General features: G+C 45.9%; 1 protein-coding gene across 1 annotated transcript; it reads right to left on the bottom strand.

Moving 5' to 3' along the window:
* Nucleotides 1-5,992: 5,992 nt before the first annotated feature.
* Nucleotides 5,993-240,908, bottom strand: PAX4 (paired box 4). The gene is made up of 10 exons (XM_069227551.1): nucleotides 240,782-240,908; nucleotides 204,601-204,650; nucleotides 162,816-162,946; nucleotides 140,170-140,385; nucleotides 86,753-86,843; nucleotides 55,672-55,833; nucleotides 37,313-37,395; nucleotides 33,895-33,964; nucleotides 29,003-29,100; nucleotides 5,993-6,181 (listed from the first exon to the last, which is right to left on the bottom strand). Exons 2-10 carry the CDS (start codon nucleotides 204,611-204,613, stop codon nucleotides 5,993-5,995), a joined length of 1,053 nt encoding a protein of 350 aa, XP_069083652.1. The 5' UTR covers nucleotides 204,614-204,650; nucleotides 240,782-240,908.
* Nucleotides 240,909-288,358: the final 47,450 nt, after the last annotated feature.

The raw sequence follows: 288,358 nt of genomic DNA on the forward strand, positions 1-288,358 counted from the left end.
ACATAGAAGAAGCAAAATGCCATGGATGATTGTTTATTTGCGGGAAGGGACATCTTTCTGCACATAAACAATCATTCCAAAATGATGCTTTGGTACTTCTATGTGTGCTGCATTTTGAAGCACACATAGAAGTGCCCAATCGCCAATGTAGATTGTTTATGTGCAAGAAGGGACCCCTTCCTGCACATAAACAATCTATCCCCTCAACGCAGACACCCTTGCACTATGGTGCAAGGATGCCTGTGTTGGCGCAGGCAGAAACACAGGGGTGTGCTGTTTTCCTGTCAATATGGCGCATCCCTGCATTTCAAAAGTGGTGCTGCTATTTTTGGCGCAGCACAGGGCCTTAGAACCTTATTCAAATGGAACAGAGAGAGGGGGAGGGAGTTGGGGTGTGTGTGTGTGTGTGTGTGTGTATGTGTAGCTTTTTTGTTTCGACTAAATGTGAATAAAATTCACTACTAAAGAAAACACTTTAGTCCAAGTCTTTATTTTCCACAGTCATTCATACAAACTGGTATTTAAACAATACGAGACAGTGCAGTAAAAAAGTAAGCACAAAATAGATAAAAGACAACACAAATAAATACACGTGTTTGGTATTCTAGACACATTTAATGCAGTGTCCAGGGCCTTTGAGGAAAAGCGCTCCCGATATGCATTGGAGTGACTGGGGCTTGTATAAGTGCCCGTGTCAATGAACAGAGAAATTCATTTTCGAAATGAATTTAGCATTATGGCTCTTCACTTAAAGAAGAAAGTGAAATGAGATCGAAGTAAAAAGAAGGGTTCAGAGAAAGCAGTGATTTGAGACATTGGTGTCGGAGTTCCACTCTGAATGGCCGAGAGCCCCATGTAACTGTTAAATCTTAGGAAATTATTTTCCAGAATTTCACCGTTAACCAAGGCGAACAGACCTAATGAGAAATTGCGAACTTTTAGTGACATTTTTAAGAAAGAGTTTCATGCATTTCATATTTTAGCCACTAAATGATTCTAATGTTAGAAATATCCATAGCTTTGTAATGCTGAAACTGACGCAGTTGACAATCGTGTTTTATATAAAATGTCATCAAGAGGGCAGTACTGTACTGCTTGCTAATCATGGTCCTGGTAGCACATGAGCGATGGACATATGTGTATGCTGTAATTGAAATTCTTTCTGCTCTTGATCATATGAAGTTGTATGGGCAATATGAAGATATTTCATATGCAAGTCTGTTCGTACCTTATCTCTGGTTTTGTCGTGAGTGGTAAAGGAAGCAGTTGGTTTGGTCATTATTAAATGAGTAGATTTTATTTGAAATACTTCGTATCAGGGATAGTGACCTAAATGCCACAAAGAAACACTTGATTGGAGGATGGCATTTGCTGGCAATTTGAGCCCATTTTTATACTGCTGTAAAGAAGAAAAAACGAAAACAATCTTACATTTCCAATTGTACAACTGTGATTTCTGTAAGGTTTTTTTTCTGTGGTGTATTATTCTCATTTCTGAGAGTGGTGCCGTTTTGGCATGTCTATTTACTGTTTCTCAACTTTACCAGGATGAAAATATTAAACCGATGAATTAGGATGTGAGATTTCACCCCTGCCTTTCTTACCTCGTAATAGAAGCTGATGAGAAATGCGACGACATCAGAGAAGTGTAGTCAAGATGCAGGGCCCCTTGAAGATAGTCCTCTGCTCCTGGTGAAGTCCCTTTCCAGAGCATCTATGTGACGGTGCATATTATTGTACTAACAGGATTCACTCAGATGGACCAAACTATTGTCAACAGGGAGATTCCATGACACACCAAGATTTCTCGAGAGATGTTACAATAGGAAGAGCCAATCACTGCCAGGCTGGCCTGACACGTGACCGATTCTTATCTAACACTGTTAGTATGTCATGAGCACTGGCCTACTTGGGAATCTTGCAATATTCCAACACATTACTTAAACTTGGTGGATGCCTTTGGAATTTGGATGCCATAGAGCAGGGGTATCCAGTGTTGGCCCAGGATGGACTGATCTGTAACAGCTTTTCAGGATAAACTGAAGCGATGACCTTACATCAAATGGATCTACACACAAATCATTTAAAGTCAATTGTCCCTGATTATCCTCGAATATGTGATGGATCTGGCCTTGTAGGCCAGTGTTGGACAACCAGGCTGTAGCATGCCATCTTCAGTATAGGGACTCTGCAGCCACGGTTGGGGAGAAGCGATGGTCAAGAATAAGCACTTTTAAAAGCGGAATAACAACAGGTAAGACCATCTCATACAACCATCTCACCAGGACCATTAAAATCGAAAGTGACTGTGGAGAGTTTCATAAACAAATGCTGGCTCGTATCTGCTTTGGCCTAGATGAGGTCCCTGGCCATCAAAGCAGAGTTTATTCCAAATCATTGGCGAATGGACTGAATGATGCAGAGAAGGCACTAGGGGGAGGTGGTGAGACCGGGCTTCATGCAGGCTGAGCGGTAGAGCAAGGGACACCCCACCAGACACAGGTAAAGAAAACGTCTGCCCCACTTCAGCAGGAAAGGTAGAGTTGTTCCTGAATCCAAGGGTCGCTCTTGGAGAATCCAGTTCTGCACAAAAAAGGATACATGTTGATGAGAAGAGATGACAGACAACAATTCCTGTTCCTGTTACAGTATCACATTGAGACGCATCTGTAGCCCAGTTGTATGCAAGTTATAAAAAATAGAATCTATTAAGATTGTATTGGTATTTACATAGCATTTTCACACCTCTTGCGAGGCCTAAAGCAATTTTCTGGGTAGTCAAGCTGCTTGATATATATATATAGTGCTCTATCACCCTGGCAATGTTGTGAGGCACTCGGATATGTATCAGAATCCTGGGTCCCCTATAGAGTGTATGGTGTTTGTATATTGCTTTGTGGGATATGTTGGTGAGATGCATGATGTTTGATGACATGGTGGACGATCAGCGCAGACACTGCACAGGATCATGGTTGTTGCAGAGAGGGAGAGAATAGGAGCAGCCGCACAAATAGACACCATTGTTTGGGGTGGGCAGCAGCATACATAGAAAACACTGATGATGTGCATCAGTTTGGTTCATTATTGTATAAGAAGCCCATCAAGCAGCATCCAAGGAGCCAAAGCAGCTGGAGACGCGTAGAATCCCCAGTGACTAATTCTCTGGGCCTACTCAGAAGTGACAGGAGCAATAGAAAAGCAAGCCATTGGGGCACTGTTAGCTAGTACCATTACTACTATTCTATACCTCATGGGATGTACCCAGTGATCTACTGTGGCATAGTTAAACCATTGAAAACGATATGGGGTCTGCCCAGGAGTTATATAATAGTAATCTACGTGGGCACTGTTAAACCACCAAGGAGTATTATATTGGATCTACCAAAGAACTGTAGAATAGTGATCCATTGGGGCACGGTTAAACCACTGAGTACGATACAGGGTCTACCCAGGAGTTATAGAATAGTAATCTACTATAGTAACAGTAGTAATAGTAATAATAGTAATAGTAATGATAAACCACCAATGAGTAATTATATGGGTTCTATCAACGGGCTGTAGTGTAGTAATCCATTAGGGCAGTTTTAAAACACTAATGAATATTACAAGAGGTCTACCCAGGATTTACAAAATAGTAATTCATTGGTACAATGTCAAAACACCAAGGAGTATTACATGTAATCTACCTATGAGCTATAGTCTAGCAATCCATTAAGACATTGTTAAACCCCTAATGAGTAATAGTATACAGAATGCAAGGTCTACCCAAGAGTTACAGAATAATAATCCAATTTGACACTGTTAAACCACAGAGTATTACATGGGATCTACCCATGACCTATGTAGAACAGTACTCCATTGGTGCACTGTTAAGCTACCAAAGTATTGTATGTGGGTCTTTCCAGAAGTGGTAGGAAACCATCAGGCTAGCCCTCCCCCTCCACCTATTAGAGGCACTGCTAAACTACAAAGGATTATTATAATGGGTTTAACCAAGAGCAACAGAAGCTCAACCCTTTTGGGCAATGTTAAACCACCAGGAGTATTGCATGGGTTCTACCCACAAGTGCTACCCAATTAGGTCACTGATAAACTACAAAGGAATACTGTGTGGGATTTACCCTTGAGCTACAGAAGTACAGCCCATACAGGGCACTGCTGGACCACCAGAGGAGTATTGTATCACTAACTGAGATTATGTTCATCTCGTGTCTTTCTAATAATTTTTTTGGGTGTGTTTGTGAAAGTCTTAAAATATTTTCATCTTTCTTTTGAATGTTTCAGCATGGTGGTTTTTATGCAGACTTTTTTGTTCTATGTGTTTTTTTTCCATTCCCATTGGTTTTACCAGCCATAGAGTGTCACTTTTTGTTTAATTATTGGATTCAGAGTCATCCTGCTTTTCTTTCTGTCTGCCCCCTTCTAAATGAGTTTAGCTGAGGATGATCTCCAGAATGATCTGCATGAGTACAAATAATTCCAGCTCACAGTAGCCTCAGCAGCCGGGATTCTTCATTCTGCAGTACCTCACAGTGCTCTGCATAATTTGCCTCCTTAAATACCAGATTATAGGATCTCCCATACAGTGTCAGGTAGCTACTTCTTTCCCTGTTCTTTATGGTACTGGGGATTTGACTGGATCCACTTGTCAGACTCTGGGGACCCAAAGCTTTTAGCATTTATATTGATATACACACATAGCTTTTTATGGGTATAAAAGCATGCTTGCTCTTCACAAATATTGACCTTACAATTGTAATAGGATTTACTCAGATGAAGAATGTTGTGCGTAAAACTACACCCAATGACAGGAAGTAAGCATTCCAGAGCCCCAATGCCCTAAATCAGGGCTTCCAAACTATGTAGAACCACAACTCACTTTTTAGAATGACTAACTTTTGTGACCCACCTAGCTTTAATGCCCCTCAGGCGGGCGATTTTTTAATGTAAATAGAGCGTTGTGTGGCCGATCACTGTCAATTATAGGCAGCACATTTTCTATTGAAATGGGCCTAAATCTGCAAAGACATAAAACTATGCTGCCACAACAAATAATGAGTGGCAATAGAGTTTCAGAGAATGTTTATCATTTGTGCATCTCATGTAAAGAGTACATATTTGTTTTGAGCCTATTAAAGTCTCTGCTTCCAAAACAGTTCAGAATTACTAAAAAGCTTCAGTTTTGCTTTCCAGACTGCTGAATATGTACAGTTAAATTACATGTACTTACATTTTGTTGTGAGTTACAAAAATCACTTCCTACAGCTTTTGCGTTCACGCACACTGTGCCCAGCAAGATTGTCACATAATGCACTTTACTTTTCTTCTCTACTGCAGTGAAAGGAATTTTTAAACACCAATCCCCGTTTTCAAAATCCCATACGCAGTAAGTAAATTGTTAGAAGACATAGCCTGACCTTTGACCCCCGTCTTTGAAGCCAGCAAACGTAAAGTTGAATATAGAGTGTAAAAGCATCTTCATATATTGCTTGGACTTTCAGGACCCGCCTAAAATCGCCTCGTGACCCACAGTTTGGGCAAACGCTGCCCTAAATGATTCTGCGCCTCCACAAACAAGTTTGTTATTAAACTAATTGCTGTCTGACCCATTTCCACTCTGGAATATGTTGGCAAGTTGTTTTACACCTTCCCTCGAGTAGATCAGTGGCTCCCAACCTTTGGTCAGTAATGATAAAGTGGGGGTCCACAGAAGTGAAAAGGACTGAACCACTGGAGTAGATCATTGGAACCACAGTTTGTTAATTGCCTAGTCAGATACAAGTAAACCTGAGTCTTCCGTAGACGGACCGATCTCGCTCGGTCTGCTATTACTGCTGTGACGTCAGACTGGCCACAGCCACTCCAACTGGGCCTTACCAGGATGATACGCTGCGAACGCCTCACCCTGCATGTTCGTCAGGTGAAGCTTCTGAGAGTCAGGCTTTGCGATACTGGCATTGCAGCTCTGCACAGATTTACAGTGGAAAGACAGCTACACAGGCATCTTTTTACTGTATATGAAATAACCTTCATTTTCAAACGGGTTGCAAGTGCATTCCTTACCAGGGCATGGCAGAGATACTCCCGGGAAGAGGTCTGCTGCGGGACTGGCATACGGGCGGAAGCTGGCGGGAAGTCTTGGTTCCTTGGCGGGAAGGGTGCCGGAAGGCACGTGGCTAGGCTGTAAAACAAAAACCACAAGCGTAGAAGGGTTACATAAACAGCAAGTGAAGGGCGCTCTGCTCGTCTGTTGTTACATTTTCTTATTGTTGTGCCCAAATCCTGTTCTGCGGCTTCGCAAACCATCACAATTAACCTGGAAGCCCTGGTTGGCGATGACCTGCAGAATCAGAGTTAGGGGAGGCCGGGCAGCAAGGTCATAGATACAGGAAGCGCACATAATTCAGCAGAACGCTGTGATGAGCCGGCCTCCAGCTGATGTACCACGCACCAGCTTACATTTTCCCTTCTGACATTTATTTAACAAAATTCTTAAATGAAAGAAAAAGCAAACGTTTGCTGATCAGTAGTCTGTGGCATTCATTATAACGAAGTATCGACATTCCCGTTGGCACTGTGCTAATAGTTTAGCTGGGCAAGTGGCCACTGGGTTCTGATATATTCCGGGATCAGTAGAACTCACCCAGAAACTGATCCCAGGAGAATAAACCAGCAATCCCTCGCTTTCACCCCCCTACAGATGCCTGAAGGTACCCCAAACAGCATCTCAAAGCATCTATGCTCTGTTCCCCATCCATCAAAGTCCTGAAAGAAAGCGGCTTGCAAACAATTCATCTCAAAACCCAGTCCCTCGTTGAAGGAATACTTCTAGACCCACTGAAGGAGCCTGCATCACACCCTCTTCAAGAAAATATACTCGGACCAGCACTCACTAACAAAAGCCTCCCCATCCCATCCAAGGTTCTGGAGAAAAGAGCTTCTGCCCACTAACACAATCGCCTGCACACTCACTGCCTGGTCTACCTACCTCACGTTGGTTCCTCGTGCCTGTCAGGTAGGAGTAACAAGAAGTAGCATCTACAAGCCCCCAACTCCCCTACCATCCAACGTGTTATTTCATAGCATTAAACCACCCTTCATGCCCCAGCCTCCAAGATCACAAAGGAAGCATCTGGAAAATAAAATAAATGACTTTAGGAGCCCTCATTGTTTTCTGTAGTTTCCACATGGTGCCCTTCCTCCTGACCTTTAGCAGCAAATAGGAAGGGACAAATGATAGTGCTGTCATCTGCAATAAAATAGTGCTCTTAAATACTCACCTTCACAGTAGCCTGGAGATACTTTCCCAGAGCATGGCCAATTGATGATGTTAAACATAACCAACAGCCAAAACCATTCATTATGGATGGCAAGTCATTTCCTATAAACTTATAATACTGACATACAGCCCCTATTCCTCAGGCACAGTACAAACTTCTCTTCCGCCCAAATCAGGCCGCTCGCCACAGGCCAGTCGTTCTCCACAAGAATCAAAATTAAAAGAAGAATCCTTCTTTGCACAATAATTCTGAATATTCTGTTTAATAGTGCACTATGACACTATGAGGCAGATTTAAAAGCCCCAACGCCACCTTAGTGCTGCAATGGCATAATTTATTTTACGTTAAGACGGCACTAAAGTGGCATTTTCCCCACGCCATATTTACAAAGTGGCTGGCGCAATGCATGTATAAACCCTTGGGCCACATTCTGCCTGCACCAGGCATAATGTATGCAAGGGGGGTGTTCCCTCGTTAGGGGGGGCCAAAAAAATGGTGCAAGTAAATCTAAAAGATTTCCTTGTGCTATTTTTTTCGGCACTTTTAACGCCTGCTCAGAGCAGGCATTAAAAGGGGGCATGCCATTATTTATAATCGTCCCCTATGTACTCTGCAGGAGTAGCGCCAACATTTTGGCGCTACTCCTGAGGAATACATCAATAGCGTAAAGAACTGATGCTATTGCCCCCTACCCTGCGCCATGGTGCACCGTATTTTAAATACGCGCACACATGGTGGCAGTAGGGGGGCGCAAGGAAAGTGGTGCTGCAGTAGGTGCAGCGCCACTTTTCTTACATCTGCCCCTATGTACTATCAGTGAACAATGAATATTTTCTTAGGGCATTCAACCATTGTGTATACTTAGGGCATTTTAAAAACTCACAAATGTGCACACTTTGGCTCTGATTTATACCAAGTTGCGCAGCGCGGTGCTGCACCAAAATAGCAGCGCCGCACTCTGCCACTTTTGAAATGCAGGGATGCGCCGTATTGACAGGAATACGGCACACCCCTGCGTTTCCCCCTGCGTTAGTGCTGAATTAAGCTGCCTGCGCCAACGCAGGCATCCTTGCACCACAGTGCAAGGGTGTCTGCGTTGAGTGGATAGATTGTTTATGTGGAGGAAGGCGGACCTTCCTGCTCATAAACAATCATCCATGGCATTTTGCTTCTTCTATGTGTGCTGCAGAATACAGCACACACAGAAAAAGCAAAAAACGAGAAGGAGTAAAAGTATTCCTCCTTGTTTTGCCATGCTAACGCCAACCCTGGGGTGACAATTTTTGACGCTGCCACAGATTTATGATTACTCGTAAATCTTGGGCAGTGTCAAAAGCAATGGTTGTTATGGTGGAAAGCCCACTGCAACACCACTTGCCCTTCGAATCGTATGCAACGTGGGTGTGTGTATGTAGTGTGTGTATGTGTATGAGTGTGTTTTTCAAGAGCTTTTTTTTTCTTCTGACCAAATGTGAATAAAATGGACTAGCAACCAAAACACCACGATGCAAGTCTTTATTTTGCACAGTCATTCATACAAATTAGTACTGAAACAATACAAAACAGTAAACACAGGAGAAATAAAAACCAACATTAATGCATGAGTTTGGGTGCTCAACACACATTCAACGCAGTGCCTTAAGCCCTTCAGGAAAAGCGCTTCCGATGTGCATTCGAGTGACTGGGGTTTGTGTAAGTGTCCGTGTTAATGAACAGGGAAATTCATTTTGGGAATGCATTTTACATTATACCAAGACACTTAAAGAAGAAAGTGAAAAGATGTCGAAATTAAATGAAGAATTCCGGGACGGCAATGATTTGAGGCATCTACTCTGTGAATGGCTGAAAGCCCCATGTGACTTATGGCAGAGGAAATTATTATTCAGAATTAAGCAAGGCGGACACGCCTAATAAGTTCAATGGCATGTTTTAAAGGTAGAGTTCCTCGTAGTTCATATTTTAACCACTAGATGACACTAACGCATAGAAGACTTCTTGCCTTTGTAAAGCTGAAAGATTAATTTAAATTGGCGCAAGCATCTTTTTTTTTATAAAATGTCCACAAGAGGTCAGGACTGTACTGCTGAAAATGGTTTATGTGTTATTCTAGTGTCATAAGTAGTAGTTTCTTTACCGTTCATAACTCTGTCGCCTTTGCACATATACAATGGAGTGCAAAAAATGTTAATTCTTTTCATAAATTGTATATATATTTTCATCATAAAATTACAACCGCTAGTGATAATGCTTCTAAAAAAGAAAGAGAATTTGGAAGCCATCACAGAAAATAGCCTAAATGCTCCCTATTCTAGTAAATAATGAAAAAACCTAACGGATCAACAAGGTTAAAACCCTACTTTCTTTCTTCACCGAATGAGCCACTGAGCGTGTAAAACCAAAGGAACATTGTCACTAAACATTCTGGAGCTATTTATACCAAGTCCTCTGGAATATGTACACCATCGCTTTGCATGCTCCTTACACCCACTTGTAGATGTGTTGCATGAGGGACCTCGCAAATTTTGACACCCCGATATTTACCTCAAAAGTACACTCGCAATTTGATGAATCAGATATTATGTTAAACCTCAGTTTCATGAGGTAACGTGTCCCTGAGATAAGGAACCTCCCAACAAATCAAAAATATTAGAATAGTCAATTAAATAAAGACCCACTCAATAACTGAGTTCTGTAGCTAACAGTATCTAGTACAAACATTTAAAAAAAATGGTACAGAATAATTGCCGTAAAGGCTCTCAGCAAACAGGACACCACATAGTAATGCAAAATCAAAAATATTCTAAATCCGAAGCAGGCAGCAACATCAGGAGAGGAACAGGCAGCACCTTTAGCAGTATCTAGGGCCCGATTACAAGTTTTGCAGGCGGACCGCCAGTCCGCCGTGGAAGGCGTTGGAGGAATGTAACCAAACGGGCAGCATCCTGATTGCCACATTACACATTACTGCGGGGCCGGTGGTGTGTGGGCGGCACAGTCCAGGGGACGGCATGCTTCAGCTCTAGGACAGAACCTGAAGCCAATGTCGGCTACACTGCTGGGCCTCCAGCAAGTCGGGCGCACAGTTTGCTTGCACCTTGACGTGCATGGTAAACAGTGCGCACACCGACATTGCCAGCATCGGGAGGAACAGCATTGGCCCCGCCACAATCCAAATGGGCTTATTTGCCCTGGGGCCCTGGTTTGTGGCCCTTTATCTGCCTTTTCTGCCAACCTTTTCATGGTGGTGGCCTCACCTTAAAAAGGTCAGCGGAAGGCAGGTCATGATACACATGGCGGTGCCAATGCCGCCGCCGCCACCATTGACTGCTGTTGTCCCTACCGCTGCAGTAGCTCACATGTCGGCGGTGGCGACGGTCTTCTGGAGGTCCAACTGCACAGATTGTAATCGGGCAGTCGGGCCACCGAGGAGGCAGCGGTCAGACCGCCAAAGAAGGCACGGCGGTCCATAGACTACCAAACTCATAATCAGCCCCTAAGACTTCAGGAAACTCGTCTGTCTCACTCTCAAAATCAAGGGTTTTTATGTGTTAGTTTCACGAATGAAATTACTAAAACTACAGACTCATCTTGGTATGATCAAAGGTGTTACATCCACAGCAAATCAGAGCACAGTCTCATTAAGCACCATATTGCCTTAACGCGTAAGCACCATGCCATTACATGAATATTGATTCTGATCACTTTATGCAAATGCCACCTAGAGTTGGTGCAATAAACTAGATACATGAGCAACAGCAACCTAGTATGAATAAATAGGGTACACTGAGCTAGGGGAAGGACCTTGAAGTTAAGTAACCATTTTGTTCACGGAGAACAGTATGGACAATGATAATAGAAATAAACAAACATACTTTTGCTTGACTGCATGCTGCAGAAATGACAAACAATGACTTGTGCAGAGGAAGACAAGGATGAAATCCATTTTGAAAAAGATAGTTGCTAGGCCTAAGACCTTGTTAACAAGGTTCGGGAATATTGCACTTCTACAAATCATAGGGAATTAATTTAAAAAAAAAATACACAATATCAGTGTGTATATGTGTAGTCAGGTGTAAAACCACATTTTGCACATTATTAATAATGGACAAAAACATGATGCATAAAAATCTCTAAAATGTGTTTTAATGTCCCTAGTGGGGATGTGAATATTAAGAGTTCTTCCTCAGGACTAGGCACCTCAGCTCCTTTCATCTGTAATTTTTCATGCAGTTCTCTTTGTCTTCTTTCTAAGTTCCCTCATTCATAGCCACTTGCCATTTTTTTTTTGGGGGGGTGAGGGGGGGGGGGGAGGAGAGGGCGTTTGTGGTTGGTACCATTGATTTTTTCAGCTTGATTACTTAGCAGTATCCTAATACTTTGCTTGGTCTCCCTAGCTGGCATTAAGCCGTTTTGATCCTTTGATATCAAGAAGCGTTTTATTCTCACCAGCCGGGTAGCCATCACCTTCGCCAGCACGTTGGTCTCAATATAAATCAAGGAAATTGGACTACAAGAAGTAAAATCAATGGGAAGGACCACCACTGTGGCTCCACTTATATTTGTGGAGAGTGAACCAGTACAAAACATGGGCAGCATCGGCAGAGCTGTGGCGCAGGCAAATTTCTTTTTCTTACACTTTTCTTATTCTTTATTGTTTTTCAGATAAACATACAGAAAACAAGTGTGTTAGCAATGAGAGTATGATTATAGAACATAACATGAGATAAGAGCACCTTTGATACCTAATGCATCATTCTGAAAGAAAAAATGCCATCCGCACAGTTTCAGGCAATTGCTTGCATGGAACAATTGAGCCATTCCCCCCCAGACCTTGACATGTTTCCCCAGACATCCCCTCAGTGCAGTAGTCTATCCCTCTGGTCCATTTCAACATTGAAAGAGCTGATGTTGATCGCCAGTGTCGCGCTATATATCTGTTAGCTATGAGAAAGTCCATAGCCATCAGCAGTCTAGTATGGCGCTCCCTTCCCATTCATCCATAAGTCAGAAAAGAACAAGTTTAGGCTGCAGCGTTATATGCCTGTGCACCGTCTGTGATAATACATGACACATCTGACTCCAATATTGTTGTATAATTGGGATTCTTTAGCAACACAAAAGGATGATGAACGGAGTGCTGAAACTTTTCAACCACTCACCCCCAGTCACAGATCTGGGTTTAGTCCATCGTTCTTTTGCTCACCATGCCACCCGCTTTGGACCGAGCCATATGCAAAACAATCATGACCCTGTTCCCCATGGGAACAGTCCAGCCCGAACTGCCAGGCTAGGTCCTCCCTGGACTGGAAACAAGCACAGTGCAACCGGTTTCAGGGTATCACCCTTCATCAGCCAGGCTAGCTTGAATCCAGTGGGATAGTGAACAAGGGACCCACGTCTGGGCATAACCTTCCCACTTAGGGCAACTTTAGCAACACAAAAGGATGATGGACGGAGTGCTGAAACATTTCAACCACTCACCGATCTGGGTTTAATCCATCGTTCTTTTGCGCACTGTAGGAGGGTGGCCTGGCTCATAGTGGGTACCTGATGGTACTTACACCTTGTGCCAGGTCCAGTTATCCCTTATTAATAGATTAGTAGTGTTCTAGCAGCTTAGGCTGATAGAGGTAGCTATAGCAGAGCAGCTTAGGCTGAACTAGGAGACATGCAAAGTTCCTACCATACCACTTACATCATGTAGGTACTTTATCATAAGAAACACAATACTCAGGGTTACTAAAAATAAAGGTACTTTATTTTAGTGACAATGTGCCAAAATATCTCAGAGGATATACTCACTTAGCAGGTAAGTAAAATACACAAAATATACACACAAACCAAATTCAGGTAAGTAAAACAGTCAGGAAGTAGTGCAAACAATGTAGAATACAATAGGATGCAATAGGCCTAGGGGCAAGCCAAACCATATACTATGAAAGTGGAATGCGAACCACGAATGGACCCGTAGGGTAGTGTAGTGTATAGAGGGTCGCTGGGAGAGTAAGAAAACACTAAGGGTGTCCAAGATACCCAACTCCAAGACCCTGGAAAGTAGGAGTAAAGTACTATTATTTCCCCAGAAACACACTAAACTTGTGATAGAGGATTTTGCAAAGACCACAACAGACTGCAAAGCACTGAAGATGGATTCCTGGACCTGAGGACCTGCAAAGGAAGGGGACCAAGTCCAAGAGTCGTGAAAGTGTCCGGGGGGGGGGGGGGCAGGAGCCCACTAAACCCCAGATGACGGTGCAAAATGGCTGCCTCTGGACAGAAGAAGCTGAAGATTCTGCAACAACGAAAGGTGCTAGGAACTTCTCCTTTATACAGAAGATGTCCTACGGAGTGCTGGAGGATGCAGAGTTGTTTCTTTTGCAAAAGTCCGCAGACAAGCCTTGCTAGCTGCAAGAGTCGCAGTTAAAGAAAAAGAGTGCTGCCCGGGCCCAGGAAGGACCAGGATGTTGCCACTTGGGAGAGGAGACAGAGGGGGTCCTCAGCAGCGTAGAAAGCCCACACACAAGAAGGTAGCACCCGCAGAAGTCCTTGAACATGTGTTTAAGAAGACTGAGCATGGCGGTCGTCTTAACACTACAAAAGAGGGTCCCACGAAGCCGGAGGTCAACTCAGGGAGTTGAGCAATGCAGGACGGAGTGCTGGGGACCTGGGCTTGGCTGTGCACAAAGGATTCCTTGGAAAGGTGCACAGAAGCCCTAGCAGCTGCAGTTCACATGGTGCACAGGATTAGTGTCTGGAGAGGGGAGGCAAGGACTTACCTCCTCCAAATTTGGACAGTTGGACCAGTGGGCAGTCTGGGTCACTTGGGTCCGTCACCTGTGTTCCAGGGGCCATGCTCGTCAGGATGAGAGGGGTCCCAGAGTACCGGTGACGCTGAAGCTTGGTGCCTGCTGGAGCGGGGGAAGGTTCCATCGACCCACAGGAGATTTCTTCGTGGCTTCCAGTACAGGCTGAAGGCAGGCAGCCCCCAAAGCATGCACCACCAGGAAACAGTCAAGAAAGCCGGCAGGATTATGCTCTAAAATGTCGCTGGTAGTCTTATTGCTATTTTCTTGCAGTTTTGCAGGCGTCCTGGAGCAGTCAGTGGTCGATCCTTGGCAGAAGTCGAAGAGAGAGGTGCAGAGGAACTCTGGTGAATTCTCGTAAGTCATTATCTGAGGAAAAACCCACTGGAGAGACCCTAAATAGCCCTCTGAGGAGGATTGGCCACCTATTCAGGTAAGCACCTATCAGGAGGGGTCTCTGACATCACCTACTGGCACTGGCCACTCAGAGGCCTCCTGAGTGCCCTCACACCTCTGGATTCAAGATGGCAGAGGCCTGGGACACACTGGAGGAGCTCTGGGCACCACCCCTGGGGTGGTGATGGACAGGGGAGTGGTCACTCCCCTTTCCTTTGTCCAGGTTCGCGCCAGAGCAGGGACTGGGGGTTCCCTGAACCAGCGTAGACTGGCTTATGCAAGGAGGGCACCATCTGTGCCCTTCAAAGCATTTCCAGAGGCTGGGGGAGGCTACTCCTCCCCAGCCCTTAACACCTATTTCCAAAGGGAAAGGGTGCAGCACCCTCTCTTAAAGGAAATTCTTTGTTCTGCCTTCATGGGACTGGGCTGCCCAGACCCCAGGAGGGCAGAACCCTGTCTATGGGTTGGCAGCAGCGGTAGCTGCAGCGAAAACCCCTGAGAGCTGGTTTGGCAGTCCCCGGGGTCCATAGTGGAGCCCCGGGGATGCATGGGATTGGCACCCCAATACCAGATTTGGTATGGGGGGGACAATTCCATGATCTTAGACATGTTATATGGCCATATTCAGAGTAACCATTGTGAAGCTACATATAGGTCTTGACCTATATGTAGTGCACGCGTGTAATGGTGTCCCCGCACTCCCAAAGTCCGAGGAAATGGCCCTGACATATGTGGGGGCACCTTTGCTAGTGCAAGGGTGCCCTCACACTTAGTAACTTTTGACCTAACCTTAAGCAAATGAAGGCTAGACATGTAGCTGACTTATAAGTTACTTAAGTGCAGTGAAAATAGCTGTGAAATAACGTGCGCGTTATTTCACTCAGACTGCAGTGGCAGTCCTGTGTAAGATTTGTCTGAGCTCCTTATGGGTGGCAAAATAAATGCTGCAGCCTATAGGGATCTCCTGGAATCCCAATACCCTGGGTACATAGGTACCATATACTAGGGAATAATAAGGTGTTCCAGTGTGCCAATTAGAATTGGTAAACATGGTCACTAGCCTATAGTGACAATTTTAAAGGCAGAGAGAGCTTAAGCATTGAGGTTCTGGTTAGCAGAGCCTCAGTGACACAGTTAGTCACTACACAGGTACACACAGTCAGGCCACAAACTATGAACACTGGGGTCCTGGCTAGCAGGATCCCAGTGAGACAGGCAAAAACAAACTTACATACATGTAAAAATGGGGGTAACATGCCAGGAAAGATGGTACTTTCCTACACTCACCATGCCACCCCAGTTTTGAACCACCCATATGCAAATCAGTCTTGACCCTGATCCCCATGCGAACAGTTCAGCCCAAACTGCCAGGCAAGCTCCTCCCTGGACAGGAAACAAGCATCCGGGGAGCAGTTTCGGGGTATTACCCTTCATCAGCCAGGCTAGCTTGAATCCAGTGGCACAGAGAGCAAGGAACCCACGACTGGGCATACCCTTCCCACTTAGGGAAACTTTAGCAACACAAAAGGATGATGGATGGAGTGCTGAAATGTTTCAACCACTCACCCCCAGTCACAGATTTGGGATTAATCCATCGTTCTTTTGCTCCCCATGCCACCCCAGTTTGGACCCAGCTATATGCAAATCAGTCTTGACCCTGCTCCCCATGGGCACAGTCCAGCCTGAACTGCCAGGCTAGGTCCCCCCTGGACCAGAAACAAGCATCCTGGGACCGGTTTCAGGGTATCACCCTTCATCAGCCAGGCTAGCTTGAATCCAGTGGCACAGTGAGCAAAGGACCCACATCTGGGCATACCCTTCCCCAAATCATATAGAAGGAAGATGCCTGGTCCGTCCCACAATGTATACAGTGGTGGGTTAGCCCTGACTTCATCTTGCTCAGTCTAGTGGGGCTATAATACACCCTTGTATTGACCTCTGACCTGTTTTTGGTCTAGAGCTCGCTCCCCCACACACGCAGCACCACCTATCTATGCCTGTGTCCCTGACCCCCGCCCTTGCTGCTGAGCGTGTTCAAGGCCCTTCACCACCTCATCCCTGGTGTCTAGTGATAAGCGTTCCAGTTGTGCCTTGTCTTTCTGTATTTTGCTCTGTTTATTCTTATTGTGCCTAAATCCCCTTGCTGTGCCGTTTTTGCCCCTTGCGCTGTGTTTTTGGTTCCCCTGAGCCGTTCTGCTTCCTGCCGCTGCGTCCCTGTGGCCCCGCCCCCCCACACCCCAATTCGCTTTCCCCTCCCGCCTCCCAGCTGCTCCTCCCTTCCTCCCCTTCTTAATGGCGGTCGCTGTGCGTTGCAGGGAGTGACCTCTGGCCTGTTTTTGGTCTAGAGATTGCTCCCCCACACACGCAGCACCACCTAGCTGTGCCTGTGTCCCTGACCCCCGTGCACGCTGCTTCACGTGTTCGAGGTCCTTCACTACCTCATCCCTGGTGTCTAGTGGTAAGCGTTCCAATTGTGCCTTGTCTTTCTGTATTTTGCTCTGTTTATTCTTATTGTGCCTAAATTCCCTTGTTGTGCTGCTTTTACCCCTTACGCTGTGTTTTCGGCTCCCCCAAGCCGTTCTGCTTCCTGCTGCTGCGTCCCTGCGGCCCTGCCCCGTCGCGCCCCCATTCGCTTTCCCCTCCCACCTCCCAGCTGCTCCTCCCTCCCGCCACCCCTTCTTAAAGGCGGTCGCTGCGCGTCACTGGGAGTGACCTCTGACCTGTTTTTGGTCTAGAGCTCGCTTCCCCACACACACAGCACCACCTAGCTGTGCCCGTGTCCCTGACCCCGCCCACGCTGCTTTGCGTGTTCGAGGCCCTTCACCACCTCATCCCTGGTGTCTAGTGGTAAGCGTTCCAGTTGTGCCTTGTCTTTCTGTATTTTGCTCTGTTTATTCTTATTGTGCCTAAATTCCCTTGTTGTGCTGCTTTTGCCCCTTGCGCAGTGTTTTCAGTTCCCCGAGCTGTTCTGCTTCCGGCCGCTGCGTCCCTGCGACCCCGCCCCCCTCGCACCCCCCATTCGCTTTCCCCTCCCAGCTGCTCCTCCCTCCTTCCTCCCCTTCTTAATGGCGGTCGCTGCGCGTTGCAGGGAGAGACATCTGACCTGTTGTTGGTCTACAGCTCGCTCCCCCACACATGCAGCACCACCTAGCTGTGCCCGTGTCCCTGACCCCCGCCCACGCTGCTTCGCGTGTTCGAGGCCCTTCACCACCTCATCCCTGGTGTCTAGTGGTAAGCGTTCCAGTTGTGCTTTGTCTTTCTGTATTTTGCTCTGTTTATTCTTATTGTACATAAATTCCCTTGTTGAGCCGCTTTTGCCCCTTGCGCTGTGTTTTCGTCTCCCCCGAGTCATTCTGCTTCCCGCCGCTGCATCCCTGCGGGCCCGCCCCCTCACACCCCCATTCGCTTTCCCCTCCTGCCTCCAAGCTGCTCCTCCCTCCTCACCTTCTTAATGATGGTCGCTGCGTGTCGCAGGGACTGATTTGACCTGTTTTTGGTCTAGAGCTTGCTCCCCCACACACGCAGCACCACCTAGCTGCGCCCGTGTCCCTGACCCCCGCCCACGCTGCTTTGCGTGTTCGAGGCCCTTCACCACCTCATCCCTGGTGTCTAGTGGTAAGCGTTCCAGTTGTGCCTTGTCTTTCTGTATTTTGCTCTGTTTATTCTTATTGTACCTAAATTCCCTTGTTGTGCCGCTTTTGCCCCTTGCGCTGTGTTTTTGGCTCCCCCGAGCCGTTCTGCTTCCTGCCGCTGCGTCCCTGTGGCCCCGCCCCCCCCACACCCTCATTCGCTTTTCCCTTCCGCCTCCCAGCTGCTCCTCCCTTCCTCCTCCCCTTCTTAATGTCGGTCACGCCGCTGGCGCGCCGGAGGTGCGCCAGATGCAAGCCCGTCTGCGCCCATCTGTGCCTGGACTGCACCCAGCGCCAGTCCCCCTGGCCCACGGGGCCCCCGCACCACCAGATGCCACTACACTGCCAGTGACCTCCACGCCCTCAATGCAGGACTCTCCTTCAACTGCTTCCATTCCACCCGATGAACACCAAGGGGCCCTTCTCCTGCCAAGCCTGCTACTTCTCCTGCTTCCTAAAGCACCACGACAGAGCTGCCAACAACCACCTCAGCTGTGCAAAATTCAGAAAGAGCAACCAGGGCACTCCACGGTAAGTATCAGTTATTTAATCCTTAGTGTTACAAGAAACAAACAGATATGGTAAGGAAAGTACAAGTCCATGTAAACAGTTGAATATACGTGAGATCGGTGACAGAAACCTCCCTTACCTGGAGACGTAATACTTATTTTTTCTGATATGGCTGTGCTGAATTACTGCACACAGAAGTCCTAAGCTATCCGAATACATATATTTTTGAAGCCTTGAAGAAGTCCGCGAGGACGAAACACGTGTTGGCTGTCACCGATCTCACGTATATTCAACTGTTTACATGGACTTGTACTTTCCTTACCATATCTGTTTGTTTCTTGTAACACTAAGGATTAAATAACTGATACTTACCGTGGAGTGCCCTGGTTGCTCTTTCTGAATTTTGCATATTGTTATATACAGCACACTACATAGCCGGTCTGCTTACCGCCTATTTGGTTGTGCATTTCTTGAAACCCGTGGTGGTTGGGTTTCTGCACCAGGTTGGCACCTTTATACATATGTTTTCGGACTTCACTGTTGCCAAATGTGCAATGATCAGCATTGAACCACCTTGTTTGAGGAAGATTGACTAACCACCTCAGCTGTATTCTACTCAACACCCGCTCCGTCCACAAACACGCAATCGAACTCTGGGACCTACTGACCTCAACATCACCGGACATTGCCTTCCTCACCGAAACCTAGACAAACTCGGCCTCGGAATCCGACATAGCCATAGCCATCCCAGAAGGCTACAAAATCACCAGAAGAGACCGCACCAACAAACCAGGAGGAGGAATCGCCATAGTCCACAAAAACACCATCAAAGTCGCGACCAGCACCCACAGCACCCTCAACCTCGCAAAGCACCTCCACTTCAAAATCCACGTCAACACTACCCTCAAGCGAACACTGATCTACAGAACCTTGGCCCCTGACCTCAATTATGCGACCCCATCATCGACATCGTCAGTACCCAGAGCCTCGCCTCAACAGACTACATCCTCCTCGGCGACCTGAACTTCCACCTAGAAAAAAACGACATCAACACCACCAACCTGATAGACAACCTCACCAACCTCGGCCTCAAACAACTCGTCACCTCGCCCACTCACACCGCAGGCCACACACTCAACCCCATCTTCTCAGCCAGCAGCCACATCGCCGTCAGCGACACAACCCAACTCAGCTGGACAGACCACCACTGCATCCACTTCTCCTACTAGAAACCTGTCACTCACCATCATCGCACACAACCCCCCCGACGCTACTGGAGCAACTGCTCTCCACCCTCGCCCAGGCCCCACCCCCTGGCACCCTGGACCCCGACACAGACGCCACCAACCTGCATCGATGGATAGACGACTGCGCCAACATCTTCGCACCGCTCAAAAAACCCTCAGACACCCTCCAAAGCACCAAGGCCAGCTGGTTCACTCCTGACCTACAGGACTCCAAACAGGAATGTTGCAGAATGGAGAGAACCTGGTGCCTTAAACCTACCGAATCCAACCACATCGCACTCAAGACTGCCACCCGCAAACATCACCAGCTGATCCGCAACACCAAGAGAACCTACTTCAAAAGCCGCATAGACACCAACGCTCACAACAGCAAAGAGCTCTTCAGCATCAAAAAGCTGTCCAACTCCAGGACCTGCACCGACGAACCCCCACCATCACAGGAGTTTTGTAACTCCCTTGCCTCCCATTTCCGTCGAAAGATAGAAGACATCCACAACAGCTTCAACCCCCAGGCCCACCAGCAAACCACAGACGCCCACAAACCCAACGCCACAAGCAACACCAACCTCCTTTACGCCTGGACCCTCGTCAACAAAGAAGACACCGCCAACACCATTGCCCCCATCCACTCCGGCTCCCCATCAGACCCTTGCCCACACCATATCTTCAATAAATCCAGCAACATCATCGCTCCCCACCTCTGGAACATCATCAACAGCTCCTTCGAATCAGCCACCTTCCCGGAAAGCTGGAAAAATGCAGATGTCAACGCCCTGCTGAAAAAATCCAAGGGGGACCCAGACGACCCCAAGAATTACCGTCCGATCTCCCTCCTCCCCTTCCCAACAAAGGTCATCGAAAAAATCATGAACAGCCAACTCCCCCACTTCCTGGAAGACAACAAGGCGCTCAACACCTCCCAATCCAGATTCCGCAAGAACCACAGCACTGAGACCGCTCTCATCCCTGCCACGGATGACATCAGGACCATGCTCGACGAAGGAGAAACCGTGGCACTCATCCTCCTGGACCTCTCCGTAGCCTTAGACACTGTGGGCCTGATTCTAACTTTGGAGGACGGTGTTAAACCGTCCCAAAAGTGGCGGATATACCACCTACCGTATTACGAGTTCCATAGGATATAATGGACTCGTAATACGGTAGGTGGTAAATCCGCCACTTTTGGGACGGTTTAACACCGTCCTCCAAAGTTAGAATCAGGCCCTGTATGTCATCACACCCTCCGCACACGCCTCCACACAATGTCGGAATCCGTGACAAGGCTCTCGACTGGATCTCATCATTCCTCACCGGCAGAACCCAGAGAATCCGCCTTCCGCCGTTCCTGTCCGAAGCCTCCAAGATCATCTGTGGCGTCCCCCAAGGATCCTCCCTCAGCCCAACGCTTTTCAACGTTTACATAGTCCCACTCGCCAACATCGCACAAACCCATCACATCAACATAGTATCCTACGCAGACGACACCCAGCTGATCCTCTCCCTCACGAAAGACCCTACAACTGAAAAAAACAACCTCCACAATGGACTTCACGCCATCGCCGGCTGGATGGAAGCAAGCCGCCTCAAGTTAAACACAGACAAGACAGAGATCATCATCTTCCGGGACCAACCCCTCAGCATGGAACAACCCCACCTCCCTAGGAACCGCACCCTCACCCACCACCCACCACCCACGCATGCTACCTAGGATTCATCCTGGACTCTACTCTCAGCATGACTCAGCAAGTGAATCCCCGTCGAAACCAGGAAAACTGTCACCCACGCCCTGGTCAGCAGCCGACTGGACTACGGTAATGCACATTATGCAGGAACAACGGCCAAACTCCAAACCAAGCTGCAAAGAATCCAAAACGCATCCGCCTGCCTCATTCTCAACATTCCACGCCGGAACCACATCTCACCGCACCTCAAAGACCTACACTGGCTACCCGCATTGAAGAGGATCACCTTCAAACTCCTCACACACACACACAAAGCCCTCCACAACACAGGTCCAGCCTACCTCAACGACAGACTCACCTTCCACACTCCCACCAGACATCTCCGCTCCGCCAGCCCGCCCTCGCCTCCGTCACCCGCATCCGCTGCACCACTGCCGGAGGAAGATCCTTTTCTCACCACGCTGCCAAGATCTGGAACTCCCTACCGCTCCACCTACGCCAGACCCAGGACCTCCTGACATTCAGGAAACGCCTCAAGACATGGCTCTTCGTCAGTAGCTACCCCCGCGCCTTGAGACTCTGACGGGTGAGTAGCGTGCATTATAAATCTCTTGATTGATTGATTGTAGATATATAGGTTGAATTAGTGGCAAGTGCATGGAGATGGCCAATATTCTGGGATCCATCTTGGTTTCCGTCCAATCATTCTCATCAAGTTCACCTATATCCTGTTCCCACCATTCCTTCAGTTGTAACATAGGGCTGGGAGTGTTATTCACCAGTGTGCGACATAATTGTGAAATCCTCTTCCCCAGGTCTAGTTGTAGTATTGCGCATCCCCTTACCCCCAGTCTAGTAGTAGAAATGCACATCTCTAGGGGGTTTGCAAGCTGATAGGGATTGTAGGGTATTCTGATGAGCCTCTAGAATGTGACGCTGATGGACATAACGGTAGACTTGTGTTTTATGCATGTCGTATGTAGCCTTGAAATGCTGAAAGGTCTGCATAGAGCTTCCCTCCCATACATCACCAAGCATTGAGATCCTTATGATGTCCCATCCAGTAAAGCCCTCCAATAGTGTCATGTTTTAAGTTGAGACCTGGTCTCTGCTGTTGGCGCACCATGTCATGGTATCCATTTCAATACCTGATGCCAGCAAGTTAAGGATGATTTCATTGCCGGGGAAGAGCTCTGTTTTTGAAAGGACCATAAAGGAGATTTAGCCCCCCCTGCAGCCCCACCTACAATTCCATTAAACCCCAAACACAGAAAAGGATATCAAGGTTGTAGTAAATGTTCACTCTGTGGAAGGAGAAGATGACGGCTAGGAGTCTTGAGCATCTGTGACTTGTCCCTCAGCATTCTGCCCTAAATCTAATAAGCCTCAATTGTCCGCCCTCAGGCCTTGCTGATAGGGTTTCTTTGAGCCCCTCGATCATCTCCATCATCCACTCTCCTTGAGTCCTTGGGGAAGTTGTTGGTCTTTGTCCATTTCATCCAGGGTGCCATTTTTCAAACTAGTCCCAAAACACTTTTGGAGTATCGAAGAAGTGTGTTTTCTCAGCATGTATTACTTTTAGTTTTGCAGGAAGAATCACCATGTAGATCCGCAGTATCGCTTTCAGTCTTGCTTTACTTCCATGAAGGATCTCTGCAGCCATTCCTAGGTCCCTGGGTGGGCTGTATGAGACTCTTGATTTACTGTGTGACACCTGTGGGATAACCCCCACCACCACGGACACAATATGGTGAAAGAGAAGGTGGTAGCTGTTCCTGAACAGGGGAAGAGAGCCATGTTTAGTGAATGCCTCCTTCTTCATGTGGGCCTGGGACGGGGTTGGCACCAGAGTGCCCTCTGCTGTTTTAGGAGTCGATCTTACGGGCCACAATACTCTAGGATATCAAGGATTCTCATAAGGATCTTAGTGAGAAAACTGGCGGAGTGGGGGGTAGCATTGTTATACTTGCAAAATCTGTCAGCTCCCACAATGGAGGCTAAAAGCAGGATATCGACCCTGGAAGATAAAATGGGCCCTGCATCTAAAGACCTCAAAAGGATACAGGAACTGACTGAGCAACTTGAAAGTAGAGTGGAGGATGCCGATGGTCAGTCACACAGCAACAACCTCAGGCTTGTGGGGCTACCAAGAAGTGCAGAGGGCTAGAGGCCAGAGGCCTTTTTCACCAATTGATTCAGGTCCTAGGTTGCGGCAGTGGAATTGTCATTGTGTTTTATCTTTGAACGGGCCTAGTGATTCCTATTTGAAAGAGTGTGACCTAAAGGAAATAATGCCTATTATTGTTTTCATGCAACACAATAATCCATTAAAATGTCCACTGCGTTATTAAAATGATGCTCAATATGCTTGCTGGCCAGTGATGCCAATCAAATATGTAACAATACTAGGGTTTGGCGTAACTGGGGTAATATTCTGTGGCATAATTACTTGTAATTACTGCAAAATTACTCATAATTATGCATAATTACACGAGGAGCGTAATCCAGCTTTTAGCACTATTTTAAAATGGACCAAGGATGCATGTTGGGCAAAGCAAATAGCACTAAGTGCTACAGGACACAAGTAGCAGTAACCAGCAGCCACTTGCTCTTTCTCAGTTGGTTATTTCTGTGCTCCTAAGTTAGGATTTGTGCCCCCAAATTACTCTTAATTACTCAAACCAGTGCAAGAGCGTAATTTCATAATTTTGGTAATTTTGCCTTAACAATACAACAAAAAGTGCCAACATGTTACAGTTGATCACTGATGCTGTAATAAATCAGACCTGCTCATTGTGCCACAGGGCTGCTCACAGAGGATTTCTTCACTTACCTGGGCTGTTGCTGATAGTACTAAGACTGGGGCACTTTACCTATGATACTGGCTCAGACTTTAGGCTGCAGTTATTCATTAGGTTAGAAATAGTGCATGATGCAGGTTTTTATATTGGACCTCCATAGCTATTACCACTATACTTTTTACATTGCCACTGCATGCAAAGCAGCATTGTCTTTTCACACTACGCATTGCCACTGTATATTGCACTGCCAGGCGGCAAACAATCACTATTACGCACTATCATGCAGTACCCAGATTTGCGTGTGTAAAGCATGATTGCAATGTTGGAATTGTCATTGTCCTTACATGTAAAGCAGCATTGCCATGCCAGGAAACATATTATCCCTATAGGTAAAACACTCTTGCCAGGATGATACCAACTCAACTCACTGGAGTCTGCAGGTGAGGATGCAGCACAAAAGGGGTTACCTCTTTAAAACTGGTTTGAGGCTTCTTGGAGCAGCAGAGGGGGTAGGTATGTTTTACATGCGCAGTGTGGGCAATACCAGGCGTGTGGCAGCCGCACTGGCATGGCACAGCTAATCCTCAGGTTGTTAGCATACGAGATGAGCTATTGTAACATTTGAGGAACTGTACCTTGCAATGCTAGGTGTAAGTAATGATGCTGTCTTGACTTTGCTATGGATGCCCCTCGTTGATACCTGATGCATGAGAAGTCCTTGTCTTCTACACTTGTTATACCTTCTCTCCCCATTGCCATTCTCAACAGTGGCTACAACATTCTTTAGAGACGGTGACAATGTTGCAGTCGATTACTTTGGTTCCATGTATTGTTTGAACGGATGCACCACTGGCAATTGCTGGCAGATGTCTTTCATTTGTTTCTGATTCTTCAGAAGCCTTTGTTATATAGAATAGCCAAACCCACTCTTCACTGTGTGGTCTGGTTAAGGCCTGATTGGCTTCCCATGTTCATTATTCACTGTATGCAGGTGGTAGCCTCTTTCTCCATCGTGTGTCTATGCGCCCTTCAGCAGAGATGTTTTCAGGTGGGGGCAAAGTGGGCAATTACCCAGGGCCCCAATTACCAAGAGACCCACTGGTAAAGTGATTTTTTTCCCCACTTTCATCTATCGGAACCTGTCTCTATCAATCACTACCTCTGACTTTCACCAAACAGTGTCATTTTTAGGTTGAGCTGGGCAGCGCACAGCGCTATCTGCAAGACATGTTGTATTCAAAAGGAGCTTTTAACCACGCCACTCTTGCCATTTGTTCTTTGTTGTGCTCGTCTTAAATGGTTCCTTTTTGATGGTCTCTTTTTCAAAATAACCCTCCCTTTGTGTTCCTAGTTCCCTTCCAGGGGATTTCCAAAGAGAACATTTTTGTTGGCCATCACACTACATCACGCTTCCTCCTTTTACAGTGTGTGATGGCCCCTCCTCCCGTCAGGCACTTTGGCCCATATTTATACTTTTTGTTTAAAAGTATAAATATGGGCCATGGTTGTACCGTCTTCAAGTTATGACCCCTTGAGCTATTTATTGTACATCTTGAACGGTGCAGCTGTTCACAGTGATTTTCGTAGTTTCTAAAATCTGTATTCTTAAGAATTGACTGCTCTATGGTCTGTACACTGTTAATCTTTTGACATTAATCAACAAAAATAAATATGAGCTGCTCCTATTGAAGCACAGCGTCAGGCTACTGCTGATGTATTTTTTTTATGGCAGTTGAACTGAGAAGCATTTTGCATAAAACAGCTATGCAGGGTAGACCAAACCATTGGGTGTGCAATTATTTCTCTCCTAGATCTGTGTGTCTCGCATTAATGACATCATGGCGCAAGGGGTGCCTACCGACAGACTGAGGTCCCAAAAACAGTAGACCGACAGGAGAGACAAATCTCACTGTAGAAAAGCGGTTGCCATTTCTAACAAGTATCATTATTGTTAATTCTTATGCAAGGGCACCAAAAACATTGCTTTCGAAGAAACATGCATTAGGAAGAGAACAATATTGCACGTGATACTTCTACATATCTACATTTAAGACTCATCCAATTCTAGTTCAATTTTTTTAAAAATTCGTCTTCATATCTGTTTCATATACTGAGTTCTTACCAAAATGATTTATTTAACAAATGCAAAAATACATGTAAATTGCAACAGAGTAAGAAATTATTTGTGATTGTTTTGGTTCATTTAAACAATTTTCATTACACAGAGTGTGTCGTTGGAGCAGCTTATAAATTAAGATAAATTCAGGCATCCCATCATTTACAAGTACCTAGTACTCTCTTGCAGAACAGCTCGCACTTTGCAAAATATCAAGAGGGATGATTAAAGTCAATGCTCCCTCCATCCAACATGCCCATTTAACCTCCTGTCAAAGTGCACATTCTTGGACGAAACAAACGAAATAGAAAATCGGAAGAACCACCTCGTTTTTGAAGCACAACACATCTGTCAGACTTGGGATGGTGAGATTTGCATTACCCTCCTCTGGGGCATTTTTAATACATGTACAGACACTTTTAACCCCTTTACCTCACTTTTGCGGTGCTTCATTTGTAAATAATCATGTGCAGGTGCCTAAATCTTTCCTTTACAATGTGCATCTGTTGCAGTTGAAAGTGGATACTGAGGCACCATTATTCTAAAGCCATCTCAGGCATTTTTAATATATGTACGGCCACTTTTAACCCCTTTAGCGCAGTGCTTAGTTTGTAAATAATCCCATACCGGGGCCTAAAGCTTTTCTTTACAATGCACGGCTGTTGCAGTTCAATGTGAATACTGAGGCACCATTATTCTAAAGCCATCTTGGGAATTTTTACTATATGTACAGCCCACTTTTAACCCCATTAGCTCACTCTTGCAGTGCTTAATTTGTAAATAATCGTGTACAGGTGCTTAAAGCTTTTTTTTCAATGAACACCTGATGCAGTTCAATGTGAATACTGAGGCAGTGTTATTCTTAAGCCATCTCGGGCATTTTAAATAAATGTACAGCCACTTCTGACCTCTTTGGGGCAGTGCTTAGTTTGTAAATAATCACGTGCCAGTGCCTAAAGCTTTACTTTACAATGCACAGCTGTTGCAGTTCAATGTGAATACTAAGGCACCATTATTGTAAAGTCATCTCTGGCATTTTTATTACATGCACAGCCACTTTTAACCCCTTTAGTTCGCAGTGCTTAATTTGTAAATAATCACATTCCAGTGCCTAAAGCTTTCATTTGCAATGGGCAGCTGTTGCAGTTCAATGTGAATGCTAAGGCACCATCATGCTAAATCCATCTCAGGCATTTTTAATATATGTACAGCCACTTTTAACCCATTTAGCTCACTCTGTGCTTAATCTGTAAATAATCACATGAGGGTGCCTAACGTTTTCCTTTCCAACGCACGTCTGTTACAGTCCAGTGTAAATACTGAGGCACCATTATTCTAAAGCCATCTCGGGCATTTTTAATATATGTACAGCTACTTTTAACCCCTTTAGCTCACTCTGTGCTTAATTTGTAAATATTCACATGAGGGTGCCTAAAGCTTTCCTTTCCAACGCGCAGCTGTTGCAGTCCAATGTGAATACTGAGGCACCATTATTCTAAAACCATCTCTGGCTTTTTTTAATATATGTACAGCCACTTTTAAGCCCTTTAGCTCACTCTTGCAGTGCTTAATTTGTAAATAATAATGTGCCAGTGCCTGACGCTTTCCTTTGGAATGCCCCGCTGTTGCAGTTCAATGTGAATACTGAGGCACCATTATTCTTAAGTCATCTCTGGCATTTTTAATACATGTACAGCCACTTTTAACCCCTTTAGCTCGCAGTGCTTAATTTGAAATTACAGTCTAAAGCCAAAAGTTTATTTCGGAAAACGGTTTTTATTGGATTTATATGATAATTGTATGTCTTTATTAATCTCTCCTTATTGCAATTATGACCATAATTCAGGCCGCTTTAACATCCTTACTACACTATGGCTGTTTGAACACTTCTTGTTTATTTCTCTTGTTACTCCTCCATGGCTGCCTTGTGTCTTTGTTTCGGGAACTGTGTTAGCAGGCCAGCAACTCTGATGGTGGGGTAGTGAAAGTAGTATTCTATTGGAATAAGCATGGCAGATTCAAAATAGGATGCCAAATGGCAATATTTTCATTTGTTGCTGCAGATAGAGGACGAAGGTAAATGGCAGTGTTTTAGTTATATGCAAGGCCACTGGAATTATATGTCAGGAAAAGACCAAATTATAAGGCAGGGTGGATCAATTTATTTGGCAAGAAGAGTCCAGTTATGAATTTCCAATGCCAATAGCTCTAACTCAAGCAAATGTGAGACCTATTGCTTTGAACATGCTTGTTAGGAATTTGGGGTCTCAAGAACGGCTTTCAGATGTTTTTGTCTGAAAGTTAAAGTATAATTCAATCGTTTAATTGTGTAGCATAATTCAGTATTCCCTGGGATCATGTAGGCTGGTATTAAAATTCTAAATTGTTCCGAACAGGGTCCCCAAATCCCTTAGATGACATTGCACTTCAGCACATCCTGAGGAGGTGCCTCTTTAGTACCCCTGCTCAGTAGTCACTTAGAAAGCTTCCAATCTTTTCATCAGTTCACTCCTGGCACTGACATGATAAATAACCTACCTTCAAGGAGCTGGATTCTGTCAGAGAGGCGGGATGAACTGCAGGGAAGCTGTGGGCAGCTGGAACATAGGGGGCAAGGAACCAGTCTCCCTTGCAACCTGGAGCAGGATTAGCAGGATGTAGTAGGAGGAGAAATAAAAGAGGGAAGAGTGGAAAACATGTAAACAAACATATGTGTGAAAGAATAAAATTAGCCAGAAGATAAGGACAATCATTCTTTGCATTTGTGACAATAAAAAAGAGATAAACTTCTGTTTAGAAGTTCACAGGTATCTCTACAGGCAGAATGGAAATTGTGAGGTCTGCAGAATGGCTAGTGCTTTTGAAAGTACTGCAAGGCTGGTTTGGAGTCAGTCACATATCTGGAATTCAAACTAAGTTTTAATACAGATTTTTTTTAAACATGCAATCTTACAACATTGTCTCATAATGCTTCTTTCTGTGATGTCATCGGGGTGCATGTTACATGCTGTGCGCCAGTCAGGGCAGCACAGTTATGCCTCGTTCACGTTACACGAGCAGTCATGAATTTCCAAAGGTGCAATGGGTCTTTACAAATTTTGAATCATTGGCTTATCTCGCAACTTTACATGAATGAATGGATATGATTGATTATAACCCCCAGATCCCTCTGGTCCTCATCCCTTTCATCACTAATTGGAGATAACCATCTCCACGACAGAAAAAAGAACATGAGGAATGCTGAGCTATCCCCTCCCCACCGCCTCCCTTTGGTAGTACATTAGCTGTACTTACCCAGCATTCCACCTGTTCTTTTTTCTGTCTCTCGACGGAGTGTGGACGTGAGGATGTCGTCTCTGCTGGGCTTGAGTGACTGTTGTTCCTGGTGCGCTGCCTCCAGTCTGCTGAGCTTACTGGGGCAGCGCCGCTGTTAGACTCTCGGGGGCCCTTTTCTTCCCATTGTGTTTTCTCTGCTTTTGGCACATTTTCTCCTTGCCCTTGTGGGCTCTTCAGTTGTCCCGTCCCCGGGCGGGGCTTCCTTCCTCCACCCCCGTGGGTTGCGAGGGTTGGCCCGTGGCAGGCACGCCGCTCCCCCACCTCACGTCTGATGCGGAATGCTTGGGCCTTTGTATTTTTGTTCTGTATAGATCCGGCGCTTTTGCGGCTCTTGATGTGTCTCTTTGGGTCTCTTGCAGGGGGTTGGCTTCTGGCCCAGCCTTTGTCCCCTTGCGGTTGCCTCTTCCTTGGCCTGGATGGGCTTCTTCAGGGTTTTTCCTGTCCCACCCGCTGGTCTTGTCGGTTGGGCCTTCTCTTGGATGCCGTTAGTGCCACTGCTCATGCTTTCGGGCTGGTTTTGTCCTACTCTGGTGGGCTCCCTAGGGTGGTGCAGCCTTGGTGGTACGCTCTGTCTCCTGGGTGTTGATGTTTTCCTTGGTCCTTCGGGAGCTGGTCTCTCTCCAGTTCTTTCCTCTCTTTGTGGGGGCGGGGGCTGGAGTTGCTGTTGTTTTCTGCCTCCAGGGTCTGCTTCGCCTCTTGTGCTGGTTGTCCATGGGGGTTCCTGGAAGGTGGGGGCCCTGTTGGTCCCCTGGTGTCAGTGGTGCTTCTTGCCTCCAGTGGCATTTTGGCCCTGTTTCTGCTTTGCCTTCAGGTCGGGCTCCGGTTGGGGCTTGCTTGTTCCTGGTTCCCTTCTATTGTTGGGGTTTCGCGTTCCATAGATGGTTGCCTGTGGTGTGGCCTGGGATGCTTCCCTTTCCTTCCCTCTCTGGTTCTGAGGCAGCTATCTTTCTGGTCTTTACCTGGCATGAGCTGCACTGTGGGGAGCTTCCCTGGTTTCTGGCGATGCCTGTGCGCTGTTTGGGTCTGCGGGCTGTCGGTTTCAGCTCCTGTGTGTCTCTGGCAGTGGCTGCTGTGCCACCTTTCTCCTTTTTGGTGTTCCCTTGGTTGGCCCTTTGATTGGTTGGGCTTCACAAGGTCCTGCATGACTGTTGAGCTGAGGTGCCCTTCTTGACTTTTTCAACCTGGGCATGGTTTTGGTATTTCTGCTGTTCCTTGTTCCTGTGGTTTCTTTTTAGATTCCTTTGGGGGCCTGGCACTGTTTCCTTACCTTGGATTCTCATGTTCTGGGGGTCTCAGGTTGGCCTCTTCTTTCCGGGCTGTGCCTGAGTCTTTTGTGGTTGTGGTTGGCCCTTGCCCCTGAGGGGTTTCCTTCATGGGTGTTCCTTTTTGGGATGGTCTTTTGGGTTGTCTGTTTCCTAACTTTTGTTGTTTCTTCTTCTGGGATTTGTGTTGTCTGTTCCCTTCCTTGGGCCTTGCTGCATGGCTGGCGGGGCTTCCTCTGCTCCTGTTGTCTGGTGCTGTTTGCTTCCTTTCTGGTTTGCGCTCTGCCTTGGATTTGACTGGGTCTTCGCTGTTGGATCTGTTTGTGTTTTTGTCTCTCCCTCTTTCCTTGTTTGGGGTGCTGGGTTGTTTTTTGGTATTAGTGATGAATAGGACGAGGACTAGAGGGACCTGGGGGTAATGTTCTATAACTTACCGGTAATCTTTATTACTCCTGGTCCTGTTGTCTTCGTCCCATTCATCACGTCTCTTCCGCTCTCCCGCCCTCCTGTGCCTCTAGCCTTCTGTTGGGGCTTGGTAGTGCAGGCAGAATGCTGGGTAAGTATAGCTTATGTACAACCAAAGGGAGGGGGCAGGGAGGGGATATCCCATCATTCCTCTTGTTCTTTTTTCTGTCGTGGAGATGGTTATATTCAATTAGTGATGAATGGGACGAGGACAACAGGACCAGGAGTAATGAAGATTACCAAGAAGTAATATAACATTCTGTTGTAAACGTATTGAAAGTGTAAAACTGATGAGACGTTTGAGGTGGGGGGTTTTGGCCAGCAGCACGCTACTCCGGGAATCCCAGATTCAGTGTTTAGCTAATTGTTTTAATTTGGTAGCGCTTTCATGAGTTGTTGAAGTTAATAGTTTTTAGTTATATTCACTTGCGATGAACCACCATGTGCATTAGTGGAAGTGTTTGCCGGTTTAGATCGGTTAAGTAGGAGAAGCAGACTAAACACTGGCTTATGGCTGTGGGAACCCCCACCAAGCGCAACACTGCACTGCCTAATGACACACAGTTCAGTAGGCTGCTCTGCAAGGACAACTGGGGGTACCATGCGACGAAGTAAGGACTCGGAGGGCACAGTGTTAACAAACCGACCTAACGGATAAGCACGGGACAGATGCGAAAAGACACAGAAAGCAAATGTCACTCAACTCAAGATTCAAGCTCCTGCAGTTCAACTACTTGCATCAATCCTGACTTTCCCTCAAGTGCATCGGTTGCATGTTACTGGGCACACCGCCCTCAGTGTTGCATGCTCAAGGCGTCCTTCTATCTTATGGTGTGTGAGTGCCGAGCATACAAAGAGCCTGGACTGATGTACTAACCCAGGTGCGGACTTAGTGGGAAGGGAACTGACTCCCAAACCTGGATCTTGTCTACTGGAATGGATGACTAGAAATAAAAAGAACAAACTTGAGTATCACCTAAATGATTAAGCACTGGCGCTCTACAAATGCTGTATCACAATGGCATGGAAGCCCCAGAATCTCCCCAAACTTCACTCTGGCTCATTCTTCTACAGAAATGGGCCATAAGGAAGAGACAGCAATACACTCAGCATGCTGGCGATCCAGGCTAATACAGGGTCTCGCCATTTGGAATGCTTCCATCAGTAAATCGGAGGTTCGTCTGGATGACAGACTGCCCAGAGACCGCTGGATATGCCACAGGCCCCATATACAGGCAGCTTACTTGATATCTTGAGGGACTGTGTGACAGGAGGGGTTGAGAAGTGGGAAGTTAGAACTCGGTTGCAGTCTTGAAGGATTGACTCAACAATACAAGCACAGTAGGGGGATCAAACGATAATTTTACCTCCAGGGGCAGCAAGCACGAAGGCAAACATAACAGGGGTGATGACCCGCTAGGGACCTGTGAGCACTTTGACACAATGGGGTAATGGGGTCAATGGCTATTATAATTCTACAATTAATTGTTTGCTCTTGTAATCCCTCCCGCCCACAACAGACCACTGGAAAAGAAGTGTGACTGTCAGATTCCTCATTCCTACCTAACTGTGTCTACCCTATGCTGCGACCTGTGGAGGTGGGCTACAAGAGTTGTAATGCAAATCGCACAAGGTTGCAGACATGGGATGGAAGTCTGTTGGAGACACCTTACTATGAAATACAATGTAAATGCAAATAAAGAGCAATTACAAAAAAGTAGGAGAAGCAGAATGGATGATCACCTAGTGTTGTGGGAGAAGGAAAAGAGTAGTTTGAGGTGAGCAGAGGATTAGGATACAGTACACAATGCTATGTGAAAGGAGAAGAATGTAATACCAGTAGAAATGCTTTTGGTTGGGTAATAGGTAGTTGAGGGCAGAGCAAGAGGAAGAGTACATAGTGGCAGGAGAGAGATTTAATACGAGGTGGAAAGTGTTCATTTTTCCTGTAAGGACAAGGGTCCCTAGTAATTATATGCCGGAAGGAATTATGTTGTATCACAGGTGGATAGTTTGGCTGTTGAGGGCACCAAGTTTAAATAAAGGCTATCATTGGTAGATAAGGATTATGATAATACTGTGCATAGACATGTCAGAAGGAGTCAGAGTGTTGCAAAGCAAGATTATGATCTCATGTGGAAATAGGCAAACTATGGGCTCGGGGACAGGGGCACCACAGATTGACCCACGCAGGAGGCTAGAGACACCCTGCATTTTGAAGACTACTGCCCAATGCTTCTTTAGGCTACCCAAGGCTGATCACCAGAGGACAAGGGCTCCTCAGTTTGACCTGGGCCTCTATATTTGCGTGTCAGCATTGGGCTGAAAAGGGATCCCTAAGGTGTGCAGAGGTCATTAAGCACCTACCTCTATGGTGGACCTCCATCTTGAGTTTTTTTTCACGTCTCAACTTGGCTCTTCTGTTAGAAAACCAGACCTGGGAAAGTGTGAAAGAATCCAATGTTATCAGATGACCATGAAAGTTGTGATAGAGATACCCCAAATGACAACTTCTACTGACCAAATGAAAGTAAAGGGTTAGTATGTAATCCCAAGAAACTAGTAATATTCATGTGTAATTTATTTTCATGTTTTCCATCTTCCCTACAATCACTACTGCTCACTAAACTATGGGTTCATAACTGTGAAGATAAATGGATAAGTTTGACATAACTGAACTAAAAAATAGGGTTATTACAAACATTGGCAAGATTGATAAATGCAATACATAAATTAATTATCTACTTTGAATGCAATGAAATATTTTTTTTAGTGGACTGAAAAGAATAAAGTGCAAAAGAGTCATGCAAAATACGTTTTATTCACTACAATAGAGATAGTGTAGTCTAACTAAATAAAATTATTTGGCACAATATAAACGTGAATATAAGGCTTGCATATCATCCAGTATTAAATATCTGATCTTTTCTTTAAGTATGTAATGCCCTCTTAGCCCTTCCTCTGTTCCCCTACATGAGCAGGACCCCGGGTGGGGAGAACATGTGGTGCTAACTGACTACCACTGAAGGCTTTATTTAGAGGTGGGAGGAGTTTGGGCACCCCGTACTATTCATAAAGGTAAATTCACACATGTAGTTTACACATATGTAAATTTACTCTTCCACTTAGTGCAGCCGTATAAGTCTCCGCCCCATGAGGGGGTGGCGACATGGAAGACAGAATTTACTACTGTAAAATTACTACTGCTAACTTTTTACTGGTAGGGGGAGATTTTCTCCCCCTTCTTTACTCCAAGGCTGGGGTCGAGTACATTGACAAACGTTTTAGGACCTATTTGGCTGTAGTAACTTCAGAAGTTTAGTTTATGAATAGCAAGGGGCTTAGTCTTTTGTCGGTGAATGTGTGTATTTCTATGTCCGTCCCTAAACCCTTCCTTATCCCTTTCTAATCCCCACCCTTTTAGGAGTAAGTTATTCCAATTGTCCAGCACGCCCCTTGATCCCATCCCACATTTACTACCAAAATGTTCACCTATGTGGGGAGAGATATCCACACAGAAAATTAGGTTGATGTCTCCACAAGTGGTTAGTGAACAGCATATTGTAGTATGCGAGCAGTACTACTGTAGTACTACTTCTACTTTATGTACTACAAAATGCAGTTTGTGAATCGGTCTCCATGAGTGCATTTATTTTGATGGTACTCTAACTACAATGGGCAGGACATAACCAATTTGTGGCAGAGGTCTCACTCTGTCAAACTCTAAATAAGGCCCTTAAGATGTAGTAAATGTGAAAACCTTGGCTGTGGTCCTGCTTATTAAGCATCCAAATCTGCTAACAGGAACTATTATCTCTCATTTCCGGCTGCAGCTCATGCCACAGCATGCAAGAGACAGGTGAACTGGAGGTGGAGGAAGAGGAAATGGAGAACAAGGAAGAGGAGAAGTCTAAAAACAGACGTGTGACAATGGAGATTTACCTAAAAGGGTTACTTGGAAACTGGCATAGCCCTATCAGATTACATATTTGTGAGAGCCAATTGAGATTTAAATAATATGGCTGTAAGGCGATAAAGGTGTAACAGTGGGTGCTTTACATACATGCTCAATCTGAAGTTCAAATTAGCGTGGTAATATGTGTCATATATGCTTTAAATACTACAGAGAATAAGGATGCTGGCACATAAGCGTGTACATCACATATGTGGGCATCATGGCAGTATCTGCAACCTAAAGTGTAATATACAGTTTTGGATCTCATTCTGTAAGATCAGTAACCTGAGGATAATAACTAATCAGATCCTGGCATATTTAAACAACCCTCATGGGTGGCTAACACATTGATCATCTTATTATAAGCAGCACCTTGTAATATTTTAACACAACACTATATTACAATTGTAGGCTTCATGGGACAGTTGTGTAGCTCTCCTGTATATGTAGATATGCATTGACATATGATGGCACCAGTATGGCATGTAAAAGAATCAACTGTAATGGTATGTTATTGTCTGTATCTTAAATGTTAGCTGGCAATTAACGGGAAAAGTGATGGGCCTTATGTCCTGGCATACTTTAGCAGCCAGGTGCTGCTTCTAGTGGGATACGGATACATTTGCCTCCAATGGACCCAGTGTTTTGCATCAGCCACCCAATGTTCTCAGGGTACATGCATAATTTCTTGTTATAGATGAAAAAGATATCCTGGATACAATAATAGGCGCTGAAATAGTTGGAACAGTTCAAAGCCTTCTTTCAGACCTTTGTGAAAAAACTGTGCCTGTTTAGCAAATATAGGGGGTCATTCTGACCCTGGCGGTCTTGCCACGAATGACGGAAGCACCGCCAACAGGCTGGCGGTGCTTCCAAGCCCATTCTGACCACGGCGGTAAAGCCGCGGTCAGAAAACCGGGGCCGGCGGTTTCCCGCCGTTTTTGCCCCGGCTGGGCGAATCCGCCAGGGCAGCGCTGCAAGCAGCGCTGCCCTGGGGATTCTGACCCCCTTACCGCCAGCCTGTTTCTGGCGGTTTTCACCGCCAGGAAGAGGCTGGCGGTAAGGGGTGTCCTGGGGCCCCTTGGGGCCCCTGCACTGCCCATGCCACTGGCATGGGCAGTGCAGGGGCCCCCTAACAGGGCCCCATGAAGCTTTTCACTGTCTGCCTAACAGACAGTGAAAAGCGCAACGGGTGCAACTGCACCCGTCGCACCGCCGCAACACCGCCGGCTCCATTCAGAGCCGGCTCCTGTGTTGCGACCCTCATTCCCGCTGGGCCAGCGGGCGCTAACTTGGTTAGCGCCCGCCGGCCCAGCGGGAATGTTGGAATGAGGGCAGCGCTATTTTGGCCGCGTGGCGGCCAAATGTCGGTTTCCGCCAGAGTCAGAATCACCCCCATAGTCATAAAACAACCGTAAAATTCACTTTCCGCCTCTAATGTTGCAACCCCTTTTTTTTAGAGGTGTAGGGAATTCCCATAAACTGTCATGGACTAGATCAGTCCCGCTTATTTTGCCTACTCGGTACGATATGTGACTGACTGGCTATCAGTGCAGCCTGAGTCCATTCTTTCCTATTTTCTTGTGACTCCGGTACCCTAACATTTGGAAAGTTTCTGTTCTTCATATGGCAGCGACAGAGATTCTCCTGTTAGTGCTATGCCAAAAAAGCCCTATGACATAGCATCCATAATATGTTTCAACCAAAGAATTACTGAGAAATGTGCACTTGTCTGGTTAGTAGTTGTGACGTGATCATGGGCAGACTTTTGTACTATGAGACATAACTACTACAGCACTTTAACAAAACTCTAAATATACAAATACTCACTCGGATCGTTGCCTCAGGAAGATCTGTGGCAGTAGCAAGCTTCTCTCGATTGAGCATATCAGGGTATTGCACCCGGGAAAACTCTGAAAGCAAGTTTGAGAATATTTGGGTTACTTAGGAAAAAGAGGTTGAAAAAGGGCAACCATCAACAAATGAAAAACAACATGTAATGTGTACTTTTCTCAGTGCGCAAAGAATCCCAAGAGGAAATCTATGTTGGGGAAACTACAAATCTACTGCAAACTAAACTACATTTGAAGTTCAAATGACACATCACGTCTAACCAATAAACTGTGAACCTAGTTATACAGCATTCCCTGCGTTGGAACCTCTAGCAGTAGACCCTCGTGTTTCTTGGAAAATTTACATTTGATTCTGCAAGTACAGGGAATGGTTTTGTATATAATACTCAGACCCACAGCATTAAGATGGTATAGCAGATTAGGGAAGGATTAAATAATTGAAGGAACAGACCAACCTGTCATGATCACCGGATTACTGATCACATTCTCGATCTATGAAACACGTCGAAGAAATTCTGTTTGTATGTGCCTTAGGCGAGAAAGCCTTTGATAAAAATAAAACCCTTCCAAAATATGGCGGAAATTGTTTGCCCCACATATGGGGCAGTTCGGCTCAAATGTTAAAATCACCCACGTTCATGGTTAAAGACGAAATGAAGAGGCCGAATGATGTTTAATTCTATTTTATTTAGTGAAGAACATCAGGAAAGCAACCCTAACACCTGAAAAGCACCGAAGGGAGGGTCCAACTGACATTGAAACGCCCTCTACAGAAACCCTGAACTGAAAGATTCCAACACTGATTCCCCAAACATGTTACCCTGCATAATATAACATTCACGGAAAAAAAACAAAGGTTAAAGTGACGTTGTAGTTAGGGGTTGAAATTAGTTAAAAACGAACGTTTAAAAACAAAAATAACACTGAAGTTCGCCAGTTACAGTTCAGAGAATGATGTCATTCGAAATGGGAACAGTGATGTTAATCATCAATGATGTCATTTAACATATCATGACTGATGTAATATGTGAGGTCGTAAGCAATGCTTGGCAGAGGCACAATTTATAGTTAGTTCAGTGAACTGTAACAGGTGAATTTCAATGTTTTTGTTCTTCAAACATGACTGCTTAAGTCAATTCAACACCTAGAAATAACATCAATTTAACCTTTGCTTTTGTCTGCAAAATTATGGGGGTTTTTAAATAAAAGAGACGATCATATTATCATACCTAACTATAAGATCTCTTTAACTTTTGGGCTTCTCATTGAAACTCTGTAACACCTACAGTAACCTTTCCTTCCATAAGCTTTCTCTGATTCATCTCCACTACCTTACCACAAGAAAACCACATGGAAGTTAACATCATTTCTGTCTCGCTGCCCTTTACAGAGACAAATGACAACACCCTTGGTACTAAATCCGGAATGGCACAATATGTCCATAATGTCTCCGGCAAAGCAGGTTTTGTTCAAACATCGCTCATCATTGCAAGCTGTAAGTACTCTGTCACTATTCTGTTCATGCATCCAACAAGTCTGTTTGCTCTTGAATGATGTATAAGGAATTTGGCAACTCTTCCTGAACAGCTAACAGTAGAAGACATGAAAGGGGCTCTCCACTCCTATTTGCAATTCAGAAAGAATGGATCAATGGTTTGTGACTGCAGTTGTCGATACAAACTAGTGATCAGTGACCAACACCCGAGTTGGGATCATAACTAGATCACAAAGGGAGATCCCTTCCCATGGGTAGCTTCCCTTTTGGGAATGTTGTAGGTGATCAGCTCTCCTTCGATGTTTTCTTAAATCAGCAACCTTTTTTAAACTGCGCCTGTTCCTTTAATTGACATGGGCAGCTTTTAGAAAAACGTTTCCTGTTTGGGAAAGCAAATACAGGGATGGAGGTCTGCTGTCCTTGGCAAGCCTCCATCCCTGCATTTACATCCATTCACAGGGGCTGCAGCTTGGGACCTAGCTAAATATTATTCATTGGGATCCGAGTGTTTTTTTTTTTACTATACTTTTTTTCCAATACAGCTTTTATATCGTGGCAAAAAATATGCTACAGTAACCCTTCCTAGGTTAGTCAATAAGTTAGATTTTGCAAACACAGCATTCAGCATATCAATGTGACACTTATACGTGACATTGGGTTCTCCACCAGGGTGTCCATTAATAAAGGTTACTAGATCATGCAAACAGTTGTAAGTCCCTTAGTCTCAAAGGTTCAAAATGTTAATACATTTATTTTTGACATACTATTCAATAGCGACAACCATACTGTTGAGAGTTTTTTGTCGGTGTGGTATAGATCATGTAGGTCATGGGTTAGTTTCTCAAGGGCCTCTATTTGCCAAGGTTTTCTGAACCACTGGGCGAGGTTTGGTGGTGTCTCTTTTTCCAGAGAAGAGCTTTCAAGTTTCTGGATGCCACTGACATATGCCATAGTACTCTTTTTTCGTGATTGTTGGTGAGATCAAAGTTTTCACTATGCAAGCCTACTACAGTTAACCCTGGGTCTGAAGGAATTTTGTAGGCCAGTACTTATTTTATGTGGCCTAGTACTTTTTTCAAGAAGCTGAGGATAACTAGACAGCCCCTCCAAATGTGCATTGTGATCCCCTTTTCACTCATGCATCAAAAAACCTCAGACAAAGCCTGTAGTATTTGGTGTTTAATCTCTTGTGTTACTTACCATTGGTATAATACTTTAGAAGCAGACTGTGCAGAATACTCTTGTATATTCTGTGTACATTCAACTATGTTTCCTCCATGCCTTTTCCACCATCGCCTTACTCAGAGCATCAGAACACCTTTCTTGAGATTTCCAAGCGGAGCTAACCAGAACATCTTTTTATTATTCTATAAATGCCTTTGATCAATACTCTTACATATTTCTCCTATGAAGTCAACTCACCCAAAACTATACGTGGGGTGCGAAAGCCAGCGTCAGAGCCGAAAGTACTGAAATGTCTCATTCTCTGGAGTGTTGAACTCTTCTTTCTGGCCAAAGGGATTCATTTCTCCCTGCTTAAACATATCTGATATTACGCAACATTCTCCCTCCTTCCGGCTTTTGAATGCATCCCCTAAAGTGCTCGAGTGAATTCAAATATTTCATGAGTTGGAGTTTTAGGTGATGAAGTCATTATTCTCCCTTTCCTTGTGGTTTTGTTCCAGATATCCAATATTGCTTTGGCTGGCATGGAAACATAAGCATTTTAAGGTCCTAGAATTTCACAAACCAGGGAAGGTCCCAGAGCTGTCTGCCCACCATGTCCATAACTAAGAGCAAACATTTTGTTTCCTTTCAGTGATGCTCCACTCTCCAATAACTCTAAAATAGGTGGCTCGGTAATAAGCTGTAATGCCTGGACATCCCTGCCTTCCTCTATCTTGCATGACGTTTTTTGTTTTGGCTCTCAGTCTACTCTTCCTACCTGTCCAGATAAAGGAAATTAAGACAATTTGCAGTGCTCTAAGTTCTTTCCCAAGGATGAGGACCAGAAGGGACTAAAACATATAAAGAAGGCAAGGTAGGTTATACATTTTGAGAGCATGCATCCAGCCCAGCCATGATATAAAGAGAGAGTTGCATTTGTTTAGATTATGTATGATTTTCTTCTGCAGATCTGGCCAGTTCGCCCCTCTGTACGTCTCTACTTTGTTTGTGATGGTCAAACCCAAGTACCTGTTTGCTAGCCCATCTGAGGGTACAGGTTGTGGCTATTTGTCCCTTTTCCTCTTTTTACATGGTTAAGTATAGCATTTCAGACTTGTCTTGATTCATTTTAAATCCAGATACTTTATCAAACTTGCTTAATATGGTAACTACTACTGGTAAAGTCTGTTTGAGGTTTGAAAGGCTCCAGGTGTATTAACACATATATAAGGAATCAGAAGTACTGCAACAAAAGGACCTTAAAAATGGTCATATAAAGATAGATGCCTAAAGGACCAATAGCACATCAATCACATAAGTGCAAAATTGTGTTTTCTTTTCTGGCAAACAGAGATTGTGAAGGCTCTCAGAATGTAGCAAAGAGTTGTATCCAAAAAGGTCTTGATAAGGGTTTCAATAAGAGGAAAAGCTTTGTAATTTTGTTTTGTTGCTTTAATGGCTATTGTCTCCTAAGAGAGAATATGCCGCAAAGCAAAAAACAATTGGCTGCAAAGCAGAAGTGACGAGCAACCATTCAGGACCAAAGAGGCAAAATCAAAGGGTAAAGCCCACAAGATGCAATGTCTTTCCATCACTCAAATCCATTAGGAAGAGTTATGAACGTGGAAGATGGGAGAACTGATAAAAGGTCAGTTGCCTCTTAAGCTTCAAGGTTAACTCATTTCAGTCAGTCAAACAAAACTTTATTCAGCCAAGGCCATAAAAGCACAGCAAATATCATGCAGTACCATTTTAACATAAAAAAACAGCTATCAATAAAAATAAAAAAATCAATATACAATAAAATTATACAAATTTCCACAGGTAACAAATTTAAAATACTCATCTAAAACACCATAATACAAGCCAATATCACATAAAATGGGTAGCTAAAATTCATATCTTTTCTAAATATTAAAGGCTGATTTAATGTAATTTAAAATGGCATAACAAACGCTAGGGGTTCCTAAACAATGCAAGTATATTGACCCCTCGTTGTGACACCTCAGTCTCGTGTTAGGCAAAACAGGGACCAGGAAAAAACGTCTGGGTTCAGAGTACAGAGTGCAAGACAGCATAAAGTGACTAGTGCATTGTGTGGCAATATTGTCACACACACAGGGCAGGAGAACCTGGTGCCATGACTCTGACATGGGAAAAACAAACATATGGTGCAGCATACTCAGTCTCAAGAGAGTTAGCCAGTGGTGATGAGTAGGGTTGACAATCCAACCAAGGTACGGCTTGGTACCACATGTTGTAGAAACTGCTGCATATTTGACAACTGATTCCTTTACCAGGGCCGTTTTAATGCAATTGTCCCTACGGTACGCCAAATAGTGCTCTTTGATGCATGCCTTATACTTGGGCCCAATAATGCAGGGGTTTTAAAACAACTTGAAAAACCTAGTTTTTGAAATTAATCTTTCAAATATGAAAACCACAATATGCAGTTTGACATATCTAATGCCAGGCACTCAGTAATACATATTCTAGTTAACCTGGCTTCCAGTGTACTCCAGATTTTAACCGAAAGCAATAAGGGGGCCAAGCCATGCAGATCTTCCAAGAATGTTAACCTTAGTTCTTTATAGCACATTAGGGTGGCGGTTCATCCTGGTACTGATAGTGGCCTGCGGGTAAAACACCTTTAAGCTCTTTGAAGGATGTGAACATTATTATAACCCCACAGGCCAGTGCCATATTTTCCCACCGCTAGACACGTACTCATATACATTTTTTGGGCAAATCTAAAGATAGCCTCAATGTTCCTGTTCAGGGACTGGAGTCTGGGTGTTAGAAGTGAAGACCAACTAAGGGTTTCAGTGAAAAGAATCCCTAAGTAATTAAAACTATTCACCTTTACTCCCCCATGTTGAAGCACTTGGACTTTGTACCTGATCGCCCACATGTCATAATATATAATTTAGTATAATTAACTTTAAGATCTAAGAGGCCAATTATGAGTTTGGCGGTTGTAACGTGGCCGTCAAGCCAGTGGCCTCACCACCGTCATATTACGATGTTTCCACCAGGCTGACCAGCAGAAAATTCATATTACTACATTCCTGCCAGTCAGTCTGGCGGAACGAATGCAGCGACATTGGCCTCGGCTCGAGGCCAATGCTGTCACACACAGCACCCCCAGAATGACCACTGTCTGCCATGGCACCCAGTGCGCATTCTGAGAACCCTGACTGGGGGGGGGAGCTGCACTGCCCACAATATGGTCATGGGCTGTGCAGGAGCCTTCCTGTGCCCCTCAACTCTGCCTTTCTACCAGCCTTATCATGGCGAGGACCCTGCCAAGAAAAGGCTGGCGGAAAGGAAAGTCACGATCAGCACAGCGATGCCGAACCCGGCATTGCCCTGGTTGACCACGACTTTCACCGCCGGATCCCTGATCCTGGCAGAGGCAGCGGTCTCCTGGCAGTCCAAGTGCCAGGATTCTAATCTGGTGGTTGGACGGACAGGATTTCAGTGGTCAGACCAGCAAACTCATAATGAGGCCCTAAATCATTCATATATGCTACAAACAGGTCCAGAAGAATCTGGAAGCCATTTGCTGTGCAGGGAATTAGCACTGCATCATCTGCATACAATAGGATGGGGATCAGCTTGTCCCCCACACAGGGGACATCCTTCCCGCTTTCCCGCAAGTTGTTATTAATACCATTTATATACAGCAGGAAGAGAAAGTGTGGCAAAATACACCCCTGCTTAACTCTCTGTGTGGAACAAATTTGGGGTGAACATTCTCCTGAAGGGCTATACCGAACCCTAACTGTAAGGTCTTGATGTAGCTGCCTAATAAGTGTTAAAAGTTCAGTCTCTTCCCCCATCTTTGCCATTTGATCCCATAACTTGGAGAAGTTGACCAAACCTAAAGCACCTGACAAATCAATGAAAACCAAGTGCACAGTACTCTTTTGCCCACAATTAGATAGTGATTTAGGCATTGTTCAATAGTCCCTAAACAGGGCTTAAACCCAAATTGGACATCTCTCAAAATATTATTAGCCAAGGCTCACTCTTTAAGGCCGGACAATACCAAACATGTTGGCACGGGAATCAGTGAGGGAAATGGGCCGGTAATAGCTTGGCTTGAACCAGTCCCCTTTCATAAATATCAGGACTATGGTGGCAGACCTCGAGGAATCTGAAATAGATCACAGGACAACTGAATAAAAAATGTTAATAAGAAGAGAAGCCCACATGTGGATGTTAACTTTGAAGATGTCAGCTGGTTCTTGAAGTAAAGGATTGACCAGGAAATCATCTTGCAGGTAGAAACCACAAAGTTTATTGGCAGGAATAAAGCATGATCCTCCTCCCAAGCCAGCTGACACCAACTGACTCGGTCGGAACGATTGCTACCCCACATTCCACAGTTACCAAACACAATATTAGAATACTACACATCCCCCTCCCTTCCAATTTTCCCCAAGACACCCACACGCACATGCAAAGAGAAAAGAGAATAACAAGATACTAATATAGTGACATAAAACAATAATACTAAAACCTAAAACAAAGGAGAATGAAGTGCTGTTAAAAACTGGAAAGCAAAAGTAAACCAAGGTACAGTTCAAACAAACTGAATAAAATCTTGTAAATAACCAGGCGGTCTGCGAGTCCTTGGGTTGCGACCACCATCTGTAGAGCCATCAATGGAAACTGGTTTTGCTGAACCAGAATCTGCTCCCACTTGAACACGCTCAGTACCACTCGTAACCGGACTATGCAACAATTGCTCTACACCCCCAGAAGCATTCTCATCCGACTTGGCATTGAACTCTTTATCACTCATGAACATAAAACTGTTGTAGTCCCTACTAAAAGGAGGATTGTTCTTAACCACCACATCACCTCCTTTCCCCCTTTGGTAGAGCGCAACCTTCCTTTTATTCCATTTGTCCCTATTTTCCAACTCAACATGATTAGCTCCCACCTTTCTGACTTTGAAAGGACCCCAGAATTTATAAAGACCACCAACAACTCTGCCATGTCTGATCTTTACCCATTCACCTTCATCTACATCATTTCTTCTTGCTTATTTGTTTAAATACTCTGTATTTCACTCAGCACCATCCAACAACCACGCTGGCAGTAATTTCAAACCAGGCTTCCTTCCCCTCATTCTTTCAAACGGGGTTGTATCTGTAGACCTATTTAATGTAGTACGGTGGGCCCAAACCATCTCATTCACAATTTCTTTTACATCTTTTCCACTCTGCACCCCCATTAAAATTGTGCCTTTCACCTATCAGTTTATTCTCTCTACCATTCCATTGGCTTGAGGATTATAAAGAGCAGTACGCCTATGAATGATCCTAGTGTTCTCTAAAAACTTCTTCATTTCATGAGAAGTAAGTTGAGTTCCATTATCTTTTATTAAGACTGTGGGAAGACCTTCTTCCAGAAAAACTTCCCTCAGCACTTCAATAGTGCTCTTGGTGGTAATGTCACGTACAAATCTTATGACCACCCATCTAGAGCACACATCAACCATGATCACAGCATTTTTGTATGCATTTCCTACACTCTGCATGGGACCAATAAAATCCAAACACACACTCCACCACAGTACCCAGGATCTTCAATATGGCCCTGAATTCCATGCGCACCAGTTTTCAACCTTTTTTCGCTCTCTTTACACGTTGTACAATCTTCAACCCACTTTGAGATCACATCATCCATGCTTGGCCACCAAAAATCTTCCCTGACTCTCTCCTTAGTCATGGTTTGACCCAAATGACCCTCATGAGCCAACCCAAAAATCCTCTTCCTTAGACCTTCCGGTGGAATAAACTTGTCATTTCTCATAAGCAAGTGCGAATCTAGAACAGATAACTCATCCACCAATTTTAAATAAGGTCCCAGGAAGGAACAACAGTGCTGTCCCTCCTTTTACCTTCTACAATCATACGTATGACACCCTTGAGTACTGAGTCTCTCTCCATACACATCCTCCACTCCTCTGACGAAAAAGTGCCTTCGCCCCACTCCTCAATATCACTCAACCAAGCTACTGCTCCTTCTTGTTCTTGAAGTATATCCTCACCCTTGACCAAACCCAATGGGTCTAAAGGGAGTCTAGAGAGGCAATCTGCTCGGGCATTCTCCCAACCAGGAAGATAACTCATACTGAAGCGATATTCTTGGAGTCTAGCAGCTAATCTCGCAAGCCTACCAGAACCTTTACCCGCACCACCAGGACTCAACACTTTGAGTAGTGGTTCGTGATCGGACCGTAAAGTGAAATCTATGCCCCAAAGAAAGGTCCTAAAGTACTCAACTGACCACACAGCAGCCAAAGCCTCCTGTTCAATAACAGAATAATTTTGTTCACACTGCGTCAACGACTGCGACGCAAAAGCCATAGTAGCCTCTTTCCCTTTACTTACTTGAGAAAGTATAGCCCCCAAACCACACGCACTCACATCCACAGTCAGAATTGTCCTTAGGTGAGTATCAAAAGGAGACAAAATACCTGCTCCACAAATATCACCCGTAACAGTATCAAACGCAATCTGTTGCTCATTTCCCCACTTGAAGTTGGACCCCTTTCAGTTTTCTGAGCAAAATTCTCAACAAGCTTGTTGTAATACTCTATCAAACCCATAAAGGAACGCAACTGATCTTTGTTACTCGGAATGGGTGCTGACCGAATAGCATTTAACAAGTCTTTTTTGGGTCTGTACCCATCTCCAGATACTGTAAGACCTAAGTAATCAATTTCCTCCACCAAAAATTGGTACTTGTCTCTCCTCAATGTCAAACCATTCTCCTTCAATTTGTTTAGAACAGCTTTAAGGACAGAATTATGTTTACTTACTGTTTGACCAAAAATCAAAATGTCAGCTTGAAAATACAACATGTTATGTAATCCCGAGAAGAGGCTCGACATGACTCTCTGAAACACACTTGCTGCAGAGGACAGTCCAAATGGCATTCTGGTGAACTGAAACATACCTTCCATGGTCACAAAGGCAGTGAGGGCACGAGACTCATCATGTAATCTAATTTGATGGTACACACTCTGTAAGGAAATGCCTCCTGGGCATGATTACCCCCTGACTTTTTGCCTTTGATGATGCCAAGTTATGATTTGAAAGTGTGCTGAGGCCTGCTAACCAGGCCCCAGCACCAGTGTTCTTTCCCTAAAACTGTACCTTTGTTTTCACAATTGGCACACCCTGGCATCCAGGTAAGTCCCTTGTAACTGGTACCCCTAGTACCAAGGGCCCTGATGCCAGGGAAGGTCTCTAAGGGCTGCAGCATGTCTTATGCCATCCTGGGGACCCCTCACTCAGCACAGACATACTGCTTGCAAGCTTGTGTGTGCTGGTGGGGAGAAAAAGACTAAGTCGACATGGCACTCCCCTCGGGGTGCCATGCCAACCTCACACTGCCTATGGCATAGATAAGTCACCCCCTAGCAGGCCTTACAGCCCTAAGGCAGGGTGCACTATACCATAGCTGAGGGCATAGGTGCATGAGCACTATGCCCCTACAGTGTCTAAGCAAAACCTTAGACATTGTAAGTGCAGGGTAGCCATAAGAGTATATGGTCAGGGAGTCTGTCATACACGAACTCCACAGCACCATAGTGGCTACACTGAAAACTGGGAAGTTTGGTATCAAACTTCTCAGCACAATAAATACATACTGATGCCAGTGTACACTTTATTGTGAAATACACCCCAGAGGGCATCTTAGAGATGCCCCCTGAAAACATACCCGGCTTCCAGTGTGGGCTGACTAGTTTTGCCAACCTGCCACACACCAGACATGTTGCTGGCCACATGGGGAGAGTGCCTTTGTCACTCTGTGGCTAGTAACAAAGCCTGTACTGGGTGGAGGTGCTTCTCACCGCCCCCTACACGAACTGTAACACCTGGCGGTGAGCCTCAAAGGCTCACCCCCTTTGTTACAGCGCCACAGGGCATTCCAGCTAGTGGAGATGCCCGCCCCCTCCGGCCCCACTTTTGGCAGCAAGGCCGGAGGAGATAATGAGAAAAACAAGGAGGAGTCACTGGCCAGTCAGGACAACCCCTAAGGTGTCCTGAGCTGAGGTGACTCTGACTTTTAGAAATCCTCCATCTTGCAGATGGAGGATTCTCCCAATAGGATTAGGGATGTGCCCCCCTCCCCTGAGGGAGGAGGCACCAAGAGGGTGTAGCCACCCTCGGGGCTAGTAGCCATTGGCTACTAACCCCCCAGACCTAAACACCCCCCTAAATTGAGTATTTAGGGGCCCCCAGAACCTAGAAAACCAGATTCCTGCAACCTAAGACGAAGAAGGACTGCTGACCTGAAAGCCCTGCAGAGAAGACGGGGACACCAACTGCTTTGGCGCCAGCCCTACCGAGAAAAACTGCAACAGCGACGCGTCCCCCAGGGTCCAGCGACCTCTGAAACCTCAGAGTACTACCCTGCATCTAGAAGGACCAAGAACTCCCGAGGACAGTGGCCCTGCTCCAAAGAAACCAAAACTTGCAACAAAGAAACAACTTTAAAAGGACTCCACGTTTCCCGCCGGAAGCGTGAGACTTTCCACTCTGCACCCGATGCCCCCGGCTCGACCTGCGGAGAAACAACACTACAGGGAGGACTCCCCAGCAACTGCGACCCTGTGAGTAGACAGAGTTGACCCCCCTGAGCCCCCACAGCGATGCCTGCAGAGGAAATCCAGAGGTTCCCCCTGACCGCGACTGCCTGCTTCAAAGAACCCAATGCCTGGTAAAGACACTGCACCCGCAGCCCCCAGGACCTGAAGGATCGGACCTCCAGTGCAGAAGCGACCCCCAGGTGGCCCTCTCCCTTGCCCAGGTGGTGGCTACCCCGAGGAGCCCCCCCTTGCCTGCGTGCTTCGCTGAAGAGACCCCGGGTCTCCCATTGAAACCTATTGCGAACCCGACGCCTGCTTGCACTCTGCACCCGGCCGCTGAGGGTGTACTTTCTGTGCTGATTTGTGTCCCCCCCAGTGCCCTACAAAACCCCCCTGGGTCTGCCCTCCGAAGTCGCGGGTACTTACCTGCGGGCAGACTGGAACTGGGGCACCCCCTTCTCCATTGAAGTCTATGCGTTTTGGGCACCACTTTGACCTCTGCACCTGACAGGCCCTGAGCTGCTGGTGTGGTAACTTTGGGGTTGCCCTGAACCCCCAATGGTGGGCTACTTTGGACCCAACTTTGAACCCTGTAGGTGGTTTACTTACCTGCAAAACTAACAAATACTTAACTCCCCCAGGAGCTGTTGAAATTTGCACTGTGTCTAGTTTTAAAATAGCTTATTGCCATTTTTGCCAAAACTGTACATGCTATTGTGATGATTCAAAGTTCCTAAGATACCTGAGTAAAATACCTTTCATTTAAAGTATTGTTTGTAAATCTTGAACCTGTGGTTCTTAACATAAACTAAGAAAATATATTTTTCTATATAAAAACCTATTGGCCTGGAATTGTCTTTGAGTGTGTGTTCCTCATTTATTGCCTGTGTGTGTACAACAAATGCTTAACACTACCCTCTGATAAGCCTACTGCTCGACCACACTACCACAAAATAGAGCATTGGAATTATCTCTTTTTGCCACTATCTTACCTCTAAGGGGAACCCTTGGACTCTGTGCACACTATTTCTTACTTTGAAAAAGTATATACAGAGCCAACTTCCTACACACTGCTCATATCCAATTTTGAAAAAAACTTCCCCCCTTTGAGGAGAGCCAAGAGTTAATTTATGTTTGGAAGAGGAAAGGAGTCTGTGACTACAAATGTATTTAAACTCCGCAAGTCCACACAGAAGGCAAGCTTGCCATCCCTTTTTTTTGTAATGACAACTGGTGAAACCCCAGGTGAGGCCTCCACAGGTTCAATTATGCCCTGATCTATCATAGTTTGCAACAATTCCTTCACTTCTTCTCTCACCACCAACGGTACTCTCCTCACTTTGTGTTTCATTGCTACAGCACCCTCTTCCAAAACAATTTTGTGGACGTACCCTCTCAACTCCCCCAACTTCTCATCAAACACATCCTTAGCATCGTCAATAATTTTCTCTTAAGGTTCATCTTCTACTATCAAGACCTTATTGTCGGAATGGGGGTCAATGATGATGTGCAAATCATACTGATACTCCCACCCTAAAATCGGTGGACCAGACTCTGCCACATAAACTTTCCCTTCCACACAACGATTGTCATACTTAATACTAGAAGTAAAATAACCTACAACATCGCTCTCCACCCCTTGATACCCTCTAGGATTTATATCTTTAGGTAACAAAGAAATAGACATCACCAGGTTGTCCATCGTCATTGCAAATTTCAGGTAGATATTTGAAAATATGATGAACTTATCTGCCAACTGTGCCTAATAACAGTGCTTTCTTTCTGTGCGCAGAGTAATTTTGCCCATCCAATGCCACCATGTAGTTTTCAAATAGGTCTATCCACTCTTCCCATTGTATAGAGAGTTGACCTCTATTATCCAAAAATGGTGCAGGTATATTTATAGCAGAAGCCAAGACAATGTTGAGTTAGAGTGTCTCTGGTTGCTAAGGACCTTTCCTTTTCCTTAGCTAAAGAGAAAATAGTGTTCTTTCCTCTAATAAGAAAATAGGGTGGGGCTTGTAGCTTCCTCTGTTCACACTGTGATTTGAAGCTGGCCGTCACCACAACGCCGAGAACAAGACGAGGCAGTCAAACTGTAAGTTCATATCACCCAACATAACAATTTACCAGATGAGAAAGCACACATTCTTCCTTGACGACCTTTCACTTATGAATCTTATGCGACGGGGAAATTGACGCTTCGACGACTGTCCTGACGCAGTGCACAGCGCGCCATAAGCCACCGTCTACTCACACACTTGGGTTCGTCTGGACCGCGTTTACTCCGACAAAGCTGGCGTTCGTCACCAAAATGAAGTAAAGGATTGACCAGGAAATCCTCTTGCAGGTAGAAACCACAAAGTTTATTGTCAGGAATAAAGCGCAATCCTCCTCCCAAGCCAGCTGACACCAACTGACTCGGTCGGAACGATCGCTACCCCACATTCCACAGTTACCAACATAACATTAGAATACTACAGTTCACCACCCTCGACCCGGGGCCTTACCTGGAGTTCATTTATTTATTGCTGCAATTACCTTGTGAACTTCAATTGGATTTTGAAGTTTGCAGGGCTCAGTGGCCAAGGGACAACTAGGACCATCTGTTGTGTGCATTTATTCATGGGTGAACAGTTTTGTAAAATGAGACACCCAGGAGTCTACAGGAATGAGATTATCAATACTAGTTAAGTCTGTTTCCCTGAAGAAAGGACTGTTTACCAAGTCCCAGAATTTGGAGCTATCCCTAAGCCTTCCTGCCATTTCCAGATCTTCCCATGCTTTTGCTCTAATTTCCGCTTTTCTTACTTCTAGGATCTTTTTATATTTCTTCCTGGCATTCTTGACATTACAGGCGACTCTTGGATTTTTTTTCAGTGCCCCCATCAACTTCCTATGAGAAGCGGAGCAAGCTGATTCAAACCATCGACATAGTGATGTCACTGGGGCAGTTGCCAGAAATGTAAGATCATTTGAAATAGACCTACAAACGTGCAAACTCCGATTGCATATCTTCAGTACTGGAACTGGGTGTCAAGCACACCATGACAGAAGTCCAAGAGTCTCCAACTATGGCTTGTTCGAAGGCCAAGGGCCACTCTTTAATGCTTTGAAGGCCACTGGGTCAACCCAGTTCAACTTTTGTTGCACTTCCTTATTCTTAGAAAAAGTCATATTATCTGAACTTTTAGGTTAGGGATTTTAGTAAGGGAATACAGGGTAATCCTAAGCGGGGTATGGTCATTTATGCAGCTGCTGGATACCACAATATCATTTAAAAAAACAAGATAATTCAGAAGATAAAAGTATATGATCTAATGTACTCCTAGGATAGCCTCCTGTAAAAGTTGGAACACAGGCTCTTTTAGAGCCACAAATATCAGCTGCGAAAACCAAGTTATATTTCAACAATAATTCATTCAAGACCTCGCTGTAGACTGTATGGGTAAATAGGTGTCATTTTCACAATAACCGTTGCTAAAACCACAAACTCGAGTATCAGAACACATACAAGTAAAATCACTGATCCATATAAAACAGACAACATGATCATTATTTTGAAAGACAACCACTAAATAATCATCCAGTTCGTTGATTAAGTTTCTTGTCGACTGGTTGAAAATATTATAATAAAAGTTAATTAAGAGGATAACACAGTCATCAGAAAATGATAAAAGGGTGACCAAAATGGGGAGAAGGCCAGCATTTTGTTATTTTAAGGGCAGTTGCTTTCACAGAAAAGAGACTAGCAAGGCCTTCTCTCACTCTACCTGCCTTAGAAGGTATTGCAAGATGATAAAATGCATGATACCCATTAATATTTAAATCGTGCGTCATCCAGGTCTCTTGACAACATATAATGTCATGAACTTTTATAAAACCAACCCACTCCCGGTTTGACAATTTCTCTCGAGCTCCAGCAATGTTACAGGAGACAGTACTTATAGCACTCATGGCAGGGCTTGTTTTGCACTTATCTAACAGGACTGCATCCAAAGGAGAAAGGACGGAGTTACAGGGATCAAGTTTGAGCCTACAGTACCGAAAAGTGTGTAGGTCTTCAATGACGGCTTCCTGGGCGTGCCAGGGTTTACAGATGAGGACTCTGCTTTTTTATTGACAGGGATCAAAGAAAAGTGGTGTCAGTCAGTATCTTCTAAAGAAGCCAGTGGTTCAAACGAGTTACGGGACATAAAGTCATATCTGTATATAGGTGAAATAGAATAATAATTAGTCGCACCACTATGTACTCTAGACAGAACTGAGGTCTATAAAAATAGCCCATTGGTAACACCTGAATGGAGGCGGGTGAGTTAACTGATTCTCAAAGAAATCTAAGAATGATTTCACCATCCCAGGGGACTTAAAATTCACTATTACACAGTCTCCCTTTGATTCTTTACTACCAGGACCAATCCACGGTGTTCTTTTAACCATCAGGATGCCAGAAGATAAATCCACAGCCCAAGATAGTTTTATTTTTCAGGGTCACACAATCTTCATGGTCTGGGGAAGAAACAGTTGGACCGTTTTTTAAAACCAGACTATATGGGGTGCAGCCAAGAGGAAGTTGAGGGAAGTTATTATCTTTCTCCATGGATATAGGATATAGGTTATATTTCCCAGCTATCTAATTTTAGCCAGATTTAGTTAGCGGGCTGGTTTGCTACTTGCTATCCTTTTTGTTATTCTTACTGTCCTTTGCACCCATGGGACAATATTTTGCAGAATACTTTTGGGGGTTCAATGGGGGTAAGGAGGGCTTAGCCAATGGCATTATGCTGTGAACATTTACTGCAGGTGAAAGCAACCCTGGCCTCCCCCTGAGACCTGCAGGATCCAAAGGTATGCTGAGGATGATGGCAAAGTATAAGGGATGTCAAGATTATTAAAGTTAGCCTCAATAGCCCCTAAAGAGGCATGTTTCAGTTCAAATTTGCTTGATATGAAATCTGTTTTAAAGGCCTTAAAGTCGTGGACTAGAACATCAAGGCCCCGGGCAAGGACATCTATATCAGTCTGCTCCTTTAGAGGTGCTGGGGTTGGAGTGGTGATGCGAGCCTCTTAAATTTAGAGCTTTCTGTAGGTCTCTTTCTTTACCCAGCCTGGCCATCCAACCCCTTACTAACCATGTGCGAGTTAGTTACTTCCCCCAGGGCACTGTAAAAATAGGAGAGCAAAGTAAAACTGCCAGAGGTGTTTGCTCAATTGGGGTGACGGGATCATAATTATCGTCATTATTTGGGTTCTCCCTTATAGATGAAATAAGGCTAGTCTGGCAAACTGGGGGCAATGAAAGAAACAGACAGTGTTCTGCCAGCTCAATCTCTTTAGTGATAATCCCCACTGCGTGTTGTAGAAATCTGTCAAATGTAGACCCTGGTGTTTCCAAAGCAACCACTGGTTTCCCCTTGTCTTACAGTGACACCCAACCCTCCAGCAAACGGGAGATATGATGGCAAGCAGGTTTAACCAAGTTGACAGGAGTAATAAAAGACAAACAAAACACTTTTCCTCCATGTTAAAAGTGTTCATACGGGAAGCGGATAGTACAAAGTTTAAGGAGCCCCTAGCAAAAAGTTATTTTGATCAGACAGGTGAGTCCCTAATGCAGAGCCAAGGGGGGGGAGGTTGCTGATGGGCGCAGGATGGGCCTGCCCTTGGCCCTGCCCCATGCCGCGAGAGAGTGCTTTATGGCGCCAACAAGCAAGGTGGTGGTTACCCCCTCCTCCACAGAGCAGTTCAGCCTGGGACTAGATGTCCCTTCCCAGCAGAGCAAGGCCAGCACCAGGTCCTCATATCAACTCATTTCAAAGGGATGGAAATTCTATGTGATAATGGTCACCTCAATTTAATAGCGAAATGGAGAGTTTCATGTAGTGATGCAACAAAGACCCACATCTTTTCACCCCACAGATAGTGGAGTCAACATGGGTCAATTATATCCCAACCTTCAATGCATCCTATAGAAACAGTCAAAAGGAGCTAATGGTGGTTAATAAGAGTTCCAGAGAGTAGAATCCAAAAGACCAACTACAATAACCCCATTAGCTCTAAAGGGTCGGAATCTTCAAAACTATACCATGATCCCCACTATTACACACCAAAAGATCGTCCAAGTGTAAGAAAAACAGCAAATAGCCTCTTACCAGCAATATAGCAAGGAAGAAAACATGGACAATAAGAGCCTAATGACTGTAATGTCTAATATACAAATTAAGAGATAGGCCTTGAAGAGCGAGTACCACCCCCCCCCACACACACACATATATCCACACTTCAAAACCAGAGATAGGAGTTACAAAACATTGGGCCTGTACCAACAAAACACATCTGTTTGCGATGGAAAAATAAATAGTTTCCCATCCCATGAAACCAAATAAAACCACGGTGCAGAAAGTTAACATCTTTCAGATAGTCCAGGTATTCTGCTAGTCAAATATTTTGACATAGGCTGTGCATCAAATCCAATAATTCTGGTATCAAACTGCTCTCAGGACAATAGAGCCACTTTGAAGAGAGATGATATCTTTGAAATATTTGATCATTTTACCATTTTCTAATTTTCTTCCCTTCAATCTTTGAATTGGTTGGTTTTATATTCCGACATGCTAAGGCAAAATGGCTGCCTCCTGATAGGGAAAGTGGCACTGAGGAAAATGATGAAGCATGATTTGTTTCAGTACTAAACGCCATTAGTGATATTAAGCTGCCCTTCAGATGCATCTAACTGCTAACAATACACAATCAAATTATTTTCATGCATCAATTAATCAAAAGTCAAACTGCTATCTTATTAAGGTTTTGACGACATTAGCAGAACTATTTGCCCGTAGCTGGCGGGCCTGGGGCAGGGGTTGTTGATAGTAGACTGGGGCCTTAGTAAACGAGATTGCGTTTGCTCACATGAAAGCCCTCTGTTGCATAGACTACAAACTAAATGCAAAGACTTTGTTTTATTACATCTTTTCAGTCTTTTGCAACAAATTGATAAGAAGTTCGCTCGCACACCTCTCGCCCCTCCCTTTAGAATTATTAAGGAACATTTACCAGGCACCTTTTTCTAGAATTTCGCACTGCTCTTGAGAGAAGACTGTTCTGTTCCGTTGTGGGCTGCTCAACTGTGTGGCCTTGGGTGACAGATCTGAGCTCTTCTGTACACAGTCCAGAGAGGAATCCTCTTCCGGGGTCTTGCATATCGCTGCTGCTTCTGGAGATGCTGTAAAACATTCAAAGCAGAATATACACTGCATTTAATGTAATTCCTTACATTGAGTATAATTTAGGAGCTAGTTTGGCAGTTTATTTGGAACTTTATTCTTAATTTATTTGTGTGTCTTTACGGTGTGTATCTTGACATATATTAAGAACAACTATTAATAGTTTTTTAACTAAAACAGTGCCTTACAAGCATCATGTCTCCAATCGCCTCTCTTCATCTTATATTTGCATATCAAGGTCCGTACCACAAACTGTTTGAAGGAGGCGCCTTTTATGGAAAAGTTCATTAAAGGTGCACATACCTGCAATTGTACCACTAGAGAAAGAGACCTACTGAAAGTGGTTCTTATGTTTAACAGATACAAAGTTTTAAAGCCCAAGTTAAGGCTACTGGAAGCCAGTGCGCGTATGTATGTACGTATGACGTATTTATGCATGTGGTATTTGTACAGTGCAATCCTAGCCAAAAGGCAGCAGAGTACTGTGCAGAGTTAAAGGCAAAGACACAGTCAGTCTGTGAAAGGAGAGGTAGCTTGTTTCTAGCAGCGAAAGGGTAATCTTTCTGCATTTTGATGTAGTGCTGTTTAAAGAGGTGCAGTACCGATGGATAAGGGGCTGTTTTTCCACATTCGGAGAATATAGGTAGAGCAAGCCTTTCGTCTTTTTTTCTGCACTTATTTGTCCTCAGACTGATGGTGTTCTGGCTGAAGGCATGAAGATAGTCTCTGGAGAAAGTGAGCTTGTCAGCCAGATAGAAAGGTGTGCCAGTCATGACGTAGCCACTTTTGAAGATGGTGTGGGCTGGCAAGGGGAGCCAGTAGAGTTCAGGATGGAAGCGATGTCGTCATATTTTATTAGGTCTTTAACCAGAAGCTCTGCAGCATGTATGATTCCCCTAAGGGGAGACCACCATGGAGTCTGGGAATTTCAATGACATAATATAGACGTAAAAAATACAACAGTACACATATCGTGGCATGTTATATATCATGGTCCTAAATATCAAGCTTACATACTTACAATATAGTCTACAAAAATATCACCAACAAAATATTATTGTAAAAAGTGAGATTTAAACATAAAGTATTTATATTTAAAAGTATTTAAAATTGTCATAACTTTACAAAATAATTAACATATATCAATATATATATATAGGTAGAAAATGTGAAATTTAAAGTAATAAAAAGTAATACTTCTTTGAAAAGTATATAATACATTAAAATTAGTTTAAAAAAGGAAATAAATCTATCATAAATAATATTTAATTGAATGTATATATAATTGAATATATAATAGAGTAATTTTTCTAAAACAAATTATAGCAAATGCTAATAACTAAAAACATATCAATTCAATACATTTACAGTATAAACAGAAATTAAAATAAAGTTATACAATATAATTATTAAAATACACATTACATTTTAATAACACACTACCAAAACTCGTTACTCAAAAAAGGTTACTAAATATAAGAAAAGTACTAAATTACAAAATAAATATACCGTAAAATAAAATCACAAAAATTAGATTAAAAATAGCAAAGCAAAAAGATTTAATAAATCATAACTAAAAGTAATAAATAAAAATATAAAAAATAGATTTACCTTCAACAAAAATTTTAAAATATTTTAAATTCTAAATCCAAAGTCAATCAATCATATTTATAGAGTGCAACTACTCACCCATAAGGGTCTCAAGGCGCTGAAGGGGTTGGTCCTCTGTGCTTCAGTCGAAGAGCCAGATATTAAGGTCCTTCCTGAATTGAAGCAACAATGGTGACTGCCTGAGGTGAAGAGGCAAGGTGTTCCTGCTCTTTGCCATGAGGTAGGCAGATCTTCCTCCGGCCGAGGACTTCCATATGCGGGGTACAGTGTCTACAGTGGCTAGTGTGTGTTGAGTGGAACAGAGAGGTCTGGTGGGGGAGAAGAAGGCGATGTGGTGGTTGAGGTAGGTGAGTCCTATATCGTGAAGCGCTTTGTATGCGTGCATGGGGAGTTTGAAGTAGATCCTCTTCTCAACAGGGAGCCATTGGAGGTCCCTTAGGTGTCTAGTGATGTGTTTGTGGCGGGGGACGTGGAGGCTTATTGGATGTGTTGTAGTTTCTTCTGGGTGGTGCCGGAGTCGAGGGCATTGCCATAGTCGACTCTGCTAGTGACCAATGCATGGGATACAGTTTTGCGGCAGTCGTTTGGGATCCATTTGAAGATCTTCTGGAGAATTTGCAGTGGGTGAAAACAGGAGGATGTGAAAGAGTTGACTTGACGGGTCATGGTGAACGATGAATCCAGGATGAAGCCCAGGTTGCTTGCACAGTTTGTTGGACTGGGGGGGGGGGTGCAGGGGGAAGCAGGCCTCCAGGAGTCATCCCAGGCTGATGTGGAGGGTCCCAAGGTAGGTGAGACTCTCGGTCTTGTCCGATTTGAGCTTGAAGCAGCTGTCCTTCATCCAGGTGGCGACGGCTTCCATCCCGTTGTGGAAATTTGTCTTGGCATTTGTGGCGTTTTTGGTCAGTGAGATGATGAGTTCGGTGTCGTCAGCATAAGAGACGATGTTCAGTCCGTGGTTCCTGATGGTGGATAGGAGCGGGGCCATGTAGATGTTGAAGAGTGTAGGGCTCAGGGAGGAGCCCTATGGAATTCAGCAGTTGATCTCTGGAGTTTCCGACCGGTAAGGTGGGAGTCTGACTCTCTGTGTTCTGCCAGTCACCAGTCAGGAAGCAGCGTATCCATTGTAGGGCTTTTCCCGGATGCCAGCTGCGAGGAGTCTGGAGCAGAGGATGTGATATGAGATAGTGTTGAAGGCAATCAATAGGTACAGTAGGATAAGGGCCGCTGTTTGGCAGCAGTTCAGGAGCGAGCGTATGTCATCTGTGGCGGCGAGGAAGGCAGACTCAGTGATGTGGTTGCTAAGGAAACCTGATTGGGAGATGTCCAGGATGTTGTTGTCCTTGATGTGTTTTGTGGAGGTGTGCCAAGATGGCCTTTTCAGTGAACTTGGCTGGGAAAGGCAGAAGAGAGATGTGGCGGTAATTCTTGCGGTCCAGGGGGAAGCTGTGGGTTTCTTCAGGAGTGGGCAGATCTTGGTGTGCTTCCAATTCTCGGGTAAGGTAGCTGTCTCAACGGAACAGTTGAGAGTGTGGCAGGGCTTTGTTGAAAATGTGGTTGTAGGAAGCTGGCCTGGTGTGTGATGAGCACCTATGGTGTTATCACTTTATACCAGGTCCAGGTATCCCCTATTAGTGAAGTGTAGGCAGAGTCTAGAAAGCTAGGGCTCACTAGAGGTAGCTTTGGATGAGCAGCTAAGACTTATCTAGGAGACATGCAAAGCTTATGCAATACCACTATGGTCACACAGCACTTACATACATGAAAGCACCACACAGTGTTACAAAAATAAAGGTACTTTATTATAGTATCACTAATACTAGAATACTGAATATCCTCCAACTGGAGGTAAGTAAACACACTATTATATACACATTAGCAATCAGTAAATAGTATAGAAAGCAGTAAACATTGGTAAAAAAACAATAGCAAATACTGTAGTGAGGGCTACACCATTTACTAAAAAAGTGGAATGTGAAAGGCAGTCCCCCACCCAAGGAAATGTAATCAGTAGAAGGGAGCTGGAGGAACTAGGAACTCCAATAAGTGAGTACCAGAGTGCCCCCCAGCGACCAGGAGAGCAGAGGTAAGTACCTGGTTTCCCCCAAACCAGAAGGAGGCCTTTGGAGAAGGATTGTGCAAGACCCAACCAAGACTGGAAGAACCCAAAGGTGGATCCTGACAGAAAAGGATCTGCAAAGGAAGGGGACCAAGTCCAGTTTGGAATGGAGTGTTCGATTGTGGCAGGAGCCACTACCCACCCTTCTGTGGATGCAGGACCAGGTCAACTGTGGACAAAGAAGGTCAACAGTGCAGCACAGGAGATGAAGAGGAGTCCCAAAAGTAAAGCAAGTGATGTCCTATGTTGGCAGTCGAGATGCAGTTGGTTAGTTGTGCTGGAAAAACACAAACAAGCCTTTGCAAATGCAAGAGACAGAGAAAAAGGTTTGCAAGGCTGAAGAGGACCAGCAAGGTCCAGAGGACTTGACCCAAGGAGGGGATTCCGGGGTGACCCTCAGCAGGTGGGAGAGTCACAATAGGATGATGCAGCCCCAAAAAGCGCTCCACTAGCAGCAGGCACAGGAGTCGCAGGGAGGCCCACTCAGCACACCTGAAGAGGAATCGCACGTCGCTGGAGCATCAGGCAGGAGACTGTGCTTTGCAGGAAGAGGTGCTGAAGGCTGGGGCTACACGGAGCCTGAAGATCCTTTGGAGGAGGAACAAACAAGCCTTGGTAGCTGCAAGTGTTGCGGTGAACAGGGGTACTGTTCTGCAAAGAGAGGCAAGGGCTTACTTGGATAGCTGGTAGAGAGGACCAAGGGGGCCACTCCAGACCACCATCTGTGATGCAGGTTTCATGCAGCTCCGGAGGAGAGAAGATCCACACAGCCGGTCGTCGTTGCAGTTGGTGCCTGCGGATGCAGGGGAATGACTCCTTCACTTCAAGGGAGATTCCTTCTTCCTTCTTGTGCAGGCTGAAAACTTGTCATCCTCAGATGATGCACAGCCAGGGAAATGTTGCAGTTGCTGGAAGGAGCTGGAGAAAAAATGTTGCAGAGCGGAGTTGTCACTGTAATTACAGATTTTTGGTTCCTGGAGGGTCCAGTTGCAGTCCCAGTGGCCAGAAGATGAAGTAAATGATGCAGCGGAGATCTGCTGGAATCTTGCATGTCAAATCTGAGGACCCACCCAAGAAAGAGACCCTAAATAGCCCAGGAAGGAGAATTGGTCATCTAGCAGGGTTACTACCTATCAGGAGGGGGGGTGATGTCACTTACCTCACCTGGCCACTCAGATGCTCCCAGGATCCTCTGCCCACCTTGGATTCAAGATGGCAGAATCAAGTGGCCACCTGGAGGAGCTGTGGGCACCACCCCTAGGGTGGTGATGGACAGGAGAGTGGTTCCTTTGCTTTCCATTGTCCAATTTCACGCCAGAGCAGGGACCAGGGGTCCCTGGACTGGTGCAAACCTGTTTGTGCAAGGAGGACACCAAATGTGGCCTTCAAAGCATACTGGTGGCTTGGGGAGGCTACCCAGGGAGAGGGTGTTACCTCCCTTTCCCACAGGAAATCCTTTGTTCTTCCTTCCCCTGTCTGAGCTGGTTAAACAGCAGGAGGGCAGAAACCTGTCTGAGGGGTGGCAGCAGCGTGGCCTGCCCGGAAAACCCCAGAAGACTGGAAGGAGCAATGCTGGTGGTCTTCCAAGGAGCCCCCAGAGTGCATGGCATCACACAACCAATACTGGCAACAGTATTGGGGTATGATTCAGACATGTTTGATACAAAACATGTCCAGGTTTGGAGTTACCATTATGCAGCTGGACCTGTGTTGAGTACACAAGTAAAATGGCTTCCCTGCACTTATAAAGTCCAGTGTAATGGAGCTGGAGTTTGTAGGGGCACCTCTGCTCATGCAGGGGTGTCCTCACACACATGTACCTGCACCCTGCCCTCTGGGTTAGGAGGGCCTACCATAAGGGTGACTTGCAGTGGCCTGGTGCAGTGACCTGTAGCGAAAGGGTGCATGCCCCTTTTTCATGCAGGCTCCAATGGCAGGCCTGCAGACACATTTTGCATTGGCTCCCATGGGTGGCACAATACATGCTGCAGCCCACGGGGGACCCCTGGTGTCCTAATGCCTTGGGTACCTAAGTACCATATACTAGGGACTTAAATGGGGCCACCAGTATGGCAATTGTGGGGTGTGCAATGACTTAAGCAACAAAATTTAGATGAAGCGAGCACAATCACTGGGGTCCTTGTTAGCAGGATCCCAGTGAAAACAGTCAAAACACTGACAGCAGGCAAAAAAGTGGGGGTAACCATGCCAAAAAGAGAATACATAACTCCTGCCCTCTCAAATGAAAGACAATAAGACTAACCTTCCCCAGTTGAGGCTTCATTGACTAAGTAGAAATATATGGAGAGCCCATCTGCATTGGAGTGATTAATCCAAGGTCTATGTTCCACTGTATAGTCCATTCCCTGTAGGTATTTGGAACACCTCAAAAGTTTTGGGATTTTCACCTTTCATCTGTTTTAACCATAGGAGGGACGTGTGGTCTGTTTGAACAAGGAAGTGAATTCCCAACTAGTATGGCCTCAGCTTCTTCAAAGCCCAGAACACAGCAAAGGCCTCCTTCTCTATGACTGGCCAACCCTGGGGGCGGGGAGGCTTCTGCTTATGACCGCTACAGGTTGATCCTGGCACTCTTCATTCAGTTGAGACAGTCCTGACCATAACCCTACCTGAGAGGCATCTTTCTGGACAATAAATTGCTTGGAGTGATCAGGGCTTCATAGTATAGGAGCAGAGCTCATGGCCTGTTTGTGGTCATCAAACGCTTTTTGGCAACTAGCTGTCTATAAAACTTTCTTGGGCATCCTTTTGGATATGAGGTCACTTAAGGGGCCTAAAAATAGCTCCATTGTTCTTAGCGAACCTCCTATCCTACCCTGTCGGGACTGGAAAGGCTCTGACTTGGGTCTGAGTGGAATGGGCAGCCCAATCCAAAATGGTCTGGATTTTGCCATGTGGTGGTTGAATATGGCCTCCACCTACCAGGTGGCCCAGGTAAACCACTTTTCCCTGCCCTATCTAGCACTTTGAGGCCTTGATAGTGAGGCCTGCCTTTTGCAGGGCCTCCAATACACTTTCAAGGTGGAACAGGTGATCCTCCCAGATGGAGATTAAGACAGCTATATGATCAAGATAAGCTGCACTGAAGCTTTCTAAGCCTTGGAGAACATTATTCACCAACCTTTGGAATGTTGCAGTGGCATTCTTCAGTCCAAAGGGCATCACTGTAAAGTGATAGTGCCCACTAGGAGTAAAGAATGCAGTTTTTGGTTTGGCATCCTCTGACAACTTGATCTGCCCGTAGCCAGCAGTCAGGTCAAAGGTGCTTAGATACTTGGCAGAAGCCAGTGCATCTATTAGCTCATCTGCCCTAGGGATAGGAAGAGCATCTGTTTTAGTTACAGTATTGAGGCCTCTGTAATATACACAAAACCTCCTCTCTCTTTTTACCATTATAAGAGTGGGCTTCGGGACACGCACTATAGGACTAGCCCAAGAGCTGTCTGAAGGCTCAATGACTCCCAGGTCTAGCATTATTTGCACCTCAGCTTTGATGCACTCCCTAACATGATCAGGCTGCGTGTAAATTTTACCTTTGATAGGCATGATGTCACCTGTGTCAATGGTGTGTTCATACCATGGGGTTTGACCAGGGGTCAGAGAGAACAGTTCAGATAACTGTCCTAGGAGATTTCTTCAGTCATATTTCTGTGAGGCAGTCAGCAAGCACAACTCTATCTACTGAGCCATCCACAGTATTGTGGGAGAAGAGGTCAGGGAGAGGGTCACTCTCTTCTTCCTGTCCCTCATCAGTTGCCATGAGCAATGTCATGTAAGATGTATCATAGTAGGGCTCCAGGTGGTTCACATAATGCACCCTGTGGGGGCTTATAATAGTGGCTAGGTCTACCAGATAGGTGACCTCATCCTTTCTTTCCAAAATAGTGTGTGTGGTCCACTCCATTTGTCTTGGAGTACCCTGGGAGCCACAGGCTCCATGGCCCAGACTTTCTGTCCTGGCTGGTAGACAGTCAGCACATCCTTCTGGTCATGCCATTGGTTTTGCAATTATTGGCTGCCCTGAAGATTTCTGGAAGCCCTCTTCATGTATTCAGCCATCCTAGATCTGAGGCCTAATACATAGTCCACAATGTCTTGTTTTGGAGGTTTGAGTGGTTGCTCCCAGCCTTGTTTTACAAGAGCAAAGGTGGCCCAAACAGGGTGCCCAGACACAAGTGAAGAGAGACTGTAGCCCACTCCCTTTTGAGGAACCTCCCTAAAGGCAAAGAGGAGGCAAGGTAACAGGACATCCCTCCCCCTTCTCAGATTCTCTGAACGTTCCATTATCATGCCTTTGAGGGTTTTCTTAAACCTCTCAACTAATCCATTGGTTTGAGGATGGTAAGGAGGGGTTCATTTATAAGTGACCACACACCTTCCACATGGCTTAAAGGTAAGCAGAAAAGAAGTTTGCAACTCTGTCTAATATCACCTCTTTATGAAAGCCCACCCTTGAGAAAATTCACAGGAGGGCTTTGGCCACTGTAGGAGCTGTAGTGGTCCTAAAAGGAATGGCCTCTGGGTACCTGGTAGCATGGCCTACCACCACCAGTATAAATCTATTGCCAGAGGCTGTTGGAGGGTGCAGGGAGGGCACAATATCCACCCCAACCCTCTTAAAGGGTACCCAGCCACTGGTAGTGGAATTAGAGGGGCCCTTGGAGTGCCACCTATCTTCTCACTGGCTTGGCAAGTGACACAGGAGTGACAAAACTCTTTAGTGTCTACAGACATGGGGGCCAGTGAAAGTGAGGGACAGGCCTGTCCCAAGTCCTGCTTTGCCCCAAGTGGCCTGCATGAGGAATGTCATGTGCAAGAGTTAACAGGAACTCCCCAAACATCTGAGGGACAACCAGTTTCCTGGTGGCACCAGGTTCAGGGGCCCTTGCCTCTGTTATCCCAGTACACCTTATGGGTGCCACTGATATCCCCTGCTTCCTGTGCTACAGCTTGCTGCCTTAAGCTCTCCAGTGTGGGACAGGTTTTCTGTTCCATGCTGAGTTCCTCAGTGGTGCCCCCCCCCTGCACCCAAGAGTTTAGCTGTGTCAGCTTTGAGCTCTTCTGGTGTGGGTTCTACCCAAGGAATAGATTCTTCTCCCTCAGGAGTTGAATCTTCAATGGAGGCTGGAGGGGGTATCTTTTTACCCTTTCTGCTCCTCTGTTTAGGAGCCTCCTTGACCACTGTTCCAGGCTCCAGGGTTCCCTGTTTCCTTTGTTTCTTGGCCTGTGCTCTGGTAAGGTCAAAGATATGCCCAGGGATGCCCAGCATTGCTGCATGGGCCTCCAATTGCACTTCAGCCCAAGCTGAAGTCTCCAAGTGATTACCTAGCAGACATTCTATAGGTAGATCAAAGGACACCACAGCCTTTTATGGGCCAGTAACCCCCCCCCCCCACCCAATGCCCCCCCAGCTAATGTCAATAACTGCCATTGGGTGGCACAAAGTGTTAGTGTGAGCATCAGTCAATTGGTACATGTGACCAAGTAGGTGTTGCTCAGGAGACACCCGTTTCTCAATCACCATCGTGACACTGGCACCTGTGTCCCTGTAGGCCCCAGCCTCAACACCATTTATTAAGGGATGCTGCCTATACTTACCCATGTTAAGGGGAAAGGCAGCTAGGGTGGCAAAGTCGATGCCCCCATTAGAAACCAACCAGCCTCAGTAGTCTCCCTGACTTGCCCAGATCCCACTACAGTCCCCACAGTGAGCCCAGCTACACTTTGGACTGACTACTGTTACTATTGTTATTACTAATATTGTTATTGCTGGGGCACTAGAAGTAGAAGTATTAGCAGTGGTGGGGGGCTTGGTGCCTTTCTTGGGGCAGGAGCTGTTCCCTTCCCTATAGCCTCTGTTCTTACAAATGTAGCACCAATGTTTCTTAAAGTTTGAGGAAGAGGAAGAGGTTTTATTCCCACCCCCAGAAGAGTTTTGCGGGCCTGATGAAGACTCTTAAGCTTTATCTTTGTCCCAACCCTTATCCTGATGCTTACCTGCTTCCTTCTTTTTGTGGTCTCCCCTGTGTGAGGTTTTTTACTCACTCTGGTGTGGACCCACTTGTCTGCCTTCTTTCCCAATTCTTGGGAAGAGGTCAGATCAGAGTCCACCAGGTATTGATGCAGCTGATCAGATATACAGTTATTTAACATGTGCTCTCTTAGAATCAAATTGTTTAAGCTCTAGTAGTCACTCATTCTGCATCTATGCAACCAGCCTTCCAGAGCTTTAACTGAGCAGTCCACAGAATCTACCCAATCTTGGGAGGACTCCTTGTTGGTTTCCCTGAACTTAATTCTGTATTGTTCAGTGGTCAGGCCAAAACCATCTAACAGTGCATGTTTGAGTGCTATATAATTGTATGCATCTTCCTCTCTGACAGTGAGGAGCTTGCCTCTGCCTTTGTCAGAGAAGGAGACCCTTAAGAATGCTGCTCACTGTCTTTGGGGGATCTCCTGTACTTTACAGGCCCTCTCCAAAGCAGTGAACCATTTGTAAATATCATCTCCCACCTTGTAAGGTGGGATTATCTTGCTAAGGTTCCTAGAATCATAGGAGCCATCCCTGACACTGGTGTTCCTGAAGCTAAGATTACTGCCACCATGGGGAACTAACCCCAAACCCTGTCTCTCCCTTTCCACTGCTAAGGCATCCCTAACTAGGGCTAGCTGTTGCTGCTGCAGCCTCAGCTTGGCCTCCTCCAACCTCAGTTTCCTAAGCTCCTTATCTAAGGAATCGTACCCTGAGGTGGAGCAGTGGGTCTCCTCAGATACAGAGGAGGAAAGGATATTGCCAGAGGAAAATCTATCCCTTCTCCTGGGGACTCTCTGAACCAACCCTGTAAGAGTTAAGGTGGGCCTACTGATATGACCCCCCCCCCACTGCCTGCAGTGCTCCTAACAGGGCTGTGGTGTTACCCAGGGCCTTCCTGACCCTCCCCAGTGTAGCCTAAATCTACACTGTCTAGGACTAGGGGGTCAGTTTCTACTTCTTCCTCCTTCTGGCTGCCTGCATTGTCCTGGTTAGCCTGTCGCATTGGCTCTCATTATTCTAATGAGACTACTGGAGTTTGAGCAGCAGAGTCGCCTGCCGTGTGGGAGACTGAGTCTAACCTACTACGGGTGACACCTGTCGCTCCAATCCGGGTTTTGCTCCGGACAACTAGCAGTGCCTCATCCCTACCAAAGGATAGTGATGATTGGGCAGCCGAGCGCATGACACACTAGGCTTCTCAGGGAAGTTGTGGTCACTCAGGTCGCATCCAGTTCTCTCATTTACATTTGAGTCTCATATATAAATGACAAACAGAGGCAGTATATGTTTCAATAATGAGTTTAATAAAACAACTGCATCTTAGATAGCAAAGCATGAGCTGCAATAACCAGGACGATACAACATGACAGTATTAGAATTGTAACGAGAAGAGTGAAGCATAAAAACAACGCTATCATATTGTCACTATAATCAAGGGACTATTTCCTATCTAGGTTGTAATTTGAGCACAGCATGTTAAGCTCTAATTCTGCCTTTCAGGTTCACCTGGGAAGGCATCAACTCCCATACCTGAGCAAAAGCCTGGGGTCTGCGTTAGCATCTGTAGCGAAGCATTCAGAAATCATCATACAGTTGTGGTTCCCTGGCTGGAATCTTCCTCTAACGTGTAAGGGACAAGGAAGTGTCTATATAATAACGCAGCTGATGTTCTGAGAAAATGTCCCTACGTAAGGATGTGTATTTTCTACGAATGCTGGAGACTAAACTTCTACTACGTTCACCGGCAATGTACCGAACTGCAGCATTGAATGAAGCACAGAGTGATCAAGAATGTCTTGTTTGAGAAGTAACCTCAGAAGCAGATTTCTCCCTGTCTTTAGTTTTCTGGAGGCACACATTTCCCTCAACTCTTGGAAAGTGAGACTCTCATAGTGGGAGTCTGGGGCCTGAGAGGTGTGCTCTACTGAAGGTATTCTTGCTAGAGTGGTGTGGGTGCCCCTAACTACTCTAACAAATAGACTCCCTAAAAAAGTTTGGAGCAAGGGCTATGCTAGACCCGTAACTTATCCAAACGTAGGAGACTAGAAATCCTGACAAAGTGTAGTGTGTACCTAGTAGCTAGTAATGGTCTTTCCTGTGGAAAGTGACTGGTGACAAAGTGGTAAGGCAATTGCAAGTGTCTTATCCCAACGTTGTACCACCAATGTAGGAAGCTGGCCTTGTGTGTGGTGAGCACCTCTGGTGTTACCACCTTATACCAGGTCCAGGTATCCCATATTAGTGAAGCCAGGTATCTCTAGATGTAGCTGCGGATGAGCAGCCAAGACCTATCTAGGAGACATGCAAAGCTTATGCAATACCACCAAGGTCACACAGCACTTACACAAATGAAAGAACCGCAAAGTGTTACAAAAATAACGGTACTTTATTATAGTAACACAAATATTAGAATACTGAATAAGCAATCCTCCAACTGGAGGTAAGGAAACACACTACTATATAAACATTAGCAATCAGTAAATAGCATAGAAAGAAATAAGCATTGGTAAAAGCAATAACAAATAGTGAGGGACCTAGGGGAGGGCCAAACCACATACTAAAAAAGTGGAATATGAAAGGTAGTCACGGAGGTGGAATCAGTAGAAGGGAGCTGGATGAACTAGGAACCCCAAGAGGTGAGTATCAGAGTGCCCCCCAGCGACCAGGAGATCAGAGGTAAGTACCTCGTTTTCCCCAAAACAAACAGGAGGACTTTGGAAAAGGATTGTGCAGGACCCAACCAAGACTGGAAGAACCCAAAGGTGGATCCTGACTGAAGAGGACCTGCAAAGAAAGGGGACCAAGTCCATTTCGAGATGGAGTGTCCAGTTGTGGCAGGAGCCACCACTCACCCTTCAGTGGATGCAGGACCAGGACTACAGCAGACGAAGAAAGTCAGCAGTGCAGCACAGGAGCTGAAGAGGAGTCCCAGAAGTGATGTCCCACATCAGTGGTTGAGATGAAGTTGGTTATTGGTGCTGGAAAACCACCAACAAGCCTTAGCAAATGCAAGAGTCAGAGAAAAAGGTTTGCAAGGCTGAAGAGGACCAGCAAGGTCCAGGGGACTTGACCCAACGAGGGGAGCCTGGGGTGACCCTCAGCAGCTAGGAGAGTCACAAGAAAAGGTGGCAGCACCCACAGGCAACCCACTGGCAGCAGGCACAGGATTCGCAGTGAGGCCCACTCAGCACACCTGAAGAGGAGTCCCACGTCACTGGAGCAGCAGGTAGGAGACTGCTTTACAGAAAGAGGTGCTGGAGGCCGGGGCTATGAGGAGCCTGAAGATCCCTTGGAAGAGGAACATACAAGCCTTGGTAGCGGCAAGAGTCACGGTGCACAGGGTACTGTCCTGCAAGGAGAGGCAAGGGCTTACTGTCTCCCAAGTTGGATAGCTGGTAGAGAGGATCAAGGGGATCACTCCAGACCACCATCTGTGATGCAGGATCCATGCAGCTCCGGAGGAGAGAAGATCCAAGCAGCCGGTTGTTGTTGCAGTTGGTGCCTGCGGATCAGGAGAGTGACTCCTTCACTCGAAGGGAGATTACTTCTTACTTCTTGTGCAGGCTGAAGACTCATTGCCCTCCGAGGATGCACATCCAGGGAAATGTTGCAGTTGCTGGAAGGAGCCAGAGAAACAATGTTACAGAGTGGAATCATCACTGTAGTTGCAGACTGTCAGTTTCTGGAGAATCCAGGTGCAGTCCCAGTGGCCAGAAGATTAAGTGACGATGTAGAGGACTCCTGCTGGAATCTTGTCCATTGAATCTGAGGACACACCCAAGAGGGAGACCCTTAATAACCCAGGAAGGGGGATTAGTCACCTAGGAGGGTGATCAGCTATCAGGAGGGAGCTGTGACATCACCTAGCTGACCTGGCCACTCAGATGCTCCCAGAGGCCTCTGCCCACCTTGGATTCAAGATGGAAGAATCGAGTGGCCACGTGGAGGAGCTCTGGGCACCCCGTGGTCCCCTTTCCATTGTCCAGTTTTGTGTCCTTGGACTGGTGCAAACCCGTTTGTGCAAGGAGGGCACCAAACATGCCCTTTTAAAGCATACTAGTGGCTTGGGGAGGCTACCTCTTCCAAGCCATGTAACACCTATTTCCAAGGGAGAGGGTGCTACCTCCCTCTCCCACAGGAAATCCTTTGTTCTGCCTTCCTCTGCCTGAGCTGGTCAAGCAGCAGGAGAGCAGCAACATGTCTAAGGGGTGGAAGCAGCATGGGCTGCCCGGAAAACCCCAGAAGGCTGTTAGGAGCAATGCTGGGGGTCCTCTAAGGAGCCCCCAGAGTGTATGAAATCATACAATCAATACTGGCAATAGTATTGGGGGTATGATTCCGACATATTTGATACAAACATGCCTAGGTTTGAAGTTACCATTATGTAGCTGAACCTGTGTCCAGTACACAGATAAAATGGCTTCCCCGCACTTACGATGTCCAGTGTAATGGAGCTGGAGTTCGTAGGGGCACCTCTGCTCATGCAGGGATGCACTCACACAAAGGTACCTGTACCCTGCCCTGTGGGCTAGGAGGGCCTACCATCGGGTGACTTACACTGACCTGGTGCAGTGACTTATAATGAAAGGGTGCATGCCCCTTTTTCATGCAGGCTGCAATGGTAGGCCTGCAGACACATTTTGCATGGGCTCCCATGGGTGGCACAATAAATGCTGCAACCCATGGGGGACTCCTGGTGCCCCAATCCCCTGGGTACCTAAGTACCATATACAAGGGACTTATATGGGGGCACCAGTATACCAATTGTCGGGTGTGGAAAGTCCTAACTAACCAAATCTAGGGGGAAAGAGCACAGTCTCTGGGGTCCAGGTTGGCAGGATCCCAGTGAAAAATCAAAACACACTGACAGCAGGCAAAAAAGTGGGGGCAACCATGCCAAAAAGAGGGTACTTTCCTACAGTGGTGATGATAGGGGTCAGTAGGGACTCTGGAGTGAATGCCACTCATGACAGAGTGGGTCTCATCTGTGGTGAGGGAGGTCCAGCAGTGCAGGATCTGTAAAGGTTCAGAGGGTCCGAGCTGGAGGGTTGTTTGTGGGCTCAGAGGGTCTTGAGGTCTGAAGCTATCATAGATGTCTTTGATTTTCAGGTGGAAGAAGGTGGCTAGTCTGTCACAGAGGTCCTGAGATGGAGGGGTTTTTGTCACTTCAATTGGGATCCGGCAAACTCCTTGATCACGGCAAAGAGCTCTTTGGTGTTCTGTGCGGTGGTGCTGATATGGTCCTGCAGGGAGGCTTTCCTGGTGGAGCTGATGAGGTGGTAGTGGGTTTTGATGGTGGATTTGAAGGCGGTTAGGCCTTTGGGGGACTTGCTGTTTCTTCATCTTTTTTCAGCTATCTGCTGGTGTGCCTGGAGTCCTTGAATGCAGGGAAGAACCAGCTGGCCTTCTTGAGGTTGTGTTTTGCTGAGGCCTTTTGGAGTGCTGCTAGGGTGTTGGCGCATTCAGAGATCTATTGGTGAAGGTTCCGTGCTGGGATATTTGCTTTTGTGGTTAGGGGAGGAGGAAACTTGCTGAGGGTATTGGTGAGCTGTTCCTCTGTAATCTGGTTCCATTTCCTGCTCAGGGTGCGTAGAGTGCGGGGTGGATGGTTAGTATGGTGATGGAGAAATGAATGCAGTGGTGGTTGGTCCAGTGTAGCGTGGAGGTGTGTACGGTGATGTTGTTGCTGGCAGAAATGATGGAGTTGAGTGTGTGTCCAGCGATGTGTGTTAGTGGGGTGATAAAGTTGTTTGAGGCCTATTGTGGCGAGGTTTTTGAGCAAGGAAGGGGTATTGATGTCGTTGAAGTTGTTGATGTGGTAGTTGAGGTCGCCAAAGTGAAGGTAGTTCCTGGAGGTGAGAGCGTGGGGAGATATGAGGTCGACGATGGAGTCACTGAAGGCTGGACGGGGGCTGGGAAGCCCATTTATGAAAGTGCAGCAGAAGGTGGACTTGGGGGCGACGAGGATCTGGAAATGGAGGTGCTCCATGAGGGGGAGTGTTCTTCTGTGTTGGCCAAGGAGCCGCCGGGTCGAGAGGGCCAGTCTTTGCCGAGCAGTTTGTAGAAGCTGGGGATGGCGATGGCAATGGCGATGCCCGGTGTTGATGCTGGGTTCATTCATGTTTTGGTGAGAAAGGCAATATCCGGGTGGGTGGTGTCTAGCAGGACACAGAGTTCTACAGCGTGCTTGTGGAGGGAGCACATGTTGAGGAGGATGCATTTGAGGTGGTCTGGGTGAGTGTTCAACGGCCCACTGGCGGGAGGGTCTGGCTTTTGGCATAGGGTGAGGGTGCAGGTGGCAATGGAGGCAGGAGAACGGTACATGTGTGTCTCTGGGTGATGCAAGATGACACGCGGTGGAGCGTCCTGTGTTCAGCGTGTGGAGGGTCTCCACGTTGTAGTGGTGGATGGTCAGAGGACCAGCCTTTGGCATGCCTTTGGCATGCCTTTGGCGCGCCTGTGGCACATCTCCACTGCTGCTGCCATTAAGAAGGGGAGGGAGGTGGTAGAGTCTGATCAGCTGGGATGCAGGATGGCGGGAAAGCACTTTGCAGGGAGGGGGCGGTGCCGCAGGTGCAGCAGTGGCAAGGAAATGGAGCGTGGGGAGAGGCAAAGGTGCCGAAAAGAATGAGACAGGAGAGAGAATTAACAAAAAAAATAAAGAAAAATAAGAAAAATAAAGATGACAAAGCACAGAAAAATATGCAAGAACAAAGATGACAAGCCCAGATACTCACACACAGATGGTCACTAGGCCACCAGGGATGAGGCGCAGGTAGGAGCCTGCAGGTGGTGGTGGGCCTCAAACTGAGTCAGGAAGGCACTCAGTTTGATTGCAGCAGAGGCAAAAGTAATAAACATAAATATTTTGAAATTAATATCAAACAGGCAAATAAACTCTATTAAAATAAAAATTAAACCAAAAATTAAAATGTAAAGAAAATGTTAAATTTTGGGGAATACAATTTACCACTCCCATTTCAATCTACAAAACAAAAGGAAAAGTGTACCACTTCAGAAGCATAAAATTTACTATTCCCAAATCCAACGTAAGGTGCAGAAGGGAAAGTGTTGGACTTTGGAGGGGGTCAGATTTACTATTCCCATTCCAATTTAATCAAGAGTAGGGAAAGGATTTGTCATTGTGGGTGGGCAGATTTAATATTCTAATTCACATTTAAGCTACACTGATGAAAGTATTGGACTTAGAGGGGTGAGATTTGCCACTCCAACATGAGCATCAGTATGGAAAGCGTTGGACTATGGAGGGACAATGTTTACTATTCCCATTCCAGGAACAGTAGGAAAATGATTGGACTTTGGAGAAGCCAAATGTACCACTACAAGGTAAGCAACAACAAGGAATGCATTAGACTTTGGAGAGGCCCAATTTACTTTTTCAATTCCAATATAAGCAGCAATACAGACAGCACCGTACTTTGGAGGGGCCAGATGTATTATTCTCAGTACAACTTAAACAAGGCTCGTGAAAGTATTAGACCTTGGAGGTGTCAGATTACTGTTCTCACTCCAACCTAAACAACAGGAGGAATAGAGGTGTCTGATTTACTATTTCCACTCCAAGCTAAGCAACAGTATGGAAAGTTTGGATTAAATATGCTCACTCCAATCAAAGCAATGTTAGGAAAAATGTTAAGCTTTGAAGGGGTCAGATTTACTACTCCCAATCGAACTCAAGCAACAGTAGGACAAGTACTGGGCTTTTGTGGGGAGGGGTGACATTTAATATTCCCACTCCAATGTAAGCAAAAATAGGGTTAGCTTGGATTTGGGAATTCAAATTTGGAAAGTGTTGAACCTCAGATGGACAGAGTTAATATTTCTACTACAAACAGTAACAAAAGTAAAATATCTCTAAAAAATAACATTACAAATTAATATAAAATATAAAATATATTTATAAGTTACATTCATAAATACAATTTCTCTAAGTATGCCCATGGTACCAAATGAATAAAAAAAAATAAAGAAATAGGAAATCTTTTACAAAACAAAATAAGGAAGAAATATTTTTTTTTAAATTAACTAATTAATGAATTAATTATCTATATAACTAAAAATCTTATAAACCAATTGAACACATTACATTACTTTAAAACATTAAGGGGCATATTTAAGAGCCCCTAGCGCCTCCGTGAGCCACATTAGCATAATTTTTTCTGACGCTAATGTGGCCCAACGAGGCCTAAATGCCCGAGCCATTTTTACAAAGCTTCCATTGCACCACTTTGTAACGATATGTGCTACATTATGTCTACACCAGGCATAATGTATGCAAAGGGGGTGTTCAACAGATTTCCTTGTGCCATTTTTATTGGCACTTTTAATGCCTGCTTAGAGCAGGCGTTAAGAGGGGGCACGCCATTGTTCACAATGGGCCCCTCCGTAATCTGCAGGAGTAGCGCCAACATTTTGGCGCTACTCTTGCAAAGTACATCAATAGCGTCATGAAAAATGATGCTATTGACCCCTACCCTGCGCCATGGAGTGCTGTATTTTAAATATGGAGCACACATGGTGGCAGTAGGAGGCGATAAAGGGAGCAAGAAAAGTGGGGCTGCACTGTGTGCAACGCCACTTTTCATAAATATGCCTGTAAGTACATTTAATTAAATTATGTAATATTTACATAATTTATGTAATTAATCATCTAATTAACTAATAAATTATAACAAATTGTAAAAAAGTATGCAAATATATATTAAAATATCTTTCCAATCTACTTTCTTTCAAAGCCAACAAAGCCAACAACTCAGCCATAAGCTAAAAATAAAATAAAATAAAAAACTAAACTTTAAAAATATTACCAACATTATAACTACTAAAAAATTACAGATAACTATAGTTAACATATTAGTCACTTAAACCACACAAAATCATAAAACATTACAAAATAATACAAAATCAATATTATATACAATTATAATAAAAAATATTAAATAACTTATTCTTACCTGCTTTGTTCCGTAACACACTGTTCTTGTCACCACAATATATTTATGATAATGTTTGTGTCAGGGGATATTTTTGACACAATATTAACCCCTTCGCTGCCAGGCCTTTTCCCCCTCAGGTGCCAATCCTTTTTTTTGGCTATTTGAGGCAGTTCACGCTTAGGCCCTCATAACTTTTTGTTCACATAAGCTACCCACACCAAATGTGCGTCCTTTTTTCCCAACATCCTAGGGATTCTAGAGGTACCCAGACTTCGTGGGTTCCCCAGAAGGAGGCCAAGAAATTAGCCAAAATACAGTGAACATTTCGTTTTTTTAAAAAAAATGGGAAAAAGGGGCTGCAGAAGAAGGCTTGTGTTTTTTTTCCCTGAAAATGGCATCAACAAAGGGTTTGCGGTGCTAAAATCACCAGCTTCCTAGCTTTCAGGAACAGGCAGACTTGAATCAGAAAACCCAATTTTTCAACACAATTTGGGCATTTTACTGGGACATACCCCATTTTTACGATTTTTTGTGCTTTCAGCCTCCTTCCAGTCAGTGACAGAAATGGGCATGAAACCAATGCTGGATCCCAGAAACCGCAACATTTCTGAAAAGTAGACAAAATTCTGAATTCAGCAAGGGGTAATTTGTGTAGATCCTACAAGGGTTTCCTACAGAAAATAACAACTGAAAAAACAAAATATTGAAATTGAGGTGAAAAAATCTGCAATTTTTCTCTACGTTTTACTCTGTAACTTTTTCCTGCAATGTCAGATTTTTAAAACCAATATACCGTTACGTCTGCTGGACTCTTCTGGTTGCGGGGATATATAGGGCTTGTAGGTTCATCAAGAACCCTAGGTACCCAGAGCCAATAAATGACCTGCACCCTGCAGTGCGTTTTCATTCTATACTGGGTATACAGCAATTCATTTGCTGAAATATAAAGAGTGAAAAATAGCTATCAAGAAAACCTTTGTATTTCCAAAAAGGGCACAAGATAAGGTGTTGAGGAGCAGTGGTTATTTGCACATCTCTGAATTCCGGGGTGACCATACTAGCATGTGAATTACAGGGCATTTCTCAAATAGATGTCTTTTTTACACACTCTCTTATATTTGGAAGGAAAAAATGTAGAGAAAGACAAGGGGCAATAACACTTGTTTTGCTAATCTATGTTCCCCCAAGTCTCCCGATAAAAATGATACCTCACTTGTGTGGGTAGGCCTAGCGCCCGCAACAGGAAACGCCCCAAAACACAACGTGGACACATCACATTTTTTTAAAGAATACAGAGGTGTTTTTTGCTAAGTGCCTACCTGTAGATTTTGGCCTCTAGCTCAGCTGGCACCTAGGGAAACCTACCAAACCTATGCATTTTCGAAAACTAGAGACCTAGGGGAATCCAAGATGGGGTGACTTGTGGGGCTCTGACCAGGTTCTGTTACCCAGAATCCTTTGCAAACCTCAAAATTTGACTAAAAAAACACGTTTTCCTCACATTTTGGTGACAGAAAGTTCTGGAATCAGAGAGGAGCCACAAATTTCCTTCCACCCAACGTTCCCCCAAGTCTCCCGATAAAAATGATACCTCAGTTGTGTGGGTAGGCCTAGCGCCCGCGACAGGAAATGCCCCAAAACGCAACGTGGACACATCACATTTTTTGAAAGAAAACAGAGGTGTTTTTTGCAAAGTGCCTACCTGTAGATTTTGGCCTCTAGCTCAGCTGGCACCTAGGGAAACCTACCAAACCTGTGCATGTTTGAAAACTAGAGACCTAGGGGAATCCAAGATGGGGTGACTTGTGGGGCTCTGACCAGGTTCTGTTACCCAGAATCCTTTGCAAACCTCAAAATTTGGCTAAAAAAACACATTTTCCTCACATTTCAGTGACAGAAAGTTCTGGAATCTGAGAGGAGCCACAAATTTCCTTCCACCCAGCGTTCCCCCAAGTCTCCCGATGAAAATCGGCCAATCTGCCCCCAAGGGGGGCAGAAATGGTCTAAATACAATTTGCCCCCCAGGGGAGCGACCCTTGCCTAATGGGTCACTCCCCATCTCTAAGTACCAAACAAAACAAAAAAAAAAACAAAAAAAAAAATTTGCCCTGGCGCCTAGAGGTTTCTGCCCCCCCTGGGGGCAGATCCGCCTAATAACAATAGGCCGATCTGCCCCCGGGGGCGCAGAATTGGCCTAAATAAATTTGCCCCCCCAACCCCTGCCCGGGAGCAACCCTTGCCTACGGAGTCGCTCCCCCTGCGTGACATTGGCACCAAAAGAAAATCCCCGATGCCTAGTGGTTTCTGCCCCCTTGGAGGCAGATTGACCTAAAATCGGCCAATCTGCCCCCAAGGGGGGCCGAAATGGTCTAAATACAATTTGCCCCCCAGGGGAGCGACCCTTGCCTAATGGGTCGCTCCCCATCTCTAAAAAAACAAACAAACAAAAAAAAAAAACACACAAAAAAAAAATTTCCCTGGCGTCTAGAGGTTTCTGCCCCCCCGGGGGCAGATCGGCTTAATAACAATAGGCCGATTTGCCCCCAGGGGGGGCAGAAATGGCCTAAAATAAATTCCCCCCCCACCCCACCCCACCCCACCGGGCGAGCGACCCTTGCCTACAAGGTCGCTCCCCTTGCGTGACGGCGCAGCAAAAGATCCCTGGTGCCTAGTGGTTTCTGCCCCCCTTGGGGGCAGATTGACCTAAAATCGGCCAATCTGCCCCCAAAGCGGGCAGAAATGGCCTAAATACAATTTGCCCCTCCAGGGGAGCGAACCTTGCCTAAGGGGTCGCTCCCCATCTCTAAAAAAACAAACAAACAAAAAAAAAAAAGAAAAAAAAGTTTGCCCTGGCGCCTAGAGGTTTATGCCCCCCCGGGGGCAGATCGGCCTAATAACAATAGGCCGATCTGCCCCCAGGGGGGGCAGAAATGGCCTAAAATAAATTCCCCCTCCCCCCCCCCCCCGGGGAGCGTCCCTTGCCTACAAGGTCGCTCCCCTTGCGTGACAGCGCAAAAAAAAGATCCCTGGTGCCTAGTGGTTTCTGCCCCCGTTGGGGGCAGATAGACCTATAATCGGCCGATCTGCCCCCAAAGCGGGCAGAAATGGCCTAAATACAATTTGCCCCTCCAGGGGAGCGAACCTTGCCTAAGGGGTCGCTCCCCATCTCTAAAAAAACAAACAAAAAAAAAAGAAAAAATGTTTGCCCTGGCGCCTAGAGGTTTATGCCCCCCCGGGGGCAGATCGGCCTAATAACAATAGGCCGATCTGCCCCCAGGGGGGGCAGAAATGGCCTAAAATAAATTCCCCCTCCCCCCCCCCCCCCCGGGGAGCGTCCCTTGCCTACAAGGTCGCTCCCCTTGCGTGACAGCACAAAAAAAAGATCCCTGGTGCCTAGTGGTTTCTGCCCCCGTTGGGGGCAGATAGACCTATAATCGGCCGATCTGCCCCCAAAGCGGGCAGAAATGGCCTAAATACAATTTGCCCCTCCAGGGGAGCGACCCTTGCCTAAGGGGACGCTCCCCATCTGTAAAACAACAACAACAACAAAAAATCCCCATGGGGGGCAGAAATGGCCTAAAATAAATTTGACCCCCAGGGGAACGAACCTTGCCTAAGTGGTCGCTTCCCTTACGTGAAAAAAAAAAAAAAAAAACTCCCTGGTGTCTAGTGGTTTCTATGCCCCTTGGGGGCAGATTGGCCTCATAAAAATAGGCCAATCTGCCCCCAAGGGGGGCAGAAATGGCCTAACTATAATTTGCCCCCTATGGGAGCAACCCTTGCCTAAGGGGTCGCTCCCCACACCTAAAACACAAAACAAAACACAGAAAAAAAACAAAAAAAACCTAAAGTATCCCTGGAGTCTAGAGGTTTCTGCCTCCCCGGGGGCAGATCGGCCTAATAATAGGTCGATCTGCCCCCAGTGGGGGCAGAAAAGGCCTTAAAAAAAATGACCCCCTGGGAGCGACCCTTGCCCAAGGGGTCGCTCCCTTATGTCACTTAAAAAAAAAAAAAAAAGTCTAGTGGGGTTTCAAAAAAAAAGTCTAGTGGGGTTTCAAAAGCCAGATTGCAAGCAATCCGGCTTTTGAAACCCTGGGAGACACTTAAAAGGGAAGGAAATACATTTCCTTCCCTTTGAAGCCTCTCCTTGCCTCCCCCACGTGATCGAAAGAGAAATGCTGAGCATTTCTCTTTCGATCGCGCTGGAAGCTGAGCTTCCAGCGCGATGGGGGAGGCTCTGTGATTGTCAGCGTGCGCTCGTGCGCTGACGTCACGGGGGGTGGGGGGTCGGGGGTTGAAAGGGAAGGGATTCCCCTTTCAGCCCTGGCCTGGGGGGGGGGGGGGCGGCCCTCGGGGGGAGCGCTAGCGCTTCCCCCGAGGGCCGGTAGCAGGACGTAATGGTTACATCCATGGCGCCACACGGGTGCTGCCATGGATGTAACCATTACGTCCATGGCGGGGAAGGGGTTAACAGCCAACACTATCTTAGGGAGCTTTCGAAGCAGGGTATTGCTACCAGATATACTGATATCACTGCTGAGGACATGTTACTGTTGTCATAGACCAAAAACAGTTCTGCCATTCGGTATGAGATAAGTTGCTGTAATAACTAAGCAAATACCAGGTACATGCCTTTAAGACACACTTGTATTGGTGACAAACAGCACCAAGACACAAAAGAATAAGGGACTCATTACGAGTTTGGTAAAACTCTCAGGGATCAGGGGGCCGTCAACCCAGCTGCCTCCCCCTGCTGTATTACGATGTTCACACCTGGCTGACCGGCGGGAACATTGTATTACGATATTTCCGTCGGTCAGCCTGGCGGCAACAGTGCTCAGATATTGGTCTCGGCTCCAGGCCAATACCATAGCACTACAGCACTCTCGGAATAAGCACTGTCTACAAAGCAGACAGTACACATTTAGAGGGTACTGGGTAGGGGGGCTGTGCATTGCCCATGCCACAGGCCTGGCCAGTGCAGGGGTCCCCCTGTGGCCCCAAGCACTGTGTTTTTACCAGGCTTTCCATGGCACGGTCCCTTCTATGGAAAGGCTGGTGGAAACAGGGGCCATGATCAGCACAGAGGCGCTGAGTTCAGTGCTGCCGTGGCAGACCATGAGTCCAACCGCCGTCAGCCCGTTGGGATCCATGTTCCAGGTGGTGATGGCGGTCCGACTACCAGGGTGGTAATGTGTCGGTCGGACCGCCATTCCCAGACTCGTAATAAGGCCCTATGGGCCTGATAATGACATTGGCGGCCCAACCGTTGGACCGCCAAAGTCACAGGGATGAGGTCACCGTCAAGCCGGCCGCCTCAATCCCTGTCATATTACGATGTTTCCACCATTGTATGTAGCAGCATTGGCCTCTGCTCCCTCAGCCGAGGGCAATGCCGTCACACAGCAGCATCCTCATAATGCGCACTGTCTGCATTGCAGACATTGAGCATTATGAGGGTGCGGGCAGGGGGGCCGCTGCACTGGCTTTCCACCAGCCTTTCCATTTCAGTCCATAATACCCAGGAATTGCTTTATATTTGTATTTTTCTTTTGTTGTTGTGCTACAAGGAGGGGCAGAAGTACCACCAACAATTTATTTAAATGTTGTAGGGTGTTGCAGGAAGCACCCATAGAAACATGTTAAAAAACGTTGCTGTAAGTCCCCTGGGTCATTGAATACATGACCCGAGGAGAGTTTTTCATAATTTTTTTAAGACTTTGAGCAGAAGGTGTATGCTGTTCAGCTGGACTGTGGGGTCCCCTTGTGGTCAGTCCTATGGCTGCATTATGTAGTCTGAAGAGTATTAAAGAAATTTTCAAGCATATGTTCATAATTGGTTTAATTAAGACTGCTTTCTTTAAAATATTTTTGAGGTTACCATTATTATCAGTGTTATTGAGCACTGTCATGTGTGTATTGATAATTAATGCATTAGATTATGGTTATGGTTATTGATTTTAGTGACAATTTACTGTGGAGATATTTTGACAAAACCAATAGGTCTGCTTTGTATATGTTGATGTGTGTTTTGTGACCACCCAATAAAGCCAATAGGCCTGACTTTAATATATTGATGTTCTGACCTTTTGACAAAGCAAATCGTCTTGCCTTGTATATTGATGAGGTCACCCTTTGACAAAACCAATGGATCGGCCTTTTATATACTGACGAGAAGTCTCCTTGACAAAGCCAGTAGACCCAACTTATTTAAAATGACACCCCTTCATATTGTGATGTGCGCTCTCATTGGCAGGCCATGCATGGGGGAGTTGGCCATCCCGAGTGAGGTTGGGTAGAAGGCCTGCCTGCCATAGGCTAGGGATGTTGAAGTTAGATATGGTAATAAGATCATACCTTGCATTTACATTGAGAAAACCAAAAAAAGACCCCGAAAAAAACAAAGAATAAATTGACATTATAGCTTTGTAGGGTAATAAGATCTTACGTTTTGTTAAAAGAAAAACTCTGAAATTCACTGAAAGATTAAAGATTACAGTGATGCTAAAATTAAGTCTGGTAATAATATCTTACTTCATGTTAAAAACAAAACCCTAGAAATTCACACAAAAAAACACCAAGGTAAAGTGATGTTATGCCTAGGTGAAAACATCAGTTAAAAAATACAATTCTATACCGAACAAAACTGAAATTCACCAGTTATTCTTTATTGAGCTAACTATAACTTATGCCCTTACCATGCACTGCTTATGACATCACATATTACATCACTAATGATATGTTCAATGACACAATTGATGACATCTTAAATGAAATCTAGGATGACATCACCAATCACAACATCTACCATACGGCTGTTCAAATTACTCTGCAAATCAGTGCAGCCTTTGAAATATGTAAATAAGTACTAAATGTCACAGTACCATATAAAGCATAAGTATCATAAACATATGTGGATGCATAAAATGATTAGACTTTAGCCTACTGCCACTAGACATGCAAGCCCTATTAGGTGGCCAGACCCCTACCACCCACATCCTTCGTAATGTGCTCAAATTTTCACAGAAGGTCCACTACCTCTAAAAACCCAAGCCCCATTAGGTGCCCAGAGACGCAACTACACACGGCCTTCACAATGTTCAAAACTCTTTAAGGATAGCCCTCTATCACCAGACACCCAAGCCCCATTAGGTGTCCAAACACCAACTACACACAGCCTCCACCTTGTGCACAAATCATCAGGGCAAGGACACTCCCTCCAGGCATCCAGACCCCATTAGATTGTTAAGTTCCTTCTACGCACAGCCAGCACTCTGTGCACACCTTTTCACAGACAGCCCACTACCTACAGACTCCCAAACCCTGTTAGATAGTGAAGCCCCTACTACGCACAGCCTTTGACCTGGGGACAACTTATTGAGACCATCAATGATGCCATTGAACATGTCATGAGTGATGTAATATGTGAGGTCATAGACACTGTATGGCAGGGACACAAGGTTCAGATAGCTCAGTAAACTATGGTGAATTTCAGTGTTGTTTTAGTTTAAAATTCTATTTTTTAGCCATATGTTTACCTAACTATAATTTAACTTTAACATTTGCTTTTTTCAGTGAATCTATCCATCTATATACATATTTATATTCTCTATATATTTTAAATTCTACTCTAACACAGGATTATAAGGGAAAAGTAACTTTAGTTTATTATAGTTATTATTTTAACTATATTAACATTAATTCATTACTGTATTCTTACATCCAAACCTTAAAAACCTCTTACTGCCCCAAAAACACTACCCATTCCTGTTCCATAACCCCTTACTGCCCCAAAAACACTGCCCATCCATCTCTGAATTCAAAACGTGCCATACTACTTCTTAGTACTTCCTATCACTGCATGACCCTAAAACTTCAAGCTACCTCAACTACCCATCTCTGATCTCTAAAACGTCTTACTACTCATAATGTTGCACATCCCTCAACCCTAAATACCCCCTGCTATTCCTAAACATTGTACATTCCAGAACTCTAAAAACTCATTTGAAGTTCCCATTCCTGAATCTTAAAAAACATGTATGACTCCCGCGCATTACCCATCATTGAACTCGAAAAACCTCTTACAGCCCCTAATCACTACCCATTCATTAACCTTAAAATCCATATACTAGCCCTAAACACTACCTACCAGTGAACCTTAAAATGTCATTAGTGGTCTTTCACTCTTCCGTACCATGAAATCTAAAAACTCCTTGCTACCCTTATCTGAACCCACCATGAACCCTAAAACTCTCATACTATCTCTAACCACTACCACCCCAGAACCATAACTGCTCCAAACTACCACTAAAGACTACTCACCCATGAATGCTAAGGCCCTCATTTTAACATTGGCGGTAAATGCTGCCTACCGCCGTGGCGATGGCCGCCAATAGACCATTGCCATGGCTACCATTCGCTCACCCAATTATGACCACAGCCGGTTTTCGCCACAAGAAGGGCGGAAATCCGGCTGTGGCCGTACTGGCAGATGGTGGTAAGGTGGCGCTGCTACCATTAGCAGCGCCACGCCAGTAGACCGCCGCCAGCCATATTATGACAAATAATACAGCCTGGCGGTGTTCTGCTGGCGGGCGCTGCTGGCGGTAGCAGCAACCCGTCCGGGGCTGGAAGACCCCCTGGATCCAGGTAAGTCGCATTTCCGACAGGGGAGGGGGGTGAGGGGTGTTGTGTGTGGGTGTGTGTGCATGTAGGTGTGAGTGTGTGTGTGAATGCAAGTGTGTGTTTAGTGTTGTTTGCGTGCATGTATGCATGTGTGTGAGTGCGTGTATGAATGGAAATGGGAATGCATGTCTGCATGTAAGTGTGGTTGAGTGTGCAGATGTGGACGTGAATTAATGAATTCATGTGTGTATGTATGTGTGTATGTCTGTGTGAATGAGTGTGCGTCTGCGTGTGTGTGTGTATGGGGGAGCGTAGATGATAGGGGGTAGGAAGTGTCTGGGAAGTGTTGGGGGGGAAGAGGGGGCCTCCTATCAGTGAAAGGGAAGGAATTACCCGTCATTGATAGGGCCTACCGCCATGGTTTTCATGGTGTTACGAACGCCACGGAAACCATGGCGGTAGGCAGGGTCATGATACCGCCGGCGGCACAATATCGGCCGCTGGGCTGGAGATGGTTATCTCCAGCCCGGCGGCTGCTACCGCCATGGTGGTCGGAGTGGTACATTGGCCAACCCGCCAATGTCATAATGTGGCTGTACTACCACCACATTATCTCCGACCACCGGGGTCATAATGACCCCTTAAATGTCTTAACTCCCTTAAATAAAAAAAAAACACATATTTACATTTTTAATGCAGTTTCCCAGCATTTTAATGTTTTTTTGAAATATAACAATTTATACCTAAAATAATTTAATAACACTTCTTCATAATATGTTGTTTGTTAAATAAATTACCTTAAATGTTATTAAAATATGTTTAAATTAAATATTTATATGTATCAGTTATAATGCATATGTTAATTATGAGCCCACAAAGTGAAACTTATTTATTCTAAAATAAGTTAAAAGTCAACTGTCCTCGAGACTATATATGTGTATAAGTCTATATGTCTCATATGTATATCTATTTATACATATATACACTCAAGTATATACATTCATACCTAATATCACCCAGTGGCAGTCACCACTGGGTAGTTATAGTTGCGATTGTGATTGGTAGGAAAAACATTTTTTTGTTTTTCTAATAACTTTGATGCGATTTGACAAAATTAAAAAAAAGCTTTCCAAAAAATGTCTCATCCACCTCAACTCCTTCCTGGAAAGTTTGAGGGTGGTTCATGAAGCGGTGGGCAAAGCAAAGGGAGGCCCCAAAACAAGTTTTCCCTATTTATTTTTCCACAGGAAAATTTAACAGTGGATACTACAAAAACTTCGGACCAGAATTCCAAGAAATTGGGCAGAAATCTAGATCTTGGCCCTGAAAGCGTGATTTTTATGATTTGTAGTAAATCCATTCAGTAGGATTAGACGAATTAAGGCTAAAAATATAGATATTCCACGCCATGGAGGATGCATGGAGCTGACAGACCTCAAGATGAGATCTGATTGGCTGCCACAACATCAACAACGATGTGGCAGCAGCCAACTTAGTGTTTAGGCCCTGATTACGAGTTTGGTGGACTGCAACACCAGTCCGCCAACCTCCAGTCAGGGTGGCCCACCGGCCCCATTATGACTTTCCCGCTGGGCTGACCGGCGGAAACCAAGGTTTCAGCCCAGCGGGAAAGTGGCGGCAGTATTGTCTCCGGCTCGTAATAGAACCGGCGGCAATGCTGCCGCCTCAGGGGGCACCAGCACCCTCGCAATGTGCACTATCTGCACAGTTGACAGTGCACATTATGAGGGTGCTGGGCAGGAGGATGCCCATGTCATGCGGGATGCCCATGTCTAGGCAATGCAGGGCCCCCCCTGTGGCCCCCTGCAGCTGTTGTGCCAGCCTTTTCATTGCAGGGAAGCTACCATGAAAAGGCTGGCGGAGAACCAGGTTGTAATCAGCAGAGCGGTGCTGAGGTCAGCGCTGCCCTGGCTGATAGCAACCTGCACCAGCTGTCAGCCCTTTGGCATCTCCGATCCCAGCAGAGATGGTGGTAGAACCTCGTAATGTGGCAATTGGAATGCCACAAACACGGCAGTCCAACAGCCACCGCAAGTGTGGCGGTCCAAGGGCCACCACACTCATAATCAGGCCCTTAGTCCTGAGTCCTGCTAAAATGGTAAAAAAACTAAAATAAGGTTGCACGGTAGGGATGCCTAATGGACCCTGCCCTCTAGGGCCAAAAACATGTTTTGTTTAATTTTGCAGCAAATTTGAAGTAGAGCTGCAAAATTTAAAAAGAAAAGTGCGACCTCCTGCGCATCACATGAAAACTCCACTAGGGTAAGAAAGAGCCTGGGGCAGAGCATTTGTCTCTAGGAGGTCTTAGGACCTCATTCTTAAGAGCTGAGCTTCAATTAAAGGGGAGAGGGTTGCATGGACCCACTTCCTGGCTCACACGGCCCTGGGTAGCCCATTCCCCAGGGCTGCTATTTAATTACAGGGGAGAGGATCTGAGGCCAAGCTTCAGTTAAAGAAGAGGCGGTGCAAGGCTTTCCTTCTCAGGCCTCAACAGGACCTTGGGGACCCTATGCCGTTGGACCTCTAGTTAATTACAGGAGACGAGTCTCATAGCCCCCTTTAATGAGTCTTGAAAGGCCCCGGGACCCTATAGCCTGAGGTTAGCTCCTCTCCTGTATCCCAAGGAGCCCATTCCTGGGACACTATTTCCTTGCCCATGATAGCCCAGGGGATGGGTGCCACTGGGGCCTGTAAAGACTCAGGAGGGGGGCACATACCATTTCCTCTTAAAAAAAAATATGGCCCGAGGGGATGGCGTCCCTGGGGCTGTAAAGGCTCAAGGAGAAGGGCCACTCTCCCACCTCCCCATAAAAACAATAGAGCTCCAGGCGATGGGGCCTTCAGGCCTGTAAAGGCTAGGGGGCATGCCTCCTCCCTGATAATTGAAAAATGATTTTTTTTTTAAAGAATTGCCACCTTCTGCTGGCACCCAGGATGGGTGCTGGCAGGGGAGCCAGCAAGGTTGCGAGGGCTCTGGGGCTTCCCTGGTGGCCCCCCAAAACATTAAGGACCTGGGAGTCCTTACCATGCACTGCTAACTGCCGCCCATATTACATCACTTTTGACATGTTCTATGACATCATTGAAAACAGGATGGAAAAACCCTAATTGAAATTATTGTTGACAGCACTGTGCATGACTGGGGTCTGAGTTATAGTTCCTTTAGGGCACAAGATACAAATACTTGAAATAACAACAACTGGTGAATTTCAATGGTTTTGTTAATTTACAATAGTTTGTTTCAACTGACATTTTCACCTAACTATAACGTCCCTTTAAACTTTTGTGTTTTTCATTGAATGTCTAAAGTTTTTTTTTTTTTAAATACTCAAACCACTTTACTAGTAATGCAGCTTAAAAAACGGATAAAATAGGGCTATAAAAATAGAAAGGAAATGTTTTCAGCTCCTTGTAAATAAACCCTTCTGTTGTTGCTACTGGTAGCTTGTGGAATTGACTACTGTGAAAGTGGGAGATTTTCTGACGAGTCTATGATATTCTATGGACCCTATATAGGAACTGAGCCATACCTGGTGAAGAAGAGGCTGCCATGCAGTTATATACATCTGAAAGAATTGGGTCCATATGCAAATTCCTCAGAATCCTGTTTATCGAGGAGACCTAGGGCATAAGGAATACAGGTTACAAGACTTAGGGGTTGTGTAAAAAAGAACAGTAGCAGAGATCATGAAGATTCTTTGAACAGTACATGGAAATGTAGTGGAGTAAAGTAAATGATGGCAGAGTGAAATGTAAGGAAGTAAGTGGCTTATCTGGACCTGACTAAAAGGCAGTTGTGGCTCGCTGCGCTCTGAAGGGGGGGGGGGTGGGTGCGGCATGCGTGGGGGAGGGGTGGGGGCATTTAATTAAAAAAATTATAATAAAAATAAAAACTTACCTGGTCCGCCGCCGCGCCGTTCCTCTTTCCTTCATCACTGCCGGAAGGCACAGGCTCCCAGTATGCCCTGCGGCCAATCCTGATGCTGCTCAGAGCAGGGTTAGGATTGGCTGAGAGCGCCCAGCCAGGCCGCTCCTAGGCAGACTGGGAGCCTGTGCCTGCTCGCTCCAGCCTGGCAACACAGTACCAGGCTGGAGAGAGCACAGTGCGCGTGTGTGTTCGGCCGGCCCAACATACATGCACACTGAGGGGACTGCACAGTGCACTGCCCTAATCCCCGTCATCCCCATTGGCCCTGCCCCTTTCACAACAAAAGGATAATAAACATTCCTTTTGTTGGGAAAGGTTTGCAGCTTCTGCTGCTGGCGGCGGGGGAGCCACCAATGCTAAAAGGTCTATTTGCATGTGCGCTGCTTTTCATCTCTCTTATTATCTGGCTCTACCATGCACAAGGGTAAAGCTCCTCCGTGCTGACAGTGAACAAGAAGCATCAAGAGCATTCCTAGTGTACCCACAGATGCAGTCTGGTCAAAACAGGAGACGGGGTCTCGCTCTCTCAGTTGCTTCAGTCTGAACTCTTTCAACCAATAAGCATAACAGATATACCAAATAATTAATCCCTTATTCCCTGCAGTTATCTTTGCTCCACTTTGGTTGTATCTAAAAAACTCTGAGGCATATTTATGGTCCCCTATCGCCATCTTACACCACATTAGCATCATTATTTTTTATGTTAATGTGGCCCAACGAGCCCAAAATCTCTGTGCCGTATTTACAGAGTGGCGCAATGCATGCATTGTGCCACTCTGTAACCCTTTGCGCTACATTATGCCTGCGCCAGGCATAATGTATGCAAAGGGGGCGTTCCCCCATTAGGGGCACCACAAAAATGGCACAAGGAAATCTAGGAGATTTCCTTGTGCCATTTTTAGGCACTTTTAATGCCTGCTCAGAGCAGGAGTTAAAAGGGGGCTTCCATTATCTAAAATGGGCCCCTAAGTAAATGGCAAAATATTGGCGTTACTCCTGCAGAGTCAATAGCATCATGAAAAATTACGCTATTGCCCCCTGCCCTGCGCCATGGTACGCCATATTAAAATACAGCGCACACATGGTGGTGGGAGGGTGGTGCTAAGGAACGCAGGGAAAGAGGCGCGGCACTCAGTGCCGCGCCACTTTCTATAAAGCTGCTCCTTTGTTTTATGTCTACAGTGACCCTCTGTTGATTAATAGAGCACTGTCATCTCTTGAAGTGAGTACAAAGCATTACGTTTTATTCAAACTTTACATAGGTAAACTGTATAATGCAGAGTTCAGAGAATTATGATCCTGTTTAGAGTTTGGCAGACATTGTATCCCATAGCAAATACAATGAATTACGCTGTACTTTAAACCCGAGATCTGCCGGACTCATTTAGACCTTAAGTTTTTCATCAACTGAGCCCTGTTGGCTACTTAGATGGGACTTCCTAGAATGACACAGAGGAGTAGGGGCTGTCAAGGAAAAACCTTACATCCCTTAGCCTATTTAGGACAGATGGTGTAACGTTTATTTTTTGGGAACTCACCACCAGGAAAAGCCTGGCGATGAGGGAAAGAAAAAAAAAAAATGAACCTAAAACCATGGGAGAAAGCTCCCAGGGAGTGGAAGTCATTCGGTTTTTTTGTTCCCCAGAAACAAACTCCCAATTTGGGATTTTGTTTCTGAAAAAAAAAAACTTGGAAAGCGCTTGGTAGCAGCTGGGAAATCCAAGGCAGCCGTCCACCAAGCATTTTTTACAGTGAAAGGAGCTGCCGTGACAGCAGTTCCTTATAGTGTACATAGATGACCGCTGGGCGGGGGGTCACCTGTTAATTTGAGGGACAGTAGTCTGTCAGGATGACGGAGGTAATGTCCTCCATCATCTTCATGGGCAGAGTATCATCCATCAAATCATAAAGACACTTAATCTTTATTAAATGCTTAAAAGGCACTATATTTGTACTCTGCTCTACACAGAATAATAAGCTCCGAGACGGAATAAAAGCGTGAGTCAGAACACTCAGCGGTCAAAATAGACATAAATGCCTCTTCTCAATGAATGGCGTGTATCAGTAGGAGATTGGCAGTTAATCAATCTATATTTTTTAGATAAATTATATTCAGAAAAACAACAGAATATGAAACCAAGGTCACAGTGATCCATTTTTAGGTATAGGAGCTTTTAAATAGGTCATATGTTTAGTTTTTTATCGACAACATAAAACATAGAAATAAACAAGCAATCTGCAACACTAAAACAAGCAGAAAATGGACATGAGCTGATGTAGTTTCTAGTGTATCAACACTCTCCCCTCTAGCGTGCGATAATATCGATTACTAAAATGCAATAAGAAAATACCTTATTTAAGCCAATGCAGAGGTGCGCAAGGAAGAATGAGATGAATCACAATTTAAAGGACGATACAGTGGGGAAATACTCTAAGGCAAAACAGTAGAATGGAGAAATGTGATTAGGGACGTACTCATAGAGTGGGCCTGGGCTAATCATCACGAAACCAGATATTCCACCCAGAACTAGATTTATACTATTTACATTAATGCAGACTGGATCCAAGTGTCGATAATGAAACTATTGGACAAAATCCGTGAAAGGCTGTAATGACAGAAAGTGGTCCTGAAAGGTTCTAAAAGCAAAAATATATTTTGAAGAGAAAAATAAATATGATTGGGAACCTCAAGAATGGAAAAGTTGCAAGGTAAAATGTTTCACAGGTTATATCCTTTTTACCACAAAGGGAACTACTAATTTGAAAAAACAAGATTTATTTAGTAGCATACGAAATTTCAAATAGAAGTGCTTTTAATGGAACTGCAGTGGCACACAGCATCCTGAGAAGGTGATTGGTTTCAAGCTTGCAAAGGGTGTTGTACACGTCGTATGCTAGAGTGAGCAACGCGGAGGCAGACAGATACATCAAACTGAATCTTGATACACACAGAATCAAAAAAGGCAGGCATAGATATTAATGCAAAATGTCAGACCATCAACCAGTGTCAGGCGGTAAATATTTAGGGCAGGTTTGAATTTCTTAGGGGAGGGACTGGCCCTGATGATAGCCGGAAGAGAGTTCAAGTGAGGTGGGATCTATCGGCAGAAGGATTAGACTCGTGATGTGCCACTGGGTTGCTTAGGTGGGACCAGAAGAATCCGGCTGACAACCCGTAGGTTACTAGTATGGTTATCACAGGTAAGGATGGGGGAAGACAGTCAAGTTTCCAAGCCACGAGCAGCTTTATATATGAGAGTGATTAACTCTGCGTTTTTTAGGGATCCAGCTAGCCCGATGCTCATAAGAAAGAGTGGAAATGTGCCTAGGAAGATTGTGAGGAGCTCACTTTGGCAAGTTTCTGACTGCACTGGGGCAGTGGGGTAGTTAGGTAGTTAGGCAGGTCCGAGAGCAGACTGTTACAATAATCCAGTTTGCTGCGAACAAGTGATCTGAGAATAAGAGAATTAGTCAACGCCTTCACTTTGTGGAATGGGAAGAATGGTGGGATATGTTCAGTGCTTGGTTCGAGGTGTAGGAGCAGGGAAAGAAAAGATGGATGATTCCAATGGCCTAGCAGGATTGCCAAGAGTGACAATATGCAAGGCAGAGAGCCCAATGTGAGGGGGAGTTGATAGGAAGTGGTAAACAGACAGGTGCAGATGAAGAAGGGCATTACAAGACCTCTGTTTTAGAAGAATTCAACTTGAATGATTGTAGAGCTCGGCTGTGGTGAATAGTTGTGAGACAATCCAATGTATGTGATTGGAGGAGGAGCAAGAAGATTAAAAAAGACATATGTGTGACATCAGTGTAGATGTGGTCTGAGAAACCAATGATGAGGGGTTGTCATCAAGAGGGGTGGTGTGCAGAGAAAACAAAAATGGACCCAGGGTGAGTCTTGATGGGCAAGATATCATAGCACAGAGGGAGAGCATAATTTAAAGCTACTAGTAACTGATAAAGATTGAGCACAAGCTTAGAGGTTAATGGCAGAGCTGGCGATTTCTAAAATGTTCTGAGAAGAAAGAAAGGTAGGGGTGATTGACAATGTCAAATGTGGCACTAAGGAGGAAAGTATTAGGATGGATATTATGATGGTCTGCCATGCTGAAGTTGGAAATGTAAGTGTACTCTTAGAAGAGTACACAGAAGACACATTGAAGGGGAGTGCACAGGTTATGAGTGAATTGGTCAAAAACAAGGCACTTCAGTGTTTTGGAGAAAAAAAGGAGACGATTTACTGAGTCATAGTTGGAAGGGGAGTAAGGGACTGCTTAGGGGTTTTAGGAAAGGTATTACTACCGCAGATAATGAAGACCATGTTCAAAGAATTAGAAAAGTTGCCAGATAAAAAAATAACAGCAGATTGGGAATATATCTGGGAGTTGTGAAATAGTAGTGATCTTTGCTTCCCCTTTTCAACATTGGTTCATTTATGGCAGCCTGAAAATATGAAAATGTGTTCTGGACATATGGTTAGCCATTTTTCAGACAAGCTCAACCCGACATGACTAGATGGCACAGAGGGAAATTATCATTTTTTTGTTTGAAACTGACCAAAATGGTTATTATCTCCAAGATTTTGTTTCTATGTTACACAATTTTCGTTGCTTTCCCAGAAAATTTCGGAATGGATCACAAATAAAAGTGAATAGGTTCCTCAGGTTAAGAAAAATCGAAGAAATGCAATGAGGAAATTGTCACAACCTAATAATAAGGACAGTGTACCTTCCCAGTATTTGTCGTTATTACTGGGTACCCTCTTGAGCATTATAACCCAATAACTAAATCCAGTGTCTATCATTAGCTCAGTTTTGGACTCGTTATTCTGTATTTTTTAAAAGCAGTTCTATAGCAAATCACTATTGTAATTCTCTGTTTATGTTTTTTAAACAAGTAGATCCACACATGTTTAGATCTGTTTTTTATCTCCAGTATCTTAAACATTTCCACATAGACTTGTGTAGTTTTATTTTTGAGAAACCACCTTGTTATCTAAAATGTTTTTACCATTCCTAGAACAGGAGAGTGAGCTTCTGGATTTATAATTGATCAGGGTTCTATATGATGGGATGAGGCTACTCCATTTCGGAAATCTGTGCCATAAGATATTATTTTGGAGTGGCCTTTCAATATCACCTACAGTCCATTGGCAGGGTACAAGATGTGTTCATTTGGGAAAAAGAGTATTAATGTTTTTCAGGAGTTGATTCCCTTTTTCCATAATAAGCCTGGCACTTGATTTTGTGCATCTTATAATCAACAAGTGCAATATTTCTTATTAGATAATTGAAACATTATCGACAAGTGAGCTGAGCTCAAGAAGACCACTCAATTTGGGTAGCTTGTTTTTAACAAACCATTTCAAGTACAACACATATAAATCTTATTATTTTTCTAATTCAAAGCCAACCATATTTTTTTTTGAATAGCCAAATATTCAAAAAATTACACCCCGTTTTAGAGGACATTTTGTTCTGATGTAAGGTGTCACACGTGTATTGGACACAAATATGTGAATTTATTTCAGCAGTATGACAGATTTGTCTCTTTTGAACTAAGTGCAGATTTTATTGGGGTGAGATGTGTAGTAACCCAGGCCACACAGGCAAGAACATATTTGTTTGTCGCAGTGTCCATCACCACAACATTAAAGAGAGAGGGAGATGTGAAAGGACATTACATTAAATAAGAAAAGATGAAAACTTAATTTTTCTATCTGTGAAGTAGATAAAATCTCTTTAAGAAAATATGTGAAGTAAATAAGAGCAGATTGGACTTCAGTACAGTGAATCACAGAAAAGCAGAATCTAGTTGGGTATAGTTAAGAATAGTGGGGTGTAAGATAATAAGGGGTGGAATATAACGGAGTAGTCTGCATGATAGCAAAGTGGAATATAGGAGAGTTATAAGAATGACAGCTGCAAGGAATTCCATCTCCTCAAGAGGTGCGTGTTTGTTTGCACTTTGGACCTTTGATTTTGTCATTTCTTTTAAGATTTGATGCCTAATTAGAGGCCCGAAAGACTATAAACTTTATCAAAAACTGTGTTTCTCGTCCCTCCCAGTGCAACACTAATTAAAATGAGACTAGTTTGACACTGTGTGTGGTCAGTCGGAAAACAGAGAGGTGTCAAAGATTTTAAAATGGTATAATTTAAGATGACAGCATTGAAAATGGCCAATCATGGGGGTTACTTGTACATCTGGGCAAGTGAAGCATTCAGGCAATGTTAGTCTCTGTCTCCAGGTTCTGCGGTGGTCCCCTGCCTCCTGTTTCCTTTTAGGATTGCATAATGTCTTTGTACTGCAGTAGGGTGGTCAAGAAACCAATGGATGTGTTCAATTCTCTGGTGAGTTACCAAGAGAGGCCTTCACGTTGTTGCACTGTAGGAACAAATTCTGTAGCTAATGCTGGAGCCACTGCTTACAAGTTAAAGTTCAGAAAAAGGAGAGAAGAAGAAAGAAGGAAGCATCCCTCCCATCTGTTTTGACTGCTAAAGAAAATTTCGGAACATTTTCCACGCAGGGCTGGAGTGGAAGCCAAAACAGCCCTGAAAATCTTTGTAATACCAGGCCCGCATTAGATTGTACGGTAACCATAGCAACTGAGCTACAGCCAGACCCTCTTTGTGGTGGCATGAAGAGGTTCGTCCCTAAAGAAAACAACGAGGAAAACGTGCCCAACTGTATCCATCACCGTACACCTTTTCTAAAACCTATTGTTACAAATTTGGGTTTACAAGCGTATTGAAGGAGTGTTCGCTGGACTTTTCTGCTGAATGAAAGTTGTTATTAAGCTTTTGTAGAGGAGTTGCTGTGCATTAGTCACACAAGAATCATTGCAGTAGAGAAAGTGAAATGATATGTTTCTAGAATGTTTAAAGTATTTTATGTTTTTTTCAACCAAAAATAAACATATTTGATTAATCCGAATAGTGAATACATGTAGACTTTCTGTAAATAGATTCTTACGGTTAAAATACAGATGGCAGAAATCTGGATTTTCTCTTGAAATTGGATACTACTGAAATGTCTCCTGTACATGACAACAGTACACCGTTGTTAATGTAGTTACATATGCCCCTGAATTAGGAGGGATAATATTGGGGAGTACCGTGAATACAAAAGAGAATATAAACTACCTGGCGGGTCTTAGAAGCATAGATTGAGTGGATGAGTAGCCATACCAGAATTAGGTCATTATAATGCTTTCCATGTCAGCATTTGCACATCAGCGAAAGGCAAGGTGAAAATGTGCTTCCTGTTCAAGCGTCGCACCAGCATCTTGTCCACCACTGCCATGAGCTGCAGACAACGAGGGGGTGACAATTACATCCCCACTGACTCACGGCCACTGTCCTGTGTGTTCTTTAAGGACAGAAGGGATACATGCCACAATCTGCTAGACAAACAATTATACGGGATTTGTGACCCTATCCCAAAAATGTTTCCATTGTAGAAATAAAATGTACTTTTTTGGAAGGTATGCATCATGGTAATATTTTGGTGGAAGTAAATCTAAAACAAAGACTTGCAAGTGCACGCACATGTCCTGAAAACAAAAGTTATTTGTGTGGGGAGCACAAGGCTAAATTACTAGGGGTCAATAATCCAAGGTTATATTTATTTATACATAGTATTGAAAGGAAATAAATGCCTTACACAAGAAAGTTTTTAAAAGTATTGTTTTAACTAATTATAAATGTAAGAAACTGAAATATTATTTGGGGTGGGTGGCTATTCACCTTAAGGAATAATCACAATCCTTGAAGTCACCAAATACGCTTGAGTTGAACCCTTGGTAGCTAAGGAACAGAGCAGATAAGCTTAACTTAGGGCAATGTGTAAACTATTTATGCAGTATCATAACAAAGTCAAAAAACAAAAAAAACATAATTCACAAAAATGAATTAGAAATAAAAGTAACATTTATTTAACAAAATGATCCCAAACCGATAAAATTCCAGTAAGAGGAACCAGGGATATGGGGGGCGTGGCTAAGAAGGCGGCCGCATTGGATGCTTTGCAACAAGCTCCACAGTCATCCTGTCTGCAATCCTCATTTTATCTTGCCCATCCAGCACTAATTCTCCTCAAAAGGCTGCCAGGGCTACTACTAAAGTGCACAGATGCAAGTGCAGCTCCCACACTGGAGAGATTGCTGCCGCGTTGCAGCAGCACACATGGCTTAGTGTGGGGCCTGGATCGGCGTAGTCTTGCCTCTGCATGGGTCGTGTGATCTATTGTCCAATGTCAGAGGAGAAGCACACTGGGACATCAGAGGCCCCTGCTCCTTGTAACCGCTGTGGAGGCGGCTTGTAGAGAGTGCTTGAGGATCATATTGTGGGCCTCCCGCCAATGCCAGCCTGACAAATGGATTAAAGTTGTGCCTGTCTCTCACTGGCTCACAGAGCTTGTGAGTACCTCCCAGCCTGTAGGTACATGCTGAGCTGCCCAGCCTTACCCCCAGCGCTTCATGTACCACCAACACTATGGCTACCCCACCAGGGTTCTCTGCCATCCAACATAAGGGACCATAAGAGAGCAGCCTACTTACTTGCTGCCTAAGACCAACTTGTTGGGACGCTCTGGTGCGACCTTGGCTATCTACTGGAGGGACCGTGTTTCGACTTGCCCTGCCTCCCTGCGCTGATACTAGGAGGCACGCGGCACCACAGGCTCATTGTTCTCTTACTTCTTTTCCACAGATAGCTGAATAAACTCTTGTCATACTGAAAGAGAACGTGCCCTGCTGTGGTTCCTGCAACCAGAAATTGGCACTCCTCTATCTATGGTGCATGGCTTTGCCTCTGGCTTCTGCCTGTGCTGCCTCTCAAGGGTCCCCCACTGGGGTCTACATACAACGCAAGCATCCTTCCTGACTTCAGTCATATCTTGCAATAGTGAGGCGAGGTGTCTGTCAGGATGGTGTTTTTCACGCAGGGGCCTCCTGCGCCACCACACGCAGAAGCTGGTCCCATCTCCCACATTGGCCCACTTGCTTGCCTGCCCATTAAGTTACCCAGTGGATTGGAGGCGCAAGGTTGATCCTCATCACAGGGCGTGCCGCTCTGGCTTAACCTACTGCTGGGAAGGTGTAGTATCTGGACATTACTGACCTCTGGTGTGGCCCCCTGGCTGTTCAACAGGCAGCTTCTGCCCTTCTACTCGATCGCGACAGAAGCCACGACACACACTATCATGATGCGGAATCCTAAGCCAGCCAAACCCTCACCGCAGGAACTGATTGCTCCACCGCCACCATCTGCTCCAGCAGACCGCACCACAGAAACTCTGAGCCATCTGGAAATCACCCTCCATACATACTCCACCTAGTTCGAGAAAGTGTTACAGGCTATTATGGACACTTAGGCCCTCATTATGACATTGCGGTAAGTCACGCTTACTGGCATGCCGACTGCCGCCAACATACCACGACCGCGGCAGTATAACGCTACCCATATTATGACCCACACATAGCAATCCATCACTGTACGGACACAAACACAAGTCTGCCAGCCCAAAGGTCAGTGATAAAATGATGGTAGCAAAACCCACACTGTTACGCCAACAGAACTACACCCACAGCATTATGACCCACAAATCACTGCGGAGGACATTCAACCATTGGCAGTACATACCGCTGCATTCAAAATACACACACACATACAAAACAACACCACATTGGACAATTCAAACTACACACACCTGACACTCATATACACACCACACCCACACACCCACACCAATATAAAACACACACCCACAACCCTTTACGACACAAAGAAATTGACAACTGAGAGACACACCAAGAGCACCCACAGAACCAGAGCCACAGAACACCATCACCCATACACCATCCACTTACCCCACAGCACACACCCCAAAACATCACCCCACACACCCTCACACACACCACACACATTACACCCATGGCACCACAAAGACACCTTAGGTTCTCAGAGGAGGGGCTAAGGGTCATGGTGGAGGAAATCATTCGGGTAGAGCCACAGGTATTCGGATCACAGGTGCAGCAGACATCCATTGCAAGGAAGATGGAGCCATGGGGGAGAATCGTGGACAGGGTCAATGCAGTGGGACAGCACCCAGAGCAAGGGATGACATCAGGAAGAGGTGGAACGACCTACAGGGGAGGGTGTGTTCCGTGGTTGCAAGACACCAGATAGCTGTACAGAGGACTGGCAGTGGACCCCCACCTCCTCCCCCACAACTAACAACATGGGAGGAGCAAGTCTTGGCACTACTGCATCCTGAGGGCCTGGCAAGAGTAGCAGGAGGACTGAACTCTGGTAAGTCAACTCTACTACTTTCACCCCCCTACCATCATGCCATCACATACCCCGACCCTTACCATCACCCCACCACTTCAAATACACCCCACCATCACAACCCACCCATCCCAGTATCCAGCACTGCATGCACCACCAATGTATGGACATTACTCACAGCCCTGAATGGACACCCATCACCATAGCATGCACACTAGAGAGACCCACCTAGCCCACAAAATAACCACTCACACAAGGCAAAGCTGGCAGCCATACAGGGCAACACACCCATGCACAAGATGTCACAATCAGAAACATTAACACTGGATTTACATCCCCACAGGTCCCACACCCAATATCACCAGAGAGAAGGTGCCAGCAACAACCAGTCCCCCCTGAAGAGGTCCACAGTGATGACAGCAGCTCTGCTCGCCTGGATCTGGATGACCAACCTGGCCCATCAGGGACCTCCTGACAGTCGGTTACCCAGGCACAGTCCCATACCACCACAGAGCTTCCCCCCTCAGGAAACACCAGCACAGCACCCACCCAGCGGGCCCATACCTCTGTCCCCAGAACATGTAAATCAGCAATGTGTCCACCACTACAGGGTCCCCAGGCAACTCCACAAACACAGGATGATCAGGGACCTGGGGTCAGTGGCAGTGGGCACATGGTTGAGGGGAAAGAGGCAGAGGACAACAGGGAAGCTGGGAGGGCTGCTGTGAGACATCGAAAGGACAGCCTCAAGGAACAGACTCTCCATGAGGCACTCACCAACATCCTGGGAGCATACCACCATTCTCAGGAGACGATAGGCCAGATACTGGCCAAGTTGCAGGAGACCCAGCGGCTGCAGGAGGGACAGTACCTGGGTATCAGGGAGGACCTGAGGGACATCCATACTACCTTGGTCACCATTGCAGGGGTGCTGGCAGACATGGCCAACACAATGAGGGAGGCAGCGGCACACCAACGGGCCCCTGACACTAGCCACACCGATGAACAGCGCTCCACCTCAGCTGACGCTAGGAACAGGCCACCAGCACCCCTCCCCTGCAGAAGGAGAACCACCCTGCAAACGGTCCCTGTGATCCAGGCAGAAGCCAGAGAACATTGCCAAGACCCCTGCCAGGAAATAAAGCTCTCCAGATTGTCACCCTGTCACCTTGAACTGCCATTGCTCCACTTCCTGTGCCCCCTTGGACAATGCACCTGTGATCCAAATAGACTGGACTTTATCCTGGACTCTCCTCCACCATCTCCCAAGCCCACTGCACATCCCCATTACATTTTCAGCAATTAAATAAACACCCTTTGAAAAAATACAAGTATGTAGTATGTCAAATGATTTAAGTATGGATTCCTTTAACAAACTGTAGACATTGCCAGTAGACTGTACAGTAATGTATACATAGGTATGACCTGCATTGTGCTGCAGTCAATACACCAGGAGCCAGAGTAGGGCACAATATCTGTAGGATAGACAGGTCAAAGGGTACAGTAAGTGACCATAGTAGTGGGAACAGCAGCTTGCCAGTGAAAATGTACAACACAAAACTACAATGGAAGGTGAAGTTACAGTGTCTTACCTGTGTGTCACTGGAAGTACTGTTGAATTATAGATGTTCTGTTGTCCACATCCTCATCCTCTGCCTCCTCTTCATCACTGTCCACAGGCTCCAACGCTGCCACACGCCCATCTCCAGCCTCATCCTCCTGCAGAAAAGGCACCTGGCATCTCAAGGCAAGGTTGTGCAACATGCAACATGCCACGATGATCTGTCACACCTTCTTGGGTGAGTAGCACAGGAAACCACCTGTTAGATGGAGGCACTGAAACCTGGTCTTCAGGAGGCCAAAGGTTCGCTCTATAATTCTTCTTGTTCGCCCATGTGCCTCATTGTAACGTTCCTCTGCCCTTGTCCCGGGATTCCTCACTGGGGTCAGTAGCCATGGGAGGTTGGGGTAACCAGAGTCACCTGCAAATATCAAGGGATACATGTTAGACAGACACTCACCCTTAGGGCCAACCCCACGCCCATATACCAACATACACTGGGTGGGGACCATGGGCTCACCCATTAGCCACATCCTGTGCCTCTGGAGTTGAGCAATCACATATGGGATGCTGTTATTCCTCAGGATACAGGCATCATGCACAGACCCAGGATACTTTGCATTTACATGGGAGATGTACTAGTCCGCCAGGCATGCTATCTGAACATTCATCGAGTTAAAGCTATTTCGATTTCTGAACACCTGTTCATTTCTCCTGGGGGGGACAAAGGCAATATGTGTACCATCAATAGCCCCAACAAAGTTGGGGATATGTCCCATTGCATAGAAGTCAGCTTTCACTGTGGCCAAATCCTCCACCTTGGGGAATACGAAGTAGATGCGCATGTGTTTCATTAGAGCAGGCAGCACTCTGGTCAGCACTATTGAGAACATTGACTGGGACATTCCTGCTGCCATGGCCGCTATCACTTGGAAGGAGCCACTTGCCAAGAAATGGAGCACAGATAAGACTTACACAAGAGGGGGGATCCCAGTGAGCTGATGTATAGCTGAGATCAGGTCTGGCTCCAATTGGGCACACAACTCTTGGATTGTGGCTCTATCAAGTCTGTAGGTGAGGATAATGTGACTGTCCTCCATTGTTGCCAAGTCCACCAGGGGCCTGCACACAGGGGGATGTCTCCATCTCCTAATCTTCCACAGCGGTTGTAATCTAGGGGGCGAAACGATGAGCATGTGGTCAATTTTCAACATTTCCTCAATGTACAATGCATTGCATGTTGTGACAGAAACAGTATGTTGATGTTTAGTCCCAAAATGTGCTTATGTTTGCTGTGACGCAGTTAGGTGCCATGGCCTGCCCCCCCTCCCTGAAATAGCGGCCGCCTGTCCTGTGTGGAGGGACAAGTGGAAAATTGGGTAATGCCGCTGACGTTGTGCGCCGTTGCGGGAGGCGGTCGAGGACCGCCGTGCAACTCCTCATTGGTTATCATTGGGCCCTATGGGTTACAGTAGCCAATGGTGATGTATGCCGGTGGTGACAGTACGCACTGCCGCGGACGTGACCGCCATTTTCTATCTGTTCACTCACTTGCTACCTTACCTTCAACAGGAGAGGACCCACACTGCAAGTGCTGCTGTGACCTGTGTCTGGAAGCGACCATGGCTTGAGTCACTGGGGAAAGGGACCCTGCCTTCACTGCTGCGGGGTTGGAGAAACTGGTGGATGGGGTCATACCGCAGTACCGGTTGCTGTATGGGCCTCCAGACCAACAGGTGAGTACACTATGGACAATGCATGGGGCATGAATGCATGGAGTGCTGTATGTGAAAGCCTTGTGTAGGGGGGGGGGTGGTTGAGGGGTCCTGGGCAGCGTGCTGCATGTATGGTGGGCAATGTATGTGCGTAAGGGGATGGGACGGATATGGTGGGCCATGGGTGTAACAGGTCGGACGGTATGACTGATCCCTTTTTCTATTTTCATTTTTCTGCAGGTCAGCGCTCATCAGAAAAAGGGTATATGGTGTGCCATCGCCAAGGACGTGTGGACCCTGGGGGTCTACGGCAGGCAGAGCACCCACTGTTGCAAACGGTGGGAGGACCTGAGACGCTGGGCAAGGAAGACAGCAGAGGCCCAGCTGGGGATGGCCTCCCAACGAGGAAGGGGTACCCGTCGAACCCTGACCCCCCTGATGTTCCACATACTGGCGTTGGCCTATCAGGAGCTGGATGGGCGCTTGAGGCCATCACAGCAGCAACAAGGGGTTGAGTACAGTTTCCAAATCTGCAAATTGTGCATGGTGGGGTGGTCTCTGGGTGGGAGATGTGCGCCTATGGGTGCCCCTAGGCCAGGCCAGACATTGCAGGGTAGGTTCTATGTTGGGCAGGGGCTGATGCACTACACCCCCAAACATGCTAGTGGGCATCTACTACTGGGCAGGGGTCTGTGGGTCTCAGGTATGCTGCTATTGGAGTTAGGTATTACTGTCCATGGCCTGGTGACTAGCATTGTGACTGGTAGTGCATCGCCTACTGCCTAGGCCTGTCCCGTGTGTTGTGTACGCCAACAGTGGTGCTGTTGCTGGCATTGACCAAGTGTATCCTCTGTCTCTCACCCCTCCCTTTTTGTTTTTCACCCTGTCCTTCAGTGCATAAGCATCATCTGGCGGAGGAGCAGAGGCACCGGCGACGGAGGGAGCTGCATCCCACATGGCCCTGGAGGCCAAATCCACCGACCGTGAGAGCACCAGTGGGACGGAGGGCGAGGGGAGCACCATGGAGGGGACAGTTTGGACAGTGATACCTCCTCTGATGGAAGCTCCCTGCTGGTGGCAGACACCTCTGTGCCCAACCCAACTACAGGTAGAGCCGCCACCCTCGAACGAGCAGCACACTCCCAGCAGCCCCTCAGCGAGTTTCCCGTGCCCGCTCACCCAGGAGGGTGGGCATCTCCTTCGCCCCAGGCACCTCAGGCCATGCCCCAGTTAGCCCTGCTGCCCTGAGTGAGGAGGCTATTGACCTCCTGCGATCCATCTCTGTTGGCCAGTCAACCATAGTGAATGCCATCCAGGGCCAGGCAGGGCATTTGCAACATACAAATGCATTCCTGGAGGGCATTCACTCTGGCGTGGCGGCCCAACAAAGATCATTCCAGGCTCTGGCCTCCTCCCTGGTGGCAGCCATTGTCCCGGTCTCTAGCCTCCCCCCTCCAACTTCCTCTACCCCGTCCCATTCCCCTGAACCCCAACCTATCCCAAGCACACAATCAGACCAGCATGCACCCAAGACAACACACAGGAGTGGCTCAGGGAAAAACACAAGCACCACACATCACACAGGCACTCACCAAACACCATCCAGAAGCAGACATACCAACATCCCCTGCCTCCACTGTTTACCCCTCCTCCTCGTTCTCCACCTCCCTCCCAGTAGCATCTCCACTCACACCTGCATGCACTACATCCTCATCCACTACCACCATCACGCCCATCAGTACACGCCCCTCACTGGCAGTCACCACCCCCACATCCATGCACACGTCCCCTGTGTCCCCCCCCACTGTCTGTGCCCCCTCCTCCCAAAGTACACAAACGCAAGAACTCAGACACCCAACAGCCATCCACCTCACAACAGCATCCAGCCCATGCACCTGCACCCAAACACAGCAGACACCTACTACAACCACTCTCTCTTCTTCCACCCCCAATCCTTCACCCTCTTCCTGCCCCAGTGTCTCTAAGAAGCTTTTCCTCTCCACCCTTGACCTCTTCCCTTCCACCTCCCCCCCCGTCCTTCACTTCGGGCCAGGGTGAGCAGAACCCAGGCCAGCACCTCAGCCACCCAGTCCACGGCCACTGTAGTTTCAGGAGCTACTTCAGGTGTGAGAGGCTCCAAGGAGACACCCATCAGCACTGGCAGTGTGCCTGCACCAGCTGCCAAGGGCAAGGAACAACCACCAGCTGCCAAGGGCAAGAAGGGACCACCAGCTGTCAAGGGCGAGAAGTGACCACCAGCTGCCAAGGGCAAGAAGTGACCACCAGCTGCCAAGGACAAGAAGGCACCACCAGCTGCCAAGGGCAAGAATGCACCACCAGCTGCCAAGGGCAAGAATGCACCACCAGCTGCCAAGGGCAAGAATGCACCACCAGCTGCCAAGGGCAAGGATGCACCACCAGCTGCCAAGGGCAAGGAGGCACCACCAGCTGCCAAGGGCAAGGAGGCACCACCAGCTGCCAAGGGCAAGGAGGCACCACCAGCTGCCAAGGGCAAGAGCAAAGGGCCTGCCCCTGCAGGCAGGAGGGACAGGAGGGACAGGAGGCCTGGTGCTGTGACACCACCACCAGCCATGGCGTTTCAGCCTTCCGAGGCTGCAGGGGAAGGGCTGGAGCCTCCCCCCACCACTGGCAGCACCGCCACCAGCACCACTGGCAGCAGCAGCCCCAGTGGGAAGCCGTCCAAGGCTGCAGGGGAAGGGCTGGAGCCTCCCCCACCACTGGCAGCACCCCCACCAGCACCGGCACTGCCACCACTGTCCAGCTGTCGCCGCCGGTGGATGGACTGTAGTCCTACCTCTATGGAGTATCATGCATCCTGCCCACTGCAAATCTCGTGGGTATGACACCCAGGACACTGTGACCTTGCACTCCCCATGTGCCGCATCACAGGGCAAAAGGCCCCCTCCAGAACCAGTGGAAGAAGGCATCCACTCACCCCATCCTTTCCAGGATGAAGCACACTGGGCAGAAGGCCCCCTCCAGAACCAGTGGAAGAAGGCATCCACTCACCTCATCCTTGCCAGGATGAAGCACACTGGGCACAAGTCCCCCTCCAGAACCAGTGGAAGAAGGCATCCACTCACCCCATCCTTGCCAGGATGAAGCACACTGGGCACAAGGCCCCCTCCAGAACCAGTGGAGAAGCCACCCACTAGAGAGACTGTGGCCTTGCACTCCCCAGGACCAAGCAGTGAGCAAACCACCTACTTGAGAGACTTTAGCCTTGCACTCCCCTGGACCAAGCAGTGGGCAAACCACCCACTTGAGAGACTGTGGCCTTGCACCCCCCAGGACCAAGCAGTGGGCAACCACCCACTTGGGAGAATGTGGCCTTGCACTCCCCAGGACCATGCAGTGGGCAAACCACCCACTTGAGAGACTGTGGCTTCGTACTCCCCAGGACATAGCAGAGGGCATGTAGCCCCCTCCAGGAGCAGTGCATTGTACCATCTTCCGGCTGAGGTGCCCCACCTTCCCCTTCCCCCTGAGGTGCCTGTGTACCTGATGCCCCAGCAGTGTTCTTTCCATATTGAGGCAGGAGTCAAGTGGGGCCTTGGCCTATGTGATATGGCCCTATGGCCCACGGACATTATGGACTGGGCAGTGTCCCTACATTTGTATTTCTGTTTTGATTTTTGAGGACGTATTTCTAGTATTTTATCTTATTACACTCACTTTCTTCAAATCATTTTGTCCTTACATTATTCCTGAGGGGTATGGGGTGAATATGTAATGTTACTGCATCTGTTTGTGTGTATGGTGTTGGGGGTGTTGCGTGTGTGTGTCACTCTCTTTTTCCTCCCCCCTCCCCTGTGTGCTAGGTGGCAGTACTCACCGTGCTCATCTTCACCTGTGTTGGTATTTCTGGTATAGGAGGAGGTAAACCAGCATGGGGAACACCTGCAGTTCGGGCTCCATGGCGTTGTGGTTCTTTCCTGAGTCTCCATAGGTGAGTCCTTTGCCTTCTGTGTACTGTTTTCGCCGTGCTTTTGATGTCGTTGGTACCGCCCCGGAAAAGGTGGTGGATAGGCCAGTTGTACTATTGTGGGTTGTGGATTGTCTTCCGCCTGGCTGTTGGCAGTTACCGCCGTGGCGCTTGTTGCTACCGCTGTGGCGGTCGGTGTGTTAAAGTGGCTGTCTGTGTTGGCGGTTTCCACCGTTGTCAAAATTCCATTCTTTTTACTGCCAGCTTGTTGGCGGTATTACTGCCGCTTTATCACCGACCGCCAGGGTTGTAATGAGGGACTAAGTCTTCATTAGAAACCTGAAGAATAAGTTACTTACCTTCAGCAACAATTTATCTGGTAGAGACATATTCTAGTTTCAGGTTCCTTACCTAAGAATTTCCCCCAGGCGTCAGACTGGATCTGGAGATTTTTCTTCGAGCAGTACCCTTGCGCACCATCAGGTGGCGTCAGTCAACTCTGCATTTGTCATAGGCGTCGTGGTCACAGTGGGCGCCGTGATGATGTTGCGGTTGTACTTAAGTGCCACTCCGGCGTGCTGACGTCAGTTTCTTTTCACAGCTTTCCACACCAGTAGCGTGGAGCCATGAAGAACACTAAAATTGGTGCACCAGAGTTAGGGCCCTCAAAGGGAATCCCTGTCCCTAGAAATCAGTTTGCAAGAGGGGAGGATGGGGGGGTCAGTAAGGAAACTGCAACTAGAATATGTCTCTACCAGATAAATCGTTACCAAAAGGTAAGTAACTGGTTCATCTGATAGAGACTCCTGGTTGCAGATTCCTTACCTTAGAACAGATACCCAAGCAATACCATCCCCGGTTGTGGGCTGCGAACCAAGATCATACTAAAAGGTTCTGTAGGACCAAACAACCAAAATACCCATCTCTGCGGACCTGTCTGTCCAGGGAGTAATTGTTTGTGAGCGTGTGCAGGGATTTCCACGTTGCTGCCTGACAGATATCCAGGACAGAAACTCTGCATGCCAACGCTGTGGTAGCAGCAGTTGCTCTGGTTGAATGAGCACGCAAGCCATCATGGGGTTGCTTCTTTGCCAGAGTGTACCTTATTTTGATGCAGAGAAATGCCCATCATGAGATGGTACGCTTCTGCACCGACTTCACCTTCTTCGCACCCATATATCCAACAAAGAGTTGATCATCCACCCAGAAATCTTCAGTACGATTGACGTAGAACACCAATGCCCTTTTTGGATCCAGACGGTGGAGTCTTTCCTCTCCATGAGAGGGATGTGGGGATGCGTAAAAAGTAGGCAAAGTGATGGATTAGCCAACATAAAAAGAAGTAATAAAGGAAGGAAGGAGGCCCATGTATGAAGCATCACTTTGGCAGGGTGGACAGACAAAAATGGTGGTTTGGACGAAAGAGCTTGAAGCTCATTCACTCTGCGAGCAGAGGTGATGGCAATTTTAAAAAACAGTCTTGAAAGTTAAGAGCCGCATGGGAGAATTGTGCATCGGCTCAAAAGGGGCACACATGAAGTAAGTCAGGACCAGGTTCAAGTCCCATTGGGGCATAATGAACGGGGTCAGAGGAAACAAATACACAGGTCCCTTAAGGAACCTTCCAACAATGGGAGATTAGAATAAGGTAGGTTGGTCTGGCAATCTAAGAAAGGCAGAGATGGCCGGTAAATAACCTTTAAGGGTGCCCAAAGCAGAGCACTGCTGGATCAAAGAAAGGATAGCCAAGAGAACCTCTGAGAGATGTGCAGAAAGGGGGTCATCAGACTTGTTGGTACACTATGTCACAAATGTGTGCCAACAAAAGCCGTATAACGTTTTGGTGGGGGGACGTCTGGCTGCCAAGATAACATCACAGACTTTGGGCAAAATGTTGAAAGCTGTCAACCTTTGCAGCTCAATCACCATGCAAGAAGGCAGAGACTGGACAGGTTTGGGTGGAGAACCGTTCCCTGCTGCTGCCACAGAAGATCCTCCCGAAGGGGCAGTCAGATTGGAAGATCCGTAACCATGCTCAGTAGCTTTGGATACCAGATTCTTCGTGCCTGGTCCACAGCCAAAATGATTACTTGGGCCCGGTACCTCTTGATCTTCTTCAGAACTCTGGACAGGAGTGGTATAGGCGTGAAAGCGTAAAGGAGGCCTGAGTTCCACTCGAGACGAGGGCCCCAATGTGGAACTATTTGTTGAATCATGGCTGATGGACATTGTGCCAGCTGGCAAAGTTCCTAAGTTCTTTTTCGGTAGAAAGAGCACATTAGATACCTGGCAGGCAACCCATTCTGGGGTCTCCACTGTGGCTCATCATTGCCCAGCCCCTTAATTTCCGTGATCGCGATCTGGTGCTCTAACAGTTCTGTGCGAAGGGTCCCTGGAGCTTGGAGAATGCCTCAAAAACTGTGTATCACAATTTTAACACAGATTTACAGTGACTCCATGGCTCCTATGTCAAAGTTAAGCAATGACTTCATGATCTGAACCTCAAATATGCCCTTATGTTCCCAGCCAAATTGTAGGTAGTGGACAGCGAGACTGCCCATGTCTTCACCACTCCAGAACAAGTCTGGACCTGGCTCCTCGCCAAGGGTTTGGCACAGGTCCCTCCAGAGGAACCCACAACTAGAAAGTGGATTAAGCCCCATCATCACCACCGCAAATGCAAGGCCAACAGAGCTCGACCAACTCGAGACCTAGTGGCAGACGAGAAGGCCCAGGCGGTGCTGGTTAGTGCTTCTTTAGTTATCGGTTTGTTCCCACCTACATATAGCCAGGGACTTTAAAGTCACTTGACCAGGAGGTTTTTTTTCTGGTTTCTTCATTGTTTGTGTTGCTTTGTATTTGAATTCAGAACACCTCTGCACATGGCTGCACACTCCTAGGACATACATGCATGGGGGATATACTGTGGCACGCTAGGACAGGCTGTGAGAGCCACATGATGATTGCCATAATTAGATGCTGGCTTGTGGCCTGCGATCACCTGCACCGACACACAACATGGACACCCCCATAAACAAACAACTACCGGTGTACAATGTGATCACGTGGAATGTGTGTGGTATGGCTACTCCTACTGAGAGCAATCGCATGCATGACTACATGAAACACTGACATACACACATCGCCCTGTTGGAGGAAACACACCTCACTACTGCAGAACTACGTAAGGTCTGTAAGAAATAGCAGGGTCTAGTATACGGCACACCATCCTCTGCATATGCCCGGGGGGTTCCTTATATGGATAGCCCCCAGGGTCTGTATGTGGTAGACAGTCATTTTGCTGATACTGGGAGTAGGTAAGTGATCACAGAGGGACACTTAGATGGGAAAACACTGACAATAATAGGCATATATAGCCCCAACTCAAACCAATCCAAATTTTTTGATACACTCACTCAGCACTCTTCAAGGATCCTCAAGCACCTGGCCTATGGGGAGGGGACTTCAATTGTGTACCTGATGTGGACTGGGACAGTTCCTTGCCTTCTCTGCACAATGCGATGTGTATTAGGCAGTCATAACACTTCAGGGCTTGGCTGACACATAGGCGGCTACATGGTGTGTGGTGCATGGGGCATCCAGTTGATCGCAAGTACTCGTTCTACTCCCCTTCCCATGATATTCACACATAACTGTATCTCATATGATGCACTGATGGGCTGGGACCACAGATTGTGAGGTCAGAATATTTGGCTGATACGCTGTCAGATCACTATCCACTCCAGGTAGTCCTCTAATGGAGCAGGCAGCGCCCGAACATTGCAACATGGTGCCCACAGCCTGAGGCAATGCAATATCCCTCATTTCAGGAAGACCTTTCAAAATGTATTGCAGAATACTTTGAACACAACACGGGATCCACTTCATCCACAACAATAGAATGGGATGCCCTTAAGGTGGTCGTGCATGGTCACTGAATAGCTGCCAAATAGGAAGTCCACCGCATCGTACACAATGAGTTATTGGTCTTAGAGCGGAACCTATGTTCTCTGCATAGGGAGGAGGCTACCCACACGGTGGGGACTGAGCAACTCCAGTGTTTACGCAAGCAATATAGGGAAGCAGAAATGAGACTCAGCCGTACAATTACAGATGCCAGCTAACCATGCTGCACGCTGAGGTCGATCGCTCAGGAAAGTCGTCGAGTTGGCTGGCCCTGGACGACCAGCCGGGTGCCCCCATAGAAGCCATATGTGCCGACAACGGTTTACTGGTCACCACGCAGACTGGCATCAATGATGAGGTTTGGGAGTACTACAGTGCACTGTACATGTCCGTGACTGATCTTGGACCCGCCCGCATTCATGAGTTCTAACAAGGGCTACCGTTGACCCAGCTGTCCCCACTTTAGAGGGTCAAACTGGATGAAACGATCCAGACAGAGGAGATCTGATTGGCTGTAGACCAGTTTGCTAGAAACTGCTGGGTTGCCCGTAGAATACTAAGCTACTTACTTGCCACTGATCTCCCAGCACTTGCTGGAAGTGTTCGCTGAGTTTCAATGTTTAGGTCACTTAACGTAGACAATGCACAAGGCACTGACCATGGTCTTCCCCCAGCCTGGATGAGACCCGCTGGACGTGCACTCGTACCATCCGTTATCTCTCCTAGGCAAAATACTTGCCAACAGACTGCTACCCCTAATTAGTTGCTTAATTCATCCTAACCAGTCGGGCTTCATACCTGCATGCAATGACTTCCTTAAAATCCGGCATCTGCTGAGACTAGTGTACCTCACATCACCGGGGGGGTCACGGCAGGGTGGCAGTATCAGTGGACATTGAAAAGGCCTTCAATACTCTGAGCTGGACCTTTCTTTTATCAACCCTAGAGTACATGGGTTTTGGACCTGAGTTCCTGGGCTGGATGCACACACTGTACACAGGACCAACTGCCAGGGTCAAGATGGACCAGACAGCTTCTCCATCCAGTGGGGTACTCACCAGGGATGTCCACTGTAACCATTACTTTTTTGTTGTATCCCAGGTCAGCCGACTGCGCTTACACACGTGGGTGTAGGGGATCCCAGAACTGGATGGTTATCATATTGTGTCACAATATGCGGATGATGCACTGGTCTTTCTACGCCAGGTCGGGACCTCACTTTCGGCATTGATGCACTTGCTGGATGATTTTGGCCTGATTGCCAGGCTCGGGTCAATGGGCCTAAATCCTGCCTGTTTCCTCTTACCCCGACATAGGAACTTCACAGAATCAACACCAGTGCATCGACTTTCAGTGGTGCCATGACACCTTTAAATATCTAGGTATCCATGTATATCACACCAACACGGCCCTTAGGAAAGGCAACGTAGACAGAGCCTTGCATTCGATCTGAGAATCCCTCCCCTTCTGGGGCTCTTTACCCCTCTCTCCTTTGGGTCGAGTGGTGATTGCTAAAAGACTGATCTTGCCTAGATTGCTGTACTTTTTCACAGTACTCCCGCTGGTACTCCCCAAAGTTTTCTCCTGGGAACTAAATGGTCTTCTCCTAGACTTGATATGGGGAACAGGTTGTCGCCAGGTAGCCTTGGCCGTTGCACAATGACCACTACTGGAGGGAGGACTGGGCACACCCAGCTTCAAACTATATGGCACAGTGGCACAGCTTCAGTGGCTCCAATGTGCTGGTTGAACGCAGCTCCCTGCCCCAAAGAGGTGGTGGTCCGGGACGTCCTGGGGAACAATGGTATCTACACCTGGCTTACAGATTGTGATTGTAGTTCACAGTGCGAGCTGAACCAAATGTCTACGGTGCGTGCATGCTGGCATTGCTATGTTCAAGGTAGGAGCTCCCATATCCCATACTCGCCATCCATATTGTTGGAGCACCTTCCAAGTATCCACCGGTTGGCTGAAAGACATGATCTGTCACCTTGGCAGGAGGCTGGGATCACTCATCTGGGCAATGTTTTTATCAGCAGGGCCCCCAGGTCCATCCAAGACATAAGGGTCAGACATTTCCTGACTTATCACACTATCCAACAGCCCGTGAGGACCACATGAGGGGCAGGAGAGGCTGAACCACCACTATCCCTGTTTTACATACCCTTCTCACATGCCGGAGCATGTGACACTACACAACATTGCTTACAGACACTATGGATGATGCAGAAGTAGAGAAGACTAGATGGAATATTGTGCTCCCACAACCACTCACAGCCAAATCGTGGATGTGGGTACTACAACACGTGAGGGAGGTAACCAGATTCAATTATATGCACCACACTTATCTGTCTCCCCACCGCATTAAAAGCATGTTTCCTGTCTCAGTACTGGAGTGCCCGCGATGTAAATTGGCAGATGCTGACTTCTCTCATATGGTGTGGGAAAGTTCTCTACTGCAAGTGATATGGCTTGAGATTACAACCACCACAGCGGAACTCGCAGGGCATGCATTTCTGCCCACCTCTGAATTCTAATTACTGGGCCTCCACCCCAGAGCCAAAGGGGACAAACACCTAGCATTTGTACTCTTTAAGCAACAAATAGTCATGACTTGGAAAGCGGCTTCTGTAGCGGACACATAGCAATCGTTTCGCACACTCCTACAATGGGCGCAGGTGAAGGCTAATACATTGCATATGCTACACACCAGGGGAATGAAGAGAGTGAGTGGGGGAAACTGGGACACCTACATCCTTATCATTGAAGCCAAAAACGACACCTGTACACCATGAAGGAACCGTTTTGCTGTTCACATGTATCTCCAATCTCAATGCTTTGTTCCATGTACGTTGCATACATCTAACCACCAAAGCACTTTAAGTTACCTGACAGTGACTATGCCAAGTGGGTGTGGTCTGGTGCATGGCTTCCCTGTCGTGCAGTTTCATCCATGTATGTCCCTTGTCCTCTTCCCTCCCTCCATAGTAATCCTTGTGTAGGAGAAGCTTTGCATGTCCCTTGAGATCCACCTAAGAAGCTTTTTTGATAGCTTTATTGCAACAGTGCTCACCGTTTGTGCCCACAGGCATAGCTCATGAACGTGACCACTCTCTTGTTCTCTGCCTTTGCTGTGATACCATATAACCTGCTCTTGGTGCTCCTTGTATTATGTATGCCTGGCAGAGGTCCTCTTTGTTGTTATTTGCAAAGAATAAAAATAAATAAAAAAAAAGAGGAACCAGGGATATGGATTTTTTTATTTTTAAGTAAAAATACCTCCAAAAAGGACATAGGCACTATTTGAGGCAGACTGGAACAGACCAACCAGGTATGGCCTGGTTGAAGGTTTTACCTTGGGACTTAATAATTTTTCTGATAGTCAAAGTCCTTCAGTGTGGCAAGGCAGCCGGGTGTACCCAAGGAAGTCTTCACTTAGTTGGCAGGAAAAGCTTAGAATGGCAGAAACTCACATTTTGCCACCAGGGAGCCCTCTCACCTGTTGAATACTTTTGCTGCTTTCCTCTGTCAAGATTTTTATCTTTGGACTTGGGGCCTGATTTAGAGTTTAGTAGATGCGTTACTCCAGCACAAATTTAACAAATAACCCGTCTGCCATATTGCAAATGCCTTTGAATTGAATGCACCTGTAATACGGGGGATGGCATATCCATCACATTTATGACAGGATAACCCATCCATCAAACTCTAAATCAGGCACTTAGGGGGTTATTCTAACTTTGGAGGAGTGTTAATCCGTCCCAAAAGTGACGGTAAAGTGACGGATATACCACCAGGCGTATTACGAGTTCCATAGTATATAATGGACTCGTAATACGGCTGGTGGTAAATCCGTCACTTTTCCGTCACTTTTGGGACGGATTAACACCTCCTCCAAAGTTAGAATAACCCCCTTAGTCTCTTTTTTAGTTCAGAATCCTCCAGCAGGGCAAGGCTGCTACTTTTTCTGTCAATGAGTTGCATAAGGCTGAATACTTTCTTTCCGGGTGTCCGCTGAATTGGAATTGCCGCTGCAGAGATGCTCCAAGCAGCAGAAACCTATTTTCTATGCCCAGTGAGGTTGTTGCCCATTTTTCAGATAGGCTGGTGGGTGGTGAGAGGGGGGGAGGGTTGTCCCATCCCTCCAGAGGTCTGGAATTTTTTTAAAAAAAGTATGTCCCTGGTTTTGCATGATGGTAGGAGAAGTTCAGCTAAACACATGCAGGGGTCCATCAGAAAGTGTTCTAAAGCGGGTGCCTAGGATTGCTACATTTATGCCTGGCACCAGCTAGTGGGTGAGGGCTACTCAAGGCTCCTACCCAATCAAAAAGTGAAGATTCTCAGGGCTTTTCCTGCCACTTTTGCAGCAGTTCTTGTTTCCCCTACTGCAAACAATCCCACAGTGACCCTCACTCTTAAAATCCAAGATGGAGAACCCCTTCTCTCCTTGCGCAGAGTCTGTGGGCCCATCCAAAGGTGTTGCCGGGGTAAGGAGCAGTCCCCTCATCTGTGGTCAGCCCCTCAAGAATTTGGTGCTACTTTTCATTAACGTTTCTTAAAAATTAGACTTTATTAAGTTGGTACTCTCTGTACCATATAATAAGGACTTATAGATGAATTAAATGTGCCAATCAAGAATAAGCAAAGGCACTTTACTACCGGGTGATAGGGGTAAAGTGCACAGAGTTCTAAAGCCAGCAAAAATAGGGCCAGGCAAAAGGAGGAAAATCTAAGGTAACCATCCAGAAACAGGAGAAGCGGTGAGTTTCCTACAATAAGGCCCTCATTACGACCCTGCCAGTCGGCGGTAATTTGGGGAAAGGTACTGCCAACAGGCTGGCAGTACCTTTTCCCAAATTATGACATTGGCGGTCTGGCTCAAGCCAAACTGCCAATGTACCACTCCGTCCTCCAGGGACTTCAGTCTCCAGCCAGGAGTCCGTCACAATCCCACCCTCTGGATTATGACCCCGCCTACTGCCATGGTTTTCGTGGCAAGCGTACCGCCACAAAAACCATGGAGGTAGGCACTATCAGTGCCAGGGAATTCTTTCCCTGGCACTGATAGGGGTCTCTCCCGCCACCCCTACCCAGAGTCCTCCTCCACCCTCCCTCCCTCTCCTGCCCCCGCACATTTTCACACCCACACGTGCACACACATACACACACGCAGACCCACATCCACCCACGCATGCACACATACATACCCACACACCGCAACACACACCAACATACTTTGCGACACACATGCATTCACAACACACAACATACATGTACACTCACAGTCAGGCATTCACACACTCATTCAATGCAACTCACACCCGCATGCACGCAGTCATAAACAGACACACCACACACACACAACCCCCCCACCCCACTCTCCTGTCGGAGCACCTGACTTACCTGCGTGCAGGGGGTCCTCCGGCTGGAGACGGGACGCAGCCCTGCTGTCAGCAGCAGCGTCCGCCAGCTAAACACCGCCAGGCCGTATCATTGCTCATGATACAGTAGGCGGTGTTTTGCTGGCATGGCGCTGCTGTTGACAGCAGCGCCGCCTTACCGCCATCCGCCGCCATGACTGTCGGTGGTATTCCGCCAGCCTTCTGGAGGAATTCCGTTGAGGGTCATAATACAGGCTGGTGGCTGGTAGCCACGGCGACGGTATGTTGGCGGCCGTCGCGGTAGTCGGCAGTAACCAACACTGTCTTAATTAGGGCCTAAATATATTAGAAGTATTACTTGTGAAGGGGGAGGGGCAGACATCACACTGATGGTGAAACTGTGAATAGGGAGATTAGTACATGTGAAAGCATTGGCATAGTATTGGGATACACACTACAGCAGGCAGCTTGGGGTGTGCACAGTTTCCCCTCAGGCTCTTGGGATAACTGTACTACCCTCCCATAGTGCCTCCAACCCCTCCAGCTCCCTCCCCTTGATTGTGGTACACACAGCTTCATTGTCCTCAGAAAAAGCATTTTTTTGGGTAGGGTGTGGCTAAGCAAGATGGCCATGTAGACGCGCCTTCCCGGAGCTCCTTAACTGGACGGCACAATTCTTCAAAATCCTGTTATCCCCCGAGACAAACGTGGCTAATTATTATGCAGCAACACAATGCGTTTTAGATGGAGCTAGTTGCGATGCGGAGGGCTCGAATCTCAGAGATTTAGCTGCAAAACAGTAGAAGATCGGGCCTGGCCTTTGTGGTGATAACAGCAGTGCAGGCCTGTACTCCTGGGGTCCCTGCACAAGAGGAATGCCGCTGCTGATACCAATCAGAGCTGCTCATGGCCAGAGCAGCAGTGTCGGAGGGAGCAGAAAGCAGCTGTGGAAGGAGTTCAGGGTGGGGTCCCTGATTATGGACGGCTCCAGACCATGGAGGGGACTCCCACCCACCAAGGGCGGTCCCAGCTGGCGTTGGAGACGCCCAACAGTAAAATCTCTGGAGCAGAGAAGCAGCCAGACCGGGAAAGGCCAGCTGGGAGGATCTTCACTCGATGAGGTAACTTCAGCAGTTGACTGCATAGGCGCATGGTAAAGACCCCCTTTTACCGTATTCATTCACAGCGGGTGTCTGGATCAGCCAGCGGTAAAAACTCAGAGACAAGGTGTAGAAAAGTACCCTGTTTTTGCCATGGTTACTCCCACGTTTTGCCTGATGTCAGTATGTTTTGACTGTGTTCCCCATCCCCAAATATGGAATACTGGTGCCCCCATAAAAGTCCCTAGTATATGGTACCCAGGGCACTGGGGCACCTGGGGTTCCCCATGGGCTGCAGCATGTATTATGCCACCCATGGGAGCCCATGTAAAATGTGTTAGCAAGCCTGCCATTGCAGCCTGCGTGAAAAGGTGCATGCACCCTTTCCCTTCAGGTCACTGCACCAGGCCACTGTAAGTCACCCCTATGGTAGGCCCTGCTAGCCCAGAGGAGAGGGTGCAGGTACCTTTGTGTGAGGGCACCCTTGCATGAGCAGAGGTGCCCCCACAAACTCCAGCTCCATTTTCCTGGACTTCATGAGTATGGGATGCAATTTTACACGTGTACGGTAACTACCTATGTCCAGCTACATAATGGTAACTCCGAACCTGGGCATGTTTGGTATCAAAGATGCCAGAATCATACCCCAATACTGTTGTCAGTATTGGTTGTATGATTCCATGCATTCTGGGGGCTCTGTAGAGGACCCCCAGCATTGCTCCTACCAGCTTTCTGGGGGTTTCCAGGCAACCCACGCTGCTACCACCCCTCAGATGGGTTTCTGCCCTCCTGCTGCTTGACCAGCTCAAGCCCAGGAAGGCAGAACAAAGGATTTCCTTTGGGAGAGGGGGATGATATCCTCTCCCTATGGAAATAGGTTTTACATGGCTTGGGAGGGGTAGCCTCCTCGCATAAACCAGTGTGCACCAGTTCAGGGACCTCCAGTCCCTGCTCTGATGTGAAACTGGACAATGGGAAGGGGAGTAACCACTCCCTTGTCCATTACCACCCCAGGAGTGGTGGCCAGACCTCCCCCAGGTGGCCACTTGATTCTGCCATGTTGAATCCAAGGTGGGCAGAGGCCTCTGAGGGCATCTAAGTGGCCAGGTCAGGTAGGTGACATCACAGCCCACCCCTGATAGGTGGTCACAATGCTAGGGGACAAATCCCCCTTCTAGGGCTATTTAGGGTATCACTCTTGGATGGGTCTTCAGATTCAACGTGCAAGACTCCAGCAGGACTCCTCTGCAATGTTTACTTCAACGTCTGGCCACTGGAATTGGACTCCAGGGGAACCTTCAATCTGCAGCTACAGCGGTGACTCTGCTCTGCAACATTGTTTCTCTGGTTTCTGCCAGCAACTGCAACATTTCCACAGCTGAGCATCCTGAGGGCTGCATGTCTTCAGCCTGCTCCAAGAAGCAAGAAGGAATCTCCCTTAGAGTGAAGGAGTCACTCCCTGCATCTGCAGGAAACAACTGCAACGACGACCGGCTGCGTGGATCTTCTCTCATCCAGAGGTGCGTGGATCCTGCATCACATGTGGTAGTCTAGGGTGGTCCGCTTGGTCTTCTCTGCCAGCTGTCCAACTTTGGAGATGGTAGGTCCTTGCCTCTCCACAAAGGACATTACCCTTGTGCAGAACGACACTTGCAGCTACCAAGGCTTGTTGGCATCTTTTCCAAGGGATCTTCAGGCACCATGTAGCTCTAGGCCCCAGCACTCTTCCCTGTGACATACAGCCCTCTATGTGCTTCTTCTTTGACGTGGAACTCCTTTCTAGGTTTGCTGCGAAGGCCTCACCGTGACTCCTGTGCTTGCTGCCTGTGGGTCATCTGTGGGGGCTGCTTCATCTTCTTCTGACTCTCCTGGTCACTGAGGGTCACCGGGGACTCCATTCTGTTGGTTGAGTCCCCCTGGACCTGTCTGGTCCCCCGCAGCTCCACTTTTCCTCTTTTGCGACATTTGCCTTTGCCAAGGCTTGTTAGTGGTTTCCCACACCACAGACTGACTGGAATTCTTTATCCGGCGTGGAACATTGACTGCATCACTCAGGAACTCTTCAGCTCCTCCAGTGCTGCAGTGCTGACCGTCTTCGTTTCACAGACGACCAGATCCTGCATCCACAGACGGGTGGGTAGTGGCTCCTGCCACGACCGGACACTCCAACGTGGACTGGACCTGGTCTCCTTCTTTTTCTGGTCTTCTTCTTCCAGGATCCACCTTTGATTTCTTGTAGTCTTGTCTGGGTCTTGCTATATCCTTCTCTGAAGTCCCTTTGGTAGGTTTGGGGAGAACCAGTTTCTTACCTCTTTTCTCCTGGTTGCTGGGTGGCACTCTAGTACTTACCTTTGGGGTTTCCTAGTTCCTCCAGCTTCCCTCTTCTGATTCCACTTCCTTTGGTGGGGACCTGACTTTCGCATTCCACTTACTTAGTTTATGGTTTGGTCCCAACCCCGGGCCTTCAGTATTGTCTATTGCTTTCACTGTTTTTATTGCATTCTATGCGAATCCCTGACTGCTCCTGTACATATGTGTTTTACTTACCTCCAAATGGGGGTATTGCGTAGATAGCATTTTAGTATTTGTGTCACTGAAATAAAGCACTTTAGTTTTGTAGTGCTGTGTGGTTCTTTCACATGTGTAAGTGCTGTGTGACTACAATGGTATTGCATAAGCTTTTCATGTCTACTAGAGAAGTCTTGGATGCTCATCCACAGCTACCTGTAGAGAGCCTGGCTTCCTAGACACTGACTACACCTCACTGATAGGGGACACCTGGACCTAGTATAAGGTGATAACATCATAGGTACTCACCACACACCAGGCCAGCTTCTTCTATATTGGTGGTGCAGCGGTAGGATAAGCATTTGCAATTGCCTTACCACTCCGTCACTTGGTACTTTCCACAGGAAAGACCATTTGCTAACTAATAGGTACACAATGTACTTAGTATCAGGGATCTAGTACCCTACGTTTTGGCAAGCTAGGGGTCTAGCATAGCCCTTGCTCCAAACTTCTTTGGGAGCCTAGTAGTTGGAGTAGTTAGGGTGAGCTACACCACTCTAGCTAGACAACATGTCCTCAGTAGAGCACACCTCTCAGGCCTTCGACTCACAATATGTGGGTCTGACTTTCCAAGAGTTGAGGGAGATGTGTGCTGATAGAAAATTTAAGACATCGAGAAATCCCAATAAGGGTCTGCTTCTGGGCCTGTTCCTCCAGGATGACCAGGACCATTCTGGTAGCCAAGAGAAGGAGGAAGAAGTAGAATCTGACCCTGAGTTCTAGAGAGAGTAGACTTAGGTACTGAGGAGGGTCAGGAGGTACCCAGGGATGATCAGAGAGGGCCTACAAGCACTCACAGTAATGTTAGGAGCACTACTGATGGTGGAAAGGGGGGTCACAAAAGTAGGTCTTTGTTCCTAGAGGGTTGGTTGAGTGGGTTTCAAAGAAGAGAAACAGATCCTCTGCCCATTCTCATGCCTCCTCAGTCTCTGAGAGGACCCACTGCTCAACTTCAGTTGAGGATACCCTAGATAGGGAACTCAGGCAATTGAAACTGGAGGAGGCTAGGCTGGGCTGCAACAGCAACAGCTGGCCCTAGACAGGTAGGCCTTGGCAGTGGAGAGAGAAAGGCAGGGTATAGGGTTAGCACCCTAAGGTGGCAGCAGGTTTAGTTTCATGGACGCTAGGGACAGGGAGGACTCTTTTGATTCCAGAAACTTGAACAAGGTAGTCCCCCCTTACAAAGTAGGGGATAATATCTATAAGTTGTTCACTGCTTTGGAGAGGGTTTGTAAGGTACAGAGGGTCCCCTAAAGACAGCGAGCAGTAGTTTGTGGCTCTCCTTATCTGACAAGGGTAGGGGCAGGCTCCTTACTGTTAGAGAAAAGGATGCAGACAACTACGCAGTTCTCAAGACAGCACTTTTAGATGGGTTTGGTCTAACTACTGAACAATACAGAATCAAGTTCGGAGAGACCAGGAAAGAGTCCTCCCAAGATTGGGTAGATTTTGTGGACTGTTCTGTAAAGGCTCTGGAAGGCTGGTAGCATGGAGCAAAGTCAATGATTATCATGGCTTGTACAACCTAATCTTAAGAGAGCACCTTTTGAATAACTGTGTGTCTGACTTGTTGCATCAGTACCTGGTGGACTCTGATCTGAACTTTCCCCAAGAATTGGGGAATAAGGCAGATAAGTGAGTCCGTACCAGGGTGAGTAGGAAAACTCACACAGGGGTGACCCCAAAAAGAAGGAAGCAGGTAAGCATCAGGATAAGTGTGGGGACAAAGATAAAACAAAAGAGTCTTCATCAGGCCCCCAGAACTCTTCTGGGGGTAGGACTAAATCCTTTTCCCCTTCCTCCAATTTAAAAAAAGCCTCGGTGCTATGTTTATAAAAACAAAGGCCATAGGCCAGGAGATAGCTCCTGTCCTAAAAGAGGCACCAAGCCAACCACCACTACTAACCCCACTTCTACTCCTAGTGCCCCTAGCAATAGCAGTTGTAGTGGGACTACTAACAGTAGTCTGACCAAGGGTGTAGGTGGGCTCACTTTAGGGACGGTAGTAGGGTCTGAGTTGGTTAGAGATACCACTGAGGCAGTGTTAGTCTGACATGGGAATTGACTTTGTCACCCTTGCTGCCTATCCCCTTAACGTGTGTAAGTACAGGCAGCATCATGGTGTTGAGACTGAGGCCTACAGGGACACAGGTGTCAGTATCACTGTGGAGACTGAAAAACTGGTGTCCCCCGAACAACACCTACTTGGTCACACGTACCAAGTGACTGATAGTCATAGTAACACTTAGTGCCACCCAATGTCAGTTATTGATTTCAGCTGGAGTGGGGGAGGGGTGTTCCTGGTTCTAAAAATGTTGTGGTTTCCTCAGACCTACCTGTAGAGTGTCTACTAGAGAATGACTTGGAGACTTCACCTTGGGCTGAAGTGGAACTGGAGGCCCATACAGCAATGCTGAGCATCCCAGGGCTTCCTAAACCCAAGAGCAGGAAGGGTAAGAAAGTTCTCCCTGCTCAAACCTCCAGTGAGGATTCAACTACTGAGGGAGAGGAATCCTTTCCTTGTGTGAACTGCAAGCTGACACAGCCTAGCTCTTGGGTTCGGGGGAGCGCCAGGGAGGAGTTCAGTGGGGACCAACAGACCTGTCCCACAGTGGAGAGCTTGAGGCAGCAAGCTGCAGCTCAAGAGGCAGGGGATATCAGTGGCACCCATAAGGTGTACTGGGAAGACAGTCTCCTATTTTCAGAGCCAAAAGACCCCAAACCTGGTGCCACTAGGAGGTTGGTGGTCCCTCTGAAATATAGAGAATTTCTGCTGACCTTGGCACATGATATTCCCCTGGCAGGTCACTTGGGGCAAAGCAAAACTTTGGACTGGCTTGTCCCTCACTTCCACTGGCCCCACATGTCTGAAGACACAAAGGAGCTTTGTAGCTCCTGTGTCACCAATCACGTCAGTGTCAAGACAAGTGGCACCCCATAGTCCACCTTGGTTGGGGTACCCTTTGAGAGGGTTGGGGTGGATAATGTTGCCCCCTTGTACCCTCCAACAGCATCTGGGAACAGATTTATACTGGTACCAGTGGACCATGCCACCATATATCCAGAGGCCATTCCTCTTAGGACCACTATAGCTCCTGCAGTGGCCAAAGCCTTCCTTGGTATTTTCTCAAGAGTGGGTTTTCCTAAAGAAGTGGTATCAGACAGAGGTGCAAACTTCTTGTTTGCTTACCTGAAAGCCATGTGGAAAGTATGTGGTGTTTCGAGTGCACCACTCCTTACCATCCTCAAACCAATGGTTTGGTAGAGAGATTTATCAAAACTCTCAAAGAGATGTAAATGGGGCTCTCTGAAAAACTCAGAAGAAGACGGGATGTCCTATTACCATGCCTCCCCTTTGCCTATAGGGCGGTCCCTCAGAAGGGTGTGGGCTACAGCCCATTTGAACTTCTGTTTGGGCACCCTGTTATGGGTCCCCTTGCTCTTGTCAGAGAAGGCCGGGAGCAACCTCTCAAGCCTCCCAAGCAAGACAAGTGGACTATGTACTGGGCCTCAGATCAAGGATGGCTGAGTATATGAAGAGGGCCACTAAAAACCTTCAGGCCAGCCAGGAGTTGCAGAAACAATAGCATGACCAGAAGGCTGTACTGACTGTATACCAGCAAGGACAAAAAGTGTGGGTCCTGGATCCTGTGGCTCCCAGGACACTCCAAGACAACTGGAGTGGTCCCCACACCATTGTGAAGAAAAATGGTGAGGTTACCTACCTGGTAGACCTTGGCACTCCCAGAAGCCCACTCAGGGTGCTTCATGTGAATCACCTTAAGCCCTACTATGACAGGGCTGATCTGACCCTGCTTATGGCAACCGATGAGGGACAGGAATCAGAAAGTGACCCTCTCCCTGACTTCTTCTTCCACACTGCAGCTGACAGCTCAGTTGATGGGGTAGTACTTGCTGACTGCCTCTCTGAGTCCCAGAAAGAGGACTGAAGAAATTTCCTGGGACAGTTCTCAGAACTGTTCTCACTGGCACCTGGTCATGCCACTTGGTGTGAACACACCATTGACACAGGGGACAGTTTGCCTATTGAGAGTAAAATTTACATGCAGCCTGACCATGTCAGAGACTACATCAAATCTGAAGTCCAGAAGATGCTAGACCGGGAAGTCACAGAGCCCTCAGACAGCCCTTGGGCTAGCCCTATGATACTTGTCCCAAAACCCCACTCCCTGAATGGAAAAAGGGAGAATAGGGTTTGTGTAGACTACAGGGGTCTCAACACTGTTACCAAAACAGATGCTCATCCTATCCCTATGGCAGATGAGCTTACAGATACACTGGCATCTGCCAAGTATCTAAGCACATTTGCTTTGATAGCTGGATATTGGCAGATCAGGTTATCAAATTATGCTAAACCTAAAACAGCATTTTCTACCATTGGAGGGCACTATCACTTCACAGTGATGCCCTTTGGGCTGCAAAATGCACCTGCCACATTCCAAAGGCTGGTGAATACAGTTCTCCAATGGGAGGATCATCTGGTCCACCTGTGGAATGTTTTAGAGGCCCCACAAAAAGCAGGCCTCACTATCAAGGCCTCTAAGTGCCAGATAGGGCAGGGGGAGATGTTATATCTGGGCAACCTGGTAGGTGGAGGCCAGATTCAGTCACTGCAGGGGAAAATCCAAACCATTTTGGATTGGACTACACCTACTACCCAAACCCAGGTCAGAGCCTTTTTAAGCCTCACTGGTACTACAGGAGGTTCAATAAGAACTATGGCTCCACTGTAGCCTCCTTTAATGACCTCACCTCAAAAAAGATGCCCAAGAAGGTTTTATAGACAGCTAGCTGCTTAAAGGCTTTTGAGGAAGTGAAACAGGCCATGTGCTCTGTACCTATTTTAAGAAGCCCTGACTGCTCCAATCAGTTCATAGTGCAGACAGAGGGGTTGGGGCAGTCCTATCACAACTTAATACAGAGGGCCAGGATCAACCTGTAGCTTTTATAAGCCGAAGGATGACCCCCAGGGAAAAGCCTTGTCCAGCCATAGAAAGGGAGGCCTTTGCTGTGGTTTGGGCTTTGAAGAAGCTGAGGCCATACTTGTTTGGCACCCACTTCCTTGTTCAAACAGACCACAAGCCCCTTCTATGGTTAAAAAAAATGAAAGGTGAAAATCCCAAACTTTTGAGGTGGTCTATATCGCTACAGGGAATGGACTATACAGTGGAACATAGACCTGGGAGTAACCACTTCAATGCAGATGGACTCTCCAGGTATTTCCACTTAGACAATGAAGACTCATCTGGACAAGGTTAGCCTTATTTTCTTTCATTTGGGAGGGAGAGGGGGTTATGTAGGAAAGTACCTAGGCATGGTTATCCCTACTTTTTGGCTGGTGTCCGTATGTTTTGACTGTGTTCACTGGGATCATGCTAACCAGGTCCCCAGTGACTGTGCTCTCTCACTCTAAATTTGGTTGCTGGGACTTCACACACCCGGCATTTGGCATACCCCCATATAAATCTCTAGTACATGGTACCCAGGTACCTAGGGCATTGGGCCACCAGGGGTTCCTCATTGGCTGCAGCATGTATTATGCCACCCATGGGAGCCCATGTAAAATGTGTTAGCAGGCCTGCCATTGCAGCCTGCATGAAAAGGTGCATGCACCCTTTCACTTCAGGTCACTGTATCAGGTCACTGTAAGTCACCCCTATAGTAGGCGCTCCTAGCCAAGAGGTACCTGTGTGTGAGGACACCCCTGCATGAACAGAGGTGCCCCCACGAACTCCAGCTCCATTGTCCTGGACTTTGTGACTGTGGGGACACTATTTTATGTGTGTACTGGACATGGGTCACTACCTATGTACAGCTACATAATGGTAACTCCAAACCTGGGCATGTTTGGTATCAAACATATCAGAATCATAACCCAATACTGTTGCAGTATTGGTATGATTCCATACAATCTGGGGGTTCCTTAGAGGACCCCCACCATGCTCCTACCACTGTTCTGGGGTTTTCCAGGCAGCCCACGCTGCTGCCACACCCCAGACAGGTTTTTGCCCTCCTGCTGCTTGACCAGCTCAAGCAAAGGAAGGCAGAACATAGGATCTCCTTTGGGAGAGGTGGAGTAACACCCTCTCCCTTTAGAAATAGGTGTTACAAGGCTTGGGAGGGGTAGCCTCCCCAAGCCACTGGTACGCGTTGAAGGGCACATTTGGTGCCCTCCTTGCATAAACCAGTCTGCACCAGTTCAGGAACCTCCAGTGTCTGCTTTGGTATGCACCTACACTATAGGAAGGGGAGTAACTACTTCCTTCCAGTCTGCACCAGTTCAGGAACCTCCAGTGTCTGCGTTGGTATGCAACTAGACTATAGGTAGGGGAGTAACTACTTCCTTGTCCACCACCATCCCAGGGCTGGTGCCCAGAGCTCCTCCGGGTGGCCACTTGATTCTGCCATCTTGAATCCAAGGTGGGCAGAGGCCTCTGGTAGCATCTAATTGACCAGGTCAGACAGGTGACGTCACAGGCCCCTCCTGATAGGTGGTCACCCTGCTAGGTGGCCAATCCCCCTTCCAGGGCTATTTAGGATCTCCCTCTTGGGTGGCTCCTCAGATTTGATGTGCAAGACTCCAGCAGGACTCCTCTGCAATGTTTACTTTAATGTTTGGCCACTGGAACAGCAACTGGACTCCAAGGAACCTACAATCTGCAGCTACAGCGACGACTCTGCTCTACAACATTGTTTCTCTGTCTTCTTCCAGCAACTGCAACATTTTCCAGGCTGTGCATCCTCTGAGGGTGGCAAGTCTTCAGTCTGCACCAAGAAGCAAGAAAGAATCTCTCTTGGAGTGAAGGAGTCACTTCCCTGCATCTGCAGGCACCAACTGCAACAGTGACAGGCTGCGTGGATCTTCTCTCATCGTGAGGTGCATGGATCCTGCATCACAGGTGGTGGTCTGGAGTGGTCCCCTCGGTCCTCTCAGCCAGCTCCCCAACTTTGGAGATGGTAGGTCTTTGCCTCTCTACGCAGGACAGTACCCCTGTGCACTGTGTCCCTTGCAGCTACCAAGGCTTGTTGGCATCTCCTCCAAGGGATCTTCAGGCTCCTTGTAGCCCCAGCTCCCAGCACTCTTTCCTGTGATGCACAGCTCTCTACATGCTTTTCCTGCGATGTGGAATCCCTTGCTTGCTGCCTGTGGGTCATCAGTGGGGGCTGCCTCCTCTTATTCTGACTCTCATGGTCCCTGAGGGTCACCGAGGACTCCCTTCCATGGGTTGAGTCCACCTGGACCTTGCTGGTCCCCGGCAGCTCCACTTTTTTTCTTTTGCGACATTTGCCTTTGCCAAGGCTTTTTGGTGGCTTTTGCACACCACAGACCAACTGCAATTGTTCATCTGGCGTGGGACGTCGACTACATCACTCAGGAACTCTTCAGCTGCTCCAGTACTGCACTGCTGACCGTCTTCGTTTCACCGTCTACCAGATCCTGCAACCACAAATGGGTGGGTAGAGGCTCCTGCCACGACCGGACACTCCTACGTGAACTGGACTTGGTCCTCTGGTCCCCCTTTTTTACAGGTCTTCCCCTTCCAGGATCCACCTTTGTTTTTTTGCAGTCTTGTCTGGGTCTTGCAATATCCTTCTCTGAAGTCCTTTTGGTGGGTTTAGGGAGAACCAGTTACTTACCTCTTTTCTCCCGGTCACTGGGGGGCACTCTGGTACTTACCTTTGCTCCCATCTACTGATTCCGCTTTCTTGGGTCAGGACCCGACTTTCGCATTACACTTACTTAGTATATGGTTTGGTCCCCCCGGGCCTTCAGTATTGTCTATTGCTTTCACTGTTTTCTATTGCATTCTAGGCTAATTCCTGACTGCTACTGTACAAATAACAGTGTATTTTACTTACCTCCAGTTGGAGTATTGCCTATATAGTATTTTAGTATTTGTGTCACTGAAATAAAGTACCTTCATTTTTGTAACACTGTGTTGTTCTTTCATGTGTGTAAGTGCTGTGTGACTACAGTGGTATTGCATAAGCTTTGCATGTCTCCTAGATAAATCTTGGCTGCTTATCCGCAGCTACCTCTAGAGAGCCTGGCTTCCTAGACACTGACTACACCTCACTAATAGAGGATACCTGGACTTGGTATAAGGTGATAATACCATAGATACTCACCACACACTAGGCCAGCTTCCTACACATGGGTGCAGGTGAGCTGAGGCAGGCCTACAGGAGCCACTGCAGTATAAGTGCAGTACGGAGATAGCAGCAAAAGGGGAGGAGGCCCTCACGTGTGAACTTATCTGGGGGATTCTGGGGGAATCGAAGCACTCAGGATGCTAACCACTGTTGACCACAGTCCTAGGAGTACCTTGAGGAGCTGGACTGAGTAAAAAAGCTAAAGGGCAGAGCTAGTGAGTGGCAGTGTGAAGCCTATCCCAAAGCACTTGATCAGCATACACGCCTCAGGGCACCCTAGAATAAAAAGCGCTGTGGAGAACACTAACAGACCACGAAAGGAACGATACTTAGACCCAGTCGATAGTGGATGAGGCCCTCAAATGGCGGGCTGTTTTGGAGGAAGCACCGCCAACAGGCTGGCGGTGCTTCCAGGGGAATTACGACCGAGGCGGAAGCGCCCGCCAAGGTTGTAATGAGGGCCTTAGTCTCTACAAGTCAATAGAAGGGAGACTAGGGTCAGTGGTGATGGTGCCTCCATTTCTCCCGAGTGGAAATCAACACTGATGATACACCCTGATTTCCCCCCGCACACTTGGGGCAGTATGGCACAAGGATACACTCATATGGTCTCACGGTTCATTAAAAAGCCCTCACAGGGAGACTCGCGCCTATATAGGCTCATAGTTCCCTGGAAGCACTTGGCCAGACAAAGTCAGGGAAGAAACAACACCCTATAATACCACCTAAGAATGTAGTGTGGTCAGCTTTACGTATATTTTGCGCATTAGCTTCAGGCCTTAGGCCTCTGTGCACTTTGCCCTAAATATATTTTATTCATTTGCTAACAGCTTAGAGCCTCTGTGCACTTTACTCTAAATGCTTTCTATTAGGCTTCGTACTGTTATTTTACAGAATAGCCAGTTCTACGGTGTTGTTTTTTATTCATATCACACTATTTTGCCTACTTCAGCACTGGAGTTCTTCATAACATATTCACTCTGTGCTTTAGTCAAGGACACAGTCTGGTACATTGCCGATAGACGTGGTAGGAGTCTTGCCATTCCTGCGCAGGAACATTTTGTGATCACGATGACATGTTAGTTATAAAATCACTTCCTTGTCCCAATACATGCAGAGGGAGATTCCGACCAGGGAACCACAACTAGACGCTGACTGCCTTGTTGCAGATGCTGAACCAGATCACAGGCCTTTGCTCAGGTATGAGTGTGTCCGTCTCCCTAGTGATACAGAAAGGCAAGCTGAAAGCTTAACATGCTGTGCTCTAAATAGAACAAGCAGAGGGAGAGTAGAAACGGTTAGGAATTATGATAGCTTTATTTCTATGTTTTACTCTCCTGGTTACTATATCAATCCTACTATGTTGTATTGTTCTGGTTATTGCGGCTCACGCCTTAATATCTAAAATACAGTCGTTTTATTAAAACATTATATAAAACTTATACTGTCTTTGTCATTTGTATATGAGACCATATAGTGAATGAGAGAGTTGGTTTGGATCTGAGTGACCACGACTTCCCTGAGAAGTTCCAAAGATGTCATGCGCTCGGCTGCCCAATCATTTCTTCCCCGTGGGAGAAATGAGGCACTGCTAGTTAGCCGGAGCAACAACCGGATTTAGGGTGACAGAGTTCCTTACAAGTGGGTCAGACTCAGTCCCCCACACCGTTATCGATCCTGCTGCCTAGAAATCCAGTAGTCTCATTTAGGATAATGAGAGCCCACGCGACATGGCGCCGCCAACGTTTGGTCTGGCTCTAATGTTTGGGTCCGACTGACTCTCTCGGTCTCGTATATATTTTGACTCCTCGGTTCCGTATGCGGAGACGTCCGTGGGGCTGAGGGTTTCCGCCACCACAGGTTGGGTACATCCTATTACTTAGTGGTTGGTTGTTCAAGCTTGAACTTTGAAAGGAAATACCCCGATATTGGTGTGCCTTCTCTGTCCTAGAGCTATTATTGTTATACTAATGGCGAATCCAGTTGTAGTAAATATACCGCTTAATATGCGATTTCCGCTCACGGGTCATCTGATAGCACATGGACTGACGGTCCAGGGGGTCCGGTCACTTTTGTGGTGGACGCCCATGCAGCCTATAGATCAGAACTTTTTTATTCTTGGGTCGTATTTCCGGCAGCTGATGGGGGTACAAATACTTTTCACGAATATACTGTTGCGAATGTCCCTGGACAATACAGGGCTTATGCATACTTAGAAATACCTTTATCTTATCAAGAACACCATAATTGGCTTGATGGCGCCCTCCCACATTCAGTAACACCAGTACGGTTAGGTCCGTTGAGTAATGATGGTCCGACCTGGCCTTTATTGGCTACATATACACCATATCCTGGAGTGGCAAATGTGGCAGTGGCTGAAGTGCGTCATTTATATGTGGAATTAACTGCAACGTACAGACGATTAGTTCAGTTTGTGATGCAGACATTAAATACTAATGCAGCGCGTGCTGCTCCAGCTCATCCACATGCGGTGGTGCCGGGAATAAATCCGGCCACTGTACACTCTGTAATGGGCAAGGTACCGGCTAAACGTGAGGAGACTCCATTTTGGCTGGCGCAAAAAATTAATACGCTGGAAGCAGTATTTCCCCATACGGGACCTCAGGATAAGCATAGAATTTTGACGATGTGTTTGCCGTATGGGATGGTTCCTACGGTGGATCTTTGTAATACTTGGGGCACGGTGTTTGCCGCTCTCTATACTACAGCACACGGTACACCGACTTTGGCTAATTTGCCGGAGGTGCTTAAACAAATTCAGGATGAATATGGGGCTGCCCCTGCCTTGGATTTAGGCATGCAATTGATGGGTAATTTTGACGCGGTTTCTTCTATTATTTTGAGTAATCTCAAGGGGGAGGCTGTAGCACTAGCAGTGCGAATGCGTCTTCGGGACGTTCCGCAGATTAATCAGGAGCGGGAACTTCCGAGAATAATAGCTGAAACATATTCTAGTATTGGTCGTGATAGCCTAGGGGCTCGACCGCAGAAACCACAATTGCAGGTTAAAAATAATAAGGATAATTCTAAGCAACAGCAACCTGAGGGTGCGAAAAAGCGCTGGGATAAGAAACAGCAAACACCTAAGAAAGATGGTGGGCAGTCTCCGCAACCGGAGACCCCACAAAATAAGTATAATCTCGGGAATAGGGATACTTTGAAGACGCCTGATAGATATCAATGTACTGATACGCGCCAATCTCGTTCCTTTCAGGACTCCTCGGAGAAAAGAAGTGAGAGAGGTGGGCGGTCAGAGCGGAGGACGGAGTACGTGAAACCGAGACAGGATTCACAACGCTCAGCGGAGGTTTCTATTAAACAAGAAGAGAAACCGCTGCAACAAAAACAGCAGTTTAAAAAGAAGAAAGTGGCAACAGTCTCAGTTAGACATGCCGCTCAAGAAGAGAGTTCTCTTGACGAACAAGACATGGGCGTTAGTGCTGTTAGACAGCGCGGCAGAGGTCACAATAGTTTGCCGGAGTCTTCTAGAGCATCTGGAGGCGAAAGCAACTGATGACTTCATACAAGTCGAGACGGCGGATATGCGAGTCTCTGATCCTGCTCAAGTATATCTTGTGACTCTACGATTAGAAGGGGACATTGACCGCGTTGTACACGCCATCTTTTGGGACCATATGGTGAAATCATATGATGTCCTGTTGGCCGAACAAGATTGGCCACCTGACTTTGTTCGCGACTGTCCAGTTGGGGAGGAGGTTATTGCGCCTTCCTTTTCACCACTTGTTCCGAGAGAACTAGCGGAGTCATATGGTAAATCATGGGCTCTAGCACAAGCCCCCGCCCTATATAGAAATAATGTGGGGTGGGATAAACAATCACCTTATCATGTCATTCCCATTAAAGGAGAACCTCAGCCACAGCCGCAATATCCTATTAAATTTGAAGCAAGGGCATCGGTTCGGAAAATTCTTACACAATTGGAGTACCAAGGTGTGATTGAGCCTTGTGTCTCGCCGATGAATAATCCCTTATTTCCGGTTGCTAAACCGGACCATTCCTATAGGATAGTGGTGGATTACAGACATTTGAATAGTCATACACGCACATATGCTATACAGAATTCACATAGCGCTGCGCTTATGAATAATATAGTGCGTAAAAAATACAAAACAACCTTGGATATCTCGAATGGATTTTTCTGCCAGAATATAGCACCCGAAAGTCGGGACTATACCGGTTTCAGTGCGTTTGGCTCTCAGAAAAAGTTTTGTCGTTTACCTCAGGGGTATAAGAATAGCCCAGGACTGTTCTCGGCTCGTGTGACTGAACTTCTGCACGAGTTGGACCCTGAGGCGTTATCATATGTTGATGACATTTATTTGACGGACGATGAGATTCTACAACATCTCAGTCGCGTATCGCGCATTGTTGTGGGTTTTGCTGATATTGGTTATAAGTTTAATTTTAAGAAATCGAAGATTGCCTTCCTCAGTGTTATTTTCCTGGGATATGAGTTATCAAGTGAGGGCAAGAGCCTGGCGCCACATTTTTTGGAGAAATGTGCTTTACTGCAGCCTCCTAATACGGTTCGGAAGCTCCAGTCTTTGTTGGGGTTTCTGAATTTTGGCAGAACTTACACTCCTGATTATGCTACACGTATAAAACCCTTATATGAACTGATTCGCCCGAATTTTTCAAGTAGATTTTGGACGATTGAGCATACACACATACTACGAGAGCTGCAGAATGATCTCTTAGCAGTTAAACATTTACACACGCGGGACAATAAAACTCATTTGGTCATCAGGGTGATTCCTGGGGCTGTTGGATTTACGTATGTCACCTTTAATGAAGGGGAGACAGTCCCGATAGCATACAAGTCCCACTTGTATTCTGCTGCAGAACAACGTTTTGCACAGACTGAGAAAATTCTCACTGCAGTACAGATGGCTGTGATCAAAGAAAGACCGCTAGCCCAGGGCCAACGCATTATTGTCGTTTCCCCAATTCCGGCCTTGGAGGCTGTTACAAAAGCGAGTGTTCCTAATTCGAAAGCTTTACACCCGCGGTGGATACAATGGGCTACGTCTTTGACGGCCACTGATGTGGATTACATATTTGACCCTAAGCTGCAGACTCAAGAATTTCTTCAATATGAAACAGAGTACCCGGTTCCTGCTGGCACATTACCTATTGACCGATAGGAAGTGGTCATGTATACCGATGGCTCTGCGCAACCGGCGGTTGGGACTAAACAACAGTATTCTGCTGCTTGTGCGGTGGTGAGCGGGACTATGGAGGGGGGAGTTTTCTGCCCCGACATACTTATACTAAAACCTTGGGAGATTGCACGGCGCAGCTGGCTGAGCTCAAAGCTCTTTTGTTAGCGTTGGAGCATGCAGAGCCGGCGATATTGACCTTGCTGGTCTGTGACTCCTACTACTGTGTGCAATCCTTCAATGAATATCTGCATTATTGGAAGATGAATGGGTTCAGAGATTCTAAAGGCAACACCATTAAACATAAATTGTTGTGGGGTAAGGTTGCGGGTCTGAAAGAGACGCTTCCTAAAGTCCATGTTGTACATACACTTGGACACCAGCGCGTTGGAATACACATTGCTGGGAATACTTTGGCTGATGAGGCTGCAAAGTCGGCAGTGGCTATCGCCACTGTAGCCGCTGTAACTCGTTCGAGTTCAAAACCAGACATAGAGATTTCGGCTGCCATAAAAGCTACGGCTGATGGCACGCCATTTCCTAAAGGATTCCCTTCTAAATATAGTTACTGCTTGAGTGGTGCACTAAATGCTGTTGTTAATATTCCAGGCGTTGGTGTACGTGAGTTACCGAATAAGATTGAGAGACCTCGATTAATTTCTGCAGCGCATGAAGGGGTGGCATCTGCGCATGCTGGTGTGGCTGCCACGATTTCGCTTTTACAGGCCCGTTATTGGTGGCCTGGTCTCTATAAGGAGACAAAGCAGTATGTCCTTTGTTGTGACGTCTGTCAACAAATTAAAGCATCGTCGGCTAGACGCCCGCAGCAGACTCCTCTTCTGATATCAAATAGACCATTACAGTGTGTGTACTTGGACCATTGTGGTCCACTGACACCAGATAGTGCATACAAATACATATTGGTTGCTGTAGATTCGTGCTCCAGATTTGTGTGGGTCTGGCCACAGCGCTCGGCTGACGCTCGGACTGTTATTAAAGATTTGCGTATCTTTGTCGATACATTTGCAGTTGCGGCTTTTCATTCGGACCAGGGCCCTGCTTTTGCCTCTAAGGCATTCAGGGACACCATGGCTTCGTTGGGGGTCCAACTCCAATTCTCGTCTCCATTTCATCCCGAGGGAAATTCTGTCGTGGAGCGTTTAAATCGTGATTTAAAGCAATCCTTAACAGCCAGGGTTATAGGTACGGGTCGTAGTTGGCTAGCCCACCTGTATGGAGTACAGAGAGCACTTAATAACTTGCCTAGAAGGTCACTGGGGGGTCGTACTTCATATGAGTGCCTGTTCGGAACACGAATGTATGTTCCTGATCTAGATGGTCCTGGTGTGGAGGCGGCAGATACGCCCTTTGACATAAATGATCGTGTCACTGTTTTGCAGGATTTACAACAATTTCGTGAAGATAACTCTTCTGCGAGTGCTGCCTCCTCTGGAATTAAGGATGAGCCAGTAACACCTACTGGTTGGATACCCAGGATTGGGGATCTAGTGCGTGAAAAGGTCGCAGTAAAGAAAGAATTTGGTCCTTCTTATCGAGCACCTGTCCCGGCGTTGGGGGTGAGCGGCACGAGAACTGTGATTTTGCCGCCGCTGCAAGGGGCCAAAGGAAATCGTTTTGTTTCCATTGATAATGTCAAGTTACAACATGTGGCCGATTCTGCACAGCAGACCAAGAGGGACACCCAGTAGTTCCGGCATCCCTCTCACTACTGGGGAAGAAGTCCCGCTGCAGGTGATTAGCACCGACCATGTTTCCTCTCCGAGCTTGGGGAGGGTGGAAGATGATCTTGCGATTGTTCCACAGTCAACGATTGATATCGATTCTTTTTCTCAAGTTGCTGTACGTTCTACTGATGTTTCTGAACATGTGATTTATAGCGTGCCTAGGAGAGAACCTCCATCAGCTTCCTTGTTCACTGTTGCACCTTTTGCGAGAACTGCCTCTGGCTGCTTCAACGACGCGGATGCAGCTGTATCCAGCTCTTCGTCTTCGCTGTCTTCAATCCGAGGTCCACGTAAGCTACTAAGTTGGCTTAAACGTACATATTTTGTTGTTCCTTGGAACTATTTGTGGCTTTTTATGGCTGTACTGACTATTTTTTTATGGTTGGGATTTGTGGTTACCTTTTTTTTGGTAATACATGGTCATTTTCTTCCTGATCGATCAGACATTGAGCACGTGGAGACTGTGTTGAGACCACATTTTTCGTCTCATATGGTTCGAAGAGACTTATCCAATGTGAACATTTCTGCAATACCAATTCCGGATGGAATTGTGTGGGATAAAGTAATGTTTGAAATATATGGTCCCTACTGAATTTAGAGAGGTAGCGGACATCTGGCCTCATATTGCTACTTCCAAGGTTTATTTCGACAAGTTGAGTCGGCTGAAAGCTTTATTGTTTCAAAAGCATGTGGCCCTTACATCTGCTAGCGAGACCTACGCACTTCAAGTGGCAAGGTCATCGGCGGAGATACAGTCCCTTTTGAATACTAACTTTCCGAGTCACTTCGGTGAACTTGTGGGGCGTATATTTAATGCATCCAGCACTGCTGGTATTGCTCATTTTTTCAAAGCCGTTGGTGTTGGTTTCGTTCACACCTTCTCTTCCATATTCGGTTTGATACCTTCGGCTATACACTCTATTTTCGGAAGCATTTTTGGGGGTTTCCCAATTACTTTGGCTTTATTGGCTGGAGTTTTGCTATTGTTGCTATTTTTTCGCAATGGCTGTCCCGCCGCAACGAGATCCTGTATTGCTGCTCCCGTCAGCGCAGCTGTGTCGTGAACGCATGATGCAGTGTTTTGGAGCAACACTCCTGGCTCATTTGGAGTGTGACTGGTCTTTGTCGTTCCGACCGGTTTTGGATTGTGTGCAACCCGTGTTTCGATGCCTTTGGTGCTCATTTGAACATGCACTGGCTTTCTGTCTCTCACTGCAGCGCTCTCCAGTGGTTGATCTTGATCTGTTGATGTTCCCGATTAGGGCTCATTCCCAGACTTGTGCACTACGGTTGTGTTTGCTTCGTGAAGCGGATTATGAGATTCCCTTCCTGGAGGAAGATGGTTTTGTCTCTTTCCTTGGCACTACACGGGGTGCCGCCCTGAATGGTTTTGGGGCTTTGGAACACACCTGCTCCATGGTACTTTGTGGCGTGGATCTTCCGATATTGACATATCTCGAAGTGGAGGAGCTTCTACGTTCTATTGCTTCTGTCTGACAATTGGATTTTTTTTCTCTCTCTCCCGACTAAATTGACACTATATTGCAATTCGCTCTCTCGTCACATGTTTCCTAAATTTATGACTTTGCTGTCTTCTCATCTTGTCGAAATGTTGGGTTTAAATTTAGGTCATGTTTTTTTTTTATTTTTTTTTTTAATGTTGTTAGAACCACTTGCTACCGACAAGGGGAGGGTGTAGTGTGGTCAGTTTTACATATATTTTGCGCATTAGCTTCAGGCCTTAGGCCTCTGTGCACTTTGCCCTAAATATATTTTATTCATTTGCTAACAGCTTAGAGCCTCTGTGCACTTTACTCTAAATGCTTTCTATTAGGCTTCGTACTGTTATTTTACAGAATAGCCAGTTCTACGGTGTTGTTTTTTATTCATATCACACTGTTTTGCCTACTTCAGCACTGGAGTTCTTCTTAACATATTCACTCTGTGCTTTAGTCAAGGACATAGTCTCGTACATTGCCGATTGACGTGGTAGGAGTCTTGCCATTCCTGCGCAGGAACATTTTGTGATCACGATGACATGTTAGTTATAAAATCACTTCCTTGTCCCAATACATGCAGAGGGAGATTCCGACCAGGGAACCACAACTAGACGCTGACTGCCTCGTTGCAGATGCTGAACCAGATCACAGGCCTTTGCTCAGGTATGAGTGTGTCCGTCTCCCTAGTGATACAGAAAGGCAAGCTGAAAGCTTAACATGCTGTGCTCTAAATAGAACAAGCAGAGGGAGAGTAGAAACGGTTAGGAATTATGATAGCTTTATTTCTATGTTTTACTCTCCTGGTTACTATAATCAATCCTACTATGTTGTATTGTTCTGGTTATTGCGGCTCACGCCTTAATATCTAAAATACAGTTGTTTTATTAAAACATTACATAAAACTTATACTGTCTTTGTCATTTGTATATGAGACCATATAGTGAATGAGAGAGTTGGTTTGGATCTGAGTGACCACGACTTCCCTGAGAAGTTCCAAAGATGTCATGCGCTCGGCTGCCCAATCATTTCTTCCCCGTGGGAGAAATGAGGCACTGCTAGTTAGCCGGAGCAACAACCGGATTTAGGGTGACAGAGTTCCTTACAAGTGGGTCAGACTCAGTCCCCCACACCGTTATCGATCCTGCTGCCTAGAAATCCAGTAGTCTCATTTAGGATAATGAGAGCCCACGCGACAAGAATAGAGTGCTGTCGCTGAGGACTGCATTTTAGGTTACTAGTCACTATGGGAAAGGAGAACCCGGCTCGGGGGGACCCAATCAAAAAAAGTTGTCCGATACACGGTGCCTTGCCATGGACTGCAGGACACTCCTCCACCTCCAGAGAGGAGGGACCCAATGCAAGGCTCGCTAAGGTGTTCGCCGAGGCCTATGATCAGTGGGAACTTCCTTGTTCAATGAGTGAGGCCCTCATTTCACTGATTCCTAAGCCAGGCCAGGACCAGCTAGAGAAATGGTCTTACCGCCCCATATTAATGCTGAACGTGGACCTTAAGCTCCTCAGTCATGCATTGGCCAAACACCTCCTGCCATATCTTCCACATCTGATTCATGAGGGTCAGTCGTAGATTATTCCCCTTAAGAACACCCTGCATAACCTGTGAAGCTCATGTGATGCATGCATCAAACATCCAAGAGGGATGTTATACCCTAGCCTTCTTAGATATTGAAAAGCCTTTTGACTCCCTTAGCTGGGAGTACGTGTGGAGAGTACTTGAGAGGGCGGGAATTGGCTCCTCTTATATAAATTGGGTGAAGCTGCTTTATACACACCCATGGGTGAGAGTCTGAACGATCTCAGAGGAGTTTGTTCTACAACGTGACACCAGACAGCAATGTTCTTTATTCCCCTAATTTTTGCAATAGCGATGGAGCCATTGGCATGCAGACTCCGACAGATCCTCATGGGGTGAGGAATAAAAATAGGCACTACAGAGCATATAATTTTGTTATATGCAGATGAAGCAATGGTCTAGCTACAACAACCAGATATATCGGTCCGATCCTTCTAAACATAATGCAGGAATACTGGGAATTCTCAGGATTCCGGGTGAACCTGTCAAAGTCAGTTCTGTTTCCCTTAGAATGACTGGTGGGAAGGCCACCGGAGACCCTGCTGACAGCGGGCTTGCCCTGGGAGGTAGATGAAGTCAGGTATTTAGGCATTTACATCACCCATCATGAGAAACAATTCTAAGAATTCAACATGGGGAGAGTAATAGCGGGACTAAAACCCTCTATCCGGTACTGGAATACCCTACATTTATCTCTAATGGGAAAGATAGTTCTTCTAAAAATGGTGGTGCTACCGCATTGTTTATATGTTATGCAGGCCACATTCTATGAAATCCCTAGAAAAATCTTCAGGAGACTAGATAGAATGAGAGTGGAACTTCTATGGCAGGGCAAATTATTATACTATATAGGTGCACAACTACATCATGCAGTACACTGGTTGGATGATGAGAGAAACTGGGAAAGATAATGTTGGAGGGATCCCATGAGGAACATCAACTAGGGGAACTGCTGATGTGAGGTGTTGGAATTCCCCACACGTTCCCACATATAATCCAACATATGAGCAGAATATGGCGTAGAGCTGTCAGGCAAGTACTTAAAAGGGTGCGTTATACCCCGTATTTAGACATATGGCTCTTGTCACCCTTAGAAGAAATAGCCCACCCTATGGCGGTGAAGAGGTGGCAAGAACGGGGCTGCATAATACTGTCAGACCTTTGTCCAGAGGGCAGATTTATTACTCTAAAAGAGGCACAGGAGATGTTTAACCTGGGCACAGGTCAATTTCTACAATGGGCAAAGGTGGCAGCAATGACTAGACAACTACGACCTGCATTTCCAGAGGCTCCAGAGCCTACTCAAACACTTATCACAATGCTGGTAACGCTGACAGGCAATTGCAGCCACTACCCATAGACACGTGACAAAACCACAGCCCGGACCCACTATCCCCATGGGTCTGGCTCAAGATACATGCAGGCATGAAGAGGCTAGCAATGTGCACATAGTTCAAACACGTACAACATATCTTCTTACATATGACTTACCTCACCTCCAAATGCCTACAGAACATATACCCTTATAGGGAACAGAGTTGCCCAAGGTGCCATGCGGAGGTGGCAGATTTTATTCACATGGTCTGGAACTGGCCATTTGTGAGACTATTGGGCAGAAGTCCTATTTCAACAGAGGAGGGCCACTGGTTGGAACGTCCCACAAATGAGTAAAATATGCCTGTTAAGACTCCTCCTAAAGAACCCTAAAAAGAAGCTTAGCAGACGTTGCAACTTCTAGGCCAAGACGCATCGCAATCCACTGGATAAGTCCCCGCACCCCGACAAGGGAAACCTGGGAGACAGATATGGTGGAGTGGACTTGGTCAAAAGAGGTTCATATAAGGAGAAGGAGAAAAGATGAAAAGGCACAAGATGTCCTGGCACCATGGGTGGAAATGGCTCAGGCATTGCTTAAATACACACATACACAAAGGGAAGATACACCATCACTGCAGGTAGAAAGTGGGTGAAGCCGGAAAGTAACAAAGGCACATTTTTTGTATTGTTAGGCACTTAGATGTTATGGACTACTGTAACCGAGAAGAGACAATGAATATGGACAATGGCGAATGAAAGTCACTGGACCAACCATGGAAGGCTTTGGAGGGGTGGGCAATGGAGAATGTCGGTTGATTTGGATATGGTGTTGGTAGATTGAATGGGGTACATTCGGACTAATGACTCCAGTATTTTGTGTTAGAACTAGCAAATGCATTTACGTACCTGATATGTATCTATAATGCTCTATCAAATAGTAAGAAGAAAATAAAGAAAAAACATTTGGCAGTTTGGAAAATCAAAACCCTAACCATAGCCGACCACTGCAAGCAAAACTATCCTGCCTTAATCTCCAGGTAAGTCCTCTGGCTTTTCTTACTTACAACTATCTCCCTTGTTACAACTCCCCTTGCCTGTCATTACTATCTTTTTTTGTTCCCCTTCATTTCTTGAGAGTATAACCTGCATATGTCCATGCCTGCTGTAATGCATTAAAGCCTCTTGAGCCACTCTGACCTTGTTTTTTTATCTATAACCATAAACTGTGCTTGAAAAATATCTCATAATAAGGCTTCTGTGACAAGAGATTGTGACAGAGAGACTAGTCCTAGCCAGCTAAGCAAATTAAGTTGGCAAATCTGAGTACGACGATAAAGTGCAAATAAGTGTCTCAACACTGGTTCTTGCATCAATACTTCTCAACCCATAATTATTGATTTGTTAATTTAACATGGTATCACATAGTGATGCAACAACAACCCCTGTGGTCATTTTGTAGCTACCTGTCAAAGTGTACTGCTGGTTCTTCAGGTTGAACTCCTGGGAGTATATTACACTTTTTACACCACAGGGGCTCTATGGTATTTCAGTAGGGGCTGAAGACACTTGTGCTACTCCTTTAGTATGAATCATGTTGGTGCTAAATTAGGCACTAAATGAGAGCAAGGAGATGTGCCCACATTTGCATGGGGGTATGGCAACAGGCAATCAAGGACATATTGTATTGCCTCTGTGGGAATAGCATACTTCAGACACAGGCACAGAGTCCAAGAAGCCATAAGGAGACACAGTGACTGTGTGCCACATAGAGGTGGTACACAGTCAGAGCACTGTCCAAGAGATCTCCTTGTGAGATGGGCAAAGGGGTCATCTCAGACACCTACGAGCAGGAGGTGCTGTCACTCATTGCTTCCATTTGCAGGGGAGTCATGCGAAATATAGGCCAAGTCACTACCTACAGTGAAAGGCAGACCAGCAGCTTAAAAGAGCTGTTAGCCTTGCATTAGCGTACTTTTCAGACTGTAGGCGCTAGTTTGCCCTGCACTCTGAACAGTGTATTCACTGTAAAAGGGTGCACTGTCTCAGTCTTGCTCAGTGCACTCTGTGCATAACACGGCCGCAGATGCACAATAAATTTCACAAATGAAATATGAAGAGATCAAGCCAAGATTTTAGTCTCTTTTCACAGTCTTATTATACCACTGAACAAAGCTGGGTGCCAACTTCATCTGAATTCCATTTTCAAACAAACATTTTAACAGAGTTTTAGCCCTTATCTCATAATACGACCCTGTATGCCTGATATATTATGTGACAAGCAGGCATACCTTTGTCAATCTGATGAAAATAACGACTAGAGAAATGGGTTTCATAAATTGTCAATACAGCGCTGAGTAATGACAAATTGTTATATGTAGCAGTGGCGGTTCCACTGCTAAGGCAGAGGAGCGTCACCTCCAATCCCCCTCCCCCAGCCAGCAGCAGGAGCTGCAAACCTTGAAAAATAAAACAATAATTAACTATTATAATTTAATTTTTAAAGGGGCATGGTCATGGGGTGACGAACAGTGAGAGGAGTGCACAGAGCACTCCCCTCAGTGCGCATGTATGTTTGGCTGTCTCAGGCCGGCCTAACACACATGCACACAAGGGCGCTCTCCAACCCTGCCTGTGTTGCCGGGTTAGAGAGAGCAAGTCCAGGCTCCCAGTCTGCGCTGAGGTGTCCAGCCTTGAGCAGAGTCATGATTTGCGTAAGGGGAGGCTGGGATCCTGTGCCTCCAGTGCAGCGGAGAGCGGTGGCGATGTTCAGGGTAAGTTTTTTTGTTTTTTTTTGTTCCTCCTGCCACACCACTTTTCCAAGTCACCAGTCACGACTGGTATTTAGGGCTATGTAAAATACAAGTTATTGTTATTGGATACAGATGGAAGGTGCCTTCACCACAAATGAATAATCTTGGTTCGGCTAACCCACATCATTTACATTCTGTAAGTCTAAGTGTTAGTATGCATCACTTGGTATCCCAAAAAAACATTTGTTTTCAAAATGTTTCTGACTCACACTTGGGATCTTGCCCCCGGTGCAGACTTTCTCAGATAGCAGCTTCTCGCGGATCTCCCAAGCAAAGATGGATGGCTGCTCCCACTTCAGCTGGGCGATCTTTGATACCACATCAGGGGTGGCCAGGCGCGGCTTGCTCCCACCAATCGTCTTGGGCTCCACAATGCCAGTCTGGTAATAACGAGCCATTATTTTGCTGACACAGCCATTGGACACCTGCAATAGGATATTCAGAGATGGATTTCAGAGTTGATAGTAGCCCATCTCAATCTTACTTTTAGTGCTAAGTTAGTTGTGGAAGCACCTCAGCTCTCCAAATCATATGGCAAAACGCAAAGTTTATCATTTCTTACAGTGAACATGGTTTGGAATGTTTGCTATAAATGTATTTCAAACCTCAAAAACTATTTTCACTTTCCCGTTCTTAGTTTTCTGAAGGTTTTAGGCTGGTTACTCTCAGACAGCATCAGTGCGCTAGTAACCCTTTGTCTTATAAGTGTAGTTTACTTATTTAGCTGACTAAGGCTCTCCTGCCCTGTTATTATGCTCTTTGAACATTCCTATATGTAAAGATGACACTTGCAGCAAAATTAAGTGTAGACAATAAACACAGCAGGCAGGATAACTATGCTGAAGTATTACAAATTTATAATTTTCCCCAACACTCCACCGCTCCTGGAGGATCCCCACCCAAGCTCCATTTGGGGATTTTGAATGATCTCTCTGGCCTGGTCCTGAATTATGAAATCCCACTCTCAGTGAATAATAAAGTTAGCTAAAGCTGATGGCTGGAGGCAGGGAAAGAAAAGTGAAATGTGAGAATACCGCAAAAAGTTAGACATAAGTTGTTGCTTGTTTGGGATTGTTTAACATTTAATAACGTGTGATCTGCAATTTTATATGGTATATATAAGTGAAGTTATTAATGTGTTTAGCTAGGCCACGTCTTAACAGATCCTTACTTAGAAGTGTTATCTATTTTGTTCAGTCCTTCATTCCTGCTTCCCCCGTGCACATCATCTCCCCACAAGCTCGGCAGAGTACAAACAAGCTGACACGTAGTCGTTTTTTTCGACCGATATGATTAGATTACTTACGATTAACTTTTCCCTGCTCCCTATGATTTGTAAAGTTTGTCAAGGTCCTTCCACTGCCTTCCACTGTGATCACTAGTCTGTTCACTGGGAGAAAGTCCTATTGTCAAATTGTTCATATTTGTTTGAACATCTCCAAAAATCATTAGCATAGAGAGTGTTTTTTTAACGTTTTCTATGTTTTTTTTACCTGAGACTGTACTGGTTTATTTTTGTCTCCTTCATTGTCGCGCTGGCTAAGTAACAACCCCACCCATAAATTATTAGTGTTGATCTCATGTATTTATTTATACTAATAATGAGTTTGTTTAGTTATAATAGTCATATATATATATATATATAGATATATATATATATAGACAGATAGACAGATAGATAGATATACTAATACATATACTATTACATGCATTAACTATAGTTAGTATATGCAGTGGTATTAATAACATAGCAACCTGAAGTACATTTAAAGGAGGCAGTTTAATAAATGTTAATAATAGTGTTGTCACTGAGAACAGCAGTGTTAGCAATATGGGGTACAAGATAAACAATGGGGAGGTCAAAACAAAATTTGGGTGCAGCAGTGACAGTTCAGAGTCTCATAGCAGCCTCACATCTAGCCTTTTTAAAATATGTTTATTGTTTTATCCACAAAAGAAGCCATCCTCACTTCATTTCAGCATACACCATTCACCAGTTACAAAAAACATAAACATGTAAGCATAGAGTTGACCAGAGAGGTGACAATACAATTCACCAAAATTATGTGGTTAATTCCAGGTAATTGATAGTACGGCATCTCACATTGAGATGATTCAATTGGACTATTATAGTGACCTGGACATTCCTCTTGCTAATGTGACAGTATTAACCCTCCCCCCCACCCCATTGCACTCCCAATGTTCCGGATGTATCCCGTCTTACTGTACAGTTGAAGTGTCCCAAGTGATAGTGATGCCCTTTAATTCTGGCTAGTGATGCCACATGCTTACACTTTTAATGGAGCCCAAATTTACTTTTTCTTTGTCTAGTCCTTCTTCCGGATTCAGAAATATCGGCTACTCTCTAGTTGGAACAATGAGAACAGCCTGGCTGGCCACGATTAGATGAGGGAGGATGTTGGTTATTCCATGCAGTGACAATCCAGATGCAGACCACCGCCATGGCGATAAACACCAAATATTGTCCTTTGCCCCAACCTGCATTATCATGAACACCCAACAGCATACGTTGAGGAGATAGTACTACTTCTGTGTGCAGGACAGTCTGCAGAAACCGTAACATCTCATGTTTGAGGAAGCCTATAGTTCTCCAACTATAGAACTTATGCACTAAATCAGCTTATAAGCTTTGGCATTGTGGACAAGAAATGCCAGTCTTCCTCCCCCGACTCACAGTCTTGGCCTGAGTATAATACAAATTGAAGAGGGCTTTAAAGTGTTGTGACTGCAGCCCGCAGACAATAGTAATGAGTGGCCAAGTACTAAAGACTAAAAAAAAACACTAACGTCAGAGGACCTCCCCCTTCTCATCCAATTGTCTACCTGTCTCTCTAAATTGTCGAGCCCCTCCAGATATTCATAGATCTGGCTGGTCTTGCAGCCTTCAGTGCTGCAGAATAGTTCAAGTAGTGTTGTCTTATCGAAACCAATATCTCTGAAATACTTTCTAGATAAAAAATCCTCCCCAAATTACACCATTTGTTTTCTATCAAATAGGTCTCCTAATTTCACTATCCCTTTAGCTTCTCAGCTGGAGCAATATGCATCATGGAATATCAGTGGAAGCACTAGGGACCTCCACAAGGGCATTCAGAAATTGAACCTCTCGATGCCAACCTTCTTCCTAACTGTCCCCCATATCTTAAAAGCAGCCTGTAAGGTCTTGAATTTCAACATTTTGTAATAGCTTGGATAAACCATTTTGAAAAATAGTGCCTCAGCCTCATCTCCAAGCAGCAATTTTCCAAATAGATTTTGTGACTTCTGTCACCTGGGTGTCACTTCCCTGACCACCTACTAGAGAGTTCATGTACTGGAAAGCACAAGACCACAAATAGAGCCTGATGTCTGGGACTGCCCAGCCCCCTCTTGTCTTGGACAGAATCATATACTTTAGGGCTTGCCTCGCTTTTGCATGAGACCATATGAAACTGCCCGACACCTCTTGCATTTGTTTGATTCAGTGCTTTCCAAACTCTAAAGATACAGTCCTAAAGAAGTAAAGGACCTTGGGCAAGAATCTCATTTTAATAGTAATACACTGACCGCCTATTGTGAGATGAAGGTTGTCCATTCTCTTAAAATCCAATTTTGTTTCCTGTATTACTGAAGCCAGTTTCAGCTCCACTATCTGATCAAGCTTAGAGGAAATCTTAACTCCAAATAAAGTGCATGATCCACAATCCGATCGTCCTCAAGCTGAGTCTGGTCATTAACTACTAACACTGTCTTATTCCAGTTCAAAAGGTCACCTGAGATGTTCCGAACGTTTAAGACCTCCCTTTCTAGCTCTAGAATTGATCCTTTAGGGTCAGGTGTCACAATCAGAATATCGTCGGCAGAAGCCAAGATTTTTGTGGTAAAGCCTTGAGTATTCATTTATTTCTACCTAAGGTGTTGGCTTCTAATTTCCTTATCTTATGAAAGGGTCAATGTAAAGAGCAAGCAATAAGGGTGAACATGGGCATTCTTGCCTTGTGCCCCTCTTTATCCCACCTATAATTGGGAGCCTTGCAGTTGGGTTCTCGTAGACCATTTGAATAGCCCTGATGAAACAAGACTACATTTTGTTCTATCTCAGCACCACCCTAAGGTAATTACATACTACGCATTCAAATGCCTTCTCTGCATCTAAAAGCGCCAAGGACATGGGGATCCTTTCCACAACGGCCCAATCAAATAGAGCTGTAACCCTTTTTTAAATGGTCAGTAGTTCCTCTGCCTGGTACCAAGCTGTGTTGCCTGGGGGATACTAATTTATCAATTACCAGACTTAGCCTGGTAGCCAAAATTGTTTGATACAATTTGGTGTAGCTCTTTATAAGGGAAATAGGTCTATATGACCCGGGTTCGTGGGAAGATTTACCTTTTTTCCTGAAAAGCACAATGTTACTCATTGTCCATGTCGATCTTATCTGCACCAGCTGCTTTGCCAGAAGGTGAGGGTTTGAGTGTTTTACTTATTTCATTCTGGGAAAAAGGGGCATTCAGAAAAGCCTGGTTATCTGGGTGGACTTTATTGTCCAAATATTGAAGAATGCTGTGCTCATCCATACCCCCTTCATCTTAGTATAATTCTCTATAAAATTCCCTAGATACTCCCAGAATTGCCTGAGAGGTGTTAACAAGCTGGTCGTGCTTATCTCTAATATCCAATAGTTCACTGTAGACTGTTTTTTCGTCTAGTCCAGAGCGCCAGCAGCAGGCCTATTCTTTTGCTGTACTCATAGCACTCTTTTTTGCTAGCCAGGTATTTTTATGCAGCCTTGCCGGACATAATAATACTGATAAGCGATTTGATTCTAGCTAGTTTATACAAAACCCCTTGGACCTAAAACCATTCAGTAGTTGAATCAATTGGGCTTCTACTGCAGAGAGCTCTCTGCATTTATCTCGTAAAGACTGGGAGAGGGTACTTTGCTGATTAAGACTAAGGATCTACTCCCTTATACCAGCTTTTACAGTATCCCAGACTACACCAGCCGATGCACTTCCTCTATTTCCACCCATAAATTCTGTTATCCATTGTTTCATATGGGAGACATTGGGCCTGATTCACAAAGGTCAACTTAGCCTTTTGATGTAAACTTAGACCAAATGTCTTAGTTTATGACTTTGGTAATTCACAAAGGGCATTTACAAGTACTATTTTTAGGTCTGCACTCGAGGTGGAGATCCACGCCAAGTGTGGTCCTAAAGATAGTACTCATCAGTGCCCTTTGTGAAGTCCCAAAGTAATAACCTTGGATTTTTGGTCTAAGTTTAGTCCCAAAGTCTATGTTTACCGATGTGAATCTGTCCCATAATCTTCATTAGACAATAGCCCCCTGTCAAACGACCACGTCTGTGTGGCACTTCTATTGCCCAAGGAAGGAATTTCAATTGCCATCAGGTTATGATCTGACAAGATTTGTGAATATTTGTCAATTTGTATCCTACTAATTAGGCTCGCTGAGGTAAAAAAGTAGTTCAATCTAGTATGTTTCCTGTGCGGAGCAGAAAAGAAGGTGCAACCGGGATCTGGGGCATTCAGCTTTTGCCAAATGTCCACCAGGCCCCAATTCAGCTGCAGATGTAAAATCACACGGTATACTCTGGGTTTCCTGCCTGAGTAATGCCCATCTACTAAATCCCCTTGCCCAATTACTATGTTTATATTCAGGTCCCCATATACTATGATAGGTGGCAGTCACAATGTCAGCTCAGTATTCATATAATCTAAAACTGTAGGTTCATCCTGGTTGTATCCATAGATGGAGCATAACATGGCTACCCCTTAGCAAACTGACATTCAGCTATGACCCATCTGCTGAATTTGTCGATGGCTCTTGACAAACACTCCTACAGGCCAATGTTGCCACCCCGTGTGATTGCGCCCTATGTAATATACCCCAATAAATAATAGCCCAAAGTTTTCAGCAGGGTTTTCCTGCCCCATCTATTTAGGTTTCTTGCATACAGATTATGTCTGCAACAAGTCATTTCAATGCTTCCGCAACATTTCTTCTCTCTATTTGATCATTGAGCCCACAAATATTTATTGTGACTATACATATATTATCTACTTATGTTATTTAAAGTAGACCTCTCTCCAAGCTCGTATTGCACCCCTGCCAGTCACAGGGTTAAACTTTAGTGACCTTCTCAACCATCTTCGCCTCTATTGTGCTTACAACCTCCTTGCACCCCCTCCCCATGACAGCCCTGAACACCCCCAAAGCTGCAACCCCCTGTTACCTCCACCCTACCACTCCCACTCCCCCTCCTGCTCATCCTAATAATCAATGCAGTCAGACCTGCCAGGTCGGAGTGATGGCTCATGTGCTCAGCGCCCCAGCCCCGGCTATTCCATACACCCTTGCAAACCCATTTCTCCCGGAGAGAGAATTCCATGATTGATACATGATTGATACATGACTGATAAAAAAAAAACTTTACCCCTTGGATCAGAATAATTGCGTCCTCAGTTAATCATAGAAGATTGCAACCAACAGAAATAGAAGGATACAAAAGAAAGAAAAAAAAGAAAAACAGCAATTTTGGAGTCTTTGAATGAGTCACTTTCCCCCAAACAAAAAAGAAGATATGGATAGTGGAATTCAAAAAACACACTGTGGCCTGGTTAGCTGGGCTCTACTCTAGCAATGGCCATTGCCCACTACCCTTTATTGCTTGAGACCCCCACTCTAGGGGGTGTACCCACAGTGGGGACTACCAGCACTGCGACTTATGCTTGGACATAAAAATTGTCAACTGCTGTTTGATATTGTCTAAAATAGCACGATTTCATGCAGTACCACTGCGCCTTTACAGGCAGAGATGAGACTACAGCATGATTGACTGAGTGCACCTCTATCGACAACAGACAAAGGCCCTCATTCTGACCTTGGCGGGCGGCGGAGGCCGCCCGCCAAAGTCCCGCCGTCAGGTTACCGTTCCGCGGTCGAAAGACCGCGGCGGTAATTCTGACTTTCCCGCTGGGCTGGCGGGCGGTCGCCTTCAGACCGCCCGCCAGCCCAGCGGGAAAGAGGCTTCCACGATGAAGCCGGCTCGGAATCGAGCCGGCGGAGTGGAAGCTGTGCGACGGGTGCAGTTGCACCCGTCGCGTATTTCACTGTCTGCGCAGCAGACAGTGAAATACATGTAGGGGCCCTCTTACGGGGGCCCCTGCAATGCCCATGCCAGTGGCATGGGCACTGCAGGGGCCCCCAGGGGCCCCGCGACCCCCCCTACCGCCATCCGGATCCCGGCGGTCGGACCGCCGGGATCTGGATGGCGGTAGGGGGGGTCGGAATCCCCGCGGCGGTGCAGCAAGCTGCGCCGCCGTGGAGGATTCAATGGGGCGGCGGTACACTGGCGGGAGCCCGCCAGTGGTGCCGGTCCGACCGCGGCTTTACCGCCGCGGTCGGAATCCCCATTGGAGCACCGCCGGCCTGTCGGCGGTGCTCCCGCGGTCCTCCGCCCTGGCGGTCTTTGACCGCCAGGGTCAGAATGAGGGCCAAAATGATTAATGCATGAGAGAGCTGAAACCCTGAGTCACAATTGCTCCATATCTATTTGAACATATCTGGAAGTCATTAGCAGAGCATATCATAGCATAGCAAGTGTGGAATAAGTTTTTCAGAGGAGGGATTGTGCTTATGTGTTAAGGTAATTATGTATTCTTCAACTTTTCATTGATCTACAACTCGATTCTTGAGTGGACCCCATTATTTAATGAATTGTAAATACTCTGCTAATTGATGTTCTGGGAGTTTTGCTAATGCTTTTTAATTGTATGTATATAATTTTTCTAATAAGCATGTTATATTTCTGGTCAACTAATAGATTTATTAAAATACGTTATGTGTTTCAGATTAATTACTTTCCCTACTGTTGCACAGAGTGGAGTGGGAATAGTACATTTTACCCCTCTAAAGTCCAACACTTTCCATACTGTTGCACAGACTAGAGTATGAATAGTAAATGTTACCCCTCCCAAGTCCAACGCTTTCCTGACTGTTGCACAGACTGGAGTGGAAAAAGTAAATTTTAACCCTTCAAAGTCCAACACTTTACCTACTGTTGCACAGACTGGGGTGGAATAGTAAACATTGCCCTAATGAAGTCCAACGCTTTCCCTACTGTTGCACAGACTGGAGTGGGAATAGTACATTTTACCCCCTCCAAATTCCAACAATTTCCCTACTGTTGCACAGGCTGGAGTGGGAATAGTAAATTTTACCCCTCCAAAGTCCAACTCTTCCCCCACTGATAGCACAGACTGGAGTGGGAATAGTAAATTTTATCCCGCCAAATTCTGACGCTTTCCCTACTGTTGTACAGATAGGAGTGGGAATATTACATTTTAATCTTCCAAATTCCAACGCTTCTCTTACTTTTGTACAGACTGGAGTGGGGATAGTACATGTTAGCTCTCCAAAGTCCAATGCTTTTCCTACTGTTGCACAGATTGGAGTATGAATAGAGTATCCATTATTCCCAGAATTTGATACTTTTTAAATATTGTTTAAATTTATGTAATGTTAATATTTATTTGTTTAAGTTTAAAACATTTTTACATTTTAATTATGTTTGTAAGTTATTTAACGGTTTGTATTTGATTTTGTTACAATTTCTATGATTTATATATATGCATACATATGTTTTTTTTAATAATGCTAAATTTGAAAGAATACAAAAAAGTAATCTAATTTAAAATATATATTTTTAATAATAGTGGTATAATATATATATATATATATATAAACATAGACATGTATTTATGTGTGTATGTAAGTATATATTTAATATTAAATGTTGCTTAAATGTATTTAATATACATTATATTAATGTTATGTATTAAAATATTTAAGAATTACTATTTTAAACTATATTGATTGAAAAACGATATTTTGTCTTATTTTTAACAATATTATCGCAGAGGCCTTTGCAACATATTTTGAAGGGGAATATGTCACCAAAATCCTCATGTCCAAGGAGGATTGTGCAGAGCTTTTTACTGAGGATATCACCTTACCGGCGCTCTCTGCCGAAGACATGGAGACCCTTGAAGGCGATTTGGCCACAGAGAAAATAATGGCGGCATTGCGCAGTCTGAAGTCAAGTAGGGCTGCGGCCCGAACAATCTTGCAGTGGAGCTGTATAAATGCATGACAGACAAAGTGGTGGAACACATGCTTGTAATGTTCAAAGCTGCTGGGTTGGAGGGTAGCCTACCAGAGGACCAGAGGGCAACGACTATTGTCGTGGTTACAAAAAAAGGGCAAGCCGCCAACTGAGTGCGAATCCTACAAACCTATCTCTCTGTTAAACCTGGAGGTTAAAGTCCTGGCGAAGGCCCTGGAGTCTAGACTAAGACAGGTCACTGCCCCTATAATTCATCTAGATCATTCCATATCTATGCCACACAGGAGTACATGCTTAAACCAATAGCGCCTCTACGGGGTGCTCCATATGACCAGTGCGCCTTCTTTTGAACAGATGGCGCTTCTCTCTCTGGATGCCAAAATGACATTCAATAGTGTCGAATGGAACTACATTTTTGCAACACTTTAGTTTAGTTTAGTTTACGGGATTTGTAGAGTGAATGGCTACCAAAAGGCATCCCAGCACTGATGAAGGATCACTAGGCAATAGAAACACGACTTTACGGGTAACAGTACAGTTTTCAGTTTTCTATGGAAGGAAAGTTCAGACATATCTTGACGAAGCTCTAAGGGGAGAGAGTTCCTGATATTAGTTGCTCTACAGGCAAAGGATCTGCTCCCCCCCATCTGACTTTCTTAGCCCAAAAAGAGTTGATTAGAGAAGCTGACGAAGATTTAAGTGTTCTCCGAGGGGTATAAGGTGTAATCATTCGTCTGAGAAAAACCAGACCCTTGTTTTAAAGGGCTCGGTGCACAAAAAACATAGCTTTAAAAGTTATGCGCTGTTCAATAGGAAGTCAATGAAGAGAAGCTAAGGCTGGTTTGGCAGATAGTTGTCTAGTAGTGTCCGTAAGTAGACGAGTGGCAGCATTCTGCACCATTTGAAGTCTATTTAGGACACAAGGGGGGAAAGCTCAGAAACAACACATTCCCATAGTCAAGATGTGATAATATCAGGGCCTGGGTGAGAAGTCTTTTGGCTGAGAACGGAAGAAGCTTAAAGATTTTCCTAAGAGTTCTTAGAAGACCAAAGCAGGTGGCTGCAAGTTTCTTGAAGTGACATTCCATAGTGAGGTGTGAGTCTAGCCAGAAGCCCAGACTCTTTATAGTTTCTTTTGATGGGGGAAGTTCTTTATACCAATCCGCAGCTAAAGGAGGAGACTTAAGTAAGGAGGGATTCCCAACTATCATAACCTCTGTTTTCCCATCTTTGAGCTTGAGTTTGCTATCTGCAATCCATCTGGCAACATCTGAAAGACACGAGGATAAAGAGACCTTTAGGGACTGGGGTTTGGCCCCAGGTTTTGGGGATGGATGGAGCTCCTGTATCGGGGTCCACTGACAAGAGTCTGAGTCAAAGCCACACTATCTAGGGTCTTTACCCTGCATAGAGGGCACCTGTCAGGGTTGCCCCCTCTCACCTGTGTTGTTTCCTGTGGTGCTTGAGCAACTGGCATCCCGAGTTTGCTAAGATCTGCTTATTTGGGGGATAAGTGCCTTTGCGACATGGTAGGAATTAATTTCTCTTTACGCCGACGACATCCTACTCTATGTCACCATACCCCTCCAGTCCTTAGACAGAGTATTGCAGATCTTCAGATTTTGTGGGGATGATAATGGCTACTGGATCAAATGGGACAAGTCCCTAGTGTTCCCATTGGCAGGATCCAGAGACTTCCCTCAAGCAGCGCAGCACTGCTGACACAAGATGGATTCACGTACCTGGGTATCCATGTCACCTGTAATGCTGATTACTTTTTGCATAAGAATATACTCACACAATTAGTTAGGCTCCATAAAGATGTGGACCACTGGCGGACCCTCCAACTGTCATAGATGGGCAGGGCCGCCCTCTTTAAAATGAAGTCCCTCCCATGTCTGCTATATGCCCTCCTGAATACTTATTACCGCGTCATCCCAGACAAGAAATCAGACTCCTTCTTTGGGATGGGGTAGCTTCTCTATTGCCCTTCATAAACTGCAGTGAGGAGTTTACCATGGGGATTATCTGACCCTGACATTCGCAAGCATTACTGGGTGGCGCAATTGGTGACACCGAATAACTGGGCATTTGTGGATCAAATGGAACCAGTGTATCACGTTGACAGGGAGACCTCGGGGAGTATAGGCTACAAGGCAGCTCTACACCAACGGGCACACAGGTGCACCTTGCCAGCCCACGCTTAGGCGAGCATGGCAGATGGCGTCAGGCTTCTTGGGCTGGGAAGGGAAGGTGACAGACCTGACCCCCTTGTGCAACAGCGACCTCCTGCAGGAAGTAGGGGCCCTTCCAGGGTTCTTGAAATGGGCGCTGATCTAGTTAGAGCATCTGGGAGGCATTTGGAGAGGCCAACAGTGGTGTCCTTTGAAGATCTGTGTCTCGAATACGGGATGGCAGACACCAAGCACTTCAGGTACTAATGGGCATGCCCTCTGACTCCATGTCCTAGAGGGGGAACAGCTCCCAGATGCAGCACCACTGGAGGCCTGCCTCCTTCAGGCCCCACTAGGTGGTCTGCAGGGTATATCAGAAAATAATGATCAACGCCCCCGACCCTTTGACAGCCCTGCACGAAGCCCAGGAAAGAGACATGGGGATGTGTAAGGTCGGCGATTGGGCTGAGGTCATCCAAAGCCTGAGAGAGGTAGTAATAACGGCCCGCTTCCAACTGATAACAGCTCTGAATATTGCACAGGGCATATTAGTCTTGTATAAGATGGGAAGAGGAGGATTGACACTATGTCTGAGGGGCTGTGGGTAGGACACACCTTCTACCACACATTACGGTTGTGTCCATTCATCCAGCTCTATTGGGCGGGAGTGTTGCAGATTTGTCCAGAGTGCTAGGAGAGACGGTTCCCCTGGATGCCAAACTACTTTTATTAAACATTTCAGGTGGGAACTCCTGGAACATGTACCAAAGGATCTGGTTGGCAGTTGCAGCTATAGTAGCTGACCACAATATAGCACAAGCATGGAGCACAGAGGCCCCTCCCCGCAAAGGTGGAACAAGTGGTTTATCAAAGTAGAAGATGCCACAAGAAATGGGATAAGGTTTACGGCAACTTGTGTGCTTCAGGGGAGGTTGGGGGCAGTTGTGCTGTGTCCTATAACCTCGTCTTGTGTCACCCAAAGTCTTTGAATATGTCCATGCTCTTTGCCCAATGAGTGTTGTCTAAGTGTTTAGCAATGTCTTTGCGTTCTGGCATAAGTTCAAGGCGCACTTATCACCACCATTTCTACTCTTGCACACTGCGCCGAGTTTGTGCACTAAAAAGAAAGTCAACATTTTTCTTTAATGATATTAGAGTGAAATTATATTTGTTTTCTATATTTTTGTACTTACCATTATAAGTATAGGGAAACGATATTTGTGTCACCAATATTTTATGACACAGTATTTGTGTGTCACAATATTTATGTAATCGATGTTATGTCTGTGATCTGAAGTCGCATTGTGATTGGTCAGTCAGCCAAGGGAGCTGCTCTGGGAGCCACCCAGTCACTGGTTGCTGTCAAAGCTTTGCTGAGAGAGGCTGATCTTTGGCAGAGCCCCACTGGATATGGTTGTTGTTCACTAGTTTGTTTTGTGTGATTTTATAAAGATAGATTTCATTGAAAATAATGGGTGATGAATTGAAAAAGATAAAGTTTCTATTGTACCTTCTCCTGAGGGTCAGAAATTACCTGCTGAGGGAACGCCTGCATATGATATGATGACGGACATTGAGTTTTATATGTGTATCTGGATTTCTGAATGGCATGACTATACCACTTCTGATAAAGACTTTACAGTTTTCATTAGAAGGTACCTTTAACATTAGAAAGCTAGATTTTGTGAGTCAAACAATGAACGAAAGAAAGCTGTTGCCTAGACCTACACAGTTTCAGGCATTAAGCTAATGGGATTGAATGGCTACAGAGAAGAAAAGAAAGAAAATGACAAAGTGAAGAGTTGTTTAGCCAAAGGTTAGAGAACGAATGGGATTGACATGAGAATTCTTGGAGTGTGGCTACAATAGAGGGTGTGAGAGTTCTTCCTGCAATAATTAAAGAAACTGAAGACAGAAAGAAAAATAAGGAGGGAAAAGAAAAACAAGAATCAGATGAGGAGCATAACTTTTTTAATGACCTTTTGAATTCCAGACCTCCTCCATATACCAACAGGGCACAGGGAACTGCTTCTGGTGCTGGGGTGTACCAGATAAGGGTGTGGTAGGAGATAGCGCAGTACAGATACAGAGCCTATATACAGCTGCGGTTGTTAGTACAATAGCGAGCGCCCCATCTGAAACCCCAAAGACAGCATTATCAAATACTAATAGAGAGACCCCAGTTGTTTCTCCAATTCAAATCTACCAGTTGTGGTTGAAGAGACCCCAACAGAGAGAACTATGATGTTCATCTTTTGAAAACTGAATTTGGAGAAATGTTACAACGTGCAATCGATTTAAATAGATTATAGCCAAACAGTGTTGATGAAATGAGGTATTTGATCAAAGAAGCAGCCAGATGTGCAAATGAAGTACATGATAAATTAGAAGAAGTAGCTTATGATGTGAAATTAAAGATTAATAAGATGAAGAATGTGAGAAAGAACTATAAATTGGATTTGACTCACAATGAAATAAAGGAATTGGGTTTGATGACTATGTGCTCATAGTAAAGATGTAATTGAGAAGAAAAGGGATTGCAGTGATTTGAAGAAATACAGGAACAGATGGAAAAGGTGGATAGTAAGTAAAAAGAAAGTCTAGGAATCAGAAAGCAAGGCGACTAAGAAGAGGGATCAAGAATGGTTTGGGAATTTCCATTGAGAGATGTACAAGTGGGAAATGTAGTTGTTGTGTCATAGAAGAGAGCTGACCTTTATGCTTTTACTACACATTTCCAGAAACTGCATAAATAGCCTAAAAGCTGGTACAAAGAGATTCACAGGCGAACAACAATTTATGAAATGCTGTGGACTGGCTTGAATTCATCATGTGAGATTGTAATTGCTAGTGATTTGTGGCCTGAATGTAAGGTTTCTTTTACATGGCCAACTAAACAACCATCTAGAGTTGCTCCAACCAATGCTCCTACTGAGGAGGTTGCTAATGAATACAGGCAGGTGATCAAACAATTGAAAAAGAAGGTGCTCAAAAAGAATATTCATTGGGTATAGGGTTTGAGAACTTCACAGTAGTCGAAAGAGTTAGTGCATGATTATTGTAAGAGGCTCATGCAGATTTTCAAAAGGCACAGTGAAGTGGATGATCCTGAGAAAGATGGTGTCAGTGGTTTTGTTTTTGCTTTTGTTATGGGTTTACGTCCAGAATTAAGTAGTCATATACAACAAGGTGAAATGTGTTAGCAGACAAATGCTATGTATGAGAATGAGAATGAGATCCTGAAACTGGCTACATACAGTAAAGGATGGTTTAATGCAAAGCAAAATGGAACCAAAGAGAAGCTGACAGACAAAGCAATTTGAGACGAATGCCTAAAAAGTCAGCTGATGGTTGCAGACATGGGCTATAATCAATCTAGAAAGGCTGGCGTGAAAAGAATGACTTAAATGCAAGGTGTTAGAATGGGAAATGGGTCAATGCAAATGCAAAGTGGTAGAAGAGGAACGATGGTCAATGATTCTAGAATAAATACAGATGTTGAAATGTTGAAGAGGAGCACTGCTTGTGATTTATGTGGTAAAATGTAGCATTCTAAAGGGAATGCATGCAAAATCCAGATAGAATCCAGAATGAGTTTATTCCTCAGATGAAGAAAATTATATTGTTCAAGGTCCAACAATAAGGAGAGATTGTTATAGAGAAGTAGTCTGAAAATTACGAGATGGAGAATTTCAAGGATCATGTATGTAACTGATTAAAAATGGAAGAAGAGGGTTCCATCAAGAAGCAGAAAATAATGTAGACCAACTGAATGAATTTCCTGATATAATAAGGTTGAATTAATGGTTCTGTGGACATAAAATATTGATGGGGGGGATTGCTGTGGGATTGTTTTAAGTTTACATTTTCAGGCACTAAAACTAATGTGTGATATGCAATTGTTACACATGTTCCTGCATAAAGAGATAATATAGTTGCAAGTAAAATAAAATTCATATATATATACATATATATATATGAAGTTATGAATATTTTAGTTAGGAGGGTACATGTCTGTATTGATCTCCATTTTGAACAAGATGAATGGCTCCGTCACTAACTCCTTCTTTCTCCCCCTATGCATATCCTCTCCGCGTAGTTTATTTCCACTGTTATGATTATATTGCTTATTGCTATATTGCTTACATTGCTTTCAATTAACTTTATCCTGCTCTCTGTGATTTGTAACATTTGTCAAGGTCTTTCTGCTGCCTTCCACTGTGGTCTCTAATCTATTAATTGGAAGAAAGTCTTATTGTCTAAATGTTTCCTGTTTGTTTCAACATCTCCAGATGGCATTAGCATAGAAAGTGCTGAATGAGTTTTGTTAGAAATGGTATTGTGCGTAAGGGTTAAGGTAATAGCGTGTATTATTCTTGTGTTCCAAATTTCTAAAGAAAATATACTTTTTTTCACACCACAATGATTCTGGAGCTTTTCTGTCTTACTATGCAAGTATTGTGTATATAGGAACCCATAAATGTTTGGTGTGAGCCAGAAGACCTTCCTGTGCTATTAGGGATGTTTCCCAAATGTTTTCTGATTTTGTTGCCCATTGAAACGTAGAATACTTTCTTAGTTGTAAATACTCAGTATAACTTTCCAACTGAAAGCCTTCATGACCTTGACTCTATTAGTTAAGGAACTGTTTTTACTCTGCTAATTGATGGTCTGGGGGGGTTGTTAATGAGGTGAAAATGTGCCTTATGAAATTGAGGTTAAACACTGTCTCTGATCCAGTAAACTAGGAGAACAAGCTGAAGTAAATTGTGGGGTGTCTAAATTGTGGGGTACAGTTTTGCTCCCACATTCGTTACTCTCATTGCATTATGTATACAGGTTTCCATTATTGCATCCAATCTCAAAGGATCACTCATCAATGGATATGTTGCAGAACAGCTCTGTGAAACCTGGAATCAGCTCACACATGCATAGCAACACAGTATTGCTTTAGGAATGTATGCACATAAGCCCATATGGCAGCCTTGCAAATGACTGCTCTTTTGTCATTCAAAGTAATATTTGGAAAACACTTTCACATTTCACAGACTATCCTTTGTAATATTATCTTTTAAACTCTCAAATTGCAAATGGAACTTGCCAATGCACTCTGAAAGAACATTTTATGGTTCTTCTGTACCAAAGTTCATACTCCAAACAAGTGTTAGAATTGGAACAGGGGAGAAAGCAGGAGTGCACAGGAAGTTTTTCCCCCAAACCCATCAGTCTGGGAAACAATGGCACTTTCTTAGTGTCCTCGCTTGGTTAAATAAAAACAACATTTGAAGATTCAGCTATCTTCATCAAACAAGAGTCAAGACCTTACTCTTGGCAGCTTCTTGTGAGTTTTGATTGAATGTATTCAATACTCAGCCTTAAACACTTCGGTCCTTGTTCAGAGTGGGGCACTAAACAGCACTACCATTACCGTGATTCAGAGGTGCATATTGCCTCTTGGGTTTAGGGTCCCATTGATAAAATGAAAATGGCAGGAAAGCAAGAGGAACAGCAATGCACAATTTGCACATGCTACAAATTATAACATCTTTTCCACCCCTTTACTCTAGCATTTTGTAGCAGTTATCATTTGTGGTATAATGCTATAGAACAGCATTTCTTTAATCAGCTGCAATAGTGGAAGCATGTGGCAATAAATGTCATCCACATCCCCTGTATTTTACATGAGTGAAATGTTGATCAATTTGTAGAGAACAATGTCACTGCAGGGACTGCAATCGTCAGGATTTTTTTTATCTCAACAGTGGCCAATTCTGTCTCAGCATTAGTGTGCAGCCATTACTGACAGGCATTTAAAAAACCCACTTTGATGTGTGCTTGCGCCGAAACGTAAAACCTTCCACTGCCAGAGTACAACAAGCCTATGCTTGGTACATAAAAGACAGCATCTTTTAGGGTGAGATCGCAACCTCAGGGCCTGATTTAGAGTTTGGCGGAGGGGGTTACTCTGTCACAAATGTGACAGATATCCCGTCCGCCGTATTACGATCCCAATATAGCCAGTGGAGATTGTAATAAGGCAGACAGGATATCCGTGACGTTTGTGAAAAAATAACCCATCTGCCAAGCTCCAAATTAGTCCCTCAGTCTCCTTCATTGTGAACAGCCACCATGTTAATTCCTCTTTGGAGAGCACTGCCATAAATAAATTGCCTCAGTTCAGGTATAGGCCTCAATAGCCTATTACCTTTCCAGCTCACAAATGAATTAATATGCATTATGCCTCAAAGAAGCCCATTTTAGCCTTTTAGCTTCCATCATCATCATCTCTTTTACAAAAGGCAGCTGTGAAGTCTGTTGTTGAAAGAGGTGCAATCAAAAGGTCCAAGGACAATATGATGGAGTTTGCTTTTGCATCACCAGGGGTGCAAAGGCTGCTTCAGAATAAGTGAAACTCCCTTGTATACAGCAGTATACTCAATATTAAATAGTAGATCACATGTTGAGCTGTTAAATGTCCGCAATGGTGTTAATCCTTCTTACTTAGGTTAGACAATACACCAGCACAGCTAAAGAACAGAAGGATGACTGCGTAATGATGGTGATTATTTGTAAGTCCTTTCAGACCATATCTAATTTTTTTCCAAGTTGGTCTTTATTCATTTTACAGCATGCTGATGTATGAGGTAATAACTTGTGTTCCCATCTAGAAAATGCAGTAGCCATTGTAGGACTGGATCAGTAACCTAGAAGACATTCTACATTCATTATAGAAGTGGATGAAACACCGTTTTGAAGGCTCCAGAGATGCTTACAACAAAAAAGCATGAAAATATTGCAATAATCTTGATTAATAAGAATACTGTAAGAACTAGCATGGGGAGCAGATAGTTTAGCCCTTTGTCAATGGGCAGCGCTCCATTACTGTGACAGTAATCCTCTGCACCTGACCGCAAAACTTCATGACGATTGACAGAGAGGAAGGAAGGGAACACCCAAATACTTTACCAGATCAGCCGAGTTTAACCTAGTGATCAATGGGGGAATTATAGATATTACAACCAGATTCCCTCACTCACTGCTCTGCTTTCTTGGCCTGGGACTCCCTGCCCCAGACTGCAACACCCTTGGAGGAGGATGGCACAGGTACCACCCACAGCAGGAGCACTTAAAAAAAGCACCTTCTTCATCCCAAAGCTCAGAACTCAAAATTAGTCCCTCCTTTCCTGGTCTGGGACTCTACACTGTAAGGGCCCTTTGGAGGATTAAGGATGAGGGCCCAGGCTCCATCAACTGCAGGAGCACTTAAAAACACCTTAATTATCCCGCAGCGCAGGACTCACTGCTCTGCTTTCTTGGCCTGTGATTACCTGTCCCACACTGCAATGGGCTTTGGGGAAGAGAGCCCAGGGACCACCAACAGCGGGAACGCTTACAAATCACCTTTTTCATCCCACAACACTGAACTCACTGCTCTGCTTTCCTGGCCTGTGACTACCTGTCCCACACTGCAACGGGCTTTGGAGGTGTGGGGCCCAGGGACCACCAACAGCAGGAGTGCCTAAAAGTGACTTCTTCATCCCACAGCATGAGACGTTCACAGGCCGCACCCGGGCAAAACCTGGGCCAAGGGCGGACCCATCTGAGCCTTTCAGAGACCAGAGGAGGCTGGCCTGGGTTCTATAGCCAAAGGTACTGTATCATATTAAAAGTGGGAACCTAGTTGTCATTACATCCAGGAATGTCTATGAGTTTGTTACAACCATGTGCCCATCGCCTGACTTGAGTACTGAGTGAGCTTCACGTGCAGAGCCAGATTAGTAGGGACTCAATTGAACTAGCCCTCAATTTGCTTATACTGAATTAGTGGAAAATCTGTGGAGTAGAGGCTTGCACTGTATTCCCGTTTTTTCCTTTTCTTTTTTTCTTGTGAAGCCCAAAAATTAATAGTTGTTCCCTTTCTTTGGTATTGTCTTTATAGCTAAGCTTGCAGCCACCTTGAAAATTATCACTAACCAGTAGTAACCTGGAGTGTTTTGTCTCCATTATTTTAATTGTTAGTAGTGGTCTGACGTTTTCATGGTAATTGTTGCAACCAAATTCTTTAGGTAATAACTGTCTCTCCTTAATATAGGGAAACGCAAAGCTACCAACCCCATTCAAGGAGCCACCAAACACAGTAAGGCAACAAATAAATCTTGAAATTGTATACTTAATGAAATAGATATGTTGATGGAAAAGGTGGAATCCATTATTGGTAACATGGGGCACTGAATGAAAAAACGGAGCATGCATCACACACTCTCCCTAAGCTAGTTAAAAAGAAAGCAGCAAAGAACTTAGCAGCTAAGGTAACACCTGTCACACGCGTTACTTCTCCCACTTCCACTGATTACCTCAAATCTTTAGATTCACTGCGAGAACTCCTTTTAGAGCCAACTATAGTTTGCAGAAATCTCTTCTTGACCATTGAACTGCCAGTAGAAACCGAAGACACATCTGAGGCTCCAACTGAGATGGGTGGCCAAAGGGTTACAATAGATCCTCCTGCATCCCCCTAGACCATCACCCATGGCCAATGAAGGAGCTGAGGGCAGTGATAGTGGGTTTTAAGACTATGATATTGCATTTAATTGACATGGTGAGACATCTACTCGGAGTAATAGCTGAGCCTAAGCGTATCTCAATGGACTACATTGAGAAAAAAGGTGTCTGGGGACATCTACAAAACTCATAATCCATCTAGCTATGCCAGAACGTGAGAGAAGCCCTCAAGGGGATTATCTCATAGGGTACTTTTATTACTAAGAACAACAGGGTACAACAGGGTAGTTGGGCGTCCCATGATAACCTATTAATGTACAAAATAAAACCTCACAATTATAGTGCGGGGACAGGTTTCTGAGAACTGGCACATGGCCTCTGACAGATGGCGATAATCGACACAAAGTGAATCACCCTAGGGTTGCTGAAACGACACGATTATTAGTATCAAATCATATGTTAAATGGTATTGCGAGGCCTGTCCACATGCCCACAAAAGGGGGTTCTCATCAGCAGCTCCGATAAATATGGTTAATGTACCTACACCTCTTTTTCATCACAACAGAAGAATGAGGACGTCCTAAAAATTAAAGTCATACACTGGTTAAAACATGTCAGGTATTGCAGATCGGTGATTAGGAAGGACATTTTTAATATTAAAAGATGATCTGTTAACTACCCTTAATTTGATTGTATTGAATTGACATTTACTGACAGGAATTTAGTCTGGTGTCCCCTCAAACAACTCTACTATAAAATTAAAATATTATTGATTTGAAGAACATACAGCCAATACTCATCACACTTCATGCTTACAATCTGAACGTGATTCTATTCAGGGAACCTTGACTGACTGTGCAGAAAAAGTTTCCCTCCTCTACCAACACAACGTGCACAATTCGAGACCATCTGTAGTGTTACTAGGCCTCATATGGGAGGAGGAACTCCTCCCCTGAACTTGAATTGTTTTATATCCTAGCCCATAGGAGTAGTGCTCCACAACCTTTAATTAGCATGCCACATAATAACAAGGAAAACGCTACTTTCAGTTTCAAGTTGGTTCCACCAACATATCTCCTTACACCAATAGTCACTTCGAAATGTGATGTGACCCACACTTGTGCCGTGGTTTCCTGGAACGTGGCAGCCATAAAGTCCAACCTTGAGCTACCAAATTGGAATGACTTTATTGAGAAATCTGAAATCTGAATTTTCCAGGAAACGTGGATTAAGCGCCTGTATTCACGGCTGGGTAAACCAATCATTGGATTCCAGCTGAAACTAATCTTTGTGGTTGGCCACATGGTGGATTCTTAGAGTGACACTTAATTACACAATTGGGATATTAGAGTTTAATTTGTCAGAAATACTGAGAATACAAGTTAGGGACAACAGGATCCATAATGTTGGCATCTAAAATGTTTATGCATGGGAGGTAAACAAACTGAAACTCTTCAAACAATAGAGAGATACTGAGAGAAGAGGAAACATCCATCATATGATATCCTGGTAGGTGACTTTAACACCACGTTTGAGCCTCTGGATAGGGATGACATTAATGTAACCAAAGAAGATGAGAGATAGGATATTTTCTATTGGGAACTTCACCTAGTGAAGAGGCTAGGGCCCATTTCATGGTCCTGATGAAATGCCTAAACCTTATCGGCAATTATGGGCATGAATCACGGTGACCCTACTGAACATAACCAATGGCTCATTATTGTGTATGATCGATTTATTAATGGTTTTAATCTTGGCATGAACACTCACCAGAAATAAATACTGCTAAGGGAATGCCGGTAGTCAATTTTAACCTCACTGTTGCCCAGTCTACCACACACTTTCACAATCACCCAACCAGGGCAGTTACCTGGTCCCAGGCTAATACTGGGCTAGAGGGAGAAAAAAGATCCCCGACAAAGAGCCCCTGTTTCTGGAAGCCCTCTGGGTATTGCAGCGCCTACCCAGCATAGAGCTAATCTGATGATGAAGCATGCCACTTAAGTGGGTAAGGACTATTGCATCCTTCAAACAAGGATTTCCCTAGATCTGCAGACATCGTTGAACCAGAAGTCAAGTTGACCCGTTAGCAGAGCAGTGGAACAGCACACTATTTTTGCTTTTAATATCAATGCTTCCCAGGAGGCATGTATGTGCCTCGGCCACAGATTTATTGATTCCTTGTCTCTTCATCCCATACATCTTTTCTTTTCATGTGCATGCCTTTGTTTTTCTCCAGTTGTAACATGCATCGCAGTCTTCTTCTTAGAGAGTAAGGACTTTAGCTAGCTGCATTCTTTTTAGTGTATGCCCACCACTATTATCAGCAAAATACAAACTGAGAAAATGTAAGGAATCCACAAGAGTTCTGCATGTTTTTCTCCTTCCTAATCTCCTGTGTGACAGGTGGTCCATGGTTTCACCCCAGCCTCACTAGGTTAGTTCAGACATCATTTAAACTCTTACAATATCCAGAACATTACAAATTAGGTGGCTCCCGAGTTTCCAGTAACCACAGGAACAGAGATACAAATACTTTTGTTCTTTACCTGGTCTAGAAGGAACTAGTCAGGAACGGATTGCTAGGAATTCCTTGACACTGTGACTAATGGCAGGTGTGTCATTTGACGGTACGAGACGTTTTCAACTGTGATCCTATCATGCTATCCTGGCACCTCCAAAATCCATATCAAGGTTTCAAATTCTGAATGATAAAATATATTAAGATGTGTTCACATTAACGGTCTGGTGATTTCAATTCTTGTTTGTCATCAGGGAGTCAACTGCATGTTGTGTCACTCCTCTACTCTTAGACTTTAGGTGAAATGATTGCAGTGTGTACACAGCATTACTCCTAAAGTCCTCCTTACTCATCCCATGCACTTCACAAAGGAGTGAATACCAAATTCAGTCAGGGGTCTGGTGATCTATGAATAGAACCACACAGATTTTAAATAAATGTTGTCCTGCTAACTTGATAAGCTTTAGGTTTGATCCTGCCCCATGACAGGCCTTTCCAAAGGTCTCACCTGTAATATCCTGGAAATGTCACATGCCCGAACCCCAGTGCATGCCAGCTCAATGATCTGCTTCCTCTTGCATGTCGGCAGAGGTCGTCCGTTGACAAACATGCCTCCCAGTTGGTTTACACTGCTTGGACCTAGACAAAAGCAACATTTGTATGAAAGCAAACCAAATTTACAATTGGTAGATATGTACAGAGAAATTTTAATTCAGCTTCAATGTGTGAGTAAAAACATCACTGATGAGGCCCTTTAAGGAAAAACATAATTAAAAGCATCCCCTGGATGGCTCAATGTAATCACTAAAAAGCTAAAGTATCACTTGTGATCTACATTTGAAATCCATTTACACTGAAAGATAGAAACATGAAATTTAGAAAGCAGTTTCAGTTTTTACAAAACTGATTCATACATTGACCACCCATAAAGATTAGCTCATAAAACGGTTAAGGACCTGTTGTTTTAACATGAGCACTTTCAGTGAACATTCCCTGCTGACACAATAGTTTAGGGGCCAGCATAATGAGATCTATATGATCCTCTAAGTATGCACACATTCATATAGAGAAAAAGAGACTGTGTTGGTGAGGAGGAGGTAGACCTTATATGTGATCATAGAGTCTTCAATGGGGTACTAACTCACCTTACTGAAGGAGTAAGAATCATTTCCTTCGGGCTGTCTCACTATGGCCAGCTGTATAACATTTACCCCCAAGGTTCAGACAAACATGAAATACAATTAAGGTACGGTACCTTATGTACCCCAGCGAGCATTCTGGAGACCTCAAAATATTGATCACTCCCAAAATATGCTATTAATGGCACTACCTTCTGATTGGAGACCTTTACAGTTTCACATAGCTCACATGCAGGGTGCTATCCCAACATCTAGCTCTTGCAACCACCAGCCCTATCTAAAAATACAGACTGATGTTGCTCCCTTATACCAGTAGGCCGTATTACTCATTCCCTATATGTATTGGGGTGGTTCTATGCTTCCATATGAATATAATTTAGATTTTTAAGGAGTTCATAAAATCACATGCAACACTACCACATATTAAAACTGTGCTAGAGGATGCAGATATGTACTTTTATTCATTTATGCACAGTCCTCTCCACAGTCTAAAAACAGGTAAATGACAATCATTATTGCGTGCACAGTTTACATGGTTCAGCACTCCTCACTAAGGGCCAGATGTATGATCACGGCCCATTGCGATTCGGTAATAGCGATTTTTAAGAAATCGCTATTACCGACTTGCAAAGGGCCATGTATCACATTTGCGAATCGGTAATAGCGATTTCTTAAAAATCGCAAATGCTATTACCGAATCGCAAATTGCGATACCGGCCCTATTCGCAGCTATGGGCCTGCTGGCCCATAGCTGCAAATTTTTTGCATTTCCAAAATTGCAATTTCTGAACCAGAAATCGCAATTTTGGAAATGCAAAAGGCCAGGGTGCTGGGGGCCTAAGGCCCCCTCTCCTGCACCCCAATTTTTTTTTTTTGAACACGTAAGGTACACACATGCCAAAAGGGCATGTGTGCTATACATGTTTAGTTTAAAAATGCAGTTTAACTGCATTTTTACATTTTGAACCAGGTTACCACCTGGTTGCAAAGCATGGTATTTTGCAAGTGCAAAATGCCATGTTTGGGAAAATCGCAATTTGCGATTTTTTCCTGAATAGCCTTGTGACCTGGAAATTGCAACTCGCAATTTCCAGGTCGCAACTCTAAAAATCGCTATTTTAGCGATTTCTTAGTTGTAGTCTGCAAATGCATTTCATGCATCGCAGACCACTGCTTTGCACTCGCAAACGGCCGATTTTACCGTTTGCGAGTGCAAAATCATTTCATAGATCTGGCCCTAACTTCCTTCAGAGCCAAACGGGTATACACTACATCACCTCAAGGCTACTTAACAGCAGTTTGATACTGCATTTTCTTGGGAATGCCTCAACAGGCACATAACACATATCTATAATTCATATCACAAGAATATCCTAAATACAATGCTGTAAAGCGAAGGAAACATCCTTCAAGTTTTGTGAAGGGACCCTAAAAATCTGCTGAAGTGAGCAAGACCTCCCTGGAAAGTGGGGAACCCTAGTGATGCAGTGGCTGCAGGGCCTACCTTAAGCACCTGCTTACATATATATGTAAAATAAACATTGCTTTTAGTTAGAAATAAGAAATGTATATGTACGTCGCCTCGTACAATGTACAAAACAGAGATAGAAATCAAAGTTTTGAAAAAGATAACATCTTTGAACGTATCAATAATTACAATTTTAATTTTCAGCCCTTTCTATTTGCGTGTCTGTCGCAGACAGCATTGTAATCGATATTTTAATGTATTCTCAGAGTAAGCTTCAATATGCCCCATGCTCATGACTGGATAGCTTGCGTGACTATTTCAGCTCCATGATCATGATTTGATGACTTTCCTGCCTATTCTAGTGTTTGTCCCACTCAGGGGAGCATTTTGGTCTCACATTGCTTTGACTGGATGAGATGTATTCATGCACTGCTGCCATCAGGAAATGATGTTCCTTTTGCAGACTTTGACGGCATTTGAATGTTTGCACTTGATGGGGGTTCATGGCCTTTCCTGTTTTATCTCTGTGTGGTCTCATGCTCTCGCTCACTCTCTCTTTCAATGCTCCCTACTCACCGCTGGCCATCCCCCATCCACTTTTGCTCTCTTCCTGTTCTTATGGTAGCCCAGACCCACTCTCTGTATGCTTTCATGACTTGGGAAAGGCAAAAGCCTCAAGTGATTATCTTACAATAATAGTTTCTATACTCTTATATTAGTTTCAAGATAGTGCTACGTTGCATATAGATGCTGTGTTTAAAAGAGACAAATGTGGCCTTTACAGTACAAGCAATGTGACACTATCTTGGAATCCAAAAATTATAATAAAGTATAGAAAATACCATTCCAAGATGCCCACCTGACATTATATACGTTGTCAAAAGCTTATGTGGCCAACATGGGTTAGGAAAACTAATACCTGCTAGTGTTGACTTGGACTTCTATTGCCTTTGCGATGTTTGGTTGGCTCAGTAGAACTGAGCTGATTTTTCCAGCAGGCAGAGTGGAAGCAGCCGCCAGTGGGTGCCGAGACAGTACTGTGTATAGATTAAAGATCTGAGTACAGTATCCATTGGATTGACCTATTTATTTATTCATTATTATGCACTGCTGACGTTGTGAAGAAATTACAAGATTTAAATATAAAGGTTATATTCATATCTGTGGTACGGTGTAGATCACCCTGCAATGTCTTTATAACTAACACTGCAGCAACTGCAAATCACTGTGTTTTTGGTCATCCCTACAGTATGCCCCGTGGTGTAAATGGACAGGTATTTGTATTCATTGATGTTTTTCTGTACAACACAGACATATACAGCTATCTACAAGTACAGTGTTTTATTTTCAGGACCAAGTGTGATGCTAAAGGCAGACAAAACACAGACCTAACACTATTATACATGAGAATATTGATTAAAGTTAGCAGCACTTTCTAGCTGACACTTGTTCACTATAAAAGAACCTTTACAGCATAATGACTTCGCCCATAACCCGCCAACCTGAAAATCCCTTGTTAGCCCTGACAGCCTTAGCGTGGTCTTCCCCCAGCTTTTTGCCTGCCTCCCTCCACTGTTCTGACCTAGTTTTTGCAGGCTTTAAGACTCTGTACACTTTACCACTGCTGACCAGTGCTGAAGTGCTTGTGCTCTCTCCCCTAAACATGATAAAATTGCCTCATACCTAACTGGCATATTTAGTTTACCTATAGCTCCCTAGTAAAGTGCACAGTGTGTGCCCAGGGCCGGGTAATTAGATGCTACTAGTGAGTCTGCAGCACTGATTGTGCTACCCACTTAGGTAGTCCTTTAAACATGTCTCAGGCCTGCCATTGTAGGGCTTGTGTGTGCAGTTTACTCTCACCTCGGCTTGGCATTTAAAACTAATGCCAAGCCTGAAACTCCCCTTTTATCACGCATAAGGCGCCCCTAATTCCTAGGAAGCCCATGGGGCAGAGTGCTATGTAAGTAAAAGGTATGACATGTACTTTTAAGTTTTATATGACCTGGTAGTAAAAAATTCCCAACCCTCGTTTTTACTACTTTGAGGCCCACTCCTCTCATTTGCTAGCATTGGGAATTTCTTCACTTTTAAGCTGAAATTCCCAATCAGAAAGGAATACCTGCATCATGATTCATATCTTTGAAATGGTAATGATAAATCCTCTTTAATAGTAATGTTGGATTTAACATTATTATTTTAGAAATGACACTTTTAGAAAGTAGGCATTTCTCTGCCCTTTCTGCTCTCTGTGCCCTTGCAGCCTGCCTCCAATAAGTGTGGGGTGGGTAACATCTTCACTTTGTGTATTCCCTCAAGACAGCCACAAACACAGGGTGACAGAGAGTGATGCTTGTCCTCACACAAAGGACTGATTACCCCCTACTGATAGTCTGGAGCAAGGGCTAGGAAGAAGGGACCTCGGTGCACTTCAAAGACCCTGCTTTGAAATCTTCCCCACTTTAAAGGCACAACTTTGTATAAGTACTTGGTCTCTCACCCCACCAAATAAGACACTTCTAGACTCTGTCAAAAGAACTGCTGTGCTGCAACAAGGACTGCCACTCTACTGGACTGCTGACCTGGAAGGACTGCTTTTCTGCTGTACTGCACAGCTGTCTGCTGCTCACTGACCCTGCGGAGGGAGAATTGGACTTTGTCTTGCACTCCAAATGACCTCCAGGGCCTTGTTGGCTTGCCTCCTGTTGCTTGAGACTCAGAGATATAAAAGTCTCTGCCCCTGCTCCTGTGCCTGGTTCACTGGACATCAACCCTTGATATTTGCATCACAGAAATTGACTCATCTCCAGGCTGTGTGTAGCAGAACACCATTGACCCGGTTGCAGGAGTAGAATTGTTGCATTGCTCTTGTAACCAATGCATTGCCTTGAGAGCTCGATGCATCGGAACAGCTCTTTGCCGCCGCAGCATTCTACAGAGATAAATGCATCCCTCAACAGCGTGGAGAAACCAAGCACATCGCACTTTGGAACCAATGCATCTCGGCTCTAGTTTGGAACCGACATATTGCCATCACTGTGTGGGACAGATCGACGCATCGCCATCCTTGCAAAGACCCGATCGACACATCTCACCACGCATCTCGCTGTTGAGACCAGGAAAGGTACTTGGTTCCCCTGGGCCTCCGTGGGTCCTGTAGCCAGCCTGCGCTCCATTGTGATTGGCCCAAACTTTGACCTTGCCCCGGTCCAGTGTGGCCTAAAGTAATCCCTAGAAGTGCTATTTGCTTCTAAGTGCTATTTTGCATTTATTCTTTAAAAAATCATATGTCAACTTTTACATATTTGATTTCTGTTGTTCTGGTCTTATTTTACTTACAAAATCATAATCTATTTTTCTAACCGGGTGTGGAGTCTTTTGTGGTGCTTTCACTGTGTTACTGTATGAGTTATAGCACAAATACTCTACACATTGCCTTCTAAGTTAAGCCTGCCTGCTCTGTACCAAGCTACCCGAGGGTAAGCACAAAATAATTTATGTTGTGTTGTGACTTTCCCTGAGCAGGATTGTGGTCTCTACTTGGGTGCATACCTCTGCCAAGTAGAGATCCAATTTCTAACATCCCTTCAATGTGCCGCGTATATACTTGTTTGTCAAACTGATTTTGATTGAAGGCGCTAAGGGCAAGGTGTTGTTGCGCAGCACCACGCGGCGCGAGCTGAACATTCGGCTCGCACCGCGCAGCGCGTCCCCAGGACGCGGCGCGCCCCGAGCCTGCTGTGTACCGCGCGAGGCCCCAGATTTTACTTGGGGCCTCGCTCTGCCTTCTGTTGCGTCCCTGTTTCCCTCTGACCCCTCCTTACCTGTTCTTTTTCTTCTTTTTCTTCTTTGCTTTCTGAGGCATTTTTCTTGTCCTTTCTTTATGTCTTTCCCCCCTTCCCATATTACCTTTTTCTTCCCAGCATTCCTTGCTCCTTATTTTCTATGGTTTCTGTTCTATTCTGTCCTATGTACTTCTTCCCTATCTAAGATGGCGTCTTTACTTCCTGTTTGGTCATTTCCTGTTTCTTAGTATATAAGGGCTCTGTTTTCTCCCTTTCCTTGCGCTGCAACACTATCTGCTCTGATTGTGTCTTTGCTCCTGATTCTTAGCCTTCGGTTCTGAATCTTGTCAAACTCGTGTTTACCTGCATTTTTGTTTCTTTTTGATTCCTGGTTTTTTGTTCTTGTTTCAGGAATCCACTGTTTGGAGGTTTTTTCCCCTTTTGGTTTTTTTTTTTCCCTCTGGCACTATTTCTAAAGGGCACGGTCTGTTCTTGGCGGTTCCATTGCCTACAGCACCGTGGCTACTAGAAAGAGTCGCCCCTTTCTGGGCCAAAGCCGAACCTTCAAGACTCACGCCACAAGATCTGCGGTTTCCAGGCGCAAGCAGCACGTGAGTCGTGACAGATTGCAGCGCCAAACCATTCCGACGTCTTCTGACACCATGGATGATACAGTGGCGGCTGCTGCAGATCCTGATTCATCTCTTCTGACTGCTATCCAACAACAAGCTCAGGAATTGCAACAATTGCGCAATGAGAATGCTGTGTTACGACAGGCTTTGGCCTTCCGCAGTGGCGATGTTCCGACTATCTCCGCCTCTACTCCTCGTTTCTCTGGTGAACCAACTAAACTGCGTGAATTCCTGGATGCATTAACGGTGTACTTCGCCTTCAGACCTACCCAATTCTCTCTTGACAGGACAAAGGTGGGATATCTTATCAGTGCATTATCCGGTCCTGCCTTGGCCTGGGCAACCCCGATGGTGTCATCCAACGATCCGGTATTGTCGGACTATTCTGCCTTCGTGATCCGCTTCAAACAAATGTTTAGTCGTCCAGGATTGGAAGCCTCGGCAGAGGAAGCATTATGTGATATCCAGCAAGGTTCCCAAGATGTCCTTCAATATATTACACGTTTCCGTCAGTTAGCGGCAGAGACCACTTGGGTGGAACGTACCCTGGTAACTTTGTTTCGCAGAGGACTTAAGGAAGACATAAAGGATGAATTAGTACATTCCACCAGAGTTGAAGATCTTCGTGGCCTGATGGATCAAGCACTTTCCATAGAGTATCGTCTTCAAGAATGACGAATGGAGAAGAGAATGAGTAGAGGATCTTCCCAGCCAAGCACTCCACGGATGTATCTGCCTCGTTCTGAGGAATCTCGTCCCCCTGCTAGAGACATAGAAGGGGAACCCATGCAAGTGGATGCTACTCGAGGGCCGCTCTCAGCGAGTGAGAGGGAAGACAGACGGAAGAAGGGATTGTGCCTATACTGTGGATCTGCTGGTCACATGCTTCGTACCTGTCCTGTACGTCCACCAAGACCCTCGGGAAACGCCACTTCCCGTCCTCTGTAAGAAGGGAGGGGACGGGATCATCGGCTATACCTTCCATCAGTTCATTTAATGGCAATACAACATACTTGTTCATGTTACCTGTCATATTACAACTACCTGATGGCCGCCAAGAAAGAACTATGGCATTATTAGATTGTGGTGCTAGTGGTATATACATGGATAAGACTTGGGCCACTAATCAACAGATTCCCACACAACCCAAAGACATTCCTGAACAAGTGCACACCATGGATGGATCCTTGATATCCTCAGGTCCAGTCAATACTTCGACCTTGATGTTAAATTTACAGTTTGGTAATCATCAGGAACACATCTCCTTTGATCTCATTTCATCTCCCAACCATACCATTATTCTCGGAATTCCATGGTTTACAAGACATAATCCGTATGTAAACTGGGTAACCCGGACAATTTCCTTGTCCTCACAGTTTTGTCAAGAGAACTGCTTTGCTTCCGACAAATATTGGTCACCGAACAGATTAACACCTATTAAGAGTACTACGGAATATTCCATCAATACTGTCCAAGGAGTTCCTGAACATTATTTAGAGTTTCAAGACGTGTTTCAAAAGCTATCCAGACCTGTATTACCTCCACATTGAGAGTACGATTGTGCTATTCCTTTGGAACCTGGAACAGTCGTCCCCTTTGGGAGGATGTATTCTCTCACAGAACCTGAAAAGGAAGTTCTTAAGGAGTATCTGGAGGAAAATGTACAGAGTGGTCTCATTGTTCCATCGTCTTCTCCGGCAGGGGCTCCTCTCTTTTTTGTACCTAAGAAGACCAAAGATCTTCGTCCTGGCCTGGATTTTCGAGGCCTAAATAAAATAACTATAAAGGATCGTTATCCTTTGCCCCTCATCAAGGATATTCTAGAGGCAGTCAGAGGGGCTCAATGTTTTACCAAGTTGGATCTTCGAGGAGCTTACCACCTTTTACGTGTAAAAGAAGGAGACGAGTAGAAAACAGCATTCAGGACACCATTTGGTCATTTTGAGTACAAAGTCATGCCTTTCGGTCTTACGAATGCCCCTGCAATATTTCAAAGATTTATGGACTCAATATTTTCTGATCTCTTGAACCAGACAGTCGTAATCTACTTAGACGACATCCTTATCTTTTCCAGACATCCCGATCTCCATTCTTCTCATGTGAAACAAGTCCTCCAAAGACTCCGAGCACATCAACTATCCTGTAAACCCGAAAAGTGTGAGTTCGATAAGACGGAAGTCAAATATCTGGGTTATCATTTAAGTCCCACCGGCATAGCTATGGACCAAGAAAAGGTACAAGCAATTCTCGATTGGCCTTCTCCCTCTTCTATTAAAGAAACACAATGTTTCCTAGGATTAGCAAATTTTTATCTGCAGTTCATTCAAGACTTTGCTAAACAGACCAGCCATATAACTCATACTTTAAAGAAGGAAAATCTAAAGCAGGGGTTTGTCTGGACTAAGGCGGCTGAGACAGCTTTTCAAGATTTAAAGAAGGCTTTTACTCAAGCTCCCATCTTAAGACACCCAGATACCAACAAACAGTTTATTGTAGTTACCGATGCTTCCGAAAGAGCTATTGGAGCTGTCTTACTCCAACTACAAGAGGATGATGGTCTTGAACATCCTGTTTTCTATTTGTCCAATATTCTCTCTAAAGCTGAACAACATTACTCAGTACTAGAAAGAGAGTTGTTAGCTCTGAAGACAGCCTGCAGCGAATGGAGGCAGTTTCTGATGGGTTCCAAGGAGCCTTTCGAGGTGAGAACAGATCACCGTAATCTGCAATGTCTACGTAATTTTGTATGCCAGAATAGTCGCCAGGCCCGTTGGGCCTTTTTCTTCAGTCAGTATGACTTTTACATCACCTATATTCCTGGATCTCAAAACATTCTGGCTGATGCTCTGTCTCGCCGTTATCCAGACAGTACTCCTTCCCCGTCTCAGTTTCTACTGGAGCCTAGTAAGATCATTGGAGTTGCTCAATCTTTTCTGGAGGAGGTACAACTGGAGTACTCCAGCCTGTCTAATAGCGAAATAGAGAAATTAAGAACCTTTTTATGCAAGAAAGAAGGATACTATTATCATCAGAATCTGTTATTCCTCCCTACTAACAGAGTTCGAGACAAGGCATTACAGATGTGCCATGATTCACCGGTTGCTGGTCATAGAGGCATCAAGGCCACGCAAGAACTTCTTTCGCGATCTTTCTGGTGGCCTACCTGGAAATCAGATGTCGAAAGATATGTTCAGGCTTGTCCCATATGTGCCCAAGTCAAGATTCCCCGTACCAGACCTGCAGGATTACTACAGCCTTTGCCGGTTCCACCAACTCCATGGCATACTATTTCCACTGACTTTATGTGTTCACTTCCACCATCAGCTGGAAACCAGGTTATCATGGTCACGGTTGATTCTTTCACTAAAATGGCTCACTTCACTGCCCTAAAGAAGTTACCTACATCTCAAGAATTGAGCCAGATATTTATCGACCATATTTTCCGTCTCCATGGACTTCCACATACCATTATATCTGACAGAGGACCTCAGTATATTTCCCGGTTTTGGAAATATTTTTGCAAGACACTCAACATCAATATTGCACTATCATCCGGTTTCCATCCTCAGACCAATGGACAAACCGAGCGTTTGAACCAAGGATTAGAACAATACCTTCGCTGTTTTTGTAATGCCACCCAAAGCAACTGGAACACTTATCTTCCTATTGCTGAATATTCCTACAACAATACTGTCCATAGTGCCTCCAAGGTCACTCCTTTTTTCTGTTCCTATGGCTATCATCCTACCTCTTTTCCTACTTCTCCTCAATCTACCTCTCCTCTGCCTGCAATTACATCTTTTTCCACACGTCTCTTGCAACTCCATAGGCTAATTAGATCTAATTTATTGAACACCAAGAGATATATGAAGAAGATCGCAGATAAGAAACGTGGACCCACTCCAGATTATCACCCTCAAGATAAAGTCTGGCTTTCTTCCAAATTCTTGCCCTCTCGCCTTTCTCTAAATAAGTTCACGCCTCGCTATTATGGGCCTTTCCGTATTCTTCAGTTGATCAATCCTGTCACTGTTCGTCTTCGCTTGCCTCATACTTGGAAAATTCATCCGGTCTTTCATGTATCCCAGCTCAAACCTTTTGTCCCTGACCCTTTCTCTCGTCAGTTTCCTTGTCCTCCTCCTGTGTTGGTGAATGATGTGCCTGAATATGAGGTTCAGGAAATTTGTGACTCTCGCCTTTTTCACCGACGTCTTCAGTATTTGATTCACTGGAAGGGATATCCTCTCAGTGAATGCTCTTGGGAAGATATGCATCTTCTGTTCACGCCCCTCTTCTGATTTCTCGTTTTCATCGTTTGTTTCCCTTCAAACCTGGACCTTCGGGGGGGGGGGACCTACTGTTGCGCCGCACCACGCGGCGCGAGCCGAACATTCGGCTCGCGCCGCGCAGCGCGTCCCTAGGACGCGGCGCCCCCCGAGCCTGCTGTGTACCGCGCGAGGCCCCAGATTTTACTTGGGGCCTCGCTCTGCCTTCTGTTGCGTCCCTGTTTCCCTCTGACCCCTCCTTACCTGTTCTTTTTCTTCTTTGCTTTCTGAGGCATTTTTCTTGTCCTTTCTTTGTGTCTTTCCCCCCTTCCCATATTACCTTTTTCTTCCCAGCATTCCTTGCTCCTTATTTTCTATGGTTTCTGTTCTATTCTGTCCTATGTACTTCTTCCCTATCTAAGATGGCGTCTTTACTTCCTGTTTGGTCATTTCCTGTTTCTTGGTATATAAGGGCTCTGTTTTCTCCCTTTCCTTGCGCTGCAACACTATCTGCTCTGATTGTGTCTTCACTCCTGATTCTTAGCCTTCGGTTCTGAATCTTGTCAAACTCGTGTTTACCTGCATTTTTGTTTCTTTTTGATTCCTGGTTTTTTGTTCTTGTTTCAGGAATCCACTGTTTGGAGGTTTTTTCCCCTTTTGTTTTTTTTTTTCCCTCTGGCACTATTTCTAAAGGGCACAGTCTGTTCTTGGCGGTTCCATTGCCTACAGCACCGTGGCTACTAGAAAGAGTCGCCCCTTTCTGGGCCAAAGCCGAACCTTCAAGACCCACGCCACAAGATCTGCGGTTTCCAGGCGCAAGCAGCACGTGAGTCGTGACAGGTGTACATTTTATGAAATAGAAACTTATTTCACAAAAAATGCAGCTGAGTTATTGAAATTAGCCAAATTTCACAAATAAAGTCGTGCTTAATGGGGACACACCTTTTAACTTGATGGCATTTGGCCCTCTTTTGTCTGATACATAAACTGGTAAAACTCACCTCTGTCCTCACAGCCTCAAAGATCAGGGTGATGGGCAAGCACATTTTTGCCTCACTTTTCTACTCCATACACATTGTGGATTTTGGGTCTCATCCAATTTAACGCTAAGCACACCTATGTTCCCGAAACTTTACAGTTATGGCAGGTGGCCTTTCACAGGTGGTGTGACAACTGTGGGTTCTGCTCCACTGCAAAAATAACCGCTTTCAAAATGCATCCAGCTACATTTCTGAAATTTCACAGATATTATGGGAAGGAAACCATCAGTAAAAGCTTGTAAATGTTGATCATTTTGATGTGTTTTCTTTGTATGTATTTGTGAGAGTGAGTTTTGGATACTTGTGGCTATTGGCATGCTCACAGGCTTTACATTTGAAGACAAACATTTTTGATCTCACCTACTAGACAGCGCATGCAGTCTGCTTAAAGACATATTGGTAACTTATAGTGAGCTTAGAGCTCACCTACTAATTACTATTGGTTGGCTTCATTGGCTCTCTCATTTGCTCACTTCTCACATGTTAGGCTGTGTGGGATTTCATTCCTCTTCTTTTGTTTGTTCTTTCCCTGGAGCATGGGTGCATTACTTGTGGACTTATTCTGCTTGCTTTTTCAGACAATACTATTTTCTTTTTGTTTAAGCACTCCACAAGAGTCCATGGGCCAGATTTTCTAAAAAGTGGCCCCGCGCAGTGCTGAGCCAAAATTGGCCGCACCACATGACTTTAGAAACACAGAGATGCGCTGTATTTTTTAAAATACGTCACACCTCTGTGTTTCCTCCTGCGCTGGTGCTAAATTTAGCTGCCAAAGCAGGCCTCGTTGCACCATAGTGGAAGGGTGTAAGAAAATGCCTTCCTTGGCATGGTTACCCCCTGACTTTTTGCCTTTTGTTGATGCCAGTTATGATTGAAAGTTTGCTGGGACCCTTCTAACCAGGCCCCAGCACCAGTGTTCTTTCCCTAAACTGTACCTTTGTTCCCACAATTGTCACAGCCCTGGCACACAGATAAGTACCCTTGTAAATTGTACCCCTGGTACCAAAGGCCCTGTTGCCAGGGAAGGTCTCTAAGTGCTGCAGCATGTCTTATGCCACCCTGGGGACCCCTCACACAGCACATGCACACTGCCTCACTGCTTGTGGGTGCTGGTGAGAAGAAAATGATTAAGTCGACATGGCACTCCCCTCAGTATGCCATGCCCACCTCTCAATGCCTGTGGCATAGGCAAGTCACCCCCCTAGCAGGCCTTACAGCCCTAAGGCAGGGTGCACTATACCACAGGTGAGTGCATTAACACCATGCCCCTACAGTGTCTAAGCAAAACCTTAGACATTGTAAGTGCAGGGTAGCCATAAAGAGTATATGGTCTGGTAGGTTGTCAAACATGAACTCCATAGTTCATAATGGCTACACTGAAATCTGGAAAGTTTGGTATCAAACTTCTCAGCACAATAAATTCACACTGATGCCAGTGTGGGATGTATTGTAAAATACACCCAGAGGGCATCTTAGAGATGCCCCCTAAATACCAGTCCAACTCCTAGTGTTAGGCTGACCGGTTTATGCCAGCCTGCCACAACCAGACGAGTTTCTGGCCACATGGGGAGAGTGCCTTTGTCACTCTGTGGCCAGGAACAAAGCCTGTACTGGGTGGAGGTGTTTCTCACCTCCCTCTGCAGGAACTGTAACACCTGGCGGTGAGCCTCAAAGGCTCATGCCTCTCGTTACAGCACCCCAGGACATCCCAGCTAGTGGCGAGCCCGCCCCTCCCGACACTGCCCACACTTTTGGCGGCAAGGCTGGAGGAGATAATGAGAAAAACAAGGAGGAGGTACCCACCAGTCAGGACAGCCCCTAAGGTGCCCTGAGCTGAGGTGACTCCTACCTTCAGAAATCCTCCAATAGGAATAGGGATGTGCCCCCCTCCCCTCAGGGAGGAAGCATAAAGAGGGTGTAGTTACCCTCCAGGACAGTAGCCATTGGCTGCTGCCCACGAGACCTAAATACACCCCTAAATTTAGTATTTAGGGGTGACCCTGAAACCAGGAAATCAGATTCCTGCAACCTACAACAAGAAGAAGGACTGCTGGCCTGAAAGCCCTGCAGAGATGACGGAGACGAGAACTGACTTGGTCCCAGCCCTACCGGCCTGTCTCCAGACTCAAAGAACCTGCACAGCAACGCATCCGACAGGGACCAGCGACCTCTGAGGACTCAGAGGACTGCCCTGAACCCGAAGGACCAAGAAACTCCTGAGAACAGTGGCACTGTTCAAAAACTGCAACAACTTTGCAACTTTAAAGCAACTTTCAAAGAACTCTCCCTTCCCGCCAGAAGCGTGAGACTTCACACTCTGCACCTGACGCCCCCGGCTCGAGCTGCGGAGAACAAACACCACAGACAGGACTCCCATGCGACTACGACGACGTGGGTAACCTGAGTCGACTCCCCTGTACCCTCATAGTGCCGCCTACAGAGAGGATCCAGAGGCTCCCCCTGACTGCGACTGCCTGGTAACAAGGAACCCGACGCCTGGACCAAGCACTGCACTTGCAGCCTCCAGGACTGGGAGGAACCACCTTCCAGTGCAGGAGTGACCAGCAGGCGGCCCTCTTCCTAGCCCAGTCGGTGGCTGGCCCGAGAAGCCCCCCTGTGCCCTGCCTGCGTCATATAAGTGACCCCCAGGTCCCTCCATTGCTTTCTATAGCAAACCCGATGCCTACTTTGCACACTGCACGTGGCCACCCCTGTGCCGCTGAGGGTGTGTTTTGTGTGCCTGTTTGTGTCCCCCCAGTGCTCTACAAAAAAAAACGAGTCTGCTCCCCGAGGATGCAGGTACTTACCTGCTAGCATAGGCGCCTATGTGCTTTGGGCCCTCCTTTGACCTCTGCACCTGACTGGCCCTTTGTTGCTGGTGCGGTAACTTTGGGGTTGCCTTGAAATCCCCAACGGTGGGCTGTCTATGCCCAGGAGACTGTCTGTGTAAGTGCTTTACTTACCTGAGAAACCTAACCAAACTTACCTCCCCCAGGAACTGTTGATTTTTGCACTGTGTCCACTTTTAAAATAGCTTATTGCCATTTTAACCTAAACTGTGTATACTACAGTCTTAAATCAAAGTTCTATACTTACCTGTGTGAAGTACCTTGCATTTTATGTACTTACCTCAAATCTTGAATTTTGTGGTTCTAAAATAAATTAAGACAAAATATTTTTCTATATAAAAACTATTGGCCTGGAGTCAAGTCTTTGAGTGTGTGTTCCTCATTTATTGCCTGTGTGTGTACAACAAATGCTTAACACTACTCTCTGCTAAGCCTACTGCTCGACCACACTACCACAAAATAGAGCGTTAGTATTATCTAAGTTTGCCAATATCAACCTCTAAGGGGAACCCTTGGACTCTGTGCACATTATCTCGCACTTTGAGATAGTATTTACAGAGCCAACTTCCTACATTTCTGCGTTGAGGGGATTGATTGTTTATGTGCAAGAAGGTGTCCTTTTCTGTACATAAACAATCTAAAATGGCGATTTGGCAATTTTATGTGTGCTGCAGAGTGCAGCACACATAGAACTACCAAATCATCATTTTTTAATGATTGTTTATGTGCAGGAAGGTTCCCCTTCGTGCACATAAACAATCATTTATGGCCTTTTGCTTTTTCCATGTGTGATGCAGCACACATGGAAAAAGCAAAAATGGGGAGGAATAAAAGCATTCCTTCCCGTTGTGCCATGCTAACGCCACCCCTGGGGTGGCGTTAGTTTTTGGCGCTGCCACAGATTTTGGACTTGTTGTAAATCTTGGGCAGCGTCAAAAGCAATGGGTGTTGGGGTGGAACGCCCACAGCAACACCCATTACACGCCACTCTGACACAGAAAACTGCATTGGAGGGGCCCATATTTACAAGGTGGCGTTAAACAGCAAAACATGGCTTAGCACCGCCTTGTAAATGTGGCACACTGCACAGCGCCACTGGAGTGTCATAAAAAGTGATGCTCCAGGGGTGCATGGGCCTTGCCAATCTGGCCCCATGTCGTTTCCAGCTCTCTCCACTGTGTGCTTCTTTTTCCCTTTCCATGCTACTCTCTGTCACTTATGTAGTACTTCCCTACCCCTTCCATGATGTGCTTACCATTGTGTGTTAACCTGCCAGTAATGCTTTCTCACCTGTGTGATTCTCCCCACTCTTAGCTCCATATTGCTCTGTCTTTATCTTCCATTTGCTTTTCTTCCATCCTCTGCGTTCCATATTGATCTCCATTTTGGCCGTTTGCTCACCCTGTGCCCTCCGTTTTGCTTCTGCATTACCCTCACACTCTGTGTTGCTTCCGGCCCCAGTGTTGCTTCATCCCCCACCAGCTTCTGGTTTGCTTCGACATTGGCCTCCCAGTGTTGCTTTCCTCACCGGCTTTGCCTGTGTGTTGCTTCAAATCCCAGCCCATCTTGCTTTCCCCACCTGCTTCCTAAAAAAAACACTTTGCATACTTTTTTCTTTTTATTTGCTAACACTCCTGCAAAATGAAGGAATAGGCGTTTTTCTTATTTAGTCATGCTACACAGCATCATGAATATCTGTGTACAGCATGGCTAAAAAGTATTGAGAAAGCAAATTGGTCCCGATTGGCTTTGTTAATTATTGCTTTCTCTTACAGTTTAAGTCTGTGTACATACTCTGTGAATGTGCCATGGCTGCTACACAGTCATGAGGTAGGATGGAAGAAAACAGATACAATATCTTAGCAACACTGCAACAAGAACACTTAAGAAAGAAAAGGGGATTTGAGAGAGAAAGCAGAAAGAAGGTTAGAAAGCCCTAGGATGCTTAGTGAAGAGAGTGTGGACTACAACCCTACTCTATGTTATGAAAGTTTAAACTTTTCTATGATCAAAGACAATCAAGTTTACGTGGTGATTACAAGCATCAAGAATGAGCGGTTGTATGTCAGAATATCATTAGCAATAATATCTTTTGATAGAAATACTGTGACTTATGTATCTTTCACAAACATTGTCTCATAGGGTGTAGATTTTCTATTATAATTTGTAATGGAAATTCAGTCTTTTACAATGGTTATGAGTAAGGATTCGGAGATACATGATAGTTAAATAAATGAACACAGGAGACATAAGATCTCCTTATGAGATGAGAACTCAATTTGGATGCATGATGTTCACAAGGCATATGAGAGAAGATTTATGATTGGTACTACCAAATTAACAATTAGTTTTGAAATGTTGCATTGACCATAATCTGCAAGGTTTTAAATAAATTACAAATATTATGAGCCTTTCAAGATGGAATGGTTCACCATTATTTAGCAAGAGAGATTGTTTTTATTAGCTACAAGGTCCCAGTGTAGGAAAACAAAAGTCTTGCTTGATTTTAAAATTATTTTTAGGGAAATGAGTTAATGTATTTAATGCATTAACTCGTTGATGGGTACTCCACTTAACCATCAACTCATTAACTAGCTCATGGGTACTCCATTTCCAGATTTCTAGGCACATATTTTTTAATGTAAATGGATGAATGAGTGACTGTGTGAGAAGGATTGATTTTATATCAGAACTTTGATGATAGTGGAATCTAGATGGTCTTGTAGTTGAACGTTGCCAGCTGTCTCTACTTTGCAGCTTATTGCTTGTTTTTCTTGTGCTTTTTTTCTGGAGGAAATGTGGAAACAAGATACATCTTTGCTTCAATATTTCAGAATATCATCTACTTCAACGAGAATTTGGGATTTATTGCACACATTAACATTATTGTTGTATTATATTTCATTTGTGATGAAACATCAATGAGCATGTTATTTAAAAAATGCCATTCTCAAAAGAAATTGACGGTTTCACTCCTATTTCATCAATATCTGCCATCTTTAATGCCTCAACATGATGATAATATTTGTAATAGAAACCGTAAATGGGTGTTTCTTACTTTTCTATATTATTTTGTGGGGGTTATTAACAAAGTGACTCCAGCTAGTATCTGAAATGTTAAGGAATTTTATTTACTCAATTCCTGCCTCCATCTTAAAGTAAACGAAATATGAAAAACTGGTGAAATTTGATCAAAATAAGTTCCTTTCCTTTCATTTTATGTAATGTAATTGAACTACATAAACGTAAAAGTGTCTACACAGGGAGTGTCAACATTGCAAATATTCAGTGGTACAAAGGATAGTACCCCACATGCAGTATGCTGCTTGATATGGATGAGAAGTGTGCTAGCATTGTTTTTGAGTTACAATTAGTGAAATCCTTTGGGAAAAATGTATTTGGTGCAGATATTGGGGGTATGAGTGGGGGGCAGGAGCAGGGGGTACAATACAGAAGGCATGCCATTGTACTCTTGGTTATAAACCCATAGTGATCTAATAAATGCAAGACCCGTATTATACCTGTTTGCACCATTGGTGACCTTTCAAAGATTGAACCTGGAGCAGACTGGGATAGTGCACCCTATTATGATGAATGCACTGCCCCCACAGCAGATGCATAGGGGCTACACAAGCATCTGAAGCTCTTTCTATGACACCACAGTGTGCCAGTGATGCACAAAGTGGGCCCGTAGGATTGTTTTACCCTTAAGGCACCATTCGTTATTCGGCACCCGGTAGAAAATCCATTTAAATGTGTGTGTAGGTTAAATGGAGACTGCGACTAACTGCGCATGAACCCTTGAATGTACCTATAGAGGCTTCTGTTGAGACAAGAGATTGGAGTGTAGATGAGGTGCATGTGTGCATACCACAGGTAGGAGCCTGCTGGGAACCTGTGTCCATGCAAACAATACACTGCGTTACTCTGCAGAAAGAGTAGAAATGTGTCGAGAGTATGCAAACCGAATTAGACCTTCTAACTTCATATAATCTACAATGGAATGTGACTTGGACAGAGGCACCGATTCACTATGATTTGATTCCTCACTGGGAGCCATAAAAAGAAAAGCTCTGCCAACAAGCAGTGTTGGATAGCATGCGGTTTATAAAAGGACAGCAAGAAGACTCTCAAAAATGAAAGGCTGGCTACAATAGAGGTACATTTATGTATTTATTGGATTTACTACAGCATTTTGTCCATATCGTTTTGCAAAAATGAGTATGGTACAGTAAATACAGCGAGATAATGACAAGACAAAGTTGGGAAATAACTAGCTAGATCCAAGAGAATCACCAAGGTGGAAAGAAGGAATACAAAAGATTCAAGGTATGTTACGAATAGCAAGCAGCAGTCACAGAAGAACCACACATATATTAAATAGCAAGTCCAGTCCAAAATCCCACAACTCTTCTCCAAATAAGAGGGAATATCCAGCAAGTCAACAGTGTCTATGAAATCATGGTAGATGGAATAGCCCAACAACAGATCAAAAGTTCAGTCCATATTCAAATACTGCTCCAATGCCAAATGATTACAGGAAGGGGAAGGGAAAACAATAAAAAGCCTCCCGATAGTAGGATGGTACCAGTTCGAAATGGTACAAGTTCCGACTCCACTCTACAAAAAAGGAATGATCTATCTTCCTGTACAAAAGTCATAATTCCAGGTTAGATCAAAAGTGGAGAAAGGAGGAAGAAGGGAAAAGCAGCGCTTTTACCAATGTTGACACAGTGTGCAAACACTGCACGTCTGCTGCAAGGTTTTGTTTTTTATATCCAAGTTTATTTCTTTTTGCACTAGAGAACAAAAGGCAACAACAATACAGTAGAGCACAAGCACATTGAGTGGGTCTATACATGATGTGCAGTTGGGAGCCAAATACCCCCCAACCTGGCCCAGGGCAAGTACATTGTTTAGTCGTTCAGTCCACGGTGCGCCCTCCATTTCTCCCAGATCGCCTCATATTTCCGGAGACAGCCCTCGCCTCATAGATCGGCTTTTCTACTTGAGAGCACCAGTCCATCCCTGCTTGCCACTTCGTGATGGACGGCATCTCAGGACTTTTCCATTGTTGCAAAATGTCCTGTTTGGCCACGAGGCTGACTAGCCCGATAAAAGTTCTCTCCGCTCGGGCTCCGCCCAACTCCTCCAAGAGGCCCAGTATCGCCACCCTCATGTTCAAATCGATCAAGTGGCCCAGCGCCGTAGAAACTTCCCTCTCCACCTCTTCCCAGAAGGGGCGGACCTTCGGGCATTCCCAGGCAACTTGTAAGAGATGCGCCCCTGCTTGGCCACACCTCGCGCACCCCACAAAGGTCCCAGTGCTTATGTTTCGCAAGCGCCGCGGAGTGAGGTATGTCATGTGAAAGTAGTTAATCTGCACCATCCTGAATCACGCTGAAATGGCCAGCTCCTGGGGTGCAAGGTAGGCCTCCCTCCAGTTGTCCTCATCCAAGTCGCCCACCCAGGTCGCCCACCTGTCACGCAGCCCTGCAAGTCCGTCTGGAGTGTTAGTGAGTAGGGAACAGCGAGTATGGGTAAAGGCACCCCTTCACAGCCTTCCCATCAGGAGTTTCGCCTCAAGTGGGCAGTGGTCAGGGAGGGGCTGGACCGGAGGCAGGTGAGTCCCCAAGGCATGGCGCAGCTGTAGGAAATGGAAGAACTCAGTGCTGGCCAGTGCGTAGTGGCCTTTAAGTTGTTGGAATGACATAAGCCCCTCTGTATTGGTCATGTCACCCAGATATGTGATGCCGATATTGTACCCCTGTTTAAATCCTTCTAACTCAGTGACCTGCCAGAGCCACATGCCCTACCATAAGGGTGTCAACTTAGTGAGGCATCGCTCCCACCCAGTCAACCGCAGCGCCGCCCTCCAGCACTTCACCGCCACCTGTGTACAGTAAGGGGCAGCACAGGGAATTCGGTTCCCGTAGAGCAGTCCCAGGAGACCGTCAAAACCCGCCTGCCAGATCTCAAGCCAGTAAGCCGGGTCATCCCAACCCCAATTGAACCATTCATTGATGGTAACCATATGAGCCTCCAGGTAGTAGATGTACAAGTCCAGGACTCCCACCACCCTCATACAGGGATTTCCACGCCGTGTTGAAGGCCACCCTGTGCTGCCCCTCGCCCATATGAAGGAGGTAAGCTTGGAAATAAGGGACTGGAACCAAGCCTGAGGAACTAAGTACGGGAAGTTTGTCAAAACGTATAAGTATCAGGGGAGACAGATCATCTTGAACAGGGCGGTTCTGCCCAAGGGGTTCAGGGGGAGGCGCTGCCACCTGCCCATGTCCCCAGACAAAGCATGTGCAAGGGGCTGTAAGTTCAGTTCCCAGGCCAGTTCTGGGATTGTCAAGAGGTGCATTCCTAGGAATTTGAAGGCATTACGCCTTATCTGGATGGTGGGACACTATTCAATTCCCCCCGCCTGTCACTGCACCTCCACTAGCACTGACTTCCCTGGGTTCAGGCGCAGGCATGACGCCTCACCATACAGTGTCAGGAGCTCCAGGCATCGGGGCCAGACTCTCAAGGCCCCCCCAGAAACACCAGGACATCGTCTGCTTACAGAGATACCTAGTCCTCGCACCCACCCCCCCACTGCCAGACCCTCATTAGCGGGCCTCTCCAAAGAAGGCAGGCCAGCGGCTCAATGGCCAGGCCAAATAGAAGTGACAAAAGAGGACAGCCCTGACGCGTTCCTCGTCTGATCGGGAAGGGGTCCAACAAGACGCCATTGACCCTCACCTGCACCGATGGGTCGCGTAGAGAAGGTGTACCATCCCTCTAAATTTTGGACCGAGGCCCATGCGAGTCAGCACCTCTTCCAGGAAGTTCCACGCCAGGGTATCAAAGGCCTTGTAGAAGTCCACCAGAAGGAGCACCAAATCCCCCTCTAGTCTATCCGTCTGGGAGAGTGCCACCTGGATTCGTCTCAGGCAGTGACACGTGCTCCTACCCGGCATGAAGCCACACTGGTCTGGGTGAACAAGGAAGGGCAGTGTACGGGCCTGTCGAGTGGCCAACACTTTCACGAATATCTTAATGTCTGCGTTAATCAGTGAGATGGGGAGGTATGAGGAGCACTGGTCTCTGAGTAGGTCACTTTTTGGTATAACCACAATGGTGATGCAATCCAAACTTGGAGGGAATGCCCCTTGTCAAGCTGCCTTCTCATAAGCGCTTCAAAGATGGGGAATAAGGCACCAATGAAACCTCTGATAGTATTCAAAGGGGTAGCCGTCCGGGCCGGGGGTCGTTCCGGCCTGAAGGGCCAATATAGCACATTCTACCTCTTCCTCCGTCAGAGGTAGGTCCAGCTCTGCAGCTAAGGACGCCAGAATAGAGGGGAGTAGAATGTCCCTCAAAATGGGGTTCTCCCGTTCCGCTGGGGGCTGGGGCACTTGGGAGTAGAGCTCCTCATAATAAGAGGCAAAAGTGTGTGCCATCTCATCTAGGTCCTCTAGTGCGACACCTGTCTGCTCTCTGATGAACCTGCTTAGTTGCCAACCAGTACAGCAGTTTCGCTGTCTTGTCTCCTGATTCATAAACCCTCTGAGTCGAGGCTTGCCAACACTGTTGGGCCTCTGAGAGTGATACCTGTCAAATCTCTGTGCACAATAGCATCACTCGTTCCTCGGTCTCCGGGCCGTCGAACTTGACCCCCAAGGCCCGTCAATTCACCCTCCAGGTCCGTCACCCTCTGTAGTCGTCTTACCTCCTGCTGTCTCACGTACCCCTTAATGACCCCCATAGGGAGGGTTTGCTAGCGGCCCACAGGATCCCTACCGAGGCCATTGAGCCCACATTGTCCTTCAAGTATTGATCTATTTGCTGCTCAAGATATTCAACGCAGTCAGGGTTTTTCAAGTACCAGGAGCTGAAGCCCCACATTGAGCACCAGATTTGCAAGGGAGTTCCCCAAGCCATCAAGATCAGCATGTGATCGGAGATCCCGCGCGCCAATATTTGCACAGAGGTCAGTCCGAAGAAGTCCGCTGCTGGGACCCAGATCTGATCAATCCGCGACTCCATATGATGTGCTGCTGATTGATGTGTAAAAGCCCTTTTCTGTGGGTGCCACATCCGCCAGGGCTCGCACAAGCCTAGTGAGTCTGCCCACGCCACCAGACTCGACACCGCCACCTGCCTGCCAAGATCAGGGTCGGCTATGGTGTCCTGAAGCGGGTCTAGTACTGTGCTAAAGTACCCCCAACCAACATGGTGCCCTGCAGGAGGAAGATCAGTAAGCTATGCCTGTCAGCAAGTGTGGATCCCAGGAGTCGCGGGGTGCATAACACGCAATGATGTTAACCTGTCTCCCAGCCAGGTGCCACTCCAGCCCCACGTACCTCCCCTGTGGGTCACTGTGCACCTGGGTCACCAACAGGGGCAGAGACCTGTGAAGCAAGAGAGCCACCCCCCTGGATCTTCTCAAAAACCCGGCATAGAACAACCATTCATAGCCAAACCTCCCAATAAACGTACACTGGGTCCCAGCTAGATGGGTCTCCTGCATGAGGACCACATCCGGTCAATGCCTTTTAATGTAGCGCAGGACTGCGGACCTCTTGATACAATTTAACAGGCTGGTAACATTCCAGGAATGGGGTGTGAACTGTCTGGTGTTGTGTTAGGTAGCGGCTGGCACGCCCGGTGCCCAGTTACCGATCTGCTTTGCCCCGCGTGCCTGCCCCTCATAGCCTCTCTGGACGGTATGTGATTGCACCCAGTACTCACTGCTGATATAGAAAACCTATAAAGTAAAATATTAGTGCAACTAGAGTAGAAATAACTCATCTCAACATTCCGACCTCCCCCCAACACCCTGACCCCACACTAACGAGCAATGAACAGACCAGTTAAAAGTGGAGGTCCGCATCCTCTGGCGGTGCCGTATTGGTGGATGTGCCACGTGAGCTCGGCTAGTAATGTGATTTAAATGGCACAGTGATCTGGGTCAATGCCTCCACAGGACCACGTACCTCAGCATCTGCCAGGCACTGCCCCTCCAGTCCCACGCACTGAATCTCCTTGCATCTTCCTATTCACCCCCGGGTTGTGCGGTCTGTCCCAGTCAACACAAACAATGGTGGTGTGGCTGTCAAGTCCTCTTCTAGGGCCTGTCCCTACTTGGGATTGGGAGCTGGGCGACCTTGGGTGATCCCTCGCCAGCCCCCGGCCGTTGAATGGGCCTGCCGTGACCTGGATCACTTCCTGCGCACCCTTGTAGAGAGGAGGGCCTCCATCAGGGTTCTCAGTCTCAGGTCTCTCCTCTCCTCCCCCTGACATCCGTTGCGGTTCTCATCCTCCACTGCCCAGTCCGAGGCCTGCTCAAGGGTGTCAAAGACATAGAGAGCGGCTTGAAATATCACTTTGAGGTGGGCAGGGAAAAGTAGCATTTAGTGGAGAATATGACATAGAGCTGAAGGGCACTGTGAAACAATATTCTTGTCTATAACCAACATATAGGGATCACTAGGCTAAAGGTATTTTGACCATCCCTAACAAATTTTGCATAATCCTCGAGCTGCTTACTTACCTTTCACTACTGAGATTGTTTTACTGATATTTTAACCTGTTTTTACATGCCCGTGTTCAGTAGCATTTTGACACTCCTCTCCTCACTAAAACGGCCAATTTTCACCCTCCTGCTTGGGGATCACTAGGCTAAAGGTATTTTGACATTCCCTAACGGATTTTGCATAACCCTCATGCTGCTTACTTACCCTTTACTACTGAGATTGTTTTACGAATATTTTAACCTGTTTTTACATGCCCGTGTTCAGTGGCATTCTGACGCTCCTTCCCTCACTAAAACGGCCATTTTCCACCCTCCTGCTTGTTCCAACTTGATACGCCATTTTGGGAAGTGAGCGCTCAGCGGACGCGTGTAGTGGGCGCGTGTAGTGGGCGCGTGCAGCGGGCACGCCACTGGTGCGCCGAAGGCGTGCCTTAGGTAAGCCTGTCTGCGCCCGTCCGCAGCCGATTGAGACCAGGGACCAGGAATGCCACTCAGGGCTCTCCCGCAAGCTTAGTCTACTTAGCTTCTCAACTGTTAACTATCAGGAAGGACACTTCTCACCTCTGTAAACACTCTTTAAATCCTGACTTCCCTATTATACATTGCAATGTGTGTCACTGGTCTCCCTTGTCTCATTTCCCATTCCAGCAGCGGAACAGCTTTGGTGGAGGTTGCCAAATCCTTCTACTCAACTGTTGTTCCCCGCCTGCACATAAACTCCATATTTTCTCACTATTAATTGATCATGCTCCGGAGGTGTTATTTCTAACAGAAACCTGTCTATCCGAGGACTCTGGTCCCGATATAGCTATGGCTCTTCCCCATGATTATCATATACACCGATTAGACAGACCTCACTCCAAAGGAGGTGGAATCCAATCATTGTTAAAAAGACTATAAATTGTACTAACCAAAATATGTCTATTCCAGACTGTGAAAGTCTCTTTTTCTCGTTAACAATCAATCCTACCTTTACTCTCTCCGGAACATTAATTTATTGTCCTCCTGGTCCGGAGAGGAAATGTCTTCAGGCTTTACCAGAACTAATATCAGACTTTGTCTGTAGTAACTCTAACTTCACCATTTTGGGTGATTTTAATATTCACGTTGATGATGAATATAACAATCTGGCAAACACTCTAATGATGGATCTAGCAGCTTTAGATCTGCCACAGTTAGTCCAAGGCCCCACTCATATTAAAGGACACACCATCGACTTGGTGTTTAGTAATTTGTCAAAACTTTCGGTTTTGCCTCTAATCCCTCTAGTTTGGACTGATCACTATCTAATTTCTCTTTTACTCCCTCCTACCTCTGCACCCCCACAGTCCTCATCTCGCACTACCACCCATCGCCCCTGGTCTAAGTTAAGTCACAAAAACTGGATAGATAGTTTAGAACTTCATCATCCGTTCCCCACTACTAATGAGACTTGCTTGGCATCAACATTTAATGAATGGATTTCCAACTCCCTGGACAATGTACTTCCGGCTAAGACCATCCATAACATTGCACGTACCAAGAAGACCTCTTGGATTTATCCTAAGATACAGCAACATAAAAAGATATGTAAACACTTAGAAAGGAAATGGAGAAAAACCTATGACGATGACCTTGAATGTGAATATAGGGCAGCAATTAGAGACTATCATGCAGAAATTAAAACCGCCAAGGACTGTTCTATGCTGCCAGAATAGAACAATCCTCCAATTCCCCTAAAAAAATCTTTACAATTTTTAAAGAATTAACTCAACACCCTTCTCCTTGCAGCCTAATTTAAGCCTCTTCAGAGCACAGTGACAATTTGGCAGCTTTCTTTCATGAAAAAGTTCTTGATATTCAACAAGGCTTCTCCCACCGCTCCGCACAAGAAGCAACTACGGCATTTCAAGACCCTTCAAATGTCACTTTCATAGCGTTTCAGCCTCTGACTGAGAACCTAGTTCTCGATCTCCTATGCACTTTAAAAATCAGGCTCTCCCCTTGATCCGGCCCCACCGTCTATATTAATCCTCGGTGCGGACATTATTGTGCCTGTTCTAACTAGGAGTCTCAATAATTCTCTCACCTCTGGTCAGCTTCCACAAAACTGGAAACATGCTGTCATCAAACCTTTATTAAAAAAGCCTAGGCTTGATCCTAGGTCATTGAGACATTATAGATCAATTGCCCTTCTGCCGATAAAATCTAAAATTATTGAAAAACATGTTAAAAAACAAATTTCAGGCTTTCTCGAGGATTACAATTTTCGAGATCACACTCAGTTGGGTTCAGACCTTTGCATAGAACGGAATCAACCCTGTTGGCGGTTACCAAGGACACCCGTCAACGCCTGGATTCAGGTGGCTATGCAGCAATTATCCTTTTGGATCTGAGTGCTACATTCGATACTGTAGTTCATAATATTCTCCTTCAGAGAAACTCTTGGATGGGCTTTTAAGGGACCCCATTTGAGTGGCTCTCTGACTTCCTGAAGGACAGGACCTTTTAAGTCCTAGAACATTTTTTTTTCTAAAACTCTGCCACTCAGTTGTGTCCTCTCTGAGCCCTACTCTTTTTAAAATTTATATGTGCCCCCTAGCAAGACTTATTGAGCCACATGGACTCTCTCTAGTATCTTATGCGGATGATACTCAGTTGGTCTACTCCGTCTCTGCTAAGAATACCCAAGAACAGGCTACCTTATCTTCCTGTTTCTCAGATATTGCCAGATGGATGATAGAGAGCAAGCTTAAGCTCAACTATGGGAAAACAGAAGTTATGATCGTCTGGGATCCTTCCTTACTTAGGTCCCCATCCTTACCAGTGAACTTGCCTAAGGATCTACCTCTGCCTAAAGACTCCATAAAAAGCTTGGGCTTTTGGCTAGACCCGCACCTTACAATAGTATGCCATTACTAAGAAACTGACAGCTACCTGTTTCGGTTTTCCAAGAACCCTTAGGAAAATCTTTAAATTACTTCCATTTTCAGCCAAAAGACTTCTTACTCAGGCTCTGATCCTTTCACGTCTTGATCATGGGAAAGTACTGCTCCTGAGCTCTCCTTCGCATGTTCTAAAGAGACTTCAGGTGGTTGAGAACGCTGCTGCTCGCCTACTCACAGACACCCCCAGACATTCATCTGCCACTCCAGCCTTGGCTTCCCTCCATTGGCTTCCGATTGAACAACACATTATTTTTAAAGCTATGTGTTTTATTCACCTGAGCCCTTTGAAACAAGGGTCCAGTCTTCCTCAGACGAATGATCACTCCCATACCCCCCCGGAGAATACTCGGATCTTCTTAAACTTTTTAATTTCTTCCTTTTGTGATAAGAAAGTTAGATGGGGGTAGATCCTTCTCCTGTAGAGCAGCTACGATCTGGAACTCCCTCCCTTTGGAACTTCGTCATGACATGTCAGAATCTTTCGTAGAAAATTGAAAACTGTATTGTTTCCTGTTTAGGTCTGTTCCTCTTACCTAGTGATCTTCCTCAGCGCTGGGAGGCCTTCGGGTAGCCATGCGCTCTACAAATCCTCAAAACTAAACTAGGAAAGTGATTTGGGCAGAGCTATTCAGAGATCCTTCGTGCACTTCAACTGAAAAAGCTCAAAAGTGCAAAAAATATCTTCTTGTTAAACATTTTTACCTATAATATGGTAGAAAAGATTTGCTCTGAAACTCAAAAACCCATTCAATGAAACAGGAACCAGATCTTAATAAAACAGGCTATTTCAAAGCACACTGACCAACGTAAATGAGAGCTCAAACAATATTTATACATGTTCAAGGCAAATGGTAAGATACAATTGTTACAGCCTCAATCAAGATTAAAAGTGATGATAAATCAGTTAATAGGTTTAGGTAGGGTATTATGGTCCATGCAAGTGTAGATGAACAAGGTTTGAGAACAAAAAAGGGGCACTAGAGTTGTGGGACTTTGAAAAAAGGGAAAAAAGTAAATATTCAGAAGATGTGTCAAAGTTTGTTCATGTCCCTTGGCTTTTAGAAATTGGGGACTAGTGCCTATATTTCAGGTTACAAGATAATTGTAAGGGATCTAACAATGTGTTTAAGGAACGTGAAAGGCCTGCTGTACAAAAGAAAGTAAAGAGAAAACATTTTCACACTATTTCATGAAGTATATGGAAGTGAATTTCCAGAATTTTACAATCTACAGGCTAGGCTCGAGGCAAGTCAGAACTCTGCCTCAGGACAACAAGTCCCAAAAGCTGTCTGGCTCTCATTGAGTCTTCCACGGACCCAATAATACTCTAGTACATGTTTCCAGAATTTTGTTCCGTTGTGTAGGAGTCCAGACTTCTCAATACTCCACATCATGTCCAGAACTAAGTTTCATTTCGGTAGGCCAATAGACACCCAGTAATTTTTTCTAAGACTCCTCCATCTTTGGCTAAAATACCCTTGACCCGGTATCACTAGGTATGAATCTGCTAAGGCGTGTAATAGTAAATAATATGCGTTTGATTGATATCATGCTACATGTACTTGCCAGGCCTATTCAAAACCAAACTTCACTCATCCAATGTACTGTAATATGGCATCACAAAAGAAGGAAAAGTAGATTTGTCTATATGATTATTGTGGAAGCATTTTCAAATCAATATTTTGTGCAATAAATAATAATGATTTATAATATTTTTTATGTTGGATCCAATATAATTCCTTATCTGTCTTTTTGTCTTTTCTCTGTCACCTTATTTCTATGTCTCTCCCTCTTTCTGTGTCACTCACTCCTTTGTATAGCTCTCTTCCAAGTCCTGTCCTGAGAGAATAGTGAATTTTCCAGAACTCCACTGGTGGTTCCTGAGGCAGGAGGTCCCTGTGAAAGCTGATTTGCAGTGTGTTACTGAACAATTTGGAGTATAAGTATGAATAGGGGGGCTGATTGATGTTTGGTGTGAGCATTTGTGAAGTATGAGTTTGCAAAATAGAGTGCTATGCTTTTGGTGAGATAATTGGATATGCAATGTTGATTGTGGTCTCATTTGGTGTATTGTTCACTGTATTGTTGATGTACTATGCGGATTTGTGAATTCATTTTGATTGGTTTGATTATCAGATTTGTCGAAATCCAAGATCACAAGATGTTGGGGCTTTGCTTGCATGCATTGGGTAGTGTGCAGCACAAGGTGCTGCATGCACACAGGAGGTTCCTACCTTAATGAGGTTGCATTAACCAATGCAAGCTAATAAGAGCTTTAACCAGGGTGGATTGACACTGGACAGTGGTCTACCTAGTGTGAATGTAGATTTAAATGGTACCATGTAGGGTGTTGAATGATCATTTGCTATTCAATATGAACGTTGGTCTGTTTTACTTCAATTTGTTGATTTTCTTCCTATCTAGGTTGGGCAAACAGGGGTTTAGTCAGCCAGGGAGCCACACTGGGATTGGTGAGACATCACTACAAAGTCACACTGTCATTGATTGGTTATGGGCAGACCCACACTGTGATAGGCTGAACTTTGACAGAGCTGTACTGGGATTGTTTGTTGATCGCCAGTTTATTTGTTGCGATTTTGAGATCTTTTAAGTGAAAATAACAAAGAATGTATTGAGAAAGCCTAAGATTTCTATACTACCTGCTACTGAGGGTTAAAGAGAACCAGCTGAGGGAATGCTTCCATTCGAAATGATGAGGGATTTTGAGTTCCATACTTGAACCTGGATTTCTGAACGTCATGATTATGCTGTAACTGAGAAAGACTTACAGTTTCCTTTGGAGGATCCCATTAACATTAGAAAGCTGGAATTCCTTAGAGGAACCATAAATGAAAAGAAGCAGTTGCTCAGACCAACACAGTTTGAGGCATTAAATAAATGGGATTGAATGGCTACAAAGACGGAGAGAAGGAAAATGTCAACGTGGGTGAAGGGTTCTTTGAGACAGTGGTTGGATAGCAAGTAGGATCAACAATAAAAATTCTGGAGGGAGGTTATGATAGATGGGGTAAGAGCTTATCCTTCTACAGTTAAAGAAGCAATGATCAGAACAAGGCAAATGAAGGAGAGAAGTAGGACAGCGATTATGATGAAGAGGATACTTTTCTTAACGATCTTTTGAATTCTAGACTTCTCCTGTATAAAGCAGGAGCAGTGAGAACAATTGATTCTGGTACTGAACCTGAAATGGGAGTGCGATGAGATAGCACTACAGTGTAAGCACCTACCACTGTGCCACCAAGTTCACTGACGAAGATGGCAAAGACAGCATCACCCCAGTAGGGAAATCCAGCCTGTTGCAGGGGTTAAAGTTGATCCACGTGTTAGAACAGTAGTGGTCAGAGAGCCTTCTAAATCCATTAACACTGGAATTTTAAAAATGTAATTTGGTGAACTGTTGCAAAGGAACATTTATTTAAAGAGGCTGTTGACATATCACTGATGAAGTGAGATATTAGATTAAAGAAGCAGCCAGGTTTGCAAATTAAGCACCTTATAAACTATAGAAGTTAGCTGGTGAATGTGAAGTGGAAAATGAAACATGTAAAGCAAAATTATAAAATACATTTGACAAATGCTGAAATTAAAGAAATGGGCTTATTTACTTTGACAGCTCATATTATGTATTTAACTGAAAAAAACAAGGGAATGGAGTGATCTGAAGAAATCTAAGGAAAGATGGAAGAAAGGGACAGCAAGTAAAAAGAAAGTTAAGGGAATTCAAACTACAGCAAGGGGCACAGCAAGTGACTCATTATGAGCAAGCCATTCTTGCAGTGGGGACATTTCTATTGTGAGGTGTAATTTTTTGAATGCAGAAACACTGCTTGCTGTTTCAGACAGGAGCTGTGAAGACAGGGAAAGTGATAAAACTGATGAATCGGATGGTGAATCAGAGCTTGCACTGCACGTGACTGCACTGCACTTACTGAGAAATGTTGATGGTTCTTGTTTAACAGGCAAACATGGAACATTGTTCAGACCATGGTGGCATCTTTTCTGCTTAGCACAGGTGGTAGAATTAGTTGCATTAACAAGAGTTTGCTCTCTATCAGAAGATTTGAAAGTGTCAATTTATACAGAGAGCCAGTATGGTTTAGGAGTGATACATGACTTGGGCAACTGTGGTCACAGAGGGGCTTTATGCTGTCTTCTGGAGCCTCTATAAAAACTAGTACTTACATACTGGATTTATTGAAATTAATACAACAACCAAATAAATCACATTGGTTAGTTGTGTTGTCCATAAAGCTGGAAAACACTTAGCTACATTACATTAGAGGATGAGACAGTGGTGCAGGAAAATGGAAATGATGAATCAAAAATAAGCACCAGACTACTTTGGGTTTATTGAGAGATCTTCAGGACAAATCCCCAGATGAGGAGAAAAAGAAATAGGAAAAGATTTGTATGTCATTTCAAAAAATAAATACATTCGAACAGATGCAATGTTGTACTCAGTGGTTAAATACCTGCATTGCCAGATAGGGATAGCACAATAAATGTATTTAGAAAATATTTAGAAACATAGCTGAGGGTATATGTGTAAGGTGTCTGGTATGTCAAAAAACAATCAGGGAAAGAAGACATTAACAGCGATGAATCATATTGGCAAATTCGGAGACCCATTTACAACGCTCCAAGCAGACTTTATGGCCAGCTTACAGTGGTTTAAAATACATCTTGGTCATTGCTTGTTTTTAAATGGGTATAAGCCTCATCCACCATGGATCTGATTGTCTTACGGCTGCCAATCTTTTATTGAGGGAGTTGATACCTAGATTTGATATTCCAACCTCTGATGAGACAGATGTGGTATTCATTTTAAAAATGAAGTTTAGCAAATACTCTACATAGCGTTTCAGATAAATCAAAAGTTCCATTATAGTTACCATCCTCAATCCTCAGGTGTGGTGGTGAATGCTAATGGGACTATGAAGAACAAGTTTGCTAAGGTGTGTGCTTCAACTGATTTATCATTGTTCATCATTGTTTTGATAAGCTTGAGAAGTACTACTAACAGATAGACTGGTTTATTACCTCTTGAGGTGATCAGGGGAGGAGCAATTCGTTTTTTCTATATTCCTTCAGCTACATCAGTATCAATACCTGATGGCATTGTGCTAGATTGCTGCAAATGTCTGGCTGATATGGTGAAATCTGTGTCTCATCAGGTGAATGTGGCGACAGAAGGAACAAAAGACATCAACTGTCACAATCTGAATCACAGAGACTGGATAGTGGTCCAGACGTACATCACAAAAAACTGCCTGGGAGAGAGGTAGGGAGGACCCTACAGGTAATGCTGATGACAAATACTGTAATAAATTGTCTTGATGTGCCACAGTGGATCAATGATGCCCATATGAAAAGAGTGAGAAAAGCAGAAGAGGAAGAAGCAATCACTGAATCAGCCGCAGATCCACAAGGTCAAGCACAAAGTGAAGTTGGAAATCAAGCCCAAGTTAGCAGTGTGGATCCACAGAGGGTTGAGAATTTTGAAACAGGTGAAGAAAGAAGTAAACTCAAAGTTTTAGGTCAGTGAATGCTCTGATGAAGAACCTGAAAAGCCTAAAGTTCAATTTGAAAGCAAGAATCAGAGTGAACAGCTGTTGCAGTGTAAGAGCCAAAAGCATGAGTGGCAGAAAGGAGAATTGGTTTCTAAGGCAAACAAAGATAATTTGCAATTGAATATCTGAGTTACCCGAACCCCAATGGGAAGAAAACAGTTTGCAATAAATTGAGCAGACAAGGCTGATCATAGCTTACACACGCATTCACGCTTAAGGTTAAGTTCTTCAGAAAAAATAGAAACCCTAACAAAGACTGTTGGTGGATACAGAAAAGCTGAAGATGTTCCACAGGAAAAAACTAGTAAAAACAGCTTTGTGAACCAGAAGAGCTTGGAAGACAAACAGATTCTGAAAGTAGTGTTGGTGAATCACCTGCTACTGAAACAAGGAGAATGTTCTGAATACAAAATATGCTTCACCTGAATGGGTATATCGACCCTCATTGTCAGAAGAAAAAGGATCAGAGTTAGAATGTTACAATCCAGTCAATCATTGTCAGTACAAATTTGAGAGTCTATCTGAGAGAGGAACAGATACAGAAGAGGAACCACCTTGAAATAACAAAGGCTGTTGAGACAAAGTTAGACAAATAAATAGTTGCAGGATGAGCTAACAGAATTAAAATAACAAGACTGAAATTGTTTTTTTAAGAAATGTGACTGAAAGAACATTCTTTTGTTTTTTTGTTTTTATTATTTGTTTAAGGAAATTAGAAGAAAATAAGAACTCTATTTGAAGTATTCTAATACCCTTTTTGTCTCAAATAGAAGCTGGGGAACAGCTATTGCTCTAAAATTGTAGCGTTTATGATAATATTGACAATATTATTGGTTTTCGTTGGGCTGTTGTGGTTTCAAGCCCAAACGGGATATGACTCTGAACGTCTAATTAACTACTATTTAAGATAAATCATAATGAGATGTTAGTGTATAAATAAAATTTGGTTAGTGGATTTGAAGATAATGTTTATACTAAAATGATACATGAATGCATAAATATTATGAAGCTTAAGGGTTATGTTTGTGCTTTTCTTCCTACCCCCGCTGTGTGGGATCAACCTATGGTTGACTTCTGTTTTTATATGCATTGTTGTGTAAAGTCTATGTTTCTTCATTTAATTATGATGAATTTCTTTCTCCCTATCTAATGCATTTTAACGTGTATTTAGAGGATTTACTTTTAAAAAATGCTAACAGATTTGTTAAATATGATACATTTTTTAGGGCAGTTGCACAAAATATTTAAGAAACTAAAGTTACTATATGTGGTTATGTATTTGTTTTGAGTAGGGAAGACCATAATTTCGTTAAATAATATAATGAGAGAGAAGTAAAGATTGTGAGAGATTGAAAAAAGGGAAAAGTTATAATTGAACAGGTAAAGAGAGAGGAAAACTTTAGGTTGCCAAATTTGCATCCTATGTTCAGAATGGAACAAGAACGAAAGGGTGAATTGTGCATGGTATGACATAGTCCGTTGAAAGGTAGTAAGTCTGAATATGTAGGAGAAAGTGTTTAAGAAAGAAGTTATGAGGTAAGTGGGAAATACCTGTCAGATGTAGAGGCAATCAAGAGGAATTCATTATGCTTGTGGGAAGGCTGTCTATTTATTTACTACATAATTGGGTTGGATCTTGTTATTTGGCTTTAGTGTTTCCTACAGACTGGCATGAAAAGATTGAAACAGAATTTTGGACAGGTATTTTAGGATTTAACAGGTGCTATAATTCCTTCTGTATGCATGGAGATAAGTAATATGAAAATTAGACATCAATCTACTTTAGTTTATAAGCTTGCAGTGGATGCAGCAGGATCATTGATAGGGATAAATGAAGAGATGATAGCTATTAAGGATATGGTCATGCTAAATCGCTTAGCATTAGATATTTTCCGGCAAAGGATGATGGGGTTTGTAAGGTGACAAAGCCCAAGAGGTGCTGCACCTATCTAATGGATAACAGTATGCTTAATGTATTGTATGTACTTCAATCTTTCAAATAGCATGGCCCATGGGAAGCTGTAGGTTCCTGGTTTAGTTAGGAAAGTGTTTTAGTAAGACTAGTGAATGGTTAGATAATTTGGGGGAGAGTACATTAAGACTTATCCTAACACCTGTAATAATTAAGATGATTTGTGCAATTGTTCTATTTCTTTTTCTAAAATGGCCTGGGTGTATTTTAAAAAGTGTCGGAACATAAGTAATAAAAATAATCCAAAAAGTAAAAATTCAGAGGAGCATGAAATGGAGAATATTAAGGATCATGTCTACAACCAGCTGGAGATGGTGGAGGAGAATTACAGAAAATAATGATGACTGATTGACTTCCTGATTAATAAAGTCATTAATGAGTTTTAGTGTATATAAAATAATCGGAAGGGTAAAACTGTGAAACCGTTTTCAAATCCATATTTTTATGCAATAAATAATAATTAATTATAATGTTTTTTATGTTGAATCCAATACACAAATGATGAGTTATTATGATTACCGTTGAAATATTTTGAGCTATGGAAGTGTGCTTCTTAACATAATTTAGTTGTGCCACATTTTCATAAAATCTCAATTTTGGACAAAATGTATGCTGTTTCTGTTGGTCACTCTTGTGTTGACTCCACTCCCATCATATACCCCTGCGCATCTTCTCTCCGGACAAGCTCTGCAGAAGCAAAGACAGCTAATGTAATGTTTTTTCACTCCAGTTATGAATACAAAGCCTAGCATGAACTTTCTAATGTTCCTGGTATGTTGAACAGCCTAGGTGTTTTACCTTGTAGTTCCAATTTACAAATGAGTCCTATTCATTTGTGTGAAATAATATTGTTGAAATGTTTCATATCTTGTTCAAACATCTCCGGGTGGCAACAGCACAGAAGGTGCTTGGTGCTTTCTTAAAAAGGGATCATTCTTGTGTGTTAAGGTAATGACATTTTACCTTCTGACTTGCTAAAAAGTTGTTACTTGTGATCATGCTATGATGAATCTGCAGTTTTAACTAATTTATTATGCAAGCATTGCATATAGGAACCCTGTGATTCTGGTGGTAATCCAGATTTTAGAGATTACTTTCCTATTCTAATAGGAAAGCTGCCCTTTTCTTCTGATGTTACTGATCATCTGGAACTTAAAATTATTTCTTATTTTCCACTACTCTGTATAACTTGCATAGAAGTCTTTGTGCATTTATTCTGTACCGCCTGATTTTGAGATTTCTGTAATAAAACCATTTAACTTTTGATCTGATCTAGAACTCAGTTATTGTGATGTCTCAGTTACCTATTTTGATGCTCTGCTAAGCTAATGTTAGTAAAGGGGACTTTCTACACAATTATTTCTAGGGGGAGATCAAATAAGGTAATGTTCTTCCCATATTATTTCTAAAACTGTTAGTTTTAAGGAGCCTTCTTAATTCTCCAAAATCAACCTGCTACTTGAGAGTGGTACTTGATTCCACAGTTTTTCACCAGCAGCAGATGGTGAGCTTGCATGTGACTTAAATGCTTTGAACAAAGGGATAACAGCCACATTGCTGTGGTTTATTGCACTAACTGTAATGGACTTTACCCAGGAAAAAGCATAGGAGAGAAAATTAGGTTTGACTCAGAGTATCCTGTACAAACATATCAGCCACTTTTGTGCTTAAGCTGGTTTAAAGTGGCCTGACACACTTCCTCTTGTTTTGATGAGTTTGACCACTACTACTGTCAGATAGACTGGTGTATCACCCCTTGATGTGATCATGGGAAGAGCAATGAGGTTTACCTGCATTCCTTCAGCTGCATCTTTATCAATAACTGATGGCATTGTGCTAGATTACTGCAAAAGTCTGGCTGGTATGGTGAAATCTGTGCCTCATCAGGTGAATGTGGTGATAGAAGCAACAAAACACATCAACTGTCACAATCTGAATCCCAGAAACTGAATAGTGGTCTAGAAGTACGTCACAAAACACTGCCTGGGAGAGAGGAGTTGTGAGCCCTATAGGTGATCCTGATGACAAATACTGCAATAACTTGTCTTCGAGTGCCACAGTGGATCCATACTGCACATATGAAAAGAGTGTGAAAAGCAGAAGAAGTGGTGGAAACAATCATTGATTCAGTTACAGTCCCACAAGGTCAAGCACAAGGTGAAGTTCAAAATGAAGCTCATTTGCAGCGTGGATCCAGAGAAGGTTGACAATTTTGAAACAGGCGAAGAAAGAAATCACCTCATCGATTATCTATTGTTGCACTATTTCTGGCTCTAGGTAAATTGTAGTGTGTTATATTCATGGATAAAAAGTATTTGTTGTCTTTTCTGAAATTGCCTTTTTTCTATTTTGGTTAATCCAAGCAATGGAAAGCAATGTCTGTTTTAGTTTGTATTCCACTCCATGCTCTGGAGGAATAGGCTTGATGCTAGCACTCCTGAATGATCAGTGTGAAATTGGGCCTCCCCGATATCTTCTCCAAAATGGTATCAGAAACATAGGGTCTTATAAAGGCTTTGACAGGCTGCATTCCTGCCCACCAGATCAGCAGAGGAATCTATTCTTCTGCCTTTCCAGAGTACAGCCCACCATATTTACAGATCTCCCTCTCTGCTTTGCTGCATAGGTGCCATGTTCAAAGTGCCTGCAGAGCAAACATTTTTGTTTTTCAAAAACAAACTCCTAAAGCAGGAGTTTATTGATGAGAAAAAAAACGTATTAGCCTGAACCTGGGGGGTCGTTAATCCTATTTCCGCTTTGGGACTGGCAGCCTTTCCCAGTCTTGAACAAGAAAAGAAGGCATTGGAATGCTTTGATGTCCATTTACCATCAGCCCAATAACCAAAAGGCCATTGCTCAAAGGTTTCCGACAGTTGAGCCAGTGTAGACTCCTCCATCAGAAACATGCTGATTCACCCATCTCGATATAGAGCACAACACATTGATTTTGGCAAACAGGATACCCCTCTCCTGTGTGTTTTTATAGTATACCTGTCTGCCAAACTCTAAATAAGGACACTACTTTCAATCAACAAGACTGCCTACTGAAGAGTTTAGTCAATACTTACAAACTAGCCAGCACCCTCTTAACAGGGGCATAACTTGGTTAGCAAGAGTGGCGGTGTCAGATTCTGATTTACCAGCAATCACACTGGCACATAATGTTAAAATACATTATACGAGAAACAGGGTGCATGAGAAGGGCTTATGAGATAATGGGAAGGAGAAAGGGAGAGGAATGCAGGATGGCAGGGGTAATAAGTGACCGAAAACACAATATTTAGTAAAGTAACCAACAGTTTTTAGGACTTTCAAAACAGAGGGAGGAACAAAGTGTGTGTGTATTTCTGTCCATTTGTATGTAAAACAAATCTGACAGACACCTGATGGACCTTAAAATTTGGTGATGTCCCTTGTGTCACAAAAGTCATCAGGATGTGACTGTTTAAGTTTATGAAAGTAAAAGAGTGAAAACTAATGTAGAAAGCTGCACTGATACGCAATTTAAATGTTCAATTGTTTGTATCTCAGAGTTCTACTTAGGTGCCTTTTAATTTAAATTATGTTAGAAGGATAAAACTGTAATTTAGATTCTAGACCAACAGAGCATAAAGAAACAATATTACATTTCTTGTGATTAGTAAATGATTAATGAGCTTAAAAATATGTGCAAAGTGAGAGAAAATGCACTTCTCTGTTGTAGTTAATGAAATGCAATAACAAAGCTTTCTCATTTGAAATGAAATGTATTACTCATATTGATAAAATATTATTAAAGGTGAATTTATAAGTTTGCACGTAATACGTGTTTTACTAATATCTACTAATTAAATGTATTATTGTGATTAGTGTTAGCATAAGAGAAGCCTGCAGAGCTTGCATTTTGCAGTCATGTTAAATTGTTGAATAATTATTTTTTCATAACATTAAGGGGCTCATTACAAACCCGGCTGTTCAGACTGCCATGCCGCCGGCAGCGGAAAATACCGCCACCAGCATGGTGGTCTGAAACGCCTTATAATAAACACAGGGAGGGCCACCTGTGGTGGCCCTCCCCACCACCAGGCTACCACAGACAGGCAGCCTGACGATGGCTGATTACATTATACGATAGGGCAGCGCTGCTCCTGATAATGTACCCTGTTTCACCCAGCATTTCCCTGGCAGTTCCCCCGCCAGGGAAAGGCTGGAGGTAGGGGTGCTTCAGGGCCCCTCTGGGGGCCTCTGCACTGCCTATGTATTTGGCATGGGCAGTGCAGGGGCCGCCGTGCAGTGCCCCGTTGCGCAGGTCTGCGCGACGGATGCTTCTGCACCCACCGCACTGACACATTGATGACGGCTCCATGTGCAGCAGTCTGCAATGTCCCGGCCCTGCAGTCTGCTGGACCGGCGGGCAGAAACAATGTTTCCACCCGCCGGCCCAGCAGAATGTTCGTAATGCGGCCGGCGGAGTCTCAAGGGGGCTGGCGGTCTATGGAAAGACCGCCAGCATGAACACGGCGGTGTTTACCACCGTGTTCAGAATGACCCCATAAGTCTTTTTTCTGATTTTGTTCACATGAGAAGCAACGCCCTTTTGTAATGGACCCCATTGTTTAAACGTGGAAAGATGTGATCTTTGTCCTTGAAAACAATACACTGCAGGACATAGACTGAGTTTGTATACATTTATTTGAACCCTGTTTGGATTCATGTGGAAGAGAGATGTTCCCATGACAGACCTGGGAAGAAATTTGACTGTTTCAATTTGGAGTCATAAGATTATTCTCCATTGGATGATGTTTATTCAATGTGACATGAACTGATACCTTTGACGAACCATAATGTTGTATGACGTTTAAAATATTGATGGACATTTGAATTTTGGTCAGTCATGAGCAGTCTTCATCCTTTTCAGGAGCAGTCCCAAGCAGACCCAGAGGCTTGCAGATGGCCAGTTGATCCTGATGTCTTGCTGATAAAGATTCCTTGAAAACTGTACTATTGGGGTGGTATCTTCTTCTCTGCCATTTGCCCATACCTTTGAAATGTCCCATTTAGATTAAGTAATCATTTTACTTTCCTAAGCAAAACTTATTGCCTTTTAGCCATGCTTGCTATACTTGGATCACTTCAAAAGATTACACAACAATACCAACTACACATCATACAAGATAGGAACTTTCATTAGATTTTAATGGAGCTGACTATCTTCCTCTCTACAAAATTTGACTTTTTAACAATGTGTGCAGCAAATACAGGTGTTCTTCTTGAGATTTCTTAAAAGTCAAATGAAACTTTATCAAGGCATGAGGCCCAAACCATGTAGATTTGTGTGTCAACAATAAACAGTGAATGGTCAAAGTGGAGAGCAGACAGTACTTTACCAAAGAACAGTTTGTGACAGTCTGCCACCAGCTCTCTCTTCTAAAGCAACCAAAACTGTATCTTCTAGAAGTGAATTCAAAAATGGGGTTCAAGCCCTCACTGTCTTGCATCTGTATGGTGGCAACACCCTGCTCTGTTGCCTCCCACATTTCCCACCAGCATTCCTGAAGAGGATCCTACATGCTGAAGCACATCTCATTCAGGGCTGGAAGAAATATGATCACATCACCCTGTTCCTATTGAAACTCCATTGGCTCTCCTTGCTGGCCCATGCCTACTTCTAAACCCGCTGATCATTTACAAAGTCATTTTGACCAGCACCCCAGCTTACCTTATGGACATGCTCATCATTTCTGATGGCTTTTAGCACATCATCAGAAAGTCTGCCATCAGTATGTAGACTAAGAAGTGTAAAAAAGTAAAAACAAGGCAGCAGGAATTGTCCTTCTATACACCCAGGATCTGGAGCAACATCCCTGTACCCTTAAGGATGGTTCAAGTGCTGCTCCATTTTAGGAAAACGTTGAATACACACTTCTTTAAAGAATAATACATCACAGTGCAGTAATAGGTAATGATTAATTACTGTTCAATTTGTTTTTCCACATGTGCTACCTTTTTTACGTTGTGGAGTTTTGTAATATCTAACTTCTGGATGCTCAAGAAAGCATTCATGACATATCTGATAACAAAAGTATTGAAGTAATTTCCTAAACATTCTGAGCTGATAAAGCATTTTTTTCTGCCACAGTGTTAATATCATAACAGTAGATTTAAGTCCCTCAGGCCCTAATGTTGCATACTTGATTCTCTAGATTTGGACATTGTCCAATCAATTCTGACCAAAATTGTAAAGAACAAGAGTCGGTTAATGCATTAAACAACAAAATCGCGATCTTAGTGGAGTTAAGATTAAGACAGAGGCAACTTCCAGCAGTGAGGGCCTTAAATCTACTGCGAGTTGTTCTTCATGTAATGCCATCTGCGTATAATCTGCTCACGACTATGGATCAAAGACTGATTTTCTAATTTTTGGGACTGTCCTACAAACAAAAGAGATATTTTAAAATTCCAGCATCATGATAAGGCATGCTCACCTCTTTGTTTCACACATTTTGGAAGGAATGGTTCTCTCTGAGTCTTCCATTTTCGGTTCTTTCACTAGATGTTTAAACCACTAATACAAGTGGCTTGAAATTGTGAAAACTCACCTCTCACACACACACTGTAATTGTCCACAGTTAGTCTTGCTTGCACACTTTGTTCGAATTGTTTCGGAAATCATTTTCTCTTTATCTAACTCAACATTTTCAGAGTCTTATCTTTCATTACTATTTCTGTCCTCAACATTATACAAAGACTCTCAAGAAAAAGCGGAACTATTATGCATTTTCAACGCTAATGATCATTATTGTGTAACATTGGATTGACAGATGCAGAATATAAACCCTCGCTCAATGAACAACACATTTTAAACCCTCACTCAAGATCAAGAAAGTGCCAAAGTGGGTCTGTATAACTGTTGGACGAGGGATGCATGTTTTAATGTATGGATACATGACTGAGCGGTGTAATTGGATGGATACATTAATGAACTGCGCAGTCATAATACAAAACCTTTACACCACCTTGTGTCTGACAAAATCATAGTGTTATAGACAAAGCAAACAATAAATGTCAACGGAGCACAGATAGAAGACTTACTTCGACAGCGACAGAAGCCTCTTACCTTGGTGCTGCATGGTGGTTCTCCCAAGAAATGCTTGCTCCAACAAAACTCTGCAAGATTAAATTAAAAAACTCAAATTAACATGCAAATTCAAGATTATTTTTTTCACTGGAAAGAAAAGTAAGCTGTCGCATACACTACTGTATGAAACTAGCTTTTCTGTGCAACTTGAAAAAAGGTAACAATGTGGTTGTGGAGACTCGGGAAATTAAATTATCGAATTGTCCAGTCCCCTGGCAACCCTTTATTTATTGATGTCTGTTTCCTCACCTCGAATATTGTTACATGCCTGGCATCAGTCTATAGACTATATGGTACCTACCTTGTGTAAAGGAATGCCTCACAGATAACCATGGGATATTGAGAGGTTTTACAAGACACAGAGTTATCTAAAATACATTTTAGTTTTAAATGTTTTACAGCTAGCTCAGGGCTTTATAGAATTCGTGAAATATACCCACAGTAATGCATATTACTTATGACGTCGGTCTAATGAATTACCGATGGAAAATATGTGGGGTGAAAATGCAAATTACAGAAAATTGTGAGAACGATGTTGTGGTAGAAAAGCAGAAAAGCAGAGATAAGTGAGGCAGAAGGTAAGTTAAATTTAAACGAGGAGCATTCTTTTAATGGTCCACAGCTGTGCTCAAGATGGTGCTCATAGTGACTGTTCACTTTAAACTAGAAATGGGGTTCTAAAAAACATCTGTGTTCAAAAAAACTGTTTATGGGCAATCAACAAATAAAGCAGTTGCCTATAAGTCTCTTTACTGAAAGGGGCCTGATCTATACAATGCATAGCAAGTGGATGCGTATGTCTATCCAAATTAATCAGAATTCATTTAGATTGATGTTGCCTCCAGAAAATGTTTGGTCTCAAGCTGTAAGTAAGCATTGGCAAAGCCAACATGTGTCACTTGCATTGGATCGATGTCACACAATGCTGTCGCGAGAATGATACTGAAAATGAATGTTTGACTTTATCATACACAGCAGACACTGGATAGCATAAGTACCACATGCATGTGAAATGTTGTAGCTACATTTCCAACTCAATAACCCAATGGCACAGTGTAACCTTCCACAATGTGCCTTGACCCTTTATTGAGCTCATTATCAATCACAGCAGATAGGTGTCTAAACTAGACGCTAAAAAGTGAAAATATTTATCTGTTTACACCATAATTTTTATCATAGTAGGCACCCTCTCTCACCACAGAGAGTTTCTAGACTTAAGTGGCTCTTTTTCCCCATTGCTTGGGTTTCTCAATAATGAAGCCTGTCATCTTTGAGGGAAACTGGAGAAGAGACGCAATGATCCAGGAGGATCACTCCTGGTTGTGTTCATCTCAGCAGCATTCTGCAGTGTAGCTAGGAGCCATAACATAGCCATCATTACCTTACCATAACCCTTGAAGTCAAGGATTCTGTGAGGGCTGTGCACCAAAGCTTCCTGACTCACCCACGGCAGCCATTTTTTCAGGTCAGTAGTTACACATTCTGCGTAAATCACCGGGACAGGGAACTGGTGAGATGATGCATATATATTGCAATTCCTCTTTACTCTTTCCTCAATTTCTTTCCAGGCGAAGCAATACTGCACAAATGTGTTAGATATGTGTGCTCTGCAGGAGCACTCAGTCATTCCAAGCATTCAGTCTTCTGGGTCATTTCCTTGCAATAGCATAACTTTGGGAGTGATATCATGCATGTGGCGAATTTAAACTGAGCTGCTTTCAGTCCAGAAAAGAGGGACCGGACCCCTGCACAGCCCAGCGGCAGTAGTCTTTAAAATCAGGAAGTAGTAATCACCCTCAACAAAAGGAAAATGCCTGTTCATCCTATCAGTATTTACTGCTATCAATTTAAACAATATATTTCCCATATAATGAAAGGAAGTCAACGACGAAATGTTCATTTAAGGTGTAAATCATCGCTAGAATAAATATTATTAGAATGTGTTCATGTAGTAGCGTTAGAAACAGTATACCTCCACATATTATTTTTTTTTACTGCCTTATTGTAAGTTTTTTATTATGACCAGTTATCATGTGATTGCTGTGTTATTTAGTTCAAGTTAAAATCGTATTTACAGTTTGAATTGTGTGGAATTAGCATACCATTGGCAGCTTCCATTATGCCTGATTTTAATATAATTCAGTTTACAGTGCAGTTACCCCACTGATGACAGTTGTCGTTATGCCCAAACAGTACATCATCTCATGGCCAACTTCCATGAAGCCCACTTGGCACACGATGACACATACCGGTGTGCTCAATTAGCACACTGCAGTCACTGTACCTTATGCACATTTATCATAATAGAGCATAGTCTCACTGGGTCCGGTTAGACCCTCAATCTCACTCCTTATTATGCTGTGTTAACACATCATAATTAGCTGCTATCATGCCCAGTGAATACATTACAAGAAATTACCATTATGCATTTGTTGTTAATATCACTCTATTTGCTCTGATAACCCTTTGTTCTTACTCAGAATCACTCCAATACTAATTTTAAAAAATGTTCAAATTGTTCTGTATCCCCTTCTTTTCGTGAGTGGCTCTGATCACTCTCAACCCCCCCCCCCCCCCACCCCCATCTCCCACCCCCCATCCCCTTCATCCTCCTCTGCTGTGTTTACAGCTACCTCACGCATGCGTTCAGAGCCAGACAGGCCTTGTATTTCGCCGGCCATTCCCTATGTGGGCTGGCGCCGGTGGAGGCCGGTGTTAAACGGCGAGGGCCTTTTCTGGGGTCCCTTTCACTTTCTCCCTACATTAAGTGAAGCGGGAACATGGAGGTTTCACGAGAGAGAAATAGAGGGAAGGAGGAAGGAGGGGGGAAGTAGCGAAAAAGCGATCAGGGAGAAGCGAGGGAGCATAGATGGAGAGGAGGGATGGCTGGATAGAGAGAGACAGCGAGAGGAATTGAAGAGAGAGCGGCGGGTTGAGCATTTTTTTGCCAGGGCTGCTTATGCTTCCCAGTCTGGGCCTGTATGTGTTTGACCTCCGGAGCAAGTTGAACCAGACCAGTTAAGTCTCTTCTATGTAAAGTAGACATTTTTTTCAGGATGAAGTTGTGATATATGAATCAAGAATACAAATATCTGGCCTTTTATTCATGGTCACTATCTTTTTTTCCTGTTAACATATATTTGACAGATTCCATTTCATCCACTGTTGAGAGCGGGCTACTTTATGAGTCCCCGAAAAGACATGAACGTCACACTCACAGTAGAGACGCCCGATAGTCATCCTGCTCAGGTCGAAGCTGCTACAAGTGAAGGCACAAAAAAAGAGGGGACCCCACACCAAACTGCAAAAAAAAAACTAAAGGATAGTAAAGTAATCTGTCCCCAACTAATAACACCTTTACCATAGGAAACAGCAAGCAAAAAGACAAGAGACCCAATTCACCATAGCGCTTAACCTGCGGCGCTCAAACCTAGAGCCCACAGTGAAATATAAACAAACGTTCCAAGTTTTAGGAAAATGGAATCTAACCCATAAAGACTCCTAGTCAGGTTTTGCATTTTGACAGCTGGCATTTTGACCTCTGCTGTGGTACGAGCCTCCCAAATGGAGCCTCAGATACTGTGAACCCTGTTAAAATTGGACTATGGTTTATAATCCTCTCCTTTTAATGCAATGCCAGCGTCCCATGCACAGTTTGGTAAGAGATTCTGGGTAGGCTGCAAGGTACATGTATGGAGAGTGCATGTCTGTTGTGCATGTTAGGGATGTGGACTAGGCCGGGGGTGGGGAGAGGGGGCACATAGTCTGTCTATACTCCGTAACTGTATAGGGGCAGAGATTCATTATAGATCTCCTTTGCATGGATTTCGCAGGAAATGGGGGTTGAAGAAAGGCTGTCATGCAGGGATGTAGACTGTAGGAATATTCACAGAGAAGAGGAGGGAGGAAAGACGAAACACACAGAAAGATTGAGAAAACGAAGTTTCCACCTTCGTAAGTGATCACAGTTCTCTTTAATATAATGGCCTCACCCGCTAATAGTGGCATGCTTCATTATTTGGCATGCTACCACACTAAAATACATAATAGTGCATGCCATGGTGGAGCAACGTTGCTGAGACTTAAAATATAAATAAATAGGACTAGGAAAGCAGCTAACACTGTCTAGAAAGTATACCCAATCAGATAGACTTATCTGGGGGCTCCCTGTGACAGGATTAAAATCACGATAACGTCGATGGTGTCGGGGCACTTATCATCCTACCATCATACTGACCACATGTTAGGGCTGACGATTTAACGGCCCGAGTCGACGGCTTTTTTCAGGATAACGGTTCCTATTCTATGTCGTAGTATGGGTTGGCTCCTGCTCAAGAAATTAAGAGTCATGCAAAAAATAAATGTGTTTATATTTACGGTATTCGCAATCCCGGAGATGTGCAATCATTAAATAGGGGCTATTGGACACCCTCAGTACAAAATTGTAAGAGCCACAGTAAGTTACAGGTTAGTCCCTGGAATGTCTAATAAAGTGCAGCTCACGTGAAGCACAGCACACAACCAGTGAAAGTAAAGCGTGCAATTGTGGTGAGTAAAAACCTAACACTAAAACTTGTCACAAATATGTCACTCGCGCTCAGTTACTAGGTTATTAAGTTAAGGATTTTTAACTCAAGGGGGCATGGGAGCATCGCCCTGCAGTCACGCACTGTGAGGGAAATAAGTGTAATGGGTTAGCATCCTCAAAGTCATGAATGAGGGTTGTAGGTTTTGCAAAAAGAAAAACCGCTCTGACTGTTATTTATGGGAGTGCCCGCTTATATGTAGTTCTTGGATAGAGGGACTTTCCGCCCTGTACATCCAATGTACCTGCCATTCCAGAAACGGGCCTCCCAAAGACAAATAGAGAATGTCTCCTTCCCCGCACCCCCAGTTGCCATTTACTTCGTCAAGGGTCTGATTCGTCAAAAATTGCTGTGCCTCACTCTACGCCGAAACCGCTTTTAGTAGTTTCTATCCCTGAACAGTCATTCATAGCGGCCGCGTAGAAGCTGCGTTCCCCGCAGTAATGCTTCCATTTTCTTACGATAATGGCATTACTCCTAGTCCTACTCCCTCGCCTTCCTTTTAACCAATGAGGCCTCCCGCCTCCCCCCTAGACCCTCCCTTCCCCTTTCAAAACCCCCCCCACCCTTATCCCCTCCTGTACAAAAACCAAGCCCAAGCTGCAACTCGGACAGTCCGTACCGGGAGGGTGGGAGGGAACGGAAAAGGAAGGCGAGGGAGTAGGACTAGGAGTAATGCCATTATCGTAAGAAAATGGAAGCATTACCTCCCGTCCCTCCCTCGCCTTCCTTTTAACCAATGAGACATAGCAAGAAAAACACACAGGAGACGGACATCGAGTTGCAAGACCTTTATTTAATATCCTGCACCAAGAACATCCCCAAACATTATCTCATAGAGGATAAGACCCGGTGACCTAACACCGACTCCAAACTACCCAAGTCCGACAGCCTATAATGACGCACAAACGTCGAAGGAGAAGCCCAAGTGGCGGCCCTGCAAATTTCCACCACCGAAGTCCCCTGAAGCTCTGCCACCGTCGCCGCCATGCCTCTGGTAGATCTCCCCTGAATCCCTAGAGGAGGAACCACCTCTTTCAAGGAATAGGCCAACAGAATTAAAGATCGAACCCACCGACTCAAGGAAGCCGTGGAAGGTTTCTCACCTTTGCGCGCCGGACCAAAATTAACAAACAGTGAATCCCCTTTACGAAAAGGAGCCACCACCTGCAGATACTCCAACAAAACCCTACGTACATCCAACGAATGCAAACGGACCTCCTCCCTTGATGAGGGATTCGGACAAAATGAAGGAAGGATGACCTCCTGCCTGGAATGGAACGAAGAATTGACTTTTGGAATAAAGGAAGGCACCGGAACCAGAACCACCCTATCGGGAAAAATCTTACAAAAAGGAAAGGAACATGCCAATGCCCCCAATTCTCCCAACCGACGAGCCGAAGTAATGGCGACCAAAAAGAACGTCTTCAGAAATAGATGTCGCAAATCACAGTCCCCCAATGGTTCAAAAGGGGCCTCCGTCAACACATCCAAAACCAAGGACAGATCCCATGAAGGAAAAGAACGTACCGGGCGAGGAAATAAATTAATAAGCCCCTGAAAAAATCTAGGCATCAATCGCCCTTCATCCTGAAGATTATGCCACGGTCCTCTGAATGCCTGAATAGCCGCCCACTGTACCCGAAGAGATGCCACTGACAACCCTAAATTAGCACCGTCCTGCAGGAACTGCATCACCTCAAAGATAGAAGCGCAGGTAGGATCCAACTCACGACTTAAGCACCAAGACGAAAACACCTTCCACTGTCTACCATAAGAAAGCAAAGTTGAACGTCTCCTTGAAGCCAGCAAGGTAGAACTCAAAGCCACCGGCACCCCTAGACCTGTCAACCCCCTTCGTTCAACTTCCAAGCCGTCAAGTGTAACCTCCTCAATGACCCCAATGGAAGGCAGCGAAACTCCAGGGGAGAAGGACAAAGAGGCAGAGGCCACATCCTCCCCTCCGCCATCAGCCTCAACAATGGGAACCAATTCGCCCTCGGCCAAAGTGGCGCAATTAGGATAACCCTGGACCCCAGATCCCTTACTCGTAACAGAAACGCCCTGAGTAGTTGAAACGGAGGGAACGCATATAAAAGGCCCTGCGGCCAAGGACATGACATCCCGTCCACCTCCCATGCTTGGGGACACCGAAACCGGGAGCAGAAGCGCTCCACTTTCGCATTCCCTACTGACGCAAACACATCCAGCACTGGAAGACCCCAAAGCCGAACCAGATGCTGAAACAGAGACTTCCGGAGAGAGAAAAGTTGAGAGGAAGGAATCACTCTGCTCAGTAGATCTGCCCGAACATTTACCACCCCCCGAATGTACGTAGCCCTGAGAGAGGGAACCCACTCCTGAGCCCACACAAAAATCTCCCTGACTAGATTGAACAGAGCCCTCGATCTGGTCCCCCCTTGCCGATTGACATAAGCCTTGGCCACTAAGTTGTCTGTGCGATCCAGAACCGCCAACCCCCTCAGGGAATCCTGGAAATGGACCAGAGCCAGGAATATTGCCCGCAATTCGCGCCAATTTGACGACCGACTCGCCTCCCGAGGGGACCAAAACCCCTGAATCTGAGCTGACCCCATCCATGCCCCCCAACCGGAGAGGCTGGCATCCGTCGTCACAACCACGGGTCTCAGAGGCGATAAAGACACACCTACCCTCAGGTGGTCTGCATCCAACCACCATTGCAACTCTCTGCGAATCAATCCGGACGCTGGAACCCTGTCCTTCAGAGAACCGGACCCTGGAGCCCACCTTCTCAAGAACCATGTCATCAAGCACAGGAGATGGAAACGTGCCCAAGGAACCAGAAATATCACTGACGCCAAATGACCCTGCAGACGCAACCATAGAAGAGCTCGGGGAGCAGACAGTAACAATACCTTCTTTACCAAAGCCTGGAGTACACCCAACCTTTTTTCTGACACAGTCACCAACCCTAGAAGAGTCTGAAACCGAGCCCCTAGAAAAACCAGATCCTGGGACGGCACTAAGTCTGATTTCTCCCAATTGATCAAAAACCCGTGGTTTTGCAGGACCCCCAGAACTTGGGCCACCTGCCTCTGCAAAAGGTCTCGTGAATGGGCATGAATCAAAATGTCATCTAGATAAGGATGCAGAAACACCCCTTCTGAATGAAGCAAAGCCACTAGAGGAGCCAGCACTTTTGTGAAAATCCGAGGAGAAGATTTTAGACCGAAAGGCAGAACGCAAAACTGAAAATGGTCCTGACCCACAGCAAACCTCAGGAACTTTTGAGAGGATCTTGCCACAGGCACGTGTAGGTAAGCATCCTGCAGATCCAGTGACACCAGAAAGTCCCCTTGTCTGACCAATGGAAAAATAGTCTGAATGGACAGCATGCGGAAATGCACTGTCCTGATCCAGGTATTCACCTCCTTTAGATTGAGCACAGGTCGAAATCCCCCTGAAACTTTCTGTACAAGAAACAAGACCGAATAAGTGCCCTGACCCCGTTCGTCTAGCGGAACGCGGGAAATGGCCCCTTTGACCAGTAAGTCTCGCACTCCGTTCAACAATGCTCTTCTCTGTGACCCCTCTGAAGGCAGAGGTGTGGGACGTACCCCTGAATCTGGAGGAACCACAACAAAATCTATGACATAACCATTGGTCACAATGTCTAGTACCCAATGATCGTTTACACTGTCCTCCCAAGCTGAAAGAAAGTGACTCAGTCTTCCCCCAACCGGCCCTCTGCCAGGCCCACAGTGATTGTCAGGACCCCTTCTTGAAATCACCCCGGGTCGCAGGAGCAGACTTCTTATGCGAAAAACGCGGCTGAAAACGTCATTTCCTAAATGAAAAGGATTTAGCATCCCTAGTAGGAGAAGATCTGGAATGCTTCTTCCACCCTTTACCCGAAGAAGAACCCCCTTTATAAGGTAAGGCATGCTTCCTCTCCTTAAATGCCTTGGAAAGCATGGACGGCAATTGCTCTCCAAACAGGTTACGGCCTTCAAACGGCAGTCTCAACAAGGCCGCCTTCTCCCCTGGATCAGCCTTCCAGGAACGCAACCAGAGGGACCTACGAGCCCCAATCAAAGACCCAGAAGCCAGAGCCGAAGTACGGACCACATCAGAAGACACATCAGCCAACAATCTGGCCTGCTGCTCCATACCAGCCAGGAGCTCTGAACATTCCGCCCCTTCCTGTACAGCTACCGCCAGTTTATCAAAGTCTTGAACCAATGACTGTGACGCATAAGCAGAATAAATCCCTGCCTTCAGCGCCAGATTCTCCGCCGCAAAAGCCCTCTTAAGACCCGAATCCACTTTACGGTCTGTGGCATCCGTAGGCACACAATCCTCCAGATTGACAGCCGTTTTGCCAATTAGAGTAGCCAAAATAGAGTCCAGGCGTATTGAAGGAGGCAAAACCGCCTCACCCTCAAGTAAGTAAAGTTTCTGAAGGAATCGTGGAACTTGAGCCTTCTCCACATCCTTCCACTCACGAAACACCATATCCTTCACAGGTCCCTGGAAAGGCATGGCAAACATTGAAGGCGTCTGATATTGAGGAAATAAATGAGAATCCGAGGTTGTAGGTTGAAACACTGGGAAACCCAAATTGTCTCGAACATGTGCCATCACTTCCCACATTTCTTCTCTGGAAACATATTTCCCCCCAGATGACGTTGATGGGGCCTCATCCTCACTCTCTGATGAGGATTTCCTTGCTGCTACCGATGAGTGCGCACGCTTAGGCTGAGCAGACCTGGCCACGCCAGCTTGCAGTGCCCTGGTAACAGCTACCTCAATCATATCCTGCACTTCCTCTCTAGACATGAGGGGAGTACCCCTGTCAGGTACCTGTGGGTTCTCAGGAAGAGCAATGCTATCCTCACCTCCCTCCTCCGAGGAGGAAGAAGAGACAATCCTAAGTCTCTTTGCTGGAGCTTTAGGCATGGTAAACCATCAAAAAACACTGACTTCCATTCCAAAAAACTACCCTATATAAAGGACCCCGGTCCTCCCCCAACAGGGCTCCACCAATCCCTAAAAAGGTCAACCTCCTTGTAACATTTCATAAAAACCACGGGCAACACAAAATCGAAGTTCCTCGGTTCCTCGCGGCTCCGCGGCGCGGAAACCCGGAAACCAACGCCCCAGCCACAGAGGGCCGGCTGACCCCGTCAGCCGGCCCCCAGTACACGCCTCTCTAGCAGCCATGCTGCTCGTTCAAGACGCGACCCAGCCATAGCACTCCTCGCGGAGCTCCGCGTCCCGAGGAGTGCCTCCTTCGACGACCTCCAGGCCCCGCCGTGCAGGTAAGAAAAGGGAAAGAGATACGTCTAGCGTGGGCTAGACAAAAGAACAGGAGCGGATAAGGGTGGGGGGGGGGGTTTTGAAAGGGGAAGGGGGGGTCTAGGGGGGAGGCGGGAGGCCTCATTGGTTAAAAGGAAGGCGAGGGAGGGACGGGAGGTAATGTCAGTGTGCAACGTTAAGTATGACGCTGCGTGTTCTGATTGGCTACTTCCTATTATGCAACAACCAGAGTGTATATGAGGCACTTCTCTCCTGTTAGGAACAGTGTGTGATGATGTGTCTCAAGGGCAAAATATTACGCCATTCCTAGCAAACATAATGCATGTTTCTAGATAGATATGCCTGCTGCGTTTAGGGAAACAAAAAACCCTCATCCTCACACCCCTACTGACTGGTCCAGAGGAGACATTAAGTTCACTACCTGTACATACCGCTCTGTTGCATACTAATTAAATGTGCTAATCCATTTCTTCATAGTGGCTATTCTGGAATGGTCAGAATTCTATAATGGCTACATGGAGCCTAGAAATGTACTCATAGAATCCAGTCCCCATGGTTCCCTCAGAGTGGATTTCTCATGTATCATGGGTCAGCTAATTCATATGGTATTGATCTATTGCCCTGCAGTCTCATCAACCCAGTCATATGGGTCACCAACCTATATATCCATCGCTGCTCATGTTAAAGGAGTAGTGTTTTCAGATTCTTGGTGTTCTTGGTGTTATTGTGTTTTTCAAGTGCAATCAATTTCAAATAATCTATACTTCGAGTTTTCTCTGAGAAATGTGAAGTTAATTTTATCATCGTCTTTTTACAGCAAATATTACTACTAGGTTTTGTTATCCGCAATGTAACCCTTGTCATCATACCAATATAGTGAAGACCACCGGGGCATGTGACCAAATATATGATCGTCTCGGAGTTGCAGGTTCTGTAATTGGGATTTAAAATGTGCCACCAGTGTCTGTTGACTGACTTTTTCATAGCATTACATATTGTACCATAGGTGGGGACACAAATTAACCTGTCTTTCGGGGTTTGATGTTGGTTTCTAGCAATGCATCTTTGTAGTTGTTCCTGACGCGCTTACTGGCTTTTCTCACTATAGTGGCTGAATAATTGCACTCAGCTAGTTTTTCACCGAGATTGATACTTAGCATCTCTACCGAACTCCATGCTCAAGATGCAATTTCTGTGTAATAGTAAGAACTGTCCACCTGGAAGGTCCTGCCTCAAAATTCGTGGATGACAACTACTGTGTAAAAGTAGACTTTTCTTATCAGTTAGTTTAAGATTAAAAGTTGTTTCCAGTTGGGCATTTCATTTTTTGCACAGATACATAGGTAAAAAAATGGGAATGTACTCTTGAACAACTGGTGTCACTCCTTTTTAACCAACGTTACTCAGGCATTTTCCCATGCCAAATTTCAATCCTTTATTAAATCAATAATTTCTTGAATTCCACAATGATCTTCCTTCAGCTCAACGCTCTTCACTTTGTATGTCTCTCTGTTGACAAATCTAATTGTTTTCTTTGCTCTTGGATTGTTTTGCATAATTGGATGATGCCCACATCACTCTCTCAGAATTCTGTAGTTGTTTCCAAAAGAAAGTAGTACCTGCTTGGGTGCTGTGACGACTTGTATGAGAAGAAGCTCACTAACTCTGAATGCAGAGATGGTTTGAAGTGTTAGTCTTCAGTAATTCGTTATGGTGGACCTCAGACTGGTGGCCAGGCACCTAATACCTTACTCCTTTGCCCTCTCTCTCAGCTCAGAAGCAGAGTATTATCTTAAAAAGGCAGATGTCCTTTGCGGTACACATTAATAATTTAACATCTGAGTGTTTTCTCTTTCTGAACCTCATCAAGAATATTGGGGGCCATTTCAACCTCGGGACCGCCGTGCTGAAGACCGCCAGTGCTGGCGGTTTTCTGCTCGGCGAATTATGACTGCTGGCAGCCCTCCATCCTTTTCCGGATGGAGAGCCAGCAGCAGCCATACTGGCGGTCGGCGGGGAAGTGGAGGTTGCTCCACCTCCACCGCCCCATCAACAGAACACCGCCCACCGAATCACGTTACGTGATTTGGCGTGGCGGCATTCTGTTGACGGGGTGCTGGCGGCGGAGCAGCCCCCATGGATCCTGTCCCCTCCCGGAGGATCAACGGACCAGGTAAGTTGATCGTCCATTAGGGGAGGGGGGGTGTTGTGTGCTGTGTGTGCATGGGGGGGTGTGTTTGAGTATGAAGAGGGGATGTGTGAGTGCGTGTATGCATGCGGGGGGTGTAGTGTGTTTGGAAATGTGTGCGTGTCTGCCTGTATGTATGTATGGACGTGTGCGTGTATGTCTGAATGTGGGTGTGAGTGTATGAATCTGTGTGTGTCTGTTGGCATGTTTGTTCGTGTGTGTGCTGGGTATATGTGTTGGTGGTGTCTGCATGCGTGTCAGGTGTGTGTCTGTGTAGTGATGTCGGGGTAGGGGTGGGGAGGGGAGTCCTGCCAGCTTTGGGGCGTGGCAGAGGGGTGGGGGTGTCGGGGAAGGACTCGGGGGTGGGGGTGGGTGGTGGGGGAGACCCCTATCAGTGCCAGGGAATGGATTCCCTGGCACTGATAGTGCTTACCACCATGGATTTCATGGAGGTTCCCAACCCCATGAAATCCATGGCGGTCAGCCGGGTCATGATACCGCCGGTGGTCTTTTGATGGCCGGCGGGCTGGAGACCCAAGTCTCCAGCCCAGCGGTCGTCTACGCCCTGGCGGTCGGTTCGGAGAAGTGGCGGATGACCATGGCGGTAACCCCCATGGTCTTAATTCCAATTTTTTACCACCAGCCTGTTGGCAGTAAGACCGCCACTTCTCCGCCAACCGCCAGGGTTGTAATGAGGGCCATTGTGTCTTTTCTGCCTGGAAAGATTTGCTTTATGCATTGATTACTTCAAGGTTGGATTAATTTAACTCTCTGTTGGTAGGTCTTCCCAATTACATGACCACGAGCCTTCAAATACTTCAGAGCACTACAGCCGATTTAATTTTGGATTATCTCCACTCATCTTCTCCATTTCCACTGACTGGCCATATAGACGCTCTGTGTTTTTAAAGCACTTTGCTTTTATCATAGAAAGGCTTTTGACCATTCCATTGATGAATACATGCTTTCTCTTTTCATTCGCTGCTCTTTTTTTCTTCTTTCCAGTTCTCTTCATTTCATCTCCGTATCCCCGTTCAGGAAGAGCAGGATGGGTAGCCACATTTTTGCCTTGGTTATAGCCAATGCATGGAACTCGCTTACTATGCATACTATCTGACAGCTCCTTAACTACATTTTGGAAAATGCTAAAGTCTCATCTGTTTAATAACTGTTACCTGTTAGCAAACTCATCTGTTTAATATCTGATACCATTTAGTCTTTTTCAATGGTGTTCTTCTATGGTTTGCACTACATACATTTCAAATCAAGGCACGGTAGGAAGACTGTAACCCTCATTAAAAAATGTAAAGGTAGTTGGTAAAGGGAAATTTGCATAAAACATCAGATTTTCCAATTGCCCGCTCTCACACCTTATTTAGAAGTGAGGGGATGGTGGGTTTCCTAGCGACAGAGCTGCTGCCAGAGGTGAAGCAGCCAGTAGATGTAGCATTACAAGAGCCTCTATATTCAGGACAGCCCTTCCAACACCATGTCTGCAGCATGTACCAGTCTGACTCGAACATGTGAACCTTGGTGTTCCTGGATCGGAGAATAGCACAAAAATGCCCCCTACACAAGGGGACACATCTTCTAGCATGTTAGGGACACTGTCTTATTTTCCAAAGACAGACCCTTGTTACTGGGGTTTGTCTTTGAAGAATAGAATAAGTACAGCCAGGTCTAGCATACCATCGTGGCATGGCAGGCTTGTCACCACCGTCATTTTCACTGAATTGTCACCTGCCACCGAGACAGGTGCCACTTCTATGTAATTAGGCACAGATATCTCAGTACACACTAAATACGGCTGTTCCAACTGTGGTGGTGCATTCTCTTCCATAGCCTTACGGCAGCTAGAACAATAAGGCCTAAATGGGACCGTCTTGTGAGTCCTTCTTTGCTTGCCTCTTTAATGCATCACTGAGGTTGCTATTACTTTTGATTGCCTTGTGATCCTGGGCATACATTAATCTCAAGGTTATCTTCCATTCTGTAACTCCTGTAAGCCCTGCACTCGCAGGAGACATCTCTGAGGACCTTTGCATCAGAATCAGAGCTGGCTTCATCATGGGCCAATTGTCTGTCCAAAAGCCTGGATCAAATATTGCAATGAAGAATTAAATTCTAGCTAGGTCAAATATTTAGATAATGTAAAATGACTGAAATAAATGTATTACTTTTGAAGTGAACACAGACCAACACACTTAATATTTATTTTTCTGGACAGTTTATGCACCAAGATATACTTAGTAGCAAGAAAACATGACATTGCGGCAAATACTTAGATACGGTATTTTATATTAACTTGAAAGTTTGTGCGCTTTGCAGAACTGAGCTAAAAAAACAGAAATGGGAACCCAAACTACGCTGAGCACGAAGCATTTAGCACATGCGAGACTGACACCAGGATACATGATCACATACTGTAGATAAAGACAAATTACGCATATGAATAATATTATTCATAAAGGCTTTAGATAACTGAATAGGTGTAAGCAAAATCTGAAACTGAAATATGTGGACTATTTATTACCAGACCATCTACTATTACATCTAGTCAATATAAATCTTTGACAAAAAAATCCAAACCAATCGCAGAACGTATCGAAATGGTGCACCACGGTCTCGAGGGCACTGGAAGCTGAAGATACAGTCTCGCAGAAACTTGAGGCCTTGCTTTGTCCTACGACATATTTCAAAACCATGCAGCGTATCTTGTACACGCGCCTTGTCTTCATTTCTGCCAGGCTCATTATGGCCCCATGGCAACAGTACCTGATGTTGTGGCACATCAGATGTCCAGAGTGAAGTTGGGGGGAAACAGCAGTTACTACTTGCTTGAAAACTGGTCTTTCCGAACATTCTTTGTACTTTGACCATGATGCGATTCCTGAATCTGTCTGAGATGCCTATCTTCGGAGGTCAAAGAAACTAGGGGCTTATTTACAAGCCCCTTGTGCCGTCGGTGCATCACATTTTAAATGGGGAAAAGGTGAGGCAAGGGGCTTGTAAATAAGCCCCCTTGTTTTTACTGAAGGTATAATCAGACCATCACTTAATTTCGCTTCACCCACTAAGTAATACATAAAAGACAAGGAGTCTGCTTTAATGCTTTGATGCCTAGGTGGGACATTCATTTGCGATTTCATTTTATGAAAAAAACTGCACACCGATTTTGTCTCTGGGTTATATATTGGGCAGCTTTAATAAAAACCATGGTGATTATGATCTGTTGCACAATCGACTTTAGAAGCTGCCAGTTTGCTCTAATGATGATCCATCTGATGCAATAATCCGGCTGCGAATCATGACTGAGACAGCACATTCAGTATGCTAAGGTGCAACCTTTCCCACTGGGACTGCCATAAGTACTTCATTCAATCCATCAAATGCTTCTGAAGCTCATGGAGACTCTTAATGTGTTACCCTTTATCAGAGTAGTCTAGTTAATCAAAGCAAAATCATGCTCTACAGCCATGTAAAGGCAGTAACATTGGCTAAATATCATTACCTCCCGTCCCTCCCACGCCTTCCTTTAACTAATGAGGCTTCCTGCCTCCCCATAGACCCTCCATTCCCCTTAAACCCCCCCACCCACCCCCACCACCTCCTGTTCTTTTTTGTCTAGCCCCTGCTAGACTTACCTTCTACCTTCCTCCACGGCAGGGCCTGGGGGTCTTCGGTTCTGCCCTCCTCGAGGCGTGTAGCTCCTCTGGGAGGGCTCCTGGCGGTCGCGTCTTTGAGAGGCAGGCGGGGCTGCCTTGAAGACGCGTCCTGGGAGTCGGCTGACAAGGTCGGTCGGCTCTTTGCGGCTGGGGCTTCAGTTTCCGGTTCTTCAGCTCGCGGAGTTGCGCTGAGCTGCCGGTTTGCTTTTTCGGATATTGGACCGTAGGACGGGTGTTCTGCCCGCGTTTTTAAGTCATTTTATTAATTGGTTGAGTGTTTTTATTTGCTGATTCTTTTTCAGTAGGAGGGCCTTTCTCTGATATATATATGGGTTGGGGTCCTGTAGATGGCATTTATGTTAAGGTTATCATGCCGAAGGTTCCTACCAAACGTCGCAGGATTGTTTCTTCTTCCTCCTCCTCAGGGGAGGAGGGTGATGCTCCTGTTTCTACACCTGGGGGTCGCCAGGTTCCCTGAAGTGCTTCTGCGCCACTCATGTCAAGAGAAGAGGTCAGGACATGATTGAGGTGGCTGTCTCTCGGGCTCTCCAGGCAGGGGTGGCCAGGCCTGGTCGGTCTCAGGCGGCCCATCCTCCTGGGACTGCGGAGAGGTCCTCTTTGGGAGATGAGGATGATGACGCTCCACCTACTTCTTCTGGGGGGAAATATGTCTCCAGGGAAGAGATGTGGGAGGTGATGTCACATGTCCGGGACAATTTAGGTTTTCCTGTGTTTCAGCCTGCGGGATCGGATTCGCATTTGTTCCCTCAGTATCAGAACCCTTCTAAGTTTGCCATGCCTTTTCAGGGACCTGTGAAAGATATGGTGTTTCGGAATGGAAAGATGTGGATAAGGCTCAAGTGCCACGATTCCTTGAGAAACTTTACTTACTGGAAGGGGAGGATGTGTTACCTCCCTCTGTTCGTCTGGATTCCATTTTGGCAACCCTGATTGGCAAGACAGCGGTCAATCCGGAGGATTGTGTGCCTACTGATGCCAGTGACCGTAAGGTGGATTCTGGTCTCAAGAGGGCTTTTACGGCAGAGAATCTGGCCCTTAGAGCGGGTATATATTCGGCTTATTCTGCCCAATCTTTGGTACAGGATTTTAACAAGCTGGCGGTGGCTGTTCAGGAAGGTTCAAAGTGCTCCGAACTTCTGGCTGTCATGGAGCAGCAGGCCAGGTTGCTGGCTGACATGTCGTCTGATGTGGTCCGTACTTCGGCTCTGTCATCTGGAGCTTTGATTGGGGCGCGTAGGTCCCTCTGGTTGAGGTCATGGAAGGCGGATCCTGGGGAGAAGTCTGCTCTCCTGAGACTGCCTTTTGAAGGGCGTAGTTTGTTTGGTGATCAGTTGCCTTCCATGCTTTCCAAGGCGTTTAAGGAGAGGAAACATGCCTTGCCTTACAAAGGGGGTTCTGCTTCTGGCAAAGGGTGGAGGAAGCATTCCCGCTCTTCTCTCAAGATGGATTCCAAGTCTTTTTCTCAGGTAACGTCGTTTTCAGCCCCGTTTTTCACCTAAGAAGTCTGCTCCTTCGAACCGGGGTGGGTTCAAGAAGGGGTCCTGACAATCACTGTGGGCCTGGCATAGGGCAGGTTGGGGGACGCCTAAAGCACTTTCTTCCAGTTTGGCAGGAAAGTGTCAGCGATCATTGGGTGCTGGACATAGTGGACTATGGCTACGCCACAGATTTCGATATGGTGCCTCCAGATTCCGGGGTTCGTCTCACTCCTCTGCCTGCGGTCGGGGCACGGAGACAGGCATTGTTGGATGGGGTCTGGGACTTGCTTCTCAAGGGGGCCATTTCCCGAGTTCCTGTGGGGGAAAGAGGTCTGGGCACTTATTCAGTCTTGTTTCTGGTTCAGAAGGTGTCAGGGGTTTTTCGGCCTGTCCTCAATCTGAGAGGGGTGAATTCTTGGATCAAGACGGTACATTTCCGTATGCTGTCCATTCAGACTATGGGGGTCATTCTGACCCCGGCGGTAAAAGGCGCTTACTGCCGGTCAGAAGACCGCCATAACACCGCCGCGGTCGCGGTAAACCGCCACGGTCATTCTGACCCGCAACTGGCAAACCGCCAAAAACCCGACATCAACAAAATTCCGCCACAGCAACGGCCAGCGAAAAACTGGCGATGACCAAACCTCCACCGTCACGCCAACAGAAATACGCCCATGCCATTCCGACCCACAAATCCCCGCAGCGGTCTTTCAACGCGGTATTCCATTGGCGGTACACACCGCCGCGCTCAAAATACACACACCTCTACAAAACACAGCCACATTGGACAATTCAAAATACACACACCTGACACACATACACACACCACTCCCACACACCCAATTAAATGTAAAACACACACCCACATCACCCACAAACCCTTACGACCACAATTGCGACTGAAAGACAGAGAGAGACAGCACAGAATAGAGTAGACCATCACACAGAGGCAAATCACAACATCACCCACACAATATCCACGCACAAAACACCATACACCACCACACTCACCACACTCTACAACACATACACCACCCCTCACCTCATCCACACCACCCCATGGCACCCCAAAGACACCCTAGGTTCTCTGACGCAGAACTCAGGGTCATGGTGGAGGAAATAGTTCGGGTAGAGCCCCAGCTCTTCGGGACACAGGTGCAGCACACCACCATTGCCAGGAAGATGGAGCTATGGCAAAGAATAGTGGACAGGGTCAACGCTGTGGGACAGCATCCACGAAATCGGGACGACATCAGGAAGCGGTGGAACGACCTACGGGGGAAGGTGCGTTCCATGGTATCAAGGCACAACATCGCAGTGCAGAAGACTGGCGGCGGACCCCCACCTACTCCCCCAGAATTCACAGCATGGGAGGAGGAAGTCTTGCACATCCTGCATCCTGAGGGCCTCGCAGGAGTAGGTGGAGGAATGGACTCTGGTAAGTCAAATCTTCACTACTTCATTCCCCCCACCCCACCTGCATGCCAAATCATACCCCCACCCCCATCACACCAACTCCTTGCAAATGGCTCACCATCACAACCCACCCATCCCAAAACCTAGCCCTGCATGCGTCCCTAAAGCATGGACACCCATCACCAAAGCATGCCCACTGCACATACCCATCTCCCCCACAAGCCACCGTCACAAAAGCCCCCACAAGGGAATGCCAGCACTGGGGTACACGGCCACCCACCCATTACACGAAATGGCACACACAGAAGCAATAACCATACTCTTATACCCCTGCAGGACCCGAACGCCACCACACCGCCCAGGAGGGTCCAGAGATGTCCATCCCACCCCCAGAAGAGGCCCCCAGTGATGACAGCAGCTCTGTCTCCCTGGACCCAGATGACCAGCCTGGCCCATCGGGGACCTCGGGACAGTCGGTTCCCCACAGACAGCCACAGGCTACAGCAGACCTAACCCCCTCTGGGAACACCAGCACAGCTCCCACCCAGCGGGCCCATGCCTCTGTCTCCAGGACACATCAGGGCACCCAGGTTGACCCACCACCCCAACAACAACAGGGACCTGGGGGCAGTGGTAGTGGGCACACGGTCCAGGGGACAGAGGCCCAGGGAAACAGGGGAACTGGGAGGGCTGCTGTGCGACAGGGGGGGGGGGACAGGCCCAGGGAACCGACTCTCCAAGAGGCCCTCTCCTCCATCATGGGAGCATACCACTGCTCACAGGAGACGATGGCTACGGTACTGGCCAGGTTCCAGGAGATCCAGGTACTGCAGGAGGAACAGTACATGGGGTTCAGAGAGGAACTGAGAAACATTAGTTCCGCAATGGGGACCATCGTCGTGGCCCTTAACCAGATAGTCACCACATTGCGGGACCATGTGGCACCACAAAGGGCCCCTGTCACTAGCATGGACCCAGACCAGGCTACCACCTCCGCTAGTGGACAGGAGGCCCCCACACAACGACAGGCCACCAGAACCCCACCTCCTGCAGAAGAAGAACCACCCCGCAAGCGGTACCTGAAATCTCAGAAGAAGACAGAGTAGGATGCCAAGACCCCCGCCAGCAAACGATACCCCCTGATGTCATCCCACTGTCCCACATTGTCACCCTGTCCAAACTTAAACTGCCCCTGCTCCATCCTTCCACAGGCATATGGACAATGCACCTGTGAGACTGAAAACTGGACTCTGCCATGGACATTACTCCACCATCACCCATCACCGTTTTACAATCATGTCCCTAAATTTAGCACTTTAATAAAATCACTTATTGCACTTAAAAAATCTGGAGTCTGCTTGTATTTTGAACAAATGTATTAGACATAACGGTGCCAAAATGTTCAGTTACATTGTGATGACAACATACCACTGTCACACAGCTGTAGTCCTTGGGCAAACAAAGCAGAGGGCCCACAGCTCTGAAAACGGAAGGGAAAGTCACAACTCAGTTAACAGGAACTGGGGGGAAACACATACAGTAGAGAGGCAGGAGACTTTAAGTAAATGTAAAATGGCGGGGTTGATTCGTACCTGTGTGCTACTGAAAATACTGTTGTATCACTGTGTCCCTGTTGTCTGTGTCGTCCCCGTCGTCTTCCTCCTCTTCACTCTCCACAGGCTCCACAGCTGCTACAACACCACCATCTGGACCATCCTCCTGCAAGAAAGACACCTGGCGTCGCAAACCCAGGTTGTGAAGCATACAGCAGGCCACGATGATATGGCACACCTTCTTTGGTGAGTACATTAGGGATCCACCTGTCATATGCAGGCACCTAAACCTGGCCTTCAGGAGGCCGAAGGTCCGCTCGGTCACCCTCCTAGTACGCCCATGGGCCTCATTGTACCGTTCCTCTGCCCTTGTCCTGGGATTCCTCACTGGGGTCAGTAGCCACGACAGGTTGGGGTAACCAGAGTCACCAATTAGCCACACACGGTGTCTCTGTAGCTGTTCCATCACATAAGGGATGCTGCTATTTCGCATGATGTACTCGTCATGCACTGACCCAGGGAACTTGGCATTTACATGGGAGATGTACTGGTCAGCCAAACAGACCACCTGGACATTCATCGAATGATAACTTTTTCTGTTCCTGTACACCTGCTCACTTTCACTGGGGGGAACCAAAGCCACATGGGTCCCATCAATGGCACCAATGATGTTGGGGATATGGCCAAGGGCATAGAAATCACCCTTCACTGTAGCCAAATCGCCCACCTCAGGGAAAACAATGTAGCTCCGCATGTATTTCATCAGGGCAGACAACACTCTGGACAAAACCTTAGAAAACATAGGCTGAGACATCCCTGATGATATGGCCACTGTTGTTTGGAATGATCCACTTGCCAAAAAATGGAGTACTGACAGAACCTGCACCAGAGGGGGAATCCCTGTGGGTTGGCGAATGGGGGACATCAGGTCTGGTTCCAGCTGGGCACACAGTTCCTGTATAGTGGCTCGGTCAAGTCTGTATGTCAGTATGACATGTCTTTCTTCCATTGTCGACAGGTCCACCAGCGGTCTGTACACGGGAACATTCCTCCATCTCCTCGCAAGTCCCAGCGGACGGTGCCTAGGAAGGACAACATGGAGCACAGAGTCAAGCAACCTACAGGTACGTAACCACAGCTTGCACAGAACACGATTCGCTATGCATTGAATGGCTTGTATGAGTGGCAATGCAACGCCTAGGCCTGTGTGACGCAGTAGAAATTAAGCCATGTGGGCCCTTGAAATGGCGGCTGCCTGACCTGTGAAGTGTGACAATGGGATGTGAGGTCAATGCGCTGGCGTGGCACACCGTGGCGGTAGGCGGTCGAAGACCGCGGCGCAAAGCAGCATTGGTTAACATTGAACCCTATGGGTCTCAGGAGCCAATGACGATGTGCGCCGGCGGTCGCGGTACGCACCGCCGCGGTACGCACCGCCATTTTCTATCTGCTTAATCACTCGAGACCTGATCATCCACAGGAGAGGACCTATACTGCAAGTGCTGCTGTGACCTCGGTCTGGAAGAGACAATGGCTGCTGCGACTGGGGAAAGGGCCCCTGCCTTCACATCTGAGGAACTGGAGAAACTTGTTGATGGGGTCCTCCCCCAGTATGCGCTACTCTACGGTCCTCCAGACCAACAGGTAAGTACACTGGGACCATGCTTTGTGGGCAATGCCTGTGTTGAGTGGGGTGGATGAAAGATGGTGGGGAGGGGAGCGAATGAGGCATGCATCGCACGACAGATGAGAGCATGTGCCATATGGCAAGGTTGGGGAGGGGGGGCCACTCACATCGAGCATGCAGAAGGTGATGATATCTTATTTCCTCCCCTGTACATGTCACATAGGTCAGCGCCCATCAGAAGATCGACATTTGGCGTGCCATCGCCAAGGACGTCCGGACCCTGGGGGTCCACAACAGACGTGGCACCAACTGCCGAAAGAGGTGGGAGGACATCCGCCGCGGGAGCAGAAAGACCGCGGAGGCTCTGCTGGGGATGGCCTCCCAACCTAGGAGGGGTGCCACACGGCAATTGACCCCCCTTATGTCCCGGATCCTGGCGGTGCCTACCCCGATTTAGATGGGCGCGTGAGGACATCACAGCAGACACAAGGGGGTGAGTACCAGCACATTCTGCTATATTAGCGCACAGTGGAGGTGTCTGGGTGGGGGAGGAGGGCTGTGGGTATCTCTAGGCCAGGGCGATTTCTGTAGGCTAGGCCCCTCCGTAAGGCATGGCCCTGTGCCCCCGCCCCCCACCTCTGTAGGGTGCTAAGTACAGCTATCCATGGCCCTGGGTCACCTATGTGTGCAGTTGTCATCCATAGGCTTGTAGGCCAAGTCACAATAATTGAATAGTGTACACCAAGTGCGTGGCGTAGTGCAGGGGGCTTCTGTGTCTGTCCTCTCCGCCAACAGTGTCGCGAATGCATGCACTCAACATGTCATTTCCCCCCCCCCCTTTTTTTTGTCTTCCTGTTCATGTGTGCATTAGCATCATCAGGCGGAGAAGTGGCATCGGAGCACGAGGGAGCTGCATCTCACATGGCCGCGGAGGGCAATGCAATCGACTCCGAGCTCACCAGTGAGACGGAGGGCGAGGGGAGCTCCACAATGGGGACCCGTGGAGACGTCAGCGACACAGACACGTCCTCGGAAGGGAGCTCCCTTGTGGTGGCGGCAACATCCGTGCCCACCGCTACAACAGGTACAGCCTCCACCCAGCGCACCAGCTCCGCCCTCCAAGCAGCCCCTCAGCGTTCGCCCCGTGCCCGCTCGGCCAGGAAGGCGGGCATCTCCTTCGCCCCAGGCACCTCGGGCCCTGCCCCAGTTACCCCGGCTGCCCTCAGTGAGGAGATCATTGACCTCCTCCAGACGCTCATTGTTGGGCAGTCTACCCTTTTGAATGCCATCCAGGGTGTAGAAAGGGAGGTGCACCGGAGCAATGCATACCTGGAGGGCATTCATTCGGGTCAGGCTGCCCATCAGCGATCGTTCAACGCTCTGGCCTCAGCACTGACAGCAGCCATTGTCCCTGTCTCCTGCCTCCCCCCCTCCAATTTCCTCATCCCATTCCCACTCCCCTGTTCCTCTGCCTATCCCAGCCACACCTACAGACCAGCCTGCACACACATCAACACCCAAGGGCAGCTCATCCAGACATAAGCACCACAGATCACACAAGCATTCACACATGCAACATCCACATGCAGACATGCCAACAGCCACTGCCTCCTCTGTGTCCCCCTCCTCCTCGTCTCCCTCCTCCCTCCCTGTGACGTCTCCACTCACACCTGCATGCACACCACCATCAGCCAGTACGTCCATCACCAGCACACCCACCAGAACACTCCGCACACGTGCAGTCACCACCCCCACTGCCATTTACACGTCCCCTGTGTCCTCTCCCAGTGTGTCTGTCACCCCCTCTTCCAAACCACACAAACGCAGGCAGCCACCCACCCAACAGCCATCCACCTCACGACAGCCTCCGTCACAAGCACCTGCACCCAAAGACACCACACTTGACTCTCCTACAACCACATCCTCTTCCTCCACTCCCATACCCACTGCACCTACCCTTCCCACTGCTCCTAAAAAGTTTTTCCTCTCCAAAATTAACCTCTTTGCATCACCTGACCCACCCCCTCCATCTCGTAAGAGTCCAAACAGCACCTCAGCCACCGCAAGCCCTGCACCTACAAGGACCATAGTCCAGGGCTATTGGAGTCCACCAGCTTCTAGGGCAGCAACATCGGCCAGCAGCAAGGGGACAGCCAGCCCACCCCCTGGGAAAAAAACTAAAAAAGGGAAGGGCCGGCGCGAGAGGCCAGAGACGGCAGCCCCCAAAGGCACTACCCAGGCACCGTCACCTGGCACATCCACAAAGGGAGGCAAGGGCCCCAGAGAATCGGCGAAGGAGGGCAAGGGCAGCAGGGCGGACAAGTCCGGCAGCAGGCGAGCTGCCCAGGAGGGCCCCACCAGCCCCATTTCGGGTGTGAAGGAGGACACCCACGGGCCCAGGACTCCAGCACAGGAGGGCCCCGCAAGCGAAAGGTCGGATGGCGACTGAGCGGAAAATATTGGCCCGATCTGGTTCCCTGGGAACACATGTCAAGCACCGCTGAACAGGGCCCCGCCGTGACAAGCACCGCTGAACAGGGCCCCGCCGTGACAAGCACCGCTGAACAGGGCCCTTCAAGACAAGCACCGCTGAACAGGGCCCCGCCGTGACAAGCACCGCTGAACAGGGCCCCGCCGTGACAAGCACCGCTGAACAGGGCCCCGCCGTGACAAGCACCGCTCCGCTGGGCCCTTCCTGTCAAGCACCGCTCCGCTGGGCCCTTCCTGTCAAGCACCGCTCCGCTGGGCCCTTCATCTCAAGCACCGCTCCGCTGGGCCCTTCATCTCAAGCACCGCTCCGCTGGGCCCTTCATCTCAAGCACCGCTCCGCTGGGCACCGCCGTCTCTGAACTGCTCCGCTGGGCCCTTCCTGTCAAGCACCGCTCCGCTGGGCCCTTCCTGTCAAGCACCGCTCCGCTGGGCCCTTCCTGTCAAGCACCGCTCCGCTGGGCACCGCCGTCTCGGAACTGCTCCGCTGGGCCCTTCCTGTCAAGCACCGCTCCGCTGGGCCCTTCATCTCAAGCACCGCTCCGCTGGGCCCTTCATCTCAAGCACCGCTCCGCTGGGCCCTTCATCTCAAGCACCGCTGGCCCATTGGCAGGGCCGGATCTGTGTCGGCCAGGGCTTCACGAAGCACTCTGGGCACCATGCCTCCTCCAGAACCAGTGGAGTCTGTAATCCACTTGATGGACTGTGGCTTTGCACTCCCTAGGATGGTACAGTGGGCATGGAGGCCCCTCGTGGATCTGGCGTCGTGGACTCAACAGGCTGAGGTGCCCCCCCTTCCCTTCCCCCTGAGGTGCCTGTAGTTTTACTATCGGATGCCCCTGCAGTGTTCTCTCCAATGGAATCGGGTCTCGTGTGTGGGCTTTGCCCATGTGTTTAGGCCCATTGGCCCACGAACAATGGATGATAGCCAATATGGGCCGGACTTTTGACCTATGTATATATTGTTCATGATGTAATATATTTTATTTATATATTTCATATTTCACTTAACTTCAATTATGCTATAATATACTTCATTTTTAATGATCATTTTATTTTGTCTTTGCATTCTTCCGGGGGGTTTGGGGGGTGACTTGTTGCTCTGCATTGATGTGTGTGTTGTAGTGGGTGAGGGTGGGGGTGGGTGTGTGGTGTATGTGTGTCCCCGTAATTTTTTGCCTCCCCCCTCCCCTGTGTCGTAGGTGCAGTACTCACCGTTGTCGTCTGCGGCGGCGTTCGTGCTCCTGGTAGAGGAGTAGGAAGACAATGGCTGGGAGGATGTGTAGCTCTGGTTCCATGCTGTCCAGATTCCTCGTGGAGTGTGTAGAGGTGAGCGTTTTCCCGTTCGTAGTCTGTTTCCGCCGTGTTTTTATCGGCGGGGCTCCCGCCCCGGAAAAGGTGGCGGATTGGTGAGTTGTGATAGGGTGGGCGGTACATTGTCTGCCGCCTGTCTGTTGGCGGTGACCGCCGCGCTGCTTGTCTGTACCGCCGTGGCGGTCGGAGTGTTAAAGTGGCGGGCTGTGCTGGCGGTTCCCGCCAGGGTCGGAATTCCATTTTTTTGGCCGCCTGCCTGTTTGCGGGTTGGCCGTTGCTTTTACACCGTCCGCCAGGGTTGGAATTACCCCCTATATTTCCTCTGGTCAGTCAGGGGGATTTCCTGGCATCTCTGGATCTGCAGGATGCTTGCCTGCATGTTCCAGTGGCACGGTCTTCTCAGCGGTTCCTACGTTTTGCAGTAGGCCTGGAGCATTATCAGTTTTGTGTTCTGCCTTTCGGCCTCAAGTCATCTCCCTGCATTTTCACCAAGGTGCTGCCCCCTCTGGTGGCTCTTCTACATTCAGAAGGGGTGTTTATTCATCCTTATCTGGACGATATTCTAATCCATGCGCCCTCTCAGGAGCAGTTGCGAAGGCATGTGGCCCGGGTTCTGGTGGTCCTGCAAAGCCACGGGTTTTTGATCAACTGGGGGAAGTCAGATTTGGCCCCTTCCCAAGATCTGGTGTTTCTAGGGGCTCGGTTTCTGACTCGTCAAGGTTTGGTGACTGTGTCAGAGAAGCGGTTGTTGGTCCGCCAGTCCCTGGTGAGGTCGATCGTGTTGCAGTCTGCTCCCCGGGTGCTTCTATGGTTACGCCTGCAGGGTCATTTGGCGTCAGTGATTTTTCTGGTTCCCTGGGCGCGGTTCCATCTTCTTTGCCTGATGAACTGGTTCTTGAGTCATTGGTCTCCAAGGTCCGGATCTCTGCTGACTCGGATTCCGGTGTCAGGGTTGGTCCGCAGGGAGTTGGAGTGGTGGCTGGTGTCCACTCATCTTCAGGTAGGGGTGGCTTTGTCTCCTCTGCTCCCAGTGGTGGTGGCGATGGATGCCAGCCTCTCCGGTTGGGGGGCTTGGATGGGGTCGGCGCAGATTCAGGGGTTTTGGTCGCCGCTGTAGGCCAGACGCTCTTCGAATTGGCGAGAGTTGAAGGTGGTGTTGTTGGCTCTGATTCATTTCCAGGTCTCCCTGAAAGGAGTTGCGGTTCTTATTCGGACAGACAACTTGGTGACCAAAGCTTATGTGAACCGGCAGGGGGGGACCCAGTCGAGGGCTCTGTTCCGTCTGGCGAGAAAAAAAATTGTGTGGGCTCAGGAATGGGTTCCGTCCCTAAGTGCCACCTACATTCGGGGGGTGGTCAATGTTCGGGCGGATCTTCTAAGCAGGGTGATTCCTTCCTTGCAGCTTTTCTCGCTCCGGTGGTCGCTGTTTCTTCATCTAGTTCACCTCTGGGATCTTCCAGTGATAGATGTGTTTGCGTCTCCAGAGAATGCGAAACTCAGTCACTTCTGCTCCCAGTTTCGTTGTCCTCAGGCTTGGGAGGTGGACGGGATGTCGTGTCCTTGGGGTCTTTTGTACGCTTTCCCGCCATTTCAGTTGCTCCAGGCGTTTCTGTTAAGAGTACGTCATTTGGGAGCCAGGGTTATCTTGATTGCGCCCCATTGGCCGAGGGCGAATTGGTTTCCGTTGCTGCAGTTTGATGACGTCAGGACACATGTGGACTCTTCCTCTTTGTCCGTCTCCTCTGGAGTTTCATTGCCTCTCGAAGGAGCCGGTGAGGAGGTTGCACTTGACGGCCTGGAAGTTGAACAACGGGGTTTGACGGGTTTGGGAGTGCCGGTAGCTTTGAGTTCTACTTTGCTGGCTTCCCAGCGGCGTTCCACTTTGCTGTCTTATGGTAGACAGTGGCGAGTTTTTTCTTCTTGGTGTTTCCGGCATAAGTTGGATCCTACGACCACTTCTATTTTTTATGTGATGCAATTTTTGCAGGATGGTGCCCAATTGGGTTTGTCGGTGGCTTCTCTGCGGGTGCAGTGGGCGGCAATTCAGGCTTTTAGGGGTCCTTGGCGTAATCTGTCAGGTGAGGGTCATTTGATGCCTAGGTTTTTTCAAGGTCTTCTTAACTTTTTCCTCGCCCGGTGCGTTCTTTTCCTTCCTGGGATCTTTCCTTATTTTTGGATGCGTTGACTGTTGCCCCTTTTGAACCTCTGGGGGACTGTGACTTGCGTCATCTTTCTTTGAAGACTCTTTCTGGTAGCCATTACTTCGGCCCGCCGTTTAGGAGAATTAGGGGCCTTGGCCTGCTCCTTTCCTTTATGTAAGGTTTTCCCGGATCGGGTGGTGCTTGTTCCAGTTCCTTCTTTTGTTCCGAAGGTGAATTCGTCTTTCCATGCTCGCCAGGAGGTCATCCTTCCTTCATTTTGTCCGAATCCTTCCTCGGATGAGGAGGTTCGGTTGCATTCTTTGGATGTGCGCAGGGCCTTGTTGGAGTATCTGCGAATAGTTGCTCCTTTCCGTAAGGGTGATTCTCTTTTTTGTGAATTTCGGTCCGGCCCGGAAGGGTGAGAAGCCTTCCACGGCTTCTTTGAGTCGGTGGGTTCGCTCCTTGATTCTGTTGGCTTATTCTTTGAAAGGGGTGGTTCCTCCCCAAGGGATTCAGGGCCGTTCTACCAGGGGTATGGCATCTACAGTGGCTGAGATTCAGGGTGCTTCTGTGGTGGAAATTTGCAGGGCCGCCACTTGGGCCTCACCTTCAACATTTGTTTGTCATTATAGGCTGGCGGACTTGGGCAATTTGGAGTCGGTATTGGGTCACTGTGTCTTATCCTCTATGATGTAATAGGGGGGTGGGAACTCAGTGGTCTTTATTGATTGTAATTAAACTTATTGCAACTCAGTGTCCGTCTCCTGTTTTCTCTTGCTATGTCTCATTGGTTAAAGGAAGGCAAGGGAGGGACGGGAGGTAATGCGTCCATTACTTACGATAATGGCATTACTCCTAGTCCTACTCCCTCGCCTTCCTTTCCGTTATCTCCCGCCCCCCCCCGGTACGGACCGCCTGAGTTGCTGCTTGGGCTTGTTTTTGTACAGGAGGTGGTGGGGTTTAAGGGGAAGGGAGGGTCTATAGGGAGGCAGGAAGCCTCATTGGTTAAAGGAAGGCGAGGGAGTAGGACTAGGAGTAATGCCATTATCGTAAGTAATGGACGCATTAACAAAGGCTTGAAATGCTGCTAAAGGGCATGACCCAATATCCTATTATGAAGACCGACCAAAATGAGTTTTAAATCCTCATTTCATTATTTTACATGGGGAATTCTAATTAAGTATTATAATCTCATTGATCCGAATGAGCATACAATCAGCATGCAAATGTTCTTGAATCACCAGCAGGTGATGTTAGCCTTTCATTGTTGCAGCATTCGATTCATTATAGGCAACTCATGGGCTCAACTCATGATGTCTTTATTGACACCGAGGCAAACAGACCCCAAGCTGGGGAGGTCGAAGTTTGAATGTACCCTTTGTCAAAATACTATATCAGTACTTTTTCTAAAGATCATGCCATCTGGAGGACAGAACATATATGTTACTAGTGAGAGACAGCAATTGGTTGAAAATGTATTTCATAATCATAGGGTTGATATGGGCGTGCTATTTCTGTGTCTTTCCAAAAAGACATAGAGATGCATCTATTTTGCAACATTGTCTGATCACTTGCTATCACTTCATATAATTTAACAACAATTGATAATTTCTATGAGCAGAGTTTGGAAGGATAATAAGATTATTGACAGTAGCAAGAGTGAAACTATTATAATCTACCCTTCCAGTGACTCTCTGAATTTGAAGAGATAACTATGGCATTTCCATAATAAATCCAAAGAGAGTTGCTACATTATTAAATGTAATGGCATTGTTATGTTATGCACTGTAGACTGTTTACAATGGTATAGTCTAATAGGTTAATTAACCCAGAGTCAAATCAGATCTTTCAATGAAATGGACTCCTTCAAATTTATCTTTGTAATGCATGTATAAAAAAAATCTGTTACTGTCCAATCAATATAGGCTTTCGTATGTCAAAGGGGTTTTGGTCCTATTGTATTTGCATCTGAATGTAGACATGGGATTTTAATAGAATTATACAAGAAAGATGGCTCAGGGAGCAGAACCCTCGGTACTGACGAATGTGGTGTTCTCTAGGTCATGAGTTTGAACCCTGGCAAGCAAGGTACATCTTTCCAGGATGAGTAAATTATTTACCATAAATTGAGTACTAATATTATCTGTTATTTACAGTGCTTAGAAAATAGCAAAGGTTTGGTGTTTAGTGCTATACAGAGCACGTTATTATTGTTTTTATTTACTAAGTGGTCCCCCATCACTACTGATAAAACCTCTTTAATAGGACCTTTTAAACATCTAAGTTTGGGTACTTATTAATAACCTGGCTCCAATCTCTACAATAGAGGCAAATGTAATAATCTCTTTTTTCATTGGCTAAAGATTCTTAACCCCTCCCAAACTCAATAATACACAAATAATAGGTTTCTGGCCGCTCTCAACATCTCATGTCTAATGTTCATTTTATGCTTTTCTCCCTCCTTGTATGTGCTCAAATTGCAAAGTCCGTTTGATTAAGGCTTCTCAATCATCATAGTGGTATGTTCACCCGTGACAATGCATTATTTAATCCTTGTTGCAACACGTATCATAGACTGAGCCTCATTATTCCAGGCAGTTAAAAATCAAACTACCTGCAATGTGCAACATAACCTAATAAGTCTCTTGTTCCTTGCTGTGTTCCTATAAACTATCAATAAACTAGCTGCTGTAAATGGTGATGTGCAAATGCATGTCTAAACTGGGCTAAAACCTGGTCATCATAAATATTATATTTGATTCATCTAAATGATATGAATGGAGAAAATTCATAAAGTGCAACCTGCACTGCATAATAGAGATTTGATACTCTTAGATATCCTGGGGTAGCGCATAGCTAATAGTGATCTTGCTAGGCTGAAAATTTAATGTGAAAACCTCCTCCTGTTCTCCAAATTGCTACCCCGTTGTGCAATTGCTTTTTTTTTATAAATAACAACCTGGTTACCCTTACTGAGCTGGCTACTTTGATACGTAACACTTCAAAGATTTTAAAATAACCACTGTGGCTTTACTCTGTGTCAGGTGGTGTCATCTAGAGTCACAGTACTTATGTATGGCCGCAAAATACTGGTTAAAATTTGCAACCAGTATTTTTGTGAGCAGTAAAGATTTTTAAGAACCGACTTGTTGGACCTGACATCATTGCCATGGTTTTTCCCCAACTTTTTGCATTTCATCCTCCAGTATTTGCTTACTTTGTATTTGCTGGCATTAGTACTCTGCACACTTTGGTACTGCTAACAAGTTCTGAAGTGCTTGTGCTCTCTTCCTTAAACATGGTAATATTGGCTTATACTAACTGACACATTTAATTTACCTGTAAGACATTAGTACAGTGATAATACAAGTACCCAGGGGTTGTAAGTTAAAAGCTACTACTGGGCCTCCTGCATCCATTGTGCCACCCAGTTAAGTTGCCTCTTAAATATGTCTCAGGCTTACCACTGCAGCCTGTGTGTGCACAACAAACGTTTTACAGACCCAAGCCTTCCTTTTTAATACATACAAGTCACCCCTAGGGGAGGACCTAAGCAGCCCAGAGGACAGCGAGCAGCTTAATAAAAAAGGTTGACATGTACTTTTAGGTTTTACACGTCCTAGTAGTGAAAAACTCGTAAATTTGTTTTTCACTACTGCAATACCTACCTCTCTCACCGGATAACCGTGGTTACGTTCTTGCATATATTAAGTGCTAACTTTCAATTGGGAATAAGTAGGAATGTTGAGTTTGGTGTCTAAAGAATTGTGATTTAAAATTGTCTTTAATGGTAAAGTCGCATTTAAGTCACAAGTCTGAAAATGGCGCTTTGAGAAGGTTGGAATTTTATTTGTCCTAACCATTTGGTGCCTTCAGTCTACATCCTGGGTCACATGACTAGGTGTGGCTGGCAGTTGGTCTTTCTGTATTGCTCCCTGAAAGTGAGAGAAAGGGGGAGTATATGTTGGAAGGATGGTCCATCTCTGACTTGATAGAGGAAGGACCTGTCACTTATTACACTTGCAGATGACAAAACCTCTGCCTCAGCACACTCACAAAGGGATTGACACTAGTTTTTTGTGACCCCAGACAAGCCTGGACCAGAGCAGTAGGGCATGAAATTCCAAACACCTCTGGGGAGTGGAAACCTCAAAAACCTTCTCCTACTTGAAAGCTGGCACCAGGTATAAATAATGAAACCACAGGCCCAACTCTTCAGTACAGCTCTGGACAACTCAGAAGGACTGATGAAGGACCCTGCTGCCCTGTGACCCAGGTAGTGTCACCCTAGTTCTGGACACTTGGAAGTTGGCCTAAATGTGCTATGTCCATCCAGCTGTGGGCAGAACTCATGCATCGCAACCACTGTGATGCATCCTAGACACAGGGCTTTGCAGCTCCTTGCAACCGCTACTGTATGACACCTCCTCGATGCAGGACTTCTTATCGCAGTGCTTCCGCTCCCAGGAACCACAAATGTGCAATGCATCCTTGACACAGGACTTTGCATTGCAGCTCCGCAGCTCTTGATAACTGCAGCTGTACAACACATCCTTGAAGCCGAACTCCAGATCGCAATTCGCAGCTCCCTGGAACTGTTGCTGCGTGACTCATCCTTGACGCAGAATCTTGCAATTCTCCAGTACCATAATTTAAGGTACTTTGTTCAGCAGGCCTGTCTTGGTCACTGTGTTCCTCAACCAGTAATCCAATTTCCTACACGACTTATGTGCTAATCAGTTGGTTCTCATATATCTGAATCATAGTTTGTCAGAGTCCGGCCTATCTCATTTATTGTAAGGAAATAGTTCACAAATTCCAGCTCACTATGATTCGTTGCCATCACAGATATGGAGGACTGTAGGGGTCAGCAAACCACCAGGTCTGTGATTGATTATAAATAAAGCAATCAATTTTTAATGCAGCTTTTTTTCTTAATGGGAAACGGTATGTATTTAAAAATAAAATTAAGTTTCACAAACTTTTTTAGTGGTAAGCAGTAGTCCCATAGATCATTGCCTACTCTTAAAAAACGAATTTTCAACATTCACAAAGGGGAAGGGGCCCCTTGGGGACCTCTTCCCATTTTTGAATGACTTACCACTACCTTGGTGTAGTTGGTATAACAATAATGTTTTGCGACCAGATTTTGGTCGCAAAGCATTAATACATACAAAAAAAGCATAGGTATTTAGAAGGGACACCCTAAACATGCCCCTTCTAAAGAATGATTCCGTTTTTTTCTAAATCAATTTAACGATTTGCAAAACCTTTTTAAATCATTACGTCGGTTTAGTATATTTGAAAAGGGGTTTGAGTGTTTACAAACACTCTGATTTACCAAATGAGTGGGTTTGCGAATGTTGAAACCTTTTGTATATCTTGCCCCCTGAGGTCTTCACATTATTTCAAGCTGACAAGATTCTGCTTACCAGACATTCTATAAGCACCCAACTCCATAGAAGGAAACCTCACAAGAAACATTACCTATTAAGGTGGCCATTAAAAGTGGGGCCACTAACAATGGCCAACAAAGAAACAAAGGAACAGTTTACCAACCAGCGCAGAAAGCACGCCATATGCTAAGGTATCCCAATGGAAGAAGGCCAGTTTGGCATCTCCGAGTCCACATGTGTATCCATGGAGTGACACTACCTGCCACTACCCTAATATGTATGGAGCGATTCACCTTCCTCTTCCTCCTTTTGGTATACAGGTGGGCTTAGCTGATGTTTCACTCGGTAAAGCTGCACTCCCATGAGACTTCTCTGAGCATCTTTGGATTTATTGCAACTGGGAGGACTTCATACAGGGCTCCATAACAACAAGTTAGCACATCATAAACAGCTACCACTCTGTCCAACAAACATATCATTTACAGTTTCCATGGGTCACGTCAAGTCCTCATCCCATTATACCCAATTAGAACATCATGGCCAGTCCCTTCCATGCCCAGTTATCAAATCACTGATAAATTCTACCATGCCTGTTAAGATAGTGGGGCTAGTTCCAAACATGCAAATGTTCCATTATGTCTACTTAGCATGCAATTGCTATGTGCCAATATGCTATTTTAGCACAAGATAGTCAGTTTTCATTATGCCTACTTGGCACATCATTGACAATTGTAAGCATGTTCAATTAACATAGGGTGGCCAGTTTCCATTATACCCATTTAGTACATTATGTGCACCACATTTGATACAGTATTTAAAACAGCTCTGCTACTGTATACCTCAGTGCACATTGTGCCATTTCGATAAATGTTTTTCTCTACAAAAAAGTAGTGTTCCAGCAACCCTACAAACCCAGTAATCATAGGAGCCCTGGAAAAAAACATAGTATATTAGGGCAGTGCTGGAAAAGCTCTTATTTACCTTAGTGCCCCAGAAGCTTCTATGGACCAGGCTTTTTGGGGCCAGTTGAAAGCTATATATGGGCTTAATGTTTCATGGGAAGGCCTACTCGAAGCATGCTCAGCCTGTGAATACGGCACTGGGCAATGCTGGAGAAGTTTGTTAAAATGATTCACTATTTGCGTAATCACAAAATTGACAGAAAACCAGAAAAGTGAAGCCCCAACCAACGTCAATAATGATGAGTTATTCCTGTTTTCGAGGTACTTATTTTGCCATCTGTGAGGCAAGGGTCACAAAGGCAGTGTCAGGGGTTGCAAATGACGTGCTTGGAGCCAGCACAGAAAAGCGCACTCAAATGCGGGGGACGTGGGTGAGTAGGAGACCAGCCAAGCAAAGGTTCCTGGCCACCGTTGTAGTGTGCATACACTGTAAAATGTGAAAAATACTGTTCGGTGGACTTTCTCCTGCACAGCTTTCCCCCACTATGTTTCTTCCCCTTGACTTTAATGTGACTAGCTGACACCTGGGTCCTTTTTAAGGTTCTCATCGTATTTTCTGTCTTAAAATGACCAACAACTGAGGAAGCATGGTCAGCTTTAAACAACTGCCTTTAGTGCTAGATAAAACATTTAGATAAGTGACTAGAAGGGTCCGAGGGCTCGCCTCGCACCTGATGTGGGTTAATTCTGGGCGAATTCTCTTTATGAAGGGCTATAAAAGTACTAGATAGTAAAGGCGACAAAATATGAGACAACTTTTAAAAGCCAAAGAGTTTCCATAATTGTTGGACACAACACCATTGGTGAACGTAAGCATCATTGCAATTGAATGTGCTGAATATTATCCTCAGTGTCCATAAACTGGCGCCCATGGAGATCACTCACTGGGCACAATATTCTCGGGGGTGCTCAACCAAACACGCTGACGTGAGGAAGCAGAACACCTCAGTTTGGGTGACAACCAAACGCTGTACGGTGAAACAAGATCTAACAAAACGATATAATTGGACGCGCGGTAACTATGAATCTCTTCAGTTTCCCATCTCCTTGCGTTTTCTTTGATGAAATCTGGTTGTGTTAGGAGACCCATGATGACGCAATTCGCCGGAATCCCTCTTTAAAGGGACAGTCAAGCGAAAATGTGAACAAACTTCTCTTTACCCAGAGCAACACCAGCAATCATCACCAACAATGAGGATTTCAGAAGATCCCCTTAATAATACCTGGTTGGTTTTAAAAGCAGTTTTGAAAACCTTCACTGTATGGCTCCTTCAATGTTGAAATGCGTCAGCACCTTTAACTGAACTGAAGAGAAACAGCAAAAAAGTTACAGTGCACCCATAAGCTAAATGCCCTACTAGCTCAACAAACAAGGCAGCCGATCTCTGTTGTGAATGTGCTAGAGCAGGAACTGTGGACTCGTAAAGCAGTATGCCCTGTTTTAATACACAGTATTAGAGGTGATGAAACGGACCTTGTAAATGACAACTGTAGATGTACTAAACTGTGCGTGATGCAGCTGATGCGGGAGCTGGGAAGAACAGTATTTTATGCGTGTGTATCTCGTGCAAACGCAAAAACAAATATTAAACAAAAAAACATCGTCTAAACCCAATGCACTTCAAAATTGGCCATCGCTAGCTTTGTTCAGCACCTAAGACAAAGCAACTGTTCCCTAAACTCCTGAATCGTCGAAGGACCTACGAAGAAACCTGAGGAACCGCCTTTTTCAAAATTTACTAAGGAGGTTGTTTACCAAGTTGCAAAATCATGCCATTCATTTTTCTGCTAAATTTGCTTCAGGTGGCTTTGTCAACATGAGCTTAAAAAGTGCATAAAAATAATGTTCCGAAGTAAGTGAGCGGCGTTTGTTCTTCGTAAAACATTTAAAGCTGTTCAACAGGTTCTTGTCGAACAAATGTTCTCCGGTCGGACACACATACACCAAAAGTCGAAGTGCAATGGTTTAAAGAAGAAAACGAGAGTATATTTTCAGAAAGGGGCAGGTGGTAGGTCAGCGGTTACCTGTCAGTGATTCTGGGGTGGGTCCTCGGTCCTGGGCGGTGTCCTCAACTCTCGGGGTCGGGGCAGGTGACTGATAACAGGAGCCTCTGACCCTCACACTTCAGGAGCTCCACGGCCCTCCGGGATGCACGAGCACTGCTGGCTGAAGGGGGAGGGAAGCCTTATGAAGGGCACGGGACGTCAGAGGCATGGACCAGGAGGGGAGGGGCCTTGTGAAAGCAGGGGCTGGAACGAGAATGGGCCTTGAAGGGCATGCTCGCAGGCAGGGAGCAACCCTTAGGGGGCATGGCCGAGGGCAAGGAGTTGTCTTGGGCGAGAAGGATATAACGGAGCTGGAGAGGATTTAGGCACGTGTACCAAGTCAGGGAGAATGTTTATGGGGCGTGGGTCAGGACAAAGAAGGGCCTCGTGGGAACTCTGCCTCTGGATGGAGGAGGGTGTAGAGGGCTTAGAATGGCCTTAGGGGCATACTCGAAAGACACAACAGCGTCATAAGGGATTTCGACCAGGACTGGGAGGAGCCTTAGGGAGGTATGGACTAGTGCAGGCAGAGGCTTGAGGGAGGCATGGACTAGGCTTGGGATGATCCCTGTGTGGCACGAATTAGGGCAAGAAGGAGACTTAAGGGGGCATGTTTCAGGAAAGTGAGTGCAGGCTGATGGGCTTGGACAAGTACAGCCCAATGGGGGCACGTCCTCAGTAAGGAGGCTCCTTATGTGGGGGTAGATCATAGTAGGCAGGCACCTTGGGGGTGGGGGCACGTGGACCATTGAAGGGGCGCATCTTATGTGAACTTGTACTGTGCAAGACAGACATGGACCAGGGCAGGGAGGTCCCTTAGGGGGCAAAGAAAAGGGCAAGCAGGTATCTTAGGTGCCATGAAGCAGGGCAGGGAAATGCCCTTTGGGCATGGGCCAGGGCAGTGAGTAACTTTGAGAGGCACATGGTAGGTGAGGAGGGTTGATGGACACAGGCCACGGAAGGAACATGCTGTATGGGGCTGAGTCTGAAGCAGGGATTCACATTAGGGGGCACGAACCAGGGTAAAGAGGTTCTTTCTGGGAAAATGGAACAGGGCAGGGAGTCACTTTGTGGGCATGGACCAGGACATGGAGACCCCTTTGAGGGCAATGGACCAGGGCTGAGAGGCAACTTATGGGAAATGGACCCGGGCTGGGAGACACTTTACCAGGACACAAACCTGGCTAGGTATTCACCCTGGGGCATGGATTATGGCATGTAGTCATCTTCAGGGCATTCACCTCAGGGGCGTGAACTAGGCCATGTGGTCACCTTTGGAGCATGGACCAAGGTAGATATTCACCTTGGAAGCATAGTCTAGGGCATTCCCTTTGTCAGAATTGGCAAGTTCAGGGAGTCACATTGGAGGGTTTCGGTCAGTCTGAGAGGAACCTTGGTTGGCATGAATTGTAGTAGTGCAGTGCACTAGGGGGGCAGCAAGGCAACTCAGGAGGTCATGGACAGCGGGAGGAAAGTGTGTTTTAAGTGGATCGACTAGGGCAGGAAGGCACTTTGAAGATATCAACCAAGGCTGGGAGGCAGGTAGGAGTGGTTAGGGTTGATGGGGACATGGGCTATCATAGAGATGTGCCGTAGGTGGTGGCCAGGCACTACAGCAGGGAGGCACATTAGAGGCATGCACCAGGGCAAGGAGGTGCCTTTTGAGTAAATGGACCAGGGCAAGGAGCCCCTCTGGGGGCATATACAAGGATTAGAGGCATTTGTAATAGAAGAAGCCAAGCAAGAGGACTTCATTTCCCAATACCCATCAGCACAGGACATGGGATCACTGGATCATCCATCACCCCCTGCACAGGAAGTGACACACTGAATTTCCCATCATCCATCTGGATAGGAAGTGACATTACTGTTTTTTCTGCCAAACCCATTGTTAAAGAAGAAGCCAAGAAAAATAACTTAATTTCCCATCACCCATCAGCACAGAATATGACATCATAGGAATCTGGACTCCTCCCCTCTCCCAGGACCTACTTAATGATAGTTGCAACACAGATGTGTGCAGGGGGTGTGCTGCTGGTGCTCTGAAAGGGCACCAAAGGCAAGCCCGCCTGTGCCTGTCCGCGCCTGGACAGCACTCGCTGCCAAAAACCCTGGTCCGATCACTGCCCAGCAATACTCTTCAACAATCCTTAGGTCACTAGATGCTGGACACCATTCCATCAACTGCTGCCATGCCACACCTCACACCATGGTAGGAACTTTCAGCCTGGCTGATACCTGGAGGAATGGCCAGGTTTTCACTTTCTTTGAAATTTAAGGACTGAGCTTAGGGCTCTAATGTGCAGGCAGAGGTCGGTCCAGGACGTAGGAGCCTGCCATGGCCATCAATTCACAAAAAATGTCAGGAGTTGTGGAAGACTTTATAAGTCATTTGACCTTTACTGTGACTCACACATACATACACATCCACACACTCTCTCACAACACACACTCACTGCAAGCAAGCATACCACATACATTTGAAAGCATTTTTTACTTACCTTAGCTGCCATATAGGGTCACATTCCAGCAAATTATAATCCATTTCACCAGCAGCCACCCACCCACACCCCCAACACAAATACTAACAATGCCCTCAATATCCCCTCCCAACACACACACAATACAAGAACCAACACAGCAAACCCTCATGTCAACACCCACATATGCATGCTTCTCTACAAACAATCACTCAGAAAATACACAACCGAAATATGGGACCTTCTGTGCAGCATTGTACCTAACATTCTCTTCATCAAAGAGACCTGACTCGACCCCTAATCGGCACCTGACAACACTACAGCATTCCCAGTGAGCTACAAGATCGCTTGACAGGACCATCTTCACAAACAAGGAGGTAGACTTGCTAGCATCTACAAGGAGCCTATCCAATGCACAACATCAGTAGAGAACGTCACTCCATTCATGGACCACCTGCAATTCAAGCTACAAATCTCTGAAAAATTCCCCCAGATGGGAACCCTTGCCTACCAACCACCTGGACCAGAGCCACCTTAACCAATGGCATCACCGACTTTGTTGCTCTGCTCACCATCGACTCCAGAGCCTACATTCTCCTAGGTGACCTCAACTTTCACCTCAAAGACTGAAGCAGCCACTGCTCGACTCCTCAAAAACTTCAGCAACGGCGGACTTACTCAGCTCATCACAGAACCAGCACACACTGCAGGACATACATTTGACCCCGTCTTCACCACAAGTGACAGCATTAAATACAACTCCACCACACAGCTCACATGGACTGACCACTCCATCGTCCAAATCCAAATCAATACATCTCAAGTCAACATTATCACCACCAAATTAGAGGCACCAAAAAAAACAGTAGTGGGCAGCATCAAAGGAAGCTCTAACAGCTGCAAGGAGATCTTCTTGATCGTCAAGGATTTCACCTTGTCATCAGGCACTGTCAACAACATTGCTGCCTCCGAACAACTCTGCATCAACCTATCCAACTTCTTCCACAGCAAAATCTGGGAACATCATCAATTAGCACCAAGCTGACTCACATCATCAACACTTCCATTATGTCTGCCACTTTCCCAGATGAATGGTGACTTGCAGAAATCAATACCCTCCTCAAGAAGTCCACAGCTTACCCAAATCAACTGAGTAACTTCCAACCCATCTTACTTCTCCCCTATCCAGCCAAAGTGATAAGGCCATTAACAAGCAACTTACAACCCACCTCAACCTTCACCATCTTCTTGATAACATGCAATCGGGATTCAGAAAGAACCACAGCATCAGAACAGCACTCATTGTGGGCAACAATGACTTTCTAAATATCCTGGACCAAGGAGAAACAGCGGCCCTCATCAAGCTGGACCTCTCTGCAGCCTGTCTCTCACAACACCCTCATAAGAAGACTCCACAAGATTGGCATACAAGGATCTGCTCTTGAATGGATCTGTTCCTTCCTCAAAGGAAGAACCCAAAGGGTCAGGCTGCCACTCTTCACATCAGAGACTAAGAAACTGATATCCAGTGCCCCACAGCGATCGCCCCTCAGCCCCATTCTTTTCAACATTTACATGACACCTCTTGCCAACATCATCCGATCACAAGACATCACCCTCATCTCCTACGCCAATGGCACCCAACTCATCATCTCTCTGATGGACAAGACAAACACCAGCAGAGCCAACTTCACCAACTGCATGACCATGGTAGCAGGCTGGATGTGAACCAACTGCCTGAAGCTCAACTCTGACAATACAGAAGTACTGGTGCCCAGTAACAAGACTTCCCCATGGGATTCCACCTGGTGGTCGTTGGAGCTAGGACCAGCACCCACAGACCATGCAAGAAGTCTAGAGATCAGCCTAGATGACAAGCTCAACATGACAGCTCAAGTCAACAGAGTGTAAACCTCCTGCTTCCACATCCTATGCATGCTGCAAAGGATATTCAAATGGTTGCCTCAGAACACCAGACAGTCACACAAGCAGTCATCACCAACAGGCTGGACTATAGCAACACTCTATGCAGAAATCTCCAAACAACTCCTACACAGACTCCAGACCATCCAGAATGCAGCCATAAGACTCCTACTTGACCTCATATGCCCGACCCACATCACAACTCACTTCAGAAAGCTTTCTTGGCTCCCCATTCACAAGCGCAGCCAATTCAAACTTTTCACGCACACAGACAAAGCCTTACAGGACACAGGCCCAGAATACCTGAACAGGCACGTACAGTTCAAAGAATAGCCAGGTCAATGCTGTCTCCTTTGCATGCCTCCTCACCCTCCACATGCTTCAAAAGGTCTTCAAATGGCTCCCAGTCTCCACCAGACAAACAGCCACTCAAGCCCTCGTCACCAGCTGCCTGGACTACTGCAATGCACTATATGCCAGAATCACATCACAATTCGTAAAGAGACTACAGGCCATCCAGAACTCAGTGGCCAGACTCATCCTTGACCTCCCAAGATGGACTCACATCACCACCCACCTGAAGAAATTCCACCTACTCCCTGTCCACAAAAGATGGCAATTCAAGATTCTGACGCATTCCTACAAAGCTCTTCACAACCAAGGCCCAGCATACCTCAACCACCGCCTGAGCTTCCACCTACCCTCCAGACTCCTACACTCTGCCTCGCTGTACCTCGCATACACACTCCCTGCATCCACTGCAGCAACAGTGGAGGCTGTTCCTTCTCCTACCTCACCACAAAATCCTCGAACAGCCTCCCCATCCACCTTATGACCTCTGATACTTTCAGGAATTCAGAAGGAGACTCAAGACCTCGCTTTTGGACTCAAGCCTTGGATCAGCTGGGACCCAGCATCTGGATACCCTGACAGGTGATTAGTGCACTCTATAAATCCGGATTTCACCATCCCATTAGACACCTACACTTTGCCTCACTCGCACACACTCCCTGCATCTGCAAAACTGGAGGTCGCACATTCTTCTACATCATCCCAAGACATTGAACAACCTCCCTAAACCCATTAGAGCCTCCCCCTCACTTATTGAGTTCTGCAAGGAACCGAGGACCTGGCTCTTCATTTAAGTACCTTGGGACCACACACCTTTCCCAAGCACCTGGATACTGTCTCTGGTGATTAGTGTACTATACAAATCAACACAACATAACCTTTGTGTGACATGGTCCTTGATTGTGAGGTCATTTAAGGAGGTATGGACACAGCATGGAGTCACCTCGCAGGGCATGGATTTATATTGGGGCAGCATGGGACAGTGTATGGAATCACCTTGGAAGGCATGGCCCAGCCTGCGAGGAACCCTACGGCCAGGTATCAGGGCAAGGTGGTGCATCAAAAGGGCATGGTGGCATCCTAGGAGGGTGTGGGCAGGGTACCTCACTATGAGTGGATTAACCAGGGCAGGGATGCACAACGAGGGGTTACGGATCAGAGCACGAGGCACTTTCTGGAGACGTAGACGTGGAACCAGGAGAGGGAGGGCCTATATGTAGGAGCATGAAAGTAATTTAGTAGGATGCTCCAGGGTATTGAAGCGACATGTGATGGCACAGACCAGGCAGGAGCAGTGTAAGGAGATGGACTAGGATAAGTATGAACCTTACGTGGCCCTGGGCACGGAGGCACGGCCTGATGATGAATAGTGGCACCGACTAGGGGAGGGTCGCACCTTATGTGGGCTTGGACCATGAGAAGGAGTGATGTCATTGGACGAAAGGTTCCTTAGGGGACTTGGGCTAGGCTAAAATGAGCCTTATCTAGCCTGGGTTAAGACAGGAAGGTGTCTTTTGGTGACACGTGCCAAGATACAGAGGTGCTTTCTAAGGGGCCGGGACAAGGGTAGTGATGTTCCATGTGAGGGGATAGACGCATTGATGCTGAAATCCTCCCGTACACAGATCAGATACCCCAGAGGGCACTGTCACGTGGGCAGAGGAATGTGAAGTGAAAGATCCCCAAACCCTGACGTTTTGCAGTGTAAGCGCTATGTCTTCTGGGCGCTGTAAGCCAGAGGTCTGCCTAGAACGGCAGGCGTACATCCCTCTCGAGAAGGGCATCGTTTGTGGCAGCTAGCCCCGGGAACGGGCAGGGGTGGACAGGAAGATCCACGGTGGCTCTGCAGCAGAGGCGCCGCTGTGGCTCACCAGCTCAGGGTACAGCCTCTCTGTGCAGTGTTCCCTGGCGGGTGAGGGTCGCTGCCTCGGACCTCGCTGCTCTCTGGAAAGCGTGGCCTGTGGAAGCCAGTGGTGTTTCCAGAGCTCAGGAGCAGGTTGTCCCCTGTTTGTATCCAGACAGGCATAGGGGCAGAACAACTGCGTCACCGCAGACATACAAGCTGCTGCACATGTTGCACCCACTTTATTCGGGACACGTTTGCGTTTTTTGAGTGCCGTCCGAGATGCTGATCTGGAGCAATGAGTGCGAAGCACTTCATTCTCGGAAGAGGCAGGCACAAGTGGCGCAATCTCCTCAGTAGCCTGAGGGCATGCATGCTTTTCAACATAGTCGAAGTTTATTTTACAAGAAGACCGGCGCCCACGGCTGTACCGCCCCCCGGTCGCGCATGCAGTGCTTTGCCTCCACTGCTTCTGCATGGAAGGTTTTGTGTCATACACAGGACTGAGCTCTGGTCCGTTTGTATAACACTGACTCCCCAGTCTCTTGTAATAATGGGGACAAGGAATCATACCTTAAGATTCAGGATTCAGCTTTTTCGTTGACTTAACTGTTCTTCACTTCTGGCAACATGAGTGAAAAGAAAGGACAGGACCTCAACAGACAGCTAACAAAAGTTAGTTTATTTTCCACTGTCTTGCCAGCTCTAGGTCAGTAAATCAGTTCCTGGGAGAGTTGGCTTGTTCCCTGCCTGTGAGGCCTTCTGTGGCTTGTTATGAGGCTAAGAACGTAGTACAAGCGCCTCTTTTCACTCGTAATTGTGAGGAATGCTGGGTGATGGAGTGTGCATGCCACAGACACATAGCCAGGAGCCTTACTTGTGATTTCAGCACCAGCAGCGTGTGGACAGCAGACCTACTCATAGCATTGCATTGGAGCCTGACGAGGACACAGACTTTGCATCAGTGAGCAGGGATGCTGTCAGCATCAGCACCAGATCCTCAAAGTCCTACCTCAGGTCCTGCCTGCTCCGAGTACCAGGCTATGCAGCCCTGCCAGACCGCTTCTTCACAACCCCAGCTTCTCTTTCTGAGCTGGCACATGTCACGTGATCCCAGCATCCCTGCCTCTCCTGGGCCCAGGATGGATAGAAGCAACTTCTGGTGCCTTTCTGCTTTTTTTCCTCTCTCAAAAACAAACAGGGAAAAAGGCCCGTTGCAAACACAGCTGCCATATGGTAAAGTGCTTTTGATTAAATCATAAATCCAGTCCTATATTCTGTTTTATTACGTTTTTTACCTGCATTGAACAAATAGAGGCAAGGGTGGGAGATGGCCCATTCAGCCTGTATTTGCAGCAATGGAGACAAGGTGAGGTGTTCACAGATGTCTCCCCGCCTGGGCTGCAGATAAAATATGTTGTAAACGTTTCAAACAAAATATTTGAAGAGCAAATATTAGCAAATGGAAATCCATACAGGCCTGCCTCCATGGGCTGCCAGTGACTAATTGGGCCTCATTAACAGGGCCCTCGCAGATTGGAGTACTCCACAGAGAATAGGCAGCATTTTAAAATACCATATGCTTCAAATTATACATTAACCACACTGGGACCACAGCCTGCCTCTCACAATCATCCCCAGGCCAGGGGAGGGTGGGGGTTGAGTCAACTGAGCATCTATGTGGGGGGGGGGGGTGCCAGGCTGGGTCGCCAGGGTGAGATGCCCAATAGGCCCACAGCTGGGATGAGGGGCAGGATCATCCCTCCCTGGCTGGAAACACCCAGGATTTATGTGACCCTCGCATGCTTTTGTTCAAGATATTGGTGAGCCTTTTCATTCACTTAGCACCCCCTTGCAAAGGATGCTGTACGCCCACGGAGCAGGATCCATGCGTAATTCTTGGTGGGTAAGAGCCAGCAGGGGCTGCTGGTATCAAGGCGGGTATCTTGCGTGTCTCCAACTTTCTGATGGAGTTTGGGGGATGCCCTCATAGGCTGAACCCCATTCGCTGCACAAGCTGCCCTGGAGAAGAGATGGCAGGCTGTGGAGCATCTCTGTCCTAATGGGGTTGAAGGGCCCTGTGTGGGAGGAGTCATGCTCGACATCCCTTTCCTAGCTCGTGGTCTACAGGCCTGCTCCGTGCGCACAGAGAATACACACAGACACACACACATCAAGGTCCTGCAATGCCCCTGTAACCTGCCTCAGTCTCTCTAGTATGCAGCCTTACAACGAATCAAAAAAACAATGTATGAGCACTAATTTCAGCCTCCCTGCTCACTCTAACGATGCAGCCTCCCCTGTGCGCCCAGAATGATGAACTGAACGCATGGAGACGTCTCCGAGGGTGAGGCAAGGCTTGGTGTCTGCTCACTAGTGTTCTTTTCGTCATTCCCCAGAGGTCCCATCATGAGCTTTGTACTTTCCACCTCCAAACCTCATCTATTTGGAAACACTTGTTGATTTGGTAACATTTGGACTCAGTGGGTCCTTGGTGGCTGGATGCAGGCTACTTCATTGTGCCATTTGGGCCAGGAAAACGTAGACCTCCTCCCTGGCCTACGGGTTATCTGCCTGTGTCCCACTGAAGCTGTTTTCATGGAATAGTAAGACTCCTTGGTTAGTACATTTACCACCAATTATATGTGGCATTGAGCATCCACGTGCTTATCCTTCAATGAAATTTCAGAAGTAGCCAATGCACCCATTCATGTCGAGCTCGTGTCCATTTGTGGCCAATCATCATTCCATCGTCTACCCATTGAAAGCCAAACTCTATTTTAATGCCAGTCATTTCCTGTTCGTCCTCTCATACATTGTCACTATATGAGTAATTCATCACAGTATTTTGCCAATTAAATGCCTATTTATTATCAAGTATGTGTCACTGGCTTTCAAAATACGGATACATTTCTGGTGACACAGTTATGCTCAACTCTTGTTCCCCAGATCAGTGATTCATATTTCGTGTTGTGCAGGTGACTGATGGACGGGCTGGTGATATTCCACTGGCTGTCACTTTAGGTGTAAACTGACTTACCATCAGTGATCATTTTACAGGCAACCGACCAGGAAGACCTACTGGTGCCCAGCAATGATACACTAGGCATCAGTGAGCGCCTGGATAGCCACACTTTATAAATCTTGATTGATTGATTTATACATTGACATACTGTTGACATTCGGCTGATACCCCAAGCGCCCCTAGTTGTTGGTCTAGTGATGTAAAAATAAAGCTCTCTCACAAAGGTGTCAAACTTGGGTCCACAAACTAATATCTCTGGGGGTTTAGGAATCTCAGCCTGGTGTGCCCTCCCCCCCTAACACCTACCCCACCTGTGTACCACATATAATTAGGGGCATATTTACAAGCCCCTAGTGCGATCTTGTCCACCCTAGAATGTTTTGTATGCTAAGGCGGCATTAAGGAGGCATTTTTTCCAGTGCCGTATTTACGAAGTGACGAAATGCCAATTTGTAAACCCTTGCACCACATTATGCTCGCGCCAGACATAATGTATGCAGGGGGGGGGGGGGCATTTCGATGCAGGGAGGCCCAAAAAAATGGCCCTGTGAAATTTACAACATTTCACTGCACTATTTTTTCCGTCATTTTTAACGCCTGTTCAGAGCAGACGTTAAAATGATGCACCCATTATAATCAATGGCCCTCGCTGTGCTTTGCCGCGCTAGTGTCAACATTTGTATGCTAGTGCAGCAAAGCACCACAATAGCATAAAAAATGTTGACGCTATTATCCTAACAACGGCCATGGTGCGCCATATTATAATTCAGAGCAACCATGGTGTTCTTAGGCGGGGCAGGGCGACGCAAGAAAAGTGGAGCATCAGGACCAATGCACCACTTTCTTGTAAATATGCCCCTTAGCATCCCATTAGGAGGTATCAATCAATCCAAATTAGATCCAAGGCGTAATGAAAAATATCACACTCCTAAGCTCCATTAGGGAAACAACATATCCTTTACTGATAAATTCAGGTTGGTGATACTGATGTTGTACAATCTCCAGAATTCTTTTAACCTAACAGCCAGCCAATACGTGTATCAAGGAAACACATCTTTGTCAAGGCTCAATGTCTTTTTGTCGCTAAATCATTATACTTGCATTGATGTACATCTCTGTTTTGAATCCAGTAGGGTTATTACATAAGATTATTCAGTGATGGTTGTTGCTAAAGTTATTTTGATGTTATTTTATTTCCATTTTAAGGTAATTGAATGGTCCTTAGTATTTATTTCTCTCCCTCACAATATGTTTCAGGATACTGAAAAGCGGCTTTCAGTTTGCAGTTATCAAAACCACAAATTTACGGAGAAAGAAATTGCAATAATTTTTTCAGTCAATGATTATCAAGAGAATCTAAAATAGGTTACTCACCGTAGACCAGTATTAAACATCCCAACTATATGAACATGCCCGCTGATTTTACATTGACCAAAAATTAAACCTATGTGTCTATCTAACTGATGCACAATTGGCGGGACAGTGAAGCCCCACTGGAGGCTAAATTGTGTGCTAGGCACATGACACTGATGTCCTGATGGACTCACAGGCTTTGCAGTGATTAGCAATTGATACTGTCCGACTAGCCAACTAATGCCCAGGTTTCATCCCATTGACTTTCAAATTATTGAAGGATTTGTGCTCAATGAATAATCCACTGAAGTCCAAACTGGTTTCCCACTGTACATACCTCTGACTCTCCTGTATTGGCCACAGATTTTTAATTGATAGGTAAACAATGTCTTATGAAGATACAATCGACCACCAGTTGGGCTCATTGTTTTTCAACCAATGGTCAAATAATGTTCTATTAATCCTCCATGTCCAGTTGATGATGTACTGATCACTAAATAATGTGTCATGTGTAGTGCTCTGTGCATGGCATGATCACTAATTTCACACTCACAACGAAATGATATTCTGCAAAAAAAGGAAACTAATGCATATGTTGCGGCCCACTGATTTTTTAGCAATGACTGAATTATGCTATTTAGATATTCCACTGATTGCAAACCACATCCCATTTATGAACCACTGTGCTCTTGGTACAGTCCAAAGACAGTCAATTGATGGCCAAATATGAATATTCAATTAATGACCACTTGGACCCATTGATGTTCCACTGTTAGACAACTAATGCTCTAAGTCCAGTTGGTTTTCTATTGATATTCCACTAAAGATTAAAGAAGGCACCATGGGCCAGATGTACGAAAAAAGCAATTTGCGAGTTGCAAATTGCGAGTCCCTGCGACTCGCAATTTGCAACTCGCAAATTGCTATGCAGTACGGTGTCTCAGACACCGACTGCAACTCGCAATGGGGTCGCAATGACCCACCTCATGAATATTCATGAGGTGGGTCGCAAATTGCGGCCCCATTGCGAGTATAGGCACTCGCTAACATGGAGGCCTGCTGTAGTCAGCAGGCCTCCATGTTAGCGACCTGCTTGTCAATAAAGCAGGTTTTTTTTTTTTAAAGTGTAGCCCGTTTTCCCTAAGGGAAAACGAGCTGCACTTTAAAAAAATCCGAAACCTTTAGTTTCGGTTTTTCAGGGCAGGGAGTGGTCCCTTGGACCACTCCCTGCCCTGAAAAATTAATATCTGGTCCAGTCACAAAGGGGAAGGGGTCCCATGGGGACCCCTTCCCGTTTGCGACTGGGTTACCATCCACTTCAAGTGGATGGTAACTGCGAGTCCATTTGCGGCCGCTTTCGCGGCCGCAAATGGAATTGCATACCAGTGCGAGTCGCTAATAGGAAGGGAACACCCCTTCCTATTAGCGAGTCGGAAATGCATTTTGCGAGTCGGATCCGACTCGCAAAATGCATTTCTGCATAGCAAACCCACGTTTGCGAGTCGCAAACGGCGATTTTCGCCGTTTGCGACTCGCAAACTGGTTGCTACATCTGGCCCCATGTGCTTAGTTAATAGCTATTGAATAACCTATGGATAGTCCAATGATGACTAGTTGGACACATTGATGTTCTACTGTTGAACAACTAATGCTCCATGTCCAAATGGTGTCCTGTTGATGTTCCATTGATGCTCCAATGAAGTCCCATGTACAATTAGTTAATAGCTATAGAATATTCTGTGGATATTCCATTGGACACATTGATGTTCTACTGTTGGCCAACTAATGTTCTATGTCTAATTGGTGTTCCTGTGATGTCCCGCTGATCCTTCAAGGAAGTCCCAGGTATGGTTAGTTGATAGCTATGAAATATTATTTACATATTCCATTTAGACATATTGGCTTTCCGTTGTTGTGTAAACAATATGTTATGAATAGCCCACTGATACCCATTTGGCATCCCATTGATGTTCCCATGATGCACCAGTAATGGCCCAAAGATAGTTCATCAAAGTGCCCATTCTCTGTAAATGTAGACAATTGAGCATGCCTATTCTAGACAATTGGCTATCAAGCTCTAGGAAGTCCTCGGATCTGTCATTGGCTTTAATGATGATGCCTCATAACCACTGTTTCCTTTTCCTCTATACTGCAGAGATGGATTCACCTGCTCACCACTGACATTGTTCTGTGGAGGGAGAATAACACAGATTTTTCAATCAACAATATGAAAAATGAGAACCAAATATAAGAATAAACACCCTGACAATGACTGATACATCTTTGAACAGTGCCAACTAGATGGCAATTTATCAGCATTCTTACACCTGGCTCGCTATGCAAGGGTGGATACGTTATACTGATAAGCACATTCCTTGAAGGGAGGGCTATTTCTGCAGTACAGCCTTTCTTAAATCAATTGGAAGACAGAGAATTTAGCCTCTGGGCCACACACGCCTATCAAGCTTGGTTTTATCCAGTGTGTGCGCTGTACACTATGTTAGTTTCAATAGATTCTCAAAGACCCACCTACCCCCTGCAGTTGACTGTATCAATCTTGAGGGGTCCCTAACACACCCCTGCAACATTTTGTCCTGCTTCGAGAGACCTTCGTAGGTCTAGACACATTGCAGCACTGCCTCTTTCAGGGACCCACAGTAGGTCAGGGCATCTCCTGGAGTGCACTGTGTCAGTATGAAGATATTTTACCTGTTCTGTGCACCCCATAAAGAGCACTGTGCCGTTTCAAGGGGACATATCATACGTGTGAGCCCTGTGCACCAGCGTGGGCCAGTTTTAAGGCATTATCGCATGTCAATGTGCCCATATTACTGGATCCTCGCAGTTCTATGCACTCCCTGTAGTGCACTGTGCGCAGTTAAAGGGATACCAGAAGGTCGATGCACCCCTTGCAGTGCACTGTGCAGTTTTCAGGGACTGTAGGTGTTTGCATCGTTTGCGTTGCCAGTTGTAAGGCTTTCTCACACGTCTGTGCATCCCATGCGGAGGACTGAGCCCATATCCCTGGATCTTCGCAGGTCAATGTACCGTATGCAGTGAATTGTGCCAGTTCTAGAACCTCTACAGAGTGGCGTACCGGAAAATGATGCCCACCTGCCCCCTCCAGAACTTAACGAAGGGCCACCGAGTCTCCCATATCTCGCAGATGGTCATTGACCTGGACTGAATGGGCACCACTGGAAGGTCGGAGGGTCCCTGAAGGGTAGAGGCCCCTTGCGTCGCACTGGCTGCAGGGCCCTGTGTTACGCCCCTGTCACTGCGGGTCTACGCACCCCTGCATTGCACTGTGCCAGTTTCACAGGATCCGAGCACGTCGACTCACTCCCTGCGGAGCACTTTGCGAAGTGCACGTGTTTGGATGTGAGATCAGAATGGTGTATGTTGTTTCGCACCAATACCACCGCGGCCTGCACGGATGGTTTGTGTGCGCTGCGATGGAGGTTGCGGGCCTCTAGGGACAATGACTTTGGTTTATGCTTTATTTTATTAGTTTAACATGAATTTGTTTAATTTTTTCATATAACTAATCTTTAATGCTAGGAGGTGAAAAGGGCATTCTACTAAACTGGACGACGCTCAGTGTTTTCCCAGGTGCTGCTACCACAGCTCGCATTTTGAGTTGCAAGAATTTCTGAAACTGCCCAAATATCAGAACGTTTGCAATGTGCTTCCAACTAGGGCGAACACCCCTTTTCATAATAAAAGTACATTTTCCAACTGCACCAAACGGAACGAGGCGCCCGTTTGAATCCCGCACCTCCCCGTTGCCCATTCAACGGTCTTTGGATTGGTACGACAAAAAAAGTAAAAAAATATCAAATAATAATAACAAATAAGCATTGGCTAAGCCAATAGCTCTGAGTTGGCTGCCTACCTTTTGGCTTAGTCAATGCTCGTTTTGTCATGGCTTCTGTAAAATTTTGTTGATGGAGCTGCCAGCATCCACCAATACAAAAGAAAAGATTGGTTAAAAGTAAAAACATGTTTGGTTTCAGAAAGCGCCGATTTTCGTAGTAGTCCACGGAACTGAAGGGAACTACTTTGTGTGCGGATGTGCTATCTGTGAAATGGCAAATGCAGTGTCCTCAATGAAGTTATCCGGTGGCTTTGGGTTGGCTGATCCACTGTCCCAAGCAGCGTGCTGTATTGGGCAGACGAAAACTGTGAATGCTGCACCAACCAATGGAACAAGAGTGTTAAAATTAAGTAGCGCGTGCAGCATTGTGATCTTTCTGTGGAACATTCATAATGACCATGGTTCCTGTGTGAGACTTGCCAATTAATGATTTCTGGACAACGGTTAATGACCTACATTTCTAGATCCTGCAGGGGGCAGCGTTGGATGATTCTAGCGGCCCTCTCCCAGGTCCTGATTGCAGGAAGAGAAGGATGCCGAGTTCAATGAATGAACCCGGCAGCAGGAGTGTGACGCACGAACGAAGAGAGCGCGCCCAGGGCATGAGGAAATAGTATGGCACCACACCCTCCTCGTGGGACTCCACCAATTACAGTTTTTTGATTCCGTGAGACTGGCAGCCTAAATTATATCTGAGAGGAGGTGCTGGCACGCTGTTGTAATACGCGCAGCAATAAACTGGTCAATTCCGCACTCACGACTGCCATAAGGATTCTTGAGAGGGGGACAAATTACGTGGTAACCAGTACACCGCAACCGACAGGCGGGTCACCGGTGATGCCATTCAGCTCAGTGGCGGTCACACTTTACTGCTGCGCCATTGGCATCAGGCACCCAGATGCTGGAATCTGCAGAATTACAGGGGGCAAAAATTCATTAGAAGAACCGCACCGGGCGGGGGGGTCAGAGGTCTGACTTGACTTTAGGAGCCAAAACACTGGCCGATCTAGCAGAAAAGTATCGGTGAATACTGAAAACGTATGTTAATCACAGAAATGCCACACGTTTTGGAAACTGATGTGCAGAATGCAAGGACCCCTAAAAATAAAAACATTTATTAATTGAACATTTGTGGCTCATTTCTCATGGGCATTGGCTTGGGTTTAACAAGGGCTCCCGCCATCCTACCAGGTATGCGCCTTAGGGCCCCAGCATTGCCAGTGGCATAGTCTAATGAAATGAACCTTCTCAAAAACCACCCACTGGTCAGTGCACCCTGCTGGGGCTCACCGTGCCATATGCAGGAGGAGTCAGGCAGGCGCTAGGAATGGGACTGCATGGGCAGCAACGTATGAGGAGAGAGACAGTTTATACGAAGACAGCAGCTACGACGAAGATGGATGAGGCTGAGTCCATTCACCATGCTTGCCAGGTGCGTGGAACTGCAGTGCTCTCCTCACGCCACATAAGGATGCACTGTCGTCCTTATAGAGCCCCCCCCCCCCCCCCCCCCCCGCACACCCAGCCTTCTCCCTCGCAGTCCAGATGGACCCAATGGAGGTTGGGGGGCAATGTATGAACGTCTATTTTTCAGGTACCACAGAGGCAACATATGAAGGTGGTAGAATAGCCCTTCCAAGGGCAGCAGATAACAGTGGTAAGATGGAGTTTCACCAGGGTTGGGGTGCATTTGTACACATTTATGCGGCACAGACATTGCCTGACGACTTTAGCCCTTTACATAACAAGCAAGTTAGTTACATATGAATAAGAAGTGGCACGAGCTTTTCATGTGGAAAGAAAACGCAATTATGCAAGCTATACATCAGAGGTCAAGGCTGGGCAGACCCTGCACCCTTTCAGACAACAGAACTCCTCAGCAGTCATGAAACGTCAGGAGTACATGATAGTTACACAAATGAGAGAACAGGGTGTTTAAAGAGTGTGAGAAGATCTGCCACTTTGGTGAAAGGGCGTGGGGGTGGCAATCAGCAGAGGTCAGGAAGAAAGCAAGTGAAAATGAAAAGGATCTGAGTCAGGAGCGCGCCTTAGGAAGATGTTCGAAGGGCCTACCGAAAGCAGTCCAGAAGGAGCCACCCGAGGAAGGACCCTGAGGCGTGAATGGGCTTTCAGTCTGGCCTTGACTGTAGTCCGTGAGGTCGAGTTTTATAGGCCCGGAGGCAGAGTTCCTGACTCTGATAACGCTCCCAGAGAAGGATTGTGCCATTGTGAGTTCCTTCTTAGAAGTCAGGGGTTCACGAAGCAGCGTGCCAGCTCTACGAGATGCCCTGAGCCCACTGAGTCTTTCAGTTTCGATGCCAGGTAACTTGTAGTGGAGGGGTGTAGTGACTCACGAGTGATGCGCGCAGCATGTACGTAAAGCTCGAGTTTCAAAGGGAAGCCGCTGGAGAGTGATACCCATACAAGAGGGACACGCCTTCTGGTGCCAGAAACAAAGCGCACTGCGCACTGCTTCCAGGGATGCGAAGTGCACGTTGGGAAATTCAGTCAGGAGAGAGTTGCAATAGTCGATCCTTCACAGTACTAGCGACGGGACAAGGGTCTTAAAATCCCACCCAAGGATGTAACGACAGCTTTCCCAAAGCAACTGTAAATCAAAGTGCACATTTCCATTAAGGTAGGGAACCTTCGCAGCACCTGCTGCCTGATAGAGCTCAGTGTTTACTTAGCCTCAAACCTGTCACCCCGGATTCTAATCCCTAATCCACCTCTGACAAGCATACCCCATCGCGAGCCACTCTCTCCCTGATCATGCCACCCTCAAGTGCAGCGTCCATTCTGCAGAGACAAAAGAGGCACTTGTACGGAGGGAGTAAGGCCTATGGCTGTGGGTGCAGTCATTAGGTCGGGTAGAGGTGCTATGAAGTCCAGCCACACAGCCAAGACGTAATACTCACATCTCAGCCACTGTGCAACGAAGTGGCACTCTGAATCGTACATCTTGTTGGCAGTGGCACTTTCAGGCGCAGCCACCAGGCCGATTAGTGGCATTCTTAAATGTGATGCAGCACCAAGACCCGCAGTGACACTTACAGGCATCAGGCTGTTTAGGTACTCCCCTCTTCCAATAATGTAGTCACCAAGTGTTGGGGTATATGACTACAAGCTGTACACCAGCTGTGAAAGAAAGAGCCTTTTCCACTTTGCCTATGTGTCCTCTGGGGTGAAAACAGGACTCTCAGTTACCCAAGCCCAAAGTTAACATGAACTCTTTGATTCCCATAATATAACCTATATATATATATATATATATAAATAAACTTGAAAAAACAAAGTTACAGGCATGTTATCATTAGGTTCTGAATGAATTTACGCACACAAAACCACAGAAAATCAAAAGTTACAGTTAAAAGTTATTTCAAGTAACTATAACTCACAGCCTAAGGTAACTATAACTCGCACCCTCGCCTTGCACAGTTTTTCCGTCAATAATTTGACTTCTAATGTTTCATTGATATTTTAATTGACCTTATAAAAGCTGTCATGAGCGCTGTAATATCTGGGGTAATTAGCAGTCCATGGTGAGGGTGCAATTTATAATTGACTTAAGCCGTGGGAGCCGGCATTGCTGCCACAGACAGTGAGCTGGTAAACATGCAGCTCCCTGTCTGTGAGAGTAACAGTTTATTTTGTTTCACAGGGAAACTGATGAAACCTCTGCTTCCAGCAAGTGAGAGCAGTTTAATGCTCTCGCTTGATGGAACCGGAGTGTTTACTGTGACTTGGCGGAAGCTGACAAAGTTTCCGGCAAGTCACAGCAAGCAGCTGCGTCTCAGGGGTGGGCACCCTGGGACATAGTAGGAGCTGGCCATGGGGGCTGGTGGTCCCCAGGGCCATTATTGGCTCCACTAGGGGCGCTGTGTGGCCCTTCTCGAACATTACACTTTGCCTGGGGGAGGTGGAGGTACCTGGGGCTGAGGATCTGCAACAGACCCACTTCATTATCTTTTTTTCGGCCCTGGGAAGGTGTTGGTCCCCGGGGCTGCCTGGGAGGGGAGGCATGCAGCCCCCACTTAATGTGAAATTAATTGCCCCAGGGATTGCGGGTAGGGGTCTGTGTGGGCCCACTGCATTAATTTCATCCTTTGTCCTTTGTCCTGGGGAGGTGTGGGGGGGGGGGGGAACGTGGGCCCCTTGCATGAATTTCATCATTTGCAGTGGGGAGGTGGCTGTTTCCAGGGCTGCGGAGGGGGAGTGGGCCACCCTGCATTCATTTAATCATTTATGGGGACTTGATCAATTGCATAGTACGTCATTAGTTCCCATTGAATGTTATGTGCTTGCTTGTGGCTTAAAATATGTAGGGAGCACTATATGTGAGACAAAGAAACACATTTTAGAACACATTCGGGCTACTATTAATAGGGATAGGAGCTATGCAACGTCAAGACATATGGAGCAAGCACATAACAGTCAATGGGAACTAATGACGTACAATGCAATTGATCAAGTCCCCATAAATGAGCGTGGAGGAGATAGAGAGAGGAAACTGCGCCAACTTGAATCTAGACACATTTTAAAAATGTGTTCATTAACTCCTTTAGGGTTGAATCAGGATGAGGAGTTATTTGTTCATTTATAAAGACAAGGTTGCTAACTTGTGTGAATTTAACTCAAGTGCATATGTTGTTTCTGCACAGTAGGTAGTCTTTTTGGCTTTCCTGATATTGGTTGCCCCCTAAAAAAAGTCTCAAGTGTTCAAGGAAAATCTGCACACTTGAGTGCATAAGCAGCAAAAACATCTACCAGATATGTGTTAATCAATGAAAATACAAAGAGTATTAGTACTGTAATAACTTAGAAACTCAGATGATTATGTAAAAGGGTATGCAAAGTGTTTCAAACTTAAGTACAAATTACAAATGTAATGGTTATAAAACTGTTGGTAAAGGAAAAACTACAATACCCATAATTCATCACAAAAGTTAAAATATCCATTGTTGTTAAATGAAAATCAAACAGCATAAACAATTTCGTTTGTTGTAAATCAGAATGTTAGCAATTATAAATCGGGTAGAAATGTCGAGTTTCAATACATTCTTTCATTTTTATTTGTTTGTTCTAATTTAAATAGCATGTTTTTCTTTAGATAGGTATATAAACACTGAAAAGGGGCACAACATGTAACACCTGCGAGCAAGGTCGGAATGACCGAAACTCGTCTGGTGCTCTTGTAATCTTTGTGAATGATTTAGAGCCCAGCATTAAAGCAATTGGAAAACTTACACCTTTGGAGTGCGGTTCCTTCATTGTGAAGTTAAGGAATTTGCTTAAATATATATATATGTATATATATATATATATGATTTTTATATTTGTTTGATATTTGGTCATCACATTGCACTTTACAGAGTCAAATTATTATCATGTTTGCATAAAATCAGATGATAGAATATGCTTGATGTTGACCACTTCATTTTACTGAAGAGGTTAATGGAGAACTAAGTCTTAGCTCCTGACCTTCTAAATAGTAAGGACCTACCATTGGATGAGGAATATCCATTATGTGAATCATAGAATTAGAACATCACATCATTATTAATGTTATGGATGATGTTATGAAATGACACAATTGCACTTTAAATATGTCACTTTACTTTTAACAGTATGAATGAATTATTAAGATAGGAAGCATAGGATTCATGGAATTAAAACACCATCCCATAATTATTACCATGAATGATGTGATGGAACAACACTATCACACTTTAGTACATGCCACTTTATTAAAGAAATGACAACTAATAACATCAATTCATTTAAATGATTGGCATGCAATGGCTGCTGTGATGGAATTATACTATTGCATTTTAAATACATGTCACTTTGGCCCTCATTATGAACACAGTGGTAAACACCGCACCGCCGGCGGTGGCCGTAACAACCGCCAACAGATGTGTGGTCTGAACTGCCAAATAATGAACCAACTGAAACACAGGCATCCTGAAAACCACTCAACGCCAGCAGAGGAGTGCCGCAAACGACGGCAGAGCCCGCCCGCAGGCCGATGGAAAGGCCCTACCCGCCCATCAAATAATGAAGCACTAGACCACCATCAATTCCGGGGCGGGAACCACCGCCACGCAAAGCCAGGCGGAAACAAAACAAATATAAGGAAACACTCACTGGAGGCCCACACAACACGCCGAAGCAGACATGGAGAGAGAGTTGCATATCATGCCAGCCCTGTTCCTTGCCATATACCTCCACGACCGAGACCGCCGACGAAGACGACAATGGTAAGTACCGCAACCTACTACACAAGGGAAGAAAGGGCACAGTTACATACCCACCCACTCCACCCTGCAACGCTCCCACAGCTCTTCACAGCAGAACAAGCCATACACCCCACATCAGGAGGTACTTACCCGACACAAGGCAAATCTAACCTGCCCAAAGTACATACATGTGCCCCACACCCACAAACAATGAAAAGAGAGACCACGGATCCAGAGTGTGCCTAAAACAACACGGGCCACACATTAACCTTTATTATGCTCACTGAGCAACAGAAGTGCTTAGAAGGCCAATGGCCAGTCCATATAGAAAGAGGTTCGATGGGCCACAATGGCCCCAACTTGACTCCCACAAGTGCTACGGTACTCCACCTCATAGGGGCAACAATGGGGCATCCAGGCACCTCAGGGAACAGAGGCAAGGGGTGGTGGTGATTTACGACTGGGGGGGCTCAGATTTACGTTTGGAAGGTGGAGCGGATTTGGGTTTGCCCTTGGAAGGTGGGGGAGTGGGCTTGACCGGGGGTGGCAGACGGACCTGGTTCAGCACAGGGCTTCTTCCTCTCTGGGAAAGGGGCATGGGAATGGGAAGGGCGGACATGGGCGGGCTGTGACGTGGGAGGAGTGGAAAGGGCAAGGAGGTGAGCACGTTTAGGGACAAGACGGGGTGGGCCAGTGGGTTGGAATAGGCCAACACAGGAGAGGAAAAGTTTCTTATGTGCAATTGGGGTGAACCTGATGGAAGGCGTGGGAGTGGAGGTAGAGGGAGTGGTCGTGACAGGTGTAGGTGTGTGTGGCGTGGCTGCAGGTGCCTGGACAGTATGCAGAGGTGTGGTGGATGTGTGGGTGTTTTGGTGCATTTGAGTGTCTTTGGAGGAGGGGGGGTGGACACAGTGGGACAAGACAGGCTACCAGTGTAAACAGATGTTGTCTGGGTGTCTGCAAGTCTGGTGAGTGTGCTGCATGTGTTAACTAAAGTCATTGTGGTGAGTGCTGGTGTGGTGTCTGGACTGCATGAATGGATGTGTGCTATTGTGGTGACTGCAGGAACAGGGTCAGCAACATTGAATGAGAGTACAGTGCCTGTGGGTGTGCATGTACAGGGGACAGACAAGTATGCGGAAGACGTGGACACACTGGGCGAAGTGGATGTTGGTGTGTGTGCATGTGTATGTTGGCTGTGTGTATGCTTGTGGTGGGAGGTGTGGTGCTTGTGTTTTGAAGGGTGCTTCGTATGTGTTGAGGTGTGTGCCTGCGTGTCAGAATGTGTGCTTGGACGGGTGAAGGGAGTGGGGTGCTGGAAGGGGTAGAGGTGGTTGGAGGGGGGATGGAATGACCAGGGACACTAGCTGCCATCCAAGAGGAGGCCAGAGCCTGAAAAGATCTCTGTAGGCCAGACACGGCACCGTGAATGCCATCCAGATAGGCATTGGTCTGCTGCACCTCTGATGCTATCCCCTGGATGGCATTGACGATGGTTGTCTGCCCTACAGAGATGGTTCTTAGGAGGTCAACAGCCTCCTCCGTGAGGGCAGCAGGGCTGACTGGGGCAGGGGATGAGGTGCCTGGGGCGAAGGAGACGCCCAGTCTTCTGGGTGAGCAGGCACGGGCAACTCGGTAGGGAGCAAATGGGAGGGCGGTGGTGGTATGGGGGGTGGCGGAAGATAACACAGTAGGGGTGGGCCCACTGCCAGGGAGCTCCCATCGGAGTCACTACCTCCAGTGGTAGTTGTCTCCCCCGTGGTACTCCCCTCGCCCTCCAACCCACTGGTCCCCTTGGCGTCGGATGACTCTGCCTCAGAGGATCCATGGGCCACTGCATCCCCACTCGCCGGTGCCTCAGCTTCCTCGCCAGATGATGCTGATGTAGACAGACAACACAAGAAAACAAGGATGGGGAGACAAATCAGGAGAGACACTTGTAAATAGTTGAATGGAGGTACATTAGTGGTTCACACAGATTGTACGACGAAACAACGTCTTCAAAAACAACTACTGCCTTAACAACGAGGTCGGAACACCGACCTCGTTGCTACTACTAATGATTTTACCACGAATGCCTTAACAACGATATTTCGTTGTAAAGGCATTCCTGATAAAAGCATTAGTAATAGGCACCATTCACCCTACATCCCTCACCCCACCCCCCAACCCCACCCTAAAACCCCTTGACCCCCCACCCCCTCCCCAAAACCAAAAATGCCTCACCCCCACCCCCAACCCCACCCCAAAACCTAAAACCCCCTAACCCCCCACCCCCTCCCCAAAACCAAAAACGCCCCACCCCCCAACCCCACCCCAAAACCTAAAACCCCCTGACCCCCACCCCCTCCCCAAAACCAAAAACGCCTCACCCCCCCAACCCCACCCCAAAACCTAAAACCCCCTAACCCCCACCCCCTACCCAAAACCAAAAACGCCCCACCCCCCCAACCCCACCCAAAAACCTAAAACCCCCTGACCCCCCACCCCCTCCCCAAAACCAAAAACGCCCACCCCCCAACCGCATCCCAAAACCTAAAACCCCCTAACCCCCCACCCACTCCCCAAAACCAAAAACACCCCACCCCCCAACCCCAACCCCACCCCAAAACCTAAAACCCCCCACCCCCCATCCCCTCCCCAAAACCTAAACCCACCACTTACCTTCGCCAACTCCCTTCTTTGTACCTTAACCACGCATGTTCGTTGTTCAGAACATACGTAGTTAAGACACAAAAAAACGGAGTCGTGGTTAAAAAAAGCGTTGTTGCGCTTTCGTTAACCACGACTTTTGGAAAAAAAAAGTCGTAAAAAAGGATGTTTCCCGTTCACACATACACCCACCCAGAAAAAATTCCACCAGGCAGCACCTACCGCTATACACGTGGCTATGCCCCTGACTAGTGGCCAGAACCCTGCTCTACAGCCATTCCCCAACTAACTTAAGGACCTGACGTACTGCAGACTTGACCTAAACACCCCTATCCCCCACGGGGGCCATTATGTAGATGGACATCAGTCATAGTCCCTTCCACTAGACAGCATAAATATGAAAGCACACACACACATCCATCAAGGGGACAAAATATGGGATATGTACTCACCCCCTTGTGACTGCGGTGCAGCCTTCAAGCGCCCATCCAGGTCCGGGTACGCCACCGCCAGGATGCGTTGCATAAGGGGGGGGGGGTCAGTGCCCGACGGGCACCCCTTCCTCGTTGGGAGGACTTCCCCAGCTGGGCCTCGCAGATCTTCCTCGCCCAGTGCCACAGGTCCTCCCACCTCTTCCTGCAGTGGGTGCGCCCCCGGTTTTAGACCCCCAGGGTCCGCACTTCCTTGGCGATGACATGCCAAAGTGCCCTCTTCTGGTGGACGTTGACCTATATGGGACACACAGAAAAGTAACACTGAGGTCAGACACTGGCCAATCAAATACAGCTGGCTATACGTCCACTATGGGATGGACATTTCAAACAGCCTAACAGCACACACACATGCAGCATGTCATGAACCCTGGACCATAAAGTGTCACAGGTGCACACATGTATGCAGCCAACACCCACCACTACACAAATCCATGCCCCCAATCCTTCTACTCACCTGTACCTCTGGCCGACCGTACAGCTTGGCGTACAGGGGCAGGACCCCGTCAACAAGCTTCTCCAATTCCTCGTTGGTGAAGGCTGAGGCCCTTTCCCCTGCAACATGTGCAATTTCCATGACCAGAGGCAGGACACAGCAGTACACTCAGTTGAGTACCTGCATGCACAAGATCAGGGAGTCAAGTGAAGTTGGGGTGACGAGTTCGCGTACGCACCCCGGCGGTGTGCACCGTCACCGCCGGCGGCGATCAAGATACGCCAAGATTGCCCATTGACAACCATGTTAACCAATGAATTTGCGCACAGCGGTAAACACAGCCTTACGCTATTACGTCAACCGCTATCGGTATGAGGTCACTTCCACCACAACACTTCTGGATTACAGGGGGCAGACATTTTGGCCTTAACTACGCAGTTGTAAAACCCTCATCTACACAATGCAGGACCTATTGTCCCTTAAACACCCCTAGGCATGTAACAATATACATTACCTCACCTGACCAGTCCTGATATATCATTGTGGTCATGTTTCTGTTATGTCACACACAATAAGTATTAGTGTCGTCGACAATCATGCCTGCCGTGCTGAATGAAAAACAATGTGTGCAGATGGATGTGTGTTCCTCACACGTTTTTTCAACTCCTCCTAGGTACAGACCCTTGTGGTGAGGAAGGGCCCCATCGGTGTACAGACCACTTGTTGATTTGCGGACCATGGTGGAGCATGACATCATTACCAATTACAGACTCACTCGTGCAACTATTCATGACCTTTGTGCATTACTGGATCCAGCAGTGACACTGGCAAATCGTAATCAGCATGCCATCCCTGAGGAAGTGCAGGTGCTCTCTGCTGGCTGGCATTGCATTCATGGGTAAGCTTTTGTGGGGATAAGCTCCGTCGGTGGGGGAATTGGGGCAGAGAATACTGGAAGGTTGGGCTAGGGAGGAGAACGCAGTGGGGAAGGTGAGACAGCCTATTACATTGAGTCTTTTGAAAGGGGTTCTGCAGGCATTGATGGTGGTGTGCTTTGATGGGCCTGAATGCTTATGGTTTCGCACTCTCATGTTTTGGATGTTTTTTGGGGCATTTAGAGTTTCTGAGCTTTTTGGGGTCCAAATCTGCACCGGGGATTCAGTGGGGCGACGTTTGCTTCAGGTCAGAAGGAATAGTGCTTTGCTTAAGGAGATCAAAGACGGATCAGAGGGGTTTTGGCGGCTTACCCAGTTTTGGATCTTTGTCCGGTTCAAATAGGCATGGGGCTAAGGGCATTTACAAGGGTCGTGGGTGGGGGCATTTTTTGTCATTTGCATGCTAAGCCAGTGTCTGCTTATCAGCTGTTAGCGATTTTGAGGGCAGGTTTAAAGGTACTTGGGAAGGATGTTGCACAATTTGGGACTCATTCCATTCGGATGGGCATAGCAACGGAGGCTGGATTTCGAGGATGGAAGACGGAGAAACTGTTGGCATTGGGAAGATGGAAGTTGAATGCATATAAGAAATATGTGAGGCAAGGAGTTAATGCATTGTAATGGTAATTGTTTTTTCTCCTGCTGCCGGTTCAGTTCCCGGACCAGCGGTATGGTGTATCTATATTTGGGTCGTGGGCCATTCATTTGTCAAGTGGGCCTGGAGACAAGCACGGAGGACAGCGATTGGGGACAATTTGGGTTTGGACAGGGACAGGTACCACGTACGCTGGGAAGGTAAAGGGGGGAAGGGATGGCCAGAGTTGTTAGGGACATTACAGCGGGTGCGGGGACGGGGTTTTGTCCTGATGTGTTGCTTCTACACTTGGGCGAAAATGATCTAGTAAGGAGGACGGGTTTAGATATCATGAGGCACATGAAAAGGGACTTATATGAGATCCAGTAGCAATGGTATGGTTGCCATATCATATGGACAGCCTTTGTTCCCCGCAGGGTATGGAGAGGGGCGAGGAATCCTGGGGCAATTGAGAAGGCTCGTAGGAAGATTAATAGAGAGATGCATTTGTACTGCAAAGAAAAATGTATGACTTATTTGGAGCACAAGGACCTCCGTTATGAGGATGAAGAGTTTTTTAGGGGCGATGGCGTACACCTGTCCTTCATGGACATGGAGTTGTACCTGCTCCAGCTTAAGGAAGTGTTGTAAGGGTTGTTTCAGGAAACTTAGTTGGTATAAGCATACGGAGAGGCAGCGGTTTGGATGTGGAGGTCACCTACAGGGAGCCGGACGGATGAATGGGGGGCAGAAAAAGGGGTTGGGGGTTTCCCCCCACCCACTTTTTCTGGTGGCGGAGACAGAGACTGTTCAAATGACAACGATAACGGATGGACAAGAAATATGCCAAGACACTTTCAGATTGGAAGGGGGCGTACAGCAGCAGGGAAACAAAGATAACAAATTGGGCGATAGGGGTTAGAGACTTGCAGGTTCAATAGGTCGATGGCAGCAACTGACTATCAAGGTAATAGACGTTAAAAAGGATGACTGGATTAACAAACTGCAAGTTTGAGGGGAAGGGAGGGAGGAGGGGAGGGCAGGTGAGAGGGGAGCATTTTGATTAGGTGAACCTCTGTATAGTGAGGTACTTAGTTTTGTGAGGCTGGACACCAGTGTATTGTTTTGTGAGTGCACCTGTTTCCAATAAAGCGGCCTTTTACACACACAAGGGTGGTAGTGATGCTGTTTCCTCTCTTCCACAAATGCCTTTTGGGTGATGAAATGAATGTGGGATTATGAGATACTAGAAACGCTAATGTAATCTATGATGGCAATCACTACATGTCAGCCATTCGACATCTACCATTCTAGTGTTCAACTGGGCAATAAAATGGAGGAAGAACACTATAAAACAAAAGGACGTCTGCCATGTTTTTGATATAGGCCCAGTAGAAGGCAGCAAGTTGAAATGCATCAGCCTGGAACTATAGATATATTTTGTACTTTCCTGCATTTACCAAAAATGTTTTTTGCTCTTTGCGCATAAATAAAATGAGTTGCATGAGGAAGACAGCTATGGCACATTATTGAGAGCTTGGTGCCTCCGTATCACTGGTTTGTGGATGAAACACTGCGTGAGATGCGTATATATACACACACACATATATATGTAGTAATGCAAATCGATAAATGAAGAAAACAGGCAGGTGTAGCTCATTTTTTCTTATTATTGCAGCTGGGTACAAAGAGAATGTTATCCAAAAACGATAAAAAAGGAACACATTGCCTCATTTAGATTCGCCTCAGTTTGGGAACCATAACAGCGTTTTGTCATAAGAATGTGAGAGACCAACCATTTTAAAATTTCGGTGCACATTTATGAATTTTCCCCAGATGTTGATGGGTTGCAAGGTTGCCATAAGTCTCTCAAAGAATGAGGATGTTCAAGCCACGGGTGAAAATAATGTTATTAGTTATGCTGATGATGAAGCATTCGGCGGAGCAACACATTAAACCCCGAAGCGCAGACAACGTTGGCATTAAAGACTAAATTGAGACACTTCGTATGGCAACTCCAATTGAATCTGAAAATGACGATACTTTTGGAGGTCTGATTCTTACAAGGGTCGTCCTGGGTGGTGTTGACCCAGGTGATAGCATTTGATGGAATGTTGTACATAGCCTTTCTAACAATGGGCAATTGCATAGCAGTACAATAGGCTTCATGCCCTCTAATAGATCATATTACTTCTCCAGAGTCCAGTTGATTAGCGGAATAGCTTGGTCTTCAGGGACTTCTGATGAGGAGAGTGAGGGTTAGAGAATTCATCAATGAGTGCATGAATTGAGCATTAATAGAGCGCACTGCCACTCCCAAAGGAGCAGCCTGACTCCAATGCGGAAAAAAAAAAAAAACATAATCAGTAAGTGAAAATCACAACTGGAAAAAACAATAACTTAGATATTAAGGGAATGGCAAAGTGTGTCAGGGATTCCAAAAACCCCAGGACCAGATGTACGTAGCTTTTTTTCTGTGATTTTCTAATTGCAAGTCATTGTGATTCGCAATGAGGAAATAGCAAACAACTATGTACCTCAGTGTGTTTTACACTTTTTGCACTTCCCACTGGGATGCACTTGACCTACCTCATTAATATTCATGAGGTAGGTTGCAAATTGTGACCCATTGGGAATCGCTAAAAACATAGGGAAGGTGGCCAGCTGGGAATAGCAGACCACCATGTCTGTGTTGGCTTTTAAATAAAGCAAATTTTTTTTTAATGCAGCCTGTTTTACTTAACCGTTTCTGTGCTGAGGACGTAATGGTTACGTCCTGCGGCACAGTGCTGCTGTGCCCAGGACGTAACCATTACGTCCTGGGCACCCAGCCCAAAGGGAGCGCTAGCGCTCCCTCTGTGGGGTTCCCCCCCACCCCCCCAAGTCAGGGACCACCACCCCGTAGGCAAGGGTCGCTCCCTGGGGGTGGGCACATATATTTTAGGACATTTCTGCCCCCCTTTTTTTGTTGTTGTTGTTTTAGAGATGGGGAGCGACCCCTTAGGCAAGGGTCGCTCCCCTGGAGGGGCAAATTGTATTTAGGCTATTTCTGCCCGCTTTGGGGGCAGATCAGCCGATTTTAGGTGAATCTGCCCCCAAAGGGGGCAGAAACCACTAGGCACTGGGGACCTTTTTTTTTGCACCGTCACGCAAGGGGAGCAACCTTGTAGGCAAGGGTCGCTCCCCGGAGGGGGTGGGGGACAAATTTATTTTAGGATCGGCCTATTGGTATTAGGCCGATCTGCCCCCAGGGGGAGCAGAAACCTCTAGGCGCCAGGGCAATTTTTTTTTGTTTGTTTTTTTAGAGATGGGGAGCGACCCCTTAGGCAAGGGTCAAATTGTATTTAGGCCATTTCTGCCCGCTTTGGGGGCAGATCGGCCGATTTTAGGTCAATCTGCCCCCAAGGGGGGCAGAAACCACTAGGCACCAGGGATCTTATTTTTGCGCCATCACGCAAGGGGAGCGACCTTGTAGGCAAGGGTCGCTCCCCGGGGGTAGTGGGGGGAGAACATTTATTTTAGGCCATTTCTGCCCCCCCTGGGGGCAGATCGGCCTATTGTTATTAGGCGATCTGCCCCCGGGGTGGCAGAAACCTCTAGGCGCCAGGGCTAATTTTTTTGTGTGTGTTTTTTTTTTTTTTTTAGAGATGGGGAACGACCCCTTAGGCAAGGGTCGCTTCCCTGGAGGGGCAAATTGTATTTAGACCATTTATGCCCCCCTTGGGGGCAAATTGGCCGATTTTAGGTGAAGTTACACCAAGGGGGGCAGAAACCACTAGGCACTGGGGATCTTTTGTTTTGCGCCGTCACGCAAGGGGAGCTACCCCGTAGGCAAGGGTCGCTCCCTGGGGGGTGGGGAGTGCAAATTTATTTTAGGCCATTTCTGCCCCCCCTGGGGCCGGCTGAGCTAGAGGCCAAAATCCACAGGTAGGCAGTTTGCAAAAAACACCTCTGTTTTCTGTGAAAAAATGTGATGTGTCCACGTTGTGTTTTGGGCCATTTCCTTTCGTGGGCGCTAGGCCCACCCACACAAGTGAGGTACCTTTTTTATCGGGAGACTTGGGGGAACGCTGGGTGAAAGGAAATTTTTGGCTCCTCTCAGATTCCAGAACTTTCTGTCACCGAAATGTGAGGAAAATGTGTTTTTTTAGCCAAATTTTGAGGTTTGCAAAGGATTCTGGGTAACAGAACCTGGTCAGAGCCCCACAAGTCATCAAATCTTGGATTCCCCTAGGTCTCTAGTTTTAAAAAATGCACAGGTTTGGTAGGTTTCCCTAGGTGCCGGCTGAGCTAGGGGCCAAAATCTACAGGTAGGCCCTTTGCAAAAAACACCTCTGTTTTCTGTAAAAAAAATGGGATGTGTCCACGTTGTGTTTTGGGCCATTTCCTTTTGTGGGCGCTAGGCCTACCCACACAAGTGAGGTACCATTTGTATCGGGAGACTTGGGGGAACGCTGGGTGGAAGGAAATTTGTGGCTCCTCTCAGATTCCAGAACTTTCTGTCACCGAAATGTGAGGAAAATGTGTTTTTTAGCCGAATTTTGAGGTTTGCAAAGGATTCTGGGTAACAGAACCTGGTCAGAGCCCCACAAGTCACCCCATCTTGGATTCCCCTAGGTCTCTAGTTTAAAAAAATGTGCTGGTTTGGTAGGTTTCCCTAGGTGCCGGCTGAGCTAGGGGCCAAAAACTACAGGTAGGCACTTTGCAAAAAACACCTCTGTTTTCTGTAAAAAAATTGGGATGTGTCCACGTTGTGTTTTGGGCCATTTCCTTTCGTGGGCGCTAGGCCTACCCACACAAGAGAGGTACCATTTGTATCGGGAGACTTGGGGGAATGCTGGGTGGAAGGAAATTTGTGGCTCCTCTCAGATTCCAGAACTTTCTGTCACCCGAAATGTGAGGAAAATGTGTTTTTTTAGCCAAATTTTGAAGTTTGCAAAGGATTCTGGGTAACAGAACCTGGTCAGAGCCCCACAAGTCATCCCATCTTGGATTCCCCAAGGTCTCTAGTTTGCAGAAATGCACAGGTTTGGTAGGTTTCCCTAGGTGCCGGCTGAGCTAGAGGCCGAAATCGACAGGTAGGCACTTTGCAAAAAACACCTCTGTTTTCTGTGAAAAAATGGGATGTGTCCACGTTGTGTTTTGGGGCATTTCCTGTCGCGGGCGCTAGGCCTACCCACACAAGTGAGGTATCATTTTTATCGGGAGACTTGGGGGAACATAGAATAGCAAAACAAGTGTTATTGCCCCTTGTCTGTCTCTACATTTTTTCCTTCCAAATATAGGAGAGTGTGTAAAAAAGACGTCTATTTGATAAATGCCCTGTAATTCACATGCTAGTATGGGCACCCCAGAATTCAGAGATGTGCAAATAACCACTGCTCCTCAACACCTTATCTTGTGCCCATTTTGGAAATACAAAGTATTTCTTGATAGCTATTTTTTACTCTTTATATTTCAGCAAATGAATTGCTGTATACCCGGTATAGAATGAAAACCCAGTGCAGGGTGCAGGTCATTTATTGGCTCTGGGTACCTAGAGTTCTTGATGAACCTACAAGCCCTATATATCCCCGCAACCAGAAGAATCCAGCAGACGTAACGGTATATTGCTTTCAAAAATCTGACATTGCAGGAAAAAGTTACAGAGTAAAACATAGAGAAAAATTGCTGATTTTTTCACCTCAATTTCAATATTTTGTTTTTTCAGTTGTTATTTTCTGTAGGAAACCCTTGTAGGATCTACACAAATTACCCCTTGCTGAATTCAGAATTTTGTCTACTTTTCAGAAATGTTGCGGTTTCTGGGATCCAGCATTGTTTTCATGCCCATTTCTGTCACTGACTGGAAGGAGGCTGAAAGCACAAAAAAACGTAAAAATGGGGTATGTCCCAGTAAAATGCCAAAATTGTGTTGAAAAATTGGGTTTTCTGATTCAAGTCTGCCTCTTCCTGAAAGCTGGGAAGCTGGTGATTTTAGCACCGCAAACCCTTTGTTGATGCCATTTTCAGGGAAAAAAAACACAAGCCTTCTTCTGCAGCCCCTTTTTCCCATTTTTTTTAAAAAAACGAAATTTTCACTGTATTTTGGCTAATTTCTTGGCCTCCTTCAGGGGAACCCACAAAGTCTGGGTACCTCTAGAATTCCTAGGATGTTGGAAAAAAAGGACGCAAATTTGGCGTGGGTAGCTTATGTGAACAAAAAGTTATGAGGGCCTAAGCGCGAACTGCCCCAAATAGCCAAAAAAAGGCTCGGCACAGGAGGGGGAAAAGGCCTGGCAGCGAAGGGGTTAAATGAAAACGGAAAAGTGAAACATTTCAGTTTCATTTCTTAAGAGTAGGTAGTGGTCCATGGGGCCACTGGCTGCCTTTTAAAAAAAAATTCTTGCATTCACAAAGGGGAAAGAGTCCCTTGGAGACCACTTCCCGTTTGCTAATGGGTTATGATCAAATTGAATTTGGTGGTGAAAAGCGAATGTTTTGTGACCGAATTTTGATCGCAAACCATTCATACATACCACTATGAGTCACTATTAGGAAGGGATGCCCATGATACACAACCTTCCTAATAGCAAATCTCTAACCCATTTTGCGATTCTGTAATAGATTACTGAATCGCAAAACTGGGTTTGGTACATCCAAAAATGCTTTTTTCTAATTGCAAATGGCCTGATTCTGTGAACTGGGCTGTTTGGGACCAGACAATGACTTTATACATGTGGCCCCAAGTGTTTAACCACTTTCTGAAGATAGTTTCTGAGTCGATGAACCTTAAGAGTCTAGGAAGATAGTTCCAGGCCTTAGTGCCTAGAACAGTGAAGGATTTTCCCCCCTCTGATTCTTAGTCTAAAAGAGACAAGTTGGAGCAAATTTGCCTGGGAGGACCTCAGGGTTCTACTCGTGATATAGTGAGTGAACCTTGATGTTGTTAGTATTTTGGTCTGGTTGCTTTGTAGACTCTAAAAGTCATCCAGAGAATTTTGAAAAGGACCCTCTTGTGAACTGGGAGCTAGTGCAGTGCTTTTAGGGCTGCTGAAATGGATGATCTTCTTGATAGCTTTAGGACTAATCTGGTGGGAAGGTATGCGGAAAGGTAAGCCAAGAGGAGGTGTCTGGTGGGCTGATAGAATTTCAGGCGGTGGTTCAAGTAGGTGAGTCTGAAGCTGTGCAGGCCATTGTACGCATAGGTCAGGAGCTTGAACTGGCATCTTTTCTGTACAGGGAGCAAGTGGAGTTCCCTGAGGTAGGGGGTGATGAGTGTTTGTCTCTGGAGATCCAAGACGAGTTTGGTTGCAGCGTTCTGTATGGTCTGTAGTCGTGGGAGGAGGTGAGCTGTGTTTCCTGCATAGATCTCATTGCTGTAGTCAACTGGAAATGAGGGCCTGGGTGGTGGTGCATCTGAAGCTTTGGGGTAGCCATTTGAATATCTTACGAAGCATGCATAGGCTGAAGAAGCAGGAGGAGACGTAGTATCCTGTCTGCTTATGACAAGTTCTATTATATCCTATGGAACTTGTAAACGGCGGGCGGGATATCCGCCACGTTTGTGACGGAGTATTCCCCTCTGCCCAGGTCGTAATCAGGCCCATAGGGTTTTATGAATATATATATATATATATATATATACACACATACATATATGTACATATATGTATATATGTATATGAATATATATATATATATCAAAAACGAAGTTGTCCTCATGTGAAAGCGCACTCCCAACAGGTTAATTAAACGGGAAGAAAAAGCAAAGCCAGCAACTCACAGTGAATTTCTTTAAGCTGTTTCATTATTCCAGGCCTTTGGTTATAAAATCATCTCTGGACACGTGTTTCTAGGTCAATCCTTTCTTCAGCAGAGAAAAATATAGAAGTGTTTCACCCTCGTAGGTGCAGCCAGTGCTGGAAGTGTTCCAGGCATTTCTTTCTTGTTGAAAAGACCGGCATGGCTTCAGCTTGTCTAATTGCAGGCACCTGATTAGTCTCTTTAAATACCAGTCCGCCCCAGTGGGCTTCTCAAGTGAGTACAGTGCATGCTGGTTATGGTGGTCCTGCAATTTTTATATTTTGCCCCAAGTGGGTTGCTGGAGCCAAACAAAATAATGAACCCAAATGCAAAACCTATGTAGGCGAATCCAAAATAAAATTGTCAGATTTGCTGTGAATAGCCCAACCTGATTGCTCTTATGTGACTATCCATTTTTAGTCACACAGACCTGCTTCGATGTGCAGTGGTGCTGCTTTCCCGACTGGACGGGCCGGTTAGTTATCAAAAACGAAGTTGTCCTCATGTGAAAGCGCACTCCCAACAGGTTAATTAAACGGGAAGAAAAAGCAAAGCCAGCAACTCACAGTGAATTTCTTTAAGCTGTTTCATTATTCCAGGCCTTTGGTTATAAAATCATCTCTGGACACGTGTTTCTAGGTCAATCCTTTCTTCAGCAGAGAAAAATATAGAAGTGTTTCACCCTCGTAGGTGCAGCCAGTGCTGGAAGTGTTCCAGGCATTTCTTTCTTGTTGAAAAGACCGGCATGGCTTCAGCTTGTCTAATTGCAGGCACCCGATTAGTCTCTTTAAATACCAGTCCGCCCCAGTGGGCCTCTCAAGTGAGTACAGTGCATGCTGGTTATGGTGGTCCTGCAATTTTTTAATTTTGCCCCAAGTGGGTTGCTGGAGCCAAACAAAATAATGAACCCAAATGCAAAACCTATGTAGGCGAATCCAAAATAAAATTGTCAGATTTGCTGTGAATAGCCCAACCTGATTGCTCTTATGTGACAATCCATTTTTAGTCACACAGACCTGCTTCGATGTGCAGTGGTGCTGCTTTCACGACTTGACGGGCCGGTTAGTTATCAAAAACGAAGTTGTCCTCATGTGAAAGCGCACTCCCAACAGGTTAATTAAACGGGAAGAAAAAGCAAAGCCAGCAACTCACAGTGAATTTCTTTAAGCTGTTTCATTATTCCAGGCCTTTGGTTATAAAATCATCTCTGGACACGTGTTTCTAGGTCAATCCTTTCTTCAGCAGAGAAAAATATAGAAGTGTTTCACCCTCGTAGGTGCAGCCAGTGCTGGAAGTGTTCCAGGCATTTCTTTCTTGTTGAAAAGACCGGCATGGCTTCAGCTTGTCTAATTGCAGGCACCTGATTAGTCTCTTTAAATACCAGTCCGCCCCAGTGGGCCTCTCAAGTGAGTACAGTGCATGCTGGTTATGGTGGTCCTGCAATTTTTTAATTTTGCCCCAAGTGGGTTGCTGGAGCCAAACAAAATAATGAACCCAAATGCAAAACCTATGTAGGCGAATCCAAAATAAAATTGTCAGATTTGCTGTGAATAGCCCAACCTGATTGCTCTTATGTGACAATCCATTTTTAGTCACACAGACCTGCTTCGATGTGCAGTGGTGCTGCTTTCCCAACTGGACGGGCCGGTTAGTTATCAAAAACGAAGTTGTCCTCATGTGAAAGCGCACTCCCAACAGGTTAATTAAACGGGAAGAAAAAGCAAAGCCAGCAACTCACAGTGAATTTCTTTAAGCTGTTTCATTATTCCAGGCCTTTGGTTATAAAATCATCTCTGGACACGTGTTTCTAGGTCAATCCTTTCTTCAGCAGAGAAAAATATAGAAGTGTTTCACCCTCGTAGGTGCAGCCAGTGCTGGAAGTGTTCCAGGCATTTCTTTCTTGTTGAAAAGACCGGCATGGCTTCAGCTTGTCTAATTGCAGGCATCTGATTAGTCTCTTTAAATACCAGTCCGCCCCAGTGGGCCTCTCAAGTGAGTACAGTGCATGCTGGTTATGGTGGTAATTTCTTTAACCAAAGGCCTGGAATAATGAAACAGCTTAAAGAAATTCACTGTGAGTTGCTGGCTTTGCTTTTTCTTCCCGTTTAATTAACCTGTTGGGAGTGCGCTTTCACATGAGGACAACTTCGTTTTTGATAACTAACCGGCCCGTCCAGTCGGGAAGGCAGCACCACTGCACATCGAAGCAGGTCTGTGTGACTAAAAATGGATTGTCACATAAGAGCAATCAGGTTGGGCTATTCACAGCAAATCTGTCAATTTTACTTTGGATTCGCCTACATAGGTTTTGCATTTGGGTTCATTATTTCGTTTGGCTCCAGCAACCCACTTGGGGCAAAATTAAAAAATTGCAGGACCACCATAACCAGCATGCACTGCTCACTTGAGAGGCCCACTGGGGCGGACTGGTATTTAAAGAGACTAATCAGGTGCCTGCAATTAGACAAGCTGAAGCCATGCCGGTCTTTTCAACAAGAAAGAAATGCCTGGAACACTTCCAGCACTGGCTGCACCTACGAGGGTGAAACACTTCTATATTTTTCTCTGCTGAAGAAAGGATTGACCTAGAAACACGTGTCCAGAGATGATTTTATAACCAAAGGCCTGGAATAATGAAACAGCTTAAAGAAATTCACTGTGAGTTGCTGGCTTTGCTTTTTCTTCCCGTTTAATTAACCTGTTGGGAGTGCGCTTTCACATGAGGACAACTTCGTTTTTGATATATATATATATATATATATATATATATATATGTATATGATCCCACAAGCACAAACTTGTTTATATTCTGTGTGAAGCATTGTCAGCTTTCAATTATGCGTACGTTGGTCAAAATCAAAATTAAATAAACAAACAGTTCATCGCATTCTAGTGTACATGAGAAATTTCATGGACATAAGAGAGCAAGTGCTAAACCAAAAATAATTCCTCAGTGGAATCTTACACACTCAGGTTCCAACTAAAGTTCAAAGGCTTTCCACAAGTGAACAGATGATTTAAATATTTGTATTTGAACAAATTGTACCCAAAGTCAGTAGTTCTAAGACTCTTTTATCCATGTGTTCTTCTTTCAGGCTTAATCAGCAGCGAAGATTCATCATACAGTCCTTTGGATACGTACATACTATAACAGTTCACAAGCTCCATAACAGTGTTCCGCAATTCAAAGAGTTTTCCATCTTTATAATATTGTCCTTGCTTTATATTTCAGGTTGCAGCAGCATTCCAGAAGAAGACACAGAGAAGATGAAGCCCGACAGGACCCAAAGCAGAAGGGCAAACCCGATGCCGATTTCAGCATGGTGCAGAGAACGCAGAGAATGCCAAAGAAGCAGGTGAGTACAGACCCAAGATGGATTTTCAGAACAAGGAACAGTAATTTGTGGTGCAGCACACAGCCATGCTCCTCCCATTAAAGGGACCTTTCGGTCAGGGCGCTGTGCCTGGAGCACACCCGATAGTACACCCCCCATGGTCCTCCCAACCGGCTTGGCTTTATCAGGATAACAATAACAACGATAAATGATGCATAGAAGGCAGGGCGTGTACGTGACATGCAGGTTCCCAAGTACGATCTTCCAGACCATACCCTTCCAAATTAATCAGATAGTGCAATCTATGATGTATTCATTCAGAGTTCAGTATAGCCTCCACTTCAAATTCAGTCTCATTATCCACAATACTTACTGGGGCGTTCTAGGGGAGGCACAGTTCCTGGGGCAACAGGTTTTGATAGACACATGAAACTCTCTGTATACTCATTTTTGTGGAGGTAATTCCAGTTTCATGGCAACTTCATTGACCTATTTTACAATTGGATAAGCGCCTATAAGCCATGGTTGACATTTCTGAGGTCCTTTCAAATTAATATTTCATGTGGATAGCCATACTTGATCACCAACTTGAAATTCGGGACAAGGTCTACGATGTCTATCAGCATTTCATTTGTAAACAAGTTTAGCTTGGTCCAAATTGCCTTCTGCTGTTTGTTGGAAGGCTTTGATCTGGTCTAACTAGTTTTGACCTGTTGCGACCTCTGTACCAGAGGGAGGTGACAATAACAAGAAAGGAGGGTGATAACATAATTACAGTTAAAGGGAGTGATTTTTGTACAAATATGCTGCACATTACTATAGGCAAACTCTGCTGCCCCAAGAAACTGCCACATTTTTCAAGACTTGGCGTCTTATATATTGTTGTAAACATTGATTTTCTCTTTCTGTCTGAGCATCTATTTTAGGATGATAAAGAGTGGACTGATAAATTTCTATTAGTAAAACTCCATAGAAGGCTGTCCAAAACTTTCAGACAAATAGAGGGTCTTGATCAGATGCAATCATTGATGGTAGACCATGTAAGCGTACAATGGATTGTAAAAAGATATCTGCAAGTTCCCTAGAGGTGGTCAAACTAGATAATAGTTTAAAATGAGCCATCTTGAAGAATATATCTACTGTAACTATAACTGCTGTGTGATTGTGTTCTGTCTTAGGCAAATCTGTTATGAAGTCCATTGAAATAGTATGCCATGAACATGCAGTGGATATAATAAACCTGCGGGTGCTTGATGTATGTCTTTGCTTTTTGCGCACATGGTGCACCTTTGCACTAACTGTTTAGTATCAGATACTAATGTAGGCCAACAAAAATGTCGCCAAACTAACACTAAAGTCTTCTTTTCACCTGGATGACCAGCTAATGTATGTGTATGACACCACTGCACCACTTGTTGCTGCAAAGTAGCAGTGGAACAAATATTCCTTCTTGTAAGTAATATACATAATTTATTTGCTTACTATCATGATTATGTATGATCCCTTCTGCCTCTTTGGTTTTCTGTGCTGCAGCTACCTCAGTGAAAAGGAGTCCTCAGAAATCACTGCCCCTACAATGCTTCTGGCGGTATTTTAGAAGGATGTTCTTTTTCACGTTCTCTAATCTCATGCCGAAGGTGGGATAATGCATCGGCCTTTGCATGCTGCTGACCTGATTGAAACTGGATTACATAATCATAATCAGTAAAAAAATTGGGTCCATCACAATTGTATCATGGATAAGGCCTTAGCAGATTGGAGATTTCTGTGATCTGTAATCACAGTAATGGTATGTGAGGCACCCATTAAATATTGCCCCTATTCCTCAAATGCCTTATTGATGGCTAACAATTCCTTGTTGCCTACAAGATAGTTTCATTTAGCTGGACTACACCTGTGTGAAAAATAAGCTACCAGGTGGAGTAGACCTGTTTCTTTACTTCTTTGTGAAAGAACCCTACCTACAGCTACCTGAGATGCATCTGCCTCCACTATAAATGGTTGCGAAGTATTAGGATGCTGCAGAATTGGGGCACTAACAAAAGCCTTTTTCAGCTGCTGAAAAACCTTTTCAGCTGCAGGGACCAGAAAAAAACACCTTTTTTTCTCATAAACTGTGCTATAGGAGCTACCACAATGGAAACATGGTCTATAAATCGATAGTAGAAATTGGCGTATCTCCAAAAACTTTGGACTTCTTTCACTGATTTAGGGGATTCCCATTGTAAAATAACTGCCACCTTCTGTGGAGCCATACGAATCCCCTGTGAGGACAATATGTAGCCCAAAGGGAGACCCTGGAAACATGGAATTCACATTTTTCTAATTTCACAAACGGCTTATTATCTCTTAGGTGTAAAATGGCTCTTACATGTTTCTTATGTTCAATCATGGAGGGAGAGTATATCAAAATATCGTCAATATAAGCAACCACACATGCAGTAAACAAATCTCTAAAAACTTTGATAATAAAAAATTGAAATGCTGCAGGTGCTTTGCATTATCCAAAAGGCATCACTAGATATTTGTACAAACCAAACTTAGTACGGAAGGCTGTCTTCCACTCATCTCCTTCCCTGACTCGCAACAGGTGGTGGGCAACTCATAAATCCAATTTTGTAAATATTTGAGCATGCTTAGCCTGATCTAATAAACTAGGTAAATGATAATGGTTCTTAATAGTTACATCATTGAGGGCTCTGTCGACAATAGAAGTGTGCAACTCACCCCCTTTTTAGTTAGAAAAACAGAGGAGATGAGGCAGGTGAATAAGATGGTCCGATAAATCCTATGTGAAGCACATCAACAAGATATTACAGGGATGGATGTTTTCTTTTTCTTAGTTAATGCATAAATTCTACTACAAGGAATGTGAGCCCCAGGAACTAAATCAATTTGACAATCATACGGTTGGTGGGGTTTAAGAGTAATTGCCTTTTGTTTATCAAAGAGATCTGCTAGATTTTGATAGAATGGATGAATTTGTGGACTGGCTTCATCCATAAACATTGCTACAGACCTTTCATGATGTGAACCAAAGGACATAGGTAAACAATGTTCTTTGCAAAATGTTGAAAACAAAGATAATGTACAGCCTTTCTAGTCAAAACCTGGATTGTGTGTTTCTAGCCATGGAATTCCCAAAATGGCCTAAAACTGTGTGGCTTGAATCAAAGCAAAATGTATTATTTTCCTGTGATTGCCCTGTATATTTAGCCATAAAATAGCAGTGGAGTGAGTAATGGGGCCTGACTTCAAGGCACTACCATCATAGTTTTGACCTCATCAAGCTGAGTTTTACACTCAAATGAAATACATATAATAATGCTAAAGATTTGTCCTTAACAGTTCCAGTAGTGCCTGGGTCTACTAACAGTTGGAAACAAACCAAACCCCCAATCCCTTGACATGTGGGCTGTCACAATTTTTTTTGATATTGTCATGTACGGGATGTTTGAGCTAAAGTTTTTGAGGCTATATCATGATGTAAATCCGAAACACTTGCCTCCCTAGGTCTCAGACAACCTAGTTACCCAGCTCTCCTTTCTTCTTAGGTTTCACAGGATTATCACATAAGAAATGTACCACAGTACAAAAAAAGTTTTAGCACCCTGCATCATTGTCGTTCTTCTTCACTCAACAAGCCCCTAATGCCTCCTATCTCTATGGGTTCAGGCTTATCGTTTTTGCTGGGCTGGTTTTCTTTCCCTTATAGACACGATTTTAGTGTCAGACTGTACTTTATCACGACAATGCTCCGCTAGACTATGATCAAGTTTCACTACCAAGTTTTAAATCACTACAATGTTCTGGATGATCCACTACTTGGTTTAAGAGTACCTTTATTTAATTTCAAAGTCCTTTACAAAATAAGGAACTCCTTTTACTTTCGGGCCAACCTGATTCTGCCACTAATCTATTAAAAGTTAGTTATGTAAGTCAATAGATCCTTATTCCCTTGTCATAGGTTAAGTAATTCAGTGTCCACAGATTGAATAAAAGTATGACGATCAAATAACCTTTTTAATTCTGCTTTAAAAGTGGAATAGTTGTAAAGGAATGGTTCATCTCTTTCTAATTAAAGTATAGACCAAGTAACAGCCGTGCCCCCCAAATATGACAATATAAAAGTCACCTTTGATTGCTCATTAGTGAAACAAGCAGGTTTGCACATAAAAATGTCATTGACACTTGTTAATAAATGTTGCACATTTTGTGGGATCCCTAGAAAAACTCTTAGGAGGGGCCAGAGGAATACTGGGCGAAGTAGTGAGATGAATTATAGGAGCTCCTGTACCCTGACTAGTCCCTGCAGCTGCAAAATGAGCAAAAGTTGCCTCTGAGGACTTACCACCCTGGAAGCATCCACTCTTTGCACTAAAGCCTGAGTCTCTTTTTGTAAATTGCAAACCATAACAGTCAGATCAGCCAAGGTAATATCATGTGCCTCCATTTTACTCAGTCAAAATTTCAGCATGGGCTCGTCGTTCTGTCAATCTCTTACCAATACTCTTTTTGCAGGAGTGAAATGGGTACGGTGAATATTCCCGACTTCCCTGCAGGTCAAGCTGGCCAAGAGTTAAAATACCCTGCCTGACCCACCAGGATGAAGGTATGGAAGCAGATGATTCCCACACTGTCACTTTGGGTGCACTTACAGCCATGCGTATATTCAAAATATCTAGAGGGAAGAACAATAGTACACACACTCATACAACACACACACCGGCACGGCTAGTGGCTGCCACACACACACGCAAACAAACACCCGTAGCAGCACACACACACACATACATACGCTCACACACAAACCACACACAACAAATTGCAGATATGCAACACAAACATGTGGAAGGAAAGCCAGGACAAATATGTAACCCTCGACACCAAGGGGTCCCTAGTGCAGATATATTGATAACCAATCTTAAGAATAATAATACAACAAACAACAGAGGACTATTGGCCAGTTGAACATGAACAGGTGGCCCAGGCACACAGGGCAATGTCCATGGCCCCAACTTGACTACTGACTGTAAAGTGGCCTCCACATGGTAGGAGCATCAATGGGACATGCAGGCACCTCAGAGGGGGGATGGGGGGGGGTCAAGGTGTGGGTTTGGGTTTTTTGATTCGGGGTCCTTAGGTGGAGATTTGGAGGGGGTCCTTTGGTTTTGGTTGGAGTGGGGCATTTGTCCTGGGATTGGGAACAGATAGTTGGAGGGGGAACAGAAGAAGAAGGAACACTGGCTGCCATCAATATGGAGGCCAGAACCTAAAATGATCTCTGCAGGGCAGCCAGGGCACCGTGAATGCCTTCCAGTTAGGCATTCAACTGCTGCATCTGTGATGCCAGTCCCTGGTTGGCATTCCCGATGGTTGGCTGCCCCACAGAGATGGACCACAGGAGGTCAGTAGCCTTCTCATTGAGGGCAGCATGGTTGACTGGGGCAGGAGCAGAGGTGCCTGCGGCAAAGGAGATGCCCACCCTACTGGGTGAGCGGCATGGGCAACTGGGTGGGGAGCTACAAGGAGGGCGGTGCTGGTAAGGATGGTGCTGGGATGGTCCGAGATGGGTACACCACCGCCAGAGAGTATCTATCAGAGGAGGAATCCGAAGATGTAGTAATCGATCCTGTCTCCCCTGTGGCACTCCCCTCCCCCTCCGTCCACTGGTCTCTTGGCTCCGCTGGTATCGGCCTCCTGGGTCCCATGAGCTGCAGCATCCCCTCTCGCCGATGCCTCTTCTCCTTCACCTGATGATACTCATGCTCACAAAGACAGAGGGGGAGAGGGAGGGTGGCAGAGAAAGACAGGGTGCAATGGGTCAATAACAACCCTTCATGCACACCGAGTTACAACAACATAATCTGCTGCTATGCCATGCTAGGCGATGCCCTCACCTATACATGCCACAACAGTAGTACACCATGGGGGATACCACAGCCATGCTGATGGAATGTGCTAAAGGTGGAACTGTAGCACTCATGTACTTGATGAGACACAACTTAGTCATTCTTGTCCAGTACCTGGCACATCCTCATGGTCATGTGTGAAGACATTTCCTATACACCTTACTCAACAGAATCCTGCATGGGGAGGTAGCATGCCCACTAATCCATTGACAAATAGCACAGTGACATCTGGCCCAATTGTACCTATCTATACATATGGTACATGGCAGCTGATTGAGAACACACCAATTATCTCGGTCAAAGTGGTAGGCTGGTACTGATGGCAATGCCCTGACACCTCACTTGTACCGATGTTGATGCTAGGAGCTTGGATCTTAAACCTTGTTGAGGGTCACCACACAATTCCCAAATTGGAAATAATTGCCCTCATAAGTCACTGTCTGCATGGTATGGGCACACATCTATGACCCAATCCTGCCAGGGTGGCTGATACCCATAGCTGGCATGCTACTAACAATGACCTACGCCACATCATTCCACTAGTAGGAAACCCAAAGCCATACAGGCAGAACATCATCGATCTGTCAGTGTGTACTTACCCCCTTGTGGCTGCTGTGCTGCCCTCAAGTGCCCATCCACCTCAGGGTAGGCCACTGCCAAAATGCGGGCCATTAGGGGGGGTCAGGGTCCGATGGGCCCCTCATTGAGAGGATGTCCCTAGCTGGGCCTTTGCAGTCTTCCGGGCCCAGCATCTCAGGTCCTCCCAAAACTTTCTGTAGTGGGTGCTCTGCCAGGCATTGACCCCCAGGGTCCACAATTGCTTGGCAATGGCACGCCAAATTCCCTTTTTTTGATGGCCTCTGACCTGCAAAAGGACAAAGGCCTGTAGATTGGCATTACAGGGTCAGCAGTGGACATGACATATCAAACACATTTCATGACCACAGGCACGTGTCCTCACACCACTAATACTCACACTCCTCACCCATCTCCATGCATCCACTCTGTCTGCCTTGTCCCCACTCCTTTCATCCTCACACACATTACAATCACACATGACAGTGACATGAGACTAACCTCCTCCTCTGGTGCCCCATACAACTGTCCCTACAGAGGTAGGACCGCGTCCACAAGCTTCTCCTGCTATTCCTGGGTGAAGGCAGGGGCCCTATCTCCTGCAGGACATGGTATCTTTGCTTCCAGAGTCAGAACACAGCAGTACACGCAGTGGATATCTTGCTTGCATGAGTGTCAAGAGTCAAGTGAGCTATGTAAAAGTAAATGGCGGTTACAGCCACCCCGTACATGACCGTCACTGCCGGCGGTGATCACCATTGGCCCCAGTCTCCCATAGCAACAATGACATCGAATGAGGAGTTGCACAGCGCTTTAGACTACCGTGACATCTAATGCCGGCAGAATGAGGTCACTTCCAACTGTCCTGTGCATACAGGACAGGCAGCTGCCATTTTACATGCAGTAAGTGAATAGTAGATGAATTTTATGTACGTCATGGATGCTATGTAGCGACTACTGCATAGATTGACAATGTCAACACATTGCATACATCAACTTTTGGCTTCTCCTCTCTCCTTTCCCAGATACGGTGCAATGATAATGATGAGACATGCCCCTGTGTACTGGCCCCTAGTCGACCTGGCTACCCTGGAAGAGAGGCACGTCATTCAGATGTATCATCTGAACCGTCACACCATAATGGAGCTGTGTAGCCTGTTAGAGATTGATCTGTTGCCTGACATACATCATCCCTATGCCATTCCTCCCTTAGTGCAGGTGTTGTCAGTTCTCCACTTCATTGCCTCAGGGTCATTTCAGATGACAGTGGCCTTGGCAGCAGGGATGTCACAGCCGATATTCAGCAATGTGTTGAAGAATGTACTGTGTGCTTTGCTCAAACATCTGCCCTCCTACGTGATGCTCCCTCAACGTGCGGATTTGACCAATGTCAAGGCTGCCTTGTATGATTTGGCACATGTCCCTCATGTAATAGAGGCCATTGATGGCACCCACATTGCCTTGGTTCCACCTAGGATAAATTAACAAGTGTACAGGAATCGGAAAAACGTTCATTCCATTAATGTGCAGGTGGTGTATCTCGCTGACCACTAGATCTCACAGGTAACAGCCAGGTTCCCTGGTTCTGTACATGACTCATACATTCTGTGGAACAGTAATAACCTCACACTGATGGCACAACTACAGAAGGACCAGGCATGGCTCATCAGTATGTATCTAAATGTGTGTCCCTGTCATCTCACGTCACTTCACAGTCTATCCTGTGTCCCAACCGATATTGAGATGTGTCCCACCTTTGTGCATATAGGTGACTTTGGGTACCCTAACCTTCCCTGGCTGCTGACACCTGTGAGTTATCCGAATACAGATGGAAAACACCTTTACCATAAGGCCCACGGCAGAACGAGGCATGTCATCAAGAGGACCTTTGGCCTAATAAAGGCCAGATTATGCTGCCTACTTGTCTCAGGAGGTGCCCAACTCTACAAACCACTTAAAGACTGCCAGATCGTTGTTGCCTGCTGCATGCTGCACAGTCTGGACCTGAGGCGTCACATCCCATTGCTGGATGTAGAGGAGGTGGCAGCAGGACCAGTGGCTCATGAAGGGGACATAGTGTGTAATGAGGAGGAAGATGATGAGGATGCAAGGGAACAATCATTCCCTTGAGAAACAGGTATGTGTCATGTGTAATGTACGTTACCTATACTCCTGTCTGCAATGTTTTATAGCTCCTGCTGGTGTCTGTCATTAGAGGAGGAGTTGAGTGCAGCTCACCCTCTGGGTGGGTTGGGGGGAAGACATTTAGCCCATCAGAGGAGGTGTTTCAGTTCAAATGTGAGTGCTATTTCCATTGTGCTGTTGTGTCACATCACTCGTGTAATTTATTGTCCATGTGCTATGTTACCTGTACTGCTTTGCCAACTGCATTTGTTGTGCCATGAATGGTGTTATCATCATTATTGCTATTATTCCTCACAGTCCACAATGGGGGAATGTGTAACCCAACTGTTACACGTTGTGGAACATGCCTTTGGGTGAGATTTGTCAGCTGTGAGGGAAGGACATTTGGGTATGCATGTCATGGAAATGTAGACCTGACATGGGCATATGGTTTGTGATTCGATGTGCTAGCTCACATTAAGGATTGAGACATTGTTCAGCATGTGTGTTGAGTGGTCTACAGTGTCTCCTATTATGATAGTATTCCTTGTCTTAGCCTATTTGTAGGGCACTGGTGTGGTTCAATTCTGTTTCCTGCCTTGCCTGGTGACTCCACTGACACATATATCCAGATTATCTCTGCTGTACCATCATCCTCGCTGCATATTGCTCCCCCTTCTGTCTATCTCACAAACAGTTGCAGGACAAGGATTTGCCTGTGATTACATGTCATTCAAATGCAAATCTTACTCATTACAATAAAGCCACATAGGCAGTAGCTGTGCTCAAAGGTGTTTAATGTTACTCACAAGTGCAATGTGTGATGAGTGAGGTCATGGAGGGTGTAATCATCAGAGTAGTTGTCCTAGCTGTAGCTAGTTTAGGTCCAGTATCCAAGGTGGCATGGGAAAATGGAGGCATGTCAGTAGACAGTCAACAGGGTGTGTCAGTGGCAGACAAGGGAGAATGTTCAGGAGAGGCTTACTTCCTGCAATGGTCTTGGTCTTGGCATCAGGTCCTGCAGGATGTTTGGATGGACGTCCTCCCTTGCGTATGGGTTCCTCAGCTACAGGGGAGGGGTGCTGGTGGTCTGCGGGTCCTCTGGCTGGGCTTCCAATCCACTAGCTGTCCCAGAAGTGGAGGGGTCATTTGGAATGTGGCTAGTGGAAGGGGTCTGCTGGTGGGTGGATGACGCATGCAGGATGGTTGTCAGTTCCTTCAGTACCCCTGCAATGAAGGCCATGGTGGCATTAAGGGTCTGCCACTGCTGCATGGCCTCCTGATGGTTCCCCTGCAGTTTCTGGTTCTCTTGGATGGTTGTGAGGATCTTGCCCATAGTGTCCTAGGACTGGTGGTATGCTTCCAGGACTTGGGAGATGGCCTCCTGGCCAGTTGTTTATTGTGGGTGCTCCATCCTTTGGGCCACAGGAGCCCTCCCACTGCCCCGGGCCCTCTGTGCCTGTGCACCTGGCACAAAAAACCCACTCCCAGTTGCACCAGGACCTTCATCGTCTTAGGTGTGCGTCCTTGACTTTGGTCCCTGTACTGTGGGGCACACTGCTGATTGACCTGTCCTTGGGACACAGGTGTGAGGATGTAGTGTTGGCTGTGCTGTGGTAGCCACATGGGAGGGGTACTCAGATGT

Source organism: Pleurodeles waltl, chromosome 4_1, assembly GCF_031143425.1.
Source record: "Pleurodeles waltl isolate 20211129_DDA chromosome 4_1, aPleWal1.hap1.20221129, whole genome shotgun sequence".
Classification (NCBI taxonomy): domain Eukaryota; kingdom Metazoa; phylum Chordata; class Amphibia; order Caudata; family Salamandridae; genus Pleurodeles; species Pleurodeles waltl.

Bases quoted from the DNA above. Each gene is read 5' to 3' on its own strand.
- PAX4 (XM_069227551.1), bottom strand. The intron at 55,834-86,752 runs GTATGGCTCAGT...AATGTTTTACAG, and splicing joins GGCAGCCTCTTCTTCACCAG to CATCTCCAGAAGCAGCAGCG. The intron at 6,182-29,002 runs GTAGGTTATTTA...TTTGTTTTACAG, and splicing joins CAGAATCCAGCTCCTTGAAG to CCTAGCCACGTGCCTTCCGG.